At 42.1% G+C, this 257,373-nt stretch overlaps 5 protein-coding genes across 27 annotated transcripts; 4 read left to right on the top strand and 1 right to left on the bottom strand.

Moving 5' to 3' along the window:
* The first annotated feature begins 31,990 nt into the window (after nt 1–31,990).
* Nucleotides 31,991–98,750, top strand: PRICKLE1 (prickle planar cell polarity protein 1). 2 transcript variants are annotated; one of them, XM_028746391.2, is made up of 8 exons: nt 31,991–32,278; nt 90,583–90,769; nt 91,916–92,029; nt 93,602–93,739; nt 94,062–94,265; nt 94,574–94,760; nt 95,354–96,211; nt 96,955–98,750. In XM_028746391.2, exons 2-8 carry the CDS (start codon nt 90,650–90,652, stop codon nt 97,797–97,799), a joined length of 2,466 nt encoding a protein of 821 aa, XP_028602224.1. In that variant the 5' UTR covers nt 31,991–32,278; nt 90,583–90,649; the 3' UTR covers nt 97,800–98,750. The 2 variants fall into 2 exon arrangements, with proteins under 2 accessions (XP_028602224.1, XP_028602225.1); XM_028746392.2 differs by lacking the exon at nt 31,991–32,278 and adding an exon at nt 82,140–82,280.
* A 790-nt stretch (nt 98,751–99,540) lies between these two features.
* Nucleotides 99,541–129,035, bottom strand: PPHLN1 (periphilin 1). Of its 17 annotated transcripts, XM_028746394.2 has the most exons (14): nt 128,674–128,802; nt 128,058–128,159; nt 126,989–127,034; nt 125,623–125,790; nt 124,471–124,556; nt 121,395–121,430; nt 120,788–120,853; nt 118,432–118,605; nt 117,683–117,744; nt 109,017–109,267; nt 107,430–107,512; nt 105,435–105,554; nt 104,623–104,763; nt 99,541–100,235 (listed from the first exon to the last, which is right to left on the bottom strand). In XM_028746394.2, the coding sequence occupies exons 4-14, from the start codon at nt 125,699–125,701 to the stop codon at nt 100,044–100,046; spliced, it is 1,290 nt and encodes a 429-aa protein (XP_028602227.2). In that variant the 5' UTR covers nt 125,702–125,790; nt 126,989–127,034; nt 128,058–128,159; nt 128,674–128,802; the 3' UTR covers nt 99,541–100,043. The 17 variants fall into 17 exon arrangements, with proteins under 17 accessions (XP_028602227.2, XP_077790783.1, XP_028602226.2 ...); XM_077934657.1 differs by lacking the exons at nt 128,058–128,159; nt 128,674–128,802 and adding an exon at nt 128,831–129,035; XM_028746393.2 differs by lacking the exon at nt 128,058–128,159 and having other exon boundaries at nt 128,674–128,824.
* A 24-nt stretch (nt 129,036–129,059) lies between these two features.
* On the top strand, nt 129,060–135,429 carry ZCRB1 (zinc finger CCHC-type and RNA binding motif containing 1). Of its 4 annotated transcripts, none has more exons than XM_028746410.2 (9): nt 129,060–129,451; nt 130,202–130,280; nt 130,931–131,020; nt 131,624–131,652; nt 132,252–132,363; nt 132,457–132,564; nt 133,513–133,637; nt 133,751–133,826; nt 135,193–135,429. In XM_028746410.2, the coding sequence occupies exons 3-9, from the start codon at nt 130,937–130,939 to the stop codon at nt 135,319–135,321; spliced, it is 663 nt and encodes a 220-aa protein (XP_028602243.2). In that variant the 5' UTR covers nt 129,060–129,451; nt 130,202–130,280; nt 130,931–130,936; the 3' UTR covers nt 135,322–135,429. The 4 variants fall into 4 exon arrangements, with proteins under 4 accessions (XP_028602243.2, XP_028602241.2, XP_028602242.2 ...); XM_028746408.2 differs by having other exon boundaries at nt 130,199–130,280; XM_028746409.2 differs by lacking the exon at nt 130,202–130,280.
* Nucleotides 135,430–157,939: 22,510 nt separating this feature from the next.
* On the top strand, nt 157,940–181,044 carry YAF2 (YY1 associated factor 2). Of its 2 annotated transcripts, none has more exons than XM_028745529.2 (4): nt 157,940–158,435; nt 158,826–158,951; nt 177,511–177,663; nt 179,276–181,044. In XM_028745529.2, the coding sequence occupies exons 1-4, from the start codon at nt 158,410–158,412 to the stop codon at nt 179,511–179,513; spliced, it is 543 nt and encodes a 180-aa protein (XP_028601362.1). In that variant the 5' UTR covers nt 157,940–158,409; the 3' UTR covers nt 179,514–181,044. The 2 variants fall into 2 exon arrangements, with proteins under 2 accessions (XP_028601362.1, XP_077790782.1); XM_077934656.1 differs by lacking the exon at nt 157,940–158,435 and adding an exon at nt 158,458–158,656.
* Nucleotides 181,045–187,052: 6,008 nt separating this feature from the next.
* GXYLT1 (glucoside xylosyltransferase 1) lies at nt 187,053–222,597 on the top strand. Of its 2 annotated transcripts, XM_028746099.2 has the most exons (8): nt 187,053–187,503; nt 197,186–197,278; nt 203,169–203,343; nt 204,850–204,975; nt 211,113–211,364; nt 215,462–215,585; nt 216,895–217,067; nt 219,569–222,597. In XM_028746099.2, exons 1-8 carry the CDS (start codon nt 187,280–187,282, stop codon nt 219,728–219,730), a joined length of 1,329 nt encoding a protein of 442 aa, XP_028601932.2. In that variant the 5' UTR covers nt 187,053–187,279; the 3' UTR covers nt 219,731–222,597. The 2 variants fall into 2 exon arrangements, with proteins under 2 accessions (XP_028601932.2, XP_028601933.2); XM_028746100.2 differs by lacking the exon at nt 197,186–197,278 and having other exon boundaries at nt 187,056–187,503.
* The last annotated feature ends 34,776 nt before the right edge of the window (nt 222,598–257,373 follow it).

Here is a 257,373-nt window from a genome sequence, read left to right as displayed (position 1 = left end):
CCGGTGCAGGAGCAGAGACGAGATCAGCAGCAGCAGCAGCAGCGTAAAAAGAAATTCTTCAAACGAAAACAGTCGGCTAAGCTGGTGACCGGCGAGGTCAAGAGTGCTGATGAGAAACAAGCGGTCTGGGTGGTCGATTCGGGAGCATCTCGCCACATCGTGAATGCAGATGAATTGTTTGTTTCCAAGAACTCAGCACAGCGCAGCCAGGTGGCTCTAGCAGACGGAAGTACTTCCGAAGTGATTTCGGGGGGTGCAGTTTTTGTTCCTTGTCTTCGTGAATGCCTGCAAAATGTACTTTGTGTGCCGTCATTAAGGAGCAATCTGATGTCTGTAGATTGTTTGCTAAAAGCTGGGTTTAAAGTGTATTTTGAAGGAGACAGTTGCATTATTAAGAAGGCTGGTGAGATTTTAGGCACTGCTAAGTCAGAGGGAGGCTTGTTTTGGCTTAAAGCAGGATCTCAAGTTGCAGCAGTAGTCAGTAAATCTCAGCCTGCAGTGAATAACAAAGCTATACATGACAACTGTGTGCACTTATTGCATAGGAAAATGGGGCATGCTTGCTGGAAAAGTGTACTAAAAATGTCTGAATTGGCTGATGGGGGTAATTTAAAGAGTTGTAACAAGTACCTTGATTGTAATGTTTGTAAAAAGGTCAAAACCCACAGAGTCTCTTACCCCAGAAGTGACAGAGTTAGTGAGTCACCGCTACAGCTGGTTCACATGGACGTAATTGGTCCATTTGCTGTAAGCAGGGGTGGATCACGTTTTTCACTAACAATTGTGGATGACGCCACGCGTTACTCTTGGGTTCTTCCCATGAAGAATAAGGGTGACGTGTTCACTAAGTTTAAAGGCTGGGTGGCATCTGTGGAAAGATTTCTGTCCATTAAACTTAAAAGGATTCAAACGGACAGAGGTGGCGAATTTATGTCAAATGCCTTTAGAGATTGGTTACAAAAGCGTGGCATTGGGCATAGAAAAACGAACGCTTTTTCCCCAGAGGAGAATGGCGTTGCAGAGCGAAAAAACAGATCTTTACAAGACATGATGTTTGCCATGCTTGATGATGCTGATTTGCCCATGTCTTATTGGGGGGAGAGCATGCTCACCGCGTGTTATCTCCAAAACAGGCTCTTTCATCAAGCAATAGGTACAACTCCGTACTTTAAATTGTTTCAGAAAAAACCCAAAATTGACCATTTGCATGTGTTTGGATCAAAAGCCTGGGTATTAATTCCGAAACAAATGAGGAAGAAGGGAGATCCTAAGACCAAACAGTTAGTGTTTGTGGGTTACCAGGAGCTGGGAAAAGGTTTCCGCTTTGCTGAAGGGACAAATGGCATTGTGATCTCCAGGAATGCCAGTTTTTGTGAACATAGTGGCTGGGAGAGACTACATGCCAATACTGAGGTTTGGTTTGAACCTTCCCAGGAGCTTCATGACTCTGAAGGTAGACACAGGGAGTCAGAGTCTGAGGGGGAGGAAAGTTCAGATAAGAGCTCTCAAGAAAGTGGAGTTAGCCAAAGACCAGTTGCTAAGCAACAAAAGAGAGGTCGTAGTTCTGAGGAGGAAAGTCGGTCAGAAGAAAAATTTTCTCCCAGAAGATCTAAAAGACAAAACAAAGGAGTGCCTCCAGTGTGTTTTTCTCCTGATACTGCAAATGTGTTTAGTGTGATTGCAGAACCCAAGAGTTTTCAGGAGGTGTTAAAGTTACCAAAAGAGGAGGCAGAGCTCTGGAAACAGGCAATGGAGGAAGAGATGTCCTCTCTAAATGAGCACAAGGTTTTTACACCAGTAGCAGCGCCTGAGGGGGCAAAGATTGTAGGGTGCAGGTGGGTGTACAAACTTAAACCTCTGGTGACAGGAGAGTACAAATACAAAGCTCGTTTAGTGGCACAAGGATACTCTCAGAGGCCTGGAAAAGATTATGACGAGACTTTTTCCCCTACTGCCAAGGGGGACAGTGTAAGGCTGATTTTAACGCTTGGAGCAAAGAGAAAACTCCTGTTAAACCATTTTGACATTCAGACTGCATATTTACATGCATCAATATCAGAAGATCTGTATCTAGCTGAACCGCCTGGTTATGAGACAGGTTCCAATAGAGTGTTAAAATTAAACAAAGCTCTATATGGTCTCAAACAGGCTGCAAGATCTTGGAACAAATGTTTCCATGAGGCCTTAGTGTCATTTGGTTTCAAGCAGAGTACAGCTGACAATTGTGTTTATGTACGTGGTACAGGCAGTGATCAAGAGTTTTGTCTGATTTATGTAGATGATGTTTTGTATGCCTGCAAAACAGATAAACAAACTAAAAGGTTTGCAAAGCAATTGTCCAGTAAGTTCAAAGTGAAAGACTTAGGCCCGGTTAGGACATATCTAGGGTTGGAAGTGTGCTGGGCCCAAGATGGCAGCTGCCTAATTAGTCAACAGAACAAAGTTAAACAACTACTGACTACATACAGGATGCAGGATTGCAAAGGGGCAGTGGTGCCTATGGATCCAGGTTTCATAAAAACACTTCATATAGATGAGAGTCCTGAATTTGAACATCCTGATGTATATCATTCTGTAATTGGAAGTTTATTGTATCTAGCACAGTGGTCCAGACCTGATATTAGCTATGCAGTAGGCATATTAAGTAGATTGGTCTCAAAACCCACACTAAATGCCTGGAAAGGGGTAAAACAAGTTCTGAGATATCTCAAACAGACAATTGGCTATATGTTACAATTAAATTCTTCAGAGGATGAAATGTTGAGTTGCTACTGTGATAGTGACTGGGGAAATTTGCCGGATAGAAAATCTGTCACAGGACTAGTCATAATGGTCGGTGGAGCTTTAATCAGCTGGCGGTCACGCAAGCAAGACGTTGTAAGTGTGTCATCAACAGAATCAGAGTACGCCGCATTGAGTGAATTGTGCAACGAGGTGATTTATTTCAAGCATTTGTTAGCAGATTTAAATGTAAATTGTGGAGAACCAGTACAAGTTTACATTGATAATCAAGCTTGTATAACCTTAAGTAAAACAGAGGGTTTCAAATCACGTTCCAAACATATCTCTGTAAAATACCAAAATGTACGTTGCTGTGTACAAGACAATGTAATCACCTGTACTTATGTATCAAGTGAAGAAAATGTAGCAGATGTATTAACTAAACCACTGGCAAAGATAAAGAACAAGCGAATGTGCAAGGGTTTAGGTTTGCTGGAAAAATGATCTCCTACATAGGTGTATTTGGTGTTAATTGTTCAGCAGAATCTGTGAGGGGGTGTTCAGTTTCTGTTAATTGGTTCTCGTGGGAAACTTGCAGATTCTAGCTTCGCACAATTAACTCAGGCTGGTGTCAATTTACTCTTGGCAGAAAGCCCAGGTCTGCTTGACCTAGAAACTACTCACTCTGATTGGTTAACGACCAGCACTCTGCTCTGTTATCAAGGGATTGCTAGCTCAGTTTGAAGTGAGGTGTGTTAGGAGTAGAAGTGCTTTGTATGGTTTTGAGAGAGAGAGAGAAAGAGAGGATTTATTTTGCTTTGTATGCAGAAACTCTGCTGGTTTTATTTTCTCCTTTTAATAAATCCTGTAAATAGTTATTCTGAGTCTAGCTGACTTGTCATTACTGCCGCAACTAGCTTCTTCGCTGTGCAGGAAAACTCTGCTACGTTTGGGCTAAAGCCAGTAGGGCTATGCCTGACACTCCAAAGTTCCATGATACTGACCTGCTGCCAGGTAGGCCAGGGGTTTAGGACAAAACAGGTGTAAAGAAGGGTGGCAGAACAGAGAGAATAGTGGCTTAAAATGGGGTTGGGAAGGTGAAATGTGAACTTAGTAGCTGCACGGGATGGGAAGGGGAAGGGGAAGCTCTAGCTGGTTGATGTGTGGGAATGGCAGGGGTTTGGTGAGCAGTGAGCATGGTTGCAGCCCCTAGTAATTACAAAATCATTTTCTGTGTATTATCAAACTGTGTGTGCAGGAATGGCAAGGCAACAGAGTTTCCATTTCTTTCAAGCTAAAATTCAGAGTTTCATTAAGTATCCACCTTTAAAAAATATACAGTGGTACCTCGGGCTAAGTACTTAATTCGTTCCGGAGGTCCGTACTTAACCTGAAACTCTTCTTAACCTGAAGCACCACTTTAGCTAATGGGGCCTCCTGCTGCCACTGCGCCGCCAGAGCACAATTTCTGTTCTCATCATGAAGCAAAGTTCTTAACCTGAAGCACTATTTCTGGGTTAGCGGAGTCCGTAACCTGAAGCGTATGCAACCTGAAGTGTATGTAACCTGAAGCGTATGTAACCCGAGGTACCACTGATCCCAGGGTAACTTACATTTTAAGCAGACCTTCTTACCAAGAGAGAGGCCCACATATTTTGAGAAAGGGGGAAACTGCATTCATTACAATTTGACAGTAAAAAGAAAGAAGAATGATCCCAGCCAATGTGACCTGGATTCAGTTCTCTGCCACAGATGTTCTGTATGTAGTTGCCTTAAGCCAATTCACTCAGACCAGATTTTTAATGCTGATTTTTTTAAAAAGTGAAATCGGTAAAGACTTAGGGAAAGAAGAATGTAGGAAACAACAGAGTTGCTTTAGAGTTCCCTTGTATTTTGGGGTTCTCACGGTTTGGCCATTTTGATATGGAGCTTGAAGGCAGGAAGGCTGAATGTTGGAGACTGGTGGCAAATCTGCACACATCTTGCCGTATAAGGAAAATGCAAACAGCCTCCTTGTGCCTGAGTCCCCATGCTGGTATAGAGACACTTCCAAGAAGAAGACTGTAGCTTAAGTATCCATGCCCAACAGGTTAAGGGTACTTTCTCTATGTATCAGGCCCAGCCTTGGGCAAATGCCAGGGCTACAGGGCCCAATATTGATCTCAGCCCTTGGTCCCACTTAAACTTCTGGAGACTTCAATCAGCACCTAGCAGTTGGAACTGAGATACCTTTTGCATTTTCCATTATGCCTGGAGCAACACTTCACCAGGGGCATCACGGTAGATTTAAATGGTGGCTCCTAGGCTCTGCCTTCCCAGTGCTGATCAAAGCATAGTGCCTGTCTCCAACAGGTAAGCAGCCCAAAGCCCACCAACAAAGGAGATGGTCCACTAGACAGCATTTTGCCAGAGGAGGCCATCAAACTGGACGGTTAAGTCCAGTCAAAGGCGACTATGGGGTGCGGCGCTCATCTTGCTTTTCAGGCCAAGGCAGCCAGTGTTTGTCCACAGGCAGCTTCCAGGTCATGTGGCCAGCATGACTAAACCACTTCTGGAGCAACGGGACACTGTGATGAGTGCCAGAGTGCACAGAAATATCATTTACCTTCCTGCCACAGCAGTACCTATTTATCTACTTGCACTGGTGTGCTTTCAAACTGCTAGGTTGGCAGGAGCTGGGACAGAGCAATGGGGGCTCACCCCATTGCGTTGATTCGAACTGCTGACCTTACAATTAGCAAGCCCAAGAGGCTCAGTGGTTTAGACCATAGCGCCACCCATGTCCTGATAAGAATTCACCACAGGGCTGGAGGGGTTTGTATAACCAGCAACTCATCCATTCTTAAGGTCCAGATCGAGAGCCCTTTATTGCTTGGGGAGTAAGGGGGCAGTGAGACTTGCATCATTTTATTCAGCACTCTCCTCATCTGCCAGCTCAACAAAATGGTTACTTGCTTCCTCTGGAGTTCAAAGTGAGGGAGGCTTGCAAATCAGGTCGTGTGCATTGAGGGAGAAGACATCCCTATTCCTGTCTGATGTGTACAGCAGCTTGAAACGCAGTGGGGGGGAAATGACCTTGGTGCGTCTTTAGCTGTTAATGTATACATAGCCTAACTCACCACTGACACTCCTCCAGCTCCAGGACAGAATTAAACTACAGTGGTACCTCGGGTTAAGTACTTAATTCGTTCCGGAGGTCTGTTCTTAACCTGAAACTGTTCTTAACCTGAAGCACCACTTTAGCTAATGGGGCCTCCCGCTGCTGCCGCGCCGCCGGAGCATGATTTCTGTTCTCATCCTGAAGCAAAGTTCTTAACCCGAGGTACTATTTCTGGGTTAGTGGAGTCTGTAACCTGAAGCATATGTAACCTGAAGCATATGTAACCCGAGGTACCACTGTATTTTGTGTTTCCCTTTTTTTCTGTATGTAACATCCAGTATGATTCTATGTATGTATGTTTACTCAGAGGTCTGTCCCATTAGGGTCAATAGGGCTTACTTCCGAGTAGATGTACAGGACTGAAACGCAGCACATTTTATTGTCCTCACTTTAGAATGGTTTTCTGCTGACAAAATTTAGGCAGGCCAGTTTCAGTTTGTGCCTGTGTCTGTAACACCCCAGAGACGAAGCTGATATCTTTTCGAGAACCATCAAGGCCAGCATGCAACTCTCTGAGGCCCACAGACTTCTTCAAAAGATAAGCACACGCAGGTATGTCAGAAATCAGAACAACAGAGATGCAGCAACACTGTTAATCAGAGAAATACTATTTTGGGACTGGAGTGACAGGCCAGTCAAGTCCCACTCTTTTAACAGTCAGGAGAAATTCAGCAAACATAGAAGTTTTTGTTTTGTTTTAAAAGCACTCTGCTCAAACTCAGACTTCTTTAAAAGGCTGAAGAGGTTTTATCTTGTTGCATAGTTTCTTTTTTTTCAATTTTGATCGCTTGCATTTCCATATCCTAACCCAAATGGAAATGCCAGACTCTCTTCATGAGTTCTGTCCTGACTGGAAGCAGAAGTTTAATGGAGCTGCTCTTGTCGAATGTTGCAAAGCTAAACATTTCAGATGTCTCAGATAAACTCCAGCCACAGCAAAGTAGTTAAGAATGTACATAATTCTTTAAAAAAAACGTGAATAGTTCCTTTGACAGGGGGACCTCCTCAGGTGCTTAAATGTACACATGTGACTAAGTGCTTTGCTGGATCATGGCCCAAAACACCAGACTTTTTGAGGTTGATGCCAGCTCTATTTCAAATGACAGGATAGTAGTCCCTTGATTATCAAAGGCAATGTGTATGTGTGTATATATATATGCAATTCCTTCAGCACCAAACAGCCTGGCTTCTGCTATCCACCCAGATTGTATGACTGCAATGGGGTTCCCAGATGTTCCCTGCATAAAAGCAAGCTGACTTATGCCAGGAGGAAAACTACCGCAGGACTCTATCCAACCTTATTTTGCAAAGGCTGTGCTGGAAAAGAGGGAGGGAGTTGCGAAGTTTCACAACAAATCTTCCTCCACCACCAAAAAGGAAAATACTTACATCTAACTTCCAAATTCAAATGGCCGGAATCCAAAGAACCATGCGAATAGTTCCATGATCTACTTGCTTTTCTCACAACACAGTTTCTCACAGGTTCATGCCAGGCCCATGCAGATCTAGTCTGAGGTCCAGGGCAGGAGCCTCATCCATGAGATGCAACATCACAGCACCGGCACCTAATCTGATCTGACACTACACGGTACTATGTGGTAACACAGGTCCAGATTTTCCCATCAAAGCCTTGGTGTGTGTACAAACAGGCATGGTCGTTTCACCCATTAGAGTTTGGATTTGATATTCCGCTTTATCACTCCCCTTAAGGAGTCTCAAAGCGGCTAACAATCTCCTTCCCCTTCCTCCCCCACAACAAACACTCTGTGAGGTGAGTGGGGCTGAGAGACTTCAGAGAAGTGTGACTGGCCCAAGGTCACCCAGCAGCTGCATGTGGAGGAATGGGGACGCAAACCTGGTTCACCAGATTACGAGTCTACCGCTCTTAACCACTACACCACACTGGCGGCACAGGACATCTTTATCATGATAGCATAAGTCCAGCAGGCCCCTAGCAAGCCTCACCCCCACGCTAGCTTCTGACCTCCCCCCTTCTGAGGTCCACAGTAAGTGCACTCAGCTCGCCCCTCCCCCCAAGGTCTGGTTCATGTCACCACAAAAAGGCAAGGAAGTTGCATGACTGCTGACAAGGAACAACTTGCTGACGTCTAGGCTATCTCTCTCTCACTTTTCCTGGGACTCAGCTATACAGCTGCAAATGAAACATTTTAACTGTGTTGTAAAGTGCAGTATACAAATGTGGCACTAGATGGCGACAGTGAGCTATGTCAAATTCAATGTATTTTTCAAAATATTTTTAAAGCATTTTCACAGTGTGTTTTTTTATATGTGTGTAGATTCCACCCTGGTTTGTTTCTGGAGTGTTAAGAATGCAATTGCACTTTTAAAAAAAAAGGAGGAAGAAAAATATAGGTGCCCCGCCCTCATTTGGGGCCATGTAGAATTATTGTAGGGACGCGGGTGGCGCTGTGTAGGGACGTGGGTGGCACTGTGGGTTAAACCACTGAGCCTAGGACTTGCTGATCAGAAGGTTGGCGGTTTGAATCCCCGCAACGGGGTGAGCTCCCATTGCTCGGTCCCTGCTTCTGCCAACCTAGCAGTTCGAAAGCACGTCAAAGTGCAAGTAGATAGATAGGTACTGCTCCGGCGGAAAGGTAAATGGCATTTCTGTGCGCTGCTCTGGTTTGCCAGTAGCAGCTTAGTCATGCTGGCCACATGACCCGGAAGCTGTACGCCAGCTCCCTCGGCCAATAAAGCGAGATGATCACTGCAACCCCAGAGTCGGTCACGACTGAACCTAATGGTCAGGGGTCCCTTTACCTTTACCTTAGAATTATTTTTCAATCCCACTTATAACTGATAATGGACCACAAACATCTCAGCAGCATGAAAAGGCTCTGGTCTGGAAGAAGACCTAGCATAGGAAGCTGCCATAGCTCTGTGTGACTGCTTGACCAGTCATAACCAATTTCCCAAATGCCTGAATTTGTAATCTGGACTGAGCCAAACCATTCAGATTTGCATCAGTAAAGAGTTCAGGTATAGGCTTATTAGATAGAGCAGTGTGGAATTGCATGTCTGTCTCCTGCCTTTCACTCTTTGCTCACCAATTCCATCAATACTACCCACCGCGGCTCCAAGCCCACGGTTCTAACCGCTCAAGTGTCTCTTATGCATCACAAGCCTTTCTCCAATTGATGCAGATCTCCAACAATGCTTGAAAATGCTGTTCCTGAAACCACATTCCGTTTCTAGCCTGAGACAAATGACCAATGTTCCAATCTGCTAAATCGGTTAGAGATTAATTGTGCTAGTTAATATGTCTCCTGTGCTTTGCAAGCACTTTAAAAACAAAAAACTGGTCAGATATTCAGACTATAATTCCATGGCCGTGATTGAGGAATGTGCATAAAATGTGAGACACAAGGGAAATGATCAAAGGTATCTCTAAGCTTAGGCATTAAGGTAACTCTTCCTGCATTGTGGGGGGCTGGACTAGATGATCCTCAGGGCCCCTTCCGACGCTACAATCTGATTACCCCAAAGATAACATCCTTCCAAATAATAGGCAGAGTATTCCAGAGAACAGGTGCTGCCGCATTTGAAAGATTGGCGTCTGGCATGAGCAGAACAAGCATTCTATGTGGCACTTGAAACCAAGTGCCATAACTTCCTCTGCATCTTTTTATGTCTAAGTTGCTGATGACACAACCTTGAGGGCAGAAAGTGAGGAGGAATTAAAGAACCTTTTAATGAGGGTGAAAGAGGAGAGTGCAAAATATGGTCTGAAGCTCAACATCAAAAAAACGAAGATCATGGCCACTGGTCCCATCACCTCCTGGCAGATAGAAGGGGAAGAAACGGAGGCAGTGAGAGATTTTACTTTCTTGGGCTCCATGATCACTGCAAATGGCGACAGCAGTCATGAAATTAAAAGACGCCTGCTTCTTGGGAGAAAGGCAATGGCAAACCTAGACAGCATCCTAAAAAGCAGAGACATCACCTGGCCAACAAAGGTCCGTATAGTTAAAGCCATGGTTTTCCCAGTAGTGATGTATGGAAATGAGAGCTGGACCATAAAGAAGGCTGATCACTGAAGAATTGATGCTTTTGAATTATGGTGCTGGAGGAGACTCTTGAGAGACCATGGACTGCAAGAAGATCAAACCTCTCCATTCTTAAGGAAATCAGCCCTGAGTGCTCACTGGAAGGACAGATCCTGAAGCTGAGGCTCTGATACTTTGGCCACCTCATGAGAAGAGAAGACTCCCTGGAAAAGACCCTGGTGTTGGGAAAGATGGAGGGCACAAGGAGAAGGGGATGACAGAGGACTAGATGGTTGGACAGTGTTCTTGAAGTGACTAACATGAGTTTGACCAAACTGCAGTGGAAGACAGGAGTGCTTGGCATGCTCTGGTCCATGGGGTCACGAAGAGTCGGGCACAACTAAATCACTAAACAACAACAAATGTCTATGTTGCAGATCCCTGGCATGCTAATTTACTTGAAGCCAGGATCATGGTGATATTAGAACAGCCAGCCACATGGCAAAAATGGTCTCCTGCCTCCTGTTCCCATTCGCCACTCTGCACAACACCTGCCTTCTTTAGCACCCTTAACTCCAGAGTCCCCGAGAAGGGCAAGCAGGTTTTGTTTTCCCTTTTTGAAACCCTGCTCTATTAAAAAAATTAAAAATGCCAATTGCCCAAGCTTACTATTATCTAGAATCCAGGTGCACATGTCTTTCCTGTACAGAGGGAGCAGTATTCCCATTTACTGAAGAAAGAAAAACTTTATTTCTTCTCTGCCCAGAGGCAAGAAAATGTGAAGCTGACTTGTGCAGGGCCTTCCTCGCTCCAGCTGCATAGTGTCTCTTTTCATTGGAGGCATTTGCTGCTTTCTGAGACAGCAGGGCGAGGAGCTGCTGCTTTTCAAAACAGAAACGTGGACACTATGTTACTGTTTAATCCTGAAATGCTGTTTATTAGATAAATGGAATGCTGTTTATTAGATAAACATGACATTTAAATAGCAACGGGAAAACCACAAAGGTTAGTTGTATTTTCTTTTACCACAACTTTGTCATTTATATTTCTTTGTCATTTATATTTCTTTTTTTAAAAAAGGTAGGGAGTTTGATTTTTCACACTGAAAATGAGCACAGCTGTAATTCACTGAGCCAGTTATATATATAATATTATTAGTTTTCAGGATAATTGAAGTACAAAAGAAAAATGGCACACTCTACACAAACATCTTTTTGCGGATTAGCCTATAGACAAGAAGGATATAGTAGAGAAACATACGGTACATTTCTCTTATTTTTCATAATATATGATATAAAGGTAAAGGGACCCCTGGCCATTAGGTCCAGTCGTGGCCAACTCTGGGGTTGCGGTGCTCATCTCGCTTTATTGACCGAGGGAGCTGGCGTACAGCTTCCTGTACATTAATTCAGTACAGTGGTACCTTGGATCACAGATGCTTCAGGTTACAGACGCTTCAGGTTACAGACTCCGCTAACCCAAAAATAGTACCTCGGGTTAAGAACTTTACTTCAGGATGAGAAGAGAAATCACACAGTGGTGGCGCGGCAGCTGTGGGAAGCCCCATTAGCTAAAGTGGTACCGCAGGTTAAGAACTGTTTCAGGTTAAGAACGGACCTCCAGAACAAATTAAGTTCTTAACCTGAGGTACCACTGTACAAATTGGGGGAGGGGTACTACAAAGTGCGTTCCTCACTTTCCTTGCAAGTTTGTGACCTGTATGTAACTGAAAATGAAACAAATAACAAAACCTGAAGTTTCCTAGTCCAAGACAATGTGTTCCAGTCAATTACCATTAATGCTATTATAACCAAGCAAAAGCTTTATTTTATTTCTTAGCTTTATATTCTACCTTTTTGCCAAGGCACCCAAAATGCTGTGAGAATCGACCTCTCATGTTGCCATCTATTAGCATAGAGAGCAAAGTTAAAGCAAATTGAGAAAAAATGAGTCCCATTTGCACAGTCCTCTCATTCATTTTAACCTATGACACCATTTCTTTAATAGGGAAAGTTGCCAAACCTTCTGGAACCTATTCTCCAGGACTAGTGTTTTATTCCCCCCCCCAAAGAAAAATTGCAATAGTGGTCCTGACTGCAAAGAGCAGGTGAGAAATCAATTCCTTTTGGAGCAACTCCATTTGCTGCTCCCAAAATAAATTAAGGCTGACCCAGTAGTGTAGTTTCTTTTAACTTCCTAATATATGTCCTTTCAAATAACACTCTTCCTGTTCCAGTTCTGCCTCTGCACTGCTGTTGACAACAGTCTCCCTGCTGCACCTTTGTATGATGTATAGAAGGACAGAGACCAGCTACAGGCCAAAATATAAATAACAGCCATTAAATAAAAAAATTATGTTGTCCCCCTCCCTACTCCTGGGTTGAATTCAATTTCTATATTGCATTCAAGTTTTAGCACCCAGTTCTTTTTTAGATACAAGAAGAATGGATTTGATAAAATTGCCTACATAAGTAATAAAAGGCAATAATTTGGTATTCTAGCTTTTATTTTTCTTCTCTGTACCTGTAGCATAGCCTCCTGAGAACTGCAGGAGGTAGCTATACAGTTCCCAGTAGTTTCTATAAGAGAACTTGCATGGGATGCTGGTGGTGCTGTGGTCTAAATCACTGAGCCTCTTGGGCTTGCTGATCAGAAGGTCAACGGTTTGAATCCCATTTATAAGGGAACTAAGAGTCGGACACGACTAAACAACAACAACAAAATAAGGAAGCAAAGGGTGCAAGGAAGAAGCATGGGGAGGTTAAGAAGGAAACAGAGATCAGAACAGGAATAAAGAATAAAATATATGTCTAAATATATTTTATTGTTAGGCAAACCTCAAAGAGACACAATGATTTGGTGTCAGTGATGGGATCCTGGAACATTGTTAACAACACAGCTCATTCGGATCTTTTTAATCCACAGCCCCTTGTATGAATGGAGATGACCTAGATAAGGAAGATGGTGTTTTATTTTTACATTTGCTGTATATCCCATTTTTCCTCCAAAGCTGCTAAGGTAGTTGATACACTAGGGTCATTTTGTTCTCATGTGATTGTGATATTAGGATATATTGTTTCAGCAGATGGCATCAAGCTGTGCCCCAACACAGTGGTAACTATCTTAAATGTTCCAAAACCTAAGAATATGGATATCTTGTGGATATCTTTTGAAATTTGTTCCAGGTTGTGCAGATATCTCAGAACCACTTTGCTTGTTAACTGCAAAATGTGTTTCATGGAGCAACAGTGTTTCAGCATCTGAAAGCCATCTTTACCAAGAGTCCTTGTTTGGATTATTATAACCTTGATGCATCAACTTTTGTGGTGATTAATGTCAGTCCCGTTGAACAACTTTTGTCAACAGACTCAACAAGATGGTTCTCAAAAACTAGTGGGTCACTTTCTGCTCCAGAGAGGTGGCATTCAGCAGTTGAACATGATATACGCACTAAATTTTCTGGGCCCTGTGACCTACCTGAGGTGGATGGTCTTCCATCTAGATACAGTCATGGGCCAGTACCAAGGTGAAATGAAGAAGAAAAAAACCCATGCTGATACCAAACATTTAGAGCCAGCACAAGACATGACATTGCTTGAGGTGAGGGGCTTCATCGCCACCCCTTTCTCCTCCTCCTCATCTTCCTACAGGTCCTTCTGCTCTTCCTGTGCTTACTTGAAGAAGAAGAAGAAGAAGAAGAAGAGGAGGAGTAGTTTGGATTTGATATCCCGCCTTTCACTCCCCTTAAGGAGTCTCAAAGCGGCTAACATTCTCCTTTCCTTTCCTCCCCCACAACAAACACTCTGTGAGGTGAGTGGGGCTGAGAGACTTCAGAGAAGTGTGAGTAGTCCAAGGTCACCCAGCAGCTGCATGTGGAGGAGCGGGGAAGTGAACCTGGTTCACCAGATTACGAGTCCACCGCTCTTAACCACTACACCATGCTGATTATTTTTTTGCTAATGTGGCAGGCGGCAGTACTGGTAACCTCTGCTTCAGCCTTTCACTCTACCTCTCTTGGGAAGCAGAAACTTCCTCAGAGCAAGGCATTCTGGGTGAGGTGCTGGCCTGGGACTCTGCCTCCAGTACTCCTAATCTTCTGCAGTTGCTAGAAGTTAACGTTTAAATAAAGTTAAGTTTAAACAAATTTTGGAAGGCTGCTTTGACTTCAGGTGCCTTGTACAAGTTCTGCTTCACCTTAGACAAGCCCAGAATTCCCCACCCCTCCAAGGCACTCTGCTTTTCAGCTCATGATTAATCCAAAACTGCTGTGCACTCCTAATTTGTTGCTGTTTGTTTTAATCTAAGCAAGGGATGTAGTGGAGGCATACATAAGTGAATGTGGAGGCCCCTGCTTTTGGAAGCATGTGAAATCAAAACAAGTCGTTTCTTTTGTTAAACAGAACAAAATGCAATTAAACAGAACAAAATGCAACACAACTTTGAGGCAGTGTACAAAGCAAATAGGTTGTAAGGGAAGAGAAGAAACTGGAGACAGTGAGAAGTCATAATTTAGTTGAGTACTACACCAAGGTGTTTTGCCAAGAGCACTAAGACTCTGTTGAAGAAACGCGACACAAACTATAAACTGAAATCCAAAAGGGCAATTGAAATTATTGATTTCCACACCCTATTTTAATGTGTATCCCCTAAACAGGACTTGCGGTGGATTTACTTTTAAACAAAAAGTAGTTCACAACAGCAGAAACCACTCAGAAATCTGATCTATTAAACAGACTTTCCACTATATTCTACTGGAACATCTTGGCTCTCTCTCTCTCTCTCTCTCTCTCTCTCTCTCTCTCTCTCCCTCCCTCTCTCTCTCTCTCTCTTTCTCTCTCTCTCTCTGTGTATTCTTAGCTATCATGATTTTAATAGGATTTCATTTAATCTAACATTGCATACCCCACATAAACTCTGACTCCAAAAGAACTAGCACTTATATTAAAAAGAACTCTTTGTTGTTGCAATATTATATAGATCATATTTTTGGACCTGTTCATTGAGAAAGATATATTACACTGGCAGCAGGACAAAAAAACATTAGCATGTCATCCATGGAATAAATGTTTTGCCAACTGAATTTTATCCAGGAAAAATCACACTGTTTAAACGTGAAACATATTGGGAAATTGGTTTTGAGCTATTGGCTTATAAGTCCCTCATCAATCAAGGTCATCTTGAAACTACTTAATTCTGTGACATTAATTCTGAAGTGCCTCAGGAGTTAACAAACAAAGGAAATTGGTCTTCTATAGAGAGTGATCTCACAGATGTAATACCATGATATATTATGACAAGGAGGGCTATGGGGTCACAGGTCAAAAGACCAAAGGAAACTCTGATGCATTCTTTAATTAGACATATTTGGGCAGTCTTTCTGTCAAAAGCTATAGCTTTGGCCCAAAAAAACTGATATCATATCCTTGTGTATAGCAGAATGACATATTTTGCTTCAACCTTACATCAGTAAAATTTACCTGTGAAAATTTCCATTGAAATTTGCATTGGCTGACTGATTGATTAAACATATAAAACCTTCACCAGGAGGTCCCAGGTTATACATATGATAATAATTATGTAATAATATTCTACTTCAGGGACATCCAACTCCCAAGAGACTGTGATCTGCTCACAGAATGAAAAACTGGCAGTGATCTACCCATTGGGGGGGCAGGTCAAAGTTTTGAGCTTTTTTTTAGGGAGGAGAGATGTAATTGGCCGACCTTTTTGGGGGGTGCAGGTCAAAATTGTCAACCTTTTTTTGGGGGGGTGGCGGCAGAAATAGATAAAATAGCATAGTTTATCGATCAATCAAAGATCCACAATTCTGTGTATAACTAATATATCAGTAACATGGCCCCTTCCAAATTCCTGTGCAAAAAGGTGCATCTTCAACACCTGCAAGAAAGACATCAATGATGCTACACAATACTCAGGACCACAATACCTCAAGGACCGCCTCTTTCCATATGAACCTACCCGGACCCTGAGATCATCTTCTGAGGCCCTCCTTCGTGTGCCTCCTCCTTGTGAGGTGCGGAGGGTGGAAACACAAGAACAGGTCTTCTTTGCGGTGGCTCCCCATCTGTAGAATGCTCTTCCCAAGGAAGTTCGCCTGGCGCTTTCATTACATACCAGGCAAAAACGTTCCTTTTTAACCAGGCCTTTGGTTGACCTGATCAACATCCTATACCCGTTTAAAATGTGGCTCTTGGGGGGGGGGTGTCAATGGGTTGTTGTTTTTATTTTGGTTTTATGTTTTGCAATCTTTTCTGTGAACCGCCCTGAGACCTCCGAATATAGGGCGGTATATAAATTCAACAAATTATAAAATAATAATAATCTATGGGAGTAGGTTGTTCCAGAGCCTTCTCCTCCTTTCCACTCAAATCCCAGGGAAGCAGCAGGACAAGACGAAAAGTGGGGATTAGCTCTCTAATCCAGTCACACCTTCTCTGCTTTGCAGAGTTAGAAATGATGTGCTGCTGAATTTATTATTTGGGCAGAGAAAGTGAACGATGTACTTACAGGATGTTAACTGGAATTGTGTTTTTGCTGCCCAGAATAAGACTGTGTACACACCCTGCATTTTAAATTCATCTCCCCACCACTGTAGGTTACAGCTCACAGAGGTACAAATCCCAGCATTCTTAACATGCTCTAGTTACAATGATTTTTCTTGGGGAAACGTGCTTCCAAAGCACTTTGAAGGTATGCTGCGTATGGTATGACCCTGCATTGTAAATATGTGTATGTGTGTGTTGCAAAGTTTCTTCAGTGTGAGATATTGAGCTGAAACAGAGTATGGCCCTGTTTGGGTGAGAAATAGTGAAGTTGCGAGGGAGTGATGATGTTGCTGTTTGTATGGTACCGCGTTGCTCTAGATGGTGGTGGGTGAATGAATGAGTCGGTTGTAAATTCTGTTTCATGCTGCCGTGTGGTTGTTGTTGTTTTTGTGTGTGTGTGTGTTTTGTAGACAAGAACTTTGCTTTGCAGAAAATGGTTGGCTGGGGGAATTAGCTGTTATCCACGTATGGTTGGCGAGTATGCTTGAGACTGACGTCTGTATGTGGAAGATTGCTAAATATGCATGTGGGAGATGTTATTGGGGTGGGGAAAGTGTGGGCGCAGCTTCTACTCAGTGCTTTTGTTCAGCTGCTCAGTTGCTGAGTTGATGATGCTGTATATGTGGAGCATGGCAGTGCTTTCACGTTTGCTTTTATATGTAATGTTTTTGATATTACACACACACACACACACACACACACACACACACACACACACACTCGTGCTATAGAAATGATGCAAGTAAAGATCAGTGTAGTTAAAGTTATGGTTTTCCCAGTAGTGATGTATGGAAGTGAGAGCTGGACCATAAAGAAGGCTGATCGCCGAAGAATTGATGCTTTTGAATTATGGTGCTGGAGGAGACTCTTGAGATTCCCGTGAACTGCAAGAAGATCAAACCAATCCATTCTTAAGGAAATCAGCCCCGAGTGCTCATTGGAAGGACAGATCCTGAAGCTGAGGCTCCAATACTTTGGCCACCTCATGAGAAGAGAAGACTCCCTGTAAAAGACCCTGATGTTGGGAAAGATTGAGGACACAAGGAGAAGGGGACGACAGAGGACGAGATGGTTGGACAGTGTTCTCGAAGCTAACAGCATGAGTTTGACCAAACTGTGGGAGGCAGTGGAAGACAGGAGTGCCTGGCGTGCTCTGGTCCATGGGGTCACAAAGAGTTGGACACAACTAAACCACCAAACAACAACAACAAATAAGCAAATAGATTGTTGTGCTATTAAGTGTTCAAAAGGGTAGAAGTCAGCAAAACTCCCATCATCCTTTGTCTAGAACTGATGGGAACTGGAGTCCAACAACATCTGGAAGGCCACTGGTGCCTCACCCCTGTCCTACTGGACACGTAACCAAGCAAAAAAATAAGTTCATTCCTGGCAGTTCCATTATTCAAAGCTGGTGTTTAGCTACCACATGAGCAGGAAAGCACCAGAGTCTGAAGTTGAGTAGGGTCAGCAAATGGCAGACACAGTGGAGTCTCTCATTGGTGCAAAGCAATTTATCACTGACCATCTTGGCTGTGAGTCCTGCTCCCTGCCTTGCTGGCCTTCTTCTACCTGGCTTTGGAGGGTGGGACCCTGGCTAACTCCAACTACAAATGTAGAGGCTGCTGAACAGACTCTTGGGCTGGGGTATTGTTTAGGGTTTTAGTTGCGGGGTGGGGTGTTGTTGCTATTATTACTGCTTTCGTATCTTTGCATCTTTATTTTAGATATTATGATTTATGTGGTAATTGTTTCAGTTTGGTTGTGCACCTTTGGACGTTTTTATTGTTTATGACTACTTTTTAATGTATTTTTTTCATATTGCAGGCTGCCTTGATCATGATTTTAACTGTTGGGGAAGTGGCATACAAATAAAAGTATGTATGCATGGCCATGCCAAATGTTCCTTATGGAGATGAGTAAATATGTGGCTCTTTGTAATTTGTATCAACTGTTGATGTTCCACTCATTGAATGATAAGTTATTCAACTCTCCTGATGCTTGCTCCCAAAGTTTTGATAAATAACGTATTTAGTCAAATAGTATGATACTTCTGTTTGTCCGATATCTGTATGGTTCGTATGAGTTTATCTTGTTTTCCTCCAATTCCCTCCACCCCCTTTTTTTTGTCAGAGATTGCTGGTGTGAATCTCTGCCGGAAAGCCCAAAAGCTCAGTTTTAGGTCCTGCTATAGACTCCAATCTTGACAGCTGGTATGAATCCATTGTGTACTGCTTCCAACAATACACTAGTCATCATTTGTACGTCAAAAGCACAGTTGAGTGGGTTTATTGGGCATGTGTCTTCATCATATTATTAAACTTGTGAAAGTTGCAAAGCTGGAACCTTTTAAAACGTGATTGTTGTTCTCACTCCCCTTTACCGTTTGTCAGTTATTGTATTTATTATTGTTGCATTATTACTTATTGTAAAGTATCCTGGAATTTATTTTTACTCTCTAAATCCTTACCATTGTGCAAGATCCCAAGAGCTGAAACACATCAAGCAACAAAATGTATAGGAAACATCGTATTTCTTTACATATATGACTTTTTGGGTGAATGAGCAACTTTTAAAAAATCATATTGGTAACACTTTTACCAAAATATATATTTACTAAATATGTTATTATTTGTTCCCATGCTGCTTATCCATTGACTTTATATGGGGTGTGTGTACATGCACACCATATACATATATTCATGTATACATACATACATACATACATACATACATACATACATAGTGAATGCCTAGTGAGTAGAAGACTCTGACCTGTGAGTGAAAGTGAAATACAATATTTCAACTTCAGGGCCGGCCCAACTATTAGACAGAGGGAGACAGCTACCTCAGAGAGATGTTCAGAGCTAGGCTGCCTCACTATTAGTCTAGTTCAGCTCTGTATTTGGAATGTGTGGTGCCCATTTTGTCCTTCACCTTAGGCAGCAAAATATTTTGGGGCCTTCTGTGCAGCACAGTTTGGAATGGAAACCTAAAACTACAATTCCCGTCATCACCTTTCAGTGAGATCTTGGAGTGAGGCAGGTGAGTAAAACCACACCAGTTGTCCAAAGGCAGGAGGGATAAGGCATTTGGATGCCATTGTTTCTAGATGACTGATAGTTTTGCTTTCCTTCCATGTATTTATAGCAGTGTCATTTTACTTAGCTATTGATAGGGCAATGAAGAATCTTGGCATAACAGACCCCCGATCTGAAAGACCCCAGGGCTTGCAGGCGGCCTAAAGTCACATGGATTATTGCCAGCAACTAGTATCTGGCAACAAATGAGGAAATGGTTGTTGTTGTTGTGGGCCTTTTTAATAAATAAACAATTAGGAGTTGAAAATGGAGAAATGTCGCTTCTTCTGTCCAGATTGGCTAAATATCCAAGCGTAGCATTGTTCCCTTTTCTTAAGAACCACAGACATTCACTGGCAAGAACAATGAAGTCCTGGCACTAGTTCCTCAGTCCTTGCCAGCCGAGACCTCCCTCAGTTCCCTTTAGTACATACAACATTCCTGCGTAAATTGATTTACCAGTTCCCTGGGTAGAGGCTGCACAGTATCTGGCACACAGAGATCATCTTCCGTAATAGTTGAAAAGTAGAATTTATGGGACTCTTGCAACCCCCTTTTCACTCCTGTTTAAATCGTGCTGAGAGGCTCTCTAAACATTTCGGTGGCAATTCTCGTTATATAATGCTAACACGTTTTCACCATATTGTAAGATTGTAGTAATTCTTCAAGCAAGAGTTATTATTGAACCTTAGAGGAATGGCTTTTATTTCTACTGAGCAATAATGGCAGCTGAAAAAGAAATTGAAAGTCTTTCTTTTTCTTTCAAGGAGAAGAAATTCTACTTGCAGGCCTTACATTATCTATGCCGTGTAGAGGGTTGCGTGCAATGTTCTTAGCCCTTAAAATTTACCTCAGGGGGTTGCCCATATTTGGGGGGCCCATGGGCTCATTTGCAAATGAGATAAATTGTGTACTCCCGAAAAGAGGGCACGTGTTGCAGTGAGACCTGGAGACTGACCTCCTGGTTGTGGGTGGGTATATTGGACAGCCACAACACCCGATTGGTAGGTCCCGCATTGCTGGGTTTAATCTGGCCAATGGGGTGCAGTCTAAATGGATCGAGGGACCTATATATGCCTATGCACGTGATCCAGAGCTTCCTCTTTCAGCTCGTGCATCGGAACATCCGCCCACCTCTCCCTACTTTTAGGGCATTTTGTGATTGACATTGCTGATTGGCTGTTGCCATTTGGGTTTCGCCTGCCACAACTTGTAAGGTTGCAGATAGGCACTGGTTCAGGTGATAGGGATGGGAGAATGGTCTCGCCATCCCTATGTGAAGGGTATTCCATTAAAGGAATCCAGGGACTCAACTTGGTTTGGTCAACGCCCGAGAGGGGGTTGTGCCCGTGCCTGAGTCCAGGGGAGCATCTGGGGAGTGAACAGAGTCTGTTCCCAGGCTTTTCACCAACCTCAGGTGTTTACCCTTGGCTGACCTATGCTGGAACCCTGGGTCAACGATACCTGCAAGGGTGCAGGGAGCTAGTTGAACCAGAGCCTATGCAACCGCTCACTTTTCTGTAATCAATAAAGTTGTGGCCTAAATTATGCCATAAAACAAAAATAAAATTTAAGTCAAATGTGTGTTTATTTAGGGGGGGAGGTCTATGGGTCTGAACAGACAACCTGTGGTGGGCAACACGCACATACCACAGCCACACAAATCCTTCCATCGTGGCTTCAATCTCTAGGATGTTCAACCTCCACAACCATTAGGCCTCAGAAAGGTCTTCTGTTTTGATGGGGGAGAGAGGTAAACCATTCTCTCCTTAGTCACCATCTCCCATTGCAATTAGCCTTGGGGAAAAAGCCTAATGGTTCAAACCTAATTGCAGTAGGGAGCAAGAGCTAGGAAGAGAAGGGGTAATCTTGCTTTCCCAAGCTGCCTCCCCCCCCCCAAATAATCACCCCTTCTCCATTGTAATTAGGCCTGAAGGAAGCCTTCTATTGTAGCCAATAGGGTAGGGCTTGGGAATGGGATGTTGCGTTTTGCAGAGAAGGAATCCTGTACTCTCTCTTTACTTCCTACATAGCATCATGCCTGACCCTCCCCATTCCTCCATCTTTCTCCTGTTTTCTGTCTTTCTCTTAAGCAGATGCCCAGAGGCTCCATGGTACTACTGAAAGAGAAAGTCCCCATGTCTGTGGATGCCTGTGGTTGAATAGTGGTAAGGATGTTACTTGCCTTTTATCCCAACAATACCCAAGGCAAATGTAAAATGAACTAGCATGTATATTCAAAAGAAGCTAGAGCAGTGGTTCCCAATTAGCTAAGTACTGTGGCCCTCCTGTTTTTCAAAAGCCAACCCCCTGCTTTTGAAAATGTTGATATCTCTATGGTAGTTTTTGTTATGTGAATGGGGCTATGGAAGCCCTGGATGAGTTACAAGGACCAGCTGGGTTCTGCAGACCACCCATTGGGAACTGCTGAGCTAGAGAATTACAGGAGCCTTACATTTTGTGCTGTCATTATTCAACTGAGAATCATTTAAAGAGAAAACAGTTGTATGCTGTGCAAAAGATCACTGGACTAAAAGCCTGCGTCATGCCAGTTGATCATAATATCCCCCTTTGGCCTTTGCAATCTAAGAATCTGTGACCTTCAGGTCAAACAGCAAAGTGTATCTGTTTATCTCTTTTCCAAAGGCTGGTGAGCCCCAAGGTTTGGCTAATCAGGGACTTACTCTTGTTTGTTTTTTAGCTGCTACAGTAATTACTTGGTGGTGTTTGATACTTCTGTTGTCTTTTATGCACTATGCATATAAGACGGTGGTCTTCTCTCCCAATAATGTTTTGAGGAATTCATTGCTTTTATGGAGATGTAAAAGAATATTAACAGGTTGCAAAACGTTAATTGTCCAAGTGCACCTTTTAGCACTTGGTGGTGTAATAGCTTATCCCCATGGGATACAGAAGCTGGGAGTCCTGCTGGTTTTGTTTACTGTTTTTTATTTTGAAAAAGGGAATTTGTCCTCGAGCACTAAAGAGGGAAAGAACAACTTTTTTCAAAAGAGGGGAAGAAAAATGTTGTGAGGGAAAGGAAATGGCAGTGGATGGTGTTTATTATGTTTTTTTTGTCTGGTGTTAAGAGCACAGTTCTGAATCAACAGACATAGGAATTGTACTTTTAAGGGGTACAGAAGCACTTCCACTAGAGGGGGACTCATCTCAAGAGTTTAAAACAAGGGTAGCATTTTAATTAAATTATATGGGCATGGGCATTTATAATTACTTATATAAAAGTTTATATCCCATTATTTCCAGTCCAAAGGGCACCATACAAAATGAAAATTAAAAGGGAGGGAGCTAGAAAGAGCCACTGAACCCCATTTCTCAATGATCTATGAAAAAGAGTGATTGTAACCAGTCTCTGGAAGGAAAACAAGGCCAATGCAACCAGCTAATCTAATGCAACAATCCAACACAAATTTACTCAAAAACAGGGCCTACCATGTTCAACAGGGCTTACTCTCAGGTAAGTGTGCCTAGGATTGCAGAGCACTTTTAAACCTGTTTTCAGGGACAGGGAACCTGCTGCCATCTAGATCAGGGTATCCCAAAGGTGGATCTCCAGCTGTTTTTGGACTACAACTCCCATCATCCCAAATTAGCAAGACCAGCCAGTGGTCAGGGATAATGGGAATTGCTGTCCAAAAACAGCTGGAGACCCAAGTTTGGTAAACCCTGATCTAGATTCTATTGGACTCCAGCTCCCACCAGCCCCAGCCAGTATGGCCAATGGTGAGGGGACTTGTAGTCCATGGAAATCTGGAGGACCACAGGTTCTTCAGTCCTGCTTGATATATGGGAAGGTTCTTCAGCCCTGTCTGATTAACCTTTTAACTGGAAGGTTAAGCATTTCTGTAACTGTCCCCCTGACATGAACAAGACTTTCATCATTAACCTACAACAGTATTAACAGGGGATACACATTGCAAGGGGACACGGGTGGCGCTGTGGGTTAAACCACAGAGCCTAAGACTTGCTGATCAGAAGGTCGGCGGTTCGAAAAAACCCGCGACGGGATGAACTCCTGTTGCTCAGTCCCTGTTCCTGCCAACCTAGCAGTTCGAAAGCACGTCAAAGTGCAAGTGGATAAATAGGTTCCGCTCTGGCAGGAAGGTAAACGGCGTTTCCGTTGACTGCTCTGGTTCGTCAGAAGCGGCTTAGTCATGCTGGCCACATGACCCGGAAGCTGTACGCCGGCTCCCTCAGCCAATAAAGCGAGATGAGCGCCGCAACCCCAGAGTCGGTCACGACTGGACCTAATGGCCAGGGGTCCCTTTACCTTTTTACACATTGCAAAGAGGCATGTATTTACTGTTCCACATGAAGAGCATTTTGCATGGTCAGTCAGAATCTGAACGCACAGGAGACAGAACTGTGCCTGCTATTTTCTTACCTTACTCAAGCTTCAGATTCTGCCTTTCACTCTACTGATGTGGTAAAAGCAATGCCAATAGATATGATACAAAAGGAAAAAAGAATGGGGAGGGGAAAGGAAAGGAAAGCAAGCAATTCAACTTCTGCTCCTTCATTGGCCATTGGATGCATATAATTGCACTGTTAAAGCAATTAGCGTTGACTGGGCTATATTGGAAGATGTAAGCTTAGTTAGTATAAAAGAGGTGAAACAAAACAAAAAATGAAGCATCATTTGGTCACTCATGTCACCCCACATGTGCAAGGCCCCTTCGGTTACACAGACTGAACTATCATTACTCAGTGCCTTCATCAAGCTGCTCGTGTCTAATTTCCATTTTTATATAATTGCAAGAATTGTGGCATAAAAGCAGATCACCATGGAATCCACTTATGGTCTGCCTTAATTGCCGTTCTTTTTTTGTGGCATCTATTCCCATCCGAAGAACGGCGAATAAAGAATTTCACGATCTGCCACAATTAATCTGATGAATAATCAATGGCATTCAGTCAATTTGTTTAGCGATGCTGTTTAGCAATCTGCATGGAAACAAAAAAGATTACGATACCCTGTCTAGTTAATAAAGACTTCGTTTTCAAGAACATCCGAGATTGCAGCATAAAGCGACAAAAACTAATCAAGGGGGAAATCAATGTTATGGCTTGCAATCCACTTTAAATATGTTTGATTCCAAACTTCTCTGTAGGGGTTTGTTATGCAGGTTATTATCCTCCCAAGTAGCCTCATGGAAGCTGATCACACTCTTCTAGATTGTGTGATTTGAGGATTGTGGTCACATAAAATTAATTTTAGGCAAACGTAATGTATAGCAAAAGGGAGGGGGGAAGGTTTTATTGTAGAGTATAAATATTGTTTTGGTGGAAAATACCTTTCTTCCCCTTTTATGGTGTCTGGAGGCATACTTATACAGTGTGTGAGATATGCGAGGAATGACTTTCCAGTTGAGACAGGTTCAGCGTGATTCCTACTGGCTTCTCCAAAAAAAAAAAAAAAGGTCGCATTTTCTCTTTTCTCTGCCTACTTAACAACAACGCTCCAACAATTATATTTGCTAGCAAAATATGTTGCATGGGACTATTACAGAGGAAGCTGCTTTATATCAGATCAGCCTATTTGTCCATCCAAACCATGAGTGGGGAGGTTGTTGGCCTATGGCCAAGCTAGCATGCTCAGTGGTGAGATCATAGAATCGTAGAGCTGGGGGGGACCCAAAGGGTCATCTAGTCCAACCCCCTCCAATGCAGGAATCTCAGCTAAAGCATCCATGACAGATGGTCATCCAACCTCTGCTTAAAAACCTCCAAGGAAGGAGAGCCCACAACCTCAAGAGGGAGACTGTTCCACTGTCCAACAGCTCTTAGTGTCAGAAAGTTCTTCCTGAGGTTTAGTTGGAATCTTCTTTCTTGTAACTTGAAGCCATTGGTTCGAGTCCTACCCTCCAGAGCAAGAGAAAACAAGCTTGTTCCCTCTTCCATGTGATAGCCCTTGAGATATCTGAAGATTGCCATCATATCTCCTCTCAGTCTCTTCTTTCCCAGGCTTAACATACCCAGCTCCTTCAACCATTCCTCATAAGGCTTGGTTTCATCAGAGATGATGAATACTGTTGTCTAACAACATCTAGAGGGCCACATGTCACCCATCCCTGATCTAATCTACCTGCTCAGGCGGGCAGCAGCTCTCCTGGATTTCAGACAGCAGTCTTCCCCATAACTTGCTACCTGAGATATATATATATATATATATATATATATATATATATATATATATATATTGCTTTCGTAGATTTTCACGGGTATAGGTATGCAGGTTTTGGTGTCCTCGGGTGTCTTCCCGTGTAAAAGTTGGGGTGTCTAGGCGACGTTTCGACGAGGTCTCACTCGTCATCTTCAGGCTGGTGCCGAAAGCACCAGCCTGAAGATGACGAGTGAGACCTCGTCGAAACGTCGCCTAGACACCCCAACTTTTACACGGGAAGACACCCGAGGACACCAAAACCTGCATATATATATATATATATATAACTGGAGGCAAACGGGATTGACCCTGGAACCATCTGCATGCAAACCAGCTGATCTACCCCTGAGCCATGTTTCCTCTCTGTAGGACTCTCATAAATATAACAATGGAAGTAACAACATAAAGCGGGCCTTTAAACATCAAGCGCTACGCTGTGCAACACAACATCTGTGCTTGATTGATCTCACCTATCACATATACAGAAAACGATACTTGGCGGTAGGAAAGGACCTCTGTGAATTGTTCTTTGAAGTAAGAGCCTGGCGATAGAGACACATCTTGACACCAATCCATAAGGAAGCCAGTTTCAACACCAGAGCCCGGCCTCGGAACATGGAAAGTAAAAGATAAAAAGGAAACGAAACAAAGAAGAATGCATCTCCGAGCAAATGTAAGATTTTGTCATCTTACACTTGGTGGGCTTTTCCTCCTTTCCTTGCCTCCCCACAATGAAATGTTCCTTAATCTATAGCTGTGTGGCAGGATGAAATTCTGTAAGGGTTCTTTCCTCCTTCCTGAAGATTCATGCCGAGGGGGAAAAGATTCTCTGCAGCTTTTGCTTGCTATGTGGCCATTGGAAGCAGAAGAGCCTCTTGGAAAGGGAAGCCAAACATACTTCATACGTATGTATAGCCTACAGCAGGGGTCAGCAACCTTTTTCAGCCGTGGGCCGGTCCACCATCCCTCAGACCATGTGGTGGGCCAGACTATTTTTTGGGGGGGAGGGGAGAACGAATTCCTACGCCCCACAAATAACCCAAAGCTGCATTTTAAATAAAAACACACATTCTACTCATGTAAAAACACCAGGCAGGCCCCACAAATAACCCAGAGATGCATTTTAAATAAAAGGACACATTCTACTCATGTAAAAACACGCTGATTCCCGGACCATCTGTGGACCGGATTGAGAAGGCGATTGGGCCGCATCCAGCCCACGGGCCTTAGGTCGCCTACCCCTAATGTGGAGCAATTGTTTTTTTCCCTCGCCTCGGAATGAGAGGATACTGGACAACCTATTTGTTTGGGAATCATTTGGATTTGTTTGCAGGGAGCTTAGATGACCTTGCTTCAAAGCAAGGGTTATCCCACACTTTCCAGGCCACTTCCTCGCAAAAAGCTCAGTCTTCAGGGAATGTGGGTTTCCCAATCAACAATAATTGTGCAACTGGAATTTGCCGGTATGTGATGGAATCCCACCTGAAAACGACAACAGTCTGGAAGTTCCTGAGGCTGTAAGCCTTATTTCCCATTGCCTGGAAATAAGTCCCACTGAATACAATGGTTTATTATTTCTGAATACATACGGTATGTGTAACCTTTCACTGTGGATCTTTAATGCTTTAACATTTGCTTCTGTCTCGAAGATTGCCGTTGCCCTTTCCACCATGAGCACCGGTTACTGAGCTGATGCAGTGCTCTGATCCTGTGTAACCTCTTCGACAGCAATCCTAAATTGCTTCCAAGTCACCTTAATCCTTTTCTTCCATAGTACAGCATAACTGGAAACATCAAAGAGTATGACTAACTAGAGGCGTGGTGCAAAAAAGGTGGCCGTACTATCAGCTGATATAGAACGCAATGTCATCTTTTTCTTGAGAGCTTCAAAATTCATAGGACTACATATCTGAATTAGTTAATCCTGTGTGGAGTGCAGTCTAAAGTAAAGGTAAAGGGACCCCTGACCATTAGGTACAGTTGTGCCGACTCTGGGGTTGCGGCGCTCATCTCGCTTTATTGGCCGAGGGAGCCGGCATACAACTTCCGGATCATGTGGCCAGCATGACTAAGCTGCTTCTGGCGAACCAGAGCAGCGCTCGGAAATGCCGTTTACCTTCTTGCACTGGCATGCTTTCGAACTGCTAGGTGGGCAGGAGCTGGGACCGAACAACAGGAGCTCACCCCGTCACGGGGATTCGAACCACCGACCTTCTAATCAGCAAGCCCTAGGCTCTGTGGTTTAACCCACAGCGCCACCCGCGTCCCTACCCAAAGGTAAATTCCACCGAGTCAATGGAGCTCTCTCTCGGGTAAATGGGTATCTTACTATGTTTCCCATATATTGCTTCCAATAAAAAATATGGAAGGTATGTTTCCATGTAGAAAACGACATATATGATATTGTGGGAGTATATTGCATTTATCCTCTAGAAAAGGGGTTTCCAGCCCCACACCAAAAAAATAACCACATTTTTTAAAAAGGAGACAATATACAGCCAACCCCCAATATGTGTGGGAATTGCATTCTGGGTCATCATGCACAACAGCAGGGCATGCATAAGGCTGCTCAGCCCCATTATGCCCCCACCCCCTTACCAGCGGCGTAGCGTGGGTTGTCAGCACCCGGGGCAAGGCAAGTAATTTGCACCCCCTAACCCGGGGCAAGGCAAGTAATTTGCGCCCCCTAACCCCTAACCTGCCGCCGCTTCCAGCTTCTTCTTGCTGCTGCCTGGGCTGGGGTATTTACGGTAAGGTAGCCACGGCGGCCACAGCGGGTCCGTGTCAGGTGATCTGAGGCGAGTTGCCGCTGGCGCTGCCGCCCAAACGACGCCGCTTGCTCGGAGGAGGAGGAGAGCAGAGAGGCGAGGAAAATGCAACATGGCCCAGCTGCTGCTGCAGCAGCAGCGGCGGGGCTGTGAGGAGGGGCTGCCTGGCGTGCCCTCCGCGGCCCTGACGCGCGGGGACCGCAGCGAACGCTGAGATCCGCTGCCAGCTCGTCGGTTCCGCGAGACATGGGGGTCTGCTACAGCCTGCGCCCGAGGCTCTTCGGCAACTCCGGAGGCGGCGAGCGCGCCCCCCCAGATGTTGCGCCCGGTGCGGCCGGCCCCCCCTGCACCCCCACGCTACGCCACTGCCCCTTACACCCCCTTTTCCAGCCACTTCCAGGTCACTGTGATGCGCATGTGCACAATCACACGTCAATTGGATGTGCGTAAATTGGTTGTTGCCCGTACACCCCCAACCCCAAATGACCACATAGAAAAGCAGGCAAACACCCCTCTGCAAAGGAACAGCCAAATCTCATTTCCAGCGCCATCATACCATTAAAATTCACATCACACATTTCTTGATTTTTGTGAATGTGAGCAAACAGCTAACAAATGCTTGAAATATAATGATAAATGGGGGTCCCCTATACATGTAGGATCTCATGTGTATTTTGCCAGTGCCTTGAATCTCAAGTATCTGGAAGCCTCCACTATTCACAACATTTTTAGTATGCTGCGGGGTTAAATGGAAGGTGAAGGTTTTTCATCATAATGAAATGCATAAAATGAGTTTTAGATAAAGAAATGTAGAACATAAAAACAGTAGCAAAGAACTATTTTAAGAGCAAGATAATCAAACACCCCAGAGATAAATCTCTTAATACGACTGGAAACACAACAAAGAACCTGTTCTTGTTTTTTAAAATAACATAAGCATCTAATTTCCTATATTAGCCAAGATCAATATGGGACGAAACAAGTGAAGGAAATAATACAGCAGTGTAGATCTGAAGGTGCCTAGATATTATTGTGATAAGAGTTTCAGAAATGCTTGAACAGACAGCGCAAAAGAACAGAGCAGAATCTACATGGCATAAATTAGGAGCAAACAGAGCATAACAGTTCTGATAAGGTTTTCTGCAGTCTTCCTCCTCCCCACCCACTATCTATTTCCCTTACTAGGTAATCCTTGAACCATTTTCACTAAGGGTATGATGTTTCAGGATATTAGCTGAAACTTTCATAATCTTTCAGTTCCCCCCCTCCACCCCCTAAAATGCTAATTTTAGATCACAGTTATGGATGTTATTGATCTCACTGAATTTCAAATGTAGTGTACACCACCTCTTCAATTAGAAAATCTCAATGGAGGCGAGATCTGACCAGGTTTACCCTGTGATTGATAAAAGTATTCTGCTCTATTTTGATGACCCAGATCCTGCATTAAAACACTGGGAAACAAAGCATACTCTTCTCCTGAAGCAAAGCTGTGCCTGATTGTTTTAATTAGTGCATTCATTTTCTGCATTTAATATACAGGAAGGTTATTAGACTATTATTTTAAATGATTACACATACTTTTTGTTGTGGCAAACCACATGCAACTATACTTGTGAGAGAAATGTTATCCATTTCCCCTCAAATCATGTCTGGCCTATTTTTGTCAAGGAAAAGCAGTCTACAAACGATGCTAAGAAACTCTGCATTCCTATACTAACTGAACTTGGTGGGACTTACTTCTCAGTACGGGTGTATTGAATTGCAGTTTTAATATGGGGTGATTCATTTGTTATCCACGTAGATTAACAAGGGGAAAAAATCTATCTTAACAGTGAATGTCAATTCTAGCCAATGTAGGTATTATATTTCAATGTCCCTTGTGAAAATGGCCAGTCAGAGACCCTGGAAGAATCTACTTGACTTCATTACGATTACTGTGGTTGGAATATTTTTGTAGAATTGTAGAGTCCCTGAGGATCATCTAGTCCAACCCGCCTGCAATTTATACATATTAAAGCCCTAACTCATAAGGCAGCTTCCTTCTGTGTTACATACATGATGCAGAAAGTGAAGTCTGAGGGAAGAATACATGCAACTGGCTTACATACTGACTCATAGCTGAAAACTGTGTCAGCTTATTAAGAAGCCAGACTTGTACACTGCTCATTCAGAAAATATATCATTCCCTGCCCCAATGTTGCAGCAATATATGCCTGAAAAGCTCAGTATATATAGCTAATGTGCATATTGCTCAATTAACCCATCAATTTCCATATGTACAACATTGGTGAATGTTGACCATTAAACCAATTTAGCAGTTGACTGAAAAATCTTGAGCATAGCTTGCAACATTTGAAATAATTTTGTTTTAGCATATTTATTTATTAACATTGGGGGGCCGGGGAGAGAGGTTGTCTTTACTCCACTTCCCTGAATGCAAATTCCATTGACTTCCCTAGGATTTGCTTCCAAGTAAACGGCGTTACGAGCCATATGCTTCGCGGTTCATAGGGATACAACTGGCAGCACATCAAACGGTGAAATCAAATATTACGGTATCTCGACGACTTTTTCTGTATGCCAGCGGGTGGGTCCGATATATACTTGTACGCATATTATGGCAGAATCCCAAAAAACCTTGGGCACATCTGCGAAGAGATGCCTGGGGCAAATATAGAAACCGAACGGAGCGACCAACTGCCTCCCTCTCCCAAGATTAGTAGCAGTGGTGTGTGGGGTGGGGGAAGCTACCGGTAATTGTCAATTTCACCGGAGGAAATTGGCAACGTCAGCTCTTCCGCCCCTTTCCTAGACGCATATCCATCAAGGGAAGGGCTTTAAAACTTTTGCCATGCCTGGGCGAACTTCAAATGGCGAGCAAAACGCTAATCACCAGACGACACAGTTGGTTAGAGCGTGGTGCTAATAACGCCCAAGGATGCAGGTTCGATTCCTATTATGGGACATTCCTGAATTTGTTAGCCGCCTTGAGCCCGGTCTTGGCTGGGGAGGGCGGGGTATAAATAAATTATTATTATTATTATTATTATTATTATTATTATTATTATTATTATTATTATTATTATTATTATTATTATTATTATTATTATTATTATTATTATTATTCCTGCATTGAATGAGGGTGGACTAGATGACCCGGTAGGTTCCCTTCCATGCTTCTATGGGAAGTTGTCCTTTTATAGCGGTTCGCAGCAGTCTTGCAGGGCCCCTCCTCCTTCTCTTCCTCCCCGCTTCCCCCCCCCCCGCACCCTCCCCTATTTTGGGGGACGGGCAGCGCCTACCCCCAAAACCTTTCCCTGCGACACCAAGGGGAAGCGTCGCGCGCGCAGCCCACCCGTCTCCACTGACGCGATCCACCCAACCGGGTTTTCCGGAGCGCCGACGGGACGAGGCCCTTCGTCGATTGGCTGGCGCGGGCAGCTGCAGCCAATGGGCTGCGGGGAAGGCTTTCCTCATGGCAAGCGGGTGCCGGGCGCCGGAGTTCCAGTAGGGGAAGAGGGTCGGCCGCCGAGGGGGTCGCTGCTCGCTCTCTGCTGGCGCGGAGGCTCGCTCGCTCACTCGCCGTCCCCGGAGGCGCCCTTCTTTGCCGCCGCCGCGTTTCCGCTCGACATGCGCGGCTTCGGCGTGCGCTGATTTCCCGCGAGGGGTAGAGCCGCCGAGCGAGGAACCAGGCAGGCGCTGCTGCTGCTGCTGCTGCTGTTGCCTCCAATGTGGGGATCGCCGTCCGGCGAGAGCACCTGGGCGACTTCGTGGCCGGAGTCCTTCTCGTCGAGGGTGAGTCTGTGCTGCAGCAGAGACAGAGACAGTGGGGGAAAAACGGAATTGCTTAATTGCTTTCTGTGGTGTGGGGCACTTTATGCAGAATCCCTCAAAGGAGATCGCAGGATCGCCCCCCCCCCCCCTCCGCCGCCCTCTTAGCATCTCCTGCCACTCTCCAAGAAAAGTCCCCAGAAACTGGTTCCTGGAATAGGAAATCTAGCTAAAACAAGCAACCCGCCCCCTCCACAGACCCTTAACTTCTACCAAATGATCATCATCTTTTCAAATTCCTCAGTGGTAAGTTTTAGGCTGCACTTAATGTGGGACTTAAACACCCCCCCCCCATTTACTTAAGAGTAAATCCCACTGTTTGTTTAAAAAATGTTTTAATTGAAGATTTTCTTGGGTGACAAAAGTGCCATCGTCTCTTGTTTTCAGATCATAAAGTCCTTTCTACAGATCGGTTATCTTCGATGTGAGACGTTAATGTTGTATATAGTATAAGTTTGGGGGAGAAGAGAGGGGGGGGGTAAACCTCACTGTGGACTGCGTCTTGCGTGGAATGTTACTTCGCCTCTTTTATATGCGTGCGTTTTGATTCGGGCTGGTCAAGGTGAATTATGGAACCGAGACACAGAGTACTAGTTAACTCTCATTGGGGTACACTAGCGAGAGAGTGCTCTCCTTTCTCGGTGTAAGGAATGCCGTATTCAGTTCAATCCGCCGTTGCTTCTGTTTGGAAAAGGGTGAGTGCTTTAGGGTTGAACCCCCTAACGCCGCAGACAGTCCATTTTTGCTGGGAGTAAGCCCCTTTGAACTCGGTGGAACCTACTTTTGAGTAAGCACCCATAGAGTTGGATCTGCAAGAAGAAAGGACTATGCGTGCATTGGTGTGTGGGTGTGCAAACCCAGAATTTGGAGGGTTTTGCTTGCAGAAGAATCGTGTCCAGAATGCGGTTGGTGCAACTTTTTGCTGTAACTTTCTCAAGCAGGTTCTAAAGCAGCTTTTAATTTTTAACTTTGCGTGGCTATGCAAGTATCGGGAATGGAACATAGCATTAGGAACTAGTGAAACTATTTATTATATCAAGGTCAGGGTATGTGTGTAATTAAATCTCTTTGCACTTTTTTTTTTATTAAAAAAAGAAGCAGCTATATTTATCTCTCATGCCCATAGCAATAAGCTGTTTCGCTGCGATCAAAAGGATGCGTTTAAAGAGCACGCAGCCAGTGTGGCAGTTGCTGCGGAATATCTGCCACTTTATATATTTATTTATACAATCCATGCAAGGAAAGCTCCCATCTGTCTTTCTAGCAGCGGGCCATGGCTATAGATGGGTGTGAGTTTCAGGGAGTCTGCCTGAATCAGGCTCCAGATGTGTGAGCTCAGCTGTTGTCTGTCACTTGGGTGACAACTGGCTCCCCCCCACCCCCAATACAAGCAAGGCTTTGCTTTCTCCATTATCCTCAGTCAAGTGTCAATGTTTCAACTCCCTCCTATTATTTTGTATATACAGGGCAGCCCCCTGGGAGTTCCTTTGGCGATCCCTAACAATATGTCTGGGTCTTGGTTCTTTAAAGTTGTGAAGGGATGGGAGGAACATTTTTTAACTCTTGAAGGTGAAAACCATCTAAAATTCAGTTTTTAAGGTACAGAGTTAGCCTTCGCTACTTTGCTTAGAAAGTGCAATGAACATTAAACTCCCCTCCCCTTTCCAGACAAAATTGAGCCTTAGCTTGGAGATCTAAAACTTAAAGCAGTAACCATTTATTTTGGCTGACTTGGCTGGGGGGGGGGCACTCATCTTAAGGTGTATATGTGGCTATGTTTGGGCCTAGCTCAGAAATCTGTCACTGTTCCCACAGCTGGGGGTTAAGGAAAACAAAATAAAGCTCTTTTTGTACTAGCTTTAGTGTTTTTAAATGCCATCAACTGGGAAGCTTGAAGCACAGTGGGGAAGATTTTACAACTCCCAGCGCAATCTTGATGCAGAAGATTTAAAGGCTCGCCCTGTGTATTTCCCACATACTAAAACAAAAAACATACTAAATGGCTATCATGCCTTTTTCTATAGCTTGAGGTGTGATTGAGAACACTGACCTTTAGCTAGCTGTTTCCCCACCCACTTTGCCTGCAGCAAATTTAGCAGAATCTAGGTTTTTAAGATTCATTTGGCTCTGCCATTTCCCAAGTATTTCAGTTCATGTAGAAGGTTCTGTTTTCAGTTGCTTGCTGAAGGATTTGTTTAGTCTTTATTTGATGCTTACGTTTTAAAAGTAAATACTCCAGCAACAGACATGGATCCCCCCCCCCTGTTTTTTTCTAGCAAAAGCTGGTAGAAAGTTAAAAACAATTACAGCTTGATCCTGTGAATGTTTACTTGGAAAAAGTCCCACTGCACTAAAGGGGGCCTCATGACTGTGTAAGCCTAAAGCTGTAATCCTAGGCGTCTTTAGTTGGGAATGAGTCCCATCGAACTCTGTAAGACATAAACTTCCAAGTTAACTTTGCTTAGGATCACAATGCAAGTTGTAGATTTTATAATTTGGGAGCTGCATGGCTATTTTCTCTTTGTATTAACAGATATTGTAGTTTGGTCAGCCTTAGTTACCTAGGCAAACTTTAACATCAGCTGGGTGGTGGTGGAAACCTTACAGGGTTAATAGCTGAGCTATTAAGATTGAAGTCAGATGTGGCTAAAAGCAACAGGGGAGTCTGGATTTCCCTAATATCCTGTAGTATAACTGAAAAGGTAATTGTATTTTAAAGGTTTTTTTCCTTTAATCCACACTGTTTCTATTTAGAACTTTGAAAAAGAAAAGCTAAATGGAACCCCAAAATGCTTTAATGCAGTGGTAAATTGAGAATTAAGTGAAGATTTTAAAATCATGCAGTATGTGAAGATTTTTGCACAGAAATTAGAGTAATCCCAGAATTTTCTTGTTTAAATGACCAAGTTTGCCACTATAGAAAACTAGGATGTAGAATTGTTACATCCACTTGAGTAGAAAATGTTTTTAGAGACTATTGATAATAAAATGTTTAGTCGAGAACATTATACTTGTCAGAGATGTTGAAATATTTTGTTTCTTGCTGCTTGGATAACTGAGGCGTACTTTGGCGAAACAAATTCTTCTCGCTTGGTTGTTAACTGTTTGGTCTGTCTCCCCCTATCGTCTGAGAAAATCCATGGGTTTAGTGTGTCTTAAGTACATTGGAATCTCTTATTTGCTCATAACTGGCGTGGGGACTCTGGGGAGTTTTAACTCTGGGGGAAAGAGGGCCTTGTGGTAATTGTGCATGAACCTCAGCTCAGTGGCGTAGCATGGGGGGTGCAGGGGGGGCCGGCCGCACCGGGCGCAACATCTGGGGGGGGGCGCTCACACTCGCAGCTCTCTGCCCCTACCTGGCTCACTCACTCTCTCTCACTGCAGTGCTGACTGTGCGAATCCGATCCGAGCCACCGGGTCGCCACCCACTGTGGAGGGGGGGTGCCAGGCGTGCGGTGCGGTTAGGGGGTGCAAATTACTTGCCTTGCCCCGGGTGCTGACAACCCACGCTACGCCACTGCCTCAGCTCATTGCTGTACACGTGTGCTTGACTGAGCAACAGTCACCAAACATCATGGGTAACCAACAGGGCATCTTTCATGTGTTGTGGGATTCCAACTCCCATCAGCCCCAACCTGCATGACCAATGGCAAAGGGTGATGGAAGTTGTCATCCCGCAACATCTGTAGGGCACCATGTTTGCTACCCGTGCCATATGCAGCAGGAGCAACTTCATCTGTATCAGCAGCTTCACATAAAAAATAATAATAAAAAGGAATTGGGCCAACACATACGCAGCCTTCAGTAGAAAGCTTAAGTTACTGAAAGTGACTCAAAGGCCTATGCCACATGTAGAACTGCCACCCTCTGCAGTAGGGTCAACATTTCCCAATAGTGGTATGGGAGTCAGCAACAGAGAAATTCAAACCCCAACCTGACATGCTGGGAGGGGCTTTGGATGTTGTGGAGACATCCCTGCTGCTTGAGGGCCTCTGCCACAGTGAAAAGCCCCACTGTGCCCATTGAAAGTATGGGCAGGCAGAACTAATGCCAACTCAAACCCCTGAAATGAGGTCTTCCTGGGGAAGAGGTAGAGCTGAACCAGCCAAGGATCTGCTGAATCCTAAGTCAGTCTAGCTACTGGTGATGGGCCCAGTTCTGGCATAGCCACTCCAAAATGGAGGGGAAGACCTACTATCCTCTGCCTTGACCAGTGTGAGCAGCAGAGCTTTGGGTGTAGTGGTGGCTTCTCCAGTTCATTCGACCATGCTGCTCCCCAGCCAGAAGTTGGGTTTGCTATTTCACATCATGCCTATGAACAAACATACTGATTTGTACCTGTGTAATGGCTGTGGCAAGGGGAAAGGAGGTAGAGGATAGGCTTTGGATGCAAAAGGCAGTGTATAGCATTTTCTGGTTAGGTTGGGGAAAATCCTTGTCTACAATCTTAGAGAAGTGGGGGACCTTTAGCCCTCCATAAGTTACTGAACTGCAACTCCCATCAGCCCTACTTGTTGTTGTTGTTGTTTAGTCATTTAGTCATGTCCGACTCTTCGTGACCCCATGGACCTGAGCACGCCAGGCACTTCTATCTTCCACTGCCTCCCGCAGTTTGGTCAGACTCATGTTTGTAGCTTTGAGAACACTGTCCAACCACCTCGTCCTCTGTTGTCCCCTTCTCCTTGTGCCCTCTATCTTTCCCAACATCAGGGTCTTTTCCAGGGAGTCTTCTCTTCTCATGAGGTGGCCAAAGTACTGGAGCCTACTAAGCATGGCCAATGGCTAGGTATGATGGGAGTTGTAGTTTAGCAAGATCAAGAGGACCAAAGATTTCCCAAGCCTACCTGCCCCAGAGAGCTGCTACCATTCATTGTAGGCAATACTGAGGTAGAAGAACCAGTGGTCTGACTGTATAGGGAATGTTCTGTGTTTTGGTGAGCATATCTAGTCTCACCATTTGACCAAAATGATTGTAATCCTAAAACTAAACTGTAGATTGTGATTATTGTTATTAATTTTTGGTCTTATTGTGCCTTGATATGAATGAGCCTTTTGCCCGCTCTCCATTTTGTCTGAACCAAGTAACTTTGATTTGGAACCATCCAGATTCCCACACCAGCTGCAGACTGTGGTTTAGATTTCTATGTTACTCTGAAGCAGTTGACCATGGCTATGGTCAGAGGTTTCCTGGTTTAAACACATGTGTAGTGGAAAGGTTTGTCCATGTCTCAGTTTAATAAGCAGAACTATGGTTGTCTGAATGCAACCAAATACTTGGCTAGTTGCTTCACATCACATTTTCAGGGCCCCTTCATGCTAGCGACATACAGTCATTCCAATTTCTAGATAACATATCAGGGTATATGTGTGTGTGCTTGCCCTTTTCTCACCTTTTATTGTCTTTGCTATCTACCGTCTTTGTTTACTTTTTATCTTAGCCAGACTGACTTATCATTCCCCTCACAGTGATTATTACCTTTTCCTCCTCAGAAGTTGGAATGTTCACAGATGTTCCGTGACACTACAACACTATTAAGGCACTAGTGTTATAAGATGTACTCGTGGCATCGTTTTAAGATTAGGCTTTGAACAATAAGGCTAATGTTAGCAGTTGCTTTGACGATGGACCCTAGAGGCTCGTTCATGTATAATTTGTCATTGTTTCCAAACAAACTTTCAGTAGCAAATGTGAGAGAATGCCTTTCTCCTTGTCTTATAGTGGAATTTCTAGTATAACCATGTAATTGAGACATCTGACGTTGTAGCTGCCATGAATATTGTGGGATAGCTGTTGGATATGTGTTCTCTAAATCTGAACAGAATTTAACCATGTGAAACAATTTGTGTAAGGCTTTTATGTAAGGACAAGTTTGTTAACTCGGCCAGCTTTAATTGTTCAGTTTAATGGAAAAGGTAACCTGAAGTTACCTGTTTGGGGCATCAGTCTTCTAGTTATACAGGTGAGTTACCTTCCCCCACTTGCTTATGGGTTTGCCATAACAGGAACTGGAGGGAGGGAATTTCTTTTCTTCATCAAGCTGAAGAATGGTGAGAAGCAACATGTTTTACAACTTATAGCACACTGATGTCATGACATTTCTGGCAGCAGTACTCAGACTAATCAGATCATTTTCCTCCTTGCCAAAATGACAGTCTTTCCAGATGCGGTTTCCTTCATTCTTGGTCCATTGTCAAAGGGTATTTCCAGTTCTTGAGATAAATTTCTCAAGGGCCCTGTAATAACTCTTAACCTTGTTTTTTCTATTATATTCATGTTTAGACTTTGTTCTAACTGAATTAATTATCTTAGGAAGACTCCAGGAACATGGTATGACCATGCAGTGTGTATTCATTACAGCTTTTTGTTATCTGCAGACAGATTTCCCACAATATGCACAGTAATTAAGATGCACCAGCCCATTCAATCACTTAAAGCTGTCTTTAATAATAATAATTAAATGCTACAAAGGTGCTGTCATTTACCACTTTCTCTTCCCACTTCCCCACTTCTTGCTTTTTTGGGGAGATGCAACACTGACTACAAGTCCTCACAGACTTAAATGTCTGGCCCAAGTGCAACTAACTCTGTTGGATTGTGGCCATAATTTGAATTACTGATGACCAAAGGCATAATACCATAAAGTTAACCTGCAGGATATTTCCCAACAAACTTTGCTGGTTCTTAAAAATTATTTTCTTAGAACACTTCTCTTTTGGTGACCAAGCTGTTTAGAAGCTGGAGTTATCTACCCAGAAGCCCCTCTCCATGCTGACACTGCAAGCAGCAGTGAAGAGTTTATGTGCTGTAGTGGTTAAGAGACTTAGCTACAAATAAGGAAATCCCTGGTTTGGATTTTGCCTCTGCCATATACTCACTAGATGGCCTTTGGCAAGGTACCCTCAGCCTCGTATTGGCAAATTAGAAATACTAGTTTTACTTACTTTGCAGGGTTGTCGTAAATTGGATAATCCATATAAAGCACTGTGAACTGTTGACAATGCAGCTGTTGGCAGGTTACTTTGTCAAAATAAAAAGGAGATGCCCCACAGGTCTCCTTGCCACTTCTTATTCTGGGATGGCACTACTTGCAGATTACAGTCATACCTTGGAAATTGAACGGAATCTGTTCCGGATGTCCGTTTGACTTCCAAACGTTCAGAAACCAAAGCATAGCTTCTGATTGGGTGCAGGAAGCTCCTGCGGCCAATGGGAAGCCCCGTTAGACATTTGAGTTCCAAAGAACGTTCGCAAACCGGAACACACACTCATGGGTTTTCGGCATTTGGGGGTCAAAACGTCCAAGTGCCAAGGCGTTTGGGATCCAAGGTATAGCTTTATTCCCTGCCCAGACCAAAAAAACACCACACATGAAATAGCTGTGCTTTTCTTCCAAGCTGGTAATGACTCTCCCAACACCTAATTTGAAGACTTTCAGAAGCTTCTGGAATGATCTTTCTTCTGATGTTAGATGGAATGTCTTCTGGTGCAGGCTTCTAACTTAGTGCAGGTCAGACCAGAGGCAAGATGAAGTCCATTACCTGTCAGTTGGCTATGTCTGCTTGAAATACATGCATTAAATCTTGCCATCAAAGGTATGGAAGTTTTTTGAGCTGCTCTGCTCTGTTCTACCTCACTTTACTGCCCTTCTCTTGGTCTGTAAGCCAGAATGTCTGGGATATGCCCAGGAATGCAAGCAAATCTATGAAGACATTAGCATGCTTACATTGCATTCAGCTGTGCCTTAAAAAAAGAAAAAGAAGGAAAGAAAGAACATGAGCTGCAGATCTCTCACTTTACAGTTGTGGTCTTTGCCTTCAGTAACAACTCTTGTTTTGAACTACTGCCAATTATGCACAGTATTGGCAGCCTGAAGCAGCTGTGTATTTTAAAAAAGATAGCTTCTCTAACAACCTTCTGAGAATGCAATTGTGATTGTATTTAATTTGAATTAGGATTCTTGGTTTCCTGTTCCTTCCTTCTTTTTTTGGTAAGCAGCTTTCCCAATAGCTTCAATGGGCAACATCCAACTTAAAGCCCATTGCTTTTGGTGGGTCCATTAATGAATCTGACATAGTGTTAGATATCACCCATTGCTTTTTAAATCTTACAGAAAATGGCCCCACGATGACCATTTGCTGTAAGACTTGTTGGAACTAAGGACAGATCTACCAGTAATAGAGGGAAACCTATGTCTTTAAACACCTGATTTTTCAAGCAGAGGATAGGACTTAAAAGTTATATTAGTCTAAAGTATTTGCTGCTTTTTCCCCCTAAACAAGAGACTGGGATATACCCACATGAGATAAGTGAGGTTTGTGTGTAAATAAAAGTTCTGGGAGGCATTCATTGACTGCTGCAAAACTGCAGTGTCATCCTCATACTGAATTTAGGCAGCATGCCAAGCCATGGTTAAGGAAGCTTGATGTGAAGTCTGATTTGCAACAGACCATGGTTGTGATCTATCAACAAAGCAGAACTGGGTACTGTAAGTTGAAATGTGTCTGCAAACCATGGTTTGGCATTACATCTCAATTGAGAAACTGTTAAGGCTCTTGTTCCACCTGCTAACAGCCTCTGCACCTAGACAATTCACCTTGATTCCACCAGTAGTACTTTCAGTGGCCTCTTCAATGTGGAGTTCATAACTACTGGAAAGGAGCTCATTTAGATTCATAATTGAGACTTTTTAATTTAGCAGAACCTTTTCAGAATGAAAGTTTAATTATTGTCTTGTAGTACTGAATTGTAATTTTAACTCTGTGTTAGTTTTGATGTATCTTTTATATTCTATTTTAGTTACCTGTGCCCTGAGGAACTATAGTTGATAATGGGTATAACTCTAGGGATGGAAGGAAGAGACAAAAGTGTGGAAACATAGCTTGGCAAGCATGTAGACTCAATAGAGTTTGGTGTTTGCCCTGGCCTTCTACTCCTATTGCCATGGACTTTTTAACCAGATCATCTGTAGTTATGCTAAGATAGCAGACCTCATAGGTTCAGTGAGTCTCCTGGAAAGTTAAGTATGTGCTGGATTGCAGTGCTAACTGGAATAGCGGCCAATCCTTCCAGCAAGCCAAGCGTCTTGCCTTCTGAGACTTTGATGGGCTTTGGAGGATAAATATCTGAAGTCCAAGAATAGAAATGTGAGACAGGCCCTTGCTCAGCACCTGTGATCTGCAGCAGAAGTATCCAGCCAATCTAGTTAGCTCTAGCCAGTGCCAGCCCTTCATCTGTTCAAGAGCTTAGCTTCTCTTTGTTTCAGCCAAAAATGCTTAGTATAGCTTATTGGTCGTTTTGATGGCCTGCATGTCTAGAACATTTTCATTTTGTTTAAATCAGGACATTCGTAAGATTGATTATGGTCCACTGATGTTCTGATGGTCAGCCTAGTTAGTACCTGCTGGTTCCTAAGATTTCTGTAAGGAGTGTTGGATTAAGTGGAGTCTCTTAAGAGGCAAAATACTTATTATGCTCAGAAGCAAGAGTGCATGCCTGGGATCCCTTAACGCTGATTAGTTATGCCTTGCCTGTTAAGAGTAGATACTTGGGATCTCTTGCTTTGTAAAATTTGAAACACTTGGTGGACCACAGGGAAACAATTGTTTTTTTTTAAAAAAAACAACCAAAGTAGCCCACACACATCTGAATGGGTCCTCCTCTTGCTTATATTACATGCCTTCGAAGAAATAATTAATGTGTCTGTGTCGTCTTATAATATACATACTCATTTCTAAATGGAATTAAGTTTGGCATGAAACCCTGTCTTGTGTTTTCGCAGATGTTTCCTGAAATGTGTGGATTGTGTAATAAAACGTAAGAATTTTGGAAGGCTTTCTGTTCCTTTTGTTTATCATGATTATCTTATGGAGAACTTCATTGTGAGATCTTTCTGCCTGTGTTCAAGGCACAAAGGGAGGCTCTGAAGTGATAAATATAGTTTTCATTTATGGCCGATCGCTGAAGTGATTTAGATCTTTGTTTCTTGTGCGTGTGGAAGAAAGGAATAATATAATATTGTACATTTGTTTGTTTTAGTAAAATGTAATCCTATAAATTCCTTTGTGCTCTTTCTATAAGTCTAGACAGCTTGGTGGGCTAAAAGCCAACAAAACGTCCTTGCTCACTGCCCAGTGTGCTTGAAAGAGCAAGACAACTGGCCGCCTATGCTGGAAATAAATTCTTTATTTACAAAAGAGGTTAAACCAGAAGCTGCTTTGCTCGGAAGAGTAAAGTCTTAACGGCTAAGAAGTCCAGATCTCAATAGGCTTCCCTTGTGCTTTCAAAAGGCTTGTTCTGAGCTCCTGATTTATTGGGGTGGCGAATACTGTTGGAGATCAAATGATGTTGCCATATCATTGATTGACATACTGTTCTAATGCTTTGTGGTAGGTTGTTGAGAAAGCACTCCCATACAATCATGTCTCCAAGCTGGCTCTAACAACTACAATATAGAAATTGCTGCCAACATCCCTGGATCACGCTACTGACAACTGGGGGGAAATGGGCAGGCCTACTGCTGGAGGAGAAAGACTGTTCCCAACCCCTTCCAGCCTCTCCCTTTTTAAGGTTAGGCATTGTAGCTCTGTGAGGGGGTAAAAACTACACTTCCCATGATTCTTTTGGGGAAGTAATGCCCTTGAAATGAACGGTGTGCTGCCATTTCAGTGGTTTATAACATTGGATCATTTTTGGTAAGTCTTTCCGCCTCCACCCTCTTTAGATGAGAGCAGAGCTTTCAGTTGAAGCCATCTAAATACTGCTAAATACACATCTTGTTGATGAATGCTGAGGCTAAGCACTGGTAACCTGCTCTAGATTTAGCCAGCATTGTAATCTCCCCCCCCCCCCCCGCCCATGACAATAAAATGTAATAATATATTTAACAGACACACACACACACAAAATGGACTCTATTACACTGTGGGCTTGCATTAATTTGGAATCCCTTTGACATGTTGTGTTACCGTTTGGGACTGAGGTTTTGTCAGCACTGTAATTGTTCTTGGCATTATTGTATTTATGGTCTCCTTATGGATTCAGTTGGTAATGAGTAATGTAAGAGCTGATTATCTAAATTGTGGAGTCAGTCTTTTAGAATTAGCAGTGCTTATCATCTGATGCTCCTTGATGTAACTAGGAGCAGTTAGGACTTTTCTGAGGCATTTTGAAATCCCAACCCTTGAATTTAAATGCCTTCTTTATCTGGGCCCAGCTAATAAATAATGTTGCAGTAAACCAGGCATAGGCAAACTTGGCCCTCCAGATGTTTTGAGACTACAATTCCCCTCATCCCTGACCACTGGTCCTGTTGGCTAGGGATGATGGGAGTTGTAGTCCCAAAACATCTGGAGGGCTGAGTTTGCCTGTGCCTGCAGTAAACAGCGATAGTGGGGAGCTGAACTCCCCACTTTTCAGCATGCACTGATTACAAATGGTTAGCTGTGCAGGCTCTCAAAGTTTAAGTGGAAGAAAGCTTCTTGGTTACCTCTTTATGCTTGCTTGGAAGATTTTCCTTGTTAAACCACAGTCCTGCAAATGATAACTACACAAGGGATCCTTGGTCAAATTGTACTTCCACAGCACAGATGTTGCAACCCCACTCAAGGTGCTTGTAAGCCTTTATAAGGAGGTGATACCTGTCTTATCTCAAAGAGTTGTATACAGAAGTTTCCATTCCTGTCCTGCACCACTGGAAATATGGTTGACCTCCAACTTGTGGGAATCTGCTAACTGGTCACTACCAAGCTGGGCCTTGAATAACTCAAGACAGATAACTGCTATGACATAATCAAAACAAAAAAAAATTCTTTCCAGTAGCACCTTAAAGACCAACTAAGTTAGTGCTTGGTATGAGCTTTCGTGTGCATGCACACTTCTTCAGATAAGCTATGACATAAGTTGTTGAAAAAAGAAAGAACCATTATTCCTTGTATTTGTTAGCTGCTTTTCTTACAGAGGTCACTGAAAGTGACTTACCTTAAAACCAGTTAAGAAATGAATGCTAACACTCAAGATACAGTAGTTGGCCCCAGAGTAAGACATGTAAAATCCAGGGATATGGATAAGGAGTAAGATCATTTAGTCTTAGAGAGAGGTGGCTATGTGAATTAGACTGCCATGATGCACACATAAAATAGTTAATGTGGGAGCAAGGCCAACACAATGCAGTTTATTTGCCTAACAATGTTCTTTTTTTGCTCATTGTTTTCTGTTCTCCTTTACCATAGCACATCATGGGGTCACTATATAAGCTCCACTAGATGGGTTTCTCATTGTTCAGCTATACCAGGGTTTCCCCAATCTTTGGTCTCCTGTTTTTTGGACTACAACTCCCATCATCCCTCGCTAGCAGGAGCAGAGGTCAGGGATGATGGGAACTGGAGTCCAAAAACAGCAGGAAGCCCAAGTTTGGGAAACCCTGAGCTATACCAATAAGACTAGGTGCATCCTTAAAATAAATAAAAAAGCCCTAAAAGTGTTACATTTTTGTATTTACATTAGAAATCACACACTCTTGAAACTACAAATGTATCCATATAATTATGTATTCAGTGTCTATACTGTATTGACTTGGCTGCGTATGCGATTCTAACTCTTTACACTGTAACTAGAAAATTCTGGGCTCATAGTTTGCATGAACTCTGCATCCTTTCAAGCTCCAGTTTGGGGATTTTACATTAACAGTATGTGAGTAGTACTTTGTAACTTTTTAAAATGTCATTTTGTTTGTAGGCTTGGCTCTTTAAAGGAGGTTCAACTAATGGTGATGAAGAATTAATCTTCCAGGGGGTGGGAAACCTGTCTCAATTTGCTGTCTCCATACCGTCCGCCGCCTGCCCTTTCTAGCCACAAGTTTTTCCATAAATGGAAAACTTGTTCTTTTTTCTTTTTTTCAGACTCTCTCTGAATAGTTAATCCCGGGGAAGTGTCTGCTGAACAGCTACATAAAAACCTCAGTATTGCTACAAGTCTTGCTTGGATACTGGTACATGTGTACCTCTTGGCAATATATGGAGGTACTTAATTGGCATCTGTGCTCAAATCACTGACTCTGATTATACAGCAATGCTATAAAAAAATATCCACACTAGGTCTGAGTTTGTTTTCCCACCCCCAAACAGTCCCCTTATTCATCAGGAGCAAACTCTTCACCGCTAGCTAGTGGAGTTTGAAAAACAACCACCCCTAAACAGGATTCCCAACTGAAATTTTTACTTAATTGAACAGTTCAAAAAATAACTCTGCCCAATTGGCTAATCTGGGACAAAAAAAGGATACATAGAAAGATTTCTCTCAGTTACTTGAAATAAACTGGATTACGCTGTTCTTAACAGTGGCCAATCAGATGCCCATGGGAAGACTGCAAGCAAAATCTGAATGCAGCAGCAACCTCTCCACTTGTGATTCTCAACAATATTATTATTATTATTAAGGTAAAGGTAAAGGTACCCCTGCCCGTACGGGCCAGTCTTGACAGACTCTGGGGTTGTGCGCCCATCTCACTCAAGAGGCCGGGGGCCAGCGCTGTCCGGAGACACTTCCGGGTCACGTGGCCAGCGTGACAAAGCTGCATCTGGCGAGCCAGCGCAGCACACAGAACGCCGTTTACCTTCCTGCTGGTAAGCGGTCCCTATTTATCTACTTGCACCCGGGGGTGCTTTCGAACTGCTAGGTTGGCAGGCGCTGGGACCGAGCGACGGGAGCGCACCCCGCTGCGGGGATTCGAACCGCCGACCTTTCGATCGGCAAGCCCTAGGCGCTGAGGCTTTTACCCACAGCGCCACCCGCGTCCTGCATTATTATTATTATTATTATTATTATTATTATTATTATTATTTATTATTTATACCCTGTCCATCTGGCTGGGTTCCCCCAACCACTCTGGGCAGCTTCCAACAAAGTATTCAAATACAATAGTCTATTAAACATTAAAAGCTTCCCTAAACAGGGCTGCCTTCAGATGTCTTCTAAAAGTCTGGTAGTTGTTCTTCTCTTTGACATCTGGTGGGAGGGCGTTCCACAGGGCTGGTGCCACTACCGAGAAGGCCCTCTGCCTGGTTCCCTGTAACTTGGCTTCTTGCAGCGAGGGAACCGCAAGAAGGCCCTCGGCACTGGACCTCAGAGTCCAGGCAGAACGATGGGGGTGGAGACGCTCCTTCAGGTATACTGGTATTCAGAGAGACACTACTGAATTACATACCATATTCCAGGCAATTATTTCTTGATATTTTCTGATTCTATATTATAAACTATTTCCCTTATTTGTAGTTTTTTAAAAAATAAAAGCCTTGCTCATTCAGTTCCAAGAGATTAGACCTGTTGCTGCTTGATCTCTAGAAAGCTCAGTTTTTGCCAGTGCAATGTGTTCTCACACTCTGAAACTTCTTGTATTGAGAAAAAGCACATGGTTCAGAAATAGATCTAGAAGTTGTTTGTAGACAGTGGCTCGCTTCATGCGACACCATAAACTATAGCTTAGCAGAACTGCAGGAGCATCTCTGACAGAAACTCTGATCTACTTTACTTCTCCCCAGTCATTTTTTACTCCCATTTTAGATAAGACAAGTTTTGGCTTACTGTATCATGCAAACCAGGCTAGTGAGGGGAAATGTCAACCTTTGCAAAACGGAACTAACTTTGCCTTGTGCTGAAGTTTAATACTGTATATCAGTCATTAGCATAATTGCAAATGGATCATTGGCAGTAGGGTTTATGTATGTATTAAAAAGCATGTATTCGCAAGAGCACCAGTCCCACCATAAACTTGCCTTGGTCTTTGGTTTGTCCTCTCCCATCACTGTTAGGCTGCCCTTGGAAATGTTTATTCATGAGGAAGTACTTACAGCAATCTCTACATGTGGCTCATTTTTTTTACAAAGGTAAAAATGCTGACAGAATCTAGTGTGAGGGGGGGGGAAACCCTAATTGATAGAGCCGAACTCCTAAAGGCACATGAAAGCTTTGTTTGCCTCTTACAATTTCCTTTTGTTTTACTATAATAGCTTACTAGTTTGCTGTGGAGTAGCCCTGGGTTCATTTTCCAAAGGGAAGAGTATATTCTGCACACATACGCTGCCTGGAACCTTTTTGGGCTCGCACTGTGAAGGAAGATCATAAAAGCTTCAGTTTTAACTTTTTAAAGTTAAAACCTTGGATTGCCCTCTGTTTGCAGATACATATTTGAAAAGACGAATGTAAGGAAGTGTCTTGCTGTGTTTAAGAATTGCTATGCTCCCTGAAATTAGTGTAACGCTGTGATTTTGGTCTGTTACCCTGCTTCTTCCTGGTGTTTTTGCCACTATACATAGCTGTTTCTGTTGCCTGGTGCCTGGTACACCGTTATAGCAAGCAGTGTTGGCAACGGAATATGCACACTTGAGAGCAAGCCAGTTAATTCAGCAGGACTGACTCCTGGGTAAACATTCATAAGATTATGCTGTTAATCTCAGGAATAGCCGGTTTTTGCCTTCCACAACGTGTCTCTCTCCAGATGTAGCCTTAAACATCTGGAGGGCATCAGGTTGGGAATAACTGTCCTATCTTAATTTTTAAATGGAACACCTCTACTCTGTGCTTGCAACAAAGGGAACTGTTGGAAGTTAATATATATATGCACTCTCTAATGATGTAACAACTTCTGCCTAAATCTTCCCCCTTCCACATTTGTTTTGCTTTCTTCGCGGCATTGGAACCCTGTGAAATTGTGTTTCTGGTTATCTTTGACATTTAAGAAGATTGAAATGTTTTGGAGGATAAGACTAGGTTCTCCTACTGTTGGGGTGGCAGAATGTCTCTGAATACTTGTGAATCACAAGTGGAGAGAATAGTGTTGCCTTTGGTTCCTTTTTGTGGGACTTGCTAGAGGCATTTAGTTGTCCATTGTGAGAACAAGATGCTGAGTTAGATAGGCCTTTGACCTGGTCTAGCAGGGATCTCCTTATGCACTTATGTGTTAAGAACTCCTGTTGAATATGCAGCACTGTCTTAATAATAATGTTACGGGTGGGGTTTTGGGTGTCCTGGGTGCCAAATAACCACCTCTGTACTCCTGAAGGGGGCTTTACTCTAAACATTTTTAAAGCTGATATTTCCTGGAAATATCTTTGCCCTATGCTCTAATGTAATATTTTTATTTTTATTATTTTATTATTTATACCCTGCCCATCTGGCTGGGCTTTCCCAGCCACTCTGTGCGGCTTACATTAGAAATTTCCCAATACGGGGCTTCCTTCAGATGTCTTCTAAAAATATGTCTTCTAAAAGTCAGATAGTTGTTTATTTCCTTGACATCTGATGGGAGGGCATTCCACAGGGCGGGTGCCACTACTGAGAAGGCCCTCTGCCTGGTTTCCTGTAACTTCGCTTCTCACAGTGAGGGAACTGCCAGAAGGCCCTCAGAGCTGGACCTCAGTGTCCAGATTGAACGATGAGGGTACGGATGCTTCTTCAGGTATACTGGGCCAAGGCCATTTAGGGCTTTAAAGGTCAGCACCAACAATTTGAATTGTGCTTGGAAACTTATTGTGAGCCAGTGAAGATTCTTAAGGACTGGTGTTATATGGTCTCGGCGGCCGTTCCCAGTCACCAGTCTGGCTGCTGCATTTTGGGTTAGTTGTAGTTTCCGAGTCACCTTCAAAGGTAGCCCCACGTAGAGCACATTGCAGTAGTCCAAGTGGGAGATAACCAGAGCATGCACCACTCTGGCGAGACAGTCCGTGGGCAGGTAGGGTCTCAGCCTGCATACCAGATGGAGCTGCTACACAGCCGCCCTGGACACAGAATTGACCTGCGCCTCCATGGACAAAAATGTAGCCATTGATTCTGAGCATTTATGCAAAAATTGCATCTGTTAGGCAAACTGGATGTATAGAAGTGGAAACACAGAGTGATGTTGTTCAGTGCAGAGGGAAATGGGGGTCGGGAGAATAACCCAGTGAGTGTAAGAACATGCTAAAGCTCTTAACTGTAGCTAGCAGAAATCTGTTTGAGATGCTTATATGAAAGAAAATGCCTGTTGACAAAGAAAACTGGCTTGTTGCGCAGGGGCGACCTTTAAAAAAAATTCACATAATGTAAAAAAGGTGGCCTACTACTTTGATCTTTTGCTTCTTGGACAGGATGTGTAGGTAAATAACTTAAAAGGGGAACAGCCTGCCAATAAGATGATTACATTCCCACATTCATTTTACCCGACATGAAACTGATGCCTTTTGCAAGCATGCAGATCTTAACAAATTAATTAACGACCTGTTGTCTCTGTGGCATCAGAGTACTGTAGGAAAAAGCCGAGCGTAATAACGCTGAATCCAATTTTAATTTCCAGCCAACACAAAAGTGATGGTTGCCCCAAAGCGAGTAAGCTTGAACCAAGAAACCTTACAAACGGAATGATCTGTGGGAAGTGTTTTAATGTTTAAAAACCACATTTAATCATCAGTGTGAAAACCCAGTCGAGATCAGTAATGGGGAAAAGCCAGATGCAGCAAGAAAACAGATGGAAGACACTCACTTTGTGATTGGGCCAGGGCCAGTTTTGCTGGTGATTTGGCATTGCTCATGTGCGGGTGAGAATCTGTTTAAAAAGTAAGCATAGCTCATTGGTAGAGCATCTACTTTGCATGCTGAAGGGCCTAGGTCCAATCGCTGGCATCTCCAGATAGGCCAGTCACAGAATGATGTTTGAAATGTTCTGGGCCTGCTACCAGTGGTTCCAGTTGCTTTTGGACTACAATTCCCATGATCCCTGAGCACTGGTCCTGCTAGCTAGGGATGATAGGAGTTGTAGTCCAAAAGCAGCTGGAGACTCAAGGCCAGGAAACACTGGTGTGGACCAAACTGGCTGGACCCATGGTGAACTCTGTATAAGTCAGCCTCCTTTGTTAGGCAAACATACAAATTGGCACGCACACACCCCAAAAAAGTATTATTGCTGCCGTTGAAACTAAGGTTAAGTTTTTCAAAATCGGAATAGCAAAGAACTGGAGCTGTTTGAACAGTTTGTTACAATACAGTGGTACCTCAGGTTAAGTACTTAATTCGTACCACTGTACTTCTTTTTATTTAAACAAACAAAACATCTGAAGAATTGACTCAAAAAATCTGGTTGGCTTGGCTCAAAGGAGCCCTTCCCAAATGTTAATTGTCTAGAGCAGTTTCCCCACCCCCACCCAAGCTAAACACTGATAATGGAAGGGCTTCAGGGCTGGGAGTGTCATAGTATCTGTATGCCATGATTTCTGCAAGTCACTGCACTAGGGCTTCTTTCTCAGAGACACATTTGTGGCCCTCCAGATGTTGTGATTCACATCTGCTATCACCCCTGACCACAGGCTCTGCTGGCTGGAGCTGATGGGGAGTTGTCTCAAATATCTGGAGGACACCTGGTTAAAGAAGGCTGCCTTACAAGCTTCCAAGAATACATTTGGATCCACGCTGGGGCAATCTTTTTTTTGTACCAAATATATATGTATGCACTCACATGTGCGCTGCAGCACTGGATTGGGGTTGAGGGTTTGGTCCAGAAATAAGTTTTCTTCTGAGAGCGTAGGCCTCTTCTAATGACTGTTTTGGAATTTTACGAATCTTGGATGATCAAGTTTAATTCCCTCCCCCCTTTTAACACTTGAGATGAGGTCATAGTGAGAGCTGGCTATGATGTTCTTTGCTTTGAGAGCTTTGCTTAATTGCAGGGGATAATTAATTTGAAGCTTTGTAGATTAGCGGTTACAAGTGTGTTGGGTTTCTTTCTACCGTCCTCGTGGTTGCACAACTATCCAGTAGTTATGCTACTTAACTGCCATTGCGACTCAGGCTACCAGTGAGATCTTTGGCAAAGGGCTGTTACTGTTTGGTTTTTAAAAAATAAAGTCAAGGAATGCTTTTGAGGCTGAAGAAAACGCATGTATAATTTTATCAAAGTTTTCCTTAAGGAAGGGAGGAAAGGGAGTCGCTAGATGGCACTCTTAAAACATGAAGCAATAATGGTGACTCCTGGTGTGTGTTTTTTCTCCCTATCTACTTGAACTAGGAAGAGAACTCTTAAAAATTAAAAAGCTCAATTCAGGGATGTTGTACCCTGGGGAAGCGGTTTCAGAATGGATAACAATCAAAGCCCTTGTTCTCCCATGTCCAGTGCTAATAATATTATGGCATAGTTTTAAAGGTGAGGGATATGAAAATGCAGTGAAGAAATAATCAAAAGCAGATTCCCTAAAAGTATTTGATAAACAAAATATATTGCGCAGGGTGCATTTCAACCCACATTCCTTGGTGCCAAATGTGTTGACAGCAATAACGCTTGCTACATATAGTCTACAATTGGACAAAGTGGCTTGTCTGTGTGAAATAATTTTATTAAAAACTTTAATAGATCCATAATACAACAAGCAACTCTACAAACAGAAACTGTAGGACATCCTTGCAAAACAGACGCGCCTGCCCTCTGGAATGCCATCCCATCAGATGTCAAGGAAATAAACAACTATCTGACTTTTAGAAGACATCTGAAGGCAGCCCTGTTTAGGGAAGTTTTTAATGTTTGATGTTTTATTGTATTTTTAATATTTTGTTGGAAGCTGCACAGGGTGGCTGGGGAAACCTAGCCAGATGGGCGGGGTATAAACAATATGTTGTTGGTGTTGTTGGTGTTTGTTTGTTTATTATTTCTTCATGATTGCATCAGCACCTATACAGATAGCATTCAGTCTTTCAGCTGTGGGCATATGCCTTCCCAGAAAGATTTCTGGGAGCCCAGAGGAATGGGTTCAGACACTCCCATGGCTTTCTGCAAGATGAATGGGTGTCCAGGGTTTCGCAGCTCTGTTTCGTGCTCCTTACCACCTACTGAACCAACAAGGGCGAGTGAGCTTCTTGTAGAGCTGGCCTCCCAAGCACATTTTTATGAAGAGAACAACATTGCGTTTACAGCACAAGACTTGGAGTTCGTGCCATGTTGGCATCAAATCGTGACCCACCCATCCTGTAGCTGATTCCTTCTTGAGAGCTGAACTTGGTTCATGGTAGCTGTGCGTACTGCACAGTCTTGCCGCTATCTTCCCTCTTGCTCCAAATGTGGCGCGTTTCTTTTTTAATATGGTTTTTCTCAGTAATGAGCTAATAAAGAGGATAATACTTTCAGTGCCCCCCTTTGCTTTTCTCCAAAGTAAAACAATTTTCTGTTTATAGCAGAATGCATGGCAGGAGGGTGTGTCTTGGTAACATACAGATGGAAATTATTGCCTATGACTTCATCTGCCGCTGCCCAAGGGTATTTCCGAACACAGCTATGAGGGAAACCAGCTCAATCTGCATAACTTGGTTTTAACAGTGCCTTCATTTCTGGAATTTGAAGTCAGCACAATATGGCTGTGGGCAGAGTTCTGGAATGTCATCTTCCTCTGCCTGCCGGTTCTCTGTTCTAGATTCCATTCCCCTTCCCATCATATCTGCCTCTTTTATTAAATAAGATGTCATTGTTCTTCTCAAAGGTTCACATACTGACCTTGGGTTGTCCTATCATTCATCTCCTGTTCTGTCCTGAAATCAGCAATTGATTTAGCTTGATCCTAAATGTTTATGATGGCAGAAAGTGAGGAGGAATTAAAGAACCTTTTAATGAGGGTGAAAGAGGAGAGCACAAAATATGGTCTGAAGCTCAACATCAAAAAAACTAAGATCATGGCCACTGGTCCCATCACCTCCTGGCAAATGGAAGGGGAAGAAATGGAGGCAGTGAGAGATTTTATTTTCTTGGGCTCCATGATCACTGCAGATGGTGACAGCAGCCACGAAATTAAGAGACGCCTGCTTCTTGGGAGAAAAGCAATGACAAACCTAGACAGCATCTTAAAAAGTAGAGACATCACCTTGCCAACAAAGGTCCGTATAGTAAAAGCTATGGTTTTCCCAGTAGTGATGTATGGAAGTGAGAGCTGGACCATAATGAAGGCTGATCGCTGAAGAATTGATGCTTTTGAATTATAGTTCTGGAGGAGACTCTTGAGAGTCCCATGGACTGCAAGAAGATCAAACCTATCCATTCTGAAGGAAATCAGCCCTGAGTGCTCACTGGAAGGACAAATTGTGAAGCTGAGGCTCCAATACTTTGGCCACCTCATGAGAAGAGAAGACTTCCTGAAAAGACCCTGATGTTGGAAAAAGATGGAGGGCACAAGGAGAAGGGGACGACAGAGGACGAGATGGTTGGACAGTGTTCTCGAAGCTACCAGCATGAATTTGACCAAACTGCTGGAGACAGTGGAAGACAGAAGTGCCTGGCGTGCTCTGGTCCATGGGGTCACGAAAAGTCGGACACGACTAAACGACAACAACAACAAATACTGAGTTAAACAACAGTCAATTAATACTTTGAAATTTAGCAACTTCCATGTGTGAACAAGGGAGTGTTTATTGCAAACAAATGGAACTAAAACTTGCATCTAATTGAAGTGAGTTCTCTCCCTCTGTATTCTTTTATTTTTAATTTTGGTTACTGTATAGTTAAATTGTTGACAGCTGTAAGGCTTGCATTGATGGGGGCATAATTAAATTACTTGAATCGTTACTTTTCCAGATGTAAAAGCTCACTGATGCATCCTTTGCCAAAACTGAATAACATAATAAAAGTGTGTGTCTGTTTTTTGACTTTTGTTGCCTTTCATTGTTCCCCAAAACTTACTGTAAGTCCTCCCTGCCCAGCCCTCCCCCTACTTATTCCCTTCTTTGGTGGCTCCTTCATTTTGCTATTAAATGGATATAGGAAAATGTTTCCTAAACCTTTAAATTTCATCCTGCTCGAAGCCATTCTCATTGCAAAGCCAATGTTCTTGGAATATAATTTCTTATATGTCCCAGGGACCTTACGTAGGATTCCTCTACTTGCAGACGGATTACCACCATCTGCATAGCCTCAGATCTCATGCTGAATGCCAGTTGTTTAGAAGTAAGGTCTGCCTGAAATTCAGTGGGTGAGTTTAGATCATGGGTAGGCAAACTAAGGCCCGGGGCCTGGATTTGGCCCAATTGCAGACGGACCGATGTGTTTTTACATGAGTAGAATGTGTGCTTTTATTTAAAATGTGTATCTGGGTTATTTGTGGGGCATAGGAATTCGTTCATTTCCCACTCCCACCCCCCAAATATAGTCCGGCCCCCCACTAGGTCTGAGGGACAGTGGACCGGCCCCCTGCTGAAAAAGTTTGCTGACCCCTGTTTGGATTCTCTTGCGGTTTCTTTCTGCTATAAAGCAGCCCTTAGCGCAGAAAAAAGAATGGCACAAACAAGGCGAAATTCAACCACTGAATTTGTTTATTAAAACAGGGTGTCCTTTCCTTCCTGCAAAAACAGTGACCTGGTTTTTCTTTTAAAAATCCTATGCAAATTTGTGTACAGTTATTTTCACTGGGAAATTTGCAGTTTGCATTGGAATTTTTTCTAATGCCCTGGGGAGCAAGCCAACCTTTAGTACAGTGGACCCTCTGGATACAAATTTAATTCATTCCAGGGGTCCGTTCGCACCCTGAAAATTCCATAAGAAGAGGCGCTGCTTCTGCGCACACACGCTGCGTGATAGAGCACTTCTGCCACGTTCGCAACCCGAAAGTTATGTTACCCGAAGGTAGCGTAACCCGAGGGTCCACTGTACATTCATTCTACTTGTAGTTGGTAAGCAAGAGTGTTAAAAAAGTACCCAGTGTTGATATTTTCTTTCAATATGCTACAAGTGTTTGACCTGAGAGAAAAAAATTAAGCACATTTTAAAATGGTTTATATTGGAGATATCCCTCCAGTTGCTATTGGACTCGTAACTCCCATCAGCCCTAGCCATTATAGCTAAGGATGATGGGAGTTGGAGTCTAGCAGCATTTTGGAGGAGCACATGCTCCCCTCCTCTGCTGTAAGCAGTGCAGGATATTGGATGGTGGTGACTTAATGGAGAAAGGAATATATTTTTTTTTATAGAGATGCAGGGGAACAAGAAGCAGAAGAGCCTCATGTTTCCTATCTCCTTGCTTCATGGTCATGTCAAAAACAACCTTTAACACTTGCTCTGTAAGGAAAGGAGTAAACCATACTTGTTTCCCTTCAAACAATTGGAGATACTTATGGAACATCATGGTACAGATTCTGCAGTTTGTTTGTTTTTAATGTGGTGAGCATGAAAAGCTTCTGTAGAGGTGGTCTTAGTCCAGAGAGGCCCTCTTCCTCTTAAAATACTTCCTGCATGCTGGCAATTAAAATTTTAAGAGTTGGAACGCCTTAAATTCAATCCAGATTTGCCAATGTATATAAAAACGTTTGCTTTGTTGTATGTGCACAAGCGATGAGGGCACGTGCAGTCACATATGTTCTGTAAAAGGATAGCACCAGTTCTCTGAATAGTTACAAGAAACATTAACACTATTTCTAAGTTCATAGCAGAAGCAAAGGATAGATGAGTCAGATAAGATAGAGACACATGTGTGTGTGTGTCCCCCATGAAATCACTGTCATATTTAAATTTAACCTGTATGTAATTTCAGCTGCAGGAAGTATATCTAGAGAGACGGTGCTTTTAGATGGAATTGCTTCTTAAAGTTTTGGCAGTACGTATGAGAAGCAGTCCAACCTAATAAGCTTGTTCTCAAGGTAGAATTAAGAGAAATAAAAATGACCCTCATTTCAAGCAAATCTACTGTTTATTGAAGACTTAACATTTTTGGAGGTAACAACCAAAGAAATGCTTTTGCATAGGTTTCATAAAATAAGTCTGGTACAAACTACCCAATCTTAAGCAGGTTGGAACTCTGCAGAGTTTGGGGTGGGCCGGGGACCACAGCACATCCATAATGCTTTCAAAGCACACGGCTTGCCTCAAAAGAATCCTGCAAACTAGTATGCAAAGTGTCCTGGGAACTGTGCCTCTGTGGGATGAAACTGTATTTGCCAGGATCCTTTGTGGGAGATCATGTGCTTTGAACATGTACTTTAAATGTCTGGTGTAGATCTGCCCTGAGTATTTCTTCTTGAAATCAGAGGGGCTACTTTAAAGTTAAAAGGGACGCGGGTCGTTCTGTGGGTTAAACCACAGAGCCTAGGGCTTGCCAATCAGAAGGTCGGCGGTTCGAATCCCCGCGATGGGATGAGCTCCCATTGTTCAGTCCCTGCTCCTGCCAACCTAGCAGTTCGAAAGCACGTCAAAGTGCAAGTAGATAAATAGGTACCGCTCTGGTGGGAAGGTAAACGGCATTTCTGTGCACTGCTCTGGTTTGCCAGAAGCTGCTTAGTCATGCTGGCCACATGACCCGGAAGCTGTCTGCGGACAAATGCCAGCTCCCTTGGCCTTTAGAGCGAGATGAGTGCTGCAATCCCAGAGTTGTTTGCGACTGGACTTAATGGTCAGGGGTCCCTTTACCTTTACCTTTTACTTTAAGTTAAAAGCATTATCACATTTTTCTTTTTAAAAAACCGACAGCTATGGTATCTCCAATATAAATCCAAATAAGCCTTTCCCTTTGCGCTGTTTTGACACATATCCCCCTCCCTCAAGCTGCTGTTTGCTCTGGAACAGAAGCAGGGGCATAGCATGGGGGTGCCAGGGCTGCCATGGTCCTGGGTGCACTCAAACGCCACCTGCCCTGTGGTGTATCAGCCAGCCAGGCTCCCCCCTGCACTGGGCGGGCAGGCAGCTCAGCACAGCCCCGCTTTGTTCTGGTGGGGGTGGGGCCCCTCTAGTGGCATCTGCAGTGAGGACTGGGACTTCCGGAACAGATTAAGTCTGAGAACCATTTCCATTTGCCAATTCCATATCTTTCTTTATATTCCAGGTACAGTGGTACCTTGGTTCTCAAACTTAATCTGTTCCAAAGCATTTCAAAACCAGGGTGCACTTTCCCATAGAAAGTAATGCAAAATGGATTAATCCTTTCCAGACTTTTTAAAAACAACCCCTAAAACAGCAATTTGACATGGATTTTACTATCTGACGAGACCATTGGTCCATAAAATGAAAGCAAAAAACAATGTACTGCAGTCACACAATCAATCAGTAGCTGAACTGGGTTCCACACAGTCACAAAAAGAGCTGCAAAAACAAAAACGCAAAATAAATAGCAAAAACAGGCAGACCTCAGCCTAACACTCAAAACGGAGCACGTTCGGCTTCCAAAAAAAGTTCAGAAACCAGAACACGTACTTCCGGGTTTGCAGTGTTTGGGTTCCAAGTTGTTTGAGTACCAAGGCGTTTGAAAACCGAGGTACTGTAGTAGGACAAGTCTGCACATAACTACACATTCTTTAGAAAACTACAGTACAGTGGTACCTCGGGTTAAGTACTTAATTTGTTCTGGAGATCCGTTCTTAACCTGAAACTGTTCTTAACCTGAAGCACCACTTTAGCTAATAGGGCCTCCCGCTGCTGCCATGCTGCCAGAGTACGATTTCTGTTCTCATCCCGAAGCAAAGTTCTTAACCCGAGGTACTATTTCTGGGTTAGCGGAGTCTGTAACCTGAAGCGTATGTAACCTGAAGCGTATGTAACCCGAGGTACCACTGTAGATGGTTTAAAATGCTGTTAATTCTATGGATTTGGAGAGTGTCATTTGATATGGTATAGACCTTAAAATCCTCCTTTTACATTAACCTTTTTATGTATTCAAGAGCCCCCCCCCTTTCCTACCCAACTTCTCAACCTAATTTTCTCTGGCAGTATGACATGCCTTGAGGGACATTGCAAGCTTTCCAAATACTTATACCTATGTAGCAGTTTCACATCTCTGTAAATGCCATTATATGACACATTCCTTTGTGAACACATGTCTTGTGTGACATATCTTTTGAGAACACATGCACACAGTTAACCAATCTGTTTATTGAACCTTTCAAGAACCGTAATGGATTTTGATTCACATGCTCATTCATTTAGAAGATTCCAGGCAGAGCTCAAGTGTGGCTTTTTGACGTGTTTGCAAGAAGTTAGTGGGATTTTAAATTTTAGCTTTCATTGCTTTTAACCTGCATTTTTCTTTGAACTGGAAGCATTCCACATGTATTGGGGGAAAGGATAAAATACACATGACAAAATACAGCAGGTTATTAAAGTGTTGAGAGAGAATTCTCCAACCAAAGCTAACTTCTGTAAATTGCATTTCATGCCAATTAGTTTTTTGGGCTCATTTTTAAAGTGCCGATACTAACTTTTGAAGCCCTTGAAGTCAGAGTTATTTGAAGGGCAGCCTTCATCCTAATGAACTTGTCTGAACCTTTCAAATGGCAACAAAAAGCCTACTCTTTGGGCCATCTCTAGCAGATATCTGGTTGGTTGGTGCAGTAACTAGGAGAAAGCTCCTTCTCAGTAGTGGTGCTACAGCTCTTGGATTTTCCTCTTCAAGAACCTCAGACAGACTCCCCACCCCCTCACGTGTTTATTCCAGAAACCATTTTTTTATTGACCTCCTAATGCTCTTGTACATAAATCATAATATGCTAGATTTACTACTGCTGGTTTTGTGTTAGGAATATTTAGTGACAGAAACTCGCATCCTTCCCGACCAGCACTGCCAATGGCCAAGGGTTATGAGAGTTTTAGTCCAACATATTTGGATAGCAACAGATGGAGATGAAGGCTGTTTTGTTCAACTGATAACAATAAAAGACTTGGAGCTATTTCAGCTATGCCATTTTTAGTCCACCCTCTGATGACTTCAGTTCATAACCACATTTAGAAGCTTCAGGAAAACCCCAGGTAGAAAGACCTCCCAATATTGGGAAGCTGATCTCAGTTTTACACCTATTCTTTTGTCAGAATCATACTTCATGCACCATACTTCATCCATGACATCAGATGTAGCTTTTTCTTCCAAAGCCACTATTAACATGGGCGTATAGGTTGAAATGAACCATGTGAATTGGCTCTTGGTACAGGAAGCTTGTGATCTGGAGTCTGGACATTTGAAGGTGGATTTATGTTCTTAAATTAAACAAAGATGTGATCCGATCTTAACATCAGTAGGGCAGAGCTATGAGATATATTAGTATGATAAATGTTTTGTGGTAGCCGAAGACTTCGTGGCAGAATTTGATAATGGGTGTTGCACTGTCCACGCAAATACATTTCTAGAACTCCTGAGGGTGTATTAACATGACTCATTCATGCTTGTGTTCAAACCTACTAGTGTACGCAACCCCTAGCTACATGCAGGAAAGACCAAAGTGTGAGACATCTGCGTTGCAGCAGTAATACCGTTTCTGCTAACAGATCCGTGTGAACTTACTTGTGTGAGTTTTAGTGGTTTGTTTAGAGGATGGCTCCTTCTAAATTGCCAATAAAAAATAGCAATTCAAACTAAAAGTTCCCATTTCCCGAAGAAGTCTTCATTCTAATTGCTTGCGAGGACAATTAAACACATTAGTTTGCAACTTAAGTATGAGCTTTTTATTACCTGGAATCATAGCCCCAAACCAGTTGTCATTCTGTCTGGTTCAAATGCTTTCTCCTCCCTCTCCAAATGATTTCCAGTATTTCCACACTTCCATTTTTTTTCCAGGTCACTGTCTTCTCTTTCCCATGTGCATAGGGATATAAATGGTAGTCCTGTCCCAGTGGCGGATGGTGTCCATTGGGACTGGTGGGGCAGAAGACTGGGGGGCAACTGTGGACCATGACTGGTGGACCCAGCTAATTCTGTTTTTATCCCCATCCTCCTCTCTGCTGAATTCTACCAAGGCAACACAGGCAAAGGGCGAAAAAGCTGATGGCAAGTGCCATGCTCTGGACTGACTGTAAATAAGGAGCCAGTGTGGTGTAGTGGTTAAGAGAGATGGACTTGTAATCTGGTGAACCAGGTTCGATTCCCCACTCCTCCACATGCAGCTGCTGGGTGACCTTGGGCTAGTCACACTTCTCTGAAATCTCTCAGCCCCACTCACCTCACAGAGTGTTTGTTGTGGGGCAGGAAGGGAAAGGAGAATGTTAGCCTCTTTGAGACTCCTTCAGGTAGTGATAAAGCGGGATATCAAATCCAATCTCTCTCTCTCTCTCTCTCTCTCTCTCTCTGTGTGTGTGTGTGTGTGTGTGTGGTTGGTTAAGAGCAGACTTGAGATTGGTGTGGCAATGCTTCATTCGCATTTGAAAGCTCATACGCACATGTAAAGGTGCTCCTTGTATTGGGAGTTCTGCAGGTGAGTAGTGAATGTGTTGTAGCATTTCCATGACACAAGAGACTTTCCCAAAAAGTTGTGGGGGCAGAAGTGGCTGATAAAGTCAGTCAATAGCTCTGCAATGTAAATCAACAGAATAACCAGGCAAATAAAGGTTCTGTTTAGAAATAGTCAAATGCTGCAGTTTGCACAAGAGAAAATGCTACTGGAATTTTCCTGAGGCAATTTTAGCATCTGGAGTTTTACAGAAAGCCTAGTCTTCAGGAAAAAAGGGTAGTAAATCTTAAGGGAAACATTGTACCTTTTATACTTAATTAAATTTGCATTTCTTAAATAAGTTATTACCATGCTCTTAGGTTTTTGTTTTTGTTTTTTCATTTTAAAGCAGCATAATGGATAAAGAGGAATTATTAAGTAGGTTTGTTTTTATTAACCTAAGGTGTCATGTGAGCATAAACTAATTGTAAGCAAAGTGTGCATAAAATACTTTTTTGCTACATAACTTTCTGGTTACAAAGACTCCATTGACTGTATTTGAGCCTATTGAATTTATGATTTGACCTTCACATTTCTTTAAGAATGTTCTCTTAAAGCTTTTTACTCATAGGTAGGTTCTCTCCCTCCCTCCTAGTTTATCACCCTTCCAAACCGAAACATTTTTACCGAGGGGAGGGTTTCAAATCATGATTAAACTTACTTCCAAGCAACTGTCCTTGAATCAAAGATTCGTGGTGATTCTAAGGCTGTGATCCTTAGAATTGTATTGCTTAATAAGCAACAGAAGGTTTGGTCAATATGGGAAAATCCAACATTCAGCCTTAGACCATATCCTTTTTGGATTCTTGAGCACAATACATCCCCAAAAGTTTAGTAAGGATACCTATTACACACATTTAAGAAGAAAAGTCCAGTTATCCAACAAGCAAATAATTGTGCATTCTTATATTGGATTGCAAAGTGCTTGACAGAGAAAGCATTTGGGTGATAACCTGTGTTTCAACTGCTAAGAAATCTCTGGAGCAAGGTTAGTAAAAAGATGAACATACCTGGAGATAGCTAAATTGACAGACTTAATAAGACGAAAACCCAAAACCATGGTACAGAAACAGTGGGATTGTTTAAATGAATATTTACATAAACAGGGCTCAACTACGAAAATTTGGTTGTGTTTAGACTAACCTTGTGCAGATTATAAAGAATATAAAGGGTTTAATGGATTACGGAAGATCTTAAGGGATGGAAGTGAAGAACAGAGGTAAAGGTGAACTAGATAACAACTAAAGATGTGTGGTTTAGGGGGTGGAAGTCTTTTAAAATATTTTAACTACGATTTGATTTTTACAATGTGTGTAAGTATAAATTTGGTATTATTGTTTATGGAAAGCAGCTTTCTTTTTTCTTTTCTTTATCTTTCTTTCATTCTTTCTTTTTTTTTGTTTCTTCTTTTCTTTTTATCTTTTTTTACAGTTTCCGTTTGGCAAATATGTAAATAATTGTGTTTAAGTAGATATGTTTGGAAATCTGAATTGACATTTTTGTACTATTCAATAAAGTTATACTTTAAAAATAAATAAAAAAGATGAAGAACACACATAAGCGTTTCCTCATACAATCTTCTGGTTGGGGCTAGGCATATGACAGGGTGGGGGAAGAGGTGCCGAGTTGCTCTCGGCTCCTGGCCCGCTGGCCTTGCCATGGCTGGCTCTGCAGACAAAAATGAGCTTGGTGGAAGGGTCTAAGGCATGGTGGGAATTATAGCCCCTGCACACCATGGATTCTGGGCCAGGAGGCGCGGCAGAGGTGACGAACCATTGGGAGACAGCGCAGTGTCTGGGAAGGGGAGCCATCCTTTTGCCACCATGACTAGGAGTCCGACCGTGGGGAGGGGCTCAGCCCCTTCCCAAGACTAACTGTGGGGGCTGGAGGCACCTCTTCTTCCCCATAGAGTTGGTGCACCTGGATGGGGTTTTGGATAGAAATATAGAAAACCATTGTCAGAGTATGGTGTAAGTCTTTCCCGATTTCAGCAATGGTATCAACTGTGGATACAAATTGCAAAGAGGCATGAATTGGCTGCTGCACATGAGGAGCATCTGGTGTGGCCAATCATATATTGTTGCTCTGAGCCAATGGGAGGCTGAACTGGTGTCTGCCATTTGCTCACGCTACCCCTAGCTTCAGACTCTGCCCTAGACCGCCCTCTCTTCTCCCTGCTCTTGTGCTAGAAACCTAGCTTGATGTCTTTGGTCATACCAGCTGGGGCTGTTGAGATTTCATCACTTTGGGGAAACTGAGCAGTTTTCAACGGCATTATCAAAGTGCTTTTTTCCCCTTTCTCCCAGTGTTCATTCATGAAAGTATGAGCTGCTGTGTTTTAATTAGCTACTCCGATTCTTCATATAACTTCATAATGTGTGAAAGCTGTTTGTTCTATTTGTGTTATGTGTAATGCAATCTAGAGTTTATGATGTACTCCAATTCACCTCCTCGCAGAGAATGTGGTGGGTAGCTGTACTGACTGATGCCATACTAAACCATTCTCCTATTTCAGTTCTGAGGTGAAACCCTGTACTCTGAGAAGACACAGGGCAGCTGCTTGCGTGGACCATTCCATGCATCTTCAAACTGATGGACACTCGATAGGAAGGGTCAGGTGTCTACAGGAGGCAAGAATTGCAAGAACATTCTCTAGGAAGCGATCAATGGTTTCATGGGAATAGCTTGCACGCAAAGTATTTAACATAACCTTGTTTGGCCCTGGATTGGCTCAGTGACATTTGCCTTGGTACTGGTTTTCTGGTGAACATGTTGTTGTTGTTGTTTAGTCGTGTCCGACTCTTCGTGACCCCATGGACCAGAGCACGCCAGGCACTTCTGTCTTCCACTGTCTCCCGCAGTTTGGTCAGACTCATGTTTATAGCTTCGAGAACACTGTCCAACCATCTCGTCCTCTGTCGTCCCCTTCTCCTTGTGCCCTCCATCTTTCCCAACATCAGTGTCTTCTCCAGGGAGTCTTCTCTTCTCATGAGGTGGCCAAAGTATTGGAGCCTCAGCTTCACAATCTGTCCTTCCAGTGAGCACTCAGGGCTGATTTCCTTAAGAATGGATGCGTTTGATCTTCTTGCAGTCCATGGGACTCTCAAGAGTCTCCTCCAGCACCATAATTCAAAAGCATCAATTCTTCGGCGATCAGCCTTCTTTATGGTCCAGCTCTCACTTCCATACATCACTACTGGGAACACCATGGCTTTAAGTATATGGACCTTTGTTGGCAAGGTGATGTCTCTGCTTTTTAAGGTGAACATCTTAAAATTCATTAAATGTGCAACAAGGTGGAAGTTGAGTGGCTGCCAAGTATGGTTGAATTCTGTATATGGATGGACTCAATATTCAATGAACAAATGTCAAACATGCAATTTAACCTCAAAATATTCTTTAACTGGGGCCACATGCACCTGTTCAGTGAGAGTAAATCTCATGAGTTCATACTTTGCTGTATGATATAGATCTGCTGCTGTTAGCTAGAGCAAAACTGGAGAAGTAGCACATTCTGCAGCCTCTGTTGCATGACAAAAGGTAACATCTGAAGGGTACCCTGTTAGCCCAGATTAGCCGTAATAGCTGCTTTTGACACCGTTCAGTACTGTTTCTGTTTTTACTTCTTTGTCAAGTACGGGCTTTGAGGAGATATTAATAGCAACCTGTTGTGAACCATAGGAAACCTTAATGCAAGTGCTCTGATCTAGCTAAAATAATGTAACTAATTTGAACTATAGCAAACAAATGACAGTAAGGGACACGGGTGGTGCTGTGGGTTAAACCACAGAGCCTAGGACTTGCCGATCAGAAGGTCGGCGTTTCGAATCCCCGCGACGGGGTGAGCTCCCGTTGCTCGGTCCCTGCTCCTGCCAACCTAGCAGTTCGAAAGTACGTCAAAGTGCAAGCAGATAAATAGGTACCACTCTGGCAGGAAGGTAAACGGTGTTTCCGTGCACTGCTCTGGTTCGCCAGAAGCGGCTTAGTCACACTGGCCACATGACCCGGAAGCTGTACGCCGGCTCCCTCAGCCAATAAAGCGAGATGAGTGCCGCAACCCCAGAGTCGGCCACGACTGGACCTAATGGTCAGGGGTCCCTTTACCCTTTACCTTTATGCCTGAACCATATTTTGCATTTTTGTGTCTATGCCTCATCCTTAAAGCTTACAGGTGGGTCAATATTGACAGCCATCAGGATAATAGATGTTTCTCACTGCTGAGAACCAACAAAGAGCTCAAAACCTGCTTATTTTTCTCTGACCCCTTCACATCTGCTTAGAAGTCCTGAATGTTAGTTTAGCTAAGAGTCTAGAGAGAGTCCTAGTTCAAAGAGAAGGGTGAGTTGGAAATGTTTGTGGTTCTTTTCTTTCTCAAAAAGGAGCATTTATGCCAAACATGGATATTTAGTTTAGGGTTGCAGATAATTTACGCAGAGAGTGACATACGTCTCTGAAAAGAAGGGCTTTAAATATATTCAGTGTGTTATGTCTCTGCAATTATAGTTTCTAAACATAATATAACTATAAAATTGAAGGGTGTGAAGGCATACATTATCAAGAATAGTGTTTGATAAATTTGGACAAAAAACTCAAAGGCAGCTGATAAGAAATCAAAACAGCCCTTTAAGATTAATGAATGCTATTGATTTAGGGGTGGGTTTCGGGTTTTTTGTCTGTCATGTTTCCTCCCTGGTGCTATTTTGCATTCTCTCCCTCTAGCAATAGAAGTAATTACAGAGCTTGCTTATCATTAAACAGATGGGTTCTATTAATTCTGAATGAAAGTAAATGGTTGCAATTAACCATTTTACTTCAGACTCGGTTGTTCTGCTGCTCCAGTGCTGCAGACTGGCAATCAGCTGGGTGGGTTGCCATCCACACTGGCTCCAGTTCGGTTGGCTTGTGTGTATTTGTGTGAATGCTACAATTATAGGAAGACTTGACATAAAGAGCAATATTGTCATGGTGTCAAGAATAGGGCTGTGAGAAGCACAACTGGGATCACTATTTCCTGTTCCTAGAAGACTCTTGAGAAGAATTCTTCATGAAACATAGAAATCTGCCTTATACTGAGGCAGACCATTGGTCCGTCTTGCTCAGTATTGTCTACACTGATTGGCCACAATTTTCAGAGCTTCAGTTAGGAGTCCCTCCCTCTCAGCCCTACCTGGGGCCTTCTTCATGCAAATTAGATGTCCTACCACTGTGCTTTGTGGGCCTGTCCCTGTGAAACTCCAGGTTTTATTTCCTGCCAGCAACTCCATTTTCCTTCTATTTCTGCATCATTGTGCAGTTAATGCCTTCCACTCAGCTGGGTAACTTAACCGTTCCTGATGCTGAACAGAAAATGGCACTTATTGCTTAGCAGCCATCCTGTTCTACAGTCATTGCAAAACACTTCGTAGTTTTTACCTTTTGTTGATCCTGCTAGACAGATGGGAAGCAGAGACCATGTTACCTGCTCAGGGCTGCTACACAAAGTTCAGCTGTGCACATTTATTTGTTAAAACCTTTAAATAGTGGCTGTTGGGAGGGAGCACTAGGAATGGGGACTGTGGTGCAAAGGAAGGAGCTTTCTCCTCCTCCCCATACCATGTTTCCTAAAAGAATTCCCCTTCCTATTGGATATGGAAGGGAAGCTCTCCTCTGAACCAACAGCTGCTCTTCTTCTGTGTTAAATATTGCAGGGTGGGGCTGATTTTTCAGTAATTTTGAGTTGTGTATGTAAAATATTACCAGTTGCCAGTTTTAAACCTCTGCCATCTGCAGCGTTCTTCTACTGGACTGCCTGTAAGTGTGCAAAAACAGGTTTAACTGGGCAATTAGGGCTGTGGCAAACGTTTCCTGTGGAACACTTTAATTACAAGTAAAATCTTGAATATTTTAATGCCGAAAGATCGTGTTCATTAAGTTCTTTTCTTTCTACTGCCATTTATTCCAACATCCACATGGTAAATGTGTTCCATGTGGGAACCTAAGATTTTCAGAATGAATTGCTCTGCTTAAGGTACTATACAAATCGGCTTGGATGGTTCTTGCTCCCAGTCGCGATCAAGTGAAACAAATGGGTTGTCTACCTTTTTCTTGGCTACACGTCAGAAAAGCAGCGTTCCCATTCCCCACAATAATGTCCAGAAAGGGCTAGACAGTCATTAGACAGAAAGGATGGTTTATTACGACTAAACAATGCCTACCCTTCCTCTGCCCAAACAGCTGGTATGATCTGTTATATAGTCCTAAAATCTTGGAACACTGCTACCTGCATTGGGTGACCTATACTTGAATCACTGAGCAAACTTATATTTCACCTTTCCTCCATGGAGATCAAGGTGAACAAATGACAATGGGAAACCTGTGTTTCCTCAGATGCTGTTCAAACTACAACCCTCACTACCATGTATCATTGGCTGGCTGTGGCTGAAGAGAGTTTAGATTATATGCCTCCATTTTGGGGGTTTTGTCTCTGCTACCAGATCTCAACCCAAACAATTTATGTTCAATAGTACCTTATAGATGCTTTAACTTTGATGCTGCAGATGTAAAAGCACTTTGTCCAGATGTAAAACTATTTGTCATAATACAGCAGGGCATATGTTTTCCAGCCTCCTTCTGTTTCAGTTCCAAAACCCTAAAAAGGCCAAAAAGTAAAGTACTTAAGAGTAGAGCACTGGCAAGCTTTATTGCTATATATAAATTTACCAAATTCCAGGCCAGATTATTATTATTATTTTAAAAAAACCTCAATTCAAATATGATTATGACGATAATGAAATTTTTTAAACTGAGGTGAGAAGAATTTTAAGAGCCAATCTACCCATTGTGGTTTCCCTAATTCATGTTTCTGGGAGAAGGAATCTGTCATGTGCATAATGCTATTTGTCTGTTAGTGTTTGAGCTAAAGTTGGAAAATCAGGGAGTGGTTAAGAAAAAGGGAGCAGAGTGGCATTCTTCCTGGCGCTTAGGCTCTGAAGCAAACAAACAGGGGCCTCCTGTTCAAACAAAGCAAGTAAACAGGCAGTGAAATAGCCAAGCTCTGGCACTTACTTTTTATAGATGCTTTGCATCACTGTTAAGTTTCCTACTCTGGAGAGATCAAGGGATGTTTACTGCAGCAGTTACAATGGGGAAGGAGTGTCATGATTTGATTTTTTTAGGGGAGGGTGGAGAGGGCATGGTCCTGATCTATAAAGCAGCAGCAAAGCATCCTTTTATGAACACCTGAGGGCAGTTTACCTGCATTGCCTGTTAGGGTGACTGGATCTGTTCACATGCTGAGATGCTGCATATTTTAAAGTTTATAAGATGTGTGGGTGATTTTGTTACTGGGATCACATCCTGAGAGTTGCTGATGGGGTGACAAGGTTGGGTGAGCTTGGTTATAGCTGGTGGGTGTGTCTTCTACTATTTTTGCATAACTAAAAGTTTTATTTGGGCTATTTCTACATAACTAAAAGTTTACTTGTGCAGGTGGGCAAGATCTGGCTGGGGCTTCAGTTTTTTCTTTCTTTCTTTCTACCTGCTGCCGTACCCAGAGGTGTTTGCTAGTACCAGTTACAGATGGGTAGCCGTGTTGGTCTGCCATAGTCAAAACAAAAAAAATTCCTTGCAGTAGCACCTTAAAGACCAACTAAGTTAGTTCTTGGTATGAGCTTTCGTGTATCTGAAGAAGTGTGCATGCACACGAAAGCTCATACCAAGAACTAACTTAGTTGGTCTTTAAGGTGCTACTGCAAGGAATTTTTTTTGTGTTTGCTAGTAGTAAGACAATGGACTTTTAATGTGCAAAACAGTGGACCTATTGACTGCTAATCACTATCATTTTTAGATGCTAATACTCATTTTGCATTTCACTACCAAGACTATGTCTATATACAAATGGCAGGGTGTATATATAGATAGGCTCCTTGTGTCCAATTTAACACAGCTTTGTGACTTTGACTTTTCACATTCTTCTATATATAGTCCTGAAGGGTGTGTTCAGATTTCTTCATGAAGAAAGCCTCTTGGAATTTAACATGAAGACTGTGGTCAATTCAACGCTATATCTTTTGAAGTGCCTGTTTGATTGTGCCATTGTCATAGCAGTTGAAGGCAACACTTCTCTTTACGATTATGAGGCCCCTGGTGGAGAGTAGGCTGATAAATACTGGTATCCTGGTGTGAAATTGACCCTTTGAACTAACTGGGAAGAATGCTTCAGATAAGCGGCAAGTGATGTGATAAAAATGCCTAAACTTTTATTGTTTGGTGTGTTCAGCATTTAAAAGTTTAGTCTGGTTGCCAAATAAGTGTCTTTCTCTCACCTCTGCTGGGATGCAGATAACACAATATACATCTTTTGGGATCTGCCACTTCCTTATGATCCTTGGAGTTTGTTCAGAGCAAGTAGGACAATGGAAATGCTTCTTGCCTCAATCCTGTCTTGCTAGTACAAGGTTAGTGCAAATCTCAGTGAGAGTAGATAGGCTTTCTGGAGGAGGGTCCCTTTGTCCCAGGAGAGGGATGGGGGAAGTCTTTGATCCTCCAAATGTTGTTGGATCTCAAGCCCTGATCAGCCCTAACCAGGGTGGTCAGTGGTAGGAAATGTTGAGAGTTGTAGTCCAACAATATCTGGAGGGCCCACAGGTCTGCAATCCCTCTCCTAGAGATTCATTTTTCCTGGGCCAAATACTCCTCCTTATGTTGCCTCCCTCTGGACCTCTCATGGTGATGATTGCAAGGTCTGTTCATATGGGGAGAGGTGGTCCTTTGAGATGTTGCAGTCCTGAGTTGTTTTATCCTGGAGCATCCACACATTATTCCATTATTATAGTTCAGTTGTGCCTCTCCAGACAGCAATTATGTGGCAAACTGGGGAAGCTTTAGCAACAGTTCTGCTAAGCTTCCCCAGTTTGCCACATAATTGCCGTCTGGAGAGGCACCCTTGAAACTATAGCACAATGAAAGTCTGACCAAACAAACAAACAAACATAACCTGTGGAACATTTGTGGTATGAAAAGTTACAGGATTTTAGCAGGAAACTACTACAGGACATGTACCTATTGCAAACAAACCTGAAACCATGGAAGGAGCCATTGGTGTTGAAAGTGTGACCACAAATCATGATGAATGCTCAGTTACAAGGGATATCTGGAGGGGTTGCGTCCATCTCTCCTCCTACCATCCTTAGCGGAGATAGCTGCCATTGAGAGAGGAATGGTTTAGCATCCTCTGTAATGGTATAGCTCAGGCACGTCCAGCTTCCAAGAGACAGTGATCTACTCCCACTATAAATAAACTGGCAGTAATCTACCCCCCTTTTTTGTTGTTGTTCATTTAGGGCAATCAATCAGGATCCCATGATCAACCACAGACACCCTGCGATCAACCGGTAGATCGCTTCGACTGGTTAGACATCCCTGGTATAACTGATGTAGCAGCTGATGCACTCCCTAACCAGGAGTGTCAGCTGGATGCTCAGCTATTCGCTTGACATTAGGCAATGGAACATGATGGCGATTCCAACACACACATTCTCACAGGCATGTCGGTTCTCATGCTCCTTAATCAAGAGTTCTTGGAACAAGTTCCATTCTTTCAGCAGCAACACTCCAAGGCTCCTCCCTGCTCTCCCTTGTCTACCATGACAGCAGTTGCTTCCTTCCTAAGGAGGAGGAATCTGAGGTGTGTGTCTGTGGAGGACCTGGAAAGAGCTGGAAATGAAGTGAAGAACTTCCCCACACAGCTTTGGCGCAGGAGAGGTTTTGTGCCATTAGAGGGGACACAACAGGGAGATTTTGGAGGAGGAAGGACCAGGGAGCCCAAAGAAGTAGATTACATTATGGTGGGGGACTAAATGGAACATATTGCTTGGAGTTTCTCAAGCAATTATTGGCTGCAGACCTCTTGTAATTCCGCCACACCCCATCAGTTTTCTATTGGAACAGAAGCCTCAGTTTCTTGGCCAAGGACCATAGCTCGGTGTGTAGAGCACATGCTTTTCATTTATCATGCCCCAGATTCAATCCCTGACATATTTCCAGTTAAATCAGTTAGTGGATGATGGGTAAAGACCTGCCAGAGGCTCTGGGGAGCCACTGTCAATCAAGAGTGGACAACAGCAGGCTTAGAATTAAGAGAACAACTGTTTTTGGCCTGGTATAAGGCAGCGGTTCTCTGTACTGGTGAGAGCTTCTATGTCTGTTGCTTCAGGTTATTTTCTTTATCTTTTCCAGTCACCCTTTCAAGATTAAGCTTAGAGGAGGAGATGAACCCTAAGCTATGCATGCCAATTTATTCAGGAGTGTCCTGCCTTTGAGACGGCTGTCACTGCATATGACAGAACTCCTTCCCCCCCTCATCTTAACACATTCCAGTGTAGCCTTGGGAAATGTTCCCTGAGCTAATAATTTGAATCTTGTTTCAACTTACTCAAAAGGGCGTTGTTCTGATAGAGGATAATTGGGAGGACTTAAGAAATATATAAAATTTCAGATTAGGGGCTGGGTGCCTTTGGAATGACTAGCTTTGAGGAAATTGAAAAACATGTTACTTAAAAAAAATTTGGAAGTGGCTCAAAATGAGAATGATGCATTAATTTAATTATACTGAACTATAAGTATATAATATGGGAAGAAATATGGTCTGTGCCTGGAAGCAGTTTTGTAGAATTAAACTACTGTATCAGCACTCATTTATTCTTATTTTTTTGGAAAGAGCGTCAGTTTTTGAAAACAGCAAACTGCTTCTGTGCATGGAAGCAGGGAACCATATCCCACCCCCAAGATATAATAGGTAAATGTGTGAGAAGTCAGAATGTGCTTGTTGAATCTAGGGATCAATTCTAGGTATCGGTCATGACTGCTGCATCGCTTTTGTACAGGTAAGAAAAATGTTTCTCAGATTTTGAAATGGTTGTGGATGGGAACATAGAAAGTTGTCTTCTACTGAGTCATACCTTTGATCCTTATAGCTCCATCAGCTATATATTTTACAAAGAGTAAGTGCAGTGTTCCTGTATGCTCATTTCAAATGGAATACTGAGATACCTTTAGCATTTATTTGGAAGTTAATATTGTTAAAACCACATAAGAGTGTGCTCAGGATCATAGCCATCCTTGTGCAAATACTAAAAAACTAGGGTTTCAATCCAAAGATTGTTTTGAAAGATTAAGGAAAACGAATGATTAATGTTTTTTGACTGGTGCACAACCAACAATAGCGTCACTGCAACCTACACAACAGTGGATTAAAGGTCTCTCTGTAGGAGGTAACAGAAATTGACATCCAAGAATAGGCCATCTGACCTTGAGTAACACTGAATATAGTCTGTCTGGTTTGGAGAAGAGACTAAGATAACAGAATTTCAACCAGGCTTTGATGCTTCTGTGCTAGTAATATTGTGCACCGAACAACAACTTCCTTGTTCATCTCTGCTGCTTTTGCATCCAAGAAGTTGCTAGTCACTTTTGGAGTGGGAGGGAGAGCAGATAGTGGTGTAGGGGCTGCTACAATTGCCCACCTGCATCTTTCTTATCATGTGGAGTCTTATTCATTGACACCCATGTGAACCTGGACTCCCAGACTAACTTAGTCTGATTGAGAAAATGAAAACATGGCTAACCTGTCACATGGATTTTAATGGAACTTGTGTTCTGCTGCAACCTTATACTCCCTCTACTTGGGAGTATGACTCATTGAACTTGGGGCTTGCTTTTGCATAGAGTTGTATTGTGCTGTTAGTCTGCATCCAACCTGTTCAGCATAAATATGAGGTGAAGTGGTAATACAAGAATATAAGTTTCTGGAGTTGTACCCAGAGTTTTCCCTGCTCATGACTACTTTAGGTCCATTAATTACATTTAGTCTACTTGAAGGAAGTACATCTTTGTTGGCTACCACCTTCGATAACTCTCACATCTGACCAAGTAAGCATGGAGGAAGCTCTTGCTGATTAGTGAGGGGAAAGAAGATGGAACTAACTAGGAAGAGTGTTATAGATTTACCACTGAGTAGCTCATGTACTAGGGACACGGGTGGCACTGTGGGTTAAACCATGGAGCCTAGGGCTTGCCAATCAGAAGGTCAGTGGTTCGAATCCCTGTGATGGGGTGAGCTCCCGTTGCTCGGTCTCTGCTCCTGCCAACCTAGCAGTTTGAAAGCACGTTAAAGTACAAGTCGATAAATAGCTACTGCTCCGGCAGGAAGGTAAACAGCATTTCCGTACGCTGCTCTGGTCTGCCAGAAGCTGCTTAGTCATGCTGGCCACATGACCCGGAAGCTGTACCCTGGCTCCTTCGGCCAATAAAGCGAGATGAGCACCACAACCCCAGAGTCTGCCACAACTGGACCTAATGGTCAGGGGTCCCTTTACCTTTAGCTCATGATAGAATAAATGTCAGCTTGTCGGCACAATTGCGTATTTCTTAGAATTCGGCTCTGGATAGATGGCAGTTCTGTTCTTAGCAATTGTGTTTTGCTTGCCTTGAATTTTGGAAAAACCCAATTGGCTCAAAGCCCGTGCTTTACTTACCAGGGCATGGTTGTGTTGCAGCTCCCTTACACACATGTATGGGTGTGGTTAGGGCCTGGATGGGAGACTGCTTGGGAACTCCCATGTATGCTGCCTCAAGCTCCATGATAGAAGGAAGGCAGAATATAAGTGCACTTAATCCTGTAGACTTCAGTTCAGACTCTTTTTGAACTACAGCAGTAAAACACGTCTCAGCAACAGACAGCATGAATGTTTTGGAAATAAAGGTTTGAGTTCAGACTTTTTCCTGCAGTTCCCGACAAATGACCTCCTCCTGTTATGGAAACTTCAAGGAAAGAAACCCCCCAGGAAAGATGTGAGTGAATAACTGTTCTTTACTCATAACAGGATCCAGACAGCTATGTAAGCTAAATTGACAAGCAGAAAGTTGGTCATATCCCTGTTAAGGTGGAACTCAAGTTAGCTTTCATATTTTTCTGTTGGTAGACTCTTTCTTTGGATTTCTTCACAACCTTATACCTATGATACCCGTGAAACTCATCTTAAACATAATATAGTTACTTAGCTACTGGCAATCGTGTATGAAAAAGTTCAAGGGAAAGTATTTCGTGTGTGATGCATTTTGGAAATTTCTGCTCAGCATGGGGCCAAGATGGCTTATAACTGTTATCTAGGTATAACTGACACCTCTTATCTATTCTCTCTGCAATACAATATATTGTTGTGTTTGGGCCAGATATCACCAGAGTTTAAATTAATTATTGTGAGTGAACCTTACTAGTGGTTCAGTCCAATAAGGTTTTTTTTAATGAGCTGGAATAGCTCAGTCAGTAAAGCATGAGACTCTTAATCTCAGGTTCATGGCTTCAAGCCCCATATTGGGCAAAAGATACCTGGATTGCAGGGGGCTGGACCAGATGACCGCTGGGGTCCCTCGCCACCCTACAATTCAGTGATTCTATGTGTGTCTCGGTTTGATCTGAGTTTGCTGGTAGGGAGCGAGTGTTGTTAGCACTCAACCAGCCATAAACAGACCTGCAGTTTCAGTGGGTCCTGCCCTAGGGGGCCAAAAAACCCAGCACCACCAGCTGTTCCATTGTGGGAAGGGCACTTCCTGCTTCCTCTCCTATAATAATAACTTTAACAGCAGCTGAGAGTCCAAAGGGAATTTGGCAACCAGTTGAAAGTGTTGCTAGCGCTCTTCCAACCACTTCCCACACACCCACCTGCCAATCTGGTGTGTGTGTGTGTGTGTGTGTGTGTGTGTGTGTGTGTGTGTGTGTGTTGCGCTGTGAAAAGAGTAGGGAGAAGTGAGTGGGCAGCAACAAGGTATTTGAAGTAGCACCAGCAAGGCTTCAAGGTGAGGCTAGTGAAAAGCGGCAAGAGGGAAGTGGCAGCACATCATCAACAAGAAGAGGCCACAAGAGGCTTCCATTGATCAACTGCGCAGAGCATGTTTTCTGAATGGAATTTATTCTTCACCTTGAAGGGTTGTAGCTCAACGGGGAGAACACATGCTTGCTTTGCATAGAAAACAGTCCCTGGCATCTCCAGGTAGGACTGAGAGAGACTCATCCATTGTTGTAGACAGCATTGTGCTAGATGGGCCAGAAAATGGCAGCTTCCTATGTTAAACTAACCTGATTAAGAAACAGACTGAAGGTATTTCAGCCAAGTCCTATGAATAGCATGTATGTGAGTACTCTGGCATAATATCTCTGTGTTCAAAGTTTGCATTTAGAACTGCCTCTTGACCAAATATGTGAGTTAAGATTTCAAACAGGCAGAGTGTAAATATAATACCTAGTCCGAGATTGGTAGTAGATGGGTCCTTCCCCCCCCCCCCCCGAAAAGAGCAGAATGGACTGAGCCATTTTAAAAAGAAACTTAAATGGCAGTGGCTTCTAATCACCTTGGTGTATGGGTTCAATCTTTTTCCATGTAGAAAAAATTCCATAGACCACTATTTATAACAGATCATTGTTTTTATTTATCTACCTGTTAAGTTCATTACTCTTGTTTAATAAGAGTTGTTCATATTCCTTGACACTGAGCACAGGGCACAAGCTGAAGGGAAATACAGAGACCCCTTTCTCCCCTTTTATGCTCAGCTTTTAGTGAGGTGGTTTTTGTTTTCTTAAACCACAGTTTCCCATGACATCTGAAATGGGAAACTGTGTCTTAAGGGCTCCCTGCAAACCAACTTATGAATTTGTATTAAATTCAAAGAACAAGGTCACAAGTCAATATTTTGTCAAGATCTGGAAATACAGTGTACACCCACACACACCCCTGCAATGCGCTGAGTTAAAGGGAATTATTAAATTAATTACCAGGAAGTATATTACTACTAAGCGATTACATGTGATGATGGAAACTACAATTCTGTATGTTGCAGATGTGGACCAGATGTAGGAACTTTCTTTGTTTAATGATGTGTCCTAGAGCAAACTGTTGGGAGGAGAAGAATAAATGGTTTTATAGGGCCACAGCTAAAGTTGTATCGTCTCCTGTTTGTGTACATAAACAGAAAAGCTTCTGTAAAAAGAATGGAAATATATATCCTGTGGCCTTTTTAGCTGGTGTTTTCTGAATACTGGAAGGTAAACAAAATCCCCCAAGAAGAAATAACTTGTTTTTGGTAGTTCTTTCCCTTTATTATAAAAGGGTAGAAGTGTGAAGATTGAAAATAAATATATTTGAGAAATATTTGTTCAAAGTGACTATTCAGGTTTCATTTCCGCAAGTATTTACATATTGTATTAACATTTATAATGTTTATGGTGCATTCTGGTTATCTTTACAGTTTTCAGCTTGTTAATTTGGTTTACTCTTCACTGGACCTAAAACCCATGTAATACATTACCATCTTCCAACTTTATTTCCTGCGCCTAATTTTGAGAAATTTGTGCCAGACGAATTTGGTAGTTCACTACAGTACTTTGCTTCAGGTCAGAATCGATACAAAAAGCAGTGTAGAAAAACAAGCCTAAGCAAAAGTTAGTAGTTACTTTATGCGGATTACTAGAACTGAATGACAATTTGGGCCACAACTTTTTATTTTTGCTGTCTAGTGTTCTGTACTCCCTGCATATGCAGATTTGTTTCACAGCACTTTGGAATGCCAATCCAAAACATCTTTTCCTATGATAACCCACTGAAGCAACAACTTCGCCATCTTTTTCAGAAGAACATTTTAAGGTTAGCAGCAGCATGTGACATGTCCCACAATCAAAGCATTTCCATTGTCATTGAAAACAAGTTTTAAAACAAAACAGCAATGCTAAAACTTGTTTACAAGTGTAGCTATTTCACCCCAGGGTGTCCAGTCATCCCTTAGGAAGTGATCTGCAATACACAATTTGCACCTGGATAATGTGTATGTGATGTTTAAACTGGTCATCAGTGATGTAGGCTGATTGCTATCAAGAGAGAGATCCTCTAGCCTGAAGGTATATGTCTAATAGCGGAGTGATTAGTCTAGATAAGGATGTTTATACAATGTTTATTCCAAGTCTCTGCCATGTACTGAGAGACAAGAGAGTCTCCTCATGACCTGGATGTGCTTCAGCAGCCAGAACCAAAAGTAACATTAATGCAACTATGACGACTACTACTAGTAGCAGCAGCAGCCGCAGCAGCAGTAGTACTACTAGTAGTAGTCATTATTTTGTACCCTGCCCATCTGACTGGGTTACCCCAGCCACTCTGGGTGGATTCCAACACATATAAAAACACAATGCATGTATGTATAAACTCTCATTCCATTGTCATTTTAAAATTAACAGTGCAAAGAAAGACGAAAGAGGAATTCTTTCCCTCAGCAGCAAAGATGCTAGCTGTTCCTTCATAGTGCTGCACAAACTAGAGAGGAATGGTGTCCCATTAAATCATTAGCTGAAACATGATTAAATCATCCTTCTAATGTAAGATACAAAGAGAAACGTGGTGAGCAGTAAGCCATCAATTTAATGTATTAAAGCACCATCAATGTACATGGCACTTAACAGAGTAAGGGAAGTAAAAAATCAAACCAACCCAAAAACACACAAAACAGGAGGAGCTTTCAATCTAAAGAGGAGAAAGATGATATAGTACAGGGGTTGCAGTGTTCAGGAGTCAAATCTTTCGAGAACTAAGCCGTTCGAAAACCATGCGACTGTGTTATCTTTCTCTAAAGAGGCATGGACATAACTATTGATGTTTCAAGGGACTTAATGTGTAGCAATACTTCTGGGAGCAAAACCGTACCGATGAGCCGGATTTTGTCATGTTTTCTGGGTGAGAAAATGCTTTTCCGGTTGGAGCTGCTCATGTTTCTTTCCAACACTCTTTAAGAACAACAAAAAACTTGGAAGTCCCTTAGAGTTCTAGTGCACAATTTCCCCTCGACATCTAGAATGTTACCTCTATTTTGCCACAGTTCCGGTAAGTTTTGTAAGAGGGGAGTGCTTGCCAAGCTGCATGGAATTTGGCTTAATGTTGCTTGTAACAACAACAGTCTTTCTATGTGCTCTTAAATCTGTTCTGCCTGACAAATGTCATCTACCAGTACTTTACTTCATGATACTCTTCTTGGATAATTTATGAGGCAAACAGTTTTATCTTTATTGATGAAGGCTCCAAGGATTGGGGGGGGGGGGAATGGGTGGAGCTTGTTAAAACAGAATTCATTCTGCTGAGCTGCCAACTCTGGGACAGCTAAACTTCCCCACTGAAATAAGCCTGGGCCTTGATGGACCTTGTGACGCATAACCTTTTCCTTTTAAGAATGGAGAAAAACAAAACAAACCCAAAAAGAATGGATTCACCCTTGGCTATAACAATGCATTTGAGACATGATTAACTCCTCTTAGCATCCTGTGGATAAATTTGCCTCATTCAAATTTTGAATCTTGTATTAAGTTTCTGCAGACTTCTTCATCCCACCCAAAATAGCAGGCTGTAAAATTGTAGTGCCATTGCACATGGAATAGATTTAAGCAGCCCCCAGTTCCATCTACATACTAGCCATTTTTCATATACCTCAAACAAAACATTCCCTTCTGACTCCCTGCTGTCACTTTTTAAATTAATGACTGGAAGCAAGAAAATGGTGTCCTGCCTGGGATCAGTCACCTGAATGAATCATATGCAATGACCAGCCCCGAGTCGATCTTTGTTTCCTTCCATTATCTTTCCATTTTAACGATTTCCAGAGGGGTAGCTGTGCAGTTGCTTTGAGTTACAATTAGCTTGGTGTTCTTTGTTACAAAAAACGAACAACAAAAAACCCTTCACATTTAATTAACATAGACTTCCCCCACACCCAAATAATGTTTCATGTGTGGATTTAGATCAGGCATAGGCAAACTCCAGATGTTTTGAGACTACAATTCCCATCATCCCTGACCACTGGTCCTGTTAGCTAGGGATGATGGGAGTTGTAGTCCCAAAACATCTGGAGGGCCCAGTTTGCCTATGCCTGATTTTTACATGAATTGTTTTAAATAACTATACATTCTTGTTTAAGGTACATAAACTCCTTCCTTGAGAGGAATAAAAAAAATCACCTGTATATAAAACATAGCCGCATAATGTAAATGTGTGTGGTCAGTCACATTTGGGATTAGTTAGCAGCTGTGTTTGTCTTACCGATAATGCTGCAATATGTGTTGTGCACTACATACTCTTGATAATGCATTCTTACAGGGAATTTGAAGTTGAGAAATCACTTCATATTCCCTGTAAGAAATTTGGTGTCCCAAAGAGGTTTTTTTAATAGTATGTATCAAAGACTATTATCCACAAACTTCCTGAATACCAAACATGAACAGATGTTTGAGATTCTTTTAAGTTTAAATATATATTGTTTTAAAATGCTTTTTAAAAACTCTTTTGCATCTTTGACTGAAAAGTTGCAGCTACAGATGAAATAGGTGGCTGGAAAAAGTATTCACCTTCAGGTGTTAACATTTCCCCCCCTAATAATTCTTCTATGTAAGTAAATTGGAGATCTCAGGGAGTAATACGGCCAAATAGTTGCCATCATGCAGGTATTGGGAGTGATTAAACATCAGAGAGAGATGCCTGCAAGCTCTGTTATCTTCTCCTCTGGCAGGATCTGTTTGTCTCATTCTCCCCCAAGTGATAATTTGTTTGCTGTGCACAATTTTAAGTTGCATGTGACACAAGGTATCATTTAAAGAACAATGCAGATTAACTGAATTCAAGAAAATGTTTCAGTTTCTGACCAACAAACAAACAGAGGCTAAACAGAAAAATAAATAAATTGGATCTTGTTTGAGTATCTGTATTTATTTTTTCCAAAAAAAAAAACTGCACTGAAAACCATCTAAACATATACATTTGAATATATAGTATCTCATAAGAGTGTCAATTAAAAATCACTGTTATGAAGTTGGGGACCTGAAAATTGTTGCACTGTGTAGAGAAGTGCAAAATAATGCAAATAGCTATGTTCCAGTGCACAAATTATTGTGGATCCACTTCTGTACTGGAATTGGTAAAGATTGAATGTCTCAGGCATACCTGGTAGAGTTATGCTGCAGGGTTCCTAGAGTGAATGGCAGGCTAGTTGTTGAAGGCTGTTGAAGGCTGAGAAATCATATCTAAAATGAGAGCTGGAAAAAAAGTTTCCACTTTAAAATGTACAAAGAAGGAGCAGCCGTGTCATTAGTTCATCCCGTTTTGAAAGTTCATCAAGTTGATTCAGTGCTGGCTGTTGGCCAAGCATGTCTGAATTATAAATACTGTTGTCTGACCAGGGCCAAGTCTTTCTAGCTGTTGCACTTACAAACTTAACCTTCAGCTATCTGTGCTCAAATACCAACATTCTTCGCCGGTGTCCCTGTTACTTGGCATTGGAAACCCAATTCTACTTCTGAGCTGTTAAGCTTTACTAAACTCTTCACTGCTAAGTGTGCAATGTTACACTGAAGCTTACAATGAGGTCTGTTGTTCGGCTGAATGGAAATGTTTGTTTAGACAGCTTTTGCACCCAAGTTCTTAGATAACATATGTTTAAACTCCAGTATTGTAGGTAGTTCAGTCATTTCACAATCAGTAGTTTATAGGTTCAGATGTTGTAGAGGCTTGTTCAGCCGTAATACAAATTAATCACTGGCGACATTCGGAAGACCACAGTTTCCTCACCCCTGATATAAACCTTTGACAGCTTGCTGCAGCAGACTAATATGCCTGCTTTTTCAGGAACTATAACCCTTCACCTTCCTTACCTTGTTGTCTTTACAAATGCCCTATACTACATTTATTCATACCCATTGTAGGCACTGAAGTATAGATTGAAATCCTATACACACTTAAGGCCCATTGAACTTCATAAGTTCAGTGTTTCTGAGTAGACATGCAAAAGACTGTACTAATAAGTATCTTAATACGGCAAAGGCCAGTGTAATGTTTAAGGCAGCAATCCAGACTGGGGCAGAGGGAGCATGGCATGGCAGATTCACCACTGGATCAGGCAGAAGGTGGTAGCATAGTGCTTGCACCTATTTTGCTATGGCAGCTCTGGATTGGCACAGCACAGGGGCCCAAACTCTGTCAGTTTACAGAAGCTGGACCATCGCTGGCCCTGCTGCCACCCCAGTGTCCCATTTTGAATGCAGGTGCAGAAGGGGCCTGCCACCACTGAATCCTTCTCTTTGCCAGCAGCACTGATCAAGGAATAGGATTGCTCCTATTAAATACAAGGAAGCTGTCTGTGTTAAACACAAGCAAGCACCAGAGTTCTATCTGCAGCCCAGCTAAACCAGGCTATTCGGCTACACTACAGTTTAGTTCTACCGAAGTTAATGGGACAAAAACAGGGCTAAAATGAAATACCTGGGTTCCTGGAGTCGTGCAGTAAGCTGCTTATGCCACCTGCCCACAAACTGAGGATTTTGTGACTTCACAAATTGGTTGTGAGGCTAATACTTGAGCTTTGAAAGAGAATTACTTAATCGCTTTTGACTATAATTGTTAAAGGGATCAAAGGTTCATAGAGACCTGAAGAAGCAGTGAGGCATGCGCCTATATTTCTACCCCAAGGTGTATAATTATTAGGCGGTATAGTTTTAACACGTAAATCCGGGCTTGTAATGGGATGTGCAGATACATTTTGAATTAGGAGAGATCTTGAACCTTGCTGTAAGACCCATGGTCAATGCACAGAGAGATGAGAAGCGGACAAACACGAAGTTCCAAGCCATTGTTGCTTTTTGTTGTCTGGTGGGGAGCAATGCTTTTCCTTCCAGAAGTACCTAACCTTCCTTGGCTGACATGGTAGGGAATGCTTAGGCAATTCATATGGAAATGCTTCCCTTCTCAGAATAGCCATATGCTTGTTAATTTCTGACCCAGTGGCATCCTCTTGCTGACTTCCTTGTTGTGCGATGATGAAGGGAGTGCCTGGGAAGAAAGGGGAAATTGATGAGGCCTCCCATCTTTTTGGTTTTACGCACCCATGTGTTTCAGGACTGACTTGGCTGCTCCTCTCCCCAGCTTTTATGGCCACTTGTAGTTCATACTGGGTCACCAGTGATTGATTGGTAGCGTTGACTGGCGCTTAAGGAATTAGAAACTGCACAGGGGTCAGCTCAGATATGTAGCCAGGAGGGCTTTTAGGCACAATGGAGGGTGGAGTTAGGGTGACATAGACTGAAAACTTAACATGAACACCATAAAAAAACGCCACTTTTCTCCAGCACGTCCCCACCCTCAGGATGTGAGCTGCCTCCTGTGTCTGAAAATATCCTGCCTGGGACTCAGTTGCCTGAAATGAGAGAGGAAATTGAGTGTCTCCTCCCTGAGGAAATGCAAAGCACCCGTCTCCCTCCCAGCCGAGGCAATTGATCTTCCAAGTGGGCAAAGACTTGACAGCAGAAAGTGAAGGAATTTCCTTCGCTTCTTCACAGTGAAAGAGCTGAACTTGGCGTTAAAGAGAGCCCATTCAACTGCGTGTCCTGCTCTGAGTAAAACCCCCTTGAGGAATGATTTTTGTGTGTGCGTGTGGAGGCGACTGACTGAAGACGCTCCTTCGGCGGGATTTGTCAAGGCCCCTTGAGAGGATTGCGCGGCGGCGAAGGGGGTGGGCGGCTGTGAGGGGGGGGGGGGACGTCGGGGAGGAGCGAAGCCCGCCGCGGACTCCGGTCTCGCGAAGAAATGGGCAGGGAGGGAGCCGGAGAGGAAGGGGGCTGACTGGAAGCGCTGTCGAAGAGGGACAGCAGGGAGGCTTGTTCCTCCGGCAAGTTTTTCCCGTGTGGAGGCGGCCGCTTCCGATGCAGTGGAGAGACGAGCCACCCCCCTCCTCCTCCCCTTGGTAGGTATGCCTGCCTGCGCGCCGTGTGCGTTGACTGCGGTGCTTCGTGTGAAGGGGTGCAATGGCCATCCGTTTTAGAGTGACGGTAGCTTAAGAGGGGAGGCGGGAATCGGGGTCTGAAGAATTTTGTGTTGGGGGGGGGAGCCCGAAAGAAACGCTCTCCCCTTCTTTTTTATTATTATTGTTTATGCTTTTTCGGCTCCCCTGAGTCGTTGCGCACGCGAGCGGGTGAAGCCCTCCGCCCCGCCCGGGCCGCAGAGCAGGTCGCCCTGCCTGTGGCGTTTGCAGCGGTGCTTCGGGCTTGCGGAGACTGCGCGCGCTTTTCATTGGTGGCGAGGAGTCCCGCGCTGCAGTCCCTGGCGAGCCCAGGGGAGCGAAGGAGGAGCGCGCGCGGGGAGAAGGGGAGGCGAAGCAGTTAACGTAGGAAGGGCAGCCTCCTGCCTCACCGAAAAAGGGGGCGAGCTTCCCTGTGCTGAGGAAGCCTGGACTACTTCGGATTTTGGAGTGCATCTCCCTTCTTCCGCGCCCCGCACAAGTTCCCCATTTATAAGTAAAGCCACCCATCCATGTCAGAGGGGGGGGGGTTATTGCCTGGGTCCCAAACAGAGATAAGTGCTTGGGGTTTCTTTTTTTTTCTCCCCCCCCCTCTCTTTTGTAATGAAGATGCCTTGGGGGGGGGGGCTTCTGCTTCCGTGCCCCCTCCTTTTTTAACAAGAGGCTTATCGTTTTCATTATAAATTAAAATGTCCAGTAGCACCTTACAGAGCAACTAAGTTTGTTCTGGGTGTAAGCTTTCGTGTGCATGCTCACCTTTTCAGATACACTGAAACAGAAGTCACCAGATCCTTATATATAGTGGGAGAGTGGGGTGGGGTTCTTCTCAGAAGGGTAGTAGGAGATGGGTATATGGGTTTACCATACGCATAGAGACATCGGTGACTTCTGTTTCAGTGTGTCTGAAGAAGTGTGCATGCAAACGAAAGCTTATACCCAGAACAAATTTAGTTGGTCTTTAAGGTGCTAAAGGTAAAGGGACCCCTGACCATTAGGTCCAGTCATGACCGACTCTGTGGTTGCAGCGCTCATCTCACTTTATTGGCCGAGGGAGCCAGGGTACAGCTTCCAGGTCATGTGGCCAGCATGACTAAGCAGCTTCTGGCGAACCAGAGCAGCGCACGGAAACACCGTTAACCTTCCCACAGGAGCAGTACCTATTTACCTACTTGCACTTTGACGTGCTTTCGATCTGCTAGGTTGGCAGGAGCTGAGACCGAGCAACAGTTGTCCCCATCTGATCGGCAAATCCTAGGCTCTGTGGTTTAACCCACAGCGCCACCCATGTCCCTTTAAGGTGCTACTGGACAATTTAAAAAATATATATAATAATTTATTTTGACTGTGTCAGACCAACACAGCTACCTATCTGAATGCGTTTTCATTAATCAACATTTAAAAGTTCAGTGCATTCCATTGCGGCAGAAAGTTGGGATAGAAATGTCACACAGAAGTAACTTACTTCTTAGGCACCTTTTCTCTTTTTTGCCTGCACCTCTGAGGAAGAAGGGCATCCTGGCATTTCTGCCCCAGAGCCCTGAGCATTTTTGTTGTGCCAGTTTCTCTCCTCTTGCTCCTGTAGACATGCCACAGATGGAGGACCTTTAATTCATCAGACCTGCCTGCTGCAAATGACTATTTTTTTTTAAAAGGCAGGCAGCTTTGACCAAAATGTAGCAAAGATCTTCCATGTTTAAAGCTGAAATCTTCAAGCCATTAAAAAAATAAAATAAAGAGGAAGTCATTCTTAAGTAAGGTTTGGTAGAGGGAGTCTTGAACACTTTAGAGAGACTATTCCTGACTGAAGTAGTTTGTACAGACTGCATCCTGTGGACTTTTGGGAGTAAGGCCCCCGCTGGGTCTTCTTAGTAGACACAAATAAGATTCCCCTTTAAAGTGAAGTTAAAGCATTCTCTCCCCACTCCAAATAAAGCCCCACATGTTGGCTTTTATTTTTATTTTTTAAAGATAATGGGGGCTAATTTATATGCAAATCTACTGCTTACTTTACTACTTCCTTGAACAGTTTTCTTTGTAAATGATTTCCCTCCCAAAAGTTAGAGTGGTAAGTTTTAACAAAGAAGTATGGTGTTCATGAGCCAACAGGTGATGGGAGTGAAACCTGAGTATATATTTACACTGGAGTAAAATCTGGCCGCTGTTTCCTATGGTGGCTGTTTAAAGAGAAATGTAAAGCATATATCAATAGGGATATTTTTAAAAGTTAGAGGAAAAACTACTTCTTTGGGATATTGCTTTCCTACCCTAAACTGTTTTGTTGAGCTTAATTTCCATTGAGACAAAGCCTTTTGTGTGTTTCCATCCTAATTAATATGTCAGTGCTTTTCCTCTGCAAGATACAGCCAAGTTAAGCATTTCTAAAATCTCATTTCTTTCCAGTGGGAGCCTACTCTCTCATTTGCCTGGGAGTAAATCCCATTCACCTCAATGGGACCTACTTCTGAGTAGACACATATGTAGAATTATGCCATTGAATCTATTCCAGTGGCACTTTGGATCATGCCTATAGAGATTTAGAGGGACAAATATAATGTGTTTTGTGATATCTGAAGATAAAGAGAAATTGAAATATTTTAACCAACATCTAAGATCTTTTTGCTATTTTTGGTTTTGTTTCTCAAGTGTTACTAAAGTGTAAATGATTTCAATACAGTATAGAATTTAATAAGTCTGGTTCCCTATCACCCCTTCCCCTTCTTCTTGCACTTGAAATATATGTATGTTAATATCCAGCTTTGGTAATATTGCCACTCCTTGCTCTCTTACCATGCACATTAGAACAGCAACAAAGACACCTGCTTTTTAACCTCAAGTTCTGACCCTTTGGGTTATAGTTGCAGTATACTGTGAGCTAGGGGTGTGATATGCATCTTGAATTCCCCATAGCCTTGTTAACAAGCAGTTTAACAAAAAGTTGTTAAACAATTTGCCCTGCAGGACAGAGTTAAACAGCAGGGGGCAGGGAAGGATGTTTGTGTAACTGGCCTTATGAATTGTGACCTCTTACAATCTGGTCAGAGGTGACCACAGAGCATACATACTCTGGGAGCTGGAAATCTTAACATAAGGGCTAGTTTCACACATGGCTTCAACAGTTGCCCAGAGAACAAGGATACATCTATCTTTTAGAAACTGGTTGTCTCTGGTAGCTTTTATGCAAAGAGTTCTGTCTTTAGAACAGCTTTTTATTAAATGACAATAGGTGAAATTTACACTGGTGTATATCTAAACGTCATAATCAAATTACCCTTTAATCCAATTACATGGTTAATAATTGCTCATTCACCAGTACAAGGATTCTCTTTGTAAGCTTTAGTAGTTAGTCAGCACTTATACAGAGGTGGCACTTAAGGTCATTCATGTTCTGCAGAACAGAGCAGGAAGATGTCACATAGTATTTTCTTCTATGTAGATGTTTAACACAATCTACAATGGTATCATGAGCTGAGAACTTCAATCATAAAAACTTTCAGCCTGTTCTTCACTCATATATTAAATAGTGTACAGGATTTTTAGTTTTTTAATGAATATAGTTAGTTCTAAAACTTGATTTAAAATTAACTTATAAATGCCAAGCATTGTTGCTGCTCAAGCAGAAACAGTACCTGAAATGTGTGCAAAGTTGTTTTTTTCTTTTCAAAAAGCACATTTTAATAAGCAATTTTATACATTAGCCTTCAGTTCCTCCAGTGCAGACGAAGATACTCTTAAGACTATATTTATTTTGTTGAATTATTTTTCTCCCACCCTTTTATATGTATATACTCAGGGCAACATAACAATCATATAAATCGGTAAATACAATAATGTCAGTATCAAAACAAAAGGTAACAATAGTTAAAACAAACATAATAGTAAAATCTGAGGATTGTAATGCAGTCTAAAATTAACTTAACCATCATTTATAACTGGGTGGGAGCCTGGGGTCCTCCAAATGCTTCTGGACTGCAGCTCCTATCATTCCATGGTGGCTGGAGCTGATGGAAATTGAAGTCAGCAACCACCTGGATGGCCTTTATGTTCTCCACCCCTGTTTATGAAAGTTAAGAGAAATGGAGAGATCCTGATACTGGGAACCCAATATATGATGGTGGCTTCCAGGCAAGCTAAGCTGCCTCGGAAGAGCATTCCAAAGGTTAGGATGACACAGCTGGGAAGGCCCTTTGCTCAGTTCCCGGTTTCCTCACTGCAAAACATGGGGGTACCCAAAGGAGGGCTTCCAAATATGGAAATTGTGAATGGGCCGGTTCACGTGGCACTTGGTTTTAGTGGCTTAAAAGCATGCTTTTACTTTTTAAAAATATTCTCTTATTTAATGTGGATTATTGAACAAGATTGGTGAAGGAGACTGAGCAAGTTCTCAGTCTTTTACATTGGGACTGTCTAACCTAGCGGAATGGCAGTGCTGGCCAAAATATGTGTTGTGTCCAGAGAGGCAGCAAGGTAATGAATGGAAGATTAACTTAACTAGTCTTTTTTAGTGTTCCGCCGAAACCTGTCCTCTAATTTTCTTTCCTTGCAAAGAAAAATTTTTCTTAGTCTTTTTTCTCTGCCTCATTTGCAGACTGCTTGATAAATAATTTTTAAATGTATAATTTTGGTTGGTATTGAGCAGGCTTCCTCAACCTCGGCCCTCCGGATGTTTTGAGACTACAATTTCCATCATCCCTGACCACTGGTCCTGCTAGCTAGGGATCATGGGAGTTGTAGGCCAAAAACATCTGGAGGGCCGAGGTTGAAGAAGCCTGCTATTGAGCTTATTTAATCTTTGTGAGGTTTCGTTTTGTATGGCTTTTCTTTCCACGGACCATTTCTTCAGTGCTCTGCAGTTCCCTGCAGCTGCCAATTAGTTGCCTGATTTAAAAAAACAAAACAAAAAACAACCACCTTGGAGGAGAGATGTCTTCCTCTGGGATTAAGAGTGGGAACCCGGGGAGATTGGCTACCAAGTTCCTAAATTTCTGTGCATTTGCCAAGTTTCTCTTACCTTATTATTTTAAGGTAAAGATAAAGGGACCCCTGACCATTAGGTCCAGTCGTGGCCGACTCTGGGATTGCAGCACTCATCTCACTTTATTGGCCGAGGGAGCCGGCGTACATGTGGCCACCATGACTAAGCCGCTTCTGGCAAACCAGAGCAGCGCGCGGAAACGCCGTTTACCTTCCCGCCGGAGTGGTACCTATTTATCTACTTGCACTTTGACGTGCTTTCGAACTGCTAGGTTGGCAGGAACAGGGACCGAGCAACAGGAGCTCACCCTGTCGCGGGGATTCGAACCGCTGACCTTCTGATCCGCAAGTCCTAGGCTCTGTGGTTTAACCCACAGCGCCACCCGCGTCCCAGTATTATTTTACCCCCTTTTAAAAAACTTTAGGCAATGATTCCTTGAAAAGTTAAAAAATTTTCATAGGAAAAACAACAACAAATCAGTAGCTGTCAAGAGCATGTGCTAACAGGAAAGCCCAGCTGTGGGTTTGGGGGAAAGTGCAGATCCCTGGGAAAGCTATATAATGGAAATACTAGAGAGATAATATGTAGAGTGAATCAGGGCTTCCCCCCCCCCAAAAAAAAGTGTTTAGGGGTACTCTCATTTTGACTCAGGAAAATCACCATTATATAGTTCAAATAAGAAAAAATAAATACAGTAAATGGACAAAAGTACAAAAAAAATCACAAAATGTTTAGAGGTATGCTTACCCCTGCGACTCCCCCCCCCCAAAAAAAAGCACTGGAGTGAAGGAATGGGCAGTCACCAAAAACAGTGGCCACCTTAAACGCCTTGCACTTCATCCATAAGAATTTTTCTCTCCTTAGAAAATTATAAAATCCAGGGTTCCCCCCCCCCTCATTAATTGATAAAGAATGGTTGGAAACTGCAGAATAAATTTTCAGCACAGTGCAGTTAAGCTTCCTAGTGAAGGAAAAACAACATAGAATTATTAAAGTGCTGTTTTTGAAATTGTGGATTGGGTCAAAGAAACTGAGGGAAGTAACGTTTGGTTTGTTAAGTGCTGTAATTGGTAAGCTCTGTATAGTACCGAAGCTAATGCAGTCTTTGGATGCCTAAATAGAAACATAATGTCTAGATTGCAAGTGTCTAGACTGCAAAGAAGAAGAAGTCGTCCTAGTTCTGTTCTATTATGCACTTACTGGTCAGGCTTCATGTGGGGTGGCCAGTTCTGCCTACTGTATTTTAAGGAGGAAACTGGCAAAACCCATATTGGTAAGGTCTCTGGAAATGCAAGTCCCAGTTGGAATGGCTGAACAAGACAAGCATGCTTGGAAAAGACTAATGGGAGACATAACTGTTTCCTGATATCTGAAAGGCTGTCTTGCAGAAGATGGAGCAGTCTTTTTCTCTACTTTCAGAGGACAGCATTGGCGCTAATGGGTAGAAACCAAATTTTGGTTAAACACAGGAAGCTTTCCCCAATCAGTAAGAGCCTCTTGAGATGGTGGTCTGTTTCTTCATTGGTGGCTTTTAAGCAGAGGCTGTATTGTAGAGTTACTGTGGAGCATGGAGTTGACCTCCAAAGTTATTTCCAGTGCTTGTAACTGTATTTGAGTTCTCTTGCTTTAGGTAACTAGTGTGGCCTAAATGTCAAATTATTTTTGCTACCAGCAGTGTGCTGAATAAACTTAAACTTACTGTGAAGATTTGTTGCATATAATATTGGATCTCTTTTCATTTAGCATTTTGCATTCAAGGAAAAGAGGCAGATTTGAATGCTCAAGAGACTGTAGTATTACTTGTTTCCCCCCCCCTTAAGTTTTTGCAAATGACACCAAGAGATAAGAGTTAGCAAAATCTGTTCTACTAACATGAAACTGAAGGAGATAAACTGTTAGATGGTCTGTCTACCACACACAGCTATGGGATTGCATAGGAAGGACAGGAAGTTCATTCAAGACAACAAAAGGAAAAGGAGGGGCAGAGGTGATAGAACAATAGGGGGTATATTTGTAGCTCACACATGGACCAAATTTAATCTTGGCAAACCTATTGAGTTTGACTTATTTTCACTGTCCAAAATGTGCAGTTCACTGCCTAGAAAAGCATGTACTGATTGCTTTACCAGGGTTAAAACAAATTTGTACTTTAAACCACATTGAGTTGCCCCTTGTAATAATTCCAACAGTTGTGTCTCTGTGCTATGGATTTAACTTGCAGAAGTTATCTGATGGGAGGGGATGACTCACCTTCCACAGTGATAACCCTGTTTATAAGTAGTGATGGTTCTTATTGATCTCAAAATTCGTGTTTGAGAGGAATTCAACATTGCGCTACTAAGGCAAACGTTTCACCAGAAGTTAAGCTTACTCAACACATCATTTCCCCTTTGCTGCCTGCGCCCTGTTTTAGGGGTTCTCCCAACCAAGCCAATTTTGGAAGGGGCAAGAGGAAGTCTTTTTGCACTAGTGGAAGTCCTTGTGTGGGCTTCTGCTAGTTGGGACTAACTAGTTTAATACAGCCCTGCATTTCTCAAATTAGCTTGGCATATTGACACATATTTCAGGGTCTAACTCAGCATATTATTAAAGAATCGCGGTCTGTAACTTTTTTGTAAGTACGTATCACTACCACCATAGAACCCCAAAGCACATTTTTGCTTTGGGAAGTTCATTTTAGTGGTTTAAATAGTGACACTTCTTTCCAATAGTGTGTTTGCGTTTCTAATTAAAAGCTAAAAGTTGTGTCTCGTCTAGTTTAAGATCTTTTGTTAAAGCCCAGTGCATTTTACAAGTTGAAATCATGCAGCCAGAAGCAAGCAGTTCAGCGAAGCACAAATATTTATTACTATTCCACTGAGCGTGAGATGCTGCGAACAAGCATCTAAAATGTCCCAGAGTATATGTAAGAATTGCCTTGGGATCGTTTATGATGACCCAACCACATCATCCATTTCTTCTTGACATCCCCCCCCCCCATTTGCTAATTCTGTATCTTTATTTATATTCCATGTATATAGATTATAGAAGTATTTCTCCATTACACCGCTGCTCAGTCTGTAGAGTTTTTGTGGGTTTGGGCTTTAAATTTTTAGAAACATGTGATTAAAAAACCCTCAACTGTTTATTTGAAAAACAGGCTTGTGTTTTTTTTTAACCCCCTTGGGCTGTTATCACATACTATGTATGCACACCAGAGAGTTTGACATTTCTTTGTTTTGAAAACAGCAACCAAGATTTTTTGTTGTAACATTTGACTTTCCAACTTGTTTTCAGAGCTCTTAATTGATGAACTGCAACTGAGTATCCTGACACTTCCCCACTGACCGTGTGTGTTTTAGAAATGGAGCCAAAAGGGGGCAACCTGACATTTGGCTTCCAGCGAAGCTCGACATCTGATGATGACTCTGGTTGTGCCCTAGAAGAATATGCATGGGTTCCTCCAGGTCTTAGACCTGAACAGGTAAGAGCAGAAACTACTCATTTCAAGCTTACAAAGTGGTGGGAAGTAGGGAGAGGAGAGGTGGGGAAATATTGTTAAAAGGGGGTGTAGTTATAGGTATATCAACACTCAAATCTGAATTGTTAAATTGTATTATTAGTGTTATTGTGGTTTTTGTTGTATGTGTTTTTTGTGGTTGATGTCTGTATTGAAAAACCGATTAAATAATTTTTTTTAAAAAAAAGCTTACAAAAAGAGGCGGTTCTTTTATTTGTTAATTCGATTTAAAACATTTTCTACAGCAAGTTATTTGTCGGACCTTAACTTCTTTGACCCTTAAGTGTCCTTTTACGCTGACATGCATAGTCAGTGGTCCAAAAGCAAAAGATTAACCCAATTTCCCCTCACTTAGGCAGCGCTATTCTCATGATTTTCTGCAGGAAATGATAGTCAAACTTTGAACTCCTTAACCTTAACTATGTAGATGAAGCAAAAGACCTTATTTTATATTGGGGATTTGTCAATATTTTTGTCAATCTTAACGTAAAAAACAATACTACGCATAGAGCAAAATAAACTTTGGGTAGAATAATTTTATTTTTTGAGACCTACACTGAAAAAAAGGACAAATTCTTAGTGGATTTCCACTTTTATCAGATGGGAAATTGAGTTTCTTCCAACCTTCTCCCAAAGATAAAAATTCAACAGTTTCTAGCAAAGTTCACATGGAAAGAATTAATTTACAAAACAATGTTTGTTTCTTTATTTAACCTGTAAGATTAAAGCCTGTCATTATAACTGTTATTCTTTCTGGATATCTTCACACGTTGGGTGATAAAATGCAGAAAGAAAATGTGGAATTTTAACAGACTTGCTGACAATCCTTGAAGGATGTGGAAATTAGATGTGCATAATTTATGGCACCCCTAATTGTCACTGCAAATAGCATTCCAAAACAGCAATTCAACAGCTGGGTGCTGGCTATCTGAGGCAATCCAGTTTCACAGAGTTGGCTCACCTGCACTTAGCAAGAGGAATGCAAACTTTGCCGAACATCTAAAGAAGAAAATCCTAGTCTTTTGTTAAAAAACAACAAAACCCTAAGATAACAGCAGTAGATAAGAGGGAGCACATGGGTCATTATGTATATTTCTGGTCTCTGTTCAGGTACAGCTCTACTTTGCTTGTTTGTCTGAGGAGAAGATCCCTTACGTTAACAGTCCAGGAGAGAAACACCGAATTAAGCAGCTTCTGTATCAGCTGCCACCCCACGACAATGAGGTAGATATGGTCAAGCATTTCTTGCCCTGCAGTCCAGGCAGAGGGGCCAATTTGCTGAATGTGCAACAAACCTGTGATTTCTCAATTATGGCACTGTGTTATAGGGAACTATTATATCTGGCCACAGTTCTCCATTCCCTGGCAAACTCCTGAATGGATTACTGTGGTACGTCGTGCATGGGTCTGCCTTTGAAGACAGTATATAGATGATTCAGTTGGTACAGACCCATGCACGACGTAATGCTGTCATCATTTTGACTGCAGAGTTTATCTGGGTAGTAAGAGTTCCACTTCTTGTTCCCTTCCGAGGCCGACTCAGGGCAGTAATACTTTGAATGACTTGAGACATCCTCCAGCTCCCACACCCTTGATGTCCACATTTCTGCTTCTTCCTCTGTTAGGGGTGTAGGTGACACTTGAATTTATGGGAGGATTACCTGGCACCAGTATTGCTATCTTTTCGGCACCAGGCTATTAAATAAAAAATCCTAGGCTTTGGAAATGCAATTGGCATTTTATAATCTTGCTGGCTGTTAGTTTGTGCTGGTTTCTTTACTGTGTGGCTTATGATAGTTTAACTTTGTCAAAGGCCCTTCATCAGATAATGTTGTATAGATTTAGTAAATAAAAGTGTGTTGCAAGAGATCACGAGATTCCCCTCTACAGGGGAATCTACCTTCTGTGTATTTGCATGATTCCCTGCTCTAGTGTGCCAGCAAACTACTCTGATAGCAGGTAAATACTGCTGCATCTCTGCATCTGTTGTGATTGTCATTCCTGGTGCAAAGATGCAGAGACACAGCAAAATAACCTGGAAAGGAAGGCCAACTCACACAGAAACACAGGAGGTGAGGTTCTCTGAGGCAAGTAGCTCTCTTGTACACTGAATACAAACATCTTTGGATGTAAGTAACCAAACTTCTCAGCTTTTTCCTTTGAAAAGTACTTGTTTAATGATATCTAAACGTTATGTTGGTACAGTGAGTATAGCTGCTGGATGCAGTAGAGGTTTGGGCTGGGCAGGTTGGGTTTGTAGTATCTCATTAAAGGTTCTAAACAAGAAGCTACTAAGTCTCACTGGTGTCTCCATTGAGTGTATTGTGTTAACTGTGCTGATATAAGTAATGTTTCCCCAAACAGTCCTAAATTACAAAACCCTGAGGCTCATACAGTGTATATACCTAATCAGGTTTTAATCTCTTCCATCCCTGTACTTCACTGTTATAGTCTAAAAGAAAAAAAACCTGGAAGGAACTCTGCTTAAAGCATATTGTATTAACTTGTAAAACTAAATGCCCTTATACCATCTCCAAAAAGCAATGTCTGCATATAGGGTAGAACTGCACTCACATCTTGTGATGGTTGTCTCATGTCACTGTACCAGTTCCCATTAGCAAAGACCTGAATCATTGAACAGGAGTGAAAATGTCAGAAGGAATCTGTTTTCAGCTCTCTTCCATTTTGATGGACATAGTCACTTCTGAGATAGATTTCTGAGGAAAGACAGACTGCATTTCTTTCCAATATAACTAGCATAGATCTTAAAGTTGTTCTCCTTTCCTTTTGGTGAAGGTGAGATACTGTCAGTCTCTAAGTGAAGAAGAGAAGAAGGAACTTCAAATATTTAGTTCACAACGAAAGAAGGAAGCTCTGGGACGAGGCACGGTTAAGTTGCTCTCAAGGGGAGTGATGCACGCACTTTGTGAGCAGGTAACGTTCTTTATTACCCAAATTAAAAATAGTGTTGCACCTGTGTGAAGCTCAACTGTGGATATTTAAACCTACATAAGAACCAAAGTTAATGGACTAAAGCTTGAAAACTGCACAAATTTAATAAGGCTGCATAAAAGGTATGCGGTTCAGCTCTGTTAAAATGGAAAGAACAAGTAAATATTGAACTAGAATAAACTGTTAATTATGTTAATTGGAAAAAAGCAGGATGGAATTAGGCTATAAAGTATAGTGAAGATTCAGCATTCATAAAACCGAAAACTAATTTGAACTTGCCTGTTCGTTTGTATTTTGTTTTCAGTGTGGCACAAAGATCGGTGGAGGTGAAGTTGCAGTATTTGCCTCAAGAGCTGGGCCTGGAGTCTGCTGGCATCCATCCTGCTTTGTGTGTTTCACATGCAATGAACTACTCGTTGACTTAATCTATTTCTACCAAGACGGAAAAATCCATTGTGGAAGGCACCATGCTGAACTACTCAAGCCGCGTTGCTCGGCATGTGATGAGGTAATACCACATTCCCATAACACTTAAAAGCTGGAGGTTGAAATGAGAATTGTGTTCTTTGCTCAGTTAAGCAGCTAGCTTCCTGAGGACAACTGAAAACTTGAGGGTTGTATTCTACTAACTTTTGCTCAGACTAAGACCCATTGAAATAAACACCTTGAAGACCACCCTGAGATTCTCTTGACTTTTCACACATTAACTTCTCCAGTAAATTGAAGAAACGTTCCTTGCAAAACAATATTGTTAAATATAGTGGCTGCAACTGTGCTATCCACGTCTTTGCCTAAACTATTTTCCTCCCCTCCTAGATTATTTTTGCTGATGAATGCACAGAAGCGGAAGGTCGCCACTGGCACATGAAACATTTTTGTTGCCTTGAGTGCGAAACCATCCTTGGAGGACAGAGATACATTATGAAGGACGGGCGCCCATTCTGTTGCGGCTGCTTTGAGTCCCTCTACGCAGAGTATTGTGAGACTTGTGGGGAACACATAGGTAAGCGTATGTTAACACAGGGGGAAAAATGGGCACACTACAAACTAAGCTAGAAGCTCAAGTTTCTAATCTGTAGGTGAAGGGGTCTCTGAAAATGAATGATAAAAGTGTTGCCTGTTTGGAGGGGACAGCTGGCATCTAGGGTTTTGTTTTTTGAGGGGGCAGGGCTTAATCTCCCAAGTTTGTTAATTTAAAAAATAAACCTTTAGTAGACTTTAATCTCAGAATGATGACCTCAAAGTCACCATACTCGATGAAAGGCTTCAAGGGGAAGCTCCAGCATGTTTGCTGAGCTAGTCTGCCGGCAATTTTAATTTGATTTAATTTGAAGTATGAGTTTCTTTTATTACTTCAGCTGTGTTAAATTAGCAAAGAACAGCTCGTTCTGAAAACTGGTATACCGCCAAGTGAAAACTTTTCATCCATCCACTGTTGTGAAGTGGGTTCTGGTGCCACAAAAAGCTTTGTTGCAACAGATCTGTTAGTCTTCAGCAGTGTGGCTCCGATTTTTTTCTTTTTTAATTGACACCAGCATGCTTCTAGCAGACATGCACACAAAAATAATAATCTCAACTACTCCTTTTCTTAACCAGGGGTTGACCACGCTCAGATGACGTACGATGGACAACATTGGCATGCCACAGAAACATGCTTTTCTTGCGCTCACTGCAAAGTTTCCTTACTTGGCTGCCCTTTCCTTCCCAAGCAAGGACAGATTTATTGCTCCAAGTCATGCAGTCTGGGAGAGGATGTTCATGCTTCGGACTCTTCCGACTCCGCTTTCCAGTCTGCCCGCTCGAGAGACTCCAGGAGAAGCGTCCGCATGGGGAAAAGCAGCCGGTCAGCAGATCAGTGCAGGCAGTCTCTTCTCTTGTCCCCAGCCCTGAACTACAAATTCCCTGGCCTTTCTAGCACTGCTGATGATACGCTCTCACGGAAACTGGATGACTTAAGTCTTTCAAGGCAAGGAGTAGGCTTTGTTGATGAAGAGCTCTGGAAAGGAAGGCGGGAGGAAATGCCTGATGATCCAGAAGAATGGGCTGAGCATGAAGACTACATGACTCAGCTGCTCCTAAAGTTTGGCGACAAAGGCCTTTTTCAGCAGCCGGTGGAAGCAGACGTTCGATCAAACGAGCAGTGGATTTGCGAGAGCATGGTGAAAGGCAGATCAGAGATGAAGAAAAACAGTCAGAGCCTAGCGAGCAAGAAATACCACTCAAATATGTACTGGGCACAGTCCCAAGATGGCCTAGGCGACTCTGCATATGGTAGCCACCCAGGCCCTGCCAGCAGCAGGAAAATCCAGGAGTTGGACATGGAACATGCCGCAACTAGATACAAACATGACCAAAAGCAATGGTATGACGACTCGCTGGAGCGATTGTCAAACCTGAAACAAGAGCAGTGTGTTCGGGATTCAATGGATTCCCTGGCTTTATCTAATATCACAGGTAAGAGGATCAAGAGAACGTAATATTGTGATTTGCACTTCCATTTAGAAAGCACTAATGATGCCTAATCTATAGTTAGCATTCATCCCAACACATTTGCTTCTTACTAGTAGGCTGCAAGAGGTATGCTCTGGGCAAGGCTTTCTTTCTCTTATGCTCGTTGTACAGATACCACCTGTGTCGAGGCATGGGAATTTAAGATCACGGAAGAGGGACTTGATGAGATAGGAGTCTTTTGATACAGGTTTCTTCTCTCTCCATTACTAGCCAGCTGAACACTGCACATAAGTTTCCGCTGCTGCTTTCCTCCTCCCTTTTGCCTTAGCTGAGCCTGACAAAGGGGAAAAACGGGGTAGGGGAGATAAGGACCTACGATTTCTACTAACTATAGGGCAGTGGTGTCCAAACTTTTTTCAATGAGGGCCAGATTTGATGAAGTGAAGGGCTGAGAGGGCTGACCAATTGTTAACATTTTTTTTAGGATTGAAGTTGTTGAGCTCTTTTATTATTTTACTCCAAAGTTGTTGAAGCTTTTTAAGGGTTGAAGTTGTTGATTTTACCCCAGGAAATAAACTGCCACAGGGGCCAGATTAAACCAACCGTTCTTATGTCACTATCCTTCATAACCCATACTTGAGTAACGTAGTGAGAGCTGAAATGTATAAACATTTGCACCTGAACTGTTGGGAAATAATGGTGGTGGTGTTCATTTAACCTACTTGATTATAATGTATTCCTCTTAGGTGCTTCAGTTGATGGAGAAGTCAAACCAAGACCTTCCTTGTATTCCTTACAAACCTACCCAGAGCTGGAAGTAGAGGATTGTGAGAAAATGAGCAACATGGGCACTCTGAACTCCTCAATGCTTCATAGGAGTACAGAGTCTTTAAAAAGTTTAAGTTCTGAATTATGCCAAGGCAAGACGCTGCCAGAGGAAAAGCCAATGCACGTGCCAGTACTGAGAAGATCCAAATCGCAGACCAGACCTCAGCAAGTCAAGTTTTCAGATGATGTCATCGATAATGGAAGTTACGAGAATCTCGAAATCCGCCAACCTCCTATGAGTGAAAGGACTCGTAGGCGTGTTTATAAGTTTGAAGACCCTGGGAAGAGACACCAGCATCGCCGCAGGAGGAGTAGGAAGTCCAGGTCCGATAATGCGCTTCACTTGGTTGCAGAAAGAAAATCTCCGCCAAAGGAAAGACTTAATTTTTATTCTCCTCAGGATTATGACAAGTTTGTTCAGAATAAAGGTCATGCCGTTCGAGCATACACTCCAAACCCATACAGCCAATATACTCATATTGCCTCTGACTACACAATGAGGAACCAGAGGGACCAGTTTCTTGGATTTTTTGGAGAGGAGGAAGACTCTTGGTGCTCGTCTTCATCCTCCTCGTCCGATTCTGAAGAAGAAGGGTACTTCTTAGGACAGCCCATTCCACAGCCCCGACCAGTCAGATACCCCTACTATACAGATATCCTTTCCAGCCCGACTGCTGAACTCCCCAGTTCTCAGTTTGGACAGAGGGTAACCAAATCGAAAAAGAGAAAACCTCCCAAAGGCAAAAACTGTATAATTTCTTAATTTTTGAACTGTTTCTTCACTGTTCTTCAAATGTTATGTACATAAATGGTTAAAACAACTTGTGTAACCTGTAACGGGGCAGTCTCTTGTCCATGTTCTCTATAAAGGCCTTGCAGTCAATAATCAGTTGAATCAGGAGGTAGTAGAAGAATAAATTGAAAGAGTTTATAATAGCAGTCAGATGTGGTTTTAGAGGGCCTTACCAGCAAGAATGCCAGTCAGTATCTTAGGTTTAGAACTTGCCTGCTACTTCTGTTGCCTAGCTAAGACACAGTATCTCAATTATAGTGTGCAACCCTATTCATCCTATAGATATTACTGTAGCCCAACCATTTGATGCTAAGCAAGAATGCTGTTTCTGTACAGGGCAAAAGGCGTATCAGATTGACTATTCTATTTGCTTTGCATTGTATCTGAGTGACCCTCAGGTAAATTAATTTAAATATATGATGTTCCTTGCCCTTAAAAATATGGTGTAAGCTACAGCCCCTACTTATGAAGTTAATTGCATTAAGTCAGTGAGTCTGCTTATATTAAACTTTTGTGAAAATGAGTCTGAGAATCCTGTATATTTGAAACACTACCCCAAGTTCCAAATGTAGCATATAGGCAAAAATTAGAGCCATCTGATATTTATAATGTAGTATTTCATAGCTAAATCTGTATTTGTAACTTAACGGTGCAAATAATGTACATATTGTAAAGTTGAGATTTAACAGACTATTTTTATATCCCTGAATTGCAAGACATTTGTTTAAAATACCATTCGTTTTGTTTGAGGGTTTAACAGCAGTTTGAGTCAGGCAGGGGTTTGTTAAATGTTCATAAGTTTAAAGTAGTGAAATGTTTAATTTTTGACGGAAAAGCTCTGTTTTGCATGGTAGGAGCTATGTAAATACTGTTTAAGCTATGGTACGTAATATTAAAGGAATTATTTATGGGTTAAGACAACTAAGTGTGAAGCAACATTACAACAAAACACTTCATTTTGACTGTTTCCATATGGCAGGCTTGAATCTAATAATACGCTTTAAAATGACCACCTGACCATTGTGACTAGGTGAAATGGCCCATGTTGTATAGAAGTAGTTGAAAATTAAATCAGCTATATGGTAGTGTTAAAAGCTGCTTGATAGCTGGGCTATAGAGTCCCACTTTCTGCAGCAGGTTTCCTAGTAGCAACCAAGCCACCAAAAGGCAGTAAAGATGGCCCCTATGCTGTCAAAGGAAGACTGTGTGTGTGTGTGAGAGAGAGAGAGAGAGAGAATGCAGATGTTCTTCCTACAAAAGGCACTGACATCTTTCAGCTCATTGTCTAATACCCAAGGAAAGTCTGCGTCTTAGCAGCATTTGCAATCTATTATTTGCTGTTGATCCACCACAACCATGTCAACAGTTCATAAGCATATGCTCAACCTGCCTATACTGATTATGTGGACAACTATTATGTTGTCCGCTTTGGAGATAACTCAGGCAGATTATGACTTAATTGATCCTAATGTGATGTCATCCACACTAAGTGTCACACTGGCAAATCCTTTGAGGTAGTTTACTTAATCCCATATTGCAGGTGAAAGCTATGAGCAAGGTAACACATGTTCACTCTCCCGTATCGGTGGAGGGGAGAAATGCACACATTAAGCATCCCTGACACTTTTGGAAATAGTTGTCCGTATAATACCACTTCAAGTGATTATGCTACCCCACATATATACGCACAAAAATACACACACACACAAAATCTGAAATATGTTTTTATGTACACAAATGAAAACACTGGAAGGGGAACAGCAAACCTTTTCTTCGATTCTTTTTAGGATTAAAGAATTTTTTTAAAAATGCAAATTGCCAACTTATTCAGAGGTATTTTGTTTAATTTCAGTTTACAAAAGGCTACTTTTTAGTTTAGTTTTACAACATAACAAAAAACTACCCTAAACACATATGTAAATTTACTCCACCATTACTACTGTATATACGTAGCTAGCTTTGGTAATGGAGCATGTCACTTTGTTAAGCATGTTCTAATGTATACTGCATACATGGAATGTACATCTGCACTGAAATTCAGAAATGACCATAACAATACCTCAAACATGTTTTCGCCTTCAGGAATTTACTTAACTGTTAATAATAAAATAGATTACTACAAAGGAAGAATTATGCAGTCAAGTGTGCAGATGCTGATGGGAAAACAATTTTTAAATAGTTTCCAATTTACATATGGACAATCCCAAGTTGATCTTACGATTCTTCAAATTCGTGCCTGACGGTGTCGTATTCTGCAATGAAGTGCTTAAGTTCTTCAATACATCTCTCACCAATCTCGTGCAAATTCTGCCTCAAGGAAAACTGGATGGGTTTTTCTAACGCAGGGTCTTTTTCAATCAGCATTTTCACTACAGCACCAAAGGTTTCGCAATCCTGTCTGTACACCTAGAAATGATTTTTTTGAAATTCATGAAATACAGCAATATTAATGTATCCTCCACACTAAAGAACAGTAGGCTAACTGGTACAACAGACACTCTCCAGAAAAGTACAGAACTTTATCTCAATTTCCAAAAACTGGCAGCTGTCATTCTGTGCCCTTTCCCCTTAAGGTAGGACTAATGGCTGGAGTTTCCCCAAACAGTACAACTTAATGATAACATTAAAGAAGAGTTTGGATTTGATATCCCACTTTATCACTACCCTAAGGAGTCTCAAAGCGGCTAACAATCTCCTTTCCCTTCCTCCCCCACAACAAACACTCTGTGAGGTGAGTGGGGCTGAGAGACTTCAGAGAAGTGTGACTAGCCCAAGGTCACCCAGCAGCTGCATGTGGAGGAGCGGGGAAGCGAACCCGGTTCCCCAGATTACAAATCTACCACTCTTAACCAACACCACACTGGTGTAGTGTGTATTTCCCCATTACATACAGAAAATCACAGTATCAGACTAAAACCCAAGAGACTGATTTGTAATTTTCAAAGACCTGAGAAAACAAAAGCCAAACATCTAGCCTTGAAAAAACAAAAGTAGGCGACAGCATTAGACAGGCCACTTTGAGGACTTTGCTGAGCCACCTTCTCTGGTTACTACCAGCAGCTTAACTTCTGAAAAGGGCTCCCAAAGAGTGTCATAGTTTGGTGGGAGAATAATCTCCATCTAGCTACCTAGGGCCCAGCAAAAAAGGCAAATACTGAGAAGTGGCATGGAGAAAGACCAACAACCACTGAAGAGATCTGAACTGGTGAGATATGTCCTATAGCTGTTTCCAGTCTGCAACCCTAGCAACTGTATTTTGAACTAACAAGTTTCCAAACTTGGAGAAGTCATGATGTACAACACATTGCAATAGCTCAATATGAAGGTTTCCAGATCATGCACAAACCTGTACCCAGGAGCAGCCGATTAAGTCCATGGCACAGAAGCTGCTTAGGCCTCCTGTGACAAGTTGTATCTCAGCACCCGGGCTGCAAACTTGATCCTTCAGAAGGAATGCAAATACATCTCTCTGGCCAGATAAACCCACAATCAAACTCTGGGTGGTCAGGATTTAGTTTGTTTATTGGCCTTCATCCTGTCTGTCTGATTCACTACTTGTCCATTTCCAGAAACACCACATCTCAACTATCCCACCTGCTTACTATTGAGGCACACAACAGAATTTGAATATGTAAAATGGGAATGCATGCAAACTGCATGTATTTAGTACTGCAGTTGAATTTATTTGACCTGGTTAAAAAATATAAAAAGAACACAGTTCTGCCGAAACTGCAGGCCAAATGGAGGGTGATTTCAGATTAAGAACACGTTAAGTCCAACTTTCAAAACATCTATAAAGATGTACAGATCTATATAAAGATCTATATGTACAAGTTACATAAATAGCTGTATGTTTGCAGCTAATTAACTGTATTACACACAAATAAAAGGTGCCTAGCCACAAAATGTTGCAATGTGCCCTGATACTCTGCCTAAAATCTCAAATGTTAGTCCCTGCTCTTTGGACACAGTTTCCTCCCTATTTTAGTACATGTAAAAAAAAGTGTGAGACAATGGAGTACAAGGTTTCTGTATGTAACTTCGAGTGCTGGATTTGTCTGGGGAGAACTGATATTTGCTGCAAGCTGAGAGATGTGGAAGACAGGGATTAGGAATCCAAACCAGCCTCCGCTTGAGTTTCTCCTGACTTGCAATATTTAACTCTGGCCTATATTTGCTCTGCCTGCTTCAAGCTCCTCTCAGCTCAAGCTGAAATGTGGAGGTCTGAAACATGGAGGGCAAAAGCAATGAATAACTGCAGGGTGGTTGTAAGCCAGGGGTGGACAGACTTCAGGCTTCTGGGATCTACAAAGATCTAATTAGAGCTGGCTCTACAAGGCGAGTCATGGCTGTTTTTAAGTTTCGATTTCTCCGCTGATTCTACTAAGATCCACCAACAGGAGCCTGGTGGAAAATACAAAACACTTTGAATTAAAGAATTCAGAGCCTGAACAGTGCAGTGTTCAGCGACAAGACAGCTTCACAGTTCTTACAGATATCATGTACTTGGGGTTGTCCAACACCACACCCAAGACCACCTCAGCCAGGGAAACAGGAAGAGTAGCACACCAATAGCAGCCCTAATCTCTCTCTCTCTCTCTGGCCCAATACTAGGCATAGGCGTTCTATCCCAGCCCAGAAGAGAGGGGTTTCCTGGCAAGACACATAGTTTGCTTTGTGCTACACCAAGTACCTGACTAGGTCAAATCTACTCTGTCCAGGTCATCCACCTATGTTTTGGTAATACAGCTTGCATGCACATAAGTGTTTTACGCTACCAAGAAGCAATCCTTGAGCCAACAGTTTAAAATGTTGATTAAACCGCTTCCAGTGGTTTCCAAAGATTTTCAAAAGGGCAAACAGCTTTACTCAAAACATTTCAAAATACAACTAGGGAGTAATAAACTTTTGACTGCAGGAAGGACCCCACCCTTCAATGGTTTATTTTAAAAGTAGCAAACTGACCAACGCCGTTTCCTAGTAGAATTTGCTTCTCTGTGAAAACAGGAAGGGTGTCGTTTATCTACAAAAATTGTTTGCTTAGTATTGATTTGATAGCTAGAAATGCATTAATGATTCTGGTTTCAAGTTTATAGCCCCTCACAGGAAGAAAATTTAATTTAGACGTCATCTAAAGGAGTACAAAGGTTAAGTGAGGGTGGGGTTTATTGTGCTTGTATGGAAACAAAAGCAGCCCATTTTTAGCAGACATGGAGAAATGCAATTTGCTGCTGACAACATATATTCAGTCTAGCACGTATTTATGAGGCCTACCACTACACGCATGCCATAGAGACTTACAATGATTAGCTTTTAATATACGCTGTATTTTTCCTTCCTCATTTCACGCACTCTTGACTCCACTTTAGGTGGCAAGCCACCTCAAATACCAGATTAGAACTAAAAAGAGCAAAATACAAATGCAATGTTTGTGAAAGCTAGTCATTACTAATTTTCTGTAATGGCCTGCATCATTTCCTTAATTCTGAAGCATTTAAGGATTCAGAATAGGCACGTGCATATGCTGAACAGTCTGGACTGGGCTGGACAAGAACTGGACAAGAACTGGGGTGGAAGAGTATCATCTTATTGTTCTAGAAGCGTAAATATCTGAGGTTTGCAGCTTCACTCCTATGATAAAGAGATTACTGTAATAGACACTGTGAGAAGTTTCTGGCCTTTGTAGCTTTGGAATGGAAACAGTTTCCCCCAAAATTAACAGAAGCAATAACATCAAGTCATTTACATTCTTAGCTAGCAAAACTATGAAATATAATTTTGTCCAGCAAAAGCAAATGTGTGCTAAAGAAAACCAGGAATATTAGAAAAATCTTAGTTTATAGAGTGGAGTAGACTAGACCCAAAATACACTGATTGAAAAGCAACTTTGAATCAACCACAGATTTCTTTTTTGTCTATATTCTTTAATGTGAACGGAAATATTTTAAATTCATTTTATCAATGATACTACTGAAAATGTTAAGTAATAGGAGTAGCCTTCAGACCCTGTTGTGCAAGTATTCCCTATGAATGAAGCAGCACATTCTCAAGAATGATCATTTTCATTGCAGTCTAAAAAAGGATGCGGTTTCCAAGCAGCTGCTGCTTCAGCTTCATAAAAACAACGAACACTCTGATCTAGATCTACATTGCTTTATTCTGTAGCTTACTGTAAGCGCATCTGCACCAAATCTACACTTAACTTTTAAACTCTCATTAGCTTGCTATGCTGCAAAAAGCCTGATCTGACGGCTGACAATCTGCTTTATTTTAAAAGATGATGATGAAGAAGAAGAGTTTGGATTTGATATCCCGCCTTTCACTCCCTTTAAGGAGTCTCAAAGCGGCTAACATTCTCCTTTCCCTTCCTCCCCCACAACAAACACTCTGTGAGGGGAGTGGGGCTGAGAGACTTCAGAGAAGTGTGACTGGCCCAAGGTCACCCAGCAGCTGCATGTGGAGGAGCAGAGACGCAAACCCGGTTCCCCCAGATTACGAGACTACCGCTCTTAACCACTACACCACACTGGCTAAAATACCAGCTGGCAGAAATCACAGAAGCACATGGCAGCACCCATGTTTGCCCCATTACAGCGACTCATTTAGTCATTAAAAAATTTTTTTAACCCTGAGACTTGCCTTCATGCAAGTTTTAAAGTACTTGCAGCCAAGTCTTTTTAAAAAGGATTTTTTTCTTCTTATGGGTTTTCAGGATTCCATCCTAAATAAACTTAATAATGAAACAATAGTTACAAAGAATCAGAGAACAACAACTACCAGAGGTGAGGTTTACCTGTTCAATCTCCTTTGTCTTTGCTGCAATTGCCTTGGAACGACTAACATGCGGGCTGTCTTCAAACAGTTCATTATTGTCTGGTATGCTGGCGCCAGTTTCTTCATGGCGTTCTGCATATAACGGTTCTGAGGATGCAGCCTTTAAGAAAGGTACAGTAATTTCATGCAGTTAATGTACAAACTGTGTAAGGGCAGGAATGAGAGAATAAGGAAAACACGTAATTGACACAATGCAGCAAAAGCCAGTTGAATCTAGGATGCAAAAAGACAAAGAGTTATAGTCTTGGTGCCTGCTATGGAGGAGCGCTCTCAGCATTTTGGAGATTTTCTCTCTTAGATAAATATCAGAGAAACCAGTTTTTCAGATGAGCATGGATTTGTGTTCTGGATCTGATGCAGTGGGAGCTGAGAAACAGTGTTGGTTGAGAAGCTGCACATGGAATATGACAGGGAAATCTCTCTTTGAAATTCCTTTACTGAAGAAAAGGAACAAGAATTTCAAAGTGTGAAACTGCTGAATCAGAACTATCAAGAAGTCTGACTCACTATTCAGGCAATGGTTTCCAGACCCAATTTTGTAGAATAGTGCGATTCCCAAATGTAGTCATAGTATAAAGTTGGCAAACTTAACTTAGGTCCACTTAACTTAGGTCCATTAATTTCAATGGCTCTATTCTGAGTAGAACTTACTGGTTACATGGCTCTGCTATCAGACAAGTTTGGAGTTTTGCTCAGTCATTAATTTGGACGTACATGAAAATTTAAGACAGCCAAATACTGCACAGTGGCAAATTATTGTTTTTAACTTACTTCATAATCTGAAATTTCAGGTACGCTGCTTGTGTCTGTCTTCTCTGCTTTTTCAGCTGCCCACCTACTTGCAGCCTCTGCAAGCTCCTTTTCTGACAAGCGGCTACTTTTGTCCAAGGCCTGGTGAGAAAAAAGAAACCCCAGAGTCAGTGGCAGAGAGCAGGTGGGGGGCGGGGCTGGCACATGTCCTGGGGGGGTGGCATGTGTCCTGGGGGCATGCCATGTGTCCTGGGGGCTGCAGGAGCGTGGCGCCCGGCGGGGGACAGCGACGATGGTACCCTACCGGGATTGTGCTGCCAGGGGCTGTGTGCTCCCCCCGCACTCCTCTTCCTCCGCCAGTGCCCAGAGTGTGGCTGTTAATGTAACAAACCTGCTGTACCTGGAATTGGGTGTGGAGAGGGGCAGCAAAACAGGACACAGCTGTGGGCAGCCTGAGGAAGTGCCACCGGCCTGCCCATAAAAAGCAAGTCTCGAGTGAGAGACAGTGATATCTGCTGTTTCTAGGGACTTTCCTCTTTGTGAGACTTTGTTTGGATCCTGGGTGAGAGCCCAGAAGGTGAGATGGTGTGTCAGAAGGAAGATAAATATATGTAATAACATTACACCAACATCAAATGCACTGAAATACACAGAGAAGCTTAAAGGGGCAGTTTTAAAGAACAAATACTTGCCAAACGTTACTGTTACAAAAACTAGCTTCTATATTAACACTCTAAAAAATAAAAATAAAAGGAAATTTACAGCTGAAGGGACTCTGTGAAAGATACAAAAGGTCCAATTTTTCAGAGATAAAATGAGACTTTTCAAGGACAACCCATGAGCAATAAAATAAATTAAATGTAATGTACCAAATAATAGTTCAGAGTTGACATTGTATTCCCAATCTCCCGAACAGTTAAGAGCTCAGGAGCATCGAACTGGCTTGCATGCTCCTTCCCCTTATACAGTATATATATAAGAATAATTTTATTATTTATACCCCACCCATCTGGCTGGGTTTCCCCAGCCACTCTTGGGCAGCTTTCTGCAAAATATAAAAACATTGCTGACTATGGTTAATGCCAGCAAGTTGCCTTCATAACCAGAATTTGAAACCAGTGTTTGAAGTTGGTTTCAAATTCACATTACGAGGGCAATCTTGGATAGCAAGATAAAGATGTAAAGCAAACCAATGAAGGGAAGGACAAGAGTACAGGAGACATGGGAGGGACCAGGCCTCCTGCACGATCCATCTACTTATCATGTTTAGGAGGCGGAGAACAGTACATTTTATTTATTTCAAAATTTATAAACTACATTTACAGAATGGCTGATTGAGGTAGAGAAATAAAATATAAAAGAAAATCAATAATAAAAACACTATTTAAAACATAAAAACCAGCAAAAATTAAAAAATGGCAGAGAGAAAGAGGGGGGAAAGAACTAACTGAGGAAGACTTGGAAGAAAAGAAATGTTTTCAACAACTATTGAAATATTAAGCCTGCTTCATTTCATTTATGACTCACTTCCGATGAAACATCCTAAAGCAAAGGAACAATAAAAAACCATTTCAGCAATAAAAATAATTTCAAATCCAACAGACTTGGATAAAAATCTCCGCTTAAGAGGGTTTGTTGAGGCCCTCTCAATAAAGAATGCAGCAATCAGCTGGGTATAAAATGGGCAAGATTATATTTTAGCTATCCTAGTCCCAGGTTGTAGAGGACTTTTTGCCAACAACCACTGCAAAAGGATAGGACCAGGGAGAGAGCTTAATCAACCTTTTGAACATCTGCTAAGACCTGTGAAGGAATTCACCCTCCTTTAGCACAACCAACAAACTTACACCTTGAGAATGCACACTATAAGAGTTGTATAAATATGAACTTTAAAAGGCAAAAACAAATGCAGGTCTAATATTTGAAAAAATCTAAAACAAAGAGACCAGGATGTAACGGAGACTTCCTGCATTTAATTTACTATCTTTTACTATTGAAGTCTACTAATGAATTCACCTTTGAAGGTGGCCCTGCTGCTGTTCCTGAGGGAGAGACATCTCTTGACGTTTTCAAGGACTGAGAGGCGCTTTTCTCTTTACCTAATGGACAACAACGTAAGTGTTTTATTAGTCATATGAAGAAAAGCATTTGAAAATGAAACTGTTACACAGCTGCTTAATAGCAGTGGGTTCTGTTTGAGTTATATGGTGGATTATTAGACTGTCTGTCCTTCCTCTGTAAAAACCTGAAATGGACTTTTCTCCATCCAAGCCCACTTATCAGATATTGGGGTGGGGTGAGGACAGAACTTTGGACCTCCACAGACTTAAATCATCTAAAATACTGAAGACTTGTGTTGTTAATGTACATGATTGTTCCTTTATTTTTAAAATAAACGTACGGTAAATTAATATTTCTGAATCACCTTTTCACCAGCTGGGTAATACTAGACCCACTTTTGTGTGAGTAAGCCTTATTGAATTTGGTGAGACTTGCATCTGGGTAAATCAGCAGAGGAGTTTACTTTTAGGCATGCAAAGCAATTTCAATGTAAACCCAAAGCAAATGAAGGATCTCAAAATATCCCTTACGTGAGGCTTCCAGACTTTGAATGCTTTCCTGTGATCACCTCTTCAGCTATCAAGCGATTCTTTAATGCATTCCACTGCCTTTATAAATCACATGATCACACATAATAAAATACTAGCAAAATTGGTTGGTTCAATCTGCATAAACCCAAAACTTCCATGATGTATAGACATGTCCTTTTATCCTGTGCAGTTTTTGCACATGAGTCGGACAGACTTCACTCATACAATGGGACTTCATTTTCCTCGCCTTCCCACTGCACCAGCCCAAAATCTGTTCTAGAGAAAGGATGTCATATGCGATCTCTGCACCAGAAGAGGGGAGGGGAGGCAATTTGGGGCAGTTTCTCCTTGTGCTGACCACGCACCAGCCCAAAATTTGCTGAAAGGAGTTTGAGGAGCCTTTGTAATGATATAATGGGACGCAGGTGGCTCTGTGGGTTAAACCACAGAGCCTAGGACTTGCTGATCAGAAGGTCGGTGGTTTGAATCCCTGCGATGGGGTGAGCTCCTGTCGCTCGGTCCCTGCTCCTGCCAACCTAGCAGTTCAAAAGCACGTCAAAGTGCAAGTAGATAAATAGGTACCGCTCCGGCGGAAAGGTAAATGGCATTTCCGTGCACTGCTCTCGTTCTCCAGAAGTGGCTTAGTCATGCTGGCCACATGACCCGGAAGCTGTCTGCAGACAAACGGCGGCTCCCTCAGCCTATAGAGTGAGATGAGCGCCGCAACCCCAGAGTCGGTCACGACTGGACCTAATGGTCAGGGGTCCCTTTACCTTTAATACATGGCAACTGCAGAAGAAAGGTGGAACTGGGCAAAAATCAACTCCTGCCTTCTTTTGGACTCATAGAAACTTGTGGATCAAAGAGCCTTCTCAAAAAGTGCAGGTCTGCAACTAACTACAAACCTTAGAGCGAGGAGCTGAATTCCCTCAAGCGCTTAGCATTGCGACCTTGTATATAGGGGAAGTCAGTGCCAGCTCACTAATGTCAGTTTCCATCCATCCTCTATTACCTTGTTGAGAAATATTTCTTTTAGGTAAAGATGACATACTTCTGCTATGCTGGGACTGGTGGTAGGCATAGGCTTTGCTTCTGTCGGGAGAGTAACTTCTGCTGCTGATGCTGGACCCAGATCTGCTGTGGGGGGAATCCCTTCGGCTGACCGGCGATTCCCTGAAGTAAGGAGAATCTCTCTTATGCGGGGATCGATCTCTCGCATAGTGAGGATAGGCGGGTTTCCGGCGCATGCCGTCTCTCAGGTCCCTTTCAAAGTCCCATAAGAAGAAATTAAAATTACTTAATAAATGTCAAAATTCTAGGAGCACATAACTATCTGAAGCAAGTACCCATCTTGAATCATTCCTCCGAGACAAATCAGTTTATTAATAATAATAATAAATTTTATTTATACCCAGCCCTCCCCAGCCAAGACCAGGCTCAGGGCGGCTAACACCAGATATAAAACAATTGATTAAGATACAACTTAAAAACAAGATGAAAATACAACATTAAAATGCAGCCTCATTTCAATAGAAACTCAAATCAAAAACTTTTTGGGGATGAAAACGTCAAATCTTCACCAAGGCCAACTATTCAGACTGGTCCTACATGGGACAGAAAAAAGCCAGGGAAGTCCCCAAATAGGAGTTCCATCACAGAAGGATAAAGGAAAGAGGGGGTGGGGATCAAGTTGATTCCAAGCCAAAGGCCAGGCGGAACAACTCTGTCTTACAGGCCCTGCGGAAAGAAATCAGATCCTGCAGGGCCCTGGTCTCATGAGACAGAGCGTTCCACCAGGCCGGAGCCAGCGTTGAAAAGGCCCTGGCCCTGGTTGAGGCTAATCTGGCTTCCTTAGGGCCTGGGACCTCTAGGGTGTTGCTATTTATGGACCTTAAGGTCCTCCACAGGGGATACCGGGAGAGGCGGTCCCGTAGGTTCAAGGGTCCTAGGCCGTGAAGGGCTTTAAAGTATTTAGTATTATCCGAGAAGGAAAAGCATCGGTGTAAAATACATGGTGATTGTTGCCAACTTGGATGGCGTTAGAAGAGGATTAGATACATTTGTGGGAGGTAGGGCTACCAATGGTAATTAGGAGCGATGGCTATGCTCAACCTCCACTGTCAAGAGGCAGTGTGTCTCTGCGTATCAGTTGCTGGGGAAAACAAGTGGGGAGAATGTTGTTGCACTCAGGTCCGGCTTGTGGGCTTCCCCGTGGCATCTGGTTGGCCAGAACAGGATGGTGAGATCCAGCAGAGCTCTTCCTTCAACTTCCTCTAATGTCTTATACATCTCTACTTGTGATTTTCTTCAGCTGAAAATTATTCTCAGGGAGTCAAGAGGCTGATTCAAGTGCAGTGCACAGAGATGAGTGCAGAAGACAGGATAAACACTCTAAATGGGCAGCCTGAGACGTAAACACGCTGTATTGTTTTTAATATTCTGTTGGAAGCCGCCCAGAGTGGCTGGGGAAACCCAGCCACATGGGTGGGGTATAAATAATAAATTATTATTATTTGGTAGATCACATCTTCTCCATATTCACTTTACCTTTCTAAGGATAAATAGCAACCTTCATTGGATTGCAATGAATGCTGGTCCTATTCAGAGCAGACCGACTGAAATTAATGGACACAACTAACTTAGGTTTATTAATTTCAAAGCCAGGGACGTGGGTGGTGCTGTGGTCTAAGCCACTGAGCCTCTTGGGCTTGCCGATCGGAAGGTCGGCGGTTTGAATCCCCACAACCGAGTGAGTTCCTGTTGCTCTGTCCCAGCTCCTGCCAACCTAGCAGTTTGAAAGCGTACCAGTGCAAGTAGATAAATAGGTACCGCTGTGGCGGGAAGCTAAACGGTGTTTCCATGCGCTCTGGGACTTGTCACGGTGTTCCGTTGCACCAGAAGCAGTTTAGTCATGCGGGTTACATGTCCCGGAAAGCTGTCTGTGGACAAACACTGGCTCCCTCGGCCTGAAGCGAGATGAGCACTGCAACCCCATAGTCACCTTTGACTGGACTTAACTGTCCAGGAGTCCTTTACCTTTTTACCTTTACCTTATTAATTTCAACAGGTCTATTCAGAGTAGAACGTAGCGGTATACAGCCCTTGATCTGTCATAGCTGCAGATCTTTCCTTTCAAACTCATGGATATTTTCACATTCTCAAGTTGAAATAGACATTCATCTTCTCATATGGCTAAACTGACAACATCCAAAGGGAGATCAACATTTAGCATAGGTTGGTGTAGCCTTGTTGGTTTCCAATAGGGCAGTCTAATGTATCCCTCCTAGAAATAAGGTACCTTGAGAAGAAACATGAAATTTTCATATCTTATAAAGCTATAACTCTCACCATCCCTAAGCTAGCAGAACCAGTGGTCAGGGATGATGGCAGCTATAGTTCAACAACAGCTGGAGACCCAAGTTTGGGAAACACTAGTTTGGATTGAGGATCATTAAAAAAAGATTATGAAAACAAAATTCCATCAAAAGATCCAACAGCCAAAAGTTGGGGTGTACTTGGGCAATAACTCAAGCGTACCGGAAAAAAACTGCATTAAAAACTAGAGTCAAGTTTCAAACCGTGAAGACTCACATAAAGTTTAGAAGTGTGGAAACCAACACCAACTAGATCTAGATTAGGAATGTCCATGGACCAGCCAGGAAATACATTCAAGTGACCTGAAACTTTTTCACATCTTCACTGGGCTTTTACAGCCGTTATATTGCCATGCAATAAAAGGGAGATATTTAAAGCAAACTGAAACATGGGTTATTTTATTGCTTTACTTCAGTCTCTTTGTAAGTTTGTGCTTTAAGTGTATGATCCACAGAGAGCCACATGGAGATGCAGCAGTTAAATTAATGGTAAATGGGGGGAAAGAGCCCTCTAGTGTACACTTTGCAGAGCGCCTTCAATGCTGAATGCAAGCATTAGGCTCTTGGGAGGAATGCAATGAACAGTCTGCACCACTAATACAAAAATAACTGTGCCAGTATCTATCAATTTCAGTTTCAGGTATGCATGCACTTCCCAATGTGCTCTAAAGGACCTGAAAGCCTGGTCACTATTTTGTGACATTTTGGTTGCATCCAATGGTTGTATTCTCTTGCTGCCAAGATAGCGGTAGGGAGACAAAGTGAAGTCTCCTCCCATCCGTCCATTTTCTGCCAACATCCTGCTGTCCCTTGCTCATAGGAGCATTTTCTTCACATTTCCACGCCTTATCGCTTCTGTCTTTTGTCTTCACCTCCTTAGAATCTTGGTTTTATTTCCTACTGAACTAATTTCTCACTTTCCTCAAGAGGAAATTGCCTACAAACCTTCCACACCAGTCTGTTTCATTCTCTCACAAGAGTTATAAGGTGTCCGATGAGAGCCATATGCATTATCTCAGATACCACAAACACCTCTTAGCATATGACAAATCTTGGTTGGCAAATAAACAACAACAAAAATGGTTAAAGGGGCAAGCATCAATTAGCAAAGGAAGCTTGGCATTAAAAAAAGGCAACTAAGCTCTTGGAGCAAATAGTTGGGACCTAGGTTTCAGAACATCAATAAACTCATTTTATGACAAAGCTCAAGCCCTCGTCACATGCTTGCTCTAATAAGTAAAGCAGAATAGAATGCCAGCAAGCTGGCCTAAGCAGAATCAAGACAAGACAAACGATGGTCCCACTTTCTAGGAAGCAACTTCCACTGTGTTCAAATAGGACCTACTTCTGAGTAAACACACTTGGGACTGCATTTTAAGGGTGGGAATAGCTTTACTTAGATGTTCAAAATCCCCTTAGCTGCTTAAATTTACAGGCTTGTGGTGCTGAATGTGTTGTTCTTTCTCTCATTCCACAAAGAGGGTTTGTGTTTCCCAGAGCCAATGCTCTGGAAGCAGTGACAGTCTCTTTAAAGAAGTCACTTGGATCTCCAAATGTTTGCTCACTCTCTTGTTTTTTCAGCTGCTGATGGGGCAGCGAAGAAAACGATCCCTTTTGTGCTACTTTTAAATGCACTGCATTAAAACATTCTACATTAACAAGGGTTGTTTTTTTTTTTTGTTATGAAGCACTTAATGTAGCAGCATGCCAAATTCTAAATAAAAGCACCTAATAGAATCTAATATTCTCTCTCCCCCCCCCAAAAAAAAACTTCCAGTGTGAATTTCAACTTTGCAGATATGTCCATCTTTAGGATTGCAAAACTGAGTCAACCATGGAATAGGAATACTAAACAATATACCTATTTCTTCAGTTCTAGCCTTCAAACATAAAAATACTATTAGTGGCCTTGGATTAATAAAGAGCAGAATTCATATCTTGTACTTGTACTGTTAATATCGATATTAAATGGCTTCTCACCAGCTAAACACTACCAAAATAAAATCTATATAACCTAGCTCTTTGCCTAAAAACAGAACTGCTTTTGGAGTCTTTAAACCACATCAAGTAATCCAGAAAACACAAAAAGAGGAGAAGTAACTGCTTATAGCCTCTTACTCCATTGCTAACAAAGCAAGCCTTCATGCAAACACATCTTTTAGGAGCAAGGTCATGGAATAGACCCAGGGAATGCATCCAGACATTGTGACAGTATGTGAAAAATGGAAAGGAAGTGCTGGTGTCCTAAGCACCAAAACCATTTTTGGCATTCACGTATGCAACACACACAAAAAAACTCCTTTCTCTCAAAAGGTTTTAGACGTAAAAACACTTCTCCAAGGCTTGTTAAAACTGTTCATCTGATGAGAGAGCAGGCCAATCCGCATGCCAATAAATCACACAATGGCATTTATTAGCCACCCTTTCCCCGATGATCCTAATCAGCTCCATCCCAATTTCTCCCTGCTAAGAGCATACAGTACTTTGCTATTACAGAAGTAAATAAAATGCACCTGGAATGAGTGACCCTCATCTGAACTCATGATGTGTTGGCGAGGGGAGGGGGAAAGAGATTTTCCTTACGACTGAGAAATATAGTAGTCGAAACTGAGGAAGCTTCACTGTTCACATGAAGCAGCAGAAATGCATCCGGTTTATGGAATCTTAAGTGTAACTTCACAGTCACTGATTCAAAGTTGGTTTGTATTTATTGATTTGATCCTGTTATCAAGGGAAGCTCAAATGTAATATTTATTCTGTTTGGCCATTGAAGGTCACTACTGCACTTCAAACAATGTCTCTACCATTTGATCCAGTTTTAAGTTAGAAAAGAGAAAGATTTAAAGTGCATGCCATTTTTTTCTTTAAACACTCAAGTCTATGACATTTAATGAAGTGGTAGGTTTTAGGAAATAGATGATGATGTTAAGTCCTTAAAGTTTTGATCACCTGTAAGTCCACAAGGCAGAAAAGCAAACGGGGTATCACTGAAGGAATGGACATTGGATTAAGTCCAAGAGGGTAGTCTATCCAATATAGTCATGGATACAATTATATCTGGAATGAACTTAGAAGCAAACCAAATCCCCCCACCAATGCAGTTTCTTACAACTAATTTATTCAGATAAGCAATAAAACCTATTAAATGTTTGTCAGATTGTTAAATTTCAATACTGCACTCATCCAAAGATCAAAAGGCAGTTTATAATATAAAAATACCAAAATACATAACATTAACAAACGAAAGCAATACTCCCTACAGTTTAACAGGCCATGTTTACAAATGAAATGATGCTTAATGTCACTTCAGGGTAATTCTAATTAATTCATACCTCTCATACAATTTCAAAATACAATTTCAACGTAAATGTCAAAAATCTGTAACATTCTAATGAAAATACATGAAACAAAATCAGGAATCAAAGGTAGCTGGGGAAAATGTTTATATACCAAGAAAGACCACAACATTCTACAGATGTGGAAGCAATAGAAAACTTTTACCATTTTTTTTAGATTGAAGTAATTAGGAAGGCAGATGAAAGCAGAAATTCGAATTAAACGCTACTGTTATTCTACTGGGAAACCTAAGAGAGAGGGCTTTGAAAAGAAAGAACTATGGTGACAGAAAGAATATACTGGTGGCAGCAATAATTTTAATTCCAAATATGGGGCGGTGGGGACGAACGACAGAAGGCACCTCCTATGAAAGAAAGGAAACAAGCTAACCAGCACAGGATTCTAATGAAGAAGGACAGCTTGGCATAAGTTTATTAATTATCTGCATAGTAAAACAATATACAAATACTGGTAAAGCTGTTGTGGAGATACTAAAATTGGACACAGAATGAAAAATATTACTATTACTTTAGAAATCAAAGAGCAGTTTTCATTTAAACACCAATAACTGTTAATATTCTCTAGAATATGTACAATAAATGTTTTTGTTTCTTCTTTTGAGTAAATAGTTCAATTTTTTCTGTTTTTTTAAAGCATGATCATGAGCAATGAATGTTTGTTGTACAGAATGTTCTTCTTATTTAAAATATATATGATATTGATGCATTTTAGTAAAATTATGATCGATATATTTCTTCCTTAATTTTTCAGCAATCCTAACAGCATGCATTTCAACATGGGGCTCACAGGCAGCCACTTCTACCTACCCTCGTGTTATAAAGCATTGTAGACACACACATTGATGCAGATACTTATATTAAAACTGACAGAACAGAACTGCCCCTCTGTCAGTCAACCACTGCCCTCCACAGGTTGAAGTCTGAACTACAAACCAAACACACTTGGACGATCTGCAGATAAAAATAGCTGAAATCTCTTGGCAAGCTATGAAAACAAAGTGAAGTTTTATCTACGCACAGATTTGATCTAAGCTGTGGCCCTCTCACGGTTGTTCAACTGCACTTCCTGCCCAATGGCCAAGAGCAACTCTGCCAAGTGCTTTGCTGAAATCCAGATAAATTACATCCACAGCACTCCAATAATCCACTGAGCTAGGAACCCAATAAAATAAGTCCTGGCAGGATTTATTCTTAACAAATTCATGCTGCCATCAACTAATCACTACACTGGGATCAAAATGCTTACAAACTGATTTGTAATTTATTCTAGTATCTTTGGACTTGGAAGTCAATGGTTAGTTTAAGGTAAAGGGACCCCTGACCATTAGGTCCAGTTGTGGCCGACTCTGGGGTTGCGGCGTTCATCTCGCTTTACTGGCCGAGGGAGCCGGCGTACAGCTTCCAGGTCATGTGGCCAGCATGACTAAGCCACTTCTGGCAAACCAGAGTAGCACATGGTAATGCCGTTTACCTTCCCGCCAGAGCGGTACCTATTTATCTACTTGCACTTTGACGTGCTTTCGAATTGCTAGGTTGGCAGGAGCAGGGACCGTGCAACGGGAGCTCACCCCGTCGCGGGGATTCGAACTACTGACCTTCTGATCAGCAAGTCCTAGGCTCTGTTGTTTAACCCACAGCGCCACCTGCGTCCCCAATGATTAGTTACCCATTGTCAAAGATGTCTCAAGGACAATAGACAGCACTCCCGAGAGTACACCTGCACATTTCACTAGAATAATAGAACTGTAGAGTTGGAAAGGACCCTGGGGAGCATCTAGCTTAACCCTCTGCAATGCAGGGATATGTAGTCGTCCCATATAGGGATCGAACCTGCAACTCTGTCATTATCAGCACCACGCTCTAAGCAACTGGGAGCCCTAGAACTTGAACTCATTAAAGGCAGATAGGTAGGTATTACCTGACCAACCTTGAACTACAATCCTGATTTCTCACCAGTTCACACCGACTTATAGGAGATCCCTCTTTCTCTTTGTACCTGTTAACATTTCATCATCCTTACACAAGAGCAGCTTGCTGGATCAGGCCAATGGCCCATCTAGCCCAGCATTCATTTCTCAAGAAGGGCCAACCATATCCCTGTGGGAAGCCTGCAAGAATTCCTGTGGCTTCCAGCAATGGATAATCATATAATGCCATTCCAATAATAGCGTTACTGAGCGGAAGAACTACCGTTTCCTTCCTCTCCCTTTGAACATACCTCTAAAACACATTTTAATGCTTTTACCAACTCTTGCAGCCATAGCTTGCGTGCATAGCTTTCAGAATCAAGGTTCCAGGCAGCATAAGAGCTTATGCATTCGTAGGTCCTAGAGCCCGATGAATTAGGTGACACGGTAGGTAGGTATTTTACCATGCCATGGCACCCAGGCCATATTGCACCAAACCGGGGGAGGGAGTGTTCAATCTTATCTGGTCCTCCCCATCATCCGCTATGCAGAGTCCAATCAAGTACAGTAGCAACAAGAGCAATAAAGTTATTTCCCCCATCAGATTAAAAGTTTCCATCCTATCCAAACAAACATTGGATTCAGGTCCCGGAAAGCTCTGTGGCTGGGAAGCAAATATCAAAAATAGCTCTCACTACTGATGCATGGCACACCAACAATCAAAATAATAAAAAAAATACTATCAAAGACACAGAAACATGGGTAGAATTCAAGGTATTTAGCAGTAAAGATGGTTCAGGAACTTATAGCGTCATTGCAGAACAGTATGAACACTACCACCCTTACTTTAACGTGCCAATGAGATAGATAGTAGATAGGTAGATAGGTAGATAGGTAGATAGGTAGATAGATAGATATTTGTAGACCTGGCATTCAAATTGCTATGCACAAATTGATCTTTAATATCAACAAAATAATTCTAAAAAATTCAGGAGTGCATGCAATTAAAACACAATTATTTCATGTTAAAAACACAGTTACCTATAATCAGGCTGACGACTAGCAGGATGGTCGTCCCTTTGCCATCTATATCCAGGATCATCCTATAAAAGTGAAATTGGACAATGCAAAATTGAGTATAATGCAAGATACAGTTTGAAGAATTAAAACTTCATCAGTCTTCTACCTTACCTTAAACACAATCCACATAGTAGTAGGGCTCTCAATTTCACCACACCTCTCACAAATATTTGGAGCAGTTCTTTGCTGAGAATCTTTCTCAACAATATATAAAACACTATAGGTCTTTCACAGACACTGAAGTTGCTAAGTATTATGAAACCAAAATTATTTCCCCCAAAGGGGCAAGGAGCGGAATGCACTGATCAAATGTTAAATCCAGAGATTAGATCTTAATTTGCATGTTGCTGATGAGCTTGTTTCATTAGGCACACAGAATGATAGACTGATGAGACCGAGACAATACTTCTACAACAGTAATAGCCATCCTCCAAACAAGGTGCCCTGGAACTATGAAAATCCATTATAGAAATGAGCAAAAAGGAGGCTAGATTTGATGCACCATTTTAAAGGTATCCTAGTGTGTTACATTTTAGGAAATAGAATCAAAGCATTGTGGTTGCTTTCCTATTGTGATTACATAACAAGTTTCATGGTGGTTGAGGTGCAAATTCAGGTACCATTTCTTTGAGCAGGTTAATTTAAGATAGAAGCCCAAAAAACCCATCAGGAGCATACAATTTCCAGCCAGGGGCAAAAATTTAACTTACCATTCTGTGTGGTGGTCCACTTCTTCTTTCGTGGGCAAAACCGCGGCCGTCTCCGTAATCTCTATAGCCAACAGGAGCATGACTATATTCATATCTACTGTAGCTTCCTTCCCCAGGTCTCTCTGGAAGTGGTGGTTTCTTGTTCGCAAAGTTGACTTCTCGAGCATAGTCTTCCTAAAAAGGTGATATGGTGTTTTATTTATAAGCCACTTCAGGGGAGTGAGAGCCCACCCAAGGCAACTCACAGGGATTTCCACTTTTTGTCTCTTCCTCACACGCGCGCACACACACACACACACACCTGATCAGGATAGAGTAGTTATGCCAAAATAGCCCAGTTTCTTCCACCATTCGATTAAGATTTTACCACTACTTAATTTACAGTTGCCTTCCCATATTTAGGGCAATGTCTAATTATATCTATCTGCTTGCACAACGGAAATCCACTGGGACAATAAGACTTCCAGTGTCACCTCTTCCCCCTTCTGCCTTCCCAATACCATCCAAAATCTACTCTAGAGGGGTGAAGGACTCTCCAGAGCAGAGCGGATTTTGAGGGCACGGGGGACATTGTGGGCAGATTTAGGAGAACCTCGCTGCTCATATGATACTGGAACTCACACCCTGAGATCTAAAATTACACACTTCTTCCATTATGTTTCCTTTTCAATAATTTAATCTTACTATATACTTGTTCTGTTTGCTTGTTTAGTTTACTGCCCTTCCTCCGAAGATAAATGAGAACACAAAATAGATAATAAAACAAAATCAAATCAAATCAATTACCACCACAAACACATTTAAAAGACCACAGAATGTTAATCAGCTAAAGGCCTGGTTATACAGAAATGTTTTCGCTTGGTGCCTAAAGGTATTTAATGAAGGCATCAGGCCTCCCTCCCTGGGGAGAGGATTCCACAAACAGGGAGCCACCACAGGAAAGGCTCGTTCTTGTCTTGCCACCCTCCAGACCTTGCATGGGGGAAGTACACAAAGAAGGACTTCAGATGATGATTGCAAGGTTTGAGTTGGTTCATATAGGGAGAGGCAGTCCTTGAAGTATTGCGATCCTGATACACTAAAGGTTTTGTAAGTCAAAACCAGCACTTTGAATTGGGCCCGGAAACCGACTGGCAGCCAGTGCAGTGGAGCCAGGTTCAATATAATATGTTCCAACTGACTTGCCCCAATTAGCAGCCCGGTCACCAAATTCTGCACCAGCTGAAGTTTCCAAACAGTCTTAAGAGGCAGCCCTATATATAACACATTGCAGTAATCTAATCTAGAGGTTACAAGAGCACAGACCACAGAAGTTAAAGTTATTCCTGTCCAGATAGGGGTGCAGATGGCTCACCAGCTGAAGCTGATGGAAGGCACTTCATCCTTTAGAACTGTTCTTCTAAAAGAAGTGCAAAATTCGGCAAACTAATAAAATATATTGGGGTTGGATCCAGAATTGTGCTCAGCGAGATTATGCTTGCAGTAGAGGAAGCAGGCAGAGAGAAAACTATCATAAATTTATTTTCCCCTCTGCAAAGTCCTGAAAACCTCCTCTCTTGAACACTGTGCAAAGTAGGCTAATACATGAAAATGCTCTCCCCATCTTTCATTCAGAGGTGAGCATCTGCATGATTCTAATTCCCTCTGCAAACTGAAGAGCTCTTACAGTTTTCAGAGGAGGAAATCTGGACCCAATCCTTTGGTAATACACATTTTACATTTTTACTGTGAATGATTTTTCTAAGCTTTTCAAAACTAGTATAACTTCTGCCTTAAAGGAAGTTGGGGAATAGAAATAAAAAAACACATGACATCTAATTTTTATATTGATAGCAAAGATAGATATCCATCCACTATTCTGTGTATGGAAAATATTCATGAATACATAAAGTTGAACTTAGCGATAATTATGTGCATTTCTTGGACAGTGGAACCTTGGTTCCAGAACGGCTTAGTTGCAGAACAAATCAGCTCCTGAAGTGTTGCGGTTTGCGAATGTTTTTAGGAAGCCGAACGTCCGATACAACTTCCGCTTGAGTGCAGGAACCTCCTGCAGCCAAGTGGAAGCCGTGCCTTGGTTTTCGAACAGTTTTGGGAGTCGAATGGACTCCTGGAATGGATTAAGTTCGAGAACCAAGGTAACACTGTATTGGAAACATAAAACCATTTAAAGGACCAAAAGCAGATCCCTCAAAATCACTTAATAATTATTGAAATGCACTGACCCTTAGCTACAAAATGCTTCTGTAAACTATTACTGTCATCATAGAATGAGTAATTGTTAGTCAAAGAGCAGTTCTGCCAATTTTTGCATCCTACTGCTGCTTAGCTATTAAAACAGAAAAAACTGACTGACTAGATATATGTCGTTCAATCTCATCCAATCTCCAGCCCGTTGAAAATGAGAAGAGCACTCTGACTCCTGTAAAAGGAATTAAGAAGCATCACAAACCAGAAGAAAATTCAGTGAGTTTGTATTTTGACCTTTACTTCCTTTGATTTATTTTCCCCTAATGTGTTGCAGTTATATAGTCTCCACAAAATTCCCACGCCAGCTACTGCTGATGGGGCAGCTTCTCTGCCCTTGGGGGCTCTCAGGAATTAGTCTCACTACAGGATCCTTAAGCTTATGTACCCTCCCCTATGTATAAGAAGGAGGGAGAGACTGAAGCCAGAAGCCGCTCTTCCAGGTTTCTGAAGCCTTTCTACGCAGCTCACCCCTGGCCAAGTGTCACAACATGCAGATATATTGGATAGTTGCAGAGGAACCTTAGTGCCCAGTTCTCCCAGAGTAACGCACCTGACAAAGAAGAGTGCTCAAATGGTAGTTACCAGTTTGTCTTGGTAACGACAAATAGTGCCATATGTGAAAGCCAGAAAAAAGGTGCACAAAAGTAAAACCATCAAGATTTACCAAAAGCCACCTTAAAAACTTAAAAAGAATGACAACCTAGTACTAATACCTGGTGTTCTACGCTGTCAAATACTTTCGTCAAACACTGTAAATGAAAAAAATTAGAAAGTTTTCTTTTTAAAAAATCCCATTTGTTATCACTAAGGCTTAAAGGAATTCGTATATTTAGGATATTTCTATACCACGTTTTCAACAACAGTTCTCAAAATGGGAATTCTGGGAATTATACCATATAAACAATGATAAAACAGGAAATTGAAGCAACATGTAAATAACTAAATGATTTGAGAGGCATGGGGAACTGAAATGATAATGTAAGCACCAGGCAAACCTTCCTGTAGATGGAATTACGAAGGCAGGGTGCCACAACCAAGAGGTCTTACATCAAATGTTCTTGAACACGGACATCTATAGATGACCTCATGGCATGGACAGATGTGAGAACAGACACTCCTTTGTTCAGCTAGATAAGCCATGTAGGGCGTTAAAAAGGAAGCACCTCCACTTTGAATTGTCACTGGAAATGGGCTGGGATTTGCTTAACAATGCCCTTTTTAATTTAATATTAATTTCTTCATAGAAGAAATTCATACTGAACAGTTTTGACATTTTATTCTAGTCTAAGATATAGTATGTCAAAACTGTATCTTGACTAGGGGTAAAGCATGCAAATATTATAAATTTCCATTGCTGCTCCAATTTTTCTCCCTATAAAGGCTAATTCTGATATTACTTTTTTTCTACACAGATAAAGATGTAACTGGGGAGGCAAGTGAGGTCTAAAGGCAGGAGTCTTTGAACCATCCAAATGTTCAAGTCTGCCATATAAAACTGGCACAGTTCCTAAACCATCACACAGGTGTTTTTTTAATCAGACTTGTATTCTTACCTAACCTTTGCATCTAAGATATTCTATGTTTTGCTCCTTGCGTTACATAGCCATTTTACATTTAAGGCATCAGAGAAAACCAACTCAGAAATGGATTTGGTAGTACTGAACTATTTCAGAACTCTATTGATCCAATATGAGTTCTGCAGCTATGCTAGGCTGTATTTGTCCTCAGGACAGGACTGGTAAAAGCCCTCTGCTTCTGGAAAGGATTTGAGCCTGGGGAGCAAAAGTACTCATGAGTCATTTCATGGAAATCAGTGGGATTTATTTCTGAATGGACTTGCCGAGGATTGGGATGCAAATGTGATTTTAATTGGCTTTTTGAAGAGCCAATATCTACTCTCTGAATTCTTCAATCCAATATAATAACCATGTTTTCAAAGAGAAAGGTAATATTGATTTTGTAAACTGCTTACAGGATTTCAAGAGGTATATAAATTTTGTTAAATAAAAATTGCTTTATGTTTAAGTTTTTACAACTCCCAATAATTCTCTCTCTCTCTCTCTCTCTCTCTCTCTCTCTCTCTCTCACACACACACACACACACACAACACAGATATATATAAACTTTGCAATGTTGCCTTTTACTGTCTCAACTGCAAACTTCTCAGTTCACATCCTTTCTTCCAGGTTACAAACGTATCATTAAAAAAAATGGGGTGTGAAGAAAGATTCACAGACCAGCAAATAGCGAGAGGACCTATGCGCAAAGAACGCATGGCGATTATTAGGTGGCGGCTTCACTACCATTTGAAAGTCTCACAATGCCCAACACGGGTATTTGGGAACGAACTTAACAAAAACTCTGTTCTTTGCAATTTAACAAAATCTAGCCACATTTCTAGCTTTTTGCCCCCAAAACAATTCATTTCTGCCTACTCTTAACATCCACCAAAAGGTAGACTGAGGTAGAGGAGGTAAAGTATTCCCCAGTGATCCAATACAGCCCAATAAAGGACATTTTACCTAAAACCTAGCGTCCCCATGTGCTACCCTCAGCCACCTCCTTTGGCGCCTTTCTTTCTTTCTGTGGTGGGGGATTGGCTGCCTCCTGTTTTTGATGGCAAGTTGTGAGAATTAAAAGTCTAAATAAATATTTTGTGGTGCTCGCGACAGTTTCTAAGATTTCCAAATGTGTCCCTGAGCCCTAAAAGGGGGCTCCTGCATTAAATTAACCCATGACTACTGAATTTCCAAACATATGGGATAAATTTACACTGAACTGCTGTCAGGGGCTCAGGGGCAGAGCCACGGGGGAAAGAGGCGTTGGAGAGCGAAGGGGAGGAATCTGAGGGGAGCTTAGGAGGATATGACAGTGACTCAAGAGATTCCATGAGTCTCTCCAGCAAATCAGAAGATTCTCAGAAAGAGGCGCCCAGGGTCAGGGCAAGGGGGGCCAGCGGGGAGTCCCCAAGCGGCAGCTGGAGATCAGGGCCAGCTTCCCTGCCAGAGCGTAGCGGGGGGGAAGAAGCCCACAGATCAGAACCGGCGTCCACTTCAGCAGGGAGAGAGAGAGAGTCAGAACTGACCACGCCTCCGTCGGAGAGTGGAGGGGCAGAGCGGAGGTCAGTTCCAGCCAGCCCCTCCGAAGGAGGAAGCAGTGACAGGAGCAGTGTAGCCGTTAGGAGGAAAGTGGCCGGCTGGGCGCGCGCGCCAAGTTCAAATGTGCAGGCGCGCGGGTCAGCAGAAAATCCAGATTGGGAGCCAGGTCCCAAAGCCCGCCGGAGACAGGGGGAGGAGTCAGAGGAATCCACCTCCGAAGAGTCCAGGAGGGGTGGGAGCCCAGGGGGCAGGAGGACCCAGAGGAGAAGAGAGCAGAGGAAGAGGTGGAGCAAAGCTCGGGTGTTAAACTGGTGTATGGGAGGGGAAGAGTCAGACGGAGCTTCAACGGTCTAAGGTTACAGACGTAGGGATGCGCGCCACGGATGTAAAACCAACAATGAACTTTAATAAAGACTTTTGTATATAAAGAGACACTGGCGTTGGTCCTTTGTGAGCTGGGACCTGAGGCACCCCTGACAACTGCCATCAAGATTCCTATTCCAATTTTCATAATATCAATCTATATAACCCTGCTTGAGTTTGACTCGCATCCCCTGGTTACATGTTCGGTGTCTTTAATAGAAATCCTCAGTGTGTAGTCCAAGATAAAAGATTTGGGAAAAGAAAACGATAAAGACAAAGAACTATGAGCAGGAAATACGTAATGCAGATTAATGGCACTATACTTACATCAGGACGTGGAGGAAGCCGCTCTCGCGGAAGTCTATCATAATCATATCGTTCATCAGACCACACATCATCTCTTCTGTATGCCACTAAAGATAAAGATTTTATTACCTAAAGTCAAAACTTGGGTGATGGTACAAGTACCAGAATACGTCTTCTACTTTTCATGAGATACATTGTCCTATACTTGGAAAACCCGAGATTCTAATACACCAAGTTGACACTTATTTATCTGGAAGCATCAATAAAACTTTCCCAATGCCATTAGCATTCTTTTTAATCATTTGCCTGTAAATATTCAACAGTATACCTCAAGGATCCTTTTTTTGACATGATTTGCTGGTGCAGAATTTTAGGACAGTTTATATATTTGAAATATGCCAATTTTTCATTTTACACATAATTAACTCAAAGCTTCTTTGGCCTGGTTTGCATAGCACATTAAATTATAGCTTAAAACAAACTATGATTTAATGTGAACGAGCAGACTGCTAGTGTATGCTCCTCAAAAGTTCTCACACGGCTCCTCTCCTGCTGCTGCTATAGATGAAAACAAGCCAAATTCTGGCTTGGGGGTTACTTCCCCTAAGAAGCTATACTTTGGTTTGTTTCCTCCTTGGTGCAGCAGTGGCAAAGGACACGAGCTTAAGACTTGTTGAACTCCACTAAAAGTGTCATGAGGCAAGGAGGGAGCTTGTAAAGATAAAGCCTGCTCACATACTGTAATACTAAAGCATGGTCTGCTATTTGCACAAGCCATAATTTTCTCATTTATGACATAAATGCAAACTAGGATTTGTCAAAGGTGTGAAAGATGAGGGCATGCAATTATCTGTGCCTTGGAGAACTGATAATAATCCTTGGGGCATATCCGCATTTTCCTGCAATGTGACTAATCAGTATGCTCTCATGGAACAAGTGGGCCGGTTTTAATTTATAGATAGCTAAATTAAATTGGTCTCACCAAATGTAACTAGAAAAGTTGACACGCCACAACCTCCGTATTTAAATTATTACCTGCTATTCAGTCTAGGTGAGATAAACTCCCAAGGGTCAAATAACTTTACCTGTTTTAAAAGTGTTATTATACACTACACAAGGCTTGTTCATTTTCTCTGCAATGACTCAATTACCTTTTACTAAATTTACCTTTACCTTTTGATAAGCTGTCAGTAGGCTTTAAACCCACTCTTAAGCTGTCCTGTAGAACTACTGTTGTACCTGTTGTATGCATTCTTGTAGTAAAACACTGAATCAAAGCTCACTGACTGAACTTGCAGCCTTGTGGCTAGTCCAAATCTAGCTGTATTGTCCAGGTTGGCACTACCATATGGGAAAAGAGAGAAGACGGCATGAAAAAGCCAAACAATTATTTAGGTTTGTTCATTATTATGGCTTATCTCATCTTAATTTCAATGCTTACAGTGAAATTCTAATATTACATTTTCAATTGTGTCCACTGCTCTTCTATTTCAGCACACATAGGTGATTTAAATAATTTCAGAACATCGTACAGGCAATTCCCCACTTGTGCATGTTTCCGCTGACACACATGTCAAAAGGGAACAGGGAGAGCAGAACAGGGGAATCCTAGCTTGCAATGTCCCAGTGATGCACACCTAGAACAGAACCCCCATGCAAGTGAGACATTGCCCTGTAATTACATAGGTTTTGTTCAAAGTATCTGTGAGAAGAGTTCTCAGTCCCTGCTAAAGAAAGGCGAGAGGAAGTCAGTTTTCACTCACTTATCTTTTAAACTAAAGGCTTTCTCCCAAGGGCTTGGGGTCTTCTAAAACATGTGGGTGGTTCACAAGAGAGGCAGAACTGGTTAAAATTACCTCCTTCCTGTGAGTAGATGCCCCAACTGGATCATAGGCCCTTGAATTCACAGAAGGACTTCTTCCTTCCATGGATTCACCTTCGTTTGAATCCAGCCACATAAACTTTGTGACCTGGTGTGCATAATAATTTGTGTAATAATTAAAGCACATCTGTTTGCAATGACCAAATACTACATACATCTGACATGTAAGATGATTGATTGGGTAAATAGATATTATATTCACTTGAAAATTCTAAGTGACCTTTTGTGTCATTGTATTTACTAAGGTTGTTACATATTTTACACAGAAGAGCAGCATTTAACTCATTTTTTGATGGCTAATGCATCAATTCAGTTAACAGATGAGAGCAAACATGTTTATGTTTGGGTATGATTTAATTTTACTTAACACATTTTTAAGAGGCCGTGGGTTGAATCCAATGCTATCTGTGTGCCAGTAGAATGGATTTCCATTGACATAACAGAACTTCCCCTTCCTCTTCTCCCCTGCACCCCCAGTCTGTCCAGGATGGTCCCCAACTCTTCACTTAACATTAGCAGAACTTTAAAAAATCTGAAACACACCACAATTAGAGCTTTTATTTTTTTCAAAAAACTTTTTGCCCACTGTGTAAAATAAAGAGCTTTGTTATCAGAACTAATTTTAGTTCAACAGACATAGCATTTGAAATCACTTACTTTTGTTCTTTCTTCAACAATGTTTTAAATCCCAATAAATTCGTTCCTGTGTATTTTAAAAACAAAGGTAAAGGGGGAATGAATCTATCTCAATTAAAAGCAAAATAACATTAAGTTGGGGCCAAAGAACTATGAACATGAAGACAGTTGTGCAAGGGGACTCTTCCACTCTCCCTTACCTTCTACAATACTTCTGAAAAGCTACTACTGACAGTCAGGAGACAGAACCCTCCAGTACCAGTAGGGATATCTTTTCTAATATGGTGCCTGCTTCAGCACATATATACCATTTAGAACCAAGATTTGGTTCTAAAATCTGTACAAGCCAAAAAAGCAATTTCATTTCCAGAATTCCTCAAAAGTAATTCTGTACGGTCATCTATCTCTTGGAGTCAGTTTCCAGGAATTTGAGGAGCTGCTGATGGGGGTGGGTGGACGATAACACTGATTACCCCATGCAGGAAAAGAAGACATATGAGGAGCAGAGCCTTTTGGTCAGTAGTATTACTCCCCTAATAGTAACATGACACACATAAAAATGAGATGGTTGTGTCAAGAAAAGCTCCAAGAGAATAGGCTCGTACAAGGGCGAGGAGGCTGAGGTATGCAGGAAAAGGGCGAGGAGGCTGAGGTATGCAGGTATGTGTGTCTCACACACACAAAGCGGAAGCCAAAGGCTGGAAGCCAGTATGCTGGCTCCATGAAGCAGAGTATCATGAGAAGTTAATGCATGCATGTTCATCTGTTTTACCCCTGGTTCCTGATCTGTGTGTGGATTCCCTTAGTTAGATGGGGCAAGGGCTTGTGGATGGTCCACATTTATTATCCAACACAAACAAGAAATTGTGTTTAATTTACAACAAGCGTGTTCAGTTTGCAGCAAGGCAGAAAAGGAGGAGGGTGGCAACTGGAAGCAACTTGGGCTCTGTTAAGAGTAACGCAGCTCTCCCGTCTTCCACTTCTGTTGTCTTATGCAAGGCACGTTTCATGTATTTTTGCTGGAAGCTGCCCAGAGTGGCTGAGGAAACCCAGCCAGATGGGCGGCTTATAAATAAAAAAAAATCATTACTATTATTGCAACTCTGCACAGACGCGACTGCAACAGAAGTTCACCGGGTGGAACATTTCTCAACCCTTCGACGTCTCATCGGAATTTCTAGGCTGCGGGTTCCTGTTAAAGAGACCCAGGAACGGAATCAGCAGCAAAGGGACTCAACGTGCAGCCGGCGTGTTTTTTAAAGACGTGCTGCTAGTAGACGTGTAGTACTGCGCCCCTGTCACCACGTCTGAGTGAGGGACACGTGAATCCCCTCGCCCGCAGGCGGCTCCCGAAGTGCCACGCTGCCGCAAGAGGAAATCCCATTCCCCTCAGCGGGGCTTCCTTCCGAGGACACGTGCGCAGGGCTGCGGCCGACTGGCTCAAGGCTATCACCTCAGCCGAACTGGCCCTTGTCTCCTGAGGCGATTTTAGCCTCGCCGGGCCAACGGACCGGGCGAAAACCGAAGGAATCATCCAGGAGTCGGAGTGAGCTCCCAGGGATCCCCAAGCGCCGGGCAACGCCGTTCTGCGCGTGCGCCTCCCAAAAAAGGAGTCCGGCCATGGGAAATTGGAGGGGGGGCTCATTTTTTCTCTCCCCCGCCTACCCCCCCCTCCATAATCCCTTGTACTGTACCAACCAACTCACCCGCCGCCTGTCAAGACCGCCATAACACGGAGCTTGTCCCTAACCCACTTCCGGCGCGTTAGGTGACGTCACCGGAAACGCGCGTCCATTGCGCGTCCCTTCGTCGCCCGTCCCAAACCGAGAAGTTTACCCTAGAGAGCCCTCCCAATAGACCTACCGCAATAGAGCTTTGCCAAGAGGAGCGGCCATAGAGTTGCGGGAAAGGAGCGGCTGCCTCGCATAGGGCGGCGTTCAAAGAGGACCCGGAAACGAGGGTCCTTTAAAACGAATAGACTTTGGATGGCCGAGTCTGTCCGCTCCCCCCCCCCGCCGCTACCCTAACAGGGAGTCTCGTGCATATTACGTCATCAAAAAGGCGCCCAGGCGTGAGGCGTCCTAGAGGGACCACAGGAGGGGGAGGCGGCTCCAGAGGAAGTGAGGGCGATGGTTTGGCCGGACTGAGCGGCTTCTCTGGGCTGCAGTGAGTCCCTCGGTTCCTACCTTCGGAGGTGTGCGGCGGCGTCCTTAACCCTTCGCATTCCCAGTGGGTGCTTCGGACCCTCCTGCTTCCGGGTTTACTTGGAGTAGAGACCAGGCGCCCCATCTCTTAAAAGCCCTTCCAGCGCAGTAGTCCTGCAAGAGCGCGTCACCCTCAAGTCTTCATCGAAATCCCTGCGAGGGACTTGACATCTGAGGAAGCAAGACCTAATCGAGCTGTCAATTCCACTTCGTGACAGCCTTGTGAAGTCTGCTGTCCAATGAAGCAGAGATTAATGAAGCCCGCCTATCTCTTCCAGGGGTAGGGTTCAGACTTTTAACTACTCACTTAAAACTGCTGAAATATGTAACAAAATCAAGCCATTAGATTTACCCATGATATTGCCAAACGGTACTGCTCGTAGCTTTGAATAGGCTTTGTTAACAGATCAGTTGCATACCATTTGTGGCACAAATGGGGGTGAATATTTACTTGCCGCATGCTCTCATGTCGTCTTCATGAAGCTGTGAAAAAGGTTCTGCTTGGTGGATGACATCCAATTTCCCACAGTGGTCACCCAGATGCCTATGGGAATCCAACCACAGAGCATAAGTGAAGTTTCCCAGCAATTAGCATTTAGAGGCATGCTTATAGCCATTTTGACTACTTCCATGAGTTTGTCTAATCCACTTTTAAAGCCAACTAAGTTGGTGACCATCAGCAATTTTAACAGCATAGCAATATGTTGTGTGCAGAAATATTTCCTTTCTACCACTCGGCTTCTTTGAACAACTCAAGGTTCTAGAACAGGGTAAGTCTCATACATATAGGTCAAAACACAATCCCTCTTCAGGGTGGAGAGATTACAGTGATCATCTCCCTGCAATCTCTCCCCCACTCAGCTGAAGCAGAGGCCATCACCTTTCCCAACAGAGTGTTAGGGAAACCAAGCTGCCCTATCAGGCCCCATCAAAAAGGGAGCAAAGGCAGGGTACAGAACACAATCTCCATTGTTGGCTGAGCTTTCTGATGTCCTCCAAGCAGTGACACTGGTTCTATTCATTTCAGAAGATTCAATCCATGTCTTAATTTAGACTGCTGAGAACACTGCAAGTTGCCAACCATTGAACATTCCCTGTTGACTGGACAGGTTTGTGTTTTTTAAAAAAGTTTTTATATTGCCACTGCTGCTCATAAAGGCAGGAAAAAGAGGAGTTGCAGAGAATGCTGGACGCTGGTTTGTGTGGATGGGTGTTTATGTTGCTGCCACCAAGAAAAACAGTAGGAGATTGATGGGCTGTTCAGAATGGATTGGTGCATCATTGGTTCCCCACCCCTGTTCTAGTATTATGGGAGAAAGAAAAACTTCCCTCTAGCCACTTTCTTTATGCTCTTCATAATTTCATAAGCTTTCATCACATCCCCACCACTTGCCTTCTTTCTAAACTAAGAAGCCCAAATCTTTCCTCATAGCACCATGGTGAAAAGAATGAAAAACTGGTTTGTTGCCTTTCTGCTCCTAGATGTTACTGCAGCCAGAATTGTAGTTGGCTGGGGAGCGGGATTCTCACTTGGAGGTGTCTGGACAGGCTAGATGCCTATCTCCTGCCTCCTTTCCTGACCACTTTCTGGAATGATAGTTGGTCTGGGTGGTTAAGCATGTACCGTAAATATAAATTAAAAAAAAACAACGAAGTCTTTGCTGTCTATAATTTTGTACATGACTATAGTTTATAAAATGGTGTGTTAATTAGCTAAGTTAAAGTTAACTATTTTTTTCTTTTTCTTTTTGGTCTCTAGAAAAAAATGAGTGGAGGGCTAGCACCAAGCAAAAGCACAGTTTACGTGTCCAACTTGCCCTTCTCTTTGACAAACAGTGACTTATACAGAGTAAGCACGTATACTTCGAAATTACGTATGAATTTTAAGTATGATATATAAAGCCTTAGGCAGCTCAGGACTCCAGTACCTCAAGGACTGCCTCTACCCATATGAACTGGCCTGGACCCTGTGATCATCACCTGAAGCCCTTCTTTGTGTGCCTCCTCTGCAAGAGGTCCAGAGGGTGGCAACACGAGAACAGGGCTTTTCTGCAGTGGTTCCCCATTTGTGGAATGCTCTCCCCAAGGATGCTTGCCTGGCTCCTTCATTACATATCTTTAGGCATTTCTCTGTAATGAGGCCTTTGGCCAATTAAACAATCTGTGGCATTTTAAATGTGTTTGTGGGAGGGGGGTTATTGATTCGTTTTTGTTTTTCATGTATTTTGTCTTCGCATTTTGTATTTTTATGTTGCAAGCCACCCTGTGGATCTTTGGATGAAGGGTGGTATAGAGATTTAATAAATAAATATCAAGTTTTAGCTACTTTGTGCATAACCATAGCTTGCATGTTACATTGTTTCTCTTGTCTTACAGAAAAACACTTATTTGCATTCTTGTTACACATTGCCTTACCTAAACAGCTAAAACCCCTTTTTATGTCTTTTTTCAGATTTTTTCCAAATATGGCAAAGTGGTTAAGTGAGTATAGATTTGACATATATTGCATATTTTTAATTATGGTTTGTGGCTAGTTCACATGTAACATTTAGAGTAGATCGTTTAAAATTTACAAGCCAGCAGCATTATCTCTGAATGGGAATAGGAATTTATGCATTCATGAGCAATCTGATAATGATTTTTTTGTCCTGCTAGAGAAACATGAGCAGTTTTATTTCTCATCCAGACATATTTTAGATGGCTAGAATTCTTTTTTTTTTTACATATGGAAACTGTGATCCTTCAAGTGGTGATGGACCCTGACTCCCATTATCTTTGACCATTGGCTATGCTTGCTGGGGCTGATGGGAGTTCAACAACATCTGGGGGGCCACAGATTTCCTCTTCCTGCTTTAAAGCTTCAGCCGGCTAATAATATTGAAGGTGATTCTTCATATAACCTGGTTTCAAACCACTTAGGACTTCAATGATATATGAACTGTTAACAAGCTTTGTATTGTAATGATCGTTACATATAAAACGAGTTAAAGAGCAAATAATTCAAAAAGTGCAGTTTTATGCTGAGTGATATGTAAACACACTGTTCTTTTGTTCATATTAGTAACTTGCTTATGTTTCAGAGTGACAATTATGAAAGACAAAGACACACGAAAGAGCAAAGGAGTTGCTTTTATTTTGTTCTTGGATAAAGAATCAGCACAGAACTGTTCTCGGACGCTTAACAATAAACAAGTGAGTGACAACAGCATACATTGTTATGAGGAAGCTTTTGATTCATTCAGAAAACTTAAGGTTGTATTTGCTTTTCTTGCCACTTGCTTTTAGCTGTTTGGAAGAGTAATAAAAGCAAGTATTGCTATTGACAATGGAAGAGCTGCAGAATTCATCCGCAGGCGAAACTACTATGACAAATCAAAGTGCTATGAATGTGGAGTGAGTATATTTATAAGGTCTCTAGCAGAAGTATTTATTTTTGGTCCCGCTCTTATTCTTAAACCAGTTCAGCTTGAAGCACACTTCTGGATTGCCAACTATTAAATTGATAGATAAATTGTTAGAATTATTTTCCAGCAGTGACTATAACTTTCAAAAGTCAGCTTGCAGATGGCAATTCCTTCTTGCTTTATCACAGTTCGTATGCTAATATTCACATGCACTCTAGTTCATGCTTCTGTTTTTAAGTGTTTGCAAATACTACACTGTCGCTTCCAAAGAGTAACACATACCTGAGGTATAGGCCCACTTTCTCAAAATATGCATTTGTGAGGTGGGGAATATTAAAGGTCACAGTCCTTCACACTTTTACTGCTTGAGTATACGCTTGAGTAGAAGCTTTCCATTTAGCAGAGTTTCTGGAAGCGGTGGTCAGCAATTGAAGCTACACTTTGAGAAGAAACACTCAGACACAATAAAACTCAGTCAAGTGATTTATTGCTTGACTGGTCATAAACGCATCATGGTAGCACTATTTATAATCATTACAGCAATAGCTGTAATGGCATACTTAAGTTTCAGTTCCTGTTTCTTTTTAGCAACGATGTAGGCAAACAGAGTCTATAGGCAGTCATGACGCAACAGTTTGCAGACAGCATTTGGTGGTCAGTCATCTGCAAAAAGTGAAAATGAAAGTTCTCCTTTTATTGGCCCTTCCAGCTGAAGCTGCACATGCTCAGATTGCCTCTCCCACTTATATATGACTGTTTTGGAATCTTCTCCCTGTTCCTGGATGAATGACTCCCTAACAGGGAAACCCTAGAACCTCTTTGCACTTCAAGAATTAATAAATAATTAGTTAGTAAGGTTTGTTTGAATATTGATTCTCAAAGCTGCTGCGCTTTTTTGTGAGTCCTGTTCACAAATATATATACCTTTTCTCTTAAGGAAACGGGGCATTTAAGCTATGCATGTCCTAAGAACATGCTAGGGGAGCGTGAGCCACCAAAGAAGAAAGAAAAGAAGAAAAGAAAGAAAGCAATTGAAGAAGAAGAAGAGGAAGAAGAAGAAATGTAAGTGCAAGGAGATGTATGAAGCAGCTTTCATTTTCCCATGTTTTTCTTGTGAGTTTATAAGATATATTTGGGTGTCTCCCCTCTCCTTCCTTTCTTTCTTTGCTGCACAGTGAGGGAGAACCAGAAAGTGAAGAGGAGGGAGAAGACCCTGCCCTTGATAGCCTCAGTCAAGCTATAGCTTTCCAGGTACTAAAAATACCTATTTTGATTCTAATTAAATGTTAGCATTCTAATTTTTAAAGGAAAGCTGGAGAGATCCAGAATGTACAGGAAGGGATTGTTCTGCTCGCTTCTGTTCAGTGTCATAATTGGTGCTAGTCTCTTTCCCAAAGCTATGGGACTCCTTCGGGTAGTGATAAAGCGGGACATCAAATCCAAACTCTTCTATGCTCTCCAGGATAATCTGTACATGTAGCCAGTGGACAACTGGGGATTTATCACGATTCACGTCATGATGCTCATCTTGTCCCTGGTTAAATGGCTAGTTACAAGAAAAAACACAAAAAGAATGCAAAAAGGGAGAAACTAGTTTGGAAAAGTGCCAGCTATTAAGGTTTATTGTAGTTCTCAACATGTTTTGGAACTGAACTTCTTTCTTTGGGAGCAATCCTGAACTTCCTGAAGCACATTTTTTTCCTGAAGTGGATTTCCCAAATTCTTCCTCATGGTGCATGTGCAAACTGCTTCAGATATTTGTGCAGGCCACTACAGAAAGTCTAAGACAGCTTCTGAAAAAGGACCTTCAGTTCCATAATGCCACGAGGTGCAGTAAAACATAACAGCTGGCACTCCTTGAGAACTAGTTTCTCCTTCTTTTCTCTCTCTTTCCCATTGGAGGTCAACAATTCTTACGCATCACCAGTTGCCTGGGACTAGATTTTAATCAAATGCCCTGACTCTATCCTATGGTTTTAAAACCTGACATTTGGGTGCAATGGGGCTTTGTTTAGTTCAGTGTGGGTTGTTGTTTTAGAAAACACTGTATTCTGCTTCGTTGGGTTCCTGGAGGAATCATTATCATTATAGTGTTAGCAATAAAGATTCAGAAGCCAAGATGCAAATCCCACACTTCTGTTAAACTGTGTGACTTCAGAACAGTGATTTGAGTCAAAATATCCTGCTATGCAAGTGAGAGATGCTTCTAGTCACATAGCAAGTGGAGTAGCATCTTCCTTCGTCATCTCCCGAAAAGCAACTCCAAATGGCCAAGGGACCATCTACAGCAGCTCTTCAGGGTGGGAAGTAAGCGACAGACATTCATCATGTACAAGCAGGAGGCCATCTGCCTTCATAGTGGGATCTATTTTGTGTTAGTTATTTACAATACTTGTCAACAGAAATTCATCTTGCACTGAAAATCTTTCCATGGCCAGGGAAGTAATTTTTCTAATCCTTCCAAAAGGAAGATTGCATAAGAGGGAATGGCTCAGTGTTGCAGGCGAGGCAGTGGCACAGATTCAAGCAATGTAGTACCAAGAAAAGAACTGGCCCGTCAATAAGTATATTTTGCATTACATAATTTCATGTAATTCTGTCTTCAATTGTCATGCAGCAAGCCAAAATTGAGGAAGAGCAGCAAAAATTGGTGCAGGCAGAAGAAGAGGCCTCAACCTCTGATTCAAGACGACCGCGGATCAAAAAAAGTGCATATTTTAGTGACGAGGAAGAACTTAGTGACTGATTCATATACCATGTACATTTATAAAATGTAGGCTTCGTTTATTCTACACATGTTTGTGATGCTATGAAGACTTATCTCCTATTGTAAATAAAAATAACAGTAATTTGAGGACATCAGATATTTCTTGTTTTGTAAATTCTGATGAAAAGCACAGCATTTTATCGGTTTTTGTAATCTTATTTTAAAACCATGAACTAAATTGTTTCTATGTCATCCTCAAACATACTACAGTAAACACGGCATTTATTTCTAGAAGAAGCAGCTCTAAGCTCTTAAGGCATACCTAGAGAATTTCACTCTTGGAGACATAATGTAAACTCCAGTTGCATCCAGTTTTAGTCCTATTCAGAGTAGACCTGTTGACATAAATAGACACAACTAAGTTAGGCCCATTAATTTCAGTAGGTCTGCTCTAAGTAGGGCTAGGTTGGCTACAATCACATAACTCTGAAATTATGCTGTAGATCTGTGTTGCAATATACATCTAAATCAGTTCTTTGTTATAGTTTGGACATGGTATGTGAAATCTGAGGGCCGAACTAAATATGACAGGTGGGATGGATGTCACAGTGTCTTCCTCTTTGAAAAATAAAACCAGCCATGTGCCTTTCTCCCCTTTGCCCCCTCCCTCCCCACATCTAAAGCTAATAGCACCAGGTGGGAGATAACTAGGAACAGAGCCACAGCCTGGGGCAAAGGGTTAACCATCACTCCTTCCTCAGTGGTGCAGCCACCAACCACTGGGCAACTCACGGTTGCTTTTACAACCCCCCCCCCCAAAAAAAAGACAACAGGAGTTTCAGTCATTGATCTCCCCAACCCATCCTTATGCCTTGAGAGTGGTGTTCTGTAAACCTATAATTTAATTCTTGGAGGAACTTCCCTCCACCACCAGCCGACTCTAGTACAATAAGTTAACACTCGGTTGACCACCCATCTGTTGGAAGCATCAAATTAAAAAGGAAATCTAACGAGGAAGGGTTGTGATGACACAAGGTGAGCAGAAAGATCAGTTTATTTTTCATAGCCCTGGATTGGTGCAGGACAATAACCCATTGAATTGTTTTGCCTTGAACAATTATCTGTATTTTCTAATATCTCTTTTATATAGGGCATGGTTGTCAGAATTTTTGGACTTAACAAATCCGTGGATTTTAAAGTGTATGGTGTGCTAAGCGGCCCATGTCTCTTGTGGCGTTGCTAGCTCTAAAGCAGATTTAAATGTTCGTGGTCGTATTCTTTTTAAAAAAGAATCCTCGTAGTTATTCACATAAACCAGAAACATGTGAGTGTGCGTGGTGAATGGTATAGAAATATTCATGCAAACTGGGCATTGTTTTAAAGAAGCAGACTCAGAATTTCACATTTTTTCTAAATATTTAAATATTTACAGTATATTTACAGAATGTACAGTATAATTCTGCAAACAGTATGCAGGCTTCTTGTGGTGTGAGAGTGAAAGCCGCTCTGAAATCAGTTGCCCCTGAAATCAGTGAGGAAATATGGTTGGTGGAGACAGAGCAAAAAAACACTGAAGGAAGAAAAAGTAGGCAATGGTGCATAAGAAGGTAACATGGGGTGCAGAGGCAAAGGATCTCTGGTGGTGAAATGTAAGTGGGGAAACAGGAACTTGCATTATAAAATAAAGAATGCAAGCTAAGAAGTACAAGAGCACTGTGGATGGGATGAGAGAAAAGGCAAGAGGATTAAGGGAGATCTTTCATATAAAGGGAAGAGTAAACTGCAGAGAGAAAAGAGGTCAATAGAACAGCTTTCGAAATAGTTACAACTGCAGTAGATTTCCTCTCCACAGTTGACTCTATGAAAGTGGTCCTCAGATTGATTTGGGTTGTGTGCACCCTTGATTTAAAATACTGTATTTTTTGCTCTATAAGACTCACCTTTTCCCTCCTAAAAAGTAAGGGGAAATGTGTGTGCGTCTTAGGGAGTGAATGCAGGCTGCGCAGCTATCCCAGAAGCCAGAACAGCAAGAGGAATTGCTGCTTTCACTGCGCAGTGATCCCTCTTGCTGTTCTGGCTTCTGAGATTCAGAATTTTTCTTTTCTTGTTTTCCTCCTCCAAAAACTAGGCGCGTCTTGTGGTCTGGTGCGTCTTATAGAGCGAAAAATACGGTAAATGTGCATAGATATGGGTCCTTACCCAAGCAAGCTGTTAGCCTGGAAGCAATTTTCAGCGTGCAAACTTTTCTGCTGGTGAGATCTATACCCCTTTCAGAAGGAGACAGCGTTTCTGAATCAAGGCATTTAAAATGAGATCCAAATTATTTTTATATATTTAAGCCAATTAATTTTTTTTAAAAAAATTAACAAATTAACATCAAATTAATTCAAGTTCAATTCTCGACTTCTGCAATCATTAAAGCTTGCACTTTTGTAGATGTTGCATAATGCTTGTCCCCCATCTTTGAGAAGCCAACATTTAGATGTGGCAGTACCTATCTACTGGAACTTCCCGCCTATTAACAGTGCTATCTTAAATGCCTGCTGAAAACTTTTTTGTTCTAGCAAGTCTATCCAGGCATTAAGTTGTGTACATTTGCTTTTGCTGGTTTTTAATCTTTGTTGTTGTTTAGTCGTTTAGTCGTGTCCGACTCTTCGTGACCCCATGGACCAGAGCACGCCAGGCACTCCTGTCCTCCACTGCCTCCCACAGTTTGGTCAGACTCATGTTTGTAGCTTCGAGAACACTGTCCAACCATCTCGTCCTCTGTCGTCCCCTTCTCCTTGTGCCCTCCATCTTTCCCAACATCAGGGTCTTTTCCAGGGAGTCTTCTCTTCTCATGAGGTGGCCAAAGTATTGGAGCCTCAGCTTCAGGATCTGTCCTTTCAGTGAGCACTCAGGGCTGATTTCCTTAAGAATGGATGCGTTTGATCTTCTTGCAGCCCATGGGACTCTCAAGAGTCTCCTCCAGCACCATAATTCAAAAGCATCAATTCTTCGGCAATCAGCCTTCTTTATGGTCCAGCTCTCACTTCCATACATCACTACTGGGAAAACCATGGCTTTAACTATACGGACCTAATCTTTGTTTACCCCTTACAGTTTCGTTGTTTTTTGTTGTTGGGATTTTTATGTAGCAATGTGTAAGCTCGACATACAAACCCCTCTCTTGTAGAAGTTGACCCCTGTCACTTTGGCAAGCTTCTCCTAAATGGGGAAGGGGTTGGAAGTGGCCTTCGTAGTGTAAGGAGACAGTGATAGGAAGGGGACCGAAAAGGAGGTGGACATTTATTCACATACTGAGTAGTTTGCCATACTTGTGCATTGTTTGGATCCCAGCCAAAGTGAAGGAGGTGTTTCCCGTTGATCCTAGATCAACTGTAATGGGAAATAAAAGAGATCAAAGGGCCCAAGTGAAACTTCTGTGGTGCTGTGTGAGTTGTGAGCGAAAAAGGCTTCAACCTGATGCCCTTGAATTTACTGCTCTATAAACTCCCATTTACATCTGGATGGTCACAGATTCCATACTCCTATTAAAAGGCAACAGAAAACATGAAAAAGAAGGCTCAGGACTGATGCTGGATAACTTGCACAACTGTAAAACGACTGCATTCTATTGGGTTTCCCATGCTCTTCTCCATAGGTATCAGCAGCGGTACTAAGAGGGGCTCCTGCTTCATAAAATTATAGTAGCTTGAAAACTAATATTCTACTATGCCAAATTGTTATATATCCTGGCTCTCTGGTGTGTTCTTAGCAGCTGTGTTTTTGCACAGGTGTATTGCTCCTGTCCTTCCCCTCCTCCCAAAAAAGAGTGAGAGATGAAGTCAGTAAACCAGCAAGCAGCGAGTTATAGCAATTAGGTCAACAGGATGAGATAAAAGCATATATGAAAGGCTTAGTCCCTGGTGAGACATAGAGGTCATACTAGCTTGAAGCAATTCCTGAGACATCAATGTAGGAATCTTCCTGTCTGATTAATATGATGATTCCTCGGGAGAGTTTCAGATCAAATGCATCACCAAGGTTATAAGACCATCAAAGGCAACTGTTTGGAAGTGGGGAGTGGGGAAAGAATCCTGCACCAGAGTGAACCAATCCCCTGTAGCCCTTTCTTATCAGCATGCAGCTAAGGGAAGTTAGAGGACATCCAAGTTTAGAAATCATAGCAACAGTGATACGTTGCAAGCGATCACATGACTTCCTGGAACTAACTGCGTTTATTATAATTCACAAGGCAGCAGATAAAAGATTCAGTTCTGCAAGCTGCTGCACTTTGGAATAATCCATCGGGGACTAAATAAATGCATAAGCCCTGTACTGCTTATGTAAGCAAATGATTAGGGCCAAATTTTTAAGGCAGGGATGGGGAACTTCCAGATGTTGTTGAAATCCAGCTCACATCATCCCTGACCATTGGCCATACTGGCTGGGACTGATGGGAGTTGGAGTCCTAATGAATGCTGGGGGACTACAAGTCACCTCTGTGTATGTATGTATGTATGTATGTATGTATGTATGTATGTGTATGGTTTTTTTATGTGTGTATACAAACTCTATGTATGGCTTTGCCTAAGCAAGCATGAATATAGAATAACACTGCTCGTATTTTGCCACTATGGATGCCAAGAGCACTGGGCATATTATGCACCATTCAAAAATCTACCAATATTAGTTTGCCAGAGGTGCTGAAGCTATTTCAGAAAACCCCTTTAGGCCAACTTTCTAGGCTACTACATTGCCATTCTTTATTCTAAGCGGAAGCCCTGTTTCTGCTAAATAAGCAACTATTACTGTATGGTTATAAGGTTGAATGCTACACCTAGTGCAGGATGTTTGAAAGGCAGATCTATTGGCCTGGATTACAAAGAACTCACAGCAACCACGTGTTCTGCATGACAAGGTGGCATGACACAGGAGACTTTTCTTCTACAGGGTGGGTGGGAATTATGTGCAAGCTTTTAGACATGCCAAAATAGCACTTCAGACAACAGTCCTAATCTCCAATGTCCACATGAAACTGATTATCTGCTGTCTTCTGATCCCTGATATGGTAAATGAGCATAGTATAATTTATGGAGCTTTATTAACTACAACTAATCCAGAATGCGGCAGCTAGACTGGTGACCGGGGGCGGCCGCCGAGACCACATAACACCGGTCTTGAAAGACCTACATTGGCTCCCAGTACGTTTCTGAGCACAATTCAAAGTGTTGGTGGAGACCTTTAAAGCCCTAAATGGCCTCGGCCCAGTATACCTGAAGGAGCGTCTCCACCCCCATCGTTCTACCCAGACACTGAGGTCCAGCACCGAGGGCCTTCTGGCGGTTCCCTCATTGCGAGAAGCCAAGTTACAGGGAACCAGGCAGAGGGCCTTCTCGGTAGTGGCACCCGCCCTATGGGACGCCCTCCCACCAGATGTCAAAGAGAACAACAACTACCAGACTTTTAGAAGACATCTGAAGGCAGCCCTGTTTAGGGAAGCTTTTAATGTTTGATGCATTACTGTATTTTAATATTTTGTTGGAAGCTGCCCAGAGTGGCTGGGGAAGCCCAGCCAGATGGGCGGGGTATAAATTATTATTATTATTATTATTATTATTATTATTATTAATGTATATTATTTCTATTTTAACGTTGTTAAGAGCACAGTCATTTTCTTACCCTTTGAGCTTCCTTAAATGTTTTGTTTTGTTTCCCTGTTATCCATTTACTTACGCTCTACTTTTGCTTACATTTCTCCATCTTTTCGCACTTATCATCTGATTTAGTCAAAACTTACTCTCAAATATTCAGTTCATTCATCATGCATATGATTAGAAGGGATGAGTATATGCATACTCTTGTAGGAAAACAGGTCACAAGCAGTTTCAGTAGTTCGACAGAGCCCAAACAATTTTTTCTGTGTCTCAGCAGACACAAATAATGCGCCCACACAACTGTCAGTCCTTACCCAACTGATGTCATCTCCAATGTCCCCATACATAGAGGCTGAGGTGAACTGTGAAAGTTGTTAGTGGGGAGGATGCGAGACCCTTAGGTAGCACAGGGTCTTTAGAGTTCACTTAAATTACCTATTTCTTTGAATACCAAGCTGACAGGCTTTACACTGATTTTTCTGCAGCTCAAAGTGTAGCTATAATTTATTTCCCATTTTTACCCCCAGGCATCTCAAAGCAGTATACAGAGTTCTCCCCACGCACCTGATAGGTGCCGGAACTGAGTTCCGGCAAGTTCTGGCTGAAAAAAGCCCTGAATAACATTCATTTTCACAACAGGCATGTGTGTGTGTGTGTGTGTGTGTGTGTGTGTGTGTGTGTGTGTGTGAGAGAGAGAGAGAGAGAGAGAGAGAGAGAGAGAGAGAGAGAGAGAATGAGCGAGAGACTGCACCAGGGCCATGGAGGAATTCTGGTTCACCTTATGACCTTATGTCTCCCATGTCCTAAATGATACTCGCACCATACATTTAAGGCACTCATCTATCATCTTAACAGTCTTGGCTTCCCCACCAATAATCCTGGGAACTAATTTATTCAGGGGACAGGGAATAGTAGCTCTATGAGGGTTAAAATACAGTTCCCAGGATTATTTGGGGGAAAGCCATGAGTGTTTTTATTGTTATTACAGTGGTACCTCGTGTTACATACGCTTCAGGTTACAGACTCCGCTAACCCAGAAATAGTGCTTTAGGTTAAGAACTTTGCTTCAGGATAAGAACAGAAATCGTGCTCTGGCGGCGCGGCAGCAGCAGGAGGCCCCATTAGCTAAAGTGGTGCTTCAGGTTAAGAACAGTTTCAGGTTAAGAACGGATCTCCGGAACGAATTAAGTACTTAACCCGAGGTACCAGTGTATTATTTTGACAAAGTAATAATCATAAATCAATAAGAATAAAAATGTGCACCCCACCACCCAAGACCATTCCATTGTAACTATCCAAACTCCCAAAATTTCAACCCCTTTTCCGATGGTTTGACCCCTTTCCGTTTTAACAGTACAAATTCTACAAACACCCTCCATATCTCCTCAAAATAATTTCTCCTATATATTCCCCATCTGACTTTAATGGCACATGTTACATAAATAGCTATATCCCACATCTCTTTATACCATTCTTCCATTTTATATTCTGCTTGCCCCACTTTCAAGCTATAACAATTTGTGCAGCTGTGAATGAATTTGTGAGCAAGTCCTTCATGGGCTGTGAACCTTCCACCCCATCGTAAATTGATAATAATGCTACCACTGGACTTTTGGTCAGCTTTAACCCAGTGATTTCTGTTATCTCCTTAAACACCCTTTGCCAAAAAAAATTGTACATATTTACACCCCCACCACACGTGAACCTAATTCCCTGTTTCCTAGAATCCCCTCCAACATAACCCTGAATATGCCTTGTTTATTTGATTTAATCTGACTGGTGTTAAATACCATCTCCAAATTAATTTATAATCATTTTCTTTTATTCTTATAGACAGCATTTGCAATGTACGAGTCTCCCAAATTTCCCCCCAGCTTTGACTATCTATCTGCCCTGTCACAAGTGCTGAAGTGATATACAGTGGTACCTCAGGTTACAGATGCTTCGGGTTACAGATGCTTCAGGTTACAGACTCCGCTAACCCAGAAATAGTACCTTGGGCTAAGAACTTTGCTTCAGGATGAGAACAGAAATCGTGCGGCGGTGGCACAGCAGCAGTGGGAGGCCCCATTAGCTAAAGTGGTACCTCAGGTTAAGAACAGTTTCAGATTAAGAATGGACCTCCGGAACAAATTAAGTACTTAACCCGAGGTACCACTGTTACTGGGTTTTAAATATACAGTATGTTGTTGATATGAGCCTAGTTTAATGCTCTAGCCACCATCTTGTTTCTAGCCAACCACCCAGTCCTGGCTAACCAAACTCAGTGGGTTGGACACCTTTATCACTTTCCTTATCCCAGGTTATTCATTCAAGAGGAGGCACACTTGATTGGAAATGCTTGTATTGGCCTTGGAGCCGCTCTTGACATATAGAGAGCTCTCCTAACACCTGGCTTCCTTACAGGGTTTTGCACAGAGCAATCTTATTCTCATCAGTATTTGCAAGATGTAATTCACAGCTGACTTCCTGAAAATGAACCTGTGGCAGTATTTGTTCCATTAAGAGTCAATAAGATTTTTCACCCTAAAGTAGAGATGGCTAACCTGTGTCTCTCCAGATGTTACTGCGGACTCCATGGACCATGCTGGCTGGGGCTGATGGGAGATGGAGTTCAACAACATCTGGGAGGCTGCATGCTAGCCACCCCTTACTCTAAAGGTTAATTTAACGCCTGTCACATATTAATAGCTTTTAAAGAGGCTGGCTGACCTGTAACAGCTCAAGCAGAGTTTATTACTAAAGTGAATAAATTTAGGAAGATAATAGCCACTTATCCACGTTGGCATTTCAGGCAAAAGACGAGAACACCCATGGCAACATAATACATGAAAGGGGTGGGGGAAAGTGTGTCAAAGATCTGTATTAAACGTGTGAAAAATACTGATGCCTCAAAGGGAGAGAAGAGCAATTTGGCTCTGCAAGAGAAAAAGAGATCTATCTTTGTGAAGGACCTTGAGCCTTTTATGCCTTTAATGTGTTTTTCTTGCAAAATAATAATAATAATTGTGGCTATTAACAGGTATATAGAATTCACATTATATTGAAAGGCTGTGAAATACAGCTTGAACAAATGTTTATACATATTTTTTTAAACTGTATTTTTTGCTGCTGACTGATTAAATATTGTGGCTAGGTTTGTATGGGTGATGATTTACAATTATTATTAGGAAGGTGGATTTTAACTGTTTTATGAAATTCCATAAAAATAATTAATTGATGTTTAGATTGTAAATTCCTTGGTGGGAGGGGCTGTCGGGATTCAAGCCCTCCTCTCATGAGAAGCTGGCAGCAGTCCCAGGCACCCGGCTTGAGTTCCCTGTTGACCTCCCTGGCTGCATTCCCCAGCAGACGCAGGCAAGGTCTCGATCGGCGATTCTTATCAAACGTGAGAAGAACACACCGCTCTTTCCTGCCTCCCCAGGCAGGGGAAAGAGATAGACAGAAACGTATTTACATGCTTTTATTTCTGTCTTTGCTGCGTTACAGAAAACATGACTGCACTCTTCAAATTTCAGCAGTCGACACACTAACTCCTCCTGTACTTCCTGTACAGCTCATATTACACTCTGAGGTAATTCCGGTGCTGCGCACTGTGAAATGACTGCCCCTCTGTTCCCACAGCAGTCCCAACATTCCCATCATGTTTACATTCCAAGCTAGGACTTTGCAGCAGCATTGCTTCATTATCGTAACAGGGGCCTGCTTTTTGTCTGATTGTTTGTTTATGACACTCTAGAAAGTGCCGTGGACATTGATGCCACTTTATAAATAACAACTATGTGAACTCAAATTAACAGCGCAATCCTATAAATACCCACTCAGAATAAAGTTCCATTGAGTTCAATAGAGGTTAGGTGGATTCATATCATATAGGATTGTGCAGTAAGCTAGTGGTTTTCAACCAGTGTACTGTGGCACCCTGGGGTGCATTGAATGATGGGGAGGGGTGATGCCAGGAAACACTGGCCTCTGTCCCTCTTCCTTCCTTCCCTCCCTCCTCTGATGCACTCTTGAGTCTCTGCCTCCCTTCGGCTCTTTGCCACAGCAACTCGTTTCCTGCCTTGCTGCGTTTGGCTTCTTGCTTCCTGATCCTCGGACCTCGGCTTCTTGACTCCTTGCTTCTCGACCCTTGGACCCTTGACTTCTCGAACCTCAGACCCTTGACTTTGTGACTCCTTGCTTCTCGACCCTCGGACCCTTGACTTCGTGTCTCCTTGCTTCCTGACCCTCGGACCCCTGGCTTCTGGACTCTTGTTCCTGCTCCCACCCCGCCATCTTGCCCCCGGTCCTGAACGTCCTCAGCCAGGACTTTGATCGCCCGTAGACCGGACCGTGACACTGTGCTGGCCTTTCTTGTGCTTGTTGTGTGCAATGCCTGCCTGGGAGCTGAGCGTCCAACACGAAAGGGGAGCTTTTCCACCATGCAAGCCTGGCAGCACCTGTTGTTGTTGCTGCTACTGCTGCTTCCCAAGGTAAGGTGCTGGCCTCATGTTCACCTTTGGCCAGTCACTGTAGGGCCACTAAGGCTGGGGGCATTCTCTTTCTAGACACCTGTGAGGCAGTGTGAGGAGGCACCCCTCTTTGGGGCGGGGGGGGGGGCGGTAGCTCAGAGACTGGGACGGAAGTGGCTGCCCGGAGGACTCCCAAGGAGAGGGAAGAGGAGAGGAGGCTGAGGGAACACTCCACAAGGGGGGGGGGTGTTCAAAAAGGGGTGAGGGGTTGCCAGCTTTGCAAGCAAGGGGTGACATAACTGGGCTCCTGAGCCCCACAGGGGTGCCACAGTAAGAATGTAGCTGGTCAAAGAAGCTGTGGACTCAAAAAGGTTGAAAACCTCTGCAATAAGCAATTTTAAAAATATTTCAGGAGACTCATTAGCTGCTTCTGGAGTACTTGGGAACTCTCACAAATTACAAATAAAAACAAGGGCAACAGAAACTGGCAAGGAGAGGGTACAGAAAACAACTGCACAAGATAACATCCCAGATTACTTCTTGACAGCAGGTGATTTGCTTTGAATCAAAAGAATCCCATAATTGATTTTGTTATCGTTTCATTGTACTGAAAGTCAAAGTAGAACATCATATACAAGCAGAAAGAAGCAGAGCCACTGAGCAAATGGTCAGAGTTCTTAGAGGCATTTGTTGTGGCAGCTCCCTAGCTCCTTCTAGTTTTATTCTGAGCATCTTCCAGAGGAATAGGGAAAATTACTATTTTTTTAGGCAGGGTGTTAGTGGCAGAGACAAAGAACCTGTAACAACCCCAGATGCTGTTGGCCTTCCATCAATGTAGGCAGCACAGCCAATGCTCAGGGGTTTTCTGGCCCTACCCTGGGTTAGAGATAAGGATGAGGTGGTGCTGTGGTCTAAAGCACTGAGCCTCTTGGGCTTGCCGATCAGAAGGTTGGCGGTTTGAATCCCCTCAATGGGGTGAGCTCCCGTTGCTCTGTCCCAACTCCTGCCAACCTAGCAGTTCGAAAGCATGCAAGTGCAAGTAGATAAATAGGTACCGCTGCGGCAGGGGAAGGTAAACGTTTCTGTGTGCTCTGGTTTCCATCACGGTGTCCCGTTGTGCCAGAAGCTGTTTATTCATGCTGGCCACATGACCCGGAAAGCTGTCTGTGGACGAACACCATCTCCCTTGGCCTGAAAGCAAGATGAGCACCACAAACCCATAGTCACCTTTGACTGAACTTAACTGTCCAGGGGTCCTTTACCTTTCACCTATCTGTAGCTGTCAATTTCCATTTATATGCTGGCTAATTTTAATCTTGCATACATTTTTTTAATTTATTAATGCAAACAGAAACTAAAACAAGTCTAGCACAATATGTAATTGAAGGAGGTGCAGATAAAAAAAATTCATCAGTGCAGCTTACTTGATTTTAAGATGTTGCCTTTTGTACAATCAGAGCACAGTTTTCCCTACAAGGTCAAGGTCTGTAACATTAGAAGGTGGACGGATTATTACTGTTCCTTGTTCAAATAAGATCAGCAATCACTCTCAAATCCATTCCTTCTAGTCCTATTGGTATGCCGTCAGTTCTGTCTGGAGGCAAAGATATGAGATAATGCAGTGTGACTGATGGGTTTTTTGTTTCTTTTAATTAATAAGGCTGCATGTTTGGACAACTGGAAGCAGCGTTTCATTCTGAGAATAGCACGTAAAAACTGAGAATGCATTCTCTTCTAGCAACGCTGATGACTCCGTTGAAACCCTCCTCTAGCAACTGAAGTTTCAGAGAGGCATAGGAAATATCATATTTGTTTTCTTTCTTTTGCTGTGGCTTGCAATTTAGCTGATGACATGCTATGAAAGGATGGATGCAGCTTAAAATGCCTTGCTGAATAATTGATCATCATCGCTTCAGGCTACATCAGAGGATGAATGGATGTGTGAGATGCAAAGACGATGTCTCCCTGCTGATGTACTTAATTGGTAAACAGATCATTTCAACTAAATAATAGATAAAAAAATAAATTTCATTTATGCTAAATACAATTTTATGTTTTCCACATCAGTTTTGCGGATCAAAAATAAAATAAAATGCAGTATCTTCCACTTTAGTGTAATTTAAGCAATCCCATATTCCCACCAAAATGCAACTCTTTCCATATATCCTTTTGAAGATGCAAAACCTGTGCAAGCAATCCCACAGTCACCAACTCATTTGTAGACTGTGCCTATCATTCTGTAGAATACCAACCTGCCACAATAGATAAGGCAAGAAGGAACTTAAAAGAGGCCTCATTGACTCCCTTTGCTCTCTTGGGTTTATATAAATGCAGGATAGTCTGGGCTAATTATTGTCATCAAAGGAAGTGGCAACAACTTAAGTTTTAGCAGGGGGGAAAGTGCTTGAAACTATCTTTTGTCTATATGACAATGGCGGAAATAATGGACTTGTAGAGTCTATTATTTCCTGACAATGAGATCCAAATGCTGTATTTCAGACTGAATGATATTTTCAAAGCTGGCCATGGAACTGTAAGTGCAGTAAGAAACATTTGTCTCCCAGATCTGTCCAGAAGAAAACCTCAGTTGTGTGGGGAAGCTAATGTGATAGCTTTGATGAGGCTGACTTTTCTTGGTGGCATGGTATGCAGGCTTTGGTATCTTCACAAGGCAGAAATGAAATGCTGAAATAATAGCGAACCCAGACTGCTTTCCGAAAGCATACAAAGATACGGTGAGGAGAATGAGCCGACATTTGTCTCAAACGTTAAGATCCCATAATACATCTTGTTGCTTTTACAAATGATTTTAGCAGAGAACTTAAAAGCTATGACACTTTTATTATAAAAAAATGATAAGTGCATTCTTTTTTTTAATTTAATAACACAGATTCTACTTGCCTGCTTTTATAGTAGAGTCAATTCATTATTTTGCCTGTGCAGGGGGTGCGACTTCTGTAAAATGTTTAAGGAGAATTCATTTGATAATATTTGCAAAACAGAACGGCACAATATTAAGTTATATTATCGGGAGATACCTGCATTTCATTCTGTCTGTATCCTCATTCACTGTTTCATTCATTGGTTGCGTTTCTCCTTCACACTAAGCCAAATTTTGGCTTTTTTCAAAGATGCTAGCTTCCCAGGCATGGCAACAAAGCCAAAATTTGGCTTAGCAAGTTATCTGAACTTCGGATCGTGGTTAAGGTCTCTACTACTCCTTAACCACACTCTATAGCCAAGCTTTGCCCTACGGTTACAGGTCATGGTTAAATAGGGAAGACCTTAACCACGATTTTGGGTTCACACAAGACGCCAAGTCAGACTTTGGTGTGGCTACCATCCTGCATTGACCTTGAAAGCCCAGGAAGAAACAAAATGGGTGCAAGCACAGTCACGTTAAGCCATATTGTGGCATAACATGATGTGTGGACCAGCCAGGCCATTGTTATCATTGCTAACACCAAAGTAATAACAAGCAAAATCAACAAAGAGTCTCGTGGCGCCTTAAAGACTAAACATATTTATTATGGTGTAAGGTTTTGTGGACTTCATTAGCTGCATGAAGTGTTATCATGAGATGTTGCTATGCCCATTTTCAAAGGTGCCGTGAATAACGAGGCATCTTTGAAGGAGGCATGCACACACACAATAATGGGACCATCCTGTGTTTTAAGCTCAAACTCCAGCTTGGCGTCTGTGTTCATTTTCAACGGCTTCAGGAAACATATAAAACATACCGCATTGCAATATGCCCTTTGATTATTCTCATTGCGGAGTTATAGTGGGCATGCTTAGAATACCGTTCTATGTTTTATGCTTGAACCTATTTGCAAGAAAGCCAGGAATGAAAGAGAAAAAGAAATCCCTACGATGTAATCCACGAGCATAGAAATATCACATTAAAAACCTGGCAGGTGGGTATGGGGTTTCAGGGCAAAAACCCACGAAGTACATTGCATTGGAATAAAACAGGAGTCACAAAAAGGCAGCCATAGGGGTGTGGAATGACCCAAAATGGCTGCCATGAAGAACAATTGTTTGATGAAAAGTCACATCCTTGCTCTTTTGCAGCTGACCAGCAGAAAGGGAAATGGTGATGCTGCAAGGAAATGCCAGCAGCTGGGATGTCAGGCAGAGAAACAGCTTAGGCAGGAAGAATTCAGAATGGAAGGAGTGCAGAGTAGGATGAAAGAAACCATAGTTACTTTGATCATCATTAGCTTAAGCGTGGTTCGTTCAATAAATCCATGGTTTAAGATTGGTGTGATGTGAGAACTGGGTCAATATATACTTGTACTGAATTCTGAATATCTCCCACGTTTAGGCATATTTTACAGGTTAAAACAGTGCTGTAGGAGCCACTTTTTGTGGTCTAACCTCACACCACTGCTATAATAAAGTCCCAATGCCATGCAGGTGGGTCCAATCACACTGGCCCTGTCTAAGCAGTCATCACCTAGTAGAGACCTGGTGCTGGTCCTTTAAATGTTATAGAGCACTATGGGGTGGGGCTGCAGAAAATGGCTTCCACAGCATTGCTGTAACATCAAAATGGTGGTGGGAATTCAGTGTCAAACTAAGGCTTCCCAAACATTTCTGCTCTTGTCAGATGGAATGATCTCCCGTCTCCTTCCCCTGGCACTGTTCTGGGAGTGCTCCCAAACCCCAGCTCAGCCGATTGTGGGTGGTACCGGGGGGAGAGAATGGAAGGGAAAGCTCTGTTTGGCTGAATGTGGCCCATGGTGTCTCACTTATAAGAGTGGCTTATGGTAGTCCTGGGCTGTTTTCAAAGGCTCAGTTCTGTGAATGGAAGAACTTTTTGGTTATGGAAGTAAGTCTTCTATTTCAATCATTATACGTGTAGCAGTAGAGTTATGTCTGTGATTCTCAGAGAAGGATGTAATCATGGCTACTAGTCATGATGGCTATAATTATTGCCTCTAAACATCAGTTCCTGGGGGACAAGAGCTGGAGAATGATGCTGTACTAATGTCTGCCTGCGGGCTTCCCATAGTGACCACTGTGTTAACAGAATGCCAAACTAGATGAGCTTGTTCTGACCCACCAGAGTTCTCCTTATGTATTTACAGACAACCTCTTGAGTCTTTGCATCACAACTGTGACTGCTTTTCTATTGTCCCCACCCAGCTAAAAAGGGAACAATGGAACAGCACTGCCTTCCCATTCAGAAAGTACCAGTTTTGTCCTTAAAACAACTTGACATTTCCGATGTGCTGACAGAGATAAAGCTTGTTCCCATAATTGCTGCACTTGTGATGTCCATCAACTATTCACTGAAAGCACATTTCATTTCGCAATTCTCCCTTTCTCTGAAATAATCAAAAACAAAACTTTTCAAGGTTGCTTCCCCAGAGCAGTACCATTCATGATAATGTTATTGAATGATAATGTTATTGAATAGTTATTTCAAACTCTTGACCGGAGTCTACACTTTAAATGTTTCCTGAGTTAAAAAGCAGCCCTGCTTTGGCAGCTGTTGCTGGAACAACAACAAAAAATATGTATTCTAAAAGCACCTGCCTGTGCATGCAGGTGTCAAGCATGCGGTTTGAGTTTTGTAAAGAAGATTGGGTTGTTGAATATGTCAGAACAAACCGTCACAGGTCAAAATGAACCAACATAACATAGGCACTTCATTCGCAAGCAGGTTGCTGTCCTTTGGCAGTCGTTCCAGAGAGATTTTGAAAAAACATATCAATTGAAAGCATCTTCAGCTATTAGAATCTGGACCCACTTTCTGGCAGATGTGAGCACAAAAATTTGGGTTGCCATATTTTAAAGAGCAATAAGGACACATTTGCCGACTTCTCTTTTTAACTATAGATAGCTATGATGACTCTACCCATGAAAAGGAGGGCATGTCCAGGAAAAAGGACACATGGCAGCCGATCATGTCAATATTTCTGGCTGTACTTCACCTTGTTACTATTTCTTGTGGATATACTGTTAATTCATCTTCCATATAATTTTGGGCAGAGTATTTAGACCCTGACCTCAAAAGGAATGGAAATATTTCAAGTTTCTTAGCACCAGGATTAAACTTTTTGGCCCTTGGGCAACATGACACTTGAAATGTTTCCAATCCTGCCTACCAATAAGTGACAGGAATTTGCAGTACTGTAATTCATCAGACCAAAACTCATGTAAGAGTATTTAGGGTTGTTAGACAACAGCTTAGGGGTGCCATTTATAATATCTGAAAAAAGCCCAGTTTCTTAAGCATAAGGCCACACAGTCTTTACTGTTTGTTATAATAAACCTGTGGAGGAACACATTGAGTACATAGCTAGTTCTGAAAGCTAATATCCATAAACAGCATACAAAAGCAATATTCTGTTGGGTAAATTTCCATTTGAATATTATCCTGTCTTTTTCAGAGATAGAAGGTATACTGGAGTAGAGTAAAATAAAATTATACCCCCCCCCCTTTGTTGATTTACCTTCTGCTATTTGCTTCAGTTTCCCTGTGTCATTAAGTTGTGGGGCTTTTGCCTTGCTATATGGTCCTTAATCATGTTTTCTGCAGTTGTCCTATCTTTTGTGTCCACTCTGCTTTGCATTCCACAACCCCTCTCGAAACAGTATTTCCTTTGCAGCTGGAATACATTCATTCAGCCATTTTTGCGAGCAGCCTGGAAGATGCATGACACATGCTTGAAGTTTTATGTCAATAACACTCAACTGGAGATCTGTTCAACCTCAGATGGTTTGTCTTTGGGCCAATTCACGCAAACCAGTTTCTCCCACACAACTGCCCCCTCCCTCGGAGCACGACAGATCTCTTGCAGGATGTCAGTTCTTCGTTTAAACTGGGGATTCCATGTGAGCAGTTCATTTTGTGGCTATCACAATTTCCATGGGGAAGTGCTGATGCCACCGTGTAAATATTTGTGGTTACACAAATACACAACCCACATGGAAATACGGGTTCACACAAACATGTCACTTTTGCCACAGGGATGCGGCCAAAAACAGCATTATTGTGGTGGCAGATCTTATTCCCCACTGCAACATTTCAAATTACTCATCACTGTACCATTACAGTACAGCACTTTCCAGAGGAGCAGCTGCGGTAGCCTTGTGCAGAAAAAAGGTCAAAGAGTCGTGTGGCTCTTTAAGCCTGACATATTTAATTATGGCATGCATTTTCATGGACTACAGTCCTCTTCAGAATCTTGAAGTGTTATCCTGAAGTACAGGAATACATATATAGTTTGGGGATGGATTTGTAAACACTGAGGTCTAAGGGAAATCAAATTACCATTGCTAATTATGTAAAAAAAAAATCATTATTAATAACGGTAATTCACAAAACTGCTGTTGATGACTCAGGAACTCTGGCATTGGTAATCAATCAACTCATATAATGTGCTAAAAATCTTTGGCTTCACTTCAGTCCATAAGTGATAGCATCAAACCCCTTGCTCAAAGGTTGCCTCTCTTAAGATTGCTTACAGAGTGCCTAGAACTGGCTTATGAATATTGCCATGTCTGGTGTCAGATTTGTGTCCATCTTTTCTTTGGAGCAGAGACTGGTCTGCTTGCCCTGGGTAGAATGTGGAAGGGTACTGCTGGCAAATGATGGCATATATCACATTGCAAGATGAGCAGGTGAATGAATGTTGTGGATGACATTGTTAGATCAGAGTAGACGTGGGGAGAGAATTGGCATCTGGATGTGTGAAAGAAGTTCAGATTATTTTGATTTCTTCTGAAATCAGCTGGAGGAGGAGGAGAGGACAGAGGGTGTGAAGAAAGAGCTATGAATGGAGGGGAACCCTTTTCCTGCCCTTTAGACCCCCTGGGAAACTCAACAAACCTGCTGTACTTGGAACTGGGTGTGGAGAGGGAAGTTAAATGGGACACGGCTGTGGGCAGCCTGAGGAAGTACCACCCACCGTTGGCCTGTCCATAAAAAGCAAGTCTCAAGCGAGAGACTAGGGCGATGTCTCCATTTTCCAGGGACGTCTTCCCGTTATGAGACTTCTGCAGGTGAGCTGAGAGTTTGTTTGGACCCTGGATGAGAACCCAGAGGCGGAGAGGGAGAGCATGTCAGAAGGAAAATGAAATGAGATCGATGATAGATAGATAATTTTTGTACACCGCTTAGAGATATTTTTTAATATATTAAGCGGTTTATAAATTTAATCACCATCATCTGTCTCTCCCAGAAGTATGTTAACTGGGTTATATCCAATTCAAATTCAAGTTCCTCTACTGACAGCAGTCCCATTTAGACTTCCTACAGTGGAATGGGGAGATTTTTGGTGATCCCTACTGCCAACTCCCAAAATCTGTCCCAGACTCATTGTCTGCAACTATTATTTTCCATATTCTTGTTTTCTCTGTTTAATTTAAAAAAATGTGTTAGCAACGTGCTCAGTAAAGCTCCAATCAGGCAGAAAATATGTATTTATTTTTTAAAAAAATACTGGTCATATGAGATTGCAGAAATAAAAGAACTGTATATTATCTTCAATGCATGCAATCCTATGCATATTTACTTTGAAGTAAAGTAAATCCTACTGTGTTCAATGGGCCTCACTCCCAAATACATATCAATAAGATTGTAGCCAGGAACCTAAGTTTTCAGTTCTCTGTAAAATGAATTTGCATACAGATTTTTTCTACTTCTGCTTTGTTTTATCGTTGATGAGAAGAGAAAGTATGGGGGAGTTTCTTTAAGAATTGGTCATGATATGTTGCACCCATCTGGCTGGGTTTCCCCAGCCACTCTGGGCGGCTTCCAACTGAATATTAAAAACAATACAGCATTAGACATTAAAAACTCCCCTAAAGAGGGCTGCCTTCAGTTGTCTTTTAAAAGTAAAATAGTTGTTTATTGCCTTGACATTTTATATATATATATATGCTCATTTTTAATTGTCCACAGACCCCTCCCCACAGCTTTCCTATGAAAAACTGAGCTGATTAATCAAATTAATTAAAAAGCAGTGATGCTGGCATATTTTACCCTCTATATCCCTTTCATCTCTACATAGAAAGATTTTCAAGACAATCCACATAGGCCGCATTCTGATCACTTCTATATGGTTATAAATGTTCACTTTATCAAGGACAAAATTTGCCCTATGAAAAGCACCGAGACACTGTTAATAAACCCATGAATGTTGTGTGTCCGTATGTATGGATCGCCGAAGAATTGATGCTTTTGAATTATGGTGCTGGAGGAGACTCTTGAGAGTCCCATGGACTGCAAGAAGATCAAACCTATCCATTCTTAAGGAAATCGGCCCTGAGTGCTCACTGGAAGGACAGATCCTGAAGCTGAGACTCCAATACTTTGGCTACCTCATGAGAAGAGAAGACTCCCTGGAAAAGACCCTGATGTTGGGAAAGATGGAGAGCACAAGGAGAAGGGGACGACAGAGGACGAGATGGTTGGACAGTGTTCTCGAAGCTACCAGCATGAGTTTGACCAAACTGCGGGGAGGCAGTGGAAGACAGGAGTGCCTGGCGTAGGGTCACGAAGAGTCGGACATGACTAAATGACTAAACAACAATGTATGGATACACCCCTACATGTTTAAATTGTAAAAAAATAAAAAATCTTTCAATTTAATTAGGCATGAACATAAATATTACATCATGATAAGCAAAACTTTATTATGGTCATAGACCAGCATAAGAAATATTACTTACAATGCTGCTTTATGTAGATAATTTCCAAAACCTCAGCAGTTCTCCCACTAACCATATTGTCATCCAGTTTAAGGTGCCCCTGTACATCCTCTGCAAACAGCTGGCACAGCCCTCCAGTTGGGTGTTGTGTTGGCTGCATGGACAGTGAGTGCCGATGAACAACAGGGCCAGCACAAATCCTTTCTGATTGCAGGAAGTCACAAAATAAAGGAATCTGGGATGCATGGAGAAAAAGTCACCACGCTCCTTTTATTTCAACGCTCAAGAAGGAAATAAACTCCCAGTCTCTGCAGCCCTCCCTGTTAAGTTGTGGGTGAACATATCAGACAACACAGCGATTCTTCAAACAGCTCTTGTTTATTCACAGAACAGAACAGAACTGAAGGGTTCAGCCAGCCTGCTTATATAGAGCTCCACTAGACCGCAACAGTAACCATTTTCTGTAACTATCCAATCACTGAACATCACTTTCGATCCCTTATTTGCATACGTGCACCTGAGTGAAAACTATCTACAGTATCCCCCTGCTGGCCCAAGGTCAGAACTTCAGTACATAACACTCCACTCCTCTCGATGAGATGAGGGAGACCAAGACAGAGCATTCAGAAGACCCCACCTGCTCACCTCTCTTGTTCCCTCACAAACACCTACTGTGCATCTGGGGCTCTAGCTGCCAGTTACTCCTCATAATACTCTATGCCTCTCTCTGGTCTCTGAGGCCACTCTCCCACAAGTAGAAGGTCCATCCCACCGCTTCCTTTATGCTGGCCCAAAGGGGTGACGTATCGGGGGACAGAGGCCACTGCACCATCAAGTCCCTTGGATTTTGAGGGAATAGACCTCTCAGAGTGCATAGGTGGCATAAGGACTGCTGCCAGGGTGAGGCATTCCTAGGGCATGCTTCAGCCAAAGGAAGGCCTTTTCATTCCATTGATATTAATGGAATAATGATAGGAATTAAATGTGCTTCGCTGTGGCAGGACTGTGGCACTGTGCTGCTGGAGTTTAAAAATGTCAAGGTGTACGTACGTATGTTAGATGGATGGACTAGAGACGTGACTTATACTAATAGATGTGTTTTTTTTATCTTAGTTGGCATGCAGTGTCAGGCACTGTGCTTGGGCTATTAGCATATTTTAACCCAACTGAAGTTACTCCCAAGAAAATGCAAAAACAGTGCAAATGGTTTGCAAAATGAAGTGCTCAAAATACGAGGTTCTTTGCAATAATGGGTATCAGCCAGTATTAGCTCTAACATTCCAGGCGTTCTTCCAGGGTAATAAAGTTGGGTGAGCAAGCAGTACACGGCGTTCTTATATATTAATAACAGTGCAGTTACTTCAACACTATTTCGCAATCACATTCAGGGTGATTTTCATCCCTTAATGCTGGGTGTATACTGAGGACATCACTAAGGCCTGCAGTCCTTTGCTTGGGTGCCCCACTGATCTTACAGTATTGGGATTCACTTCTGAGTAAACGTGTATAAGACTGTGCTGTTAATGCAGATTGGTCATCCCTTAATCATGACATAGCAACAGCCATATACCAAATGGAAGGGGATATTTTCAGCTGTTTTGGTGCCTAAGGAAATAAGCATGGCTAAAGTAAGGATTCTCTAATCCTCACTGTTGGCATGGAAGGTGGCATTGGAGCAAACTACACATTTACCTTGTAGCTTGTCTTTTGAATTCAAGGCCTCACTCCCCATTGCCAGTGCAGGGCACCTGATCTGGATTGAAACGCTAACATGGGTGTTAAGAGGGGCTTTGACTTTATTAGGGCCACCTACACGTATATGAGAGGGACGCAGGTGGAGCTGTGGGTTAAACCACAGAGCCTAGGACTTGCTGATCAGAAGGTCGGCGGTTCGAATCCCTGTGACAGGGTGAGCTCCTGTTGCTCGGTCCCAGCTCCTGCCAACCTAGCACTTCAAAAGCACATCAAAGTGCAAGTAGATAAATAGGAACCGCCCTGGCGGGAAAGTAAACACCGTTTCCGTGTGCTGCTCTGGTTCGCCAGAAGCGGCTTAGTCATGCTGGCCACATGACCTGGAAGCCATACGCCGGCTCCCTCGGCCAGTAAAGAGAGATGAGCGCCGCAACCCCGGAGTCAGTCACGACTGGACCTAATGGTCAGGGGTCCTTTTACCTTTACACGTATATGAAGCGGCCCTGTTTAAAATACAGCTGCTACTCCTGTGCCCACCTTTAAGATCAGTACTGTAAGGCTGGTGGGCAGTAGTGACTGTATAGTTATTATTTGTGAGCTTCTATCCTATATATTATCTGTAAGAGATATGGATGGATATGCTAGCTTTTTAAGAGCTTTCCTTGGATTTCAACTGAAATGTTTAGCGTCAGGAGTCTTCGGTCGCTATTAAGCGAATGTGCTATTACTTAGCTTAAACTGCGGCTTTAAATTGTACGTTTTAATGCTTCCTTGGTTTAAATTGTACGCTTTAATGCTTCCTTTTAATATGTTTATCCAATGTAAGCCACCTGGGGGGAGGCGATGGCCTTGGAAACATTTGAAATAAAGAAACTTCCATTGGCTGCGCCACTAAACCCTCGCTGGAAGACTGCAGTTTCCACGGGCGGGGGAAGAGTGTAAAAACACGGAATCCAAAGGTATGAGGCACCTTGGGTTTACATGGTGAGCGAAGTGTGGGGATTCCCAAACCGAATTCCAACCTCAGCGACTGCGGCTGAGGTTGGAAGTGGGACGCTGCCGTTCCTTCGGTGCTAATGAATGCGGCACACAGGGAAGGTTAGGATTTCTCTGGTTGGGCTTGTGCCACGGAATACTCCTGAGGCGTTATCTGCGCGCGCGCGCGCGAGGAAGGCCGCCCGCCCGCGAAAAAGCCAGCGGAGTCTTCTCGTCAAAGCACCGGAGCCTCCTCTCGCTTGCCTCCCCCCCTCATCCCGCCGCAGTCGGAGCGACTTCAGGGTTGTCACCACCGCCGTCTGGGGCGCCTCGGCCTTGGCCTGGCTTGCGGGCTGCCGCTGGTTGGCGACGGGGGGACACGTGAGGGAGAAGAAAGAGGCGTGAGGTTAGGGCGGGTGGAAGGGAGAGGAGTGGAGAGGAGAAGCGGCGGCGGCGGCGGCAGGAGTTCCCCCGACAGCTGGAGGCTGCGGTAGTTGGCGGTGTCGGCCGCAGTAAAGCAGCGGACGGCCGTTGTTGTTGGCGGCGGCGCGCGCTGTGCGCGGCGGCGGCAGCGGCGGCTCCTCCTCCTCGCTTGGTTGCCTGGGCTCGAGAGCCAACCCCCCGCTTCCTCGGCTCGCTCCTCCTTATTGACAAATACACAAAGGGCCGCGCCGGGCTGGAGACGCGTCTGTGGAGCCGGCATGGGAGACAAGAAGAGCCCCACAAGGTGAGGAGCCAGGGAGGAGGGGAAGCGGGCGCCGACTCGCAACAGGCCGCTGCTGCTGCTGAGGGAGAGAAGCGGCGGCGGCGCTGTGAGGGGGGCTGCCGTTGCCGTTCGCCGCCGCCGCTTCTCCCCCCTCCCCTCTGCTGCCAAAGCCTCCGGCGGCGTCCCCTCAGCGCAGCGAATGGCGGTGAGCGGGCGCTGGGGGCGGCGGTGGCGGCGAAGAGGTAGCTGGCAAGCGGCGGGGCGAAGCGAGGCCCCGAGCGAGTGGGAGGGAGGGAGGGAGGGAGGGAAGGGAGCGATGTCTTGTTTTGTGCCTTAAACCTCCTTCTCTCTCCTCCTCCTCTTCCTTCTCCTCCTCCTTCTCGCCGCCCCCTCTTTTTGGGGGGTGTTTAGGCCGAAGCGGCAGCCGAAGCCGTCCTCCGACGAGGGCTATTGGGACTGCAGCGTGTGCACCTTCCGGAACAGCGCCGAGGCCTTCAAGTGCATGATGTGCGATGTGAGGAAGGGCACCTCCACCCGGTGAGTGAGCGGCCCAGAGAGGCCTGCGCTGGTGACACCCGCATCCCCAAGGAAGGAGGGAGGGAGCGGGGCTGGCCGAGGAGAGGCGTCCGGGGGCCGCCGGCTGGGAAGAAGAGCAGAGCCCGGAGGCTGCCGCCGCCGCCACCACCATCATAGCCACCAGGGCAGGCTTTTTATTATTTATTGCTCTCCCTCCCTCCTCCTTCTTCCTCAGGAGAGGGTGACAGGAGAGGGAGTGGATGCGCTGCTGGCACCAGCTCTCTCCTCCGTTCCACTCTCCTCCTCCGTCTGCTTTCCTTTCCTCCTCTCCTCTCCCCGCCCTTGCCCAGTAAACATGGTCTCTTTCTCACCCCCCCCCCCCAAGGCTTAGAGATAATTTCTTTTCTGTGAACTTAAAGGCACACGTTCTCTCGCACCACCCTCAATGGTTCGATTTGCCAGTCATGCAGTCTGGAATGGGATAGAAAATAAGCTCCTTTCCCTCCTCAGCTTTTTTTTTTTTTTTGCTTTGCTTTGCTTTGCTGTGATCACACAAACAGTGCAGATGTCTGGAGAGTTTGCTGTTTGTTTTTAACCCTGCTCATGGTGATATAGCATTCCCTATGTACATAATTTTTTTTTAAAAAAACCCCTTAAACTGACTAAATGTGAATGCTGTCCGTTGTACATGTTGTGCAAAAATAAGTCATCTTCTGTTGAAGGAAGGACAGAAATGGATAAGGGCTTGGATTTTCTTTTTGAGGCCTGCTTATAGTCCACTGTGTAGCCCTGTTAGCTCATTTAAAAGATGACTCTTGTAATTATTTTTCATGGTGGATTAGAATACTTCAAGAGGGGGGTGTCAACAAACAGTCTCTTGGCTGTTCGTGTCTGTGTCATACTTGCTGATATTTTGCTGAAGTGAGGGCCATTGTCATGGTCTTAATAGCAAAATGCCCTTCCTAATGTTGGGTGGGATATGTGTGAGGAGAGAGGAAGAATCCCTGGGAGGTAGCTGACAATGAGGAGTGGAGAATGGCAGCTGCTGAGGTGATTAGTTCCCAACTACTGTTTTGGGGTTACCATGGTGGGGGACCACGCCTTTACGGTAATTTTTGGGAGGCAGTGGCTGAGGCAGGAGTTGTTTCAGTCAGCACCTTGAAAGTATAGTTGCTGTCTGCACAGCAGCTCCTGGCTGTTGATGACTACAGGAGCCACTAGCAAGTCAGCAACTGGGCATTTCTACAGTGCTGACTAAGAAGATAACTCTTGCTTCCACACTGGCCTTCCATTAGGTTACATGTGAGGTCTAGGAACTTAAAGCAAACATATTTTCCACTTCTCATCCTCACCTTCCACATTCTGCCTTTACCTTCCAACGGATACTGGTAAAGTTACACATTTTCCTGTGCTCTTTATCTTCCTCCAATGGTGGCAGATGCTTCATGTCAGAGGACCACCCCAGCAGCTGTTTCTGGGACTGGGCCACACATAGGCAGACGTCAGGTTTTTGTCACCATACAACACTTATTTTCCTGGAGGAAAATAAAATCTATTTACATAGATTTAAGTGGATGTAAAAGGTTATAGTCAGAGATACACTTGAGGGAAAAAGTAAATCCATTCCCCACCCATGGTGATTCCTGGACATTAATAATGAAGATTGGTCCTCTCTGCACAACTGTCTCATGATTTCTCTTTCTCGGTCACACTAAATTGTGACAAACAGGAGATGGCTTATTTATGTAGAAATGTTTATTTTACTCACAGCAATATTGTTTGCCCATTTAAAATTAATTATGTATCCTTTTAAGGTTATTACATACCCCTTATAGGTTCGATGCATTCCATTGCTTGGAAAATTCTGTACAATCCAAAAACAAGTCTTTTGTGCAGCAGCATTACAGGAAAAATGTGGAAGTATTGTACTTAAGAGTCCAGTAAGTCACAGGTTTATTAAACCTCAGTGATTGAGATTTAATGCACTGAAGCATATGCATGAATGATTACATATTTACTAATTGAATATTTATATGCTGCTTTACTTTTGCCCGCTGAGGCTCACAGAGCAAATAAAACATAATTTTAAAGCAACAGTATTTACAACCAATGTAAAACAATACACCTAGGCATAATAAGAGACAATATATCTTCTAAACCTTATGCAGGGCAGAGATAGAATAACACCTTCTGCTATCAACAGGGGGACCTCAGGGCAGTTGTGCTAAAGGCCCCCTCTTGGCAGCTGCTGTTATTGGTGAAGTGAAAGTATACAAGGTCTGATCCCTTAAGTGTACATGCAGCATTGGCATAGGGGAAGACAGTTTCTCTGGATCTTAGGCCACAAAGATCTTTAGAGCTAAGCATCATCACCTTGAACTGAGCCAGGAATGTGCTAGCAGTGGTACAGTTGCTGCAGCACTGGCTGAATAGGCTCACACCTTCCAATGTTCAGTAAGAGGCAGGTGGTGGCATTCTACACCAGCTACAAAATAGTCTACATTGTAGTCCCAGTGTAGCATACATTACATGTAGTCAGTCCTGGACATAACAAGAGAATGCATCAGCATAGCCAGGTCTCAGTTCTCCAAGAAGAGACTAGGCCTAGGAAGACTATAAAAATGGCTTCCTAGCTACTGCTATTACTGGTGTATTCAAAAATGAGGAGATAGGGATGTTTCAACTCCATCTATCACAGGCATTCTAACCCCTTCCAAAGCCTTCTTGCCCTCTTTAATACAATCCAATTGACCTTAGCCTCCATACACTTATTTAAGAGCACCTTCTGGATGTGTACATTGATTACACTCAACCCCAAAGCTCTAGATCAGGGGTGTCTGTTTCCTGGCACAGGCATTTTTTACCTCTCCCAAGACCTGCCAATTTTGGCAGTGACCAAAAAAAGAAGGAAAAAAAGGGAGGGGGGAAGAAAGATACAGCACTAGGGTGGACAGTGTGTTTTAAACCTCTCCACCCAACCTCTCATCAGTCATCAGATTGATCAGTTGATAAGCAGGCAGGGGGTGATAACCCCTTCTGAACAGCTGGTCAGCATGGATCAACAGGAGGGTCTGCATCCTGTGTCTGTATTTGTGAGAGAGTGGGATGGTCACACCCATCACTGGCATGCAGTTGCCAGAGGGCTTCCTTGGGACAAAAGAGGTTAGCCATCCCTGCCCAATTCCCATAATGCTGAACTGATACCCCCAGATTGAAAAAGTCATAGGAGAACTCTGTGTGTGTGTGTGTGTGTGTGAGAGAGAGAGAGAGAGAGAGAGAGGGGGGGGGGGAGGAAGAGATATACATGTCTGTGCAGGCTTGCAGTTCTGCATCTTGATCCTGTACAAATCGCATGGAGTTTAATGGGTTTTAATTTCAAGTAAGAAGGCATAGGATTGCATCCACTAATCAAGGCTTACAGGATGCAGTTTTATAATAAAAGCTATGTCTTTATTCATACATTGTTATATTGAATATCTGTGCCAAAGCGTATTAAATTAATGAGTGGAGATTTACCAAAAAAAATATTCAGGTTGATGTCTTCATAATAACCTTGCTAATATTGCTTATATTATATGCCTTCTTTTACTATTTTTTGTACCTTGTTTAGGCATAATTAGTATTCACTAATTTCAGTGGTTCTAGTCCAGTGTTGGCCAAACGTGGGTTTCTAGCTGTTTTGGGACTACAATTCCCATAATCAATGACCACTGGTCCTGTTAGCTAGGGATGATGGGAATTGTAGTCCCAAAACAGCTGGAGACCCAAGTTTGGCCAACACAGTTCTAGCCATACTTGGAGTAGAACAATGAAATCAGTGGACTTAGCTCAGCCATGAGTAACTTAAGTCCACTCATTTCAGTGGGCCTAATCTGATTGTGACTTAGTTGGATTCTACATTATGAATTTTCAGTAAAACATCAGTTTGCCTGATCTTTCTAACCTATATACTCTCTTGGCTTCCCTATGCTCAATGTTTTCTACCATTATCATAGCTGGCAGCTCACTGTATAAAATAAATACATAAATAAAGCAGTTTTGGCATCAAGGATTATTTTTTTCTGGTTTCTGGAAACCTGCCTGGTGTTCTACAGTGCTTCCTCCTTGCCTTTGGTACTATTCAGCTGCATCACAAGTGGTTTTTCTTTTCCTCCCATTATGTCCTTGGAGATATTAAAATATTTGAATAAGTGACAGATTTTGAAGAACTGCCTTGCTGGATTAGATCAAGATTCATCTAGTTCAGCATGTTGTTTCCAACAGCAGCTAGCCAGATTCCTCTAAAAGCTTACAAGCAAGGTATTAAGTTACAATCATTTCTTTTAGTTTTGTCTCAAGTGTCTGATAAGCAGAGATATACTGCCACTGAATATGAATGTTCCATTTATTTATCATGGCTAATTAACAGACCAATTTTTCTGTTCCCTGTTAAGCTCTAGCTGAGTTCATGGCCATCACCTTAACTTGTAATAGTGAATTAAACATTAAATTATGCAAGGCATGAAAAATATTTTTGTAAACTGCAGATACAGTATAGTAAGGTCATGCATATTTGCTCTCAGATTGGTGGGCACAGGAGTATAGCGCTTGCTGCAATGGCCTCAATAGAAGAGGTAGGGAAAATGTGGTTTTGTGGGTGAAAAGCGTATGAGAGGTCAGGGATCTAGAAAGAGATAAAATGAGCATTGGCTGCCTCTAGCATTTACTTATACTGTATGGAAATGATTTTGATAGTTCCTTACACACCAAACTTTATCCAAGAAAGGCTGTTGGCACCAAACTGGCATGGAAACCTGAATATTTGTTAAATTGTCCAAGTACAGAGATCATGAAGTCCCATTCACTTTCTTTGTCAGAAAGGAGGATTCAGTGGAAACGGTCCTTGTACTTCTAGTCATCTAGTTGGTAGGGGATGGTGGGACTCTGAAAAGTGATGGGTGTAATCTATTTTATGCCTCAACTAGGTTTAGAGTATTTCACAAATATTTATTTATTTAATTTGTATACGCTCTTCATCTGTAGATCTCAGGAATTTTGTCTACATCAGGAATATGTGTTTGACTTTATCCTTCCCTGGATAGAGATGCAAAAAGCAACATCTTTAAATTATTGACAGATACCAATAACCATTTTCTTTTAAAACACTAATTTAGCAGCATTAGAGTTTCTGAGACTGATTCCAGTTGTGATAAACTATTATGTAGTCACCAGAGTCCTTAGAATATCAGATATTTCAATTTGATACATACATTTTGATATAGATAGAATTTGATATCAACTCGTAATACCTACGAGTTTCAGTAAACTCATTAATTTGGAGGGAATTCACTTAGTAATAATAGAAATGGTCAGATATATTGATGATTTTTGCATAAAATGTTAAGGGGTAAATTCAGAAGCAAGCAAAACATTTAGAACTTGTGCTGCTATTTTATACAAAAAGACCAGTTTTTGTCCATGTCAGTCATGCAACTATATATAACAGTCTTCTCACATTCATACATAGGCAGCCATGCATTGCTCTAGAGTGAATCTGTATACAGATGTAATATCAGGTTTCCAGCAGCTATGTTGACACCGTTTTCTAAATTTGCACTTGAAAGACATTACATGCTATCCATTCAAATAAAATGAAATGCAAATAGATTTTGCAGGTCTGAAACCATATTTGGTGTTCAGATTTGAGAAGATTGGTATTCTGTAAAATGTATGGTGTCATAACTGCCAGGTGATACAGTGAACAAATTCCCTTGCTATTGTGCTTTTGAGGATAAGTGCCTTCTGTGTGGAAGTGATAGCCTCAGATGGTTCCCAAAGGGCATTGCTTTGCATTGTAAAACCACTGCCAAATATTGCAGTAGGCTACACGGCAATCTGTTAAATGTTCAGTGGTGAGAAATGTTAGTAATTAAGTCCTCAGAAATTTGCAGTTTCAGTTTATTAGGTATTTATTAATATATATGTGCTTACTGATTATGAGTGTTCATTTACTCTGTTCTAGATTATATGACAGATATGAATACTATGAAATCTACTGCATAATATTGTAAAATAAAGATTAATTGTGAAAGTCCCTGTATGCTTTCAAAAGTAAAAACATTTGTGCATGAAAATTCAATAATAAATATCAATGAAGAGAAATAAAGTAATTTCATGTTTTCACAAAATAAATCTAAGGTGCAGCAATAACAGCGATAATCATGTTGGGGCCTTTTTAGATTTCACTGCTTGTTGTCTTTATAAAGCCATCTGTTGAGAACAGAGCACTGGACTTGATAAGACTATTGATACAAGCCAGCAGAGTTCTCCTCATGTTCTATGAAAACATGGGAGTTAGGAAAAATCTAATCAGGTGATTTTTAATTTTCATATAACATTTATGCCTTCATCAGCTGTACTTGCTCCAGAATGTTGACAGGATGTATATCTGGATGTGCATTCTTATTGAAAGCAATAGATGCAGTGCATCTAGTATTCGATGCTCATCTAATTTATGCCCATAGTTGAGAATCACTGAAGAAGATCTGCAGCCAGAAGCCAGTTGGGCTTGCACATCTCCTGTAGATTGGAACACTGGCATATATTTCGTTAACACTATATTTCAGGCAATTCTATTTTGTTTGGTAGATTGTGAGATGTGATACATCTACAATAAAATACTCATTTTTGCAAGAAATTATTTCAGCTGGTGGTACTTTCCCTTTGTTTTAACATCAAAGCAATGCCTGCAACAAAAACCAGGAATATTATGGTTTAGCATTATTTATACCCAATTTTTAAGTGTCCATAACATGACCCAACAATGTCCTAGCTCAAATATAGATGATAACCTTTGGCCCCCCAGCTGTTACTGAACTATAAGTTCTTTCAACCCCAGTAACCATGGCTAGTGACCAGGGTTGATGGAAGCTGTAGTTCAGCAACACCTGTCCTAGCTGCATCCATTCCATACTCTGTAGTCAATATGGACATGAGAGATTTTACCTCCAAAGCGAAACACAAATTGATCACAGTGATTCTTATCGTGTAGTGGCGCCCGCCCTGTGGAACGCCCTCCCATCAGATGTCAAAGAGATAAACAACTACCTGACATTTAGAAGACATCTGAAGGCAGCCCTGTTCAGGGAAGTTTTTAAAGTGTGACATTTTAATGTATTTTTAATCTTTGTTGGAAGCCGCCCAGAGTGGCTGGGAAACCCAGCCAGCTGGGCAGGATACAAATAATTTATTATTATTATTATTATTATTATTATTATTATTATTATTATTATGTCTTTGCCTCAAGATATACATTAATTAGCCTCTAATCATTCAAAATAGCTTTACTAGCCAACAACATACTGATGCATTGGAGAAATAAGGTGTCACCACACTTTGACAAGGCTCCACAATTTGGTAAAGAATGTTTGATGAAATTCTTTATATTTCTTTATCAAGATAATTATTTTTTTCTGGCCAGGGTCTTTCAGATATCTTTAATGGGCCAAGCAATCCTATGAATGTGGTTTATGTCAGCATAACTTCCTATGTCCAGTCTATTATGCATATAAACCACAGACGTATTGACAGAAACTGGTGGATTATTTTTATGCTGTTACTTAGTTTTAGCATATTCTCTTCTAGGGATCAGTTGAAATAACAGTGGCTGTTATGGCTTAGTTGTAATACATGGTCAAAGATGAGGGCTGCTAGCCATGACTTATATCCATTAAAAACCATAGTGATCAAGAAATAACTCCTTAAACATGACTGCATTACATCTCCATTTTACAATAATGCAAATCAGAATACAACTGCGAAGTGCCATGATAATGGCAACCTGCAGACTCATTTTTCATTTTCATGTATAGTTAATGCGTTCTATATCATTTTAAATATCATTTCAGAAAGTCTCAATATCTGGCAACTGTTTTTCAAAATGACATTTTACATGTGAGTAAAACAACAGCAGTGCCATGTACAACTCAAAATATTTCTATTTCCCCTCCCTAAAGTTCAGTGAAAGACCTCTCCCAAGACAATAGAGAAAAGGTTAATGACACTTGATTGTATTGATAGTTTTGCTTTCTCATTGGTGTAATGACTATAAATTTTATGTTTCAAACAAAATCATACTAGCTAAGGCCAATAAAACTTAAATTGGTTGAGTGTGTTGGATTAGTCACACAGCACATACATTCTCCACCAACAATTGAAAAGGAAAAACTATGTTTTAACTTTTTTCTCCGCTTTGATGTTCTTGGTATTAAGAAAATGTGATATTAACTGAAATGTGTTTTATGTACAACATTTTTTTTATGATGTAACACCACAATGGTGCAACTTACCTAGCATAAATGTGTTGACATGGGTGTCATTTAAACCTATTTTTAGGACTGTCATCTTTTATTCTCTGAAATGGTAGTAATTATTAGGAGAGCATTCCTATGCAGAAGAAACTGGCCCAAAGCAAGCTGGTGTAAATTAAGCTGAAGTACGTTTACACCAGATCCAGACTTTGTTCAGCAGCGGGGCTGCTGCTGTTGCTCTCCCTAGGTCTGTCACAGGGAAAACAAGCCTTTAAAATAGTGTTGTACACCAGTAGCCAGGGCATGTGGTTGAGCTGAGCGGGCTTGAGCCTCAGCTGAGTCAGAATGAGCAAGTTAAGCAAGTGTATGCTTGGCTGAACTAATGTTGGCAGCTTAATGCCATTGGAGATCTGCTGCATCCAAAGTTGTTCATTCCAGTGGCTCTTGACATAGGATTGCCCCCAAAGCAATGTAGAGCATCTTACAGAGTTTTACACAAAAAAGGTGCCTGCCCTCAAAAAGCTTACGGTCTGAATGACAAATCTGGTAAGGGCGGAGTGAACATATGTTACTGCTTTTAGAAGAAAGGTAATATAATTATGTGTCAATATATTGTTGCATGCCACCCCAGTCTCTGAGCGGTGCAAGTTCCGGGGGGTTCCAGGTACTTACCCAGGGGTTGTATTTCCTTCAGAATGAGGTACAGTGGAGACTGCGGTGTCTTTATGATATATGTTTAATTTGCACATATATATACAACTTGAGCCTACAATGGAGGAGTTCACAGCATTAAGACCCCAAGGGAGCCTTGCTTCTTTCATAGCTGCAGCCTGAGATTCAAGCAGAAATCAAGCATTGCAAGAAGCCAAACTACAGGGAACCAGGCAGAGGGCCTTCTCGGTAGTGGCACCCGCCCTGCGGAACGCCCTCCCACCAGATGTCAAAGAGAACAACAACTACCAGACTTTTAGAAGACATCTGAAGGCAGCCCTGTTTAGGGAAGCTTAAATGTTTGATGCATTACTGTATTTTAATATTTTGTTGGAAGCCGCCCAGAGTGGCTGGGGAAGCCCAGCCAGATGGGCGGGGTATAAATAAATTATCATCATCACCATCTCTCTCTCTCTCCCTCTTTCTCTCTCTCGTTTCCCAGACTATTGCTTCTAGCTTCTATCTCACATAATTCAACTTTCCATTCTACCCTTTGTCTTTCTATCAGCAAGTTGGGGGAGAAGGGCCAACCCATTTATTGTCTGGCACCGAGCCACTTCCTTTGTTACTTTAATGGCCCATTATTTCACCAGGAAGTTAGCCTCGCTATCCAAGGAATTTGAATCCTAGGTTAGATTTTAACACTTGCTGGGCCCAGGAATTAGAAAGGTCTCAGCATGCAGCCTACCCCTCCCCCCAACTCACAACACTATTTAATAATCAGGGAATAATGTCCCTATGGGAAATGTGATTATGCTGAAATAAAGCGCAGAAGCAGCCACTGATGCGCTGGAGTCATCTGGCAAAGTTGTTGAGTTTGAGCCTGGTAAATTGAAAAGGCAGTTTGTTAGCCAAGTGATGGAATATGATATTCATTAGTATGAAATCATCTTTTTAAATAGGAGGGCTTCTGTGGCATTTGTCTTCCCTGCAAATGACAGAGGTTAGGTTGAACAGAAACAAATAACAAGCCTAAGTTGCTGTGAGCATTTTGACTTCCCACATGGACTTGATGCTGACATGCAACTTATGAATGCCTAGTAAAGTGTGAGATGCACAGAATCTTGCTTTGGAGGCATTTATTTGTAGATGGCTTGGCTATCAATGAATTTTCACATCTTACATTGGTCATCTTAAAATTGAACACCGTTAATTTTCCAGAAAACATTCTTTTGACAGTTTCCAATAAGCACTACCATAAGTTTGACATTTGCCCATAAAATATTTGCTATTTATGCATATTGATGCAAATGGAAAAATCCTGATTCCCACTTTTAGAGAAAATACCTATCTTAAGTTACAAATTCTTCAGGTTGCAAAACACAATAAAAATAAAGCATTTAATTTGTGGCATACTTTTTGATTATTTTTGTAGGGACGATCAGTTAACAAAATGAGGCAGTTAACAAAAAGTTTAATGTTAATTGGAGTTAAATAATATTAGCTAAAATACAAAATAGGTAAAGAAGCTTGCCAATGTTACATTGGTCACTACAGAATTACTCAACTTTAGGATTCTAATGCACTGTTAAATGTCAGTCTTTTTCTTTTAATCATTGGTGAAATTATCTTCTGGAATATTCAAATAACAAATATACATGGTATATTACATATGCTACAGATGTTTTCATCTTACAGTTTTGATGTTAGATCTTGAATGCGGCTAAATTTTGGAAATATAAATGAAAGTCTTTTTTGTCTCACACTTCAGAAAGTCAATTTCTTTTATTTGAAAGAAAAGTAAAATGGAGCTAGGGAACTGTGAATAAGGAGCTAAAAACTAGTTTCTGGGTACCATTTAGAAGACAATAAGAGGATGTTTGATGCTGTATTTTCACACTGCTTGCTTTTAACACTAACAGGAGTTACTGCTCATGTAACTTGCTTTTGGCTGCTGTCCAAAGAAAGGAAAGAGCTGTGTGTCTTACCAGAGCCTTGTTTGCTGTTTTTACTGCAGCAAGAGACAGCCAAAGTAACAAGTAGGTTTTAAACCTAAACTAGCAATTCAAGTTTAGGGTATAGGTTTTAGCTGTTTCTGCTATCTTGTGTATACTGTTTAGAGTTAAGATACCATTTGGTCAATTGTTTTATGTTTTATGTCCTCAATATAATCATTCTAGTTCAGACTTTGTATACACAAAACTACAATGAAAGGAACTGTAACACCAGCCAGTAGATGCAGGATCCTGAGTTGGTTCTGTGTTCTGGCATTGCTCTGTTGATTCTCATGTTGACCAGGTGGTTTCAGCTGGCTTGTTAAGAAGTCATAATCATGTATCAGTTTTCTTTCAGGACCATATGGTGAGTCACCATGTGATGAAACTAGTTATATCACAATCTGGATGACTGATAACCTGAGTCTACCTGCTGCCTTCCTTCCGGAAAGGAGTTAAAACAGCACTAGCTAAACTGATGAACCACATTCTTAATCACACCAGTTTCATAGGCAGACCACGCAAGCCCTAAACCTGGGCGTAGCTAACCTTTTTGGATCAGTGAGCGCATTTTGAAGCTTGATATAGTGCTGTGGGGTGGCAGTCACAAAAAAAGCTGCTGGGTGTTTGTGATAACACAAAATGGTTGCCAAGGGGAGTGTGACATAACACAAACTTAGAGAGAAAGATGGCCCAAACCATCTTATGCGTACCATGGGAAGTGAGCTATGTGTTGCTGTTTCTGATTGTAGAGATCACACAATATTTTTATAAAGTAACACAAATGCGTGCACACACACTCACACTCTGATGGTGATGCTGCCTAATAGCAACAGGGAGTGTTCCTCAGAATCAGAGAAAATACAAAGGTGGCCACACCATGCTCACACTCACTTCACAGAAATTGCTTGAAAGGTCCTGACCGTCTTGCCCCATAACTTTCTTTCTAAGCAGGCTAGAGATCTACCTTACCTTAAAAAAAATAAAAAAAATCAGGGAGTCGGGGACACCTGCTTAGGGACAACAGTGAAAGCCTTTGGGGGCCAGGTTGGTGAACTGTGCCCTAGATTTTCCCAGGAATGAAAATTGAACTCTGATTTTAGGGTGCAATCAGAGTTTACTACATGCAGGAAGTATCAGCTATCTTGCAAATAAATGAATAATTTTTGTTAGTAATGCAAAGACAGGAGCAGGGGGAGAGAAATTAACTACAAATACAAGGAAAGACAGGCCTAAAAGCAGAAACATCCACACACACAATATACTTTGTAAGATATTGTAAGCCACCACATCTGAAATTCCCACTTTAGGAAACAAAAGGCTAGGGTAACAAGGTAAAAAAATGGCATGCCTTCATCCCTGGAAATAGGGATAGGCATTATATAATAATATGAAGGGGTCATAGGCACGGTTCTAGTTGAAGGGTGTGCTTCTTGAGTTTCTAACCCACTTATATCATGTAAATTGGGAGGTTCCTGGGCTTTTTCCTCAGAAGGCAAGAAAATAGGACAATGCTGCACTTTATAGCCCTCTTTCAGATGTGCTGTTCTTTAGTATCCTTCTAGTGGCCCTGTGCTGAATTAGTCTTCTCTACAGGATCTCTGCTGATAGTCTCTTAGATTGTGTAATAGCATGGCATTAACTAGGTGTTGCTGTGTTTTTATGCCCCATAGGCATTACAGGCTACTAAACAACTCAGCTGCTGAGTGCATATACAGTGGTACCTTGGGTTACATACACTTTAGGTTCCATATGTTTCCGGTTACAGACTCTGCTAACACAGAAATAGTACCTTGGGTTAAGAACTTTGCTTCAGAATGAGAACAGAAATTGTGCTCTGGCGGTGCGGCGGCAGCAGGAGGCCGCATTAGCTAAAGTGGTGCTTCAGGTTAAGAACAGTTTCAGGTTAAGAACGGCCCTCAGTAACGAATTAAGTACTTAACCCGAGGTACCATTGTAGCCAGCTAGTATTCATTGTTTTGAAAAAATAAAGAGTTAGTTACAGATTTCCAGAATATTGCAGTTAAAGTCTACACTATTTGTGTTATTCTGCAATGAGGCTTCCAGGAAGATACTCAAAATTTAAGACTTGAGGAATATAGAAAGGAAATTGCTCTACATTTTCAAAGTGTTCAGCAATAAAAAGTGGATTATGTCTTAGGACTTAGAAGATACAGGAACAAAGTTCTAAATAGAACTTGAGTCTTCTGTGCAAGTTGCCAAGAAATAATCCTGTACACTAGCCTCCAAATTGGTTATTTTATTTTAACACCCTACAGCTGTATTCAGTTGTTACCTAACACTTACCCCAAGTAATTCAGATCACAAATACAAACCTCTTGCTAGCTCTTACAGTGTTTTCTTTAACTGTCTTTTGCTATTCTGTGTTTTCCTAGCAGCTTAGTAGTTTTTCTCATTCTTTTAATTTATGCTAAGAACAGCCAAAATGACTGTTAGCAATTAAACTGACCAGGCATATTCTGTGTGTATGTGTGTGTCTGTCAGTCTGTCCTAGGGCAATGGTCCCTGAGTGAGGCAGAGGAAGTAACTGAATCTCATTTCCACTGGTGTGCTTCCTATACATATCACCACTCTTGTTTTTGACCAAGGTCATGCTGCTGTACTTTTACAAGGTAATGGAGTACAAGATAGTGCCTCATTTTATAACGTGGGTTCATTTAGACAAACTTACTGAACATTAGAGTGAGAAATAAAACACATTATTAAAACTTTGCAAGCTGCAGCTCTTGCTAGTGATAACTACAATAAACATGTAATGATGAGAATGTATCCTTAACTGCTTTTCTGGGAAATAGAGTAAATCAAGGACATAGCTTGTTTTTCAAGCTGTTTTAAAGTGAAGCTTTAAACATGGGACTCTCTGGGCCAGGGATCAAAGGTGACATGTATGTCATTTGCTTTTCAGCCAACTTCAAATCTGGTTATCCAGGTGCTTAAGCTCACTTTTACAATTACAAGAAAAATGTCTGTATATATAAATCTGATTAATAAAATGATTTTTAAAAGAAACTAGAATCCTGTGGTTGTGCATGCAAAGCCTGTCCACTGCCAATAAGCAGTATTCTAGCATCTGTATTGGCAAGCACCGCTGAGCAGTAGTACAGAAAGCCGTATACATCCTGCTATAGTCGTTCAGTGCAGTAGGCATTGGCAATGAATGTGAACTGTAATCAGTTTGCACTGGTTGTCAGAAGCTTTTCAGCAGATGCAGTGTGGAAACACCAGCTCTGTCCAGCCTTCTCTTTTTCCCACCATAGGTGCCTGCAAATATCTGCTAGTAACCCAGACCATTTCTCCTCTGGTTGGTTTTCAGTGGTGGAAATTGCATAATACAGTCCATACATATTTCCACACATCTTCGCAGCAACTTGTGCAAGGTAGCTAATTTCAATAATAATGATTCTTATAATCTTTAAATATGATTAAGTTTCCTTAAGACTAATGAAATGAACTTAGTCCCACATGTTTGGCTAAGAACTGGCATATAGCAGTTTTTAGCATTCCAGTAAAAATTTCAGAAAGTAGTCTACATAGTGCCCAAAACAAATAAATAGATAAATGGCAAAGCCGCTTTCAGAAATTAGAACTAGCCTTCCCATAGAAATTGAAATAAAATGTTTTATCTTATGCTGTCACTCAGCTGATGGCAAGGTTTCAATCAGTTTAACAGAGAAGCAATTTTCAGCTATTTTCACTTGCAGCTTGTAGACCCCTAAGTCTTCTGCAGAGGGTGGGGGACCTTCCAGGACAGAGCAGAGTGTGGTAAGGGGGATTGCTGAGAATTGCACCCTTCTCCATTCTGCTGATGGAATCCTTACCATCACCAAGGGATATAATCCATACAGTACTTGAGTAATTTTAGGCTGTGATCCAATGGACTGTTACATATATTTAGCCCTGTTTAGATATGTGAGTTTAAGCCTTCAGACTACAGGTTTATAGCCTTATGTAAAACCATCTCTAAACTCGTAAGTGGATTACAAAAATAGAACATAAAGCAATAAAGCAGTATAATAAAAACAGATGCAACATAAAAATCAGTATCATTAAAACCAAATTTGGAAAAAAAAATCAGTAATAACGGTCCAGTCTCATGGGTGAGGAAGTCTGATTTTTATTAATTACAGTCATATACATAATCAACTTTAATTAAATGTCAGTAGATACAAGGTGTAGTCTAGCAAGGAATATTTCATACAAGCCCTATCCATGTGACCTGTTACCTCCATAATATTACCATTACTGTATTCGTTTATGCCTAGTGTATTTAATGAATTGACAATCTCTTTTGATTGCATATGAATTTTCCAGCCTCAGATAATTTTCCAAATAGAAGATTTGGCTTTAGTTTAGTTATTAATTATTGGAGCTTGCAGAAGATCAGTGGGTGATTGTGTTTCTTTATGTGAATTAATTTGAGGGTGGAAAGGCTTTTCAAATTTTTTTGCAAGGGTCACTTAGCAGTAACATCTTATTCTCTATTAATTGATTCAGTTTGTATTCTATTGTTTAGAAAATTAAACTTGTGTCCAGTTTTTGCTTTAAATTGATCTTAACTCTGTAAATCATTTCCCCAAAACTTTTTATATTGATGATTTACAATGAATTGAAAAAAATGTTAAAAATAACCTTTGTTAAAAAACCAGAAGCATTTTTAATAGGTATTACAGGAATGGATATACCAAAAGAATACAATAATTTGTTTATGTATGCAACAATGGTCCCACGGATATTGTTAGCCCAACACTGGAAAGAAGAACAAGTCCCTACTAAAGAAGATTGGCAACTTAAATGAATGGAGTAAGCCAAAATGCCTAAATTAACTGGAAGACTTAGAAATCAAGACGACAACAAATAAAAAAAAGAATGGAAGATGTTTATTGCATACTTACAAAAGCATTGTAAGGAAGTTAATACAGTAGCAGGTTTTTAAAAAAATACTTGTAATATTGAGGAGAATGTTTAAATTTGGCAACTATTAAAATTATTTGACATGTTTAAATTAAGATAATACAAAAGACCCAGGGGAGGGAGTGGGGGGAAGTTGAGGGATCTAAGTTATCCCCAAAATTGAATTTATTATGGTGTGAAAATGTTTTATTTTCCTTTTTTTCTATCTTTTATTATCTTCCTTTTTTGGTTTATTTTCTCTTTTTATATTTGTGCGATGATAATGTTTGATTGTGAAAACTAATTAAAAATATTATATAAACTGCTTTCCATGCCCCACAATAACACGTCTGGAGTAAAACAGCAATTTTGCCAAAATTTTGCTGCTTTGTTTTTGAATAAGATTGGTAAAGAGTGGTGTAATACAAATATTGTTCACAAGGTCTATTTTGCTATTATTCAGTTATTAGTAATTTATTCCATCATCCTTTTAGATATTTAATAAAACATTTGAGCACATACAGTTTTTTATGATGCTATTTAGAATACATTACTATTGTACATTTGTGATAAGTATTCCTTTTATATATGCGTATTGTTTGAAGTCTTTTAATTTGCTAGATAATGTTTTATTCTTTTCTTTCTCCTTTACAGGAAAGCCATAGCCCAATCTTAAAACATGCTGTGGCAATACATACATTATTTAGATAGGATGAACCTAAGTTTTACACTATTGTTGAGAAAAATTATATTTTGCTGGGATTGCAACAATGTTCCTCTGGTTTTCCAAGCAAACATGTTAGTTTGCTTGTTTAGGATTGGGGCAGTCTTCACTGCCTCAATGATTATTTTATTTTATTTTTTAAATTTGCCAATTGCTTTATCTTGTCCAGGGCATGAATGAATTTATCACTGTATGCCTAAAAGTGTGAACCTACAAATTAGAATACAGTACTCTTTACTTCAGTTTTATTGGTTAGAGAATCTGTGTTAAGTAAAAGGTAAAGGACCCCTGGACAGTTAAGTCCAGTCAAAGGCGACTATGGGGTTGCGGCGCTCATCTCGCTTTCCGGACAAGGGAGCCGGCGTTTGTCCACAGACAGCTTTCCGTGTCATGTGGCCAGCATGACTAAACCGCTTCTGGCGCAACAGAACACTGTGACAGAAACCAGAGTGCACGGAAACACCGTTTACCTTCCTGCCACAGCAGTACCTATTTATCTACAGTACTTGCACTGGCCTGCTTTCGAACTACTAGGTTGGCAGGAGCTGAGACAGAGCAACAGGAGCTCACTCCGTTGTGGGGATTCGAACTGCCGACCTTCCGATCGGCAAGCCCAAGAGGCTCAGTGGTTTAGACCACAATGCCACCCGCGTTAAGTAAGCTTAAATGACTAGTTTCTAAGAAATACTTTGGCAACTTTTTGCAGTTTGCTTTTTTAATTCAGTGAAATTTTATGTAAAAAATTGCATTTCCAAAAAATATGTAAGACGTGTCGTTTGAGTTGTCTTTTAAAATTAACCTGTGATAGGTTGTATTGAAATCAGTGGAAATGACAAACTAAAATCCTTAGTGTTGTATGAAAGGTGTTGTCAGCTGGCAGTAAAGCTCTTACCAATGCAACAGATAAGCATTTTTTTAGAAATTCTCTGCAGCCTTCTGTCTTCTCTTACTCTGCTCTGAAGGGTCTCCTAACTTTCTGGAACAGATTTATAGAAGGCTAGGGCAGGAGTGCAGTGCAGTGGGAAGCGGCGTTGCTGAAAATGGTTTCCATCCTCATCCCTCCATGAAAACTTTACTGTCAGTTGAGGAACACCATTGGATGCAGACTACTGGTTTCAGTTCAGCTATTCTGAGTAGCACTCAGTTGATACAACCCTATAGTTTTATATTATTTATTTGTTTGTGAGCTGCCCAAAGAACACCTGTTATGTGGTAGCTATATAATTGCAGTTAATAAATAAGTACAGGGATGCAGACTATCCCCTATCTAGTCATCAATCAGCCATTTGATGGAAAAAACATCCTTAGCTTATCTGCATGGATCAACTGAAGAAGGGGGCTGTGTGTTCATGCATCCCGTGTGTGTGCATGAGATTGTGAAGTGGCTGTACCCACTGTAGCGCACAGAGGTTTTATCAAAAAAGGCTAGCCTTAGAGTTCTGCAAATTGGATACCCTTCAATAGAAATCTTAAGGTCATTGATGGGATAATATTTTCTTTTTAGGAATTTTCCTGGGACTTGGGGAAGGGCCATAGCTCAGTGGGTAGAATACATGCTTCAAATGCAAAGAGTCCCCCGTTCAATCCCTGGGATTTTTGGTTTTTTGTTTGGATAGGGCTGGGAATGGCTCATGCCTGAAACTCTAGAGAGCTGTATCCTGTCTTGAAAATGCAGAGCTAAATCATGGTCTGACTTGATATAGCACACCTTCCTTTCTTCCTATGTGCATTATATTTTAGTCTAGTTAGACTAAAATTACTTTTGTGCTACACACTTTTGTGCCAGTGGAAGTCGTCGGGGGGAGGAGAGGCTTCACTGTTTCAAGAAATTCAAAGTGTGTTTACTTGTTCTTTAGAAAATGAAGCCTACATTCACAAATCTAAATAGGGTTCTGTGTGGAATGGGTGTATTGTTAACTGTGATCAATTTACAAAAAAATAATTTTCGTGCAGAAATTTACTGCATTTACTGATGCCAGGGAGTTTAATTTCTCTCATCCATTTACACACAGGAAACCTCGACCTGTCTCTCAACTGGTTGCACAACAGGTTACGCAGCAATTTGTGCCCCCTACACAATCAAAGAAAGAGAAAAAAGACAAAGTAGAAAAAGAAAAAAGTGAAAAGGAAACGACTAGCAAAAAGAACAGTCACAAGAAAACAAGGTAAACTTTGTTACCTTTTCTGTTACTTAGAGAACAAAATGAGATAATCTCTGCAAAATTCTTAGAAAAGGGTAAAGAGTCACACAATGATCCCTACCCACATAGTTGCGATGTTTAGGTACTCCGCTGTTAGATTGAATCAGACCACAGGAAAGTGTATCTTCAGAAAGGGCCTAATATATACCTGTATCTATGTTCATATGTTGCTGAGCACATCGTTCATGTATCTATATTTTTTAAAATGGCACCTGAGATCTTCAGATGAAGACCAGGATATAAATTTAATAAATAATAATAATAATACCCTGATTTCTAGAAAAATCTGGTACCAGCATTTTTACCTCCTCTCAAAATTCTGGTCATGAAAGTCTGTCATTTAATAGTGAGAAGCATTTCAGCAAAGTGGCAAGTAAGATACAAAGGGAATAAAATTCGGAGATTTCACCTTTTACACATTTTAATTGGCCTCAGATTGAGAAAAGGAAATTTGCAGTCAGTCAATAAAGTGTCTGAAAATTGGACAAACTGTATGCACACTGCACTTGTGCACTTTAGAAAGGTTCAGATGGTGGAATGAATTTCCACTGGCAGCAGAAACCTGTATATTTTTACAGAATCTAAACTATATTTATTAGTATATGCTAATACAGTCAGATGGTTGTTATATATGCAATATAACCAGGGTCAATTGTCTTATAATATAAGGCAGCTTTGCCAGTTGGTTAAACATGGTCGAACAATTACTCCCAACTATGAAACCACCCCACCCCCATGCGTTGGGGGTGTAAATTTCTGCTGCCCACATTATCTTCAATAAAAGTAACCATTATGATAGACACCATTACTATTTAATTAGAATTTGAAATTAGTCCATCTTATCGCCCCTTCTCTATCTACCTGAGGCCACCAAGAGAGGTCATATGAAGGGAATGAAACTCCATCCAGATGAGACATTGATCTGAGAATAGGTGTGCAGCTTGTTGGGAACAGGATTGCACTCCCCCAATTGCTGTAGGTTGAATTGCAGGTTGTGATAGTAGAGAGGAGCATTCTTTTCCAGCTAGACATAATGTACTGGCTTCAAAATTTCCTACACAATGAGGATTTTGCCACTATGGTGCTGCCATAACTCATTTGAAGCACATTAATGCACTCTATGTAAGCTGACTTTGATGAGTTCAATGGAACCTCAGCTGGTCCAGAATACAGTGGCCAGACACTTCTCTTGCCAAAGGGAGCATACAGCATCTATATGAAGTGATGAAGTGTGCGTGTTGCCCTTTAAATCCATAGAGGATTTTGGGGGACCCTCTGGAATAGACTTTGGGGAAATACGGGGAGAGGAAAGGGAAGTCCCATTGAGCAAGTGGAATGCCACTTGTTCAGTGCTGGATACAATCCAAGGTCTCTGGGAACTGGGTTGGGAAAAACCATCTATTATCTTGGAGAACTGCTGTCAGATTAAGTTTAAAAAATGTCATCCTAGAGTAGACCAATGATACGATTCAGAATATGGCAGCTTCTTACATATGTTTGGGCTTCAAATATAACCTTAACATAAGAGATTCAGATGATTTCTGAATTACCTCCTTGATTATTTATATTACTCTAGGCCCAGGTTGAAAAATGTGGATCGAAGTAGCGCCCAACACTTGGAAGTTACTGTTGGTGATCTGACAGTCATTATTACAGACTTTAAGGAAAAAACAAAGTCACCACCTGCTTCCAGTGCAGCTTCTGCAGATCAGCACAGCCAGAGCGGTTCTAGTTCTGACAATACAGAGAGAGGAATGTCCAGGTCGTCTTCACCAAGAGGAGAAGCCTCATCACTGAATGGAGAATCTCATTAAAGTTTATTTACTCCAGTTTCTTTAGTCTTTCCTCTCCAAACTTGCAAATGTACACAACTTCTGCCAACAGTTACCACATTTTCATGACTTGTTATCCACAGTGCACGATTTGTATATTTACTCAAATATGATTTATGCAGTTTTATACAAAACAAGTGCGGCAGTGAAATTAAATTTCATTGCAATCTACAAAACCTTTTCAGATGACTTTTTAATCTTCATATACAAAGGTGCCATGAAAATGTGGTTTGAATGTTCTTGATGCAGTGTTACTGGTAAGTCCATTTTCACCTTTAGTTTAGTGAATTCTAACACAACTCTTGGATTCTATACTATTGGCATGTACTGAATTGAATTTTTTTATAACATAGTTCAAGCTGCCTAAATATGTATTATTTGAGAATTGTGAAACATAGTTATATGTATGCAAGTCAAAGATCAACTTAATCAACTATTGCTGCAAAAGACTTTTCGTAATGATTATCTTTAAAACACCTGCTGGTACTTGGTGTGGTTGAATAGGAAAAATGTTATTAAATAAAAAAAAAAACATTTGTATGAATTTTTGCCAATGTCTGACACATTTTACTAGATTACTGTTACTGAATTATGTTGCTGGCTTCTCCAATATTTTCCTCACACATTTAGAACATTTATTGTAATGTTTACAAGGGAAAAATAAGTAAATCTGTTACAAGCATTAATTGTTTAGCTTTATAACTCAAGTATAGTACTACCTTGTCCTTATACACTGGTATTATATGTTATTGAACAGAAATTTGTTCTCAAATTATTAGGCATTTTCTGTTTTCTTTTCTTTTTAAATCTAGATTTTAATATCTAACTGCTGTTGATACATCCAAAACGTGATAATGTTCTCATTTGGCTTATTCTTTCCTTCTCCCAGACTTGCTCAGTGTTATAGTGATATATCAGTTCAGCTAGAGGCTGGGATCCAAAGAGGCTTTTACATTGCAATCCTGTACATGTCTACTCAGAAGTAAATCCCAATGAGTTCAGTGAGACTTACTTCCAGATAGTGCATATAAGATTGCAGCCTTAAGTTTATAGAAGAGTTTTAATGCAGGCTTGCAGTTTCCATTTTCTTCTCCAGCCATAGCTCATTGCACCGCAATGGATCCCTTTCCCAAAGTTCTTTGGAGCCTTGGGAGTGGGTGGTGCAGGGGACTGTAGATGAAAAGTGGTAAGCCTTGGAAGCCATTCTGTGTATGTGTGTGGATACTCCCTGTGCAGCCTTTTGGATCCAAGCCAGTGATATTAAATGTTGCACCAGAGTGAATAAATAAGCAAGTAGTGTGTATATATAACATTTGTTCCTATATCAGCCTTTTGCTTTGAAAAACAAAAATCCTTTATTAAATATTATAGAGCAAATCATAGGAAAAATGCAGTTCTTTGTTTTTGACATAGTTGTGAACATTTATGCATTTAGCAATATATAGATACAGAACAAGATTTACAGTCCCAGTCGGTATTATGTAAACTTTCCAATAAAATATTTTTATGAGTATAGGTTTTGCCATTTTGTTTACAATCAGTTAAGTGTTTTGGTGCACAAATTAATTAATCTTGCATTAGAAATGTAAAATGGGAGGGGACATGGTTTGTAATTCTAAGGGTGTTTTTATTCATGACTTTGCCCATCAAATGGACATCCACTGATGACAATGTACATTCTATCTAAAAATGATTCTTTCCCACTTGTATGGCGTACTAACTATTTGGAAGTGATGCATTATAAATTGACAGTGGGATCCTGTGCATGTCAACTTAGACATGTCCCACTGAATTCAATGGGACTTACTCCCAGGTAAGTATTTATAGGATTAAAACCCATGAGCACAATCTTGAGCATTTATACTTATCTGAGACTGTAGTCCTAAACACACTTATTAAGGAGTAAGGACCATTATATTGAGTGGAATTTACTTTGGAGTAAACATACTTAGAATTGCACTTTACAAAGGTGAAGGTGTTTTAGCATCAGTTGTGAAAACATCCTAGCTTGTACCTCTCCAAACATCATGTGCTCAGGGCTCTGCATCTGCAAAAGCTTAATAGACTGATTCAACAGCAAAAAACTCCCACCCCATATATTGCTTTACTTTGGGGCTTACAGCAGTAAGTGTCCTGGAAGAACAAAGTTACAAGAGGATGTCTGGCATATTTTAAGATGTAATCCTGTGCACACTTAGCTGGGAGTAAGCCCATTTCAGCTCAGTGGAAGTTACTTCTGAGAAGATATACATAGGATTAGGTTGTTAGCGTTTTTGTTGTTGTTGGATCAGATTTGGTACAAAATCCATTGGAGTATTGTTACAGGGGAAACCATCATTAATTGAAAATATTTATTTTGTGAACCAATGTGAAAAATTAGATGGGATCTTTGGTAGTAAATCTAACCCCAAAATATACGTATGCTTAATATCATTTCAGCTAGAACAATGGAATTTTGTAGCCCCTGACAATTGTGATGTTTGCTGGTTTCTTGTAGTATTGTATTTTATTTCTGTTTTTAACTGCAGTACTTCTACAGGCACAATGGTACTATCTATTTTGTACAATGTTAGTTGTGAAATATAGTTAGTTGCATAAAATGAAAGTCTGATGTGATATCTAAAACTTGCATAACTCATTTCTTGGTGTTGCTGTCTTAAAATCTAATTTTAATAACAGGGTGTTGTTGTTTTCAAATGGACTACTGCTGACATGGACTGTTGGTTAAAATACTGTGCTATGAAATAGGCATTCTCTGCTTGGGTTTTAATGGCTTTAAAGTACAGGTAAAAAATATTGGTGTTTTTTTTTTATGTGGGAGCAATGTAAACAATTCATTTCCTCCTAAATATTTGACAAAGGTGTTTTTTTTTTTTATACAGTCGTACCTTGGTTTTCAAATGCCCTGGAACTCGAACGTTTTGGCTCCCAAACCTGGAAGTGATTGTTCCAGTTAGCGAACGTTCTTCTGGAACCCAAATGTCCAATGGGGCTTCCGCAGCTTCTGACTGGCTGTAGGAGCTTCCTGCAGTCAATCAGAAGCTGCGATTTGGTTTTTGAATGTTTTGGAAGTCGAACGGAATCCATCCAGGGAACGACTGTATATATAAATAAATTGTGTTAGATAATGTTCATGGTAAAAGGTAAAATAAGTAGTATGATAGCTACTTAAGTGTTTGAAAAAATTCTAGTTAAAACAAAATATACATGCTTTGCTGGTGAAACAGTAATTGGCATATTCAGTTATTAAGATTACATTTTCTATAGGCACACAGATGTAGGAAGCTGCCTTAGTCCTGCTAGCTCAACAATTGTCAACAATGGCTAGCAGTGGCTCTCCAGGGTTTCAGGTATATCAGCCCTACCTGGAGTTGCTGGGGATTGGCATATTCAGTTATTAAGATTACATTTTCTATAGGCACACAGATGTAGGAAGCTGCCTTAGTCCTGCTAGCTCAACAATTGTCAACAATGGCTAGCAGTGGCTCTCCAGGGTTTCAGGTATATCAGCCCTACCTGGAGTTGCTGGGGATTGAGCCTACGGCCTTTTGATGTAATCATATCCTCTATCGGAGGTATTCCATAATTTCAGAAATTTCCTTTTCCACCCCACTCCTTAAACATGAATCTTACCTGAGCAACTTCATGGGTGTTACGACATTTGAAAGTGACCTTAAACACATTATTTCCTCAGGGCCCCTTCTTTTAGAGCCAATTAGTATTTGTATAACACATTTGCTTAACTCATGCTGTGGGATATCATCCAGTTGTCAACCTTAAAAGACAAATTATTGTGAAATAGAAGCAGTAATGAGATTTTAATTCATGTTTTAAGCAAGAAGAGAAAAATACTCCTAAAAAAAGGCATTTCATAGCCAACATTTCAGAAGAGTAATAAAATGTGAGTAATGCCATGATTCTTAAAAATAAGTACATTTAAGTGACCTTTGCTGTATTGTTTTACAGACTGTGGAGCTAATGTTGGCATGGATGTTTTAAAGAAGCACAAGAGTTAAAATAATATAAAATCAGGTGGAACCCACTATTACTCTGAGAAATTTGGAGGAGTGTGGTTCAGTAACATGCTGCTTAGATATACTGATGCATATGAAATACTGTTACCAAGTTGAAATGTTATAGAATACATTCTAAATAAACCTCCATTAATTGCATGGTTAAGGTGTCACTTTTAAGCAGTTTGCAAGCAAGTATTACAAAACGGGGTGGGGTGGGGAATCCTGCATCCGGTGGCTAGTGCTTGAAGAGGCGAAGGGGTCACTTAAGTGCTGGTAACGCAGCAAAAGTAATGCAGGAAGCAGCAGTTACGGGTTATGGGAATCTGCAGCCACACCAGGTGCTGTGATTCTCCAGCTGTTTGACTTTACCCCTGGAGGCACACCGCATTGTCTCCTGAGACAGAAGGATGCCAACAACACCAAATATAAGCCAAATACTCCACCCATCAATTGGAAACAACATGTAAGGTTCATTAATTCCATAGTTGTTTAGTGAAGTATATATATATATGCTCATTTTAACTTCTTGTGTTTTTCACTGTTGAAAGTTTGGTAACCCAAGAGAATGATAGTTGGCCACTGGACAAGATCTCTGAAAAATTCTGCTTATACAAGACGAAGGAAATATGTGTATCCATTTTGGTGAGGGGGGTTGTCCTTCCCTGGGAAGCTTGGAACATTAATTCTGAATAGATGAGAGAAAAAGGCTTGCTTGTTTGAGATGACCCTTATACAAGTTAACCAGGCAGGAAATCCTTCAGCAGCAGTCCATTACAGCCCACAAACGTATCCTTGCTACCTCTGACAGCAGCAGATTGAGCATCCATGGTGAATCCCTTATTTTTGAAGAAACAATTGCAATGTTGGGGAAATGGAAGGAAAACTGTAGAATATATCTGGTCTGATGGATGATACAAGAAACACTGTTCACCTAGCATACGATATAGTATATAAAGATAATATTTTTTAAAAAAAGAATTATCAAATGTGTTTGTGAGCAATTTAATTTTCTGTGGAGTAAGGACATGGGGAAAGAGCGGTTTTGCAATTCCCCAGTAATTATACCTCTGACTAATTGCTGCACCATGAAAGTCTGATGTGATGATGCAATTCTGGATTTACTGGAAAGGGAACAATTTCACCCACTGAACTGTGTTTCCTTTTAATAAGCAAAACTCTGGTCAGATTTAGAAATGTTTCCGGAACAAAACTATTTTGTGGCACATTCCAAGAGGTAATTGCTAGGTGATTCTTATATTCCAGCAAATATGTTTATTTAAACAACTATCAGTGTTTGGTAATAGTATGCCTGCTCCATTTGTACCATCATTTCCTCCCCCTCCTAGGAACTTGGGCTGGAGGTACCTTAAGGTAAAGGTAAAGGGACCCCTGACCATTAGGTCCAGTCACAGACTAGGGTTGCGGTGCTCATCTCGCTTTAATGGCTGAGGGAGCCGGCGTACAGCTTCCGGGTCATATGACCAGCATGACTAAGCTGCTTCTGGCGAACCAGAGCAGCACACAGAAATGCCGTTTACCTTCCTGCCGGAGCAGTACCTATTTATCTACTTAGAGCACTGTTTTTCCAGCCTGTGGCTTGCAACTCACAAGTGAGCTGTGGGCTTTATAAGCAGCTTGACTCTTAATCATAGACACCAAAGGCAGTGCCTGCACTTCAGAAGCAATCTGTAATAATCACTCAAAGCAACTCCCTGTATGACCATCTGCCAGTAAGGGTAGTTGGGTTTTTCAGCAATGATTGCTATGAAGATGAAATACAGAAGCAGGTTATGTATCAATAATTGTCTGAGACTATAATCTTCAAACCCCTCATTGACTAACCCGTTGGCAAACTACAAGTTCAGCCACCCTCCCGAGTTTTTCCAAAGTGGGCTTTATCGTTAAAATGTGAATATTTCTAAGTTTCATTATATCTAACACTGGTTGTGTAAGTTCTATGTTTTTAGAATATATATTTTATAGCTTAAATCCTGCAACTTGATGGTTGATGTTCTGACATTCCCATAAACAAAACTCTGAATAGCCTTGTAAGTACTATAAATATTTCAACAAGTTATGCATTAAGTAAATTTTTGCTCGGATGCTTTTAAGTAATGGTTATAAAATAGGCAAATGTGCAGTTAAAATGCACAACACTGACAGCTGTTGAAGACCTAAAGTCCAAAACTCATGTGATAATAAATTGTGTCACCCTACCAAGTAAATTTGGACTTGTCGATCACCGTACAAAAATGGTTGGGAACCACTGCTTCACAGATGGCCCCCACCAGGTAAGACACCCTCCCAAAAAAGATAAAGTATTTGCATTCCTCCCCTTGAAAGTTTCTTGAATACCGTACCTAATGCTAAAAAAGGTTGCTTATCTTATTATTTGCGATCAATGTTACTAATCCTAGGGAGGGTACCGTAGCTTGTGATGACACAATATAGCCATCTCTGGAACAGCAGACCAGCCAAGGTAAGTGACCTGGGTGCCATAACAAAAGACTGTGGATACAGTATATGCAATTTCATGAAATGTTAAAACAAGCTCCATCTTTCAGATGCTTTTCATGTCAATAGAGTAACTGCTTCACACAAAAAACTTGCCACTTTGTGTTTAGAGCATGTTACTGGATATCATGGCTATAATCTTACACAGCTTGCTTATAAAAAGTCCACCTTCTTCCGCAACCAAGAATTCTGGGAACTGTAGTCTGTTAAGGGTCCCAAGAATTGTGGCTGCTACATACCACCAGTACATATTCACCCCAGTGCAAAAGTTTGTTATTAGTTCCCTGTGCCTTATTTGCTTTTAAGTTCAAAAAACAAAAAAGGAGGAAAGTTTTAATGTCCCCGCACACCAAAATAAAGTTTATATATCCTGAACTCCCAAATAAGCTTTGGCATACCCCATATCATCTACTTAACCTGAATCTGTTCTTAACCTGAAACACCACTTTAGCTAATGGGGCCTCCTGCTGCCGCCGCGCCGCCAAAGCACGATTTCTGTTCTCATCCTGAAGCAAAGTTCTTAACCTGAGGCACTATTTCTGGGTTAGCGGAGTCTGTAACCTGAAGCATATGTAACCTGAAGCGTATGTAACCTGAGGGACCACGGCAGTTGCTTTGGAAGACGATAATCAGATATCTGCACAACATGACCAGTCCAACGAAGTTGATGTTGAAGAATCATTGCTTCAACACTGGTGATCTTTGCTTCTTCCAGTACACTGGTATTAGTTCGCTTGTCACACTGCAGCCGACACACTAACGTGTGGAGACACACCATTTGGAGAGCTCTGTCCTAGCAAAGGGGCGGCCACCGACTTCTGCCTCCCGCCTTCGCCTCCCTCGCTCGACGCTGCAGCGCTCCCAGCCGCCGCCAGGACAGGCCTCCCGCCGCTCTCGTGCCTCCACCACCGCCAGGCGCCCACAACACGCCTCTCACCCCACCCCTCGCCACCTCCCCCCCGCCTGGCTCCGCCTTGAGAGCCCGGGCCTCTTCGCCTCCGCCTTCTTCCTCCTCCTCCTCCTCCTCCTCTCGGGGCAGCTCTCCTGCAACTACCTCAGCGGCGTCGCCGCCGCCTTTGCTGCACCCGCCGCCGCCGCCTTGGCTGGCTTGCTCGCTGCGGTCGCCGCGTTGCTTTTGTTGCTGCCTCCTCCGCCGCTGGCGCTCCCGCTCCCGGTTAGGCCCCGGCTGCTGCGCGGTGCAGCCGGGGCCGCCGGAGGATGAGCCGCCGGCTGGTGCAGGTGGTCTTGCTGTGCCTGGGCTGCGGCTTGTGCTCCTTGCTCTACGCCTTCAGCCAACTGGCTCTGTCGCTGGAGCAGGAGGCGGCCCGGCGCCAGGGGGACTCTGCCTTGCCCGTGCGCAGGCAGCTCAGCGGCGGCGGCGGCGGCGCCTGGAGGGCCGCGGCGAGAAGCGCAGGCTGCAGCCAGCGAGAGCCGCCGGAAAGGTACCGTCTGGGGACGCCGGGGCCTGCGTTTCCTGCGAGGAAGGAGCGCCTGAGTATTAGTAGCGAGGGGTGGGGGTGCCTGTGCCTTTGCTCCAGGCGGGAGGGTGAGGGAAGCCAGGAGCGTCGGCGCCTCAGGTCGTCGCAGGCTCACAATCTCAAGAGATATATTGGGACAAAGTTGAATTTGCAAGGAGGCGCTTCCAGTGCGCAGGGCCGGGTGTTCAGACGGAGTTTACGCCAGTCTGGTTGCTTTCCCCCAGATTCCCTCCCCCCCTCCCCATCTTGTCGGTCAAGCATTCCGTGGCTACCAAGCGTGCGTAATCCTCCCTCGGCTGCGTTTTTTGTGCCGCCGCCGGTCACCCCGCTTCCCCTGTCGCTTAAGGGCGGCCACCCTGCAGCTTTCAAAGGAGCCTCTAGCGAGTCGCTTTTCTCTCAGCTGCTGCCAGCTGGGAAACAGGAGACCCGCCTGAACTTTGCGCTCATCTTGGTATGCGCGTGTATGGGGAAAATAGCACTTTCTGAACGCTTGGCCCAACACAGGGGAGTTATGAATGGACAGGTGGAGAGAGATACCCATGTATCTCTATGGAAACCCCATATAACCCATGTATCTCTATGGGAACCCCCTATAACCCATGTATCTCTATGGAAAGGACTACTGGTAATTAATCAGAGAACCTGTTATGTATGTACCTTACTGTTACTTTTTGTAACCGGCTGCCCAACCCAATAATATGTACTTCCTGTGTTCTTTTTCTTTTTATGTTACACTTTTGGTGTTACTGTTGAAAACCAGTGTTTGTATACATATATATGTGTATATATTACAGGAGCTTGAAGTGGAGAAATGGGATTTTGACAACACAAATGGGGCAGCTGCCCCTTTTCCTACCTGCTCATAAGCCATGACTGGCAGTTGTCTTCTTAGCTTAAAGGAACGAAGTTGGGGAGACTGGGCTTGAGACATTTCCTCTAAAAATCTCTTCCTATCCTTCTTCCATCCCCTGCTTTCAGACTATAAAAAAATATCAGCCTAGTCAGTCAGTAGCGACACTTGAATGCTTGTGCCTGCATATTGCTTTATATACTGTCAAGGTTTCCTGGCAGTAGGTGATAGTTGACAGCACAGCCATCATATCTCCATGGCTTGGGTGAAGGTTTCTGGAAGGGGGAATTACTCTTATTAAGTAGAAGCAAATCCTGTTTCTTCCTGGCTGCATCCTGCACATCTGTACACTCAATATCCTGTTGGTTTAATTTATTAAAAGGATTAACCGATACAGTGGTTTTGACCTTATTCCCTAGTGCAAGGCAGATTTCCACTTGTACAGACAGAAGTTCCTCCTTCCTTTATCTGTGTAAGAAATTTATGACTTAATCCAAACTTGGGCTGCTGCCTGGCAGAGATTAACAGGGCAGGGCAACGGGCAATTTGCTGGGCTATTGTCACATGATGCTAGTGAGTTTGGGTACTAGAATGCCACTACTTTTTCCTCTTCCCAGAATTGCCCCTATCACAATAATGGTGCAAAAGGAACGCACACTGAGTGTAGAACAGGATAGCAACTGATCAGATTGGAGTGTAGCCTACAAGCAGAAGTGTCGTGTAAGCAGTAGTGCAAATATAGGAGAAGCATAGGACTGGTCTGGGAGCAAATTCATACGTATTTGGTAAAAGTGTGGCCATAATTGGGCTTTTTATTTTATGGCTTATGTTGTTTATTATTGTTGTTGTTATTTGTTTGTTGACTTTCAGCCAAACTGTTCCACAGTGGCTTTATAAGAAAAGAAAATACCATAATATAGGCACCCCCAAACTCGGTCCTCCAGCTGTTTTGGGACTACAACTCCCATCATCCCTAGCTAACAGGACCAGTGGTCAGGGATGATGGGAATTGTAGTCCCAAAACAGCTGGAGGGCCGAATTTGGGGATGCCTGCCATAATAAAATCAATATGAAACATATACAAAAAGCAGTAAGACCAGTGATTAAAACAGCATATTATAGTAAAATGCTAAAAAGCCTGGGAGAACAAATTTTTTTTGCTCCACATCAGAAGGATATCAAGGCCAAGCAAAGGAAGGACACAAATGGGGTACAATTACTCAGACCTTGCTTTCCATTAGGGTAGAGGGCAGGGGGGATTCAGGAAGGAGCCTTTGGCCATTGCACATATTGGTTGTGAATGCTGTCAGAGGATAGATTACAGTGGCTAGGCTAGGCTATATCTGTCCAGATGCTGCAGCTGTAGCACCAGCAACAACTGAAATCACCTTATGCCACAGAGGCTACTTTGGCCTCTTGTGAGATGTAGGAGCAGCCCCAGATTGAGAACCTCATTTTAATAACATAGTTGGACTGAGGCACTGCCATAAACGAGTTCTTGTACATGCTGTTACAGTAATGCAGAACCTGACTACATGCAAGAGGATTTCTGTTGGTTTCTAGATCACCTAGGTTATGCATGAATTTGCCTGAATGTAATTTTGGCAGTGCAAATGAGAGGTGACAAATTTCTCCATAAACTGCTGAGAAATTGGTGTACTCTCCAGTGATTCTTTTATTGAACATTTAAAAAAAACTGATCACACATTACTATTGAACAAAAAATCTTCATCTGAATTGATTGGGTGCACATGTGCAGCTAAGACACTTCCTTTGGCATACCATAGTGAATAGACATATCACTTGGGAAGACAGGCAAACTAATGCTGGAATAAGCAAAGATCACCAGTGTCAAAGCAATGATTCTTCAACATCAACTTCGTAGGAGTGGTCATGTTCAGATGCCTGATTATTGTCTTCCAAAGCAACTACTGTATTCTGAACTTAAGAACGGAAAGTGCAATGCTGGTGGTCAACAAAAGAGGTTTAAAGGCTCTCTCAAGGCAAATCTAAAAAAAAATAGTATAAACACCAACAACTGGACTGTGAGCGCTCCAGTTGGAGAACAGCCTTTACCAAAGGTGTCATGGACTTTGAAGATGCTTAAACTCAGGACGAAAGGGAGAAACGTGCTAAGAGAAAGGCACTTTTGGCAAACCTTCACCATGATCAACTCCTGTCTGGAAACCTATGTCCTCACTGTGGAAGGATGTGTGTATCCAGAATTGGCCTCCACAGTCACTTACGGACTCACTGTTAAGACTGTGTTCATGGAAGACAATCTTACTCAACTACAAGTGATCTCCAAATAAGAAGAAGAAGTGAATAGAGGACCATGTGTTACAAGAGAAGTATTTAGTCTGGCGTTTAAATCTTGTCAGCCAGGATAGCTCAGTTGGTTAGAGCCTGGTGCTGATAATGCCAAGGTTGCAAGTTTGGTGCCCATATGGGACAGCTGCATATTCCTGCATTGTAGGGGATTGGACTAGATGATTGTTGGGGTCCCTTCCATGATTCTATTGTGCAATTTAATACTGTTACCGGTGTGAACCTGTGATAATATACGGTTTTTGTCAGAGATATGGGTATACAGTACTGGAAAATTAGAAAGTCTTCTGATGCCCGAAATCAGGCTTTGGGAAGCTCTAGTCAGCAGGCCAGATTTGCTCTCATGCCCCTAGGTCTCAATTTGGCTTGTGAGATCATTTTTCTCAAGCCACACCCAACTGATACCACGTGACATGGGGCAGGGAAAGCCATGGCTGTAAATGAGCAATTTGGAACACTCTTAAGAGTTCCTTGGCAAGCAGGACTTAGATTTGGGCCTCTTAAATTTGGCATCACTTGCAAGCCCCATGTGGGTTGGTTCCATTTGGGAGTTCCCCAGTGGAACATGTCATTGCCAGAAGCAGGACTTGCAATTGGCAAGGAATTTTAAGTTCAGCACAGAGCTCGGGCCCCACGTTAGTCAGGAGTGGTTGTGACTGTAGCTTGGCATCAAGACTCAGGGTGCCAGTATGAGACTTGAAAAGAACATAGATCTGAAAGAGGAAGTGGGAAAGAATATTGCTCTTTCATCTTTTCTCCTTTTGCTTTTCTCAAGGGGAGATAAGAGAACCACCCTTGTCACTTCACAATGAATGCGGTAGTGATTCCAAGGGAAGTACTGAAAGGTGCCTTTGCAGCTATGGGCAATCCCAGAATTATATAATAGGCTTTATCTAAAAATTATTTATTTGGAAAAGGGGGGGGGGGGAGAGAATTTAATCATATGCAATTTTCACATCCCTTTGTATCCTAACAATGAAACTAATTACAGGTAGGTGTTGGTCTGCCATAGTTGAAACAAAATTAAAAAAAATCCTTCCAGTAGCACCTTAGAGACCAACTAAGTTTGTTATTGGTATGAGCTTTCGTGTGCATGCACACTTCTTCAGATACCTGATATCTGATACCTGATATCTGAAAAAGTGCATGCACACGAAAGCTCATACCAGTGACAAACTTAGTTGGTTTCTAATGAAACTAATGACCTGGCAGAAATCCTGCAGGTTTTATGAGTCATTGATGGCTTTGACAATGAGCAGAAAAGCCTCTGCAGGCATTCCAGACTCTCTCAGATGATTTGTTAGGGTTATATTTTTGGGAACCACTACAGACAAATGCATGCACATGTAAAATTAGTTGTTTTGTAAAGTGTCCCTTGATATTTTTTTTCTGACAGCTCATACACTGTCTCTGCCCAGAAATGATTCTGTTTTTTGCCTGGATGAATTCTGTCATAAAAATTGAATCCGGGACCTTTTTTAAAAATAAAATAAAATATGCAGTCCATATTATTCCTGACTTAAAATATTTAACAATCTAACATTGTATGCATTCTCCTTATCTCTGATAAACGTCACTTTGCTGCTCTTGAGAAGCAAGTTTATTTTGAGCCCCTCCAAGTAGGAATTTGTGGCTTGGAGAGTAGGAGATAGCAGCGTTATCAGGGCAGTGATCATTTGCCCCCATTTCTCTGCATTATTCAGTTTTCCTTTCCATACCTCTTTGTCTAGGGCTTGGAGGGAGGACAGTGATTAGTATGGAAGGCATTGACTCCCGGAAAAGAGTCTAGGTCTCCATGGTATTGTTATATTCTCTTCCCATTTCCTGTAGCAGGAGTACAGGAAAGCAGAATGGAGAAGTTATTTGTTCCTGAAATGATTTGGGAAGCTTCATGGTTTGTATTCTTCTGGCACCTTTTCTTATAGATAGACAGCTCTCTCAGCTTCAGGATATGGGAGGCTTACCTTGTCGGGTTTTCACATGCAGGTTGCAATTGATACTGACCTGGAATAAAGGTGATGAGCTGCTGTTTGCATCCCTCTCCATCTTAGCCAGTAAAGACCAGCAGCAGAAGTAAGCACCATTGCCTGCTAGTATTGTCAATACTTCACCCGGTGGTATGTCAGACAGCTTTCCTGTGCTTGTTAAACAAATAACCAGTTTCCCCTCCATCTGCTCTTCCATTCTGGGAGTGAGAATGTGGAATGGTTGGTAGCCTTGCACTTTTAGAGGTTCTTGGAAGAAACTACTTATAGTTTGTGCCTGTCTGGCTTCTCACTCTTTTATTTTATTGAGACTTTGAGAATTCCTATTGAGATTAGTTCAGTGGCAGGCTGTTAAACTTCACAAATGTCTAAAAGGTTGTGCTAGTGGGTAAAAGCCAACGCATTTGTAAATACCAATTTGAGTGCAGTCCTTTTCCAGTTCATGCTAGACTTAGCACTGTGTTGTACTAACTAAGCACTATGATTTCAGATGCTTAGGACTCCTCCAATTGTGCATTCATGATGATTTTACTTCTTCATCACATTTATATCCTGCCCTACTTCCCAAAGTACCCGAGGGTGGCAAGCACAACTGTAACAAAACAATTAAAAACAAAAGAACATATGTAAAAACAATGAAAGCTTCTAAAAATATGTGAAACAATCACATATGTACTCCCACAACTAATACTATCAGTGCTACCAGGAACAGTATCTTTCCACCATCAAAATTCCTGGGTAAAGAGGAATGTTTTCTCTTAAAGGATATTAATGTGCTTGTGACGGTATTGGGTGATGCTGGTTCCAGCATTGTTTATGCCTGCAGACATTTTAGAGTGGCCGTACTGCTTCATTTTCCAATTGCCATGTGACTTTTCATATCACAGAAGTGAAATGATGTGGTGACAGTCCAGTATAAACCTGCCGTTAATGGAATATCATTATGTCAATGATACACACCAGTCTGGAGGGATCCTTATTGGTTCCTTGTTAAAAAGAAGGTCAAAATCAAAGACATATATACAGAGGTGTACCTCCTCTGTACCTCCATTGCAAGGAGCTGTATCAGTGCCTCTAAAGTCGGTAAGACTATAGACCAAAAACTCAAAAAGTTTGCTTTTCGTTGGCTTTTACACTCTGCCAGTGACTTCCTCTGGGGCCATCGAGGTTGGGTCTGCTCCACTCCATACCACTTCCTCTCCTCCTTCTCCTCAGTTGGTCCATCTACCTTCTTTCCTGCCTTTCTCTCTCCCCTCTGCTCACCGCTTTCCCTTCTGCCTCCTTTCTCCATCCCTTCCTTTTTCCTCCTCCTGCAACTCTGCCTTGGTCTCTCTTGTCTTTCTTCCCTCTGAACCTTATGGGGCATTTCAGTCACATTTCTAATAGCACCAACTGGGGACGGGGACCCTGCAGGGCTGCTGCGATGGCCCACGCTAGCAACTGGACTCTTCTGCCAATGCACCCAGAGGAGCCACTCCAAGCCAGAATAGAAAGGTGTGGTTTTTACACCTCTCTCTCCCGCCTGCACCTGCACCTTTGGCGGGGGCCAAAATAGCCAACCCCTGGGTACTCCCTTGCATATATACATATTGCTTTTGTACTTAACTGCTACATCAAAGCTGAACATGTGGGAGCGGGTGATGGTTTAATTATGTAAAGGAGGAACCACATCTTTCCAGTACTGCTGGTCGTGATCAGGTTGCGCTTTCCTGTTGATGCACTTTAAAGAGTGAATCACACAGTACATCAAAGTGAACCCGTATCTTAAGATAATTGATCGTTTAAATATCCATATGTAAAGCAAGGATTGATAATTCGACTTGCTTGCTAAGATCACTGGTCATGCCTGTACATATCTTTCTGGTTGCTTCTTACCAGATGAAAGCTATGATGCAATGAACTACCTACCGGTAATTGCTGTTCCAGTTCTTTTAGCGGAAAGGAGTAAACCAGAAACATTCAAATGAGAGTAGGATTCTTGCCCGAGGTGGTTGTGACGCTACACGGTGCGCTGTGCAAAAGATATAAAACACACTTCTGCCATTGCACCGCCTCCGCAGTTGTCTATTTTAAACCAGCCTCGTATTGACTTGTTGGAGCTGTGTAATTAAAAAGGGATGGAGAGTTTGCTCTAAATAGGAAAGCTGTTGTTGGTTTTAAACCAATAGCTTGAGTTCAGGAGATGCTCCTTTGGCATGGCAGCTCCTAAGACTGGATATATGAAGTCTCAACTTCCTTGGCTCAGTGCAAATGTTGCAGCAGCAGCTATTTTTATTATTAAAGGGAGTTTCAGTTTAATATACATTAATTGTCTTATGAGGCACACATCTTAATTGGATGAGATGTGCAAATGCTGTCTGGGCTCTTTATATTAGTGTAGTTAAACTGCAGAAGGGAGGAGAAGGGATTAGATCCTTTTTTGACCTCTCAGCAGTATTTTGTGTGGAGATCACAGGCTTTGAAATTAGCTTGTGAAAGCGCCCAGTTCAGCATTAGTGACGCCGCTGTATCAGATCAACTATATTGCTGCAGCTTTCAATTCGTAGGGCTGAATCTTAAAAGCTGGTTAACGATACCGTCACAATATGGATCTTAGTTTTATCTTTCTCTTTGGTTGCCTGGGTTCGCAATGGCATCCTGTGTCAGTTCTGAGACTTGATGTTCTGAACCATTGTGACAGCATTTTCACTTGAAAATGCTAAACACCTAAAGTGGACTTCAGCAAGCCAATATGGTAACCAGCTGCCAGGGAACATAGGAACTTACCATGCCCGATGGATTGTGTTCCCAAGGGCCAGCGTCATTGGGGCTAAAGCAGATTATTAATTAGCTTTTGCTGAGCATCTTCACATTCCTCATTGCATATTTTCCTGTTTCAAATTAAGTATTAGAATATATATATATCACTGTATTTTTTAGTAAGTTGTGCATACAAGTTTCTGCTTCATTTAAAATATATTGTATGCAAGCCTATAACACTGTGCTCTGCTGTTCTTCAGTGTTCCAGACAGTTAGCTCTACCTTTCATGGGCGTAGCCAGGATTCCCCCCCCCCCCCCCGGTGGGCAGGCTTTATGTTGGGGGGGGGCAGAACCTAGTTATCTGTGACACAGTTGGTCAGTTAGTTAAGTACAGTCGTACCTTGGATCTCAAACACCTTGGCTCCCAAACAAATTGTCTCCCGAACGATCGAAACCAGAAAATGAGTGTTCTGGTTTTTGAACGTTCTTTTGGAAGCCGAACATTCGACGGGGCTTGTGCGGCCTCTGATTGGCTTCCTGCAGCCAATCAGAAGCCACACTTTGGTTGGTTTTTGCAAGTCGAATGGACTTCCGGAATGTATTCCGTTCGACTTCCAAGGTATGACTGTAATTTTATATATTTACTTGATGGGGGAGGAAGGCAGCTGCCCCCCTGCCCCCCTGGCTAAGCACATGATATTCCATTCCATAGCTCTTCTCAATGTTTTCCCTCTTTTTCACCAATGGTCAGTCAGCAATTATGCAACCACTTAAGGTTCACCCTCCAAATAATTGTTCTACTTCTGCAAACTTGGGCTTCACATAAGCCTGTGGAAACCTCCTCCTTGTGTGTAGATTGCCTCACCTTTGCTAAACAAGGAACCATACTCAGCTTTGTGAATAGATATACAGTGGTACTTTGGGTTAAGTGCTTAATTCGTTCCGGCGGTCTGTACTTAACCTGAAACTGTTCTTAACCTGAAGCACCACTTTAGCTAATGGGGCCTCCTGCTGCTGCCGCGCTGCCGGAGCACGATTTCTGTTCTCATCCTGAAGCAAAGTTCTTAACTTGAAGCACTATTTCTGGGTTAGTGGAGTGTGTAACCTGAAGCGTATGTAACCCGAGGTACCACTGTAATGATTTATAACATGGAAACATGTGGTAGAGCAAGCAGAAAATAACCGTTAGCATAAATTTCTAGCTAGAAACTTGAAGCCCTGGCCGAAATTGGGATTTTTGCATACACCCTCTTTTTACTATTTTTGTTTCAGCAAAAAATGGGGGGGGGGGAGGAAGGAAACAGGCCCATTCCCCCCCCTTTCTTTCACATGTTTACTTGTAGCCTAGAAGTGCCTGCCTTGTGCAAATAAACATAAAATATCTTTTAAAATATGCCTTTGGTACCATGAAATCACCAGATGTGTTTCAGAAATGTCACAATGCCAGTACAGCCCATTGAACAGGGTGGTATTTACTTCCTACAAAGGATTACTCTGGATTTCACTTATCAGTAGATTTGCTCTTGGGCTTTATGCTCAGGATCCTGGTTACATACATCCTTATATGATATAAACTAATATCACTCACAAGACATGAAGCTCTACATTCAGCCGTTTATCTGTAATTAGTAGCTGGTGGTGTTTTTTAGTTTGGTTTAAATGCGCAAGCAGGAATGCTCCATTGCAACCGCTAAATAAAACAAGTAACATTCATACAGGATTGTTTCTGTCTTATCCTGTTAGGTGTAAGAATGTGTCTGTATCCTATTGGAATTCCTATTGGATGCTGCCCTCTGATGTTTGTGGAAGGAACTGCTTTTGGGAAGCTGCTCGTAGGTAGGCTTTGACAGAGATTTGATTGCTCAATTAGCTAATTTTAGGTATAATCATACATATTTGAGTATATTAAAAAGTGTTGAAGCAGTTATAAAAAGTTTGGTTCCCCCCCTCACTTTCTAGCACTCACAGTCTTACTAGATTTCAGTCATGCTCTAACTCATTAAATAAAACATGTTTCTCGTTTTGAAATTCATATACACTTCTTGAACAAGCAGGCATGTTAAAACATGCTGGTTTGCAACTAAATCGAACCTGTATGCAACCTAGGATTATGATCCCAAACTTTGGGTCTTGCACCAGAGTCGTAGAGGTAGATTTCTGCTGCTCTTCTCTTTACATATACAGTCATACCTTGGTTGTCAAACTTAATCCATTCGACTCACAAAACGGTTCAAAAACCAAGGCGCGGTTTCCAATTGGCTGCAGGAGCTTCCCACACTCAGTCGGAAGCCGCAGAAGCCACGTCGGCCGTTTGGCTTCCAAAAAACGTTCACAAACCAGAACACTCACTTCTAGGTTTGTGGCATTCAGGAACCAAAATGTCCAAGTCCCAAGGCTTTTGACAACCAAGGTACAACCGTACAGAGATACTAACCAGGGTATCGCAGAAGGAGGCAGCTACCTCCCCCATCAAATCAAGTAAATAAATAAAAATACATAACAAAAGTAGAAATAATCAGAATACAGTCGTACCTTGGTTGTCGAACGCCTTGGCATTCGGACATTTTGCCTCCCAAACGCTGCATCCCGGAAGTGAGTGTTCCGGTTTGTGAACGTTTTTTGGAAGCTGAACGTCCAACATGGCTTCTGCAGCTTCCGATTGAATGCAAGAAGCTCCTGCAACCAATCAGAAGCCACACCTTGGTTTTGGAACTGTTCCAGGAGTTGAATGGACTCCCGGAACTGATGTAAGTTCGACAACCAAGGTACCACTGTATTTGAAATTGCAATGCTCACTGAAGTCACTGGGTGATGTTGTGGCGCATTCTAGTGATGCAACTGGCAACCCAACTCAGCGATAGACAGAGCCAGACAGAGAATGATGACATGTGGGTTTTGTGCCCGCCTAACATACCATAAATCCTAGCTACGCCCATGGATACTAAGCAACGTGACTTGCGAGTGAAGAGTCAAACTGAGCTTGCCTTTACTTTGGTGGTTGCTTTCCCTAACTTTTTTTAAATGCAAAGGTGCTGTGGGTGACTTGCTGTGGGAAATCTTGTGTGGAGAAGGGTCTGTTTGGGAGAAAAGGGTACAAGAACTCTCCCCCGTTCCCAGTGGGAGAGGAGTGACTTTGAGCAAACAAACATCTGTTCTCCTGGTATTTCCACACAAGGCAATGTCCTATATCTGAAGCCCTCTGTGCTTGCTAGTGGGCCTGAAGAATTGGTAGGGAGGACATAAAAAGTCATGGCAAGTAAGCTAAGCTGCTGTTTGTGAATCCTACATCCGTGCAGTCTTGTAACCTTGTCAAAACAGAATTGTGGGGCAGGTGAGGGGGGAATCACAAAACTATGTGTACTGCGCAGTCTGGTTCAAAGGTTGTAATCATGTGCATGCTTCATTGAACAAAGTAGGATTTACTTGCAAGGGAACACACACAAGATTGGAATATAAATGTCCAGAACTTTACATAAGCAAGACCGATAGTTACAGTACAAAATGGTGTTTGTCCTTACTGTTTGATTAGTAGAATAATAAAGACAAATAATTTTGAGAGCATGGCAGACCACAAGTAATTACGACATAAAAAAAGATGTACAAGATTACCCATGTGGGCTTTGTGGATGATTGTGGAGAGATGCAGGAAAGCATCACCTAAATCTTAGGGTCTTTGATGACTCAATAGTCCATTTTCCCACTACTACTACTACTACTAATAATAATAATTTATTGAATTTATATACTGCCCTATACCCAGGGGTCTCAGGGTGGTTCACAGAATAAAATCAAGATATAAAACCACAAAATACCTAATAAAAATAAAAACAGCAGCCCAATACCCCCCCTCCCAATTTATTTTTTTAAAGGGCATAGGATGTAAATCAGATCAGCCAAATGCCTGGTTAAAGAGGAATGTTTTTGCCTGGCGCCTAAAGGTGTATAATGAAGGCGCCAGGCGGACTTCCTTGGGGAGAGCATTCCACAGATGGGGAGCCACTGCAGAGAAGGCCCATTCTCATATTGCTACCCTCCGGACCTCTCAAGGAGGGGGCACACGAAGGAGGGCATCAGACGATGATCTCAGGGTCAGGGTAGATTCATATGGAAAGAGGCGGTCCTTGAGATATTGTGGTCCTGAGCCATTTAAGGATTTATAGGTCAAAGCCAGCACTTTGAATTGGGCCCAGAAACTAATTGGTAGCCAGTGCAGTTGGACCAGGATCAGTGTATCGTGCTCAAACCGTCTTGCTCTAGTGAGCAACCTGGCTGCTGAATTCTGCACCAGCTGAAGTTTCCCAAACATCTTCAGAGGCAGCCCTACATACAATGCATTGCAGCAATAAATGCAATTCTTGACTAATGGGCCTGGTTTGAACACAGAACACTAAACTGTTATTCTGTGTGCCTCAGCTTTGTGCTTGCTTATTCGTTCCCACCTGTCTTCTGCTGTTTCAGTAAATCATTGTTAAGATCTATAGTTTACAGCTCAGGTAGTCTTTCTTTTTTAATTGTGTTTTTTTTATATAAAAAACTGATTTTTAAATGGATAAAACAATAATTCTGTCTTCAATACACTGAAGAATGTGCTAGTCACTTTTGAGATAGAATTCTGTCTCTTTTATAAGAACTACATGGCCCATTCAATGAAGAGTTGTGTGTTTTATGAGTGTTTTCTCTTACGGCAGAAGGGAAACCTAATGTGCACAGGGACTCTTAATTGAGGTGTACATAAATAATACGTAAGTTTGTATGTGTATTTACACACACACACACACACACAAATAAATAAATAAATAGTTGAGAGGAGTCTCGTGACTTACCCAAATGGTTGGAAATTTCAAAGGCAGCCCACTACAGTGTCCGTTTCCTTGTGAGAAGTGTACACTTCAGACTTGGGGATACTATCCAACATCAGTCATACTTAGAGCTAAATCACTGATATCATAGGCTTAAGTAACTGAAGCCCATTAACTTTTAGTGGGTCTTTTCTCAGTATGACTGGGTTTGATATCACCACAGGGATGTTGTTATACCAGCTTATTTGCAGATGAACATGGGGGTGTAAGGGGAACAACCCATTCATACAGCTCTAATCTATAAAACACTGTTGTTTGGTACCCTGCTGTCTCATTGTGTTATATTATGAACTGTTTCATTGATTTCGGTTGTTTACTCTGTTTTAAAGGTTAAAATATGTTTCTCCCTGGAAGTAGCAGTATGCAGGGGTGGGGAATGAGTAGAATAGCTTTTCGAAAGGCAGCTTTGAGAGTTATGGCTTCCTAAGGATACTATTTCCTTCAAAGTGCAGGTGATACTGCAAGATGAAATATTATCCTTTGACCAAGCCTTTGTTGTACGTCCTATATTTGACCTATTTGGAGTGCAGCAGATACAGCAAAAGGAGTGGATCAGAGGACATAACCATATAATATTTATTCAATGCTTCATCTTGGGACTCGGCTAGATTGGTAAAGAAAAAGTGCTTTTTATATGCGTTGTTTATGCGATATAACACTGTGACACCAGATGGCGTTGTGGAGTCTAGTCTTTCCCTGCCGGATTTCCCTGTATGAGTTTGCAACGCATTTGACTTGTCTAGATCCAGCCTAAGTTATCCTGTTAGTCCTATCCTTACCATTCCAGTGAACTTTCCAGGTTTCCCTTTATTTTGGGCAGTAGCATCTTTAACAGGAAGGAGTCTGGCATGCAACGCAGGCAGGGTTGGGATGTGAGTAGCACGGAAATGAAGTGGATCAAGGCACTGCTTATCTTAACTGCTCTTTCATGAGAGCAAACTGCACTTGCTCCTGTTCATGTGTGCTCGTTTTGTTGCCAATGTGTTACATCCTTTGCCTGCAGGATTTCCACTGTTGAGCCATTCCTAAGACTTCTGTTATCTAAACAGGGAAGATAACAAGAGTTTGAACGATAGAGCAAAAACTAGCACAACTTTTTTTTTTGCTATGCGAGATCAACATTTGTGTTTGGATGGGCTGCAACACAACTGTAATGGGTCCAAATGATCTTCCATCTGGCATTGGTAGAGGATTCAATGTTTGGAAGTGTTGTAAACAAAAATTGCCCTTTCCCCTTATGGGGTATCCAAGAGCCCATATAGAGTCCTTACATAGGTTCCCTATTGGTAGGAGAGAATAACAGAGGCCAACCAGAGAATATTGAGAAGCAAAGCAGCTAGTAAACTTGATCTTTATTGATCTGTTGCAACAGGGTGCTCCCCTCACCTGCAGGAGAGAGGAGGAACCCAGAAAAATGGCGCGCAAGGCCTTATAAAGACTTTTGAAATTGCCACCCTGTAGATCAAGACCACCCCCAGAAACATCATACATACATCACAGAAGGGGTGTAACCTAAGACCACCCCTCAGATTCATCATACCTACATCACAGAAAAGGCGGTCTTAAAACGGAAATTTGAATGTTGTTTTTCTCCTGTCATTGTTTATCTCCTGTCTGGCAGGTTACTTGATTGGATTTCCTGGGGAGCCTGGCTAGTCTTTTGTAATGATAAATACTTAGTTCCTGGGCCAGGTCACAGGCTCACACCCTATTCAAACACAGACATACCCTTCAGACAGGATTTGTGAAAGAAAAGACAATGGGGAGGCTTTTCCATTTTCCTTTGACCTTGCAGAGAAAACATTTGGTCAGTTTGGGACAGTTTGGGAATCAAAATGGTTCCAGGTCGGTCTTCCTGTGTTATGAACATTTAACATATATCTAAGACCTCAAAATTCCTATCACAGAAGGGGAGCTGATTACTGGAAGGAAAAGTCGAAACGTCACAAAATAAAACATGTGGCAAAACAATAATGAAAGTCTGAAGGATGCCTTTCATCATTTAAAGTGATTGAGCGATATCTGCTACCAAACCTCTTGCACTGAGTTCTGTACTAACTTCTAGTGCTCAAATATTAGTGAGTTGATAGGTCTGGAGTCTGACTAACCTTGGGACAGATAAATGCATTTTACCTTCTGTTAATATAATATAACTTCATTTCATTTACTTTGTATGGGCCTAGCAATTGACTCTGTCTCTGAAATTGCAAAGAAGCTGCCACACATGGATTCTGTTTGCACCCAGTAACCTGACCTAGTGTTAATGCTCATTTTATATAGGCCACCTGTCCAGATTACTGTTGTAGCACCATTTTATTGAACCAGAGTCAGTGGCCAGTGATATTACCCTTACAGCAAAAGAGTGCCTAGCTGCTTACTGATAAGGTCTGCTGAAGTATAATTTGGGGGCAGAGGATAGGAGTTGTTGTAACATGGCAGTGTAAAAATGGGCTATATTCTAAACAAAACATGATTATCCAAGAGTTCAAGTCCTTTAAGGAAAATGAAAAAGACCTTTCTATAAATAGTATAAAACATGTAACCCAGGAATTAAAATATATTACGATTTTTTACAAAAATATATTATAAGAACTGGTTTGAAAGTTGGAAACATCTCATTTGTCTGTACCATGGTCATAATGCCAATTCCCCAAATTTTAATTTTATTATTTATTTATTGAATTTATATACAACCCTATACCCAGAGGTATACTCCACTCAGATAATAAACAGTATATTAGATTTTAAAGCATGTGCCACATAAAACATGTGCCACCTGCATGCATAAATCTTCCCATTAAAATTCTACAGTGTAAACATGTTTACGTTGGTTTCTCCGGCAACTATTTCTTCTTGTTTCTCCTTAGATATGATTTTGTGAAAAAGCAACCTTTGGAGAAGATGCACCTGGCCGTAGTAGCCTGTGGCGAAAGGTTGGAAGAGACGGTTACCATGTTGAAATCAGCCATTATTTTCAGTATCACACCCCTGCACTTTCATATTTTTGCAGAGGACCCATTACACACCGAGTTCAGAGAAATAGTAAGTATTCCTTACCACCTATTTCCAGGGTTTTGATTGGGCATCGTTACTGTTGCTATACCTTGCAACAGCTCAAATGAGGGCAGGAGTGTGAAAATCTGGGGCAGCTGGAGAAGAAGGAAGTGTATGCCATTTCAAGGGCAGGCATTGTCATCAAATTCTACTCAATATTGATCCAGAGCAGAACTCCCAACATACAGTTAGCAGAGCAAAAACTTAAACATGTTGTAGGATTCCCAAAAAATAGACCAGAGGCAATTGTATTTCATCCAGCAGAGCTTTACTGCTACTGAAGGCAAATGAGCATAATGGTCACAAATCCAATACGTTCAGGATTGGCACTGTCCATGAGAAATCCAGTTGCAGCAGACTTAACTTAAACTTACGAAGTCTAAACCTTAACACTAAGTATAGTACTGTACTTTTACATGTATAAGACTAGGTGGTTGTTGTTTTTAAAAAAATTCATGCTAAAAAGTGGGGGTTATCTTATACATGGGTAGTGCATAGGGTGGACATTTGACTGGTTGTTGCCATGGCTGTCAGCGGCTGTTGTCCGTGTTATTGGTTGCTGTGTCAATGGGTGGTGTTGATTGGCCGACGCTGTGGCAGTTGGGCAGGCGATTGACAGCTTCTGCCGGCGCTGGGACAATCCCCCCCAAAAGAAGCTCAACAACTCTGGGCAATCCTCCCCCCCAAAAAAAGCTCAACAAGTTTAGTTTGTACCATCTCCCCCCATTTTTAAAAATTTGAGTCCCCCAAAGTCTTATACATGGGGGCGTGTTATACACAGAAAAGTACAGTATGTACAGAACACAACACTAGAAGGAAAAGAGATAGAAAGAGAAAGTGAAACCAGGCTCCTTCTGGCCTATATTTATAATCAATATGACCTTAATTGGAAGAGATAAGAGAACCAGTTTAAGCCAGCTGTACTCAGCTTCTCTGAAAGAATAACCCAAACATCACGAACCTTCTGCTTGTTTCTTTCACACGGAGAAGCTTCCAGAACCCTCTTGAATTAATTAGAAAAGGAAAGATCCGTACACATCAGAATGATCAGTACTTTCTGTACTAAGAAATGCAAACTGACAGGCATATTCCTGCCCCCCCATGTTGGGAGAAGAGAAAGGTTTTGCCTCTGTCGGATGTAGAGACTGCCTTTTTGCCCTCTGCCATCTGAGCACAGATAGAGCTTAGGCAATGGTGGTGATCCTATGTGGGGTGGATTGTGAGAGAGGACCTCTCTTGTCCACCTGCATGGAGGGAGAGGCTTCTATGTCTCCTGGGAAGGCCCATCCCTGCTTTATCTGATTTGATTTACTTTACTCTGTTAAAATTTTTTTTTTGCTGTTTTATAGCCAGATTGGGAAGTACCGTAGTATGTGCTGAGACCACTCTGAAACTTAGGGTGCCTCTCAAGCTGGAGAGTTGCTTGTGATTTTCTTTTTTTTAATTATTCTTGTTGTATGACTTTAATAAAACTTTGTCATTTCTTTTCCCCAGCTTGATGGTTTGGCGTATCAAGGAAAATTTAATTATACTTTATACCCCATCTCGTTTCCAGCTGAGAATGCAGCTGAATGGAAGAAACTGTTCAAGCCCTGTGCATCTCAGAGGCTTTTCTTGCCAGTAAGTGATGGTGGCTGTGGCAAAATATGTAACTTTTTAAAAATTAGCTTACTTTATCAAATGCAGACTTTATCCAAACACAGTAATCTGGCTTATTTGGGTCTCTCAAATTTGGAGTGCAGGGATATATTTTGCTGCTTGTCTAAATCTATCACGAAGGAATGTCTAGTGCAGGCTTCCGCAAACTCAGTCCTCCAGATGCTTTGAGACTACAATTCCCATCATCCCTGCTCACTGGTCCTGCTAGCTAGGGATTGTGGGAGTTGTAGGCCAAAAACATCTGGAGGGCCAAGTTTGAGGAAGCCTGGTCAAGTGGTCAGTCTGTGTCTTAAGTAGAATGCTGTCCCTTCTCTTTATGCCATTTGGAAGGGATCAGTTGAGCTTGTATGAGAGCCTTTGGAGGAAGAGAAGGCGATTTGAATGCTAGAATCGGGATATTTGTGTGCACTCACACACACATAAATCACACACACACAAAATGCAGGTGGTGCTGTGGGCTAAACCACTGAGCCTCTTGGGCTTGCCGATTGGAAGGTCAGTGGTTCGAATCCCCATGACGGGGTGAAGCTCCCATTGCTCTGTCCCAGCTCCTGCCAACCTAGCAGTTCAAAGGCACACCAGTGCAAGTAGATAAATAGGTACTGCTGCGGCAGGAAGGTAAATGGTTTTTCCGTGCGCTCTGGTTTACGACACGGTGTTCCGTTGCGCCAGAAGCGGTTTAGTCATGCTGGCCACATGACCCAGAAAACTGTCTGTGGACAAACGCCGGCTCCCTTGGCCTGAAAGCAAGATGAGGCCCACAATGCCATAGTCGCCTTTGACTGGACTTAACGGTCAAGGGTTCCTTTATCTTTACTGCACAAGCAAATGTTATTTATTTTATAGGCTGAAGAAGCAGATACAGGGAGCTGAACAAACAGGAACACTGACAGGGAGACAGAATTATGTGTTTCCCACTTCGAATTTATCCTTCCTCATTACGTTCTGCAAGTAACCGAACATTGTATAAATGTTCCATATAAAATAAAAAAGAAATGTTTATTACAGATTTTTTAAAAACCATAGTCAGGTGTTCTGAAAGTATATCCACATGTGCCAGCTCCACCCGCAACATCTTCATGTTGAGTGGGAAGGTCTGAAGGGAAAACTGAGAGTTTATTCGGCTGCGTGTGATGTCACTGAGAAGCTCAGTTCAACTGGAATACTGTATGTGTCCCAAGATGGTTTATGAGTGATAGCCATTGGAGTAAACGGAGAGGAGGAGAGTCCTGGTGTGGAAGCCAGTGCTGGTACAAGGACATGGTACCACAGTCAGGTGCATGTGTCCTTGAACCCGGTACTACATCTAAAGCTACATCTATTAGTCAACCATTTATAGCCCCTTATGAGCCAATGAATCCCTTTCAACAGACTATCCTACCGTAGTAAAAAAACACATCCACTCTTTTGCATTGCTTGAGAAATCTAAGCATGCTCTAATCAGGAAGATGTCCTATTAAGAACTGGATCTGATTAGCTCAGACATTATAATGTTATAACCAAGTACAGTGGTACCTCGGGTTACAGACGCTTCAGGTTACAGACTCTGCTAACCCAGAAATAGCACCTCGTGTTAAGAACTTTGCTTCAGGATGAGAACAGAAATTGGGTGGCGGCGGCGTGGCAGCAGCGGGAGGCTCCATTAGCTAAAGTGGTGCTTCAGGTTAAGAACAGTTTCAGAACGGACCTCCAGAATGAATTAAGTTCTTAACCCAAGGTACCACTGTAGTGGAAAACTTAAGTAATAGGACTCAATTACTGCACTTGAAAATTCATTACCTGTGATATTGTGTTATGCAATGACACTCGTGTATCGTTACATAACAATTTAGGTGACTCTGGATAAGCTTTCCTTATAACTGGATGCATGTTGAGCCCTCAAGTTGTTCAGCTTTCAGAGACGCCTCCAGAACATTGCTCTTTTCCACTCTCACAGGTTGCTGTGGGACCCAGGCTTCTCCTTTGTTTACCACCTGTCCGGTTCCCTAGCCTGTATGCCATGTATAATATTTCCAGGCATCCTCCGCATAGAGGACCCTGCCAGGGCCTCCCAAGAGGGGAGGTTTCCCCATCTGCCCTTTATAAGGTGTACTGGAGGGCTCCTAGCAGCCCTGGATATAGATAAACCTGAACTTTATCAGAGCAGAAGGTTATCTCCCATTTGGACTACTGCAATGCGCTCTACGTGGGGCTACCTTTGAAGGTGACCCGGAAACTACAACTAATCCAGAATGCGGCAGCTAGACTGGTGACTGGGAGCGGCCGCCGAGACCATATAACACCGGTCTTGAAAGACCTACATTGGCTCCCAGTACGTTTCCAAGCACAATTCAGAGTGTTGGTGCTGACCTTTAAAGCCCTAAACGGCCTCGGTCCAGTATATCTGAAGGAGCGTCTCCTCCCCCATCGTTCTGCCCGGACACTGAGGTTCAGTTCCGAGGGCCTTCTGGCGGTTCCCTCACTGCAAGAGGCCAAGTTACAGGGAACCAGGCAGAGGGCCTTCTCGGTAGTGGCGCCCACCCTGTGGAACGCCCTCCCATCAGATGTCAAAGCGATAAACAACTACCTGACATTCAGAAGACATCTGAAGGCAGCCCTGTTCAGGGAAGTTTTTAATATGTGACATTTTTGTGTATTTTTCATCTTTGTTGGAAGCCGCCCAGAGTGGCTGGGGAAACCCAGCCAGATGGGCGGGGTACAAATAATAAATTATTATTATTATTATTATTATTATTATTATTATTATTATTATTATTATAATGCGGAGCCAGATTGGAGCCTGCAGCAGGAAGCAGATTGATCTGGTTCTGTTTGTATTAAATTTTATCCGCACCCAAATCAACGATGCCGGCGCTGCTAGGAACCCAGAGCCCGCTGGTGACCATGGAGTCCTAGGCTCTGATGGAAATTCAGCTGTTCCTTTCTCTAACGCCAGTGTTTTCCACTGTATCTTTTGTATTCCCCCAATCTCGCCTACTTCTCGCTCTCTCGCTAGGTTAGAACACATGGTGTTTTTCTCCATAGGCAAGCCGGGTGTGCTTTGTATCGCCATATAAGCTGGTACCCTGCCTGAAGCCTCTTCCCTGTATCTCTGAAATAGTAACCGACCATATGGTCCAGGCGTTATGGGGGTGGGTAGCATGTGTGGTACACACCCACTAATCATTTTACTCTTTCATACATCTGCATTGACACCCCAAGCTGCAAATTTTTTTTATTCTTTTCAAGCCACTTTGGGGGGGGGGGGGAGCAAAGACTTTAATTACATATTGCTAATCCCTCTCAGCGATCACATTCCTATTGCCATTGCTCAGTTTTGCTTGGGCTGCTGTAAATGCATTCAGTTGTACATGCTTGCAATTCCCGTGGGACTAACGTACGCAGCCCCTCCATGGATACCACTTTAGGAAGCCTGAATAGGACTTCAGAAAAGTGCACGTCTCTATTTATGCTAGGAGCTCCTAGTAGCTTCCAAAATTAAAAGCAATAAAACACAAAAAGTTCTAAAATCTCTAGCAGTATAAAATACTCTGAAATGAGAAAATATCATTAAAACGTCGCCATTTAATTTAACAACATAAAAAAATATATCCATGTTTTTAGCCCATGGGTAGCACTAAATTTTAGCCTGTGGTGAATCACCAGCTGAACCTGCTTACATTATTAGACTCTTATTTTCTATGCTACGCAGTCAATTCACAGATGTGAAAAAATAATTATAGGCTGTTTGTTTGTATTTATTTACACTACACATCCTTTTGATCCTTGGCTATCATAGCTACTAAAATCTTAATTAAAAAAGAGGTAAAGGTAAAGGACCCCTGGGCAGTTAAGTCCAGTCAAAGGCAACTATGGGATGTGGCACTCGTCTCGCTTTCAGGCCGAGGGAGCCGGTGTTTGTCCACAGACAGCTTTCCGGGTCATGTGGCCAGCATGACTAAACCGCTTCTGGCGCAACGGGACACCATGATGGAAGCCAGAGCGCATGGAAACGCCATTTACCTTCCCGCTGCAGCAGTACCCATTTACTTGCACTGGCGTGCCTTTGAACTGCTAGGTTGGCAGGAGCTGGGACAGAGCAACGGGAGCTCACCCCATTGCAGGGATTCGAACCACCGAATTTCCGATCGGCAAGCCCAAGAGGCTCAGTGTTTTAGACCACAACGCCACCCGTGTCCCCCTGCCCACATGACCCGGACAGCTGTCTGCAGACAAATGCTGGCTCCCTCAGTCTGAAAGCGAGAGGAGTGCCGCAACCCCATAGTCGCCTTTGACTGGACTGGGGTCCTTTACCTTTACCTAAAATCTTAATAGAAGGGGATGGACTGGATGGGTCCAGGGAGTGGTCAGTACCTCACACGGGTACCCCAGTGACTTGAAATAGCTGCTGGTGCAACCCATATTGAAGAAGCACTCCCTGGATGCAGAGGTTTTGGAAATTACCATCCGGTCTATTCCTTTCCTGGGCAGGGTAATGGAGAAGGTTGTGGCCAAGCCAGCCACAGCCAAAACTAGGTAAAGGTAATGGGACCTCTGATGATTAGGTCCAGTCGTGGCCGACTCTGGGGTTGTGGTGCTCATCTCGCTTTATTGGCCGAGGGAGCCGGCGTACAGCTTCCGGGTCATGTGGCCAGCATGACTAAGCCGCTTCTGGCGAACCAGAGCAGTGCACAGAAACGCCGTTTACCTTCCCGCCGGAGCAGTACCTATTTATCTACTTGCACCTTGATGTGCTTTCGAACTGCTAGGTTGGCAGGAGCAGGGACCGAGCAACGGGAGCTCACCCCGTCGTGGGGATAAAGCCAAAACTAGAGGAAGTATATTATCTAGATTAGAACAGAGTGGTCCCTCGGCAACATTTGATGTCTTCATCCTAGCCCTTCTGCTGCCTTCCCAAAGCCAGGTAAGTGAGTTGCTGGGCTTTGGGAAGGAGGTGTGAAGGCTCTAACAGGGTCCTAGAGCCTTACGCTTCCTTCCCAAAGCCCAGCACCTTGCTTATCCAGCTTTGGGGGAACGTGGTGTGTCAAATGTTGGCCTCGCCCCCCTTCCCACATGATAAGGCATTGTATGGCCAGCAGATTCCATGTTGGAGTACTCTTTCGTTCCAATTGGTAGGGAAAGTTGGACTGCCCTGATCTAGATTAATTTCAGTCTGGTTTTTGGCACACAAGTAGCCTTGGCTGCCCAATTTGCATTTGATGACTGAAAGATACTGTTCTTGGCAGTCCTGGGATCTCTGTTTTTTAGATTATTTTAAACTTTTAAATAATAATAATAATAATAATAATAATAATAATAATAATGTTTTAATACTGTTTTTAGTTGTTGATGACCTTTCAGGTTTTATTATTGCTCTGAGTGGGATCAGTGCTATTTTTCTAGAAAAAGTATTGCCAGAACTCACCATTCTCTTAGAATAGGATTGGCGCTCACCTGAGTTCTGAGGAGTTCCAGCTGAAAAAAAAAAGCCCTGGGTGGGATATAAATTAAAATCAGATATGTAACTTAATTACTGTTGTCTCTCCAAGTGGCGTACAAGGGATTCAACACAATGAAAATAAAAACCAGTTGAAACTATTAAATCGGAATTCAATTAAAATACCTGCTGGAATAAAATAGACTTCAGTAGTTCAGCAGGGAAGGGGTCCTGTCTGACCTCAGGTAGAAGGGAATTCCTTAAAACTGGGTCTACAATCCTGACTGCACAGCTCCTTGTGTCCAGGAGACATGCCTCTGTTTCATGTGACGCCACAAACTGTTGACTCCCCCAAAGACCTCAGCAATGAGGCAGGAGTATAAGGGATCGAGTGGTTCTTCAGGTATCCTGGGTGCAAATTGTCAAGGGCCTTATAAATTAATACCTGGCCTTGTAGTGTATGAACAGCCAGCGCAAGCTTTTGAGCACTGGAGCTATGTGCTGGTGATAATATGTCCCCACCAACAGTCTAGCTGCAGCATAGAGAGAAGTTTGTCTATTGGTGAGAAATTGATACTGATATTGATACTGATCTGCCTCAGTGGCTTCTTGGTCAAGATGAGTTGTAGCATGGTTAGGGTTTGACTTAAACCCTCTTTCTAAAAACCCATTTCCTTCACAGTTAATACTCAAAGATGTGGACTCTCTGCTCTATGTTGACACGGACATCTTGTTCCTAAGACCTGTCGATGACATTTGGTCCTTCTTGAAAAAATTCAATTCCACTCAAATTGCTGCCATGGCACCTGAACATGAGGAACCTCGCATCGGGTGGTATAACCGTTTTGCCAGGCACCCGTATTATGGAAAGACTGGAATCAATTCTGGAGTAATGTTAATGAATATGACCCGCATAAGAAGAAAACATTTCAAGGTACGTCTTTTGCTTTTCCCATTTCCAGGGTAAGCTTGCTCTCTCCACCGAATGTCTGCAGTTTCACTGACCTCCCAATTTTTCCATACGTTGTTTTTCCTCATCTGCAAGGAAGATCATCCTGCCTAATTTTTCCAAATGGAAGCCTTTTGGTTTATTCCTGGTTTTCCAGACAGGATCTTTCTTCCTTATGGCGTTTCTTCACATGCCACTCAAATAGAACATGGTATCCGTCTTCTTATTGTGAATTACTATCCTGCTAAAGAAATCATGGGAACAGCCTGTTATTAGTGTAGATACTGATCTAACCAGAAGGTGGCGCTGCTACACTGCTTACTACAACCTTCCCACTTCTGTAAAAACACTGCTTGCTTTAGCGCAATGTTGTTCTTAAAGCCTCTTGCTTAATCAGTTCATATAACCTGGACATAAGCCCATGTTTAAATTAGAAAAATTATATTAACTGCTGCTCTACTGCAGCTCTTGACATTATTAAAAGAATACTCAGAGACGCTGGGATAAGTATTAAAATCGGGGGTGTACCTAACAGTTTTGCAGGGATTTTTTGCTTATGGGATGCAATGCAGTGATGGTAAATGGCTGTTATGGGGCACTCTGTTCTTATTTGACAGACTCTTTCTAAAATAGGTTGCCACATGTAGGAATGAAAATCATGGCAGACGAGCAGTAGGTGTGATGAGGCGTCTGTCAGGGCAAGCCTGGGAGCTCTCCTTTATTGAATATTACAAACATTGCCACAGGTGTGCTTGTGGCTGATTGGTTGATACAAACACCTCATCACGCCTACTGCTCGTCTGCCGTGATTTTCATTCCTACAGTCACATTTGCAGAAAATTTAGTATAGCCCTCCAGTCTCATCGTTATCACTTCACTCAGGGTTTCCCAAACTTGTGCCTCCAGCTGCTTTTTGGACTACAACTCCCATCATCCCTAGCTAGTCAGGGGTGGTGGGAATTGTAGTCCAAAAACAGCTGGAGACCCCCAAGTTTGGGAAACTCTGACTGAAATGGTCACCCTTGAAAATGTCATGGGTTTTGCCTTTCCATTGTTTCAGCCATGGAGAATTGATAGCCATTGTATTTGCTTGTTTGGTGTGCTTGAAAAGTGCTCTTAAAATGCTTTTGTGGTCTGCTCAGAGTTGCTTTGGTGTTCACAGTGCAGACTTTAAAACTTTAAGGATGGTATTCAGCTGTGTTTCACTCAGAGCAGATCCATTGAAATTAACACACCTAACTTAGTCATGCTTGTTAATTTCAGTGGGCCTACGTTGAGTAAAGCTTCATTGAATACCACCCTAAGATTTGGCTTCATTTTATTAGTGTGCAGGAGAACTGTCTCGAATAGGAAGTGCTATTTATGTAGCCCTAAAGGTCGGCAGTTCGAATCCCCACGGCGGGATGAGCTCCCGTTGCTCGGTCCCTGCTCCTGCCAACCTAGCAGTTCGAAAGCACATCAAAGTGCAAGTAGATAAATAGGTACCGCTCCAGCGGGAAGGTAAACGGCGTTTCTGTGTGCTGCTCTGGTTCGCCAGAAGCGGCTTAGTCATGCTGGCCACATGACCCGGAAGCTGTATGCCAGCTCCCTCGGCCAATAAAGCAAGATGAGCGCCGCAACCCCAGAGTCGGTCACGACTGGACCTAATGGTCAGGAGTCCCTTTACCTTTAAAGGAGAACCCAATATCAGGGCTGAACTAGATGTGGAACCATTTAAAAAAGGAAATAGCAGGCACAGGTGACCCATTGTGGATCATGACCCTGGTGGATAGGGTAAGAAGACGCCTAATTTGCTCCCATCGCACCCCGATCCAGATCGGGGCAGAACTCCCATTCACACCATTTGAAACTTTTCTTCCAATACAAACAGCAAGTGTGAGGCCCCAATCTGTATTGCGGGTACAAAGAGCTAAGACCTTCTTACCCCACAAGCCAAGGTCTGATCTCGATCTGGCCTTCTACACTAGGCATTTACTTCTAAAAACCCACTCATGTAATTGCATGAAAGGTGCTGTACTGCATTTAGTTTCACTCTTCCTTCCAGGGAGAGGCTGTGTTTTCTTGCTAGGCTTACAGTTGGCTAGTTTGAAAAAGGAAACCCCAAACAAGAATTCCTTGATTTTTAAACAAGAAAAACACAGCTCGGCATGTTCAGACACATTTCATATGTTGCCAGAGAAGGGTTCCTGGAGGGGAGGAAAATATGCTTTCCAACCATGTGTTGTCATCTGCTCCTTTACACCTGACTGGTTAAGGAGCACAGGGAACACCTGTGAGAACTGAGAGGAGACATTAATTCTGAATATTTTACCTAAAAACTATTTTATCTTATTTTATCGGAATACAAACTAAGCACTATTCTGTTTACACATCATACCCAAAGCAAAGGGGGTCTGTTAGTATCAGTGACTAACAACCACAAATGGTATTCGCTTTTATTTGAAAAATAGTCTTTACTAAAAAACATTTGAATGCCACAAAAGAGAGTACTGCATTCTTATTTCTTGCCATTTCACTATTTATATTCCGTACCCTTCTTGTCTTTCTGTTCATTAGCCCCAGTATCTCTGGGCTTCTTGCAGCAGCTGAATGAATTTGTTCCTTGTTTTGTATGATTAGCCACAGATATGAACTGTAGTAGCTGAGGCTTGTTGACTTAAAAAAAATAATAATCACAGTTTTAAAACTGAATTTAGCTAGTCATGGTATGTATGTCACATTTATTCATTTACTCATGTATTTAGTGTTCTTATTACCTGCCCTTGAACCAAAGGTCCTAGGGCGATTTATGTGATTTTTATTATTATTTTAAAAAAACAGAACCTCAAAATCACAGTAAAATCAGCAGCTGCGCATAATAGTAGGCATGGAGGAAACTAAATGCCACCTCGCCCCACACTTCCAAAAACCTGAACAAAAAGGTGCATCTTGACCTACTGATTAAAGCTATAAGCCAGGACAGGATCCACCTTGGAGGGACGGGCATTCTGTAATCTAGGGGCTACTGCTGAAAAGGCCCTTCCATGGGCCACTGACCCTTCAACCACAATTGGTGCTGGTGTTGAAAGCAGGGCTTTCCAAGCCTACCAAAACTATCAAGTCAATATCGGTGGAGACATTCCTTCAGATATTTGGGGCCAAAGCCATCTAAGATTTTTATACATTAATAAGAGCACCTTGAATTGGACCCAGAAGCAAATTGGCAAGCAGTGTATCTACCCTTTTAGACTGATGTACAGTGGTACCTCGGGTTACATACACTTCAGGTTACATACGCTTCAGGTTACAGACTCTGCTAACCCAGAAATAGTGCTTCAGGTTAAGAACTTTGCTTCAGGATGAGAACAGAAATCGTGCTCCGGCGGCTCGGCGGCAGCAGGAGGCCCCATTAGCTAAAGTGGTGCTTCAGGTTAAGAACAGTTTCAGGTTAAGAACGGACCTCCGGAACGAATTAAGTACTTAACCTGAGTTACCACTGTAATGTGCATCTGGTCTGTGGCACCTGTCAGTACTGTGGCTGACACATTCTGCACCAGTTGCAGCTTCTTCTGGGGCAGAACCATAGGTGTCAGCTTTTCCCTTTTCTTGCGAGGAATCCTATTCATAATAAGGGAATTTCCTTTTGAAAAAGGGAAACGTTGACAGCTATGGGCAGAACATATAAAGTGCATTACAATAGTCCATTAAGTAAATTTTCAGGAGCACGTTGCTGAATTTTTCTTATTATTATCATCGTGTATAGTGAAATGAAACACACAAAGGCAGGTGAGTGGTCAACCAAGCCTCAAAGTTTGCCTAAATGTGAACGCCTTTAACCTATTTATTTCATCTCAGAACCCAAGGCACTATATACATGGTTCCCAGGCTGCCGCTCATCCAGGCACTGACCAGACCCAGATCTGCATAGCTTTAGCAAGGTGGCAGCCTACTTTGCCTTCAAACCATAAGTTAAATCCTAAAAGGGACTGGACACATTGCGTAAAGTGGCTCTTAATTAAAACAGAGTTCCAAAAGATAGATTTCAAAATCTATTATATTTCAGTCTTGGCTCTAATATTGCTCATTTGTGTTTGATGTTGAAGAATGATATGACCACAGCACGGTTACGGTGGGAAGAAATTCTGATGCCGTTGCTGAAAAAATATAAGTTGAACATAACATGGGGCGATCAGGATCTTCTGAACATTATGTTTTTTCATAATCCAGGTAAGCTGCTTTTTTTTAGAATGCCCTTCCAATCTTGCCTATCCATATGCTACTGCTATCACACCATAGAGGTGGGTATGGTTCCATCCCCAAAATGTGTCTGGTTAATTTCCCTATGCCTTCTCATCTCTATCACAGAACACCTTTATTTGAAATTAACCCCCTATGAGCTTTTTCTATAAGAGCACTTCCATACTAATCAAGTTTCAGTTTGTACTACAGCTGCTGTAGAATGGCTGCTATCAAATTCTACCCAAGAAACAGATTTGGTGTGGTTTTGCTTGTGTGGTTGAGATCTCGTTTGAATTGGAGTGGGGCTAATTGGAATCTCGATCATTTCTGGTTCACGATATAAGCCAGGATTTCCCCACAGAATTTCACTTATTTCTAATTTGCTTTCTTTCATGTGACTGAGTGAAAACAAGGGCTGGGAAACTATTTGATAAATAGAGAGCGTTTGTTGAGCTCCAAAGAGCTTTCAACATGGGTTAGGCTTCGGTTAATATGGTAGTTCTTGAAACATTGTACAGACAAGTTCATTTTGGGGCTCCAGTGACATGGATGTAGTAGGAACTCTGTGCCATTTTTTGTTGACTTGCCCACTACCTAAAGTTGTGTTAAAATCACATCTTCCCTTGGGGCTACTTAAGACCTATGTGCCCCAAGGGAAGTCAGAAGCCAAGAAATCCAGGCCAAAGGAACACATAGCCAACACCTTCTGAAAAGGAACGTCAACAGCCTGAGGTGACTGTTGGGGCAGCCCCACTTTCCCTGGGGTTGTGTAAGAGCTGTGGACCCTGGCATCAGCTTCTGAAGTAGGTCCGAGAGTATTTTATACCAGTGTATTGAAATTTGGTGCCTTGGCAGAAAGGTGGCATACAAATGAATAGTTGGGGTAGCTTTGAATAAGACTGAATACATTTAGTGAAATTACAGTTGGCTAGTAGAAATCAGATTAATAAGGGTAAAGTGACTGTATGCATGGCTGGCTTGTTAGGGGTTTATATAATATATTTAATTAAAATATTGGGAGAGATCCATCATAGTATGAGGGGGCCTCTCCTCTCTTCCACCCTCACAGCCCCCCATATACCCCAATTTCTGGAGAGTTGAGGGTTGAAAGGGGGTGGGAAGGGAGAAAAGAAACCAGACGTTTCATTGCACGAACAGATTTCCCTTGTGCAAGCAGGTAGACATCATTGTATGATTACTATTGTCTTCTGTTGATAAGCCACCAAAAGTTAGAAAGGAACTTGAAACTAATTAATGGCTTACCTGTAATCACTGCAATGTTGTTGTTTTTGCACAGAAAGCCTTTTTGTTTTTCCTTGCCAATGGAACTATCGGCCTGACCACTGTATTTATGGAAGCAACTGTCAGCAGGTTGATCAAGAAGGAATATTCATCCTCCACGGAAACAGAGGGGTTTACCATGACGATAAACAGCCAGCTTTTCGAGCTGTGTACGATGCAATAAGAAATGTAAGTTTTTTAATCTCCAATCTGGTATATGAATTGACATCTCTATTATTGTTAACTTCTAGAATTAAGAACAATCGTTTGAAATCTTACTCAGTCCTTTTTTTATGCATCTGTCTTTTTAACTTTCCAGTTAATATGAACGCAACCAGGTCCTCATACTTCATTTGACCAATAATTATTAACTAACCTGCAAAGTGCACATTTTGAGAACTTTATACTGAAGTTTCAGGAGCGCTTTCTATAAAAGATCTTACTATCTAAGAGTAGCATAAGTACATAAAGTTAGATCTAAGTTTGGAAAGAAAGAGATATTGTGGACTTCTTGAAGTTTGGAGTCTATTGATTTAGGTTTTGAACATATTGGCTTCCAATATCTGCAAAAGAGGAGAGAGACCCCCTGTGGTCTTAAGGGTTGCAACCTTTGGCTGCAATCCTGAATGGTGCTAAGCTTGAATTTAAACTTCAGCATGATGAAGCACAACATTGGGCTCTAAAACATGGCAGCATCTCCTTTCCCCATATATGCCTGCAAGCTCTAAGGAACTTGCACTGTTTCAGGTGGCTCATAATTCTCATTCTGCAGTTATAAGAAATCAGTCTTTTAGTGTGGTGTCACCTATGATTTGGAAGTCTCTGTCCAGTGACATCACACACAGGCCTCTTTGCTTTACAGTCGTACCTTGGTTTTCAAACAGTTTAGTTCTCAAATGTTTTGGCTCCCGAACGCCGCAAACCCGGAAGTGACTGTTCCGGTTTGCGAACTATTTTTGGAATGTCCGAAGGGGCTTCCGCGGCTTCCAATTGGCTGCAGGATTTTCCTGCAGCCAATCAGAAGCCGCACTTTGGTTTCCGAACATTTTGGAAGTCTAATGGACTTCTGGAACGGATTCAGTTTGACTTCCAAGGTACGACTGTACTCTGTTTGGCGCCTGGTTAAACCACTTTTTGCTAAAGCAAGCCTATTCAGACATATAGATGTCATTGTGGTTTTATCTCTTTTACTGTTAATTTAAACAAAATAATAATTTCTAATTGTTCTCAACTGTTCTTTATTGATAATTTTAATATTTCTTGTAAACTGCTTAGAGGTTTTACCTCAGTCAAGCGATATATAAATGTTGTTAACTGCATTAAAAAATAAACAGAAGTTCAGTTTTAGTAAATGCTGGTAGTTTCCAGAAGTTCACTAACAAACCACAATGGAGGCGTTACCAGAAGTGCCTTAGACAATTCTTCTGTTCCCATTTTATTGTTGAAATTAGTAAGCAGTGCTTCGATACTGGAAAGCTCCATTTTATTCTCTCTCCAAACTCTTATTCCTGTCTCATATCTGTATAATTTAGTTACTTTAATTTGTGCAGTTTGTAATATATAAATGCACGTGCAAGTCTTTCATGCTTGGCATAACTGTTCAGCTTTCTTGTTCTGCAAATAAGGTTTCTAATAAACTATTTATCAGTATATCAGCATACTCACTGAAGAGCTGTAAAACGTAGCAATGTTGCTTATTTTAATGTTCATCCTATCTTGCATATAACCTTCAAAGATCAATAGTATATTTTAATGGTGCTTTGTTGCATGTTGTCATATAGGTATAAAAATGAAGAAAAGTACTATTGGGGGACTTAGAATGCACTACACCGAAAGAAAATGTGGTCTCATAAAAATACAATTTCTTTGTTCCTTTGAGTATTGCCAGAAAAATATTAAGAAAAGAAAATCTCTCAGCTTTATTTATGATCAGCTTTTGTTTATGCATAACACATAGAAAAGATGTAGATCAATACTGACCTGATGCCAGCAAGATTAGCAAAATTATTTTATTTTGAAATGTTAAGTTAGCATATTACTTGGTTTCTAATGTAGTAAAATAACCTGTAACTCTGGATTAATGACTGTTTTTACTTCAGGTTTCCATTAAATACTGTGTATGCTTGTACATAATTCAGTTTAATGAAGCTGCCCCATCTTTAATGGTACTATAGATTACTCTTTTTCTACTGTTTCAACTCAATAAGAGCCATATATTATTTTAAAGAATGTCATACTGAGATAATTATACACATTTCAGGCCAAAGCTACAACGTGGCAAGCATGTGATCATGTAAATTAACCCATTAATTTAGGTGCCTGACATTCATTTTCAGATTTGTTTGCCTGAATAGTTACGTTGATTTTTTTTTTTTTCAGGCTTGTTTCCTGTGCAAAAACCATTTTGCATTCATTTAAGCTGACAGTAATTGGATGTTTTGAGTAATCAAAATATATTGCAAACTTGCCAGAGGTCTTTACGTATTACACTGTGTTAAGAATATTGCCACCTTTTCACTAGTTCTTGTCTTAAGTACGACTCGTATACAGGGAGACTTTTGTAAAGCTGAATATTTAGCGCAACAATGGAAAGCCGTTTTAGAATTGTTTTGGCCAAAGCAGTACTGTTTGGGTTGTTTTGCTAACTGTGACTTGTTAATACAGCATTTATAATTTCCTCTTCCCCCCAGTATTCATTTGGTGATGACTTGGTACACGCCTTGTTGATACCCCTTGAACTGGAGCTACAAAAGACGCAGCACACTTACTGTGGAAGAATATACAAAGTATTCACAAAGCAGCTAACCAAAAGCATAAGGGACATTTGCGATAGAAGATCTAAAGGAAGGTGATCATCATAGGCTCCCCAAACTTTTGAATTAAACAACACAGATGTGAGAGAATATATGATGCCTGAAGGATATTCATGAAAGAAACAGCACATTGCTCTAATCAGTTGTTATGTCGAGAAGTATGCTGAGAACTATCTCCCAGTGTGGACAAAATGAAGATGCCGTTCTTCTTGAAGAATTCTCTGCAGGAAGAAAAGCACACTGCAGAGAACTGTTTGAAGTTCAGTTAGTACACATTTTCACAACGGTGAATTGTAACTGAGTCAAGTGTTGCAGAGTTTTGCATTCAGGTTTTCCCCTCTATATAATATAATTCAGTTTCTTTATAACCTCAAATGCGTCAGATACAAATGAAGGTCTTTATACTGTATAAATGACTGTACACTTTGTCATTCCTAATCTCAAATTCTGATAAAACTGTGAACATTGCCGTAACGGAGTCAGCACTAACCTCACTTTAAAAGCGTGAGAACAAATTGTTTACAAATCTCAGAAGTTATTCCGTTTTCAGAGGAATGTGTTATGACTGATGACAATCTATATGTGCCTTTGTCTTCATCTCTTGTATTTTACAATATTTTGACAATCATGTTTTACTTTTTTTTAGATGTAAGCTGCACCGAATAACAGGACTTCCACTCTAGAACTAAATACCTAGTGGAAGCAAAGCTAGTGTCATATGTAGTTAATAATATATTGGCTTTAAACCAGGATTGGGGAATCTGTGGCGCTGTCCATGAGCATTGGCCATGCTGGATGGGACTGATGACAACTGGGATCCAACAGCATCTGGAAGGCAACAGGTTCCCCACTCCTATAAACAAAAGCTGGGATCCAAAGATCTACATAGGCATGCTAAAGAGCTTGGCCCAGTTAGACTTCTTTGTCCTCAACCCCTTGAACAGTGGACCTCGTTTCCATATCTCAAACCAGTTTTGGAAGCCTTAACAGCATCAGACGCAATTTGCAACATGGCGTGAAGGCTGTGGTTTGAGAAGTCCATTCCCAGAGCCCCTTTACAAGTCCAGAGCTAGTGTGATTCTTTGGGTCCCGACCAACATTTTAACATGGTAGAACTCAACGCCAAAATAATATGGCTAGATTTACTAAGGCAAAATATGATATAGATTTTATATAGTTTTTATTAAATTTGAATAAGATTTTTATATATTCTTACTGGCCCTTCTGGAAGAAGGAAAAAAACATGTTGTGAAATATACTATAGTTTATTATGAAAATATTTTATTCACTCAGCTCCACGTACAGTAGGCTTAGTCATAGAATAATGATGTGTGGATGGGCTGCTACTCATCCTGATTTGACAGTTGTTTGCTTACCAAATAGTTATTGTATATTTTGCAACAAAGCTTTAAAATGATTGGCCAGAATCTGTGCTGTTACAAGTGTCTTGATTTCAGTGGAACCATAATATGGCGCTCTTGTTATAATGTTGGTTTGGAATTAATATGTTTGCTATAGCAATAGTAATTAATGACTGCAAAATGTTTTACTGCATAAAATGCTATTTTCATTACAGTACTTAATTATTATAATATTATACATATAGTGAGAATGAAGTTGGTCATATCGGAACATGGAAGTTATCCCTCCTTGTCTAACTGGATCTAGCTTTCTTGCAGGGGTGAGACACCTGGGATCATCCAGATTTTACTGGAGTATAGTACCTAACAACCCTGATCTCTGGAGCAGATCAGAGCTGGAGTTCAGTAACATCTGGAGGGCCCCAGTTTCCTCATCCCTCTTCTTCTGTTTTGGCATAGGCTGACATCTCAGAACTTAGCATCCCCAGCTGCTAAAAGAGTGAACTCTAAAAATGTAATGCATCCTTTACTCTCCCTACTGCAGCTCCTACTATTTAGCACAGAGAACATTTAGAAAAGGGCATATGCATTGCCATGCTAAGATGTGAAACCTCTGCTGTTATTGAATGACAGGTGGGACCTGCAGCAAAATCTTGCAGTGTATCTGCTCTAACAGTTCTGGGTGCCAGCCAGCCACGATCATTTGACTCTCCCTTTTACCAGTTTCCCTTTCCAATTGACACAGAATATTCCATGGCTACTGGGCATGCTAAGTCATCTATGGACTGATTCTTCTTCTTTTTGTGGCGGGGTAGGGATTTGACCCTTAGGTTTAAAAACAATTTTTGTACCTCTGCAAACCTTGGGATTTCCCCCACCTTCCTGAGCATGCTGATGCCTCCTTTTGTTTCCCAGTGACTCTGTTTCAGCTTAAAACCTGTTAGCACTCACCAGCAGAGTTCACTATTAGAGGGATGATAATTGACTGGTGAAAATTAATGCTACATCTCATTTTTAGTTGTTAATTTTAGTTGACAAAAGCTGGCGCGCCCCAAGTTTACTTCAGTTTGCAGATGTTAAAAAAGCAGGGGAGAATTATTTCAGAAAATAATTTGGCAATGGGTCACCTTTCTCATCCATCTTTTGGAATGCTGTTTGCATGTTTGTCCCAGTGAATGCCACACTAAGAGCAAAATATACCTTCATATTTTGGAAACTCATTTGGCTCATTGAAAGGAATTACCTTATTCTTTTCGTGTCTCACTGTTCATAACTGTAGCTTGAGTAGTAAGTGTCTTGATGTCTTGCTAAATTTATTTATGTACCTTTATAGATTGCTCAATTGTTCAGATTTCTAAGTGATGAAAAAGCTCATTTTAATACTGAAACATGGGTATAGATAAGAATTAAGTTCTATGAAGTCATGCTGTAAGTTTACTTTAATAGTGTACATGTTCTCTTAGAAAATGGACACAACTGGAGGCCAGTTGGCTCCTATGCGAAGCATTGTTACAATTATTTTTACATAAACTGTGTTTTGTATTACTCTGCTTCTTGTTTGTTCTTTTAGGAAGTTGCCACTGGGTGGTATATCTTGACACTCAAACTATAACATTAGGGTGTCAAATGGGGTGGGTATCTTGCATTCCTCTGGGTTTAAATGTCTAACCAGGCCTCACCCTCATGCCAAAATATTCCCACTTGTTCTGTATGTTGGACAACTACAGATGTAATACATGTTGCCATCGTTCAGTTTCTGCTACTTCCATTAGGTCATTTGCCCCATGCTCTCTGTTGAGTATGATGAGAGATGCCAACCTTAACTTTCCCGGCAAGGAAAGCTGAATCCCGACAATTCTAATTGGGATAACTTTCTAGTTTTATTTTTATGCCAAAATATGGTGGCCAGAGACAGTATCCAGCAAAATAGTTCCATTGGCGCAAGGATTTCCGTTTGGGCAATGGAAACCCCCTTCCAAATGGAACCCCCATAAGCAATTAAGGCAAGGTAAAGGTAAAGGGACCCCTGACCATTAGGTCCAGTTGTGGCTGACTCGGGGGTTGCGCGCTCATCTCGCTTTATTGGCCGAGGGAGCTGGCGTAGAGCTTCCGGGTCATGTGCCCAGCATGACTAAGCCGCTTCTGGCGAACCAGAGCGGCACACGGAAACACCGTTTACCTTCCCGTGGAGCGGTACCTATTTATCTACTTGCACTTTGACGTGCTTTCGAACTGCTAGGTTGGCAGGAGCAGGGACCGAGCAACGGGAGCTCACCCCGTCATGGGGATTTGAACCGCTGACCTTCTGATCGGCATGTCCTAGGCTCTGTGGTTTAACCCACAGTGCCACCCACGTCCCTAATTAAGGCAAGTGTAGGCAGGATGACTAGAAAGGGGTTACAAAACACAAGCGAGCTTGATCCTTGCCCATCACGGCCAATTACAGTTAAAGAGGGGGTGGGCACTTGGGGCCCAATGTGGAAGAAAGTATTGTAATGCAGATTGTCCCAATCTGATATCCACTGGAAGTTTCGGGTTGGAGCTCACATCATCCCTGTCTATTGGCCATGCTGTCTGGGACAAATGGGGGTGTAGTTCAAAACAACTGGAGGGGACCAGGTTTTGGAAGGATGTTGTAATTATGGGAGCCAGTGTGTTCATTCATGTGTGTATATACACAGTTTGTCCAGGTGCTATGTATACTAGATTAATTTCTGGGTGAGAAATAAGGAACATCTGGTCCACAATGATTAAAACTTAGTTATAGCTTGGATCAATAGTCTTATCTTTTCCATAATTGTAGTGCAGCTTTCCTTTGCCAGCAAAGGATTACTACCAGGTCATTCTGCCATTACAGTAGTGTAGGGCTGCTATACATCTGGAGAATCCCAGACATTAATGGGATTTCAAAGGCAGACTTGATGTCCAGGGAGAATTTCTGAAATGTGGCATTTTGTCCTGGATCTTGGACAAGTCAGTAAAAATAAATAAATCACAGTTTTGGGGCATTTTTGGGGTGTCCTGGTTTTTACTTTTTGAAATATGGCAACCCTACAGTAGAGAATGAAAAGATCAACTACTTCCACCCCCATATAGTGTTCAGATATATATATATATATAGAGAGAGAGAGAGAGAGAGAGCGCTTTTATTCATATTAGTGAAATTATAAAACCAGCAGAAACGTGCAGTTTATGAGGGGGACCTATTGCATTTTCCCTCCCTTATGTTCTGGAAAGGTCAATTTGTGTCTCATTTTTTCCTTTGCTTCATTAACATCATCCCCATTCACATAATTACAGACTTGGATACAAAGGATTCATTTTTTCTTTTACGTTCATCTCTTATGGATCTTAATGTTCAGTCAGCCATTCGTGTACACATCTTAACAGAGCAATTCATGTTAAATCCATTTATTTTACTCCTGTTAATTTTTTTTTTTTTTGAGAAAAAAGAACGTGGATGTAGAAGTTCCCCTAAATTACAAAAACCGCGGTTGAATTCATAGGTCTTTAGAGCACTTTTTTAAAAAAGCTTTCAAGAAAATGGAAGATATTTAATCAGTTTTTACTCCTAATTTGGGAATGTAGGAAATTAAAAATTAATTAAGCTGGATGTTTTATCTTTATATTGCTATCCTACTATGCTTCACTGAGCTGCTGTGTCTAGAGACCCATGCTGCTTGAATGTTGTAATCTTGAAAAACTTTAGAACTACTGTGTAAAAGACAGCAGAGCTGGTCCCTTGTCTTCAAATTTCTTTTGCATATTTAAAATATTTCCCATCTGAGTCCCCCAACCCCCCCCCCCAAGGTTAGCGGTATGTTGCGCATAGAGCAGAAAGCAGAACTCGGTGGTATTCTTGCATAAAGAGTTCAGTCAGCTTCTAGGTATGGTAAGGTATGTGTCAAAATTTTAATTAGGCATTTCCAAGGAAGGCAATAATTCTGATATTAGAAAATACAGTTTGTGTGCTTTAGAAGTATCACATTTATTATTTGCAGTGCTATTTTTCTAGGGGGGAAAAAAGAGGTGCCGGAACTTTGTAACAGCAGAAGCAGTTTCATGCAGAAGTTACACGTTGAACCCTTGACATCTCCAGATGGAAGGATCACGTAGCAGTTGGTGCGAAATATCTACCCAAGTCTCTGGAGAGATGCTGCCTTTCAGATTGGGCGTGATGGACAAACATTGACTGATGAACAGAGAACTAAATGAAAGCAGATAAAAGAAGAACATTCTGAAGAGAAAATGTTGTTTCTTGTCAGGATTGTTCAGACTTTTCAGTTTGTTTATGTTGTAGACTAAGTGAACATCTGTTGGTGTTATCTTGTGTTGCTTGTGATGGTCTAATGCAGCATTCGCCAAACTTGGATCTCCAGCTGTTTTTGGACTACAACTCCCATCATCCATAGCTAGCAGGGATTATAGGAACTGTAGTCTAAAAACAGCTGGAGATACAAGTTTGGGAAACACTGGTCTAAGGACACAACATAAACAAATCAATAAACAAATCAGTTCCTACTTTTATCTCTTAAATTTAAGGACACAGTCTAATCCAGGCTTCCTCAAACTCAGCCCTCCAGGTGTTTTGAGACTACAATTCCCATCATCCCTGACCACTGGTCATGCTAGCTAGGGATCATGGGAGTTGTAGGCCAAAACATATGGAGGGCTGAGTTTGAGGAAGCCTGGTCTAATCAATAAAAGTCCTGCTTATTCTGCTGTAGTTTACTCACACATTGAAGATGTCACTTGATGAGACAATCAATGACTGATGAATATTTCAATGAAAGAATCAGCTACACATAAATGATAATATTAGCTGAGCCAGCCCACACATGAGGTAGGGTGAAGCACCCACCTTAGGCAGCGGAAGCGCAAGAGATGGTGCTCCACCCCCTGCCACTGCTGCCAACACCAGATTGCCTCCATCCAACCAGTGAGAAACAGGGGGTTTGTGTGTGCCATGTTGCTGCTCAGCTTCCCCACCCCAGACAGAGAAGGCGAGTGGCTTTGTAATGCCTAGCTCTCAACCGAGTTTCGCAAGAGCTGGGGTGTGGAAGTGGTGGGGTCTGGAGCACGGCAGTGGGAGGGAGACAGGAGGTGGCAATTCCCATTTCACCGTACGTGGCAAAATGGGACAAGCCACCCTGCTAATACCTTGGGTTACATACACTTCAGGTTACAGACTCCGCTAGCCCAGAAATAGTACCTCGGGTTAAGAACTTTGCTTCAGGATGAGAACAGCAATCGCACGGCGGTGCGGCACAGCTGCAGCAGGAGGCCCCATTAGCTAAAGTGGTGCTTCAGGTTAAGAACTGTTTCAGGTTAAGAACAGACCTCCAGAAGAATTAGGTTCTTAACCCGAGGTACCACTTTACGTTGGAAAATAGTTCTCCCCTTCCTTTTATTTCTGGCTTTTCCTTTTTTCTTTTTGCAAACATCTACTGGACAACAGTGATTCACTCTCTTGAGGTTTCTCAACAGGAAAACTACAAGAAACAAAGTGGGACTAAGTACTCCCCTTAACATTGACATTCTGTTCCATGTCCTTTCATTGCAGCTGACAGGAATGGTGCAAATGGCTAGAGGATGCATAGGGGGGAAATGATTTTGCCGTGTCTCTTCTATATTATCCTGATCTTTATGTGCATTGTGAAAAACTGAAATGGAAAAAAATCCAAACCTGGTTACTACTGACTCATCTGGCACGATTTTCAGTAAATGCACATTGGCAGGAGATTCCTTTCTTAACTGTTGGTGCCTTTATAGAGAATTTGTGGGAGGCCCATCAATCTGTCCCCACAATACACTGAAGATGCAATAATCCTTATGCAGGACATTTCTGAACGTGGTGCTGTTGTTGTCTAGTCGTTTAGCTGTGTCCGACTCTTCGTGACCCCATGGACCAGAGCATGCCAGGCAATTCTGTCTTCCACTGCCTCTCGCAGTTTGGTCAGACTCATGTTTGTAGCTTCGAAGACACTATCCAACCATCTCATCCTCTATCGTCCCCTTCTCCTTGTGCCCTCCATCTTTCCCAACATCAGGGTCTTTTCCAGGGAGTCTTCTCTTCTCATGAGGTGGCCAAAGTATTGCAGCCTCAGCTTCAGGATCTGTCCTTCCAGTGAGCACTCAGGGCTGATTTCCTTCAGAATGGAGAGGTTTGATCTTCTTGCAGTTCATGGGACTCTCAAGAGTCTCCTCCAGCACCATAATTCAAAAGCATCAATTCTTCTTGCAGTCCATGGGACTCTCAAGAGTCTCCTCCAGCACCATAATTCAAAAGCATCAATTCTTCGGCGATCAGCCTTCTCTATGATCCAGCTCTCACTTCCATACATCACTACTGGGAAAACCATAGCTTTAACTATACGGACCTTTGTTGGCAAAGTGATGTCTCTGCTTTTTAGGATGCTGTCTGGGTTTGTGAACATTTCTGAACTTGGTAGAGTTATAGAAAACCGTAACATCTATTATGACACAGGGGCGCTCAGCTGAAAGAATCGTTGCACAAGCTTGCGACCATTACTAGCAGGCCAAATGATTTACCAGAAGTATCTAAAGTATTTTGGGTAAACTCTGACTATAGCATAGAAGGATACAACTTGATACATGTGCCCGCATTATTCTTTTTCAGGCAATGTATCACTATACAGTTAAAAGTTACTGAACTAGGTATCCCACAAGCATTACTAAAGGTGTGTTTTTTTTAATGCATTTAATACATTAGTTTGCTTTAGTCACTCAGCTTTGCAAATGCCAGAGAAACCTATTTTTAATTATGTATAGTTTGAAGAAAAGTCTTGGGAACACTTTCTATAATCCTAAGGAAACAAAATGTGCATCCAGTCATAAGAAAGACGGTGTGGAAAGGGCATCAGGCATCAGGAGGGAATAGGGAGGGGGGAAGAAATGTGATTCTGTTTGCATTTAAAGGTGAACACACAAAATCTGCACTTTCTGAAACAATTCACAATCTAAGGAACAGCCAGCCTTTGAAATTCACACTTCTTCGAATTGTGCAGTACAGTTCTCCAGCAAGCAGTATGTACAAAAATGCATACTGAGGTAAAGTTTGCAAAATAACAAATAAACAAATGCACATATTAGTGAAAATAACATACAATAATGCATTATACTAGGAGAAACTGCTTGCAATAATATGTACATTAGTCAAAAGGGAAATCAAAAATTTGTTTATTGGGATAAATTTGCACGAATAACATGATGAATCTTCAGGAGGATCTTTTTTAAAAATTGCAAATTGTTGCGTAAATGTGGAAAACTGCATTTAGGATTAGGGAAATCAGAAACTTGGAGAATGGAAATTGAGAGCCCCCCCCCAATCTCTAGGAGGGAATGGTGCATGATCTGTAGGGTACATGATCTGCTTGACAACTTCCAGGGCTTTAGGCTAGCATTTGCTCATATATGTATTTGTGGCTTTGATGATAAGATTTATGCTACATAGTTACGCTGTTTGTGAAAGCAGACATAAATCTGTGACTGCTGGACAGGTAGCTTAGGATAGCCTCTAACTGGATAATTTATTCTTGTTGCTGTCTGATAAAAGAGCCTGTGAATACTTTCAACCTTAGCATGCATTAAGCAAAGTTTCTTCGTCGATGAATAATGCATTTAGCTGGGAAAAAGTACTGTAGAATGCATATCGGCTCTCAACATACTAACATGGGGAATGACTTTAAAAATTACATCACAGCTTGGGGCATGAGAGCTTTTTCACAAGGATATATATCATTAGCTAGAGATATTGCAAGGTAGAATGTTTTGAAGAGGTGGAAATATTTCCTTATTAATGATGGAACTAGTTAAATCAAATATATGGGTTGTGCTTTCTTTCTTTTTTTTTACTTTTTGTGCATCCAAACCAAACAGTGCTTAGGTTCCTAGCCTGTCCTATCTACATGGTGTTCTAGATTTGGAAGGGACCCCCCCTAAACCCTGGAAATTTAATAAGTGGTAGGATTTTAATTATTTGGGATGTGAAGGGGGAAAGACAAGCTGCAGAGGAATTCCTATGTAAAATGACCTGGCCAAGCTAGGCCCATTAAGAAACAATACAGGGCCATTGAGAGCCATTGGCAATGCCAGAGAACTGTCCTTTGCTCCTGCCCTGGGGTGTGAACAGAGGTTGGGGGTTTGGAAGGTTGCCAGGGTAACAGGCTGTGAGGCAACCGGAAAATAGAGGCTTTTTAGCAAGGCATTATGGGAAGAAGAAGAAAGAAGATAGATCCATTTTAGGCAGAATGGCCGAAAGCTGGCTGCACTGTTGTGGGTGACAAGCCTCTCTTGAAATGACTATCCTGTAAGTTCTGGACTCCCTCCCTGCAGAGTAAAGGTGTAAATAGGTGAATAAGCCATTTTCTTAAACTTACAATAGCCTCCGCTGTGTCTCAGTTCTCCAAAGGAACACAGACCCTGGGTGAGTGGGTGGCACCCAACTTTTGTAACAATATGTTGGTAGAGACCTTTTTTAAAAACAGTTTCAATGACTAGCCGAGTTGTAGCCCCAATGTGAGGATGCTCCTCAGAAGATCACTCCTGAAAATGTGTTGTTTCTGAAAACTGGTTGACTCTGTGTAGATCACCTCTGTGATTCTGGATGGGATACATTTAAATTGGGTACATCTGGAAGGCATCTGTTGACAATCCAAGCTGAAATTTGAATTGACCCTGTTGTTTTCCTGACGATTCCATTAGTAGTGAAAGGAAGGAAGGGTACTTTAGTAGTGTTATACTGGCTCTTTCCCCATTCTCCCCCAGCAGCAGCCAACCCTTTCCACTGATTCTTTCCTTTCCTCAAAACTGCTTCAGTCAACCTCCTGGTTGGGCTGGCCTTGGACTTTGGAAAGGATTGGGTAATAGGGCTTCAAAACATGGTCCCAGGTGCTGTGAGGAATATTGGACTGTAGATGTGATAAATTGTGGCTTTATATATTCATATCAAATGATGCAGATTTGAATGCAGTTGTGTGGCTCTCACGTAGCATGGATTTATATCTACCAATTTCAGAGAAGGCAGTTGCACTAAACAACTGCCAAGCAAATCCCTTTTGTCTTTAAGCTTCTGTGTCATCCTGTTTTCTTTCTTTCTTTTTTTAAAGCTAGAAATACTACAGTTGCTATCAAACAAACAAGCTTTCAGAGTGGGAATTAATAGCCAAGGTAAGAAATGCTTACTAAGTACTCCAAAGAAATTAAGCTCTTTTGAGTCAAAGGAAAGTCCCTCCCTCTATTCATTTGTTTTTCCCCAAGAGTGGTAAGGAAAAAGCCACATGAAGCAAGGTATTAGGTTTACTGAGCAATGCATAGACACAACGTTAAATTAAACACAGTAACTTCAATATGTCATTTCCCTAAGGGTAGAAATCTGTTCGGGGAGGAAAGAAAATGACCCAGGATCACACATTTTTGTTTAACAAGGAGCCTTTAAAAGATTTAGAGGATAGCCTCTGTGGGCTAACATATTAAAAGGATTGCCAAAATGAAATGGAGATGACAGCTGCTTCACATTCTTGGGAGCTCACAAAGTTTCTAAAATGGCACCAGCACTTTTGCCTTCTTTCCCATTTTAACAAAACAGTGGTACCTCGGGTTGCAGACGCTTCAGGTTACAGACTTCCTCACCCAGAAATAGTACCTCAGGTTAAGAACTTTGCTTCAGGATGAGAACAGAAATCACGCCACGGCGGCAGCGGGAGGCCCCATTAGCTAAAGTGGTTCCTCAAGTTAAGAACAGTTTCAGGTTAAGAACGGACCCCCAGAACGAATTACAGTGGTGCCTCGCAAGACGAAAATAATCCGTTCCGCGAGTCTCTTCGTCTAGCGGTTTTTTCGTCTTGCGAAGCAACCCTACTAGCGGCTTAGCGGATTAGCGCTATTAGCGGTTTAGCGGCTTAGCGGCTATTAAAGGCTTAGCGGCTAAAAGGCTATTAGCGGCTTAGCGGCTATTAAAGGCTTAGCGGCTTAGCGGCTTAGAAAAAGGGGGGGGGAGCAGAAAAAAATCGCAAGACTCGCAAGACGTTTCCGTCTTGCGAAGCAAGCCCATAGGGAAAATCGTCTTGCAAAGCGCATTGAAAAACGGAAAACCCTTTCGTCTAGCGGGTTTTTCGTCTTGCGAGGCATTTGTCTTGCGGGGCACCACTGTAAGTTCTTAACCCGAGGTACCACTGTATCCTGCCTTTCCTCCAATTTTCTTAACCAAACAGTCACCAAGGAGAGCAGGGAGTACCAGTCTAGGCCCAAAGCATGACCCAGAGGCCCAGGCTGGCAACAGTCCAAGGCCAATATCATGGGAAGTTCAGGCAAGGTACAGCAAGGAGCAGGACATAGACTTGGGTGTGAAGCTACAAGGAGACCTGTGTTGTTTCCAGCAACTTGGAAGGTGAAAGTGGGGGGTCCTTATATACTCTGCACCCCCTGGAACACACTCTAATCACAGCCACTGCTAGTAAAGGATTTTCATGTATTGCTTACTCAAGAGCCACCTACAGCTCTGGATCCGTAGACATATGCTTTGTCGCCTCTCTCCAGCCTTCACCTCGACCTTTTTGGTACCAGCCTTTTCCAGGATTGGTGGTTCCACTGTCCCCCTTTCACAGTTCCATGGGTTCCTCAGCAGGTCTCCCACAAGAGGGGAGATCTTCAGCACCAGTTCCATGAGATCCTGCTCGATCTCCAAGATCCTGGCATATCTGGTTCATCCACTGCAGACCCGGTGTCTGCCACCAGGTCAGGGCTAGGCAGGATGGGCAGGGGTCTTAACTGCAAGTTTGGGCTCGGAATCGCAGCTGATTGAAGCACAGGTTAGATTTCCACCCCATTCCAAGAATATGATGTCATAGATCGACAGGTGCTAACTCTTCTGTTTACGATTGCAGGTCTGCTTGGAAAAAAACAAACATTTTAAAAATATACTTTACAGGTTTCAGCAAATGCAAAGTTACACACACAGAAAGACCCCTACTAGATATAGGCACGCACCTCATAAAGTTCCTGTACAGCGTATATGATAGCTTGCCATAAAGAAAATCCTGATATATCTATGTAGTTCTTCAACTTATCCACTGAGCCTGTAGATCAAACCAAGCAGCTTTATATAACGATGAGTTGCTGTTTAACAATAAGAACATTTCTTTCCTTTTTCTTACTAAAAGGATACAGCTCAACCCTAGGCACATTTGCTTTGAAGCTCACCTCCCTGGGTTCCAGTTTCATCTGTGTGCTTAGGATTGTCTACACTGAATCATCCTTGCTATGTGCCAGATCTACTACTTTAGATTCTGATGAGCATTTCGTCTTTTTGAATGGCTATCCTGTCCCATCAGCCCATCATTTCAGGAGTTTTGATCTGACTCAAACAAGTACAGTGGTGCCTCGCAAGACGAAATTAATCTGTTCCGCGAGTCTCTTCGTCTTGCGGTTTTTTCGTCTTCCGAAGCACGGCTATTAGCGGCTTAGAGGCTATTAGCGGCTTAGCAGCTTTAAGAAAAAGGAAACAAACTCGCAAGAACTCGCAAGATGTTTTGTCTTGCGAAGCAAGCCCATAGGGAAATTCGTCTTGCGGAACGACTCAAAAAACGGAAAACCCTTTCGTCTAGCGAGTTTTTCGTCTTGTGAGGCATTCGTCTTGTGGGGCACCACTGTAATTGAATCCCTGACTTCACATTCAAAATAGCATTCCATAACATTCCTGTCTTCTTTACTAACAACCACTACTATTAAAACACATCCACCCCACAGACATTTACTGGTTAAACAGTCTCTCTTCTTAGGGAACCCTGGGAATTGTAGTTCAGTGAGGGAAATAGGCATCTCGTGGAACCCTTAACAAACTACAGTTACCAGGATTCTTTGTGGGAAACGATGACTGTCAAAGTGATAAAAATGCATAGCTGATGTCTCTTAATATGGCAGCTTTCTCTTAAGGGACAGACAGGCTCTTCGGATTCTGAGCAGAAGGATTCTCATCCAGTTCATCAGTTCAGCTGTGTGAGTGGAGTGGAGTTCTTCTAGAAATAAAAAAGAACTTCACAGTTGGTACTTTATACTCCTGGGTCCCATAATAAATAATAATAATAAAAACAATAATTTTATTATTTATATCCCGCACATTTGCACATCTGGCTGGGTTTCCCTAGCCACCCTGGGCAGCTTAAAGCATATATAAAACATAATAAAACACCAAACATTAAAAAAACATATCTTATACGGACAATAAATAAACCAATAGAAAACTATCATAGTCAGTTTACAGTTATACCCAAATTAAAATAATTGCCAACCCCAACTAAACATCTAACCAAACCCAACTCAAGAAAAACAAAACGGAGGAACCAACATTAGAACCATTTTAAACATTGTAAAACATTTTAGCCAGTTGCCCCAACCCAAGAGTTGTTCCAGCAACTTCCCTCTGGCCTCCCAGGAGCCTCTTTCAGCTGTTCCGGGTGAGTGTGGGTCCCGCCCCCAAGGCCAGGTGCAAATGGGCCTGGCAGCAGGGAGCAGCCTTCCTTCCAATACTCACAGCAGCAGCAGGTATGTAAATAAATATTTTCTTCCTCTCTGCACATAGTTCGTATTGATCATCATTCAGCTTGAAAGAAAGATTTTAAAAAAGATTTATCTTGTCTGTGTTTGTCAAAAAGGAAAAAAGAAAAGAAAGTATTTTCCTTTAAAGTAACTAATGTTTTGATAGCCTGGGGATTTGAATCAATGGTTCTTAATCAATATTTTGTATATACACAGTTATTGTTCCCCTTCGCTCTGCATACTTGGGGCTGGAAAGCAAAACACTAAGGACTGAAAATCGATAGGCTATGTTTGTGAACTTTACAGAAACTCAGAGAGGCAGAGAATTAGATATTCTCTAACTGTTGTTTTGGGGGCAGCTGTGATGCAATAGACACTGGTGGCTCTGTGGTTCAACCCACATCAGAAGCTTGCTGATCAGAAGGTCGGAGGTTTGAATCCCTGTGACGGGGTGAGCTCCCGTTGCTTGGTCCCTGCTCCTGCCCACCTAGCAGTTCGAAAGCACCTCAAAGTGCAAGTAGGTAAATAGGTACCGCTCCGGCAGGAAGGTAAACGGCGTTTCTGTGTGCTGCTCTGGTTTGCCAGAAGCGGCTTAGTCATGCTGGCCACATGACCCGGAAGCTGTACGCTGGCTCCCTCGGCCAATAAAGCGAGATGAGTGCCGCAACCCCAGAGTCATCTGCGACTGGACCTAATGGTCAGGGGTCCCTTTACCTTTATGATGCAATAAGGCTGCATTTTCAGTAGCTGTGTTGTTGGAAATGATTGGACATCCCCGTGTCAGAAAAACACACACTCTGAAAGCACCTATGTCTGGAAAGAAGGAGTTTCTCTCACACCACCCCACACTGCATAGTACTCAAGACTAAGATACTTTGACACCTGAGGCAACAAGCAAGCAAGCAAACAAACAAACAAACAAACAAACAAACCCCAAGCACTTTTCTCCCTTCCTGGTAGTAGAGATACAATAATATTTCTTTTAAAAAATCTAAGAGTTTCCTGCCCTTTCATGACTCTCATAAGCAGCTGCCTGAGATAGCTGCCTAATGATAGGGCTGGCCATTCAACTCACTTTACTCCTAATTTATATCATATGTGTGGGTAGCCCTTTACCATGATAGTTCACAGGAAGGGCATAACATATGTACTTTGTAAAGGTAAAGGTAAAGGGGTCACTGACAGTTAAGTCCAGTCGCGAACGACTCTGGGGTTGCGGCGCTCATCTCACTTTACAGGCCGAGGGAGCCAGCATTTGTCTGCTTCTACAGACAGTTTTTCCAGGTCATGTGGCCAGCATGACTAGGCCACTTCTGGCGAAACCAGAGCAGTGCACGGAAACGCCGTTTACCTTCCCGCCGGAGCGGTACCTATTGATCTACTTGCACTGCGTGCTTTCGAACTGCTAGATTGGCAGGAGCTGGGACCGAACAACAGGACCTCACTCTGTCGCGGGGATTCAAACCGCCAACCTTTCGATCGGCAAAAGGGACATGAGTTGACAGTGCCACTTTGTACCACCATTGTTTTTCTTTGTTTCTCTCCCTTTGCAAATTGAAGCAATTGTCGATTTCTACTGTGTCATAAGTGTAAATGATCTCAACTGCTTTCATTTTGTGAAGTTTTAAGATCACCTGTGATAGATTCGCTGAAATCACCTGCACCATTGATTGCCCTTTAATTAGAAGCTATTGTTAGTGCTCAAACCACATGGAAGCATAGGATGTAACCAAGCTTTGTCAATACTTCAGCTATTGTTTTGGGAACCATATAACTACTGCAGAAACATACATCAAAATGCTTCTAAATTAGAGAAAGGCGATGAAGCACAATGTGATTATGATGCAGTCCTTTTGAAAATGGCTGACCAATGTAATATGCAATATGATGTCCTGAAATGGTCTCTATTTCTTGAACTCTATAAAAATTGATGCCCTGATTCCAAACAGATTAGAAACTTTGCTTTTGGTATTTGCTGCTGCATGCTGGCACTGAAACTTTACTGTATGCATCAATTGGCTTGCTTCCATATCAAAATGGAATTTATGCAATTAGTTATTTACAGCCAACAGCACAGTAGAGATTCCTTCATCCCACCATAAATGTACGGTGCACTTTCCACATCACTTGCTGAACATGGGCAGCAGATGGCACCATTCCTCCCTGTCTTTCAGGGTTGAGAATAAATCCATATTGTATTAGCAGAGCTTTTCAAACCAACACTACAGACCTTTCAATAGTGCTTCCTAAGCTAGTGGAACAATTGAAGTCACACATTTGGAATAATACTTTGTTAACTGTTCTCGTTTGCTTTATGGGACATAAAATCTGCACAATCCTTCTGCAAATGAAGGTGACTTTTTCAATGCAGCCAGAATCTCCATCAATTGAATATTTGATTTTCTGGATTTACAATTTTACTCCTGTAGTTTCAGTAATAATTCTGGGATGTAACAACCACCTTTGGTTTAAGAGTAGAGTCAAGGATGTTACATATTCTCCTGTACTCCAAACGGTGTAGAAATTGTGCAGTAATGCTCCAGCCATAGCCTGCATACCATTATGAGCAAAGGTGTCTGTACACTATCAAAGGCTATGCACACACCCCTGTTTGTTTTGCATCCAGTGTGCTCCCACTTCTGCACATTGGTTTGGGACATTAGGCACAGTCTATATCTATCCTGTATCTATTCTGCTATTTCTTGTGAAATTCTGCATTTTGCTGTTTTCCCCTAAGCTAGCTTCCATCTGAATTGAGAAAAAAAATGACCTAGTTGCATTTTAAGCCCCAATGTGAAAATACCCTTATGCAGCCTTCGGCTTTGTATATACAATTTTGCCTTGGACTTCCAGCCTCCATTTTCTTCTGCAATTTGAGGGTGGCAGTGAAGTTCCCAGGGACGGCCCTACCATTAAGCAGAGAGAGGCAGCTGCCTCAGGCGGCAGATGATCCAGGGCAGGGAGTGGTAGGAAAGTACTGGAAGAGAGAGTTGTGTGTGTCTTTTCTGGCATATAATGGCAGGGATGAATGGGTTAGCAGCTGCATCTTATTCATATTGCTGTGGTTTTATTGCTTTACTATTTTAACATGTCCAGATTAATTGTAACAGGAAGTCTGTAGATGCAGTAGTAGTAGTAGTAGTAGTAGTAGTACCCTCCAACCTAGCTTGCTGTTCCCAGATACACCATTAAATGCTATTGTTATTGTTGTAAAATTCATCTGTCAGTCCTGTTGACTTCAGGATATGAAATTGGCGTGGACATCATCTTATCCTTTGTCTCAGATTGCAAAATGTTTTGGGTTGGCTCTTAATATTTTTCACATATTTCTTTAATAAAACTTGCCTGCAGTGGCATGGTTTGCTCTTTGGAGGAAAGAATGCAAGATCAGTGCAGATGTGACCCCCTCATTGCAATTCAATGACTCCAATATTAAGCGGCTGTATCAATATGACCGAGTTGCTTCTTTGAGATTGGTGAAGGGGCAAGAAATTGTGAAACACTGAGGCGGCAGAATGAATAATAAGTCAGGGAAGAGATTGGATATAGCAGTTAGGAACTGGATCGAATGAAAAGATAAAATCCACAACTAATTGGTATAATGACCAGTTTTTGGATGAAGGGAGTCGGGGATAGACTCTGAAGAGGGTGGCAGAAACATGGTGAGCACTGGGATTCCTGCATCTTCTGCCTGTCACTGCATTTCTGTTTCACTGTGCATTGCATCCTTGCTCCACTGGGCAGCCTGTTTTTATCAGATAATGCCATTCCACCAACAAACTCAGTTACATCTACCACACAGCTGCCACTGAATATGTGGCATGTGACCTAAGTTGTAGCAAGTGCTGATTCTTACAGGTTTGTGGTGCCTGCCTTCATGTCCTTGCCCAGATCTTTGCTTGTTATTAGTGCCTGGGTTGTATATAGCTATTTCAGGATTGTCTTGATTATTAGCTGTATGTTTTATTCCTGCTGTCTGAAGTGCTCTTCACTTTTTAAAAATTGTGCCCTATGATTGGATCGCCTAGCAATGAAGGGCAGCTGAATTATTAATAATAATAATTTATACCCCACCGATCTGGCTGGGTATCCCCAGCCACTCTGGGCAGCTCCCAACAGAATATTAAAAACACGATAAAACATCAAACATTTAAAATTTCTCTAAACAGGGTTGCCTTCAAATGTCTTCTAAAAGTCAGATAGTTGTTTATTTCCTTGACATCTGATGGGAGGGTGTTCCACAGGGCGGGCTCCGCTACCAAGAAGGCCCTCTGCCTGGTCCCCTGTAACCTCACTTCTCACAGGGAGGGAACCACCAGAAGGCCCTCAGAGCTGGACCTCAGTGTCTGGGCTGAACAATGGGGGTAGAGACGCTCCTTCAAGTATACTGGGCCAAGGCCGTTTAGGGCTCCATTCTATCTCCATTTGTCCCCACTATGACATTAAAGGAGTCCAGTTCTGTGCGATCCTGAGGCTCAAAGGAGAAACATGCAGTGTCCAGTCCAAGTCAACACAGAGAGAAGAAAAGAATGGGACAAAGGCCAGCTCCAAGGAGGCTCTGCTGGCTAAAGCCATCTCCTCTGAAGGCAGCTTCAAAAAATGTCTTCTCTGCAGGAAGCTAGACCTAATTGCAACTTTATGTAGGCTGGCCATACCTAATGTGGAGTATAGATGTCACCCTTCTGGAGAAGCTGAATGTGTAGTGAAAGGCCCTCATTTTATTTTGCAGTTCTCTGCTCCTGTGTGGTTGGTAGATCCTCTGAGTGAGAGGATGGTGATGGAGCTGAGTCCTCTGTCTGGAAGGGCCCCATAAAAGACACTAGCAGTTCTCCCCTTGGCTCTCATTCTCCTTGGATTCCTCCATCATGCACCAGAAGCCACACACCCTCTCCAGGTTGTGGTTCACGACAAGGGGTATGCAAACCAATTCAAAAGCACCCCTCAGTTGCAAATTCGCTTTAAAAAGAAGACATACACTTCCAGAACAATAAGTTTAAACAGAAAACCTCACAGAATAACAAGGAAAACCTCACATCTCCCTTCAAATTAGAAACAGGTATGATGCACACTGAAATTTGGCTAACTTGTGTTCATCCTCTAAGAGTGCCTCCATACTGGGGTAACAAATCAGTATACATTTTGTAAACAATAGAATTTTCACAGATATAAGTGGTGCTTCATGATTTCTTTGTACTGAGTGCCAATAGTGTTGCAAAATGAAATGTGCACAGTTAAAAAAATTGTTTTATAGATGTCTGCCTAAAGTTGTTGATGGCAGCATGTCTTATCATAATTTTCTTGGTTGAGTGTCTGGAATCCTCTTTTTGGCATTTTTGACTTAGATAAGAAAGTGAGAGGTAGCACAACATTTCCGAAGATCTTCAGCATTTTTTCAAATTAATACACAAAGCTACAAAATAGCATACATAAATATATAATACGTTACATGCATATGTAATACACATCTTGTGAATATTTCCCAGGAAAAAATAAATAAGTAAAGAAGCAAGAACTACATAATATCACCATCCATTATAATCCCTTTGATCTACAACATCAAGCTAAGTTGCCAATTATTTATTAATATTCATTAGATTCATTAATTGTAAACAGTGAATAAGGTCAAATATTGTGTTGGAACTTGTCACTTCACAACATGACGAAAGTTCGCCAAATCTTACTTTTGATTAACAAACCTAAGAATAATTTGCTAAGCCTATAAACCTAAGCACCCAACAATAGCCCCACGGTACAGCTTTTCTAGTGAATTGGGGCTGCAGGGGAAGAAGGATGCTGGTATTTGTAAAGAGCGTGAGCTTTCCAAAAATTCATATTCCATTATCAGCAAGGCATAAAACATCTAACAAAAAAAGAAAAGAAAAATGAAGTGGAATCTATGGAATCAAAAACACAGTTCAGCTCTTTTTGAATTCACTTATACGAAGAGGAGGCATGGCCTTTTATATTGCGAAGACATGGTTCTGAAGGCAACGGAATATTCTGAAACAGACTTTCTTGCTGAATTCGTTGTATTTCAAGCAACAGATGCCATTTAACAATATAAAGAACAACACCCCCAAAACGTATAAAGCAGGCAGGAGGGAGCCAATAACAAAGAGGAGGCAATAGATTCTGGAGCCAGTGACTGATTAAGATGAAGTTGCAAAGAGAACGCCAGCAGAGTATAGGCAACTGGAAGGAAGACTAATGGGAATTACTGTATTTTTTGCTCTATAAGATGCACCAGACCATAAGACGCACCTAGTTTTTGGAGGAGGAAATCAAGAAAAAAAATATTCTGAATTTCAGAAGCCAGAACAACAAGAGGGATTGCTGCGCAGCGAAAGCAGCAATCCTTCTTGCTGTTCTGGCTTCTGGGATAGCTGGGCAGCCTGCATTCGCTCCATAAGACGCACACACATTTTCCCTTACTTTTTAGGAGGGAAAAAGTGAGTCTTACAGAGCCAAAAATACGGTATTCCTGTAGCAACCCTCCAGCCCTCTCTAGCTGGACCTTGGAACTTTCCCAAGGCTGCACTATCTCCTAAAGCCTCAGAACGTTTTCCTAGGCCATGATCCTTACCAGCCCTTCTCCATGCTCTCCTCAAGCACCTTTACCTGATTAGAATGTCCCTGAACCCACTGGTGGAGGAAGAGGGGGGCAGGGGGAGCACACTGCCCCAGGCAGTGTGATCCCAGTGGGGTCCCATCATGACTGCCGCCTGCCCATACTTGGTGCCCCGCCCCCACAGGTAGTGCACCACGCCCCCAGAATGTGTGCCCTGCCCCTGCAGGCGGCATGTCACGCCCCCAGAACGCATGCCCTGCCCCTGCAGGTGGCGCGCAATGCCCTCGGGACGCACGCCATGCACCTTTGGGTGGCGCACCCCACCCCCGGGATGCACACCAGCCCTGCCTGCTCTCTGCCCCCGGTGCCGGAGCATGAAGCTCCGCCACTGCCTGAGCCGCCATCATGCCACTTGCTTGCCTGAATGGAGAGTGTGCCTCTGGCTTTTGAATGGCTAGAATGCAACTACAAAGGTAAGAGTTACCCCCATTTCCCTGCCCTCTTTTGCCTTTGGCCCTGCCCAGTGTCCACTGCCAGCAGGCTGCTCATGGGGGTAGGTCCCCAACCCCCGCTACTTGGCCTTGGCATCATTGCTCTTCCTGTCTGCTCCGTCTCCAGTTTCCTCCCCTTTCTGCTTGTTTGGGAGTTTCCCCCCAGCGAGCACCGCACGGTGTCAGAATGAATGTTCATTTTGGAAATCAAACCGCAAGCAAGCGTTTCCTTCCCTCATCGTAAGCATAAAAGGGATGGCTTTATAATCTAGGAACACACATGCTTGAAAGCAACTTTTAAATTATATCAGCGGCATTCACACTGTATTAGCAAAACCCCTGTCATTAGAAAATTGTATTTTGTGAGAGGGTTGGTAATAGGATACAAAAGATACTAATATGATTAGGGGATGATAATAGGATTTTTTGTTCATACCAATGGTTTTATTCTGCCCCAGCAAAGTTGATTTCCCTAATATGATACGATAGCATGGTAAACAGACACAGACTTTTCAGTACGCTGTGTCAAAACTGGGGTTAGGAAAGTTAGCAAGCTTGTACTTTTCAAATTCACTTTAAAACTCTCCATGATTATGGCGCTTCTTTATGCCCACAGCACAGTTTGCCCTATGACGTTCAGCAGATATATGTCATGCCTAGCTCTGACCAGGTACCAGGGTCCCATCACCTCCTGGCAAATAGAAGGGGAAGAAATGGAGGCAGTGAGAGATTTTACTTTCTTGGGCTCCATGATCACTGCAGATGGTGACAGCAGCCACGAAATTAAAAGACACCTGCTTCTTGGGAGAAAAGCAATGACAAACCTAGACAGCATCTTAAAAAGTAGAGACATCACCTTGTCAACAAAGGTCCATATAGTAAAAGCTATGGTTTTCCCAGTAGTGATGTATGGAAGTGAAAGCTGGACCATAAAGAAGGCTGGAAGGACAGGTCCTGAAGCTGAGGCTCCAATCCTTTGGTCAATACAGGTCCTGAAGCTGAGGCTCCAATACTTTGGCCACCTCATGAGAAGAGAAGACTCCCTGGAAAATACCCTGATGCTGGGAAAGATGGAGGGCACAAGGAGAAGGGGACGACAGAGGACGAGATGGTTGGATAGTGTTCTCGAAGCTACCAGCATGAGTTTGACCAAACTGCGGGAGGCAGTGGAAGACAGAAGTGCCTGGCGTGCTCTGGTCCATGGGGTCACAAAGAGTCGGACACGACTAAACAACTAAACAACAACAACAACAACCAGGGGATGAACCAGACACCCCACATGTGGCGAACCTTAAGCATCAGGCACGGTCCCCTGAAAGACGTGCTGAGGACCCCTTTTCAGTAAGCATCACAGTCCCCATCTGTGCTGCCTCACCGGCTACATACGACCACTCTTGTGTATTTTAACCATTATCATTTTATAAACCTGAGCTGACTGACTTCTGTGCTTCATTGCCTGCATTCCAGATTGGCTGGCACTTCCTCATAGCTAGAGTTGATGCTAAAAGCAAAAGCAGAAACTACTGGATGTACTGTGGACTCCTTTGGTTATTACATTTCCCTATCCTTGGGTTTGAAAACCTGGCTAGGGCCATAGGCCACAATATGCCCATAGATGCCTCAACTGGTATTGTAAGACGAGTTTTCTGCCTATACAAATTTTCAAAGGGTGAGCAGAAAAACGTAACACTGGGGAAAAACTCCCATTAAAAAAGTAAGCTTGACTATACTGAATCTAATCTTAGGTGTGAATAAATATGCGTATTCATCGAATGTCAGAATTATGAGCAGTGAGGGAAAACATGCCAAGAATGTCATTCTAATAAGTTAAACTCAGTAGAATCCTTCTATCATTTTTTTTACTCTTCTGGTAGTGATAATATGATATGAAATATACTGTTGCCAATACTGTATATTGTCAGTCTCTCTGTTTTCTTATAAATTATTATGCTACTCTGTAAAAATTGCTAATCAGACCCCTGTCTGATGTGACAAACATTACAATTTTACCTGTCAGCAACTATTTGCAGCGATGGCTTCAAATTTTACTTGAGTGGGAGAACGTGCAGTCTGATGAAAACTAAAATACAGTAGAAATATATTAGAAAATGTCAAAATCTCTACTCCAAGGGGAGCCCTCAGATACCCAGAATAACCCTTACACCAGACCACATCTTCTTGTCACAGCGACTCCTGTTTAGTGTATTTACATCTCCTTTAGTTCTGTCTTCGCTTAAAATTGCTCTCTCCCAAACCAACTTTTCCTAGTGGAAAAATGAGGACTGTTTACTTACTTGCATTTGTGTGTAATGTGAACTGAGGCCCTAAAACAGTTGGGGAGCATTTTCCACAGTGTGTAAAATGTACTTTGCTTAGCCTGGGTAAAATTATTTGTGGTTGTTGTATTAACTTTATCTTCACATGTTAGCTTGATATTTTTGAGTGGGGCCTTTCAGATACTCCTAGACTACTGTTTCTGTAATCACTGTCCATTGACAAGGCTAGCTGGAAATGATGGGAGTAGCTGAACAACTTCTGGAAGACTTGAGGTTCTCAACCCATGGTATACACCAAGTAGCCATGGCTCTCCAGAGGTAACTCTCATTATCTGCTGCCTGGTTCTTTTAACCAGGGACTTCTGCATGCCAACGTGGGATTTGCCACCAGGCATCCCACATAGTGGGCAGATCATCTCTTGTCACAGGAGTTGTGGTTACTCCCTAACATTTTGAAGTGAGTGCTGTTCAGCTACAGAGTGTTTGCCTCCTCTGAATGTTTTTAACTTTTCCACAAAGCCCATGAAGAATATAGTGTCTCTATTGACAGCAACAATAATCATGATGATGTGGAGGCTGTAAATTTTGACTCAACTAGAAAATGGTATTGTTATTACATCTTCCTTGGATATTATTCATACCCATGGTTTATGCAATTAGAATTTTAACCGTCTGTCCTGATGATGTAATAAACCAGGGAAAAAAGCTTAACTGGCTTATGACTTCATTAACGCAAAGAGCTATAATAGCAACTTTGCAATCAGAATACTTATTTTTTTCACCTGTTGGTGATTGTTAGACAGAAGAAAGCTACTTGCAGTGTTTTCTGCCTATTTTTCATAGCTTATTGTCAATACATCCCAGCTAATGCTTTGCTTTGGAAAGTCTAAAAAAAAAAAAAAGTAACAAAATTGGAATTTTAAAATATCAGATCCCTCTTTAATTCGTTTTTAAATGCTCCTTAACAACAGCTTAGGCCCTAAAGAGGAAAACTGGCAAACAAAAAATGTACCTGTCAAACCAGTGTCTGCACTTGGATGACATGGTAGAAAACTGTCACTGATTTCTGGGAAATAACTGACCGCCTCCAGATGACAAACCCATCATTGACTGATTAATATGTCCTGGTGCAATCTGAAATGTCAAAATGGGAAACAGCACTGGGATATTCTATTACTTCATTGAGAAAAGTTCAGATGTTCAGAACACTATTACGACGACGCTCACAGAGGATTATCTAGGGTTTCAGGGAGTATTGGACGTGCTGTTTTTCATTTTTTCCCCTATGCAGTTGCTGATACACTGATTCTGTCTTTTGCTCTTAAAAGTGAATGCTAAAAGAATTTACTTTCCGTAGACTTAAAAATAAAATGACCGGGTAATTTCTGAGTACCACCCACTGAAATCAATGGACTTAAGTTAGTCATGTACATTGATTTCAGCGGGTCTGCTCTTGAGCATGACAAACATTGGATGAAAACCATTATACTTTATTGTAACATAATAATATATGGAGTAGAGATATTCAAATGTTATATAGAGAACCATTAATGCGACCGAGTACAAAAATATTTGGAAAATAGGTGCACTAAGACCAATATCAATAAACACAAAGGCAATCAATGTGAAAAAACACACACTTGGGAAAGCACCAGAAAGATGCCCAATGTATTTCCCCCCTCCCAAACACTTTACACATACTGTATAATGTGCAAAGCACAGCTAAACAATGTGATGAGAGATTTGCATTATTTTGTCTGGTCACCTGACCAATCACTTGGAAAGAAACATCACTATTTCTCAGATTTCACAATGTGGGAAATGAGAATGATGCATTTACCAGGCTGACAAAGTGTGTTCTCCCTGAAATGAGAGCACGTGTTGTGGTGGGGTCTGCCAGGCCAGCCCTCTGTTGCCAGGCAGGTTAAATGGTTATTGCCTGAAGCAATGATTGGATGACCGGGTTGCTGGGGCAAATTGCATGTTGCAAATTGGGTGGGTGGGACCAAAGGCTTTAAATACTGGGGCACCCCGCTTTTGCTTTCTCTTTCGCTGAGTGCATCGGATTACCTGCCCACCCACCCTGAGTTCCGGTTGACCTTGCTATGCCTGTCATGGGGTTGTCTGCCGTTGGGGCAGGGGCCTAGTAGGAATTTTGTCCATTTGGCTGATTGGCTGGTGCTATTTGGTTTTTGCCTACTACTTAGCATTCATCACAACTTGTAAGGTTGCGGTTAGGCATTGGTTGTAAAAATTGGTGGTGGAGGGGTCAGGATAGGCTGCGCCTGCCCCTCCAATGGTGGTGTGGAAGGGAATTCCGTTAAAGGAATCCTGGGGCTTGCTATGATTTCGTCCAATCCCTGAAATGGGACCAGGGCCGGCAAGCCTTGGGGAGCAGGTTGGGTGAGCGGTGAGGGACTGACACTCAGCTCAACTGATCCCCAATATTATTTTCCCTTCACTGGCTTCTGAGGGAGTTCGGAAAGTCAGTTGTGTCCCAGGTGGGGGGACAGATAGTCATAACCAATGTCTAAGCAACCACTCACAGATTATGTATTTTATAAAGTTGTGGCCAAAATTATGCCAAAAACCTTAAACAAAATTATGTGTGAATTGTGAATTATTTTGAGGGCTGGCTTGGGGACCTCCACACGCAATGTCTCTTCTTCAGATCACTGCAGAATCAAGTGATGACCTGAATGTGTGAATGCACTAGGGTAGGTAGAACTTTAAAAACACTTTTGAATATTGCATCACTGCAGGCACTATAGCCAGGAGCCAAATGACTCTGCAACAAAACCCATGTACCTAGGTGATTTGGGGGTTTGAGTTTCTTGAACAGCAGCCTCCACACCATGTTGTGACTATCATTATTAAGAAACCTCATGAAAATCCACCAGCATTTTACTTGAAATTTCTTTTTATAAAAACTTTTTGGGTATGCAGTTTTGTCTAATACACACCTTTTGTTCAAGCAATTCCCCCAAATTCAATGCATTTTTATAGCTTCTTTTCACAGCTATTTTTCTAGAAAAAGAGGTGCTAGAACACACCATAAAAACCTTCCTTGTTCTCTTATAATTGCAATGGCGCCCATCTGATACTGAGTTCTGGTGAGTTCTGGCTGAAAAAAAAGCCCTGGTTATTTTCACTATTATTTTTTTATTCACACTTCCTCTAATATATGCATTTTTGTAGATATCGGTTGGAGAACTGCACCACAAAGTTCAGAGAAGTTAGTGAGGTCTGTAATCAGAAATCACAAACTGGAAATTTGCAACAGGAAGAAGAAACGTTTTTGTAAAGCAGAGGTGTATTTAAGTATTTTATAAATCAGCTGGAAAACACTACGCTTTATTTATTGTCATTTTAGAATATAGCTGAATGTTTCATTATAGATATTTCTTTAAAGATCAAGGCACTTCAAGCCATCCTAGGGGGGAAAAACACACCCCTCAAAGGGTTTCCATGAATGTCCTGATTAACAGGAGAAGAGAAATGTAAGTTTGCAATCATCTCCTTGAGTTGGGTCTCTAAGGATGGGATTGGGAGTCGAACTGGAACACGATTTTAAAGTTTCTCCTTGGGAATAGCCACACATATTTTGTAGGAGCTTTACAAAAGTGAATAAATTAGGCATAATCTTTTCTGAAGAAGAGACTAGTCAAGAAAAGAGCATAGGTTTGGAGTGGTGTCATGGTAACAGAAGTATATTCAGCTCAGAATGTTTTAAACAAAAGCCAATGTATTCTCCATGGCTTAAAACTCTAACTTTCAAATTTACTTATAGTCGTTGGGTAGCCATTTCAGCTAGGGAATCATCACCACACCCACAGAGTGCTCAGATAATTTCACATACAATTTAGTACAATGCATCGTTATAATAAATCAGTAATCCTTATGGTAACCCTGTAAAGTGTGTCCACATTACAGAGGGTGGTCTGAAAGACAGTGGTTTGCCTAAAGCCCCTAGGCTGTGATTTTAATAAAACATACATGGGAGCTCTCCCAGTTGAACACAGTAGGGACTTGTTTTGAGTAAACATGCTAACTTGATTGATAACACTGTCTGGCTGAAATCCTATCCACACTCACATGGCAGCATGGTTTAGACTACCATGTCAATGAAGTACTCTTTCAAGACTTTGTGGAATATGGCAGGTGAACAGAAAGTCATGGTTCTAAAAGTCCTGTTGTTATATCTGACTTACTGGTATAGTCAGCAGAATTAACATACTGAAAATTCCAACCATCCTTTCCATTTCCACTCAAAGCTATGCTCTGAGTCCATAGTGTGAGCAATGGTTGGAGTAATTCTGAGGAATGGGTAACTATTGGAGAGAGAGGTTTGGAAGAGAGATTCTTACTCTCTTGTAGCAGACTTAGCACAAAGGAGATTGCTCTAAGCACATTTAAACTTGGTTAGATTTACACATACCCTCACCCACCTTTAAACAAATGTTCCTCTTGAAAATACTTAGGCTAGAATAAATCACAGATACTTAGCTTTGCAAATAAGTGAATATTTTACCCACAGATTTGACAGATGTTACAGCAATCAAGTCTCCATCCTCTGACAGTAAAACAAAGATGGAAAAAAGGTTCCAAATGACTTAAAAATAAAATTACTTTGTTTCTTTACAAAAAGGAACATGCGGTCTTTGGGTTAGCAAAGATGCAGGCTATAAAACCTCCCTTTTGAAGAGATTCAGTTCCCTTGGTTTTGAATATGAATTTAATGCTACACTGTACTATGGGGATGGGGCAGGATGGTCTAGAAATATGAAAGAAATAACAGTTATATTCAGTAATCATCTTCTTGTTATCCAGAAATAATGAAATTTGTGAAAGCAACCTTAATGTTCTTCAGATTATACAAGAGCATAAACAATGTAAAATTCTCTAAGGCCCCATCAATCAAATTTGTGTTATGGCTTTCTTTCCTTTTTACCCCTTGGAGTCCAAGCGCATTCTCTCCCACCTCATTTTATCTGTCACAAGTGATCCAAGTTACAAGGTGACCTATAAGAATTGAACAGGACGTGGAAGAGATAGCTTAGGACAAACTAAGGATCATAATGGAATTACTCTGCATGCTTTGTATGTGGCACACCTGAATCCAATTAGGATCGAGAGGTGGTGAGAAACATGGAGCCACAATCCTTGCTGGCTAACTAAACAGCAACAACAAGCATTCATGCTGCAAAGCTTCTTGATCTTTCAAGGAGGTAGAAAACTGTGTTCCACCTTTCCAAGCGGGAGGCAGCTAGTTGTCAGAAACAATTCTGCAATGGGCAATGTTTCCTGCAAATGTTTAATTACAATGGGATGGGGCCTAAATTGTCCTTATTAACAGGAACCTCTCTTAAGAGTTCAAGGCAGCCAAGACTTTTTCATACTGGCGAATCACTCTCTTTGAAATACTCTGTACTTAGAGAGCAGGGGAAACGGCTATTAGAAATCACTGTAATAGCTTTTATGAAAGCTATGGCTAATTTAGAGCCCAATTAAATCCAGAAATCCAATTATTTCTGAATAACATAATTACAAGAAAGTAAGTAGCATTGTAAGTACCAAGCAGCTATTATGGGAGCCGCTTTAATCTGTTGTGAACTGGTATGGGGATGTGTGTGCAATTGCGTGAATGGTCTTTGCGCATTTTGGGTTGCTTCCCCATGGTGCATCAAAGGAATGAAAAACCCTTGTTTTGTTCTTCTGCATATGTCGTTAATGCTTTCTTGAAAGCAAATGGAAAGTAAATAAAGCAAATGACTTTGGAATAAATAATCCTTAAAGCAAGGCCCTGAAGGATAAGAACCAATGAAGACGGAGGTGTAATAACAATGAGGAATAATAAAAATGGGTAATATCCCCACATACAAAAGGTTAATTGCCATAGAAAAAATGTACTGGTCTCTTTTGACTCCCTCAGGCATTCAATATTATGCAGATAGGAGAAGCATAATGTTGTTGTACAATTGAAACCTTCTCTTCCAAACAGCCACTGCAAGGAATAACGTAGGGAAATATCATCCGGTAATATTAGAATGCGTCTGTACATTTTTAGCATTTGGAAATAGATATTTGCAGTGATCACAACTGGAACCATAGCTAATGACCAAAAGAGGCAAATAACTAGACAAAAAGTTTGCATATACTTGTGCATACACCTTGTACACAACTACAACAAGAACCTGAATGGGCAAGTAGGTCATGAATGGCTTACAGGGGACATGAAATCACGCCCCCTCTTTCTCCCAGACACATGAATTGGAAGATATTCTGTAAATAGAAAACACATGTAGCTCACCAGCTGTTCTAGAAACTGGCTTACCATAATATTGGCTGACTGATTAAGTTCTGGCTGAACCTAAACTCAGCCTTCAGGATTTCCCCCTGCTGAATGAAGCGGGGAAATCAGAATTTGATCCTTAATGACCAATACTCTTACTGGGTTTTAGTCACCAAATCTTAGGTTCTCTTGAGGGTTGTAAGATAATGTTCAAAACACAGGAAAAGGAAAATAGCACTCAGAATTAATATAATTATTAAAAGAGTAAGAACTCATACATTATAACTTAAATAGAGCAGGTTTCACACACATTACCATTTATCCAGTTACAGATAGGTAGCCGTGTTGGTCTGCCATAGTCAAAACAAAAAAATTCTTTCCAGTAGCACCTTAAAGACCAACTAAGTTAGTTCTTGGTATGAGCTTTCACATGAAAGCTCATACCAAGAACTAACTTAGTTGGTCTTTAAGGTGCTACTGGAAAGAATTTTTTTGTATTACCATTTATGTCCTAGTTTCCTCTCTAATTCAGAACTTTACGGTTTGCAGATGAGGGACAGCGACTTACCAGAGTATTGCGGATTGAGGGGATTTGAGCATGGGTCACTTAGATCCAAATCAAATCAGTTTATCATGCAGCGGTTGACTCTTGCCCAGCTAAGACTTGTCACAAGAACAGATCAGGTTGAAATAAGAACATGGGTGCTGCAAGGTTATCTCTGTAATGTGTCTCTCAACTAGACTTCTATCTCCACACCGCTTGATGAAGCCCAAGGTCATCGAAGCTAAAAGATTTTGTCTGTTTCTTAAAAGAGATCTGAATTATGAGCACTTTAAAAGCTATCTGTACAGAGTTGACAGGAGGAATTTACGATTTCAATTCTCAAAACATGATAAAAGAAATGAAATAAAGTTGGAACTTTGAAGTATAAATTAAGCAAAGAAAGTGCTTATCTCCTGGAAGGATATAAGGGGCTATCTATTTGGCATGCTTGGTCTTTTGTTTTATATGTGTTGAGAAATAATTGCCCTGGAGGGAATCTGACATGTGAAATGTAGGCATTGGTTAGACATATTGATTATTAGAATGGCAGTCAACAGTAAAAAAAATTAGAAGAATAACCTGCTAAGGTCTGTTTAGGAACACAAGTCATGACACTAATTGGAAACAATTTAATCACTAGAAAGATATTTCTGAGTCTTGACAGCCACCTCTGACCATATCAGAAAGGTCAATTAATGACTGAAGAAAAGAGTCAAAGAAAAGTTTGCACAAATGGAATGAATGAATTGTCTCACAGTCATGTGGCAAGGATCACTAGCTTAGATGGTTTTGGAAGTCATTGACACCATCCCTTCTGAGTGTCCTCACCAGTGTTGTAGACCTTAGGATGTCCCTTGGTATTCAGGGGAAGTAGCGGGCAATGAAACAGTCTGGGAAGGTAACCAGAGCACATATGGAAGTTTATCATGAACCTGACCAAATACAGTGGTACCTTGATTCTCGAACGGCTTAGTTGTTGAACAAATCAGCTCCCAAACGCTGCAAACCCAGAATTAAATGTTCTGGTTTGTGAAAGTTTTTCAGAAGCCAAATGTCAGACGCGGCTTCCACTTCAGTGCAGGAAACTCCTGCAGCCAATTTGAAGCCGCACCTTGGTTTTCAAATGGTTTCGGGAGTCGAACTATGGTACCACTGTATACATTTTTAATAAGGTAAAAGGTAAAGGACCCCTGGACGGTTAAGTCCAGTCAAAGGCAACTATGGGGTTGTGGCACTCATCTCGCTTTCAGGCTGAGGGAGCCGGTGTTTGTTCACAGACAGTTTCCCGGGTCATGTGGCCAGCATGACTAAACTGCTTCTGGCGCACGGAGGACCGTGACGAGTGCTAGAGCACATGGAAACACCATTTACCTTCCCGCGACAACGGTACCTATTTATCTACTTGCACTTGCGTGCTTTCGAACTGCTAGGTTGGCAGGAGCTGGGACAGAGCAACGGGAGCTCACCCTGTCATGGGCATTCGAATCGCCAACCTTCCAATCAGCAAGCCCAAGAAGCTCAGTGGTTTAGACCACAGCGCCACCCGCGTCCCTAACATTTTTAATAATACCATGCCTCATGTGTACTGGTGAGAGCAGAAAAGAAGGCTCTCATCACTTGGTTGGTGCTGACCTTTAAAGCCCTAAACGGCCTCGGTCCAGTATACCTGAAGGAGCGTCTCCACCCCCATCGTTCAGCCCGGACACTGAGATCCAGCGCCGAGGGCCTTCTGGCGGTTCCCTCATTGCGAGAAGTAAGGTTACAGGGAACCAGGCAGAGGGCCTTCTCGGTAGTGGCTCCTGCCCTGTGGAACGCCCTCCCAGCAGATGTCAAAGCAATAAACAACTATTTTACTTTTAAAAGTCATCTGAAGGCGGCCCTCTTTAGGGAAGTTTTTAATGTTTGATGCTGTACTGTTTTTAATATTCAGTTGGAAGCCGCCCAGAGTGGCTGGGGAAACCCAGCCAGATGGGCGGGGTATAAATAATAAATTATTATTATTATTATTATTGATTGCAACCTCAAGCAACTCTCTGGCATAGATGTTTGTATGGTTTGCTAATGTATGGGCACATCTATGTCTCACCCCACCCCCCAAGGAACGAAACATTTTAAGCCACCACACCTGCTCAATCAGTATCAAAGGCTTCGCCACCACAAATGCAATACAGTAAATATTAATTTGGCAATGGCATGGCAATTAAAATATTTAAGGTATAATCAAACCTTGTCTGATTACAAAAAACGTGTATATAAAAATACAAATTAACATAGATTAGCTAGCGCTGAAGTGAATACTAACTGATATAAAACTGATTTAAATGCAAAATATATAGAACCACATCATAACACTTCCTGTTCCAGAAAGGAGTATTTTGGTTTCAGTTGTATCAATCATAGCTCACTTTTTAGCCAAAGCTTGGCTATAGCACCATTTTAAACAGGTTCTCTTGCCCTATATGTGCCCATTTCACCACTTCAGCCTGTGATACAGTGTGGCAGCACTTACCGTATTCTCTGGGGATCCCTCAGGATGAATACCCAAGCATGTAATTTTATTATATATATTTATCTTTTAAAGTAATGGATACTTTCTGCTATTATGCAAACTGCTCAGATACTTTTATTAATATTATTAAGTGGCAAACGTACAGACTAACCCTACCAAAGAAAAGTTGTTTCTTTCAAGGCATATTCTGAGTGCCTGGGACAAATTTACTGCCTCCCTCTTCCACAACAACTGTCTCAAAATCAAGTTGTAAGAACTAATTTTGGTGTGAAGTACAACTCGACAGTCAGTGCTTTAGTAAATCAAACCTGCTTGTAAAACATCCACAACAGCCTAAAAATGATGTCCTTTTCCACATGACTGCTACTGCCATGGAGTCTCCAGGGCAAGGATGAAAGAAGCTAGATTTGAATTTAAGCAAGCAAATCAAGCCAATTGGCTTAGAATTATGATGGTTGATCTTCTAATGCATATTCAGAATATGCTGAAAAGAAAGAATGAAATTTAATTGTACCATAAAGCTGTTGGGAGAAAATATATTGTTGAATTTCAAATAGGATAACACTACTTCAGCGCGGATAATCTGCAGAGGGCTTTTATTTTATTTTAGAAACTTGTGTTTCATCTTAATGGTATATAACTGTACAAAAATGGGGGGGGGGGGAGAGGAGAAACCCTGGAACTAAAAAGAAAGTTGAGCTGCAGTTAATAATAAATAATTGCAGGCCAAATTAATTTCAGGCAGAGGTAGCCAACCTCTCTTTTTTTTGACCCAAGGACTTCATTTACCCCGCATAAGCTGTGGTAGATGCCTGTGGTAGATGTGACCACCTCACACTTGCACCCATCCTTTTACATGTGGAAACACATAGCCCCTTCCCCTTTAGCGGATCTATGCAGTTCAGCTGAGGATGGAGATTATCTCTGCCTTGCAGTGTAGTGAATGTGGCTTTTTATGAGAGGTGCCTGGTCTGTAATAGAAATGCTCCCCATCTCTTCTTGGATGTGGCTCCCTCTACGGTTCAGTGAGAACTAGCTGGAACCTTATTCTTACCTCTACAGAAAGCTCTAGCTACTGTGTTGAGTTGATGATCTGTTGTCCACAAATTAATGAAGCCATTGAAGTTTTCCTGACTTCTGCTGCTTCCTGATATTAGGGCACAACGTGAGCACCCGTAAGCATACTACACTTTACAAAGAACATTTGAGGAAGTTGGGTGTGTTTGGCCTGGAGAAGTTTGGGTCCTATCATCTGGAGCAGAAGAAAACATACTTGCTTCATCTTCCATGACAAAGCCCTTCAGATATTTGAAGATGGCTATCGCATTACCTCTCAGTCTTCTCCAGGCTAAACATGCTCCTTCAAGCATTCCTCACAAGACTTGGTTTCCAGACTCTTTGTCATATTGGCTGCCACCCATATGGAAGGACCACAACTCTTCTCTACCTCAGTAGAAAGAGGACACCTAATAATAATAATAAATAATAATAAAATTTTATTTATATCCTGCCCTCCCCAGTCAAAGCTGGGCTCAGAGTGGCTAACAACAATAAAAGTAACACAGTTTACATAAAATCACAATCAGTTAATTGAAATGCATTCTAAAATCAATTCATTCAAAAAGCAATTCAAAATCAAATTAATGGCAACCATTGGGCTAGAGTTCTGTGAGGATTACTGAAGGAGGGGGTCAGACTGTGCCTTGGCCAAAGGCCTGGTGGAACAGCTCTGTCTTGCAGGCCCTACGGAAAGATGTCAAGTCCCACAGGGCCCTAGTCTCTTGTGACAGAGCGTTCCACCAGATCGGGGCCATGGCCGAAAACGCCCTGGCTCTGGTTGAGGCCAGCCCAACCTCCCTGTGGCCCAGGATCTCCAAGATGTTTTTATTTGAAGACTGTAAGGTCCTCCATGGGACATACTAGGAGAGGCGGTCCTGTAGGTACGAGGGTCCTAGGCCGTATAAGCCTTTAAAACACCTACAGTCTTTAGAAAGTAGCACAGAAACCTGTGCCATCCAAGCACAAACTAAACACCTGAGACGAATGCTCAGCATCTGTTGCTACCAAGCATGCTCAAAGCTTCAGTAGTTTGCAATTTAGAATTGTACCCTGAGGCTAAAAAATGTTTACAGTGGGAAAACAAGGCACAGGATTTGTAAAACAACTCCAAGCCTGCTGCAGAGTGAAAAATGCCATGGCAGAGTTGAGGCAATTCATTAAAAACAAAACCAAAAAGCACTACCTCAGTCACAAAATGGGGGAGGAGGGTGACAAAAGAAAGTTAACCCCTTCCCCAAAAGAAAGGGTTGGAAAATGCAGTGGTACAAAGAGGATGGCTGCAAAATTATCCTGTGTTTTCTAGCAAAGCATCCATCTTGCTGGAACTTGCTACATACCTGGCTGGACATCAGGGAATATAAAATCTTGCAGGTGGTAATGGGAGTCTGTCAAAATGTGTAACCTTTCACTAGTAGTAACCATGAGTTGCAAAATTCAAGAAGGTTAGTTGTATATAAAAGGGATGGAGCTATCTTTCAGGTTTTTCTTTTTTTTTTTGGGGGGGAACAATGTTCCATGGGTGCCCACAACACCAAAAATGCACTTGATTCCTCATCCAGTGTATATACTGTGACTACCCTCTTCCGCCAATACCACCACTTCCTGGTTTGAGTCTTACTGTACATCCCAGGGGTATATTTAGTCCTTGATTTTGCATTAATCCCAGCCTGTCCCATAGGCTCCTCTTGTAGATGGGCATTCATTGCAGGGCCTGTTGATTTAATCATTGTGGTTTTTCTTGGTCACAACACTGAGCTGAAGGCAGAAGGCCAGACATGTCCGTTCAACTGTTTACTTGCATGCAGGTCGATATGTTGGAGTTCAGATATGTTTCAAGAAAGGCAAAAACTCTTGCTGCGGCAACTGGTTGGATTTAGGAGCCGTAAAAGGCACAAATGCAACGTTCCATTGGCCATTGTGCTGATGGCAGAAACATTCAGACATAAGTGCTTCAATCTTTTCCAAAGGAGAATGGGTTAAGGTTTAGTCTAAGATCTTCCTTCACAAGAAATGGAAGTCTAATGGAAAGATACCCAAAGTGAACACTCTTGATGTTAAGCCACCTCTTTTCATCTCCCTCAGCGAAGAAAACACCTGCAATCCACATTTCTCTTGATGTTTGCCAAATTCCCACCAGGCTAAGGGTCAGTAGAAAATGGCATGTGTCAGCCATGATCTATAGAAGATATATCAAAGGCATGCCTGCAGAAGAGGAATAACCTGCTGAGCAGGAGAATAACTTAACCGGCAGTGTTTTGAAGGCTGCCTATATACAGAGCTCATATTAAATATCCTTTTCAGTGCCGATCAGAATTATATGCTTTTTCTTTGATCCGCTTTGAAACTCTTAAATGGACATTGCATATGTTGGGCTTGAGCTAGTAAGTGAGAGTGCAGAGTCCCATATAGTCTGTGCTGACAGGAGCGCATGGCCATGTACACAGGAGCGTAAGGAGACACTGGAAGGAATGGAAGATCTGTGCAGGTTCCCCACTTCGGATGCACGCAGCCTATTTGCTTCTCCAGAGTTTCTTCCATTCATTACACAATGTGCATCCTAATTGACTAATGCTTATAGAACAAAGCTATCTAATTGTGAGCTGAAAAGTTCAAGGCACTGTATTGAGAATCCCCCCCTGACTTTTCCAGTGGTTAATTACTTGGATTGAAAAATGCTTTCCACATTTCTCAGTTGGTTTGAGGGGGTCCAGGCTGCATTCACGGGTTCACTGGCACCCCTGTCAGATTAGACAGAACCATAGGAATCCATTAATTTTCTTAATAAAAGGCTTTTCTCTTGAGGAAAACACTAGGATATTTTAGAAATAAATGCTCGCCACAATATGCCATGCAGTTTTTTTAAATGAAATGTTGTGACATTCAATAATTTTCTCTTTGCTATTGAACTCACTGATGTATTGGAAACATCCAGACTGGTTAAACTGCTCAGTACAAAGAGTAGCTTAGAAAAATATCACGAACAGGAAGTTGGTAATAAATCTACATATTATTGTTTAATATGGTGTTTGCAAGTCTTCAAACTCATTGGCTGTGCTACAGCTGCTTGATCTTTGTAGAAAGGTTCAGATGGCTATTACCGTATTTTTCGCTCTATAGGACGCACTTTTCCCCCTCCAAAAATGAAGCGAAATGGAGCGAAAAATACGGTACTCTTTCCCCACACATTGTCCCAGTTTGCACATAGTGTTAAAAATGTATATATATTACAACAAACTTTATGTACATACCTTTAACAGTTTATGAATCATATCTGTTTCTTCCTTTGTGAAACTGTGAGATTCACAATGCAATCATTTTCTGTTTATTTTTGAAAGACGCTTCATTGCATAAGAGATCAATTCTATTTAGTTTTATTTGGTAACTGGCTGAAATTGTACTTAAGCAAATGGTACCGTTGAAATTTCCTATTATCCTTTAAAGACCAGGACAAGGTCTCACTCCCTGGCACAAAGCACTATTCATTATTTTACCCACCCCCCAAAAAAAGCAAGAGAGAGAGAATAAAAGTGTTTGTTATAAAAGAGAGGTTAGTCCATTCTGATCACCTTTTAAATGCAAAGCATATTAATGGGAAATTAGAGGTTAAATTTCTAGACTATCTTGCTAAGCTTCTTATTTTTTTAATCTACTGTCAAGAAGATTACTGACCTTCCATTTGATTCAGCCCAAAAGTTAGAACATTGAATAATAAAATTTCAGACCTCTTAGTCACACATGAAGCTTTTTATTCAGAGAGGAGAGCTGGTGCAAGCATGTGCTTAGCCTAAGAAATGAAGAGCTTTATTAAGCAGCAAGCGGGTTGTAACTTGGCTTCTCTAAATGAAGAAATCTGGCTATGCAAATGATGACACTGGCTGAAAATGTAATTTATTTAACTCTGATGGAGGCAGGCAAGTTATGCCGGGGAAATAGGAGGGAATGACTAATATAGAGGGGTAGAACCCAAGCAGAAAGCCATGATGTAACAAGAACTATCACAAGGACTGCAATCATTATTGCTCATATC

The sequence above is a fragment of the Podarcis muralis genome, chromosome 10, assembly GCF_964188315.1.
Source record: "Podarcis muralis chromosome 10, rPodMur119.hap1.1, whole genome shotgun sequence".
Lineage (NCBI taxonomy): Eukaryota > Metazoa > Chordata > Lepidosauria > Squamata > Lacertidae > Podarcis > Podarcis muralis.
Note: the sequence above shows the minus strand (reverse complement) of the source record. Positions and strands in the feature narration are given on the sequence as shown.

Excerpts from the sequence above, each read along its gene's own strand:
- YAF2 (XM_028745529.2), top strand. The coding sequence starts at position 158,410 with ATGGGAGACAAGAAGAGCCCCACAAG. Across the intron at positions 158,436-158,825 it reads GACAAGAAGAGCCCCACAAG|GCCGAAGCGGCAGCCGAAGC; the intron begins GTGAGGAGCCAG and ends GGGGGTGTTTAG. Across the intron at positions 158,952-177,510 it reads AGGAAGGGCACCTCCACCCG|GAAACCTCGACCTGTCTCTC; the intron begins GTGAGTGAGCGG and ends ATTTACACACAG.
- GXYLT1 (XM_028746099.2), top strand. The coding sequence starts at position 187,280 with ATGAGCCGCCGGCTGGTGCAGGTGGTCTTGCTGTGCCTGGGCTGCGGC. Across the intron at positions 197,279-203,168 it reads TTTTGGGAAGCTGCTCGTAG|ATATGATTTTGTGAAAAAGC; the intron begins GTAGGCTTTGAC and ends GTTTCTCCTTAG. Across the intron at positions 211,365-215,461 it reads TAAGAAGAAAACATTTCAAG|AATGATATGACCACAGCACG; the intron begins GTACGTCTTTTG and ends TTGATGTTGAAG.
- ZCRB1 (XM_028746409.2), top strand. The coding sequence starts at position 130,937 with ATGAGTGGAGGGCTAGCACCAAGCAAAAGCACAGTTTACGTGTCCAAC. Across the intron at positions 132,364-132,456 it reads GGACGCTTAACAATAAACAA|CTGTTTGGAAGAGTAATAAA; the intron begins GTGAGTGACAAC and ends ACTTGCTTTTAG. Across the intron at positions 133,827-135,192 it reads GTCAAGCTATAGCTTTCCAG|CAAGCCAAAATTGAGGAAGA; the intron begins GTACTAAAAATA and ends ATTGTCATGCAG.
- PPHLN1 (XM_077934657.1), bottom strand. The coding sequence starts at position 125,701 with ATGCATACAACAGGTACAACAGTAGTTCTACAGGACAGCTTAAGAGTG. Across the intron at positions 124,557-125,622 it reads TACTGACAGCTTATCAAAAG|TGGCATACAGAAGAGATGAT; the intron begins GTAAAGGTAAAT and ends CTTTATCTTTAG. Across the intron at positions 109,268-117,682 it reads AGTCGTCAGCCTGATTATAG|GGACCTGAGAGACGGCATGC; the intron begins GTAACTGTGTTT and ends GGACTTTGAAAG.
- PRICKLE1 (XM_028746391.2), top strand. The coding sequence starts at position 90,650 with ATGGAGCCAAAAGGGGGCAACCTGACATTTGGCTTCCAGCGAAGCTCG. Across the intron at positions 90,770-91,915 it reads CAGGTCTTAGACCTGAACAG|GTACAGCTCTACTTTGCTTG; the intron begins GTAAGAGCAGAA and ends GTCTCTGTTCAG. Across the intron at positions 94,761-95,353 it reads GACTTGTGGGGAACACATAG|GGGTTGACCACGCTCAGATG; the intron begins GTAAGCGTATGT and ends TTTCTTAACCAG.